The sequence below is a fragment of the Mirounga leonina genome, unplaced genomic scaffold (assembly GCF_011800145.1).
Source record: "Mirounga leonina isolate KUSES-001 unplaced genomic scaffold, KU_Mleo_1.0 Mir_173, whole genome shotgun sequence".
In the NCBI taxonomy this organism is placed as follows: domain Eukaryota; kingdom Metazoa; phylum Chordata; class Mammalia; order Carnivora; family Phocidae; genus Mirounga; species Mirounga leonina.
Window position 1 is genome coordinate 20,644,729 of NW_023270447.1, and position 288,358 is coordinate 20,933,086.

General features: G+C 37.2%; 2 protein-coding genes, 3 long non-coding RNA genes and 2 pseudogenes across 7 annotated transcripts; 4 read left to right on the forward strand and 3 right to left on the reverse strand.

Moving 5' to 3' along the window:
* Nucleotides 1–1,412: 1,412 nt before the first annotated feature.
* On the reverse strand, nucleotides 1,413–142,492 carry PKN2 (protein kinase N2). Its single transcript, XM_035018111.1, has 22 exons — nucleotides 142,249–142,492; nucleotides 97,369–97,669; nucleotides 79,532–79,686; nucleotides 71,215–71,332; nucleotides 70,755–70,900; nucleotides 70,453–70,666; nucleotides 49,904–50,089; nucleotides 48,663–48,772; nucleotides 31,538–31,681; nucleotides 31,146–31,221; nucleotides 30,370–30,547; nucleotides 30,008–30,134; nucleotides 29,387–29,517; nucleotides 29,227–29,302; nucleotides 29,057–29,148; nucleotides 22,542–22,718; nucleotides 18,267–18,329; nucleotides 16,998–17,074; nucleotides 11,481–11,623; nucleotides 7,456–7,563; nucleotides 7,183–7,263; nucleotides 1,413–7,097 (listed from the first exon to the last, which is right to left on the reverse strand). The coding sequence occupies exons 1-22, from the start codon at nucleotides 142,294–142,296 to the stop codon at nucleotides 6,894–6,896; spliced, it is 2,955 nt and encodes a 984-aa protein (XP_034874002.1). The 5' UTR covers nucleotides 142,297–142,492; the 3' UTR covers nucleotides 1,413–6,893.
* Nucleotides 126,362–126,589, forward strand: LOC118019179 (small nuclear ribonucleoprotein G-like). The gene has a single exon (XM_035018112.1). It carries the CDS (start codon nucleotides 126,362–126,364, stop codon nucleotides 126,587–126,589), a length of 228 nt encoding a protein of 75 aa, XP_034874003.1.
* Nucleotides 142,493–168,196: 25,704 nt separating the features above from the next.
* LOC118019184 lies at nucleotides 168,197–178,623 on the forward strand. Its single transcript, XR_004681611.1, has 2 exons — nucleotides 168,197–168,330; nucleotides 177,270–178,623. It is a non-coding gene; the product is annotated as an uncharacterized LOC118019184 (long non-coding RNA).
* On the reverse strand, nucleotides 171,324–171,871 carry LOC118019181 (annotated as a pseudogene). The gene has a single exon (XR_004681608.1). The product of XR_004681608.1 is annotated as a 60S ribosomal protein L12-like (transcript).
* Nucleotides 178,624–185,986: 7,363 nt separating the features above from the next.
* LOC118019180 lies at nucleotides 185,987–187,653 on the reverse strand (annotated as a pseudogene).
* A 23,433-nt stretch (nucleotides 187,654–211,086) lies between these two features.
* Nucleotides 211,087–280,147, forward strand: LOC118019182. 2 transcript variants are annotated; one of them, XR_004681609.1, is made up of 4 exons: nucleotides 211,087–211,915; nucleotides 240,779–240,904; nucleotides 269,035–269,188; nucleotides 277,643–280,147. It is a non-coding gene; the product is annotated as an uncharacterized LOC118019182 (long non-coding RNA). The 2 variants fall into 2 exon arrangements; XR_004681610.1 differs by lacking the exon at nucleotides 269,035–269,188.
* On the forward strand, nucleotides 245,597–250,534 carry LOC118019185. Its single transcript, XR_004681612.1, has 2 exons — nucleotides 245,597–246,694; nucleotides 249,989–250,534. It is a non-coding gene; the product is annotated as an uncharacterized LOC118019185 (long non-coding RNA).
* Nucleotides 280,148–288,358: the final 8,211 nt, after the last annotated feature.

The following is a 288,358-nucleotide window of genomic DNA, read 5'->3' on the forward strand; positions in this document are numbered from 1 at the left end:
CACTGAACCTGCAGAGCATTTTGAGAACTGACATCACAAGATAGGATTTGTCTGTATTTACTTGTCTTCTTTAATGTCTCCCAGCGAAGAATTTATTTTTTACATGTCTTGCACATCTTTTGTTAGATTTATTTCTATGTAATTTAGTTTTGTTGCTGTTGTAAAAGTCATTGTCTTAAAAATATCATGTATTCCAATTGCTTGATGATGGTATATACACATCACTGGCTTCTGTATTTTCATCTTATAACAAGTATCTTGGGTAAAGTATGATTGCCAGTAAATTGTAGTCTTTTGAGTTTTCCAGGTAGACAATCATATCATCTCCAAGTAACCATTTTGTTTTCTTCTTTTAATCCCTATATTTCTGAGAGTAGCATAGTTCAATGTTGAAAAGTAATAGTAATGACAGGCATTTTAGTCCTATTCCCCAATTTTAAAGGGGATACTTTCAATGTTTCCTCATATGGGATGATGATATTGATTTTAGTTTTGTTGTTGTTTTAATATAGATAACATTTATCAGTTTAAGAATCCCCCAACCCCCTTTAAAAGCAGAAACGTGATTAGCTTTTTCTAAATCTATTACTTTTTCTCCTTTAGTCTGTTAATATGGCATATGACAATTGCAGATTTTCTAATATCAAGCCAACCTTGCATTATGAGCATAAGCCCATTTTATAGTGTCATTTTTATACATCACTGAATCTGATTTGATAGTATTTTGTTTTACCAGTGTTCTTGAGTGAAATTTGCCAGTAACATACTCTCCTTGTATATTTTGTTTTCTAGTTTATAGTGACTTCACAGAATGAGTTAGGAACCATAACTTTTCCCCATTATCTCAAGAACTTTCTATATGCTTGAAATAACTTCTTCCTTGAAAGTTTGGAAGAATTCCCTTGTGAAACAATCTGGATCCAGTGTACTCTTTGTGGACTTTTAATTTCTGCTTTTATTTCTTTAATTGATGAGATTCACTCTTTAACTTCTTTCTAGATTAGTATTTTATTTTTCAGATTATCTCTATTATTTTCATATTTATTTGCATATATTGATAGTATTTTTTACTTACAAAAATCTTGTATGTTATTTTCATTTAATTATAAATAATAGCATTTATACCTACTCTCATTTTTCATATTTTCAGAGCTATGTGTATTTTGTTAGAATTTTCAAGGAATAAGCTTTTGGCTTGTTTCTATTTTACTGTTTTTTTTTGTTTACTTTCAGTTATTCTGTTCTTTTTCTTCTTAAGCTGAGCAATTTGATAAATTTTTAACCTTCCTTTTTCTAAAAAACGATTTAGTTTACAAAGTTCCCTGCAAGAACCATTTTTGCTGCATTTAATGACCACCGTTGTTTCTTTCTCTGAGCCATTAAAGGGTATTTTAACATTTTTTTCCAATCTATTAAAATCTATTTGTTCTAATCAGTTAGAAAACATAATTGGTACTACTATACTTTGTAATTTTCTATGATTTGTTTTATGGCTCAGTTTTTACAAATGTTCCATGTATTCTTGAAAAGAATGTGGAATCTCTTAATTGCCAGATGCAGAATTCTATAAATATCCATTGGATCAAGCTGTTTTGTTCAAACATTATCTTTCCTCTTTAAAAACTCTATTATCCAATAACACAAGTTGAAATCTTCCAACCGGATGGGTATATTTTAAGTATTTTTTACTAGCTCTATCAATTTCTGCTTTAGTCTGTATTTAGGGACTATTTTATTAAATACATATACATGCTTAGAATTAGTATATCTTTTTGGTTGAGTTGAATATTTTATCATAATGTAGAAACACTCTACTCTTGGTGATATTTTTTCATGATGGGTCTAAAATTGGTTTTGATATTAAGTAGAGCTACCATAGCTTTAACTTGGTATGTTTTCACTTTGTGTATTTTTCCTCATACTTTTACTTTCAACTCCTCTACTTATATTTTAGATATATCTTTTTGTCAATGTTACAAAGCTAGGTTTTCTTTTTAAAATCGATTACCTTACTTTTAACTAGTGAGTTTGTTCCATTTACATTTATTGTGATTATTGGTCTATTTGAGTTTATTTCTACTATTTTATCTCTTGGTTTGAAATTTATATGCACTATATTCTTTTCATGAATATTCCAGACATTTCATGGTGTACATTTAACTAAAGTTAATCAATACCTTGACAACCCAACAATACAACAGAATACTTCAGCTCTGATCTTCCCTATCTCAACTGTCTTACTACTGTTGTCTGGAATTTGTTGACTTAAAGCAAACAAACAAGTCAACTGTTTTATTGAGTTGTGTTTATTTTGATTTACCTAAGTGTTTACCATTTTCTCACAGCCTTTTCGGGCCTTAGATCATCATTCTGGGATCACTTTCCTTCTTCTTGAAGCACTTCCTTTACAGTAGGACCCTCAAGAGTAAACCCTCCTTTAAAAAATATTTTCATTTGCTCTTAAACTAATTTCACTTTCTACACAACTCCAGGCTGACATTTTGTTTTCCAATGCTCTAAAGAGAATATTCCACTACTTCCACTGTTAATATTGAGAAGTCAGCTTTTAGGTCTTTCTTTTATAGACAAGTTAGTCCTTTCTCTCTAGGTAGTTTCAAGATGTTGTCTTGGTGGTCTACAGTTTCATTACAATGGTTCTATGCATACACTTATTTATATTTATCCTTTACGGAGAATATTCTGGTTCCTGGATATTTTTAAATCTCTGGTGAATTCGCAGCCCATTATCTCTGCAAATACCATCTCTCTTCCATTCTGTCCTCTTGGGTCTCAACTCCATTTTCCTTATCTCTTAACCTTCTTTCCATATGTTCCATCTCCTTATCTTTTTATCTATTTGGGATTAATTTTTCAGATATATTGTTCAGTTCTCTCTTCAGCTGTCTCATCTGCTGTTAACCAACACGGTTTCAAATTTGATCAATTATATTTTTCGTTATTGGATTTTAAAAATGTTAATTTCTTTAAAATTTCACTTACTTGTTTATCCTGGTAGTTTTAGGTATATAAACATTTTATACATAGCAATTTTATATTTTATATCTGAGAATTCAAATATTTGCAATTTTTTGAAGGGGATGTCTAAATTTGCTACTTTGTGAGTGCTCATTCGAGTTAGTTTGCTGTCTCTCATGTGTTTGGTGATCTTTAACAGTGTATTACTTGATCTTAATTTGTGGAAGTCCTATGTTCCCATTCTGGAGAAGCTTTCTTCAAAAAGCATTTGATTTTACTGGTATAAAAACAGTGACTTGCAAACTAAAACTTGAGCTCCTCTCAAGGATTTTAACACAAAACGTTAAGTTCTACTGCTATTGCAAGGTTTGTTATTCTCATAATGGTGTTGCTATAGTAAATCCATCCTTGGCAAACTCAATTCTTCTGAATGCCTTCATTCCCAAAGCTAGTTCCTTGCCATTCTGGCTCTTACCCTCTTCTCCAACTTCCTACTTCTCTGGCCTACTCTGTGGACTCAGCTTCCAATCCTAACTTCTGAGTGCTCATTTTTGTGATTGAACACTTAATTCTTAGGTGCTAAAGCCCCAGCTTATCCAGATTCATGCTCAAGTGTGTCTGTTTTGGGGTGAGGGATTGCCAGACACCACTCTTGCCTTTAATGAGACCAGCAGTGCCTCAAATTATGTGTCTTATTGGAGGTCTTAGGAGCTTACTCATGATATTAGAAGTGGAAATAATGCAAGATTTCTGACACAAGTTATTTAAAAACTTACCTCTATTTATACATGTATATATTTATATATGTATGTTTATAAAAACATATATTTATATACATATAAGGCTAGTATCTCAGAAATACCTTAGATTTCAAAAGATAGCTGGAAGGTAAATAAGATTTCTAATTAAGATTATGATCCATGAATTGGTATTTGTTCCTTTGGGTTTCTCATACTCACCCTCAGTTGCTTTGGGAAGATCAACAATACCTGTAAAAATTCTGTTAAGATTTGAATCTATAATGCAGCTTTCGCCTACTCAACATATGACAATTTCCACTGTGACCTCAGTTTGTGTTATAGGGATAGCATGGATCATTTTATATTCCCAAAATATTCCATTTGCAATATTTGAATAAGATGCCTATAAAATGTCTAGCATTCTGTTTTCATTTACCTGTTTTCTGAAAGGTGAGGTCCTAAAATAAAGTTAACCTCAAACAAGAGAATGCTACATATATTACTGGTGCTTGCATTTTAATGCACACTGTTTTTCATTTATTAAGACTTTGATTTTTTTTCATCTTTATATTCTCAGTATATAGCACACAGAAGGCATCCTATAATATCCACTGAATAAAAGATGCCATTGATATTACCGAGGTAGAATGCAAACTTTTCCCATTACTACCAGTGAAGTGGACAATTTGCTCTGAATCAGATTTTGCCCTACCAGAACAAAAAGCACTTGCAAGAAAGCTAAGCCAAGTTAGTCTTTGAGATCTTGAATATAGCAGAGCTAATACATATTTTGACCAACAGGAAGCTTCCAAAGGGAAATAATACTTAAAACCAAAGTTACAAATTATAATCTATTTAAACTTTAATTTGTGCATTTGTGGTAACTTATGACTGCAAAACACTTTTTTCTTAGAATGACATAAAGGCACATTTCATCTGAATGCATAGTGTACCATTCTAAAATATACTAATAATTTCCTTACAAAGTGCTTGAGCAGTCACTTACACATACAGTAATAGCAAAATATATTTACACTCTATAGTTTAAAATTTTAAAATCTAAAATATATATATATATTTAAAACTACAGAAAATATTAGTGCTTTCTTCAGCTTAATTGTGTGATATACCCTGCCCTCTAATTTTTTTTAGTGATTGACTTCAATTAAAAAAAAATTTCTGTACACTGTGTAGTTACAAAATGCTATGTCAGTTTTTAATTCTAAAAGCCTATTTTAGACATTGCTTTCTATGCATATTTGAGAACCAGAAATGGTGAGCAGACTGTACCTCAGAAGTAGTGTTTTTTTCATGTTGTGTTAACACTGTGTAAATTAAAGCCAGACAATTAAGCTAAGATCCTCTACTGTCCTTTAACAAGGAGGTTAACTGGCATTTTAAAATAACTTTAAAACATATTGCTCCCTGTTTCTATAAGATTTTTTCCCCAAAGAATCCTGGGTTATAATTAATTTGGAAGGAAGTATGAATTATCTCTGAACAATTTTAATTGTCCTCAGAGTACACAAAAACATGCCAACACACCCTAGCAAGGCTGAAATATTTATAAACTTTCTATAAATCAATGTGCTTTTATGTTTCTCATAGAATTTAAATTTGAACAATTTTTAAGACATGAGATCATTGCGATTAAATGGTTAATTCAGTATGGTTAGTTAACAACTTGCTATTCCTGAGATAGGATGACCCTAACATGCTCAGCACAGAATCAAGGATGTTATTTTTGAATTAAGGAAAACAGTGAAGTCATAGACTAGGAGGAAAAGAATGCAAAAACTAACAACAACAAAAAACCCAAAAAACTCCAGGCAAGTGGAAGAGTCATGGCTTGCCAAAAGACTTTCCTATAAGAGCATAAAAAAGCCACAAATGGATCCTCTGAAAAGCTGTAAAAAGTATTTGATCAAATTACTTTTGAGACTTTTGAGGTACAGCTTTAGTGTTATAATAGTTTTTATAAAATATAGACTGTTTTATCAAAAATATTTATACATTCTGTTACAATATATTGCTTCTGCCCTCAGTAACTGCCAATATAAAATCTGGATCCAGTGGCCTAAAATGTACAAATGCACTTAACGTAAATGCTGGAGTTTGAGGTGTCTGCTTGGCCACTGTACAAAAGTGATGAAGTGGTGAAATTAAATAATAAACCTACAACACAGAATACATTACAACTTGCACATATACATGTTCACAGCATGTATACAATGATAATCCCTATGTTTTAACAGATATAGTTCCCTTCTACAGTAGACACAAGAACAAGATAAACTGGGTTGATAAATGTACAATGAATATCAAAAAAGGAGTAATTAGTTCACTGATTTTGGAAGAAGGTCTGATTGAACGTATCAAGTGTCTAGACTTTGGGAATGCATACAGGTAATACAGCATCTTGTTTCAGGCTAATCAGAAGTCCTCATTCTTAAAATTTTAAGTAAATGCTGATGTTTAGTTGTTCTTGTTTGTTTCAGCATGGTTTAATAAACAAAAAATTGTTTGGCAAGTAGCTCTGTTGGAAAGCTATGAGGCTTGTTACATGGTTGGTAAAGATAAGGCGATAAAAATTTTCTCCTAATATAGAAAATTTATAAAACAAGACATCAATTCGTTTTTGTTTTTTTTTTTAAAGCCAAAAAATGTGCACAAACTACATTTTTTTGATATTACAGTAATTTCAGTAAAAAAAAATAAGCGCATTTGCCTTATTCAAACAGAACTACTAAGTGTAAATAGTAATAGCATCCCAAGTCCTTTTGTTCTTTTTGTAAAATATAGCTAAAAATGAAGTGAAATGATTAATCTTCCTTCCACTTAAGGCATAGCTAGGGACTGTGGAAGAGTGTTTTTTTTTTTCCTTTTTTTTAAAAAATAGACTATTGATCCAAAAGTATTCATTTGTGATAGGTTTTCATGGCCGATGTTCATTCCACTTAAACTCCATGAAACTGTTTCCAGTGCTCAGATTTACGTTGAAAATACATTAAGAAGCCACTTTCAAGAAGGTTTTAGAATAGTACTTTTAAAGAAATCTTCATGTGTTTAAACAAAAAACTCAGAAGCTACTGGTGGCACAGAGAGCAAATGAAGGGTTGCTATTGTTAAGAGGTCTTCTTGTGAGTCAGTTTGCTTGGTTTCACAGTGTCTAGGAACTTAACACCAATCAGCTATGTAGTCAAAATCTCTGAACATTTCTTGCTCCTCTTCTGAAAGTATCCTTGGTTCTCGAGGTGGAGTCAGAATAGGTGCTTCTGAGGTAAATTCATCATCAAAATTGCTAACATCTTCTCGTCCTCTAATGGTAGGTACAAATGGCGGCTTGACTTTTTTGTCCATGAGAGCACTCCAATCAATTAGCTGGATTACAAAATATAAAATGACCAGTTTAGTTTCCTACACCTAATTGCTAGTTTCACAAAAAATTTTAAAGTTTCACACTTACCCGGAAAAATGGGTGCTTTTTTACATCTTCTGCATCTTTCTCACCAGCTCCAAGGCGCCGCTCAGGATTTCTTCTTAATAGCTAACACAACATAACATATAAAAGTTAAAATAAAACCAGTGACTCCATCTCATAAACTGCAAAGATTTAGATGTTCTTTTGGTATGTGTTTGTCTAAACCATGCAACATCTATGAAGTGAAAACTTCTAAAAGCCTGAGAAATGTCCTTCAATGTAAGAAATTTAAGTAGTTTGTAAATCATTAATTCTTACCCTTCTCATTATTGATATGGCTTCTGTAGATAAGAACCTTGGATACCTTACTTCATCATTTACAATACTGTCAAAAACCTCCTCTTCATCATCACCAGGAAAGGGAGACTAGAAGAAATATCTTCGAGTAAGTCAAAATGAATTTCAGTACTGTAAAATCTTATCACCTATCCAAAGTACAACCAAGAACCAGGTACTGAGGAAAACAAACAAACCAAACTACCAAAAGACCAAAAAAACAAGGACTACAAGAAGCCACAAAAGATACATAACAGAACTATTACCCAGATGATATACCATATACTCTCATTGAAATATTCTTCAACTTTATTTCCCAGACCTTAATAACAAATTTGGTTATATTATATAACATCATTTTTAATTTAATTTAATTCCATTCCATTTTATTTTATTCATTATTCATTTATCTGGCCTGACAGTATTTTGAGTGCCTACTAGATACTGAAAAATACTTAGATAATCGACATGTTTCTCAAGAAGCTCAATCTTGTGGAAAGACAGAAGGAAATGGGTAAATATGGTAGTAAGTGTAGCCAGAGCAGCACAGAGTTTGTGGGAATACATCTGATATAGATGTGCTTTGAATTTCAGTCAAAAGAAAATTAATCAGCAAAATACAATGAGAGATCCGCAGGTATAATGACTACACTAAGAAGCAGCTGCCAACAAAATTAAACTCAAAGGCACACATTTCTAGGCATTTTTAATATAAGCTCTATATACAACAAGTCTTAGGGCATTTCAGTAAGCAGAGTACTAAAATTGTTGTTCATAATGATACTAATAAAAAAAGTAGTTAAATTACATTCAGTATAACAATTTGATGCACAAAAGGATAAACTCAACCATGTTGAAATGTGGCTATGAAAAAAGACTTATTACCTCAAAATCTGAGATGACTTAGGTTTGACTACTCGCTTCCTGTAAAATTATTAATGAATAACCGCCAGTGAGAAAGCAGTACTAATGGAAAAAGAAGGATCTTTGACCTGAGGAATATATGAAAATGAATTTAGAACCCAACTTCCTAAAGCTGAGCTGCCAATCTTATTGCTCATATCTAAGGAAATTTCAAACTTTTCAGTTATCAAAATCTTAGTTTAGGGGCGCCTGGGTGGCTCAGTCATTAAGCGTCTGCCTTCGGCTCAGGTCAAGATTCCAGAGTCCCGGGATCAAGTTCTACGTCAGGCTCCCTGCTTGGTGGGAAGCCTGCTTCTCCCTCTCCCACTCCCCTTGCTTGTGTTCCCACTCTCCCTTTCTCTCTATCAAATAAATAAATAAAATCTTTAAAAAAAAAAAAGGAAAAAAGAAAAACCTTAGTTTATTTACACACTCAAAATAGATAAATCAAATAGACAAATGAAATATATACTATGTGGGATAATATAATTTCTTTCTGGGATTGAGACAGCAGCAAACGAGAAGAAAATTCTATTTCACAAGGATTCTCAATCAGAATTTCAAGTGGTAATCCAAAGCACTTTTGTCTATTTGATGAGTCAATTTTGAATTTAAAAAAATGTCACTCTACAACTCCCTGAATAGTGAAGATATACCCACATATTCATTAAGATGTTAAAGTTCCTTGTTTCTGCTAACAGAACTAAAAATAGAATGCTAACAAATGTGTCTAAAGTAGGTATAAAAAGAATTCAATGGTCTTTTCAGATGTCAAGAGTCCAGCTCCAGTATCTAAGTTTATACTTTAAACTTCTCTGATACTTTCATTATCATTTGGCACTAGGAAAGGAGACCTAGTACCTAGTTAGTTTATTCCTGGAGTCTTTCCAGTCCTCAAAACCCATACAAACACAAATACAAATCTCAAAAACAAATTTGAAAATGCATGATATACCGTGACTTTTCAATTATTTGTAATAATAGAGAAATTAAACATAAACTTTAGCCAAACCTCATTTTATCACAGTTAAAAGTTACTGCTAAAATTTTACCAATGCTATAAAATTATAAAGTATATCAATGAGTTTTAAGTTTAGTTCTTTTCCCAACTATCCTCTTACAAAGGTGCAATAAAAAATTGTGAAGGATGAGCTGGATCCCTTGTCTTTTATATCCTACTAATTAGGAGGTTAATCAATTAGAAGCTCTTTTAAAAAGTACAGAACAAGAGCGTCCTCATTTGTTTACCGCCAAGTTTTCCAGTCACTTTAGGATAAGAGGAGGTAGAATCGACTGGCTCTTAATTCTGTAGTATTTTGTAATAAATTCATACTTTTGCCTGTCAGCTCTAATATGGGGAATAAATTTTAAGCAAGCATATAATTTTTGGTAACTTAATTACATCTCATACATAAATGAATGCAACATTTAAAAAAATCAAAGCAACAAAAATCTTACTTAAAAAGAAAAGGGCGCCTGGGTGGCTCAGTTGGTTAAGCAACTGCCTTCGGCTCAGGTCATTATCCTGGAGTCCCGGGATCGAGTCCCGCATCGGGCTCCCTGCTCGGCAGGGAGTCTGCTTCTCTCTCTGAACCTCCCTCCTCTCATGCTCTCTATCTCATTCTCTCTCGCAAATAAATAAATAATCTTTATAAAAAGAAAAAGAAAGAAAAAAAAAAGTGGGGGGGAGTTCAAGTATGCCAGAGCTTATGGAAACATCTAGAGTACTTCTGGCATTCTTAGAAAGCAAAGACCACTGTGGATTAGGGATAAAATATATCTTCCCATCCTAAAACGCTGTATAACAGCTTTTCGAGATAGAGGTCAAAATTTTCAGATCTGGATCACTGATCTTAAGAACAGAAATAAGTTTGGGTGGATTCCATACCCTGAGGTAGCAAAACATAATTGTTTAGCGAGGTTGTGAAGCCAGAGAGCCAGAGTTAAAAATCCCAGCTCCACCACATGAGAACTCTGTGACTTTAAAGCGTGTTAACTTATTTGTGTCTCCATTTATGTACCTTGAAATGGGCATAAGACTAGTATTGAGCTCATTACAGGTTGCTGAAAAACTAAATGAGCTAGTATCTATAAGCCAATAATACAGTGCCTAGCACATGGTAAATATTTTAATTAGCGATTTCTTTTCCTCCTTTTCTAAGTATCCACTCCAGTTTGACATACCAAAGGGGCTATCTTTTGGAAAGACTAAAATCCTTTGTTTGGAACAAGTGCCACTAAATGACAATACAGAGTAAAACTTTAGAAATTTCTGACATTCAATAATTTGGTCAATCATTTATTCAGCTACTAATTTATTCACACCTAGAATGTACAAGAAGACTGTTGGTGCTGGGAAAACTGCAAAGTAATGAACCAAGGTCTTTTTTTCTTTTTTGCATCCTAAGATCACCAAGCCCCTCGAAGCGGTTTTCAATTACTTGTCTAAATATTTACCCTTTCCCAATTCCACTCTAATTTATCATTTCCAACAGTTTATAACAAAATAGATTAACCAATTATTGTTGCTTTATTTATTAGATATAACTCACTGTTTCCTAAGTGTAACAATTCCTGTGTAAAATGAAGCTATCCCCAGAAATTAATTTTTAATTTTTTTCACCCAGAGAGAGCAAGCGAGTGCATGCACACACAAGTTGGGGGTGGGGGGAGGGGGAGAATCTTAAGCCGACTCCACACTGAGCGTGGAGTTGGATGCGGAATTTGATCTCATGACACTGAGATCATGACCTAAGCTGAAACCAAGAGTCAAACACTTAACTGACTGAGCCACCCAGGTGCCCCCCAGAAATTTATTTTAAGTTAATCTGAAGAAAAGAGGAGGGGAAAAATGTTAATCTTTTAATTCTACGATACCCTTTCTGAAGGTAATATTTATTTTGACTAATGTATAGCTGACTTTTTGTTACAGGTATAGAGGTACAAGACAGGTAGAATCATAGGCAATTATTAGTATATTATAAATATGCATAAAACTTAAGTTCCATTTATGCAGGAGACATATTAAGTCATTTATAAATGACATCTTTTGTTCTTTCAATCATCTTTCCTCATTTCTCTTTCATCTATTTTATAGTGCTTACCTCACCAACGAGCATTTCATATATAAGAACTCCAAGTCCCCACCAATCTACAGCCCTTGTATAGGATGTTTCTGTTAATACTTCTGGGGCAAGAAATTCAGGAGTGCCACAAAATGTGCTTGTTCTATCTCCATATCCCATTCCTGAAAAGGTAAAATTTAAGTGTTTGTTAGCAAAGAAAAAATCTAGATGATAGATAAAACATTAGACGATATCCTTAGGAAGCAAAATTAAAATTCCACATTTGTATATGGTGACCAAACTCAAGATATACCAGACTTCTAAAGAAAATGTTAAGGACTGGTATAGAGAAAACTGTGCAATAGTAACTCTACTATTTAATTAATGTGTAAAAATAAATAAAATTTTTATACTTTATTTACTTTTCTCTTTCTTGTCATTACTTTACAAGTGATGCTAAGAAGTTACAACAAAAAACTGATTCTGAGCTTCAATTTCTATCATCTTTCAAAATCAATCTTTCAAATATTTTATTTGGTTCATTACAAAAATAACATTTAGTATAGAAAATACCAAAAAGCAAACCCTTGGATAATCCAGAGTTAGCCACCAAAACAATCTTGAAAAAGAAAAACAAACTGGAGATATCACAATTCTAGATTTTAAGTAATACTACAAAGCTATAGTAATCAAAACATTATGGTACTGGCACAAAAACAGACACATAGGTCTATGGAACAGGATAGAAAGCCCCAGAAATAAACCCACAATTATATGGTCAATTAATCTTCAACAAAAGAGGCAAGAATATGCAATGGGAAAAAGAAAGTCTCTTCAACAAATAGTGCTGGGAAAACTAGACAGCTACATGCAAAAGAATGAAACTGGACTACTTTCTTATACCATACAAAAAATAAACTCAAAATGGATTAAAGACCTAAATATGACACCTGAAACCATAAAAATCCCAGAAAAGAGCACAGGCAGTAACTTCTCTGACATTGGCCGTGGCAACATCTTTCTAAATAGGTCTCCTGAGACAAGGGAAATAAAAGCAAAAGTAAGCTATTGAGACTACATTAAAATAAAAACTTCTACACAGTGAAGAAACAATCAACCAAACGAAAAGACAAGCTACTGAATGGGAGAAGATAATCTGCAAATGACATATCTGATAAAGGGTTAGCATGCAAAATATATAAAGAACTGATACAACTCAACACCCCAAAAACCAAATAATCCACTTAAAAAATGGGCAGAAGACATGAATAGACAGCTCTCCAAAGAAGACATACAGATGACCAACAGACACATGAAAAGATGTTCAACATCACTCATCATCGGGAAAATGCAAATCGAAACCACAATGAGATATCACCTCACACCAGTCTGAATGGTGAAAACCAAAAACACAAGAAACGAGTGTTGGTGAGGATGTGGAGAGAAAGGAACCCCTGTGTACTGCTGGTGGGAATGCAAACTGGTGCAGCCTCTGTGGAAAACAGTATGGAGGTTCCTCAAAAATTTACCAGCTACTGGGTATTTACCCAAAGAATACAAAAACACTTAGCACTTAACACTCACACCATTTGAAAGGATATTTGCACCCCTATGTTTATTTACAATAGCCAAAATATGGAAGTAGCCCAAGTGCCCATTGATAGATGTGTGTATATATATATATATATATATATAATGCAATATTATTTAGCCATAAAAAGGAATGAAATCTTGCCAAAGAAGATATGGTATATATATAGATAGATACACATATATATATGTGTACACACACACACACACACAGGAATATTATTCAGCTATAGAAAGGAATGAAATCTTGCCATTTGGAACAACACGGATGGAGCTAGAGAGTATAATGCTAAGTGAAATAAGTCAAAGAAAGACAAATACCATATGATTTCACTCATGTGGAATTTAAGAAACAAACAAAGGAAAAAAACAAACAGACAAATCAAGAAACAGACTCTTAACTGTAGAGAACAAACTGATGGTTACCAGAGGGGAGGTGGGTTGGGGGGATGGGTGAAATAGGAGATTAAAGAGTCCACTTATCATGATGAACACTGAGTAATGTACAGAATGGTTGATTCTACTATATTGTACATCTGAAACGAATGTAACATCATATATTAACTATACTGGAATCGAAATAAAAAAACAGTAAAATAAAAAAAAGTTAACTAAATGTGTCATAGAGATACGGTATTAATCTTTTAGTTAACTAGTTCTCAAATTTATGTTCCTCATAATTTAATTTTTCATAATTCAGTAATATATTTCAAATATACATTGTACATACTGAAGATAATGTCTCAATATATTCTAAAGTGTTATAAAAAGCTCCTTACAAAGCGTATTAAGAATTTGAAAGAAAAGTTCTCAATTCTAAATTTTAAAAGGTATAATGGCCAAAAATCTCAAATGAATTTGTGAGTCTATGGACCAAGACATGAAGAGCATAATTAAATACATTAGCACATAAAGGTGGAGAAATTCTGTTTTTGCAAAATTTCGTAAACATTGTCACACCAGTTCCTTTTTCTTCAATAAAATATTATTTTAAAGAAAGCTGATACAGTATCTATATAAGTTCTACAAAAGCCTTTTATTTTTATTTATTTATTTAAAGATTTTATTTATTCGACAGAGAGAGAGAGAAAGAGAGACAGCGAGAGAGGGAACGCAAGCAGGGGGAGTGGGAGAGGGAGAAGCAGGCTTCCCGCCAAGCAGGGAGCCTGATGTGGGGCTCGATCCCAGGACCCTGGGACCATGACCTGAGCCAAAGGCAGATGCTTAATGACTAAGCCACCCAGGCGCCCCTACAAAAGCCTTTTAAATGACTTGGCCAAGATTAAGAAAACCTTAGTTAAGAAAGATCTTGATCTTTTATGCTTTGATCACAACTAGAGTATATTACAGATGCCATACTTTTAGGATAAAACTAATTTTTTGCTTTCTTTTGTTTATAGTAGTAGTATTATAAAATCTGTGACCTTTTAATGTAATATATATGTCAATTACAGTAATTTAGTTATCATATCTAATTCATTCTGATAAATTTTCTTGTCCTGATATTTTTGAAGAAAGGTGAAAGTACCCCCAATTAGCTAGGACTTCAATTGGTAAAACTCCAAGGAAGGAGTTAACATCAGGCTCTGGAGTCATAAAAATCTGGGTTTAAACTCCTGCTTTGCCACGTGTTAGCTGTGAGAAGCTTAGAAAAGTTGTCTAACCTCAAAGGCTAGTTTCCTCATCTATGGATTAGTAGTACTACTTACCTTCACAAGACTGTTACAAATTAAAGGAGATCATGCCTATGAAGCATTTGATAAAGTGCTTGGCATATAGTAAATGTTCAAAAATTGTTAGCTATTATTATTATAATGTATTACATATTTTTATGATAATGAAGAAAAACATGTTTCATAAGTCTGGTTATTCAATATATATTTTCTGTGTACCTGTTAAGTTCTAGGCATCCACGCCAAATGGTATAAACATAAAAATGAAAGATATAGTTCTTGTCTTTAAGGAGCTTACAGGAAACTGGAAGAAAGCAGATATATATTGATACTTTTTTTTTTTTGAGAGAGAGAGGGAGAGGGTAAGAGTGCGGGGGAGGGGCAGAGGGCGAGGGAGAAAGAATCTTAAGCAGGCTCCATGCTCAATGCAGAGCCCAACATGAGGCTCAATCTCACAACCCTGAGATCATGACCTGAGCCGAAGTCAAAAGTTGGGGATGCTTAATCAAATGAGCCACCCCATATATTGATAATTTTATAATGATATAGTAAAAGCAAGATATTATGGAAACACTGAAGAAGGGCTCCTACAGTTGACTTGGGAGGTGGGATAAGAGGAAAGGAACCTCAGGTAACTTTTCTGGGGAGGCAACACCTGAGTTGAGTTTGAAGGATGAGCAAACATTAATTAGCAAATAGAGTTGGGATGGATGATACTGGTGGAGGGACACAGACTGTCAACAGTTCATTGTTGCTGAAGCAGAAAGCACTAGGCAGAGAGCAGCAAGATAGCTGGCTGGAGAGGCAAGACAGGCAGACCAGGAAGGGCACTGTGTACCACGTCTTAGCCATTGAAGGGTTTTTAGCAGGGGTGTGCCATAGTCAGATTTGTATTTACATGGACCCTTTTAGCATTTTGGCAACTACATGGCAGGTGGATTTGAAGGAGAAAAAAAATCTAGAGAGAGGAAAGGTGAAGAGGCTATTAGTTTTGTCAAAACAAGATGACAGGGGCAGTAGTGGAGGGGAAACGAACAATTTAAGAAATATTAAGAAGGTAGATGTCAGCACAATTTGGTCATTAACTTGATGTGGAAAAGTGAAGACAACAGAGTCCAGGATAGTAACACATTTTCAAGTTGGGACATTGAGAAGATTGTGGCACCATCAACTACAAACTAGCTATTTGAAGAAAAGAAACTATTTTTGTTTGTATAGCATTGGAGGTATCTATTGACTATTCAAAGCTGTCAAGTAGATAGTTGAATATTTATGTTAGGAAAGGAATAATAGATCTGGGAATCATTAGCATATTTCTTGTAGTTAAAAACTAGCAGTGAAAAGCAATGGGCTAAGGGCAAAAGCGTTTAAATCAACCGTGTTCAATACAGGGAAGTCCAATAAGAGAAAAAAATATTATCGGATTCAGATTAAGAGGTGGGTGGGTAATTGATGGAGATATATTTACAAAGTTCACTCATTCACTCGTCCAACTTCTTATATTAATCAGACATTCACAGAATATTTACGATGTGCCAAGCACTATATTATACATGTGCTATGGAAACAAAGCTGAATAAGAAACAAGAAGCTACTCAGTGTAGAAGGGGGACATAGACAATGTTCATTACAATGCAATGTATTAAATGTCAAGATGAGAATACCTAATTACTGTATGTTAGACACTAGGCCACATATCTCCAATTCTCAAAATACTCTTAAACAAGAGGAATTACAGACTTATTGAGGTTCGAAGTAACTCATTCAAAAACATAGCAAATAAGTGGCAAAGCCAGGATTCAAACCTAGGGCTGTCTGGTGCCTACGCCTTCAGTCTTTACACTTTTGCCACCTCGGATTCACATTCCCTTTTATTTATTTATTTTTTGAACATATAGAAAGGATTCTGAGATACACACATATTTTCTTCCTATTTAAAAATGTTGTAAGTTTTAGGAAGCTGAAGAGAAGTTATTAGGCCTATGTAATGTACTCTGTACACTCCCAGCAAAGTAAAAAATTTGGTGCTTAACCAATGTTTTCTCAGAGTAGTGACAGAATTATTAATCATACAAAGAAGATCTTAGGTTTTATATTATGATTTCTGAAAACCTAACCTTATTCATATCCACAGAATTTTTAATAATGTGATAATCAGGTTACGTGAACAGTCTATAACATCTTAATAAAGATTAAAGTCAAATGCATTTTGCTCTCTATAGACAAACTTGAAACTACCAAGTACAAAGGAATAGTAATCCATTAGAAAAGGAGCTTTAAAATATCCAATTACCTTCTTTGCAAAGACCAAAATCAGCAATTTTCACAAAGCCCTCTGTATCTAGCAATAAGTTATCCAATTTCAAATCTCTGTTCAGGATAAAAAAAATGCAAAATGAAAAAAAATCAATAAAATCAGTAGATAATGTAGGATAAAAATCATTTCATTTCAATAGCAGCTGTACTTTTTCTTTACTAAAAATGAGTTTTTCAAGTTATGATTTGAGATTTAAATATTCTATTACAACCGTTCACTCTTCTTTCTTTTGGCAGCTTTATTACTCTACATAATATAGTTTCTAAATAATTTTTGCCCTATTATATAGAGAAGAATATATTTAAAAAAAGGAATGTTTTATCTACTCAAATATGTATTTTAAAGCATGGAAGGAATTCAAGTATTTTTAACTCTGGTTCTATTAATTTGATATTTGTGATAAATCTGACTTGGACTAAGTTTAAAGTTTGCCTACACACCACTCATAAGAAAAAACTGTCAAGCTCACAGTATAAATAAAGTATTAAGAGTGCAGGTTTAACCTTCTAAGAGAATAATGTAAAATAAGGAGAAAGCTATCTATCCATACTGATTGATTAAAAATTAAGTTAAAAATATTTTATCCTTTGAGTAAAATCAGACCATGAGAAAACCCTTACCTTGGAAATACTGTTAGAAGTTTGAATAAACTGATGTTTTTAGTCTCCTAGCTCTTACTGGCCTTCCTGAATTTGTCTAGTCTAGAGCAATGCTATTCAAAGTGTAGTCCATTGCTTGGCTGCTGGGCTATTAACTATTTGTTACTGGTCTGCAACTTGATAAGGAGCTTATACTAGTACATAAATCAGCTATGTTACCAGGTAGTGTTTAGTTGAGAGCAACACTTAAGGAAGCAGGGTGATGTTTTATATTCTGGCACAAGCTACTGATTTTATCATGGACAAATTTTGAGTAGTATTGGTCTATCAAAGTTTTCTGCAGTGGATCAGCTGAACATAAAATATTCACCAAAATGAATATTGTTGGTGAATTCTGTTATCATAGGCCAACTCATAATTTGACTATTTTAGTTAGGTAACGGGCAGAAGAAGAACAAAGAGTTTCATCATATAATTACTGTGTTAACTATTTCTTTTAAAGAACTGGAGCTTAATATTTTTAGAGGTCACTTATTTGAACGAGAAAATTAAAAAGCTGGTTAGACACAAAATATCTTTCTTAATTATTTTTAATTCAAATTCACACCAAAAGTAAGCCATTAGAAAGTATCAAAACTTTACTCACCTATAAACAATTTTGTGTTCATGTAAATACTGCAACCCAAGAACTACACATGCAGCATAAAATCTGTTTGAAGAAATATAAGAAGTTTAATAAATTCCACTGCTCTTGAATCCCAGTTTATACTTTTATGCTTCAAAGCAGAATTCTGTAGGTAACTAATTTCACAAATATTTATTTAGTCCTTACTATGTGCCAGACACAGTAAGACGTGCTAAATATCAGGGGTAAAATTAAAAAGTAAGAAAAATACAATTTCTACAATGGAAGCCATTAACTTTGCCTGCAGGTGGTGTCACTAAAGTCCTTAGAGTAGACATCTCATCTGGAGAAATTCAATTTACCTTAAGGGCAGAAGGACTGTGTGAAAGGTATAGAACTCTCGTGGGGGAAATACAGGGCATTCATTCCCTTACAGGGAAAGCAACAGGGGTGTAAAAGGTGTAAATTTGACAACCAATGTTTTTGTGGCTAAAGTTAAGAATGGGGAAGAAGTGGGAGACAAGACTGAAAAGATAGCCCGGGGTCAAGTTGTGAAGGACCCTGAATATCATATTATGGATACTGAAATTTCTTTTTTTTAGCAATAGAGAATCAGACCATTTAAATCAGAGCAGAATGATCACATTTATTGAGAAAGATTTTTCAGGAGAGTAGTGTGAAGGCTGGAGTAGAAGTAGGTAGATATCTAGAGGGAAACCAAACAGGTAAGGTTGTTACGGTATGATAGTACAGATGGAAGACCATGAGAACCTCCCATGTAGGGGCAACACAGGGTAGGAGACGGATTCAAGAGAAACTTTAAAATTAGCACAAGACTTGGTGTCTCCCTAGCAGCAGAGGATGAAGGAGAGAGAAAAACTTAAGATAACTCTCGAGCTTTCCTTCTTAGTGTAAAGAGTGATAGGTAAAGATACAGAGAAGTAGCCAAAGTTTTGTGCGGAAAATGAGGTTAGCTTTAGACATGTTGAGTTTGAATTGCCTTGGGGCAGGTAAAGAAATTGCATAAATGGGTTTGGATCTTAGGAAAACTTGAGCCCAGCTAGAAATATTAACTCTTGAGGAATAGGACCATGTTGGTCTTTTGCAGTGTTTATCCTAAATGTTTAGCACAATGCCTGACACATGGGACTTACTAAACGAGAAGGTAGGTAATAAATGAACTAATTTAAAAAAGGAGATCTGTCTTCAGTGTGGGATAGCTTATAAGGAAAAACTTAGGAGGGTCAGTTCTTAATTGTGCAAGTAATACAGAGATATTTTCTCTGTAAAGTACACATAATATCCCTGGGTCCCAAAGCACAGTATTTCATTCATCCATCTATCCATCTCACCCCAATGCCACTACCATCTACAGAGATAATTACTCTTGTTAGTTTGGTGAATGTTGTTCAAATTTTTAGAATACACTTACATGCACAGGTAGATAATTTAGCTATGTTTTATGTTTACATATTTTTACAAAAAATGGGACCATAATTTGGGAGAATTTAAAAATGCAAATATTTAGAAATATCTGGTTACACATTAGATCTTATAAAATTATTTGCTGAAAGTTTAAAGAATTTAGCTGAAGTCCATTAAACAGATGCGATTCTAAAATTGCTTAAGGTAGTTATTTTTATACATTAAGTTTTTAGGAAACTTATTTTAGTGACAAAACATATTATAACAATTATAAAAATACCTTGATTTCTTTTTTATTTCATTTTTTGTAAACAAAATGCCCTAATGATATTCAACAACTAATGGGTATACTGTTTAAAATATATATTTCACTGAAGCTTACTATACTATGTATCAGGTACTATGTGGGATATTTTTGCTTTTAACATTAAATATTAATTTAATATTAAACTTCAAATCAAGCCTTTAAATCTTTTACAGAAACAGAAAATGAAGCTCTCAGAGTAACTAATTTATCTAATGGTGCAAAGATGGAAGACAAATTATTTTTGATACCACCGTCTTGGTCAATAACAATTCACTGATCACCTAGCATGTGACAGCTACACTTCTAGGTGTTTCCACTAATACACAGAATAGACACCATCCTCTCTTTTAGTGACGGGAGCAGGCAATAAAAACATAAAAAATAAATAGATGGTTTCAGGTAGAAATAAAGTGCTATGGAGATAATAAAATAGAAAATAGAATAAGACTGATCTGATTTGGGCATTAGTGATGTAGTGGTATTTTTTTTTTTTTAAAGATTTTATTTATTTATTTGAGAGAGAGAATGAGAGAGAGCACATGAGAGGGGGGAGGGTCAGAGGGAGAAGCAGACTCCCTGCTGAGCAGGGAGCCCGATGTGGGACTCGATCCAGGGACTCCAGGATCATGACCTGAGCCGAAGGCAGTCGCTTAACCAACTGAGCCACCCAGGCGCCCGATGTAGTGGTATTTTAGATAGGGTACTCAGGAAAGGATTTCAAAGAAATAACATTTGAGGTGAGATCTATCTAATCTAATGGGATCTTATCAAAGGGAGGTACTTCAGATTTGAAGTACTACAATGTAGGATTTTATTCTTGTATTTCACTGGGCTTAACAGTTTCATTTGTATATGCCTTGTATTCTCATCAAAAATAAAAGTTCCTTAAGGCAGAACTGGATTTTAAATTTCTTTAAAAAAGGGCAGAGCATAGCAAAACAAAACCAAACAAATTCCTATGTGCAGTTAGCACAGGCTAGGCATAGTCTAGATGCTCTGCTTTTAACCCTTAAATATTCAGGGAAAGCCTTCTACTTTCTGGCTTTTTTCTCCTTTTTGAAAGCATCACTAACCACCAGAACTAATCCCTCTATTTCTTCATCTGAAACTTGAAGGTATGAAAGGACTCCTATTTACTCTATATACTTCTAATTGTCATGATCAGAACCAAATAAAGGAGTGAAAGTGAAAATACTACACAAATGTCAGTTGTCAGAATACAGACAGTAAAGGTTTACTACTGGTTTATGATTTTTATGATTTGGGATGTTTTGTAAGTAGGTTGATCAGACCTGATAATAATTTGGATGTTGCATGTGAGGGAAAAAGAGGATCAAGAATGACTCCCTCAAAAAAAAAAAAGAAAAAAAAAAAAAAGCGATTCCCTCAAATCAAGAAACAGACTCTTAACTATAGAGAACACACTGATGGTTACCAGAGGGCAGGTGGTTGGAGGGATGCGTTAAATAGGTGATGGGGATTAAGGAGGGCACCTTTGATGAGCACCAGGTGATGAGGTGATGCATCACTATATTGTACACCTGAAGCTAATATAACACTGTATGTTAACTAATTGCAATTAAAATAAAGCCTTAAAAAAATGATTCCCTATGTTTTGCCTTGAACTACTCGTGTTGTCATTAAGGGAAGATTAGAAGAGTAGCAGGCCTGGGAGTGCTGGGTAAGGTTGGGGGGAAATGGGAAAAATCAGGAATTCAGTTTGCAAAGAGAAATACTTATTAGTCATACAAAGGGAAGTCAAGTTGGTGCTCAATGTTATTAGAGTTGGAAGTTTAGGCAAGAAGTCAGGGCTGGAGATATAAAGTTGGTAAACATCAGCATACAGAGTGTGGCTACTCAAAGCACTTTCCTAGGTTCAAATCCTAGCTTCACTACTTGAAAAGCTATAAAACTGGGATAACAGTAGGGGGAAAATATATATACATGTATTTTTAATCTCAAGTATTTCCTATTACCTTTCTTTATGCATTTGAAAAAGCAAAAACTACAAAGAGAGTGAAAAGTTTGCTTTTTACACCTTTCATTGGAGGCAATATGCATACAAGTTTCTTTTATGTCCTTTCAGAGATATTGTAAGCACAAGCAAACAAGTATTTAATTTATATTCTCTTACTACCCTTTAAAATGCAAATATAAATATTTTATACAAATACACAATAGAGACTCCTTTATACTTTCTTTTTTCATTTAACAATATATTTTGAACATAGTATTTAAAGCCATGGTTCTAAAAAAATAAAGCCATGATTCTAGATGGCATTCCCTAGGAAGAAAATAGAAAAAAAAGCAATTTTACTAAAATGAACCTAAACTGTGTATCTAAATTATCAAGTATGATTTAGGGTAATCTATAAATTTTTCAACATGTACAACAGAGTAAAATACATTTATATATGGCAAAAAGGTAAGTAAGGTGAGTTTTCATATTCTTTGCAGAAATTTTCCATTCATGGAAAGAAAAAAAAAGTTCAGAGAGCTTTCTTCCTTCCTAGCAAGAAATCTGTCATGAAGAAAACTCAGAGAAATGTCTAAAGCATACTCACACAGCTCTTGGTTCAGAAAAGACATCAGTGTGAATGTGCATCATTAGGTCCCCACCGGCAGCATACTCCATTACAAAGCAAACATGCTCTTTGGTTTGGAAACATGCAAAAAGGTTCACCAAAAACGGATGTCTTACACTATTCACAGTTTCAAAAATTCTTTTTTCACACATCAGGCTGTAAGAGAAAACATTTAAAAATAAAAAAAGTTCCAGTTGGAAGTAACATTCTTTAAAAAATTACTGAACTCTAAAATAAGCAAAGTTCTTACCTATTGTAACTTTAAAACCATAAAATGTATCTTAGTTTTACTTTAAAAAATTTGGTCTACTTGATATATATAACTGTAGTTGAAATATATTAATGAAAACTAAAATGTATGATTAGCATGACATAAAGATCAGAGTTCACATTTATAGTATCAGAGTAGCACCTACAGGGCCAGTGGTCATAGTTAATTAAAGAAATCTTACTTAGGGGTAAACTGTGACCATTTATCAGGAATTGGTGAGAATTTAACAACCTAAAGAATAATTTAAAAAAAATTTTTAAGATTTATTTATTTTATAGAGAGGGAGAGAAAGAGAGCGTGCATGCGTGGTCGGGGAGGAGCAGAGGGAGAGGGAGAGAAACAGACTCCCCTCTGAGCAGGGAGCCCATGGGGTTCAATCCCAGGACCCTGAGATCATGACCTGAGCCGAAATCAAGAGTGGGATGCTCAACTGGGCCACCCAGGCGCCCCAAGAATAATTTAAAAAATATAAAATTTGTGATGAAGGTAATTTCAAGGACAGTATTTATAATTCATAAGCTATAGTATTCAAATATTTTTTCATATAAAATATGAAGTTGAAAGGTAAAGATATGCTGCATAAAATTTTAATTTCGAAGGCTGACTGGAAAAGAGACTACATGGAGAATTCTATTAACATGCTTTAAGAAAGCTCCTTGAGAATGATCTAATTTGTAAAAATCTATAGCGATCACAGCTTTTGCTTTTGTAGCAGCTCTTGACTCTTACAAGCTGCTACAAAGAACAGTGGTCAACCTTACAGACTCTGGAACATTAATTTTGCCTAAATAGCAAAAAATACCATTCATTCTTTCCTTGAAAATATTTAGTAATCAACTTGACTTTAAAACTCAAAGTAGAAGAAAACCAGGTCAAATTTATTTTTTTAAAAGATTTTATTTATTTATTTATTTATTTATTTATTTATTTTATTTATTTATTTTTGAGAGAGAGAGAGAGAGAGTAGGCAAGTGAGCGAGTGAGCAGGGGGAGCAGAGAGGGACGGAGAGCGAGAGAATCCCAAACAGACTTTGAGCTGAGTGTGGAGACCACCTCGGGGCTGGATCTCATGACCCTCTGACCATGACCTGAGCAGAAACCAAGAGTTGGATGTTTAACCAACTGAGCTACCCAGGCGCCCATCAAATATTATTCAACTACAAGTTGGAATTAACATATTTTAAGCACCTGATCAAAATAAAGATACTAATATACATTTTATTAACAATTAGATTATGTCTCTAATATAAAATAGGCACTTTACTGACAATGTTTGTTTAAAAGCATTAACAATGCCTTTATTTTTAAAATTAAAAGATTGCTTAGATTTTTGTTATTGTTGTTAATTTCAAAATGTCAAAAAATGCTAATGTTAGAGGGAGGCAGATCCATTCTTCTTTCTTCTCCTCTTTTGAGGAGTTATTTTTTAAAAAGGTAATTTTAAAGATACAGTATTTATTTGGGTATCCAGACTACATTGCTATGACTCAAAAAAAAATTTAAGTAGAATTTTGAAAACATTTAAGAGCAAGACGAAAACAGAGAGGGAGAGAAACAAACCATAAGAGACTCTCAATCACAGGAAACAAACTGAGGGTTGCTGGAGGCGAGGGAAGTTGGGGGATGGGGTAAATGAGGTGACAGACATTAAGGAGGGCACTTATATAATACTGGGTTTTATTTAAGACTGATGAATCACTGACCTCTACCTCTGAAACCAAGAATACATTATATGTTAATTAACTGCATTTAAATAAATAAAAAAAATACCTGTTGTGTAGAAGGAGCATGTACTTTTTAATGCTATGTTAATACAGTTGTCTTCTGGATTATGAACTAAAACATCTGTTCAATTTTAAATACTGACAGTAAATGCAGCTATTATGGAATAGTGTTTAAACTCCACTTAATAAGGTCATATTCTAGACAAACTCTTACCCTCTCTCTGATTTCACACAATCTGTTTATGATTTTATACATACTCAGAAAGTCCCAATGTAATTGTTTTAAAACTAGGGTTATGTCAACATATATTTGGCAAGGTTTCTAAGTGTTATTACAAAGTAAGTGATTATTCGAAATAAATTCAAAAGACTTAAAAAAAAGTTAATAGCTTTGATTTTCATCACCACAAAAAAAAGTTAATAGCTTTGATTTTCATCACCACTTAAGTATATGGGAAAATAATGTCCAATTGGGTAAGATTGATAAGATGGATTCTAAAACAATGGATTCATGAAGTAAATCTAAATTTTAAGTACTGTAGATAAAATATTTAGACAAAAATAAATGACAAGATGTTTGGGCTCAAGTAGATAACAAACACTGTCTCTTCATTGTCTATATAGTTTATGGTGAATTACTAATTTACTATGGGTGAATCACTAATTCTCATGGATGGGTATGAGGTTAGACCTGTGTTGAACATGTAAATGATGTAAAAGATTGAGAATCACTAATCAGAATGCCTCTTAAAATGGCTTTAATGCCATTCCCAGGAAGGCTTTGATGAGGACTAGTAATACTGACGAGGAATGGAGAGAGGTCTCAGACTCTTCGGTAAAGGTGGTAGGCTCTTTATAGACCAAAACTGTCATAATAATTTCAAGCATTTCACAGCACACCAAAAAGCTACCCTGTAAGACTAACTTTTCCCAACCTTACCTAAATTGTATATTCCCCTTAAAAGTTCATGGAACAATCCAACCTTATTCAAAACTTCATATTTTATTTCATATTTTATTTAACTTCTCTCCATATTCCCAAGCATCTTCCATGTGCCAAAGAATAGCACAAATCCAATCTCTTATAAGGCCTTACCTAAATCCATCCGCATACCATGATGTTCCCCTTTCTTTGAGCTGCTACTGTCTGTACTATTTATTCTAAACTCAAACATATCTAGCCTCTTTGATTTACATAACTAATGTACTTATATCTTACTTCCCTAAGTGACTAATTCCATCCTAACATTTTTTGTTCACTTCCTTCAGAGTTCAGTACATCATAAGACAGTCTAGAAACGTAAAAACTTGTATAAATAGCTATTTTGGTCAGTGGAAAACAACACTGTAATAAGACTAAGGTCTTAGGATTGAATCATATTCATATATATTTTATATGTATGTATAGGTTTTTAAATATAAATAAATGTATATTTATTTATACATAAAATAAACATTTATTTTTTATATTTAAAGATTTTATTTATTTATTTGAGAGAGAGAACATGACTGGGAGGAGAAGCAGGGGGAGAGGGAAAAGTAGACTCCCTGCTGAGTGTGGAGCCAGACTCAGGACTCAATTACAGGACCCTGAGATCATGACCTAAGCCAAATTCAGATACTTAACTGACTGAGCCATCCAGGCGCCCCACTATATACTTATATTATCTGATTAGCTGTGCTTTTGTTCTGTAACTGCAAAAGTATACTTCCAACCACTATAAATCCAGTAATATTCTGTTGTCTTTAAATATAAACTGGTAAGAAAAGGAAGCTGAATGAGGAGGCACTACAGGGACAAAAATTTAACATTCTTACTCAGGACTAGGCATAGATGGGACAGAGAATTTTCTACTAATGGTAGGTGGAGAATGCAATCTTTGTAAATGAATCACATTAACTTTGGAGTTCATAATTTTCATTTTAAAAAGAGGCTGATTTGGAATTTTCTATGATCTACTTAAAAAAAAAAAAAGGCAGTTTTCTAAGTAAAATAATAAAATCCAGACTAGAGAAAGAAAACTTAGAAAGGAACACTGTCACTAAGTATTTTGGAAACATCTATTTAAAAAAAACAACCCAGTAATATGCAATAACATCAAATTCTATGGATCTATTAAAAAGATGAACTAGGAAGTGAATATAAAGCAATCTGCTTACTTATTAGTTTGAATTGTTTACTATTCAGAATTGCAAGTTATAAATATGTATTACTTTTCAAAATATGTTCATCTATTTAATTTTCTATTCTTTTCTTGCTTTCCTCTAATTGCTCCTTTTTGCTGCCTTCCTCAAATTCCTTCTAACACGGAGTTTTATTTCTCACTCCAGATTTTCTATTTCTCTGTTTTTGTACCAGTTCTACTGAAGATTATTTCACTTCCATGTTATTGAATATGTGGATTTATAACTGAAGTTAGTAAGGATCACTCATCAACTTTTCACCAAGACTGGATTAATTTTCAGTAGGGGTAATAGCCTTAGGTTCTGGCTAAAGCTCCATCCTCTAATCTGGACATTCTTCATTAATAGTAGTATTGTTATTCTGTCTAGATTTAATTAGAAAGTGGTCTTCTATAAAGACTTGGGTCAAAGTAGTAACAAGGTAGCAGGAAGCTATATAAACCACCAAGATTAACAGAAGTAGTACCAGTTTACTATTATTTTTGGAAAACAATGTATTTACCATTCACAGATCTGTAGTAAAGCAAATATTCTTCCATAAAAGAAAAATATTTGACCCTAGTTATTACTGCAGTTATAAACAGACTGACAGTGTGATTAAAAGTTTGCTTTAACCAACTACTTCAGTAAAATAAAAATACAGTTCTAAACATATCCTATGGTGCACAGAATATTGTATTAATATTCAGCAAAATCCTCTCTGAGTAGTTTTACATATCAAGAAAGAATTTATTTTGATGTAATTGAGGGATATGGAAAACAGGTAAAAAATAAATAGGCAAATCCAAAAGGAGTTTTGTTTTGTTTTTTTAACATAAAGGAAAACTTCATTTTCAGAATCTATCCTAATTCTAAGAACTTCCCAGGGTGGCTGGGTGGCACAGTTGGTTGAGTGACTGACTCTTGATTTCAGCCCAAGTCATGATCTCAGGGTTGTGAAATCGAAGCCCAAGATGGGCTCCTTGGGGGGCTCAGGGCTCAGCGTGGAGTCTGCTTCAGTTTCTCTCCCTCTGCCCCTCCCCAGCCTGAGTGCACACACTCTCAATCTCTCAAATAAATAAATAAATCATAAAAAGAAAGAAAGAAAGAAGGAACTTCTCATATCATGGGGAAAAATCATTAAAAGTAGCAATTTGGTGTGTGTGTGTGTGTGTGTATAGCACTTAATACAATTCATTAAGGAAAGCATTATCAAAAAATATGTTTTAAAAATATGCGAGTTAACTAAGGTTCAAAGATGTTCAGTCAATTGCCCTGGGGTCAAATCATTAATTAAGAAGGAACAACCAGGAATAGAGAAGCCAGTCTTCTCACTCATAGTCCTGGCTCTTTTCATATACAGGGCTGCTGTCTTCTATTAATATCAACTGATGCTTCCAAGTGGTTTAAGACAAATACTGCTTATAAATACCAAATGAAAGTCTCTTTCTGTAATAAATATGCCACTTGTTATACAATAATTTTGTATTTAATCACCCTATTAAGACAATCTTTTTAAAGCATATTCTCTAAAATAATTATAATACTGTCCCCCAAGTCCGTGCATTTTAAAAATTGTATATAAAGATGTATCCATATCAATTTACATTTATTAAACCCAGACAGGAAAGATGCTCTGGTTAGGGGTGCCTGGGTGGCTCAGTTGGTCAGGCTTCTGCCTTTGGCTCAGGTCATGATCCCAAGGTCCTGGGATCAAGCCCCACGTCGGGCTCCCTGCTCCGCAGGGAGCCTGCTTCTCCCTCTCCCTCTGCCTCCCGCTCCCTCTGCTTGTGTTCTCTCTGTCTCTGTGTGTCAAATAAATAAATAAAAATCTTTAATTTAAAAAAGAAAAAAAAAAAAGATGTTCTGGTTATAAAATACCATTTTAAGAAAAATGAAAGAAAAAATAGATACAGGTGCATTTAAAAAAGCAGACTATATTAACCACTCAGTTAAGTGCAGATTACCTGTAACTGACATTCTATTACTTCTGTAATATGAAATTGTAAATAGTCCCAACCAACTACAGATGAGTAACAGTTCCTGTTCCATATAAACACTTTACCATCTCCAAGTATAAAAAACTTAACAGACTTAATTTAAACATTTCATCATCTTTCCTTGGTACCCACTAACCAGTAAACTGTCATAAGGAGAAGCTGGCTAGAAAGAAAAACAATAATTAATGCCTACCTTATATCAAGTATAGATACATTAATTTAGTTTTTTCACATATGGAAATGGAAAGTTTTGCTGTTGCAATATATATATCAATTTTCATGATCTTAAGTTAAAACTGCAGAAAAATAAACAATTTCCTTTAAAAAAAAACTAACCTGTCTACTTCATCTCGGGCCACAATGTCTCCTTTCTTTAAGGCTTTTATAGCAAACATCTCGTTTGTGTGTTTATATTCAGCCAAAAGCACCTGAAATGAGATTAAAATAAGTATTTTCTATTTGAGTCATTACTTTTGTAGTCATTCCAAGAAAACTTAAAGGATTACCTTTCCAAAATGTCCTCTACCCAAGACAGCACAACATCTGAAGTCTTGTAGATTAAACTGAAACATCGGTTGAGATCTGAAAACAGTATGTCAATTAAAAATAAGGCAAAAGTATGGGTCCAAACATGTAGTAGCAAAGCTGTGTATATATATTCTTTACCTTCTATCCTCAAGTTCTCGAATACCACTGTATCCTTGGCCTTGTTGAGGAATATCAGGCTCATATTCAGATGGAGATTTCGGAAGTATACTATTTCTGTCATTCTCAATATCAAAGACAGTCTCTGAATCCTATAAAATATTAAATACTCATTAAATCATAGAAACATTGAGAAAACAACTTCTTTGTTAAAGTTTAAAAATGTCAAGAGTCAACATAAATATTAGCAAGAAAAGTAAAATTCAGAAAGTTGACATTCTTACAGTTATTAATTCTATTATTACACTTATTTTAAAAATTTGAAAAATGAACACATTATTATCATCATCTTCAATGCATATTCAGAAATCACGCTAACCAAGTTAAGAAGATGAAGAGTGTCTGAAGCAATATAGCATCTAATATCAACCATGCTCCAATGCTCCTTTTACCTTCAGCAGCCTATTCCATCTGTACTGGCCCACGAGCTTCCAGAGGTTTTATGTTTACTCACAAGAAATATAAAAACACAGTTCATACAAACAATTTAAATTAATTGAAATGCACACCTCATTCACTATGATGCTTTTATCAGTAATTCATTTGGTGAAAAGGAATTATACAAGATTTAAAATGCCTTGCCTGTCCTGGTGTATCCAAATCTCTTAATTTAGCAGATTCATCTATTTCTCCAAGGGAAGAGTCACGTGGTGGGGCCGGAGGAGGTTCATGTTCAAGATCAAAGTCCAATTTGGTTACTGTAGAATCACTTATAGAAGATAAAGTAATTCACCAAAAACAGTAATCAAAAGTATATATTTTAAATAGCTTTAAAATTAAAGCAAACAATTTTATTTTTTTATTATTTTAAAGTAAGCAGAACACTAATTTCAAAATACTATTTGGAAAAAAACAGACTTTTACTAGACCCACTGTAAGCAGTATGTATGAATGTTAAAATAACTGTTTCCTAAAAGCGATGCTTAAAAATTGTAGCCACATACCTAGCGGGAGGTGCTAGTTCAGGGATGCGTACATCAACCACGGGCACTGTAGCTGGCACAGGACCTGCTTGAGGGCTGAAGGTGCCAGAATGATTTACTGTAGGAATAGCTCTTCTCACTAGCCTTCCCCAAGTGGCAATATTAATATTCATCTGAGGAGCTCTGAGAAATGTTTTGCCTGTGGATATTGTGAATAAAGAAAACAGAATAAGGAATTTTTTATAGATTACCAAAAGCCATAATTTAAAAATTCATATTCATTGGTTTATAATTTATGAAGAACAAACAAAATCTGTCACTTAAAAAATAGTTCTTAACCATCTGTTATTAAAGGCTAGTGCAAAATAGTGAAAATAGTTTTAAAAATAAATAGGTAGGCACTGTTTGTTTTTTTAAGTCTAGCAATGACATGTGGCTAAGGTTTAAAAAAGAATTCCCTTAAAAAAAAAAATGAACTTTTAGAGATACTGACTATAATATTTATGGAAGAATCAATATGGTATCTATGTTTGCTTCATATAATCTGAGGTAGTATGTAGATGGGATATAGATGCAACAAAACTGGCCATTAGTTGACTGTTGTTGAGGCTGAGTGATGGTACATAGTACTAGTCTCTCTACTTATGGATATGTTTGAAATGTTCCTTAATTTAAAAAGTTAGAAATGAATGAATAAAAGGAAAACAAAAAACAAAGATGGGCATCACTTTTAAATGCAGATCTTCTATGTATAACGATACACCAAAAGACATTATATTTGATTCCTTAGTAACTACCTTGTTGTTTTGAAAAAATTTTCTTTTGTCTTTGAAGTTTGGGTCTTCTTTCAATAACTGGATTAAAAAAGGTAACCTGCAATGAAGAAAATTCAAGTTGACATGAGTACAGCTTTGGATTTATGGTTCATGAAATTCACTAAACTTCTACGTTTTGAAAACTTAAGAGAATCTTAGATATAATTTAAGCCCAACTTCTTATTTTCTAGGTGAGAAAACAGACCTAGACAGGATAAATGATTTGTTTTAAGGTAATACACCTATGCAGTAGTGGAGTTGAGCCAAGAATTCAAGTGGCCTGTCGTTCAGCCTAATACTCTTTCCACTTCTACATCATGCTGCCTACATACATAATTTCAATTATAGTAATACACATTTAATAAATTTATTACCTCTGCAAATAAAGTACCCTGTGGTTCCAAATAGAGACACATGCCATGCCGTTGGTTGTCTAAAAAATCTTCTAACCTCAGAAATTTTACAGCACACAGAGATCGCCAATCACGCCAATAAACTGAAATTTCCAGTTCACGTGACTAGGATAATAAAAAAAAATAAACAGAGAAGACATCATTGGACACACACTTGAATAAAAGATCACAAAAAATATAAAATACAAATACAATAAACAAAGATAACACACACACAAGTCACACTATTTTATTTATTTTTATTTTTTTTAAACAAATTTTCTTAAGGATTTTATTTATTTGAGACAGAGAGATACAGAGAGAGAGAGAGAGCATGAGCAGGGGAAGAGGCAGAGGGAGAAGCAGACTCCCCGCTGAGCCAGGAGCCTCATGTGGGGCTCGATCCCAGGACGCTGGGATCATGACCTGAGCTGAAGGCAAACGCTTAACCATCTCAGCCACCCAGGTGCCCCCAAAAGTCACACTATTTTAAAGAGTGCTTTGTAATGTTTCTGTATTATATATTATTTTAACAAACTTATATATTTTAACTCCAAGGAAGAAATTTATATTCCACCAGTCTCCAGCTAAGATATTCCTTTTTTACAAAGAATACACAACTGGGAATAACCAATACAGAACAATGACCACAGAAACTCTTCTCCATGTCACAGCTTCAGTCTTGGTATCACTTACTGTGCTATTACTGAAAGACCTCAGTGCTGTTCTCAAAGAACCCATTTCAAACGGTCTTATTTCCTTATCCCAATGTTGAGTCAGGAAAAGGTCTACAGATAGCATTTATTCTGCACTTACAGTGTGCCACACACTGTGCTAAGCACTTTAAAAGTACAGAGTCAAATTAATCTTCAAAAGAATGCCACCGGGTAATAGAACTAGTGCTAGCAGGGGCCTGTGCAGGTAGGAAAGGGAAATTCAGAGTAAGTTTTATACAAAAAGATGTTCATTTATTACAACCCTTCTCCCCCACAGAAAGCAGCAAATTAGCAACAGCCTTAATGTCCAGAGAACAGTATACCATATCCACATGAGAGAATACTCTGTAATCATTAAAAATAATGCTTATGTGGAAAAACATATTTAAGGTTTTAACAATCAATTAGAACACAGTTTATAAAAAGGGGGTCAAGCCATAAACTAACCTCTACATATATAGGTTATAATCTACATACATTTTAATTAGAAAGCACCAGACTTCTCCATTACTTTTGTTTTTCAGGATTTTGCAGACCATCCACAAGAAGAGCTAAACATCTTCCCCCCTTAGGCTCAACTAAGTAATAAGTTGTTTCTTTCATATAAGAACTTTCAATTTATGAACTTATGCCTATTACATAAGCTTCTAGTATACATAACAAATCTTTTCACCTTAAATAATGAGTTGATGAAAACAAGGACAAAGAACAATTATAAAAAACAGAACATGAAAAAAAATGAGTAAAAACACAATGCACCAGAAGGTCTCATAACTAATCAGAAAAAGATATAAATGGCAGTATGTGAACCCAGGGCCACCTCCTCCTTCTGTCTGAAACACAATTACTATGAGAGAGAATATTTGTCATGAAAGAGGAAATATGAGTAGAGTTTAATTCTTTTAAGATCAGTAAATGGCACCTACTCAGGTTAAAAGTTTAAGTATTCTGGGAAGTTATTTTGGGAAATAAACTAGATGAATTAATTGAACCAGGGACTGGTAATTTACACTACACTATTTCAGACTAGAGGAGAGGTGTACTTTCTCCTGTCTTATTCCACAGTGTCAGGGAGGAAGACCTGTGATGGATCAGGCAGACAGACGAAGGGGTATAGATGCTGGGGATGGAATTAGTATTTGCTAAAAGTTCTTATACTTTACTTAACACATGGTTAAGATTTTATCTTTCTCTGGATGAGAAGAGGTCCAATCACTTCATTTGTATTTATTCTAGCCACTCTGATAAAATGTACTGACTCATTTCTTTCTGCTTTCACTTCATTCCGTGTTTTAAACTGAAGTGTATTAGAAAGATCTTAAGATTTGAGATGGACAGCTAGCTTTCCTGGAGTTCTACACTGAGGTTTTAGGTATAAAGCTCTTCCCTTTTTGTGACTTTGCATTGTTCCTTGTGAATATGACTCTCTACAATTTAAGGGGGGAGGGTGACTGTGATCTAGAGCAGATTAAGACCTTTTATGTCAATACTTAACACTTTCATGGAACCCTAAACCTACTTCAATCCCTAACATCCGGTGTGATTTGGACAGGTAAAGCAGGAAGAGAGTACCTAAAAAGGAAAATACCTTTTATATAAAATGATGTCACTAATGTTAACTGAATTTAAACTCTTAAGTGTGACTGCTTATTTGCTGGCAATTTTCCAGATGAAGCAGGCCAGGTCTAGAAAGCAAGGACATCTTTCTAGGTAATGCCAAACTCTAAGAGCAACAAAATTCTAGATGGAGTAAAATCACCATCAAAATAGCTGAGCAGTATGATCTGAGCTACTCACGGGACAGTTTTCTGTCCCAACTTGTGCTTCATTTGGTCTTATTATGATTTGGACCTAGGAGCAAAGAAAAAACTGTGGTAGATCTAAGGCACCTGTATGATTTGTATGAAGTCTCTTTAAGGCCTGAAAGTAAACAGAAAAAGATAAGAGACATTGAATCAGCCCTACAAGTAGGAGAGGAAGAACAACTTAAAAAATGTGCTGCAATTAAAAAAACCCAGCATACATCTAGCATAAAAAGAAGTGAAGCATCAAGAAGGCTGAAGTTCCCAAACTGTGAGGAACTCTTGGGGCAATGGACGATATTTTAACTTCACAAAGGAAACACAGTGACATCTGTGGGACACCGTAAGGAATACTAGCTCACGGTAAGTTCAGTTTCAACATCAGAATGTACCACATTCCTTTTGATGATATCTTATCTTTGCTAAACTGGATTTTCAACAATTGATTTTTCCACACGAAACATCAATGTGTAAGAGGAGGTAAGGGTGCTGTGTTCCATCTGATTCCATGCTTTGAGAAATTATATAGTATACAACAGGCAGACTCCATTAGTAAATAACTGGTTACATAAAAATGAAATAAAATTATCTTTTCTCTCAATTTTTCCACTCAAAAAGTACTAGTTTGTTAAGACATAAATACTAAATATTTTAAGTAACTTTTTAAATGAAATTGTGTATATTTAAAGTGTATATCATGATATTTTGATATATGTACACACTATGAAGATTCCTCCCATCTAGTTAATTAACACATCCATCATTTCACGTATTTTCTATTCTCTCAGTAAATTTCATTTACACTGTTGGCTAACTGAATTTAAATGAAAAAAATTTCATTTACACAGTGTTATTAACTATAGTTACTATATTATACACTGGGTGCTCAGACCTTATTCATTTTATAACTAAAAGTTTGTATTTTTTTTTTTTTTTACCAACCTCTCCATATTTTCCCCACCCCCTGGTTCCTGGCAACCACTTCTCTACCTCATTTCTAGGTATTTGACTTTTTTAATTTTTATTTTTTTTAAGAGTCCACATATAAATACCATGCAGAATTTTTCTTTGTCTGGGTTATTTCACTTAGCATAATATCCTCAAGGTCATCCATGTTGTTGCAAATAGCAGGATTTCCTCTTTCTCATGGTTGACTAATGTTCCATATGTATCTCACATCTCATCTTCTTTATCCATTCATTTGTTGACAGGTTGTTTCCATAACTTGGCCATTGTGAATAATGCTGCAATGAACATGGAAGTGCAGATAGCTCTTCGATATTGTTTTCATTTCTTTTGGATATATACCCAGGAGTGGGACTGACAAATCATATGGTAGTACTATTTTTAATTTTCTGAGAAACTTTCATACTATTTTTCATAGTGGCTGCACCAATTTACATTCCTATCAACAGTGTACAAAGGTTTCTTTTTCTCCACATCCTTGTCTACACTTGTTACCTCTTGTCTTCTTGATGACAGCCATCTAACAGGTGTGAGGTTATCTCATTATGGTTTTGACTTGCCATTTCCTTGATGATTAGTGATGCTGAGCTCCTTTTCATGTACCTGTTGACTATGTGAATGTCTTCTTTAGAAAAATGTCTATTCAGTTTGTCCATTTTTTAAACAGATTTTTTTTGCTTTTGAGTTGTAAGACCTTTTTATACATTTTGAATGTTAACCCCTTAACAGAACTTTGACTTGCAAATACTTTCTCCCATTCTGTAGGATGCTTTTGCATTTTGTTCATGTTTCCTTCATTGCACAGAAGCTTTTTAGTTAGTATTTCTTAATAAATGAAATTGTTGGATATTTCTTTTGGCCTGGACACACATTGATTAAAAAAAAACAAAAAAACCCCAAAAAACCTAGAACACTGAGGATGCTGTGAATCAAGAAAGTTGGGGAGCCTCTAATAGAAGAAATGGAAAGCTAAGCTCCACTGCTGAAAAGAAAAAAAAGGAGCAAAAAGCAAAGCATGGAAAATTCAAGAGCCAAGGAAAGGCAAAACTTTGTAAATGTACAACAAGGCAGATATCACATTAATTGGTCTTCTATTAATTGGCCTTCCATGCGCTTCTGAACACAACACAGACTTGGGAAATACCAGTTAGGGTCCCAGCAGCAAAGAAACTACACACTCAAAAAGTTTGAATTTATTTTTAAAAAGATTTTATTTATTTATTTGACAGAGAGCATGAGCAGGGGGAGGGGCAGAGAAAGAGCGAGAAGCAGACTCCCCACTGAGCAGGGAACCCGACGTGGGGCTTGATTCCAGGACCCTGGGATCATGACCTGAGCCAAAGGCAGACGCTTAACCGACTGAGCCACCCAGGTGCCCCAAAGAGTTTGAATTTTAAAAATTGGCTATTTATAGGAGCGCCTGGGCGGCTCAGTCATTAAGCGTCTGCCTTCGGCTCAGGTCATGATCCCAGGGTCCTGGGATTGAGCCCCGCATCAGGCCCCCTGCTCAGCGGGAAGCCTGCTTCTCCCTCTCCCACTCTGCCTGCTTGTGTTCCTGCTCTCGCTCTCTCTGTCAAATATATAAATAAAATAAAATAAAAATAAAATAAAAATTGGCTATTTATAGAGGTGTGTTTAAGGTTAAGGAAACAACAACGATGGGAAGCAACTGATTCTAGCAACAGTAGAAATCCATTACCACCCCTAGCCTCAATGGGCAAGAGGCACTAATTACTGGAATCCAATGAGAACTGAACCTTGGAAAAGGGACTGTCCAACAGGAGGTACAGCCACAGTGGAACCAACGCTGTGAAAATAGGAAAGGAGAGAGGGAAACAAATACCTTGACTTCCCTCTTCTCCTGCCATAACTTATACTTCCTAATGTTTCCCATTGTAAGTCAGAACCTAGTGGTTCAAGTTCACAGCTATCAGCCTCCAGGGCAAAGCACAGGATAGGGAAGGGGGCCACTGAAATCCACTAGGGGCAAATAGAAAACAACTACATCAGGAAACAGTAATATCTCTTTTGAGTTCAGGAGTCCAATAATGGTGATTTTCCAGCTGAACCGAATGTGACAAAAAGAGGGAAACCTTAGATCTTTGGGGAGGATGGGAAATACAGAGAGGAGAGTTCAAGACTGAGACAATGGAGAATATGAGGTTGTGATATTTGCTTAAAAAGTCTGCCTCCTATAGATATGGGTGACTCTGCTCTCTTCATAAGGAAAGAGAGAAGTAAACAATTATGATACAAACTAGTGTTTTAACAGTTTTATATATAAACTGCTTCCTATCTATATCAATTCATATTGTATAAAAAGTTCCAAAGACTCCCTATTTCTCCAAACCTATTATAAACTTTCCCGCCTCTATGTCTTTACATAGTTTCTACGTCTAGTCCTGTATCTTATTCCCCAACCAAAACCCATATTGTCATATGAGATTTCAAACTGCTCTTTCCCTTGTACCAGTCCAAATTTGCTTTTTATCAAGACCAAATTAAATATCCATCTCCCTCACAAGGGAGGGATAGGGGATAGGAAATAGTTTCATCTAGTTAAAGCCTAGAATGTAAGTAGGAATGCTTTGGGAAATACAGGTAAGATGGGCAGAAACAGGTCATGAAGGGTTTTGTATGACTTGCAAAAGGGCGCCCTCACAAGGGCGTTCTTGACTAAATCCAGACCACATGTCTTTCCCTTGAGTTTTTAGATGTGTATAACTTTTTATTGATCTTTCCAGGGACTTGTGTTCTCAAATCTGATGATTCATGTTTGTCATCATTTCTGGAAAATCCTAGGTCATTATTGCTTCAGATATGACCACTGGCCCATTTTCTCCACTCCCTCATTCTGGAACTCCACTTAGTGTGTTAATCATTTTCATCCTATTCTTTATGTCTCTTAGCCTCTCTTTCATGCTTTTCATCTCTTTGTCTCTTTGTGTTGCACTAGGGCAACTTTTTTAGCTTGATCTTCCATACCACTAAATCCTGTTATTTAACCTACCCACTTAAGTTTTCAATCGCAAATGTTGTATTTCTGATTTTTGTTAAGTTTTATTTCATTCTGCTTCCCAGGCAGCTTCAACAATTCACCAAGATTAATCATGTTTCACTGCCACCAATTATTTCTGAAGCACATCTCAGATGTCTACTATTTCATTTTGTTTTTTAAAAACTTTGCCTAGTCTTTTTGTCATTCACTCTTTGCTTATGTCTTCAAATTCCTCTATTATTTATTTAAATAATTTAAACATATTATATTCTACGAAGAATAATCCCATTATCTACTGCTGCTTACTGATGGTGGTTGCATCCTTATTTTTTTTTTTAATTTTTGATGCATGCTCATGTTGGGCAGAACTCTTCCCTAAGCTTCTGAAACACAATTTAATAGTTCTTTATTTTGTCTCAAACTGTTTTGTTTTTTTTTTTAAACCTACCAGACCATAGGGCACTTTATGGAAAGAGCATTTCTTGCTGTTTTGTATTTCTCACAGTACTAAATGTAGGCCTTTGCACATTAAAGATCACAGAGGTAGAAAAAAGCTAAAATGCCAATACTGTGCTATAGGACAATAACAGGTAAGACATAAGGCAGTAAGTCAGACTCAGCTGTGTGAGGGAGGATGGGAGTAGGTAAGAAAGAAGATAGTTTCAAATTGTATATGACCCCACCCACCCGCCCTTAGATTTTAATGTGCGTCATTTTGGGAATCTATTTGGGAATCACTGTACCAGCCAGAGTGTGTCACCTGGGTATGCTGAAGTAGGGGGGAAAAAAGAGGAAATTGAAAAAACCTGCTTTTTATAGTTTTAAAGATATTTTGCATTAAGTTTTTTTCATTCATTCTGTTAATACTCAATGAATACCTATCCTAAGTACTGTGATGGAGATATAGAGAAACAACGTATGGTCCTGTTCTCAAATAGTTCAGTTTTGTTGGGGAGAAGAAACGTAAATAAATACTGGCAATAGAGAGGCATATACAACTGGCACAATGACACAAAAGGGAGAAATGACCAATTTTTCCTAAGGGAATGGTAGTAGGATGATCAGAAAAGGTAAGAATTACTCAAGTTGGGTTTTCAGATATAAATTACAAGATTAAAGGAGGACAGAACACAGTAGTCACAGGGGAAAGAATGTACAAAGTTAAACATGCATAAAGTATATTGTAGGGATAGGAAATAGTTTCATCTAGTTAAAGCCTAGAATGTAAGTAGGAATGCTTTGGGAAATACAGGTAAGATGGGCAGAGACAGGTCATGAAGGGCTTTGTATGACTTGCAAAAGTATTTGTTTTTTAACTTGTCAATTATATGCTGCCACTAAAGGATTTAAAATATAGAGGAGTAGAGGTCAGATCAGATTAGGCAATATGGTAATTAAAAACAAGGCCTCTAGAATCAAGATCGCCTGGTATTATATACTCAATTTCTGTAGAACAACAAACAGGTTGAAATCTTAGCTCGACACCAGTTACTAGTTTTGTGACCTTGGGCAAGTTACTTACTTACCCTTTTTGAGCCTCAGTTTGCTCATCTGTAAAATATGTATAATAATGGTATCAACCACCTAGAGTTGTATGAAAATTAAGAGTTAAGACAGCTCAGCACATAGTCAGTATTCAGTAAATGTCAGTTTTTATCATTATTATTGTGATATGTGATTAAGAAAATCCATACTGGAAACAAAGAGACAAGTTAGCCCACTATTAAAAAGAACATACTGGTTTCAGGTAAGACTTGGTTTTAGTGTCAGATTCCCAGAATCACTGCTTTCTAAATTGTGTGGGCAAGAAAAGTTATTTAACTTTTGGAACCTCAGTAATCCCCCAAACAGTGATAATAATTATACATGTAAGATTATTGTGATAATTAAATGACACTCTATGTAATGTGTGTTGTTCAGGACCTATTACAGCAGAAGTTTCAGTATAATGTATAATGAATGATAGGGAGAGGAAGAACAGATTCTACTATGGGTTTTTTTTTTTTTTTAAGATTTTATTTATTTGACAGAGAGAGACACAGCGAGAGAGGGAACACAAGCGGGGGGAGTGGGAGAGGGAGAAGCAGGCTTCCCGCCAAGCAGAGAGCCTGATGTGGGGCTCGATCCCAGGACCCTGGGACCATGACCTGAGCCGAAGGCAGACGCTTAACCACTGAGCCACCCAGGCGCCCCGGAAGAACAGATTCTAAGCACAAATTACTACTTCAAGAATCTTGACTATGAAGAAGCAAAACATTTTTTTTTTTAAATGGGAGGAATGTGAACATATGCAGAAAGAATCAGAGGTGAGAAGAAAGGAGTTAAAAAAAATATAGGTGATAGCTGAGGCAACTGATGGAACAAGGTTTAGGAGATGAGGAAGAATGGAAACTGGAGAAGTTGGAATTCTTATAGGCTCTTACAGGATAGAGAGAGACCTCTTTCTCTAAAATCAATGAGGAAGATACAGAAATATTTGCAGGTGATGGAGGAATTTGAGGAAGCTGCATCCTAATGATTTTGTTTTTAATTTAATTTTATTATGTTATGTTAATCACCATACATTACATCATTAGTGTTTGATACAGTGTTCCATGATTCATTGTTTGCGCATAACACCCAGCGCTCCACTCAATACGTGCCCTCCTTAATACCCATCACGAGGCCAACCCATCCCCCCATCCCCCTCCCCTCTAGAACCCTCAGTTTGTTTCTCAGAGTCCACAGTCTCTCATGGTTCGTCTCCCCCTCCGATTTCCCCCCCTTCATTTTTCCCTTCCTACTATCTTCTTCTTTTTTTTAACATATAATGTATTATTTGTTTCAGAGGTACATCTTAATCTTATCTATAAAACAGAAGCAAAGGGGTCTGAGGGGGGATAGAAGACTTGAAGAGATAGGTGGAAGAAAAGTTTCTGGCAATGGGATTAAGATCTGAAATACAGGACAACTTTTATAAGCCCAGCTGAGGTCAGAAACTAAATTTTACAGTAATAGGTATGACTAATATTTCAGCAACATTCAGTAGATTAGAGCAGAAAAGACAGATGGTAGGAATGATTTGCTGTTGGGGGTTTCCATAATAGGTGTTGATATAAAGACAATATTGAAGAATGCTTTATGTGGAGGCATCAGTAAGGACATGGTTCAGGGTAACACTAGTTTTAGGGTACACAGAAAAGAAAATGTCATTTGTAAGGGGCTGATAGCCCCTTCCTCAGTCCTTTCCTGAAGAATCAAGGAAATGGAAATAGTTGATCAAATATCAAGTTCTGTGGTAATAAAGAAGAGAGCCAGACTGGTAACAATAATAACATGAGCTGTAACTTACTACATAACCATTAATCTTGGTGCTTTATGTAATGATCTCATTTAGAGAAGTAAAATATACGGTGAAAGTCTGGCATATCAAATTTAAGATTTCAGAACAATTCATTGCTAAAATGACAAGGAGTAAAGGTATACTGTGGCTGAGCTGCTCAAAGAACTCTGATATAATACTGTTAAGTAGGTTGTTTACATATATAGTTTTGTTCTTTTTTTCCCTTTAATGCCCCATAATGATGCTGAAGTGAAGAACCAGAGTCCTTAAAGAATACTGGAGACTGGTGATCAAGAGATGATAGGGATGGGGAAAACAAAGTAGATGATTATATACATAGTTCATTGTCTCAGAGGACTCACAGCCTCAGAGAATATAATGTGTCATTTGATAGAATTTGGAAGCAGCAGAAAGGTAAGAAGGGTACATATTTTTGTAGTTTCTTTTTCTTTTTCCTTTTTTTAAATTAAGTAGGCTCTACACCAAACATGGGGCTTGAATTCATGACCCTGAGATCAAGAGATGCATGCACTACTGACTGAGCCATTCAGGGCCCCTGCAGTTCCATTTTAAGTTAAAAAATAGCATCTCAGATCGAATAATATGGTCAATGTCAGACAGCTCATACATAGAAGAAATTAAAATGTCTTTGTATTCCTATTCTATGGCTTGTTCCCCTAGGAGGACTGAAGGAATTCAAGGAAAATGAGATATTACATAGCTACTATTGTATTTACAATAAACATTAAAAAGGACCAAGTTTTATAAGAAAATATAAAAAGGGTAACCTGATAAGAACAGAAAGAACACAGCACTGATAGGAGACTTCATTAAGAATCCTGGATTATTGGGGTGCCTGGCTGGCTCAGTCGGTGGAGTGACTCTTGATCTTGGGCTTGTGAGTTCGAGCCCCAGGTTGGGCATAGATACTACTTAATAAAAAAATTTAAAAAATAAAAGAATCCTGGATTATTATGAAAAGTGGAAACACACCCATAAATACAGAGAACAAATGGATGGTTGCCAGAAGGATGGGGGTGGACTGAGGGGATGGGCAAAATGGTGACGGGGAGTGGCAGATACAGGCTTACAGTTACGGAGTAAGTCACAGGAAGAAAGGATAAAAGCATAGGGAATATAATCAGTGGTATTGTGATAGCTTTGCATAGTGGCAAAGTAGCTACACTTGTGGTGAGCAGAGCAATAACGTACAGATTTGTTAAGTCACTACATTGTACACCTAAAAATAATATAATACTTTGTCAACTACACTTCAGTAAAAATAAAAAAAAATAATAAAGAATCCTGGATTATACCTTAGGGTAGTTATTTATAATTCTTAGGCCGTAATTTCCTTATTAATTTGTAAAATGAGGGGGCTGAATCACATCAGCAATTTTCAAAGCTTGTTTTTCTTAAGTGGCAAATTCCAAATGATATCTTACCCAGAATACCAAACAAATAAAAAGTCTCTGTGTTGCCTCCTAAGACAATTCTACAGAGCCCTAACCTACCAGGAACATAATTTGCACTTTCTTAGATTATTCTAGGTCTAGATTATTTCCAGAGTATCTCCTAACTCCAAAAAGACCTATGACCTTTGTATCTTGAAAAGGATAGAAGTAGTATAAATAATTAAGTTCCAGAATCCCGAAGGAAAGAAACTTGACATTTGAGGCAAAATGCTAGGCATGAACACGTCAGACAGTTTGAAATAACATTTTCTATAAATATTTCAATAAACATTTTCCATAAATAAATATTCTATAAATATAAGGGGTAAAGTAAAAGGGTAAAAGGCACATGAAGAAAATGAAATGTACTATGTAAACACAAGTAGTTATCATGATAAGGAATGTAGTCTCTGCCAAAGACAAGTTTCTAATCAAATTAGGGACAAGTAACATGCCTACCAGGAACCTAGAAGATCTAGCTGGCCTCAGGGATGAATAGCTTTACTTGGTCACGCACTGTTTTCAAACTCTGAAAGGGAGGACTACTCCAAAGTGGGAAGACTATCTGAAGTCATGGAAAAAAACACAATTTTAGGTGAAGATCACCACTGCAAGTAAAGAACAACCAATCAACAGTTATTAGTCTTTGTAGTTTTCTAAGCTTGTAGTATGGGTAATTTTAAATTACTTTCTCTCTTTTAGGTTTCATTGTATTCTGTTATTTCCTCCTCTGTGTGACTGTTATCTATCTCATTCAAACTACCACAGAGGAAAGAACATCCATTTTGAAGAACACTGAGGTCTAGTACCAGCTCTGACATTTATTAATATGTAACTACTCTGGTGCTCAGCTTCCTTAACTTTTATTATAAAATGATGGTAACTTACTTTTGAGTTCTTTTTTATTTTATTTTATGTGTATGTATATGTTACTTTTAAATTCTATTTTAAATATAAAACTCTATAAATACAATAACCTGGCTACAAGAGAAAGCTTCTAACCAGCTGTTTTCCCTCTAACAATAATTCTCTGAGTTTCGTTTTTTTCTTTTTTTAAGATCTATTTATTTATTTTAGAGAGAGAGAAAGAGATAGCGCATGTGCACCCATAAGCGAGGGGAGGGGCAGGGAGAGAGGGAATCTCGAGCAGATGCCCCACTGAGCCTAAAGCCTGATGAGATGCAAGGCTCGATCCCACAACCCTGAGAACGTGACCTGAGCTGAAATCAGGAGTTGGATGCTAACCAACTGAACCACCCAGGTGCCCCTCTTTGAGTTTCATTTTGATCATATCACTCATCAAAAATCCTATAATTACTTTAAATAGGCTCTGAAGTGAAAGAAAATGACATTCAACCAATTAATTCCCCATAACCTACTATTATACTTAAATTCATAGCCACCCACACATCAAAGCCTAGGGCTAAAGAATTAATGCCATCGAGTGGCTATAATGTGCCAGGCAATGAAAGGGATTTTTATATACACTACCTCAGTTTTTCTAACAGTCCTACAAAGATTACAGTTGACCCTTGAACAACGCAAGGGTTAAAGGCACCAACCCTTGTACAGTCAAAAATCTGAGTATAACTTCTGACTCCCCAGTACTTTACTACTAGTCTACTGTTGAGTGAAAACCTGGTAACATAAATAGTCAACTTATATGTATTTTGTATGTTATATGTATTATATACTATATTCTTAAAGTAAGCTAGAGAAAACATATTAAGAAAATCATAAGAGAAAATACATCTATAGTACTTTACTGTACAATATCCACATATTAAGTGGACCCACACAATTCAAACCTATGTTGTTCAAGGGCTAACTGTATATTTTAACCCCATTTTAGAGATGGTGAAACAAACGCCCAATAGTAAGGTTATAAAACTTACCTACTATCAAAAGCTAGTCATTACTAGATGGACAATGAACCCAATTTGCCTGGCTTCAAAACCAATGTTACAGCAAATCTTAATACATTAAAAATGAATGGAAACTGAAAGAAACATTTTATGGTCATAAATATTTGTATGTATTCACACAGTTTAGAAAGAAGCCATAAATGTAACAAGACATGAAAACTATATCTATCTATACTAACAACCCCAACTGTTATTTCCCTCTTTAGTGGGCTTGACTGAATTATATTGGTCTAACTATTTAAACAGCTAATTTATAGCACATAACAATGCTGGTTCTTCTCCCTGAAAGAGAAAATAACAGAATTGAAAAAAAATCTTAGAAGTGTAACTTTTTTCTCATACAAGAATTCCTTTAAAATCTCTTTTATAAGTTGCTCATTCAACTTTATTGAGAGAGAATTTACTATTTTCTATAGCAGCTCATCTCATTTTTTAACAATTATCCTTTGTACTGAAATAAAATCTGCCATCCATTGACTTTTGCTTTGTCCTCAACAGCCACAAAATATACAGTCAATCCAAGGATGGAACATGTACAAGAGCTTGCCACTTCCCCAAGAATTTGGCAAACATTGCTACTTGATTGGTATAATCTCTGAAAACCAAGACCCATCCAGTAAACCTTAACAATGAGCTGCAGGAAGTCACTACCAGTCAATTAGAATAAACACACACAAAATAAAATCTCATTGCTATCCCTACCCTACTTTTTCCCTACATGTTCCTCCTTTTAACTTTAAAGACAGCTGTCAAATCTTCGTTAAATTTCTTAATAGGCTTTTAAAAAATCCCATTTTTCTTCAATTGTCTGATATGTAACAGGATTTTCATCATCTCACTATTCCTGCAATTATTCACTGGATAAGCTTTTATGTTTATCTAAGGTATGATCTGATTCAACTCTAAGTTTTTGACTTCTCTTTGGCAAACCTTTCTCCTCCTACCCTTGGGATACTGCTTAAGATCTGGTTGTTAGATCTTTGTTTTCTTTCTTTACAAACTCTTTTCCATTATGTGTTAGTTAAGTCTTTTATCAGCTTCTAAAGTCCATGGTACTTACTTCTATCAGATCATTTACCATAGATAAATCAAATGATGTCAACTTCCCTATTAAAAGCCCTTCAACTGTCTCCCAATTCTTAACTTACAAAGATCCTAGTGATTCGGCTCTAACTACATTTACTTTACCTTGATCTTCTGTCTTACAATTTTTATTCTTAAAACATATCAGGTTCTCTCCTACCTCAGAGGTTGTATATTTTGTCTCCTCTTGCTGGGAATACTCTCCCTGGGTCTTTACAAGTCTGGCAACTTTTCACCCATCAGGTCTCAGGTCAAATGTAGCTTCCTCAAGATACTCCCTAAATTACTTTATCTAAAGTAGCCTCCATCCCCTTATTACACCACCCTATTTACTTCCTTTACTGTACTTGTAGTTTTTTTTTTTTTAACTTGTTTACTATTTATTTTCCCTCATTAGAATATAAGGTCCCTAAGTATATGGACTTTGGAGTTTTGATCAATCATTACTAGGGTCTAGAATGGTGGTTGGCACAGAACAGAAAATCAGTGATTATTAAACCTAAGAGCAGATTTTATTTCAGTACAAAGGATAATTGTTAAAAAATGAGATGAGCTGCTATAGAAAATAGTAAGTTCTCTCTCAATAAAGTTGAATGAGCAACTTATAAAAGAGATTTTAAAGGAATTCTTGTATGAGAAAAAAGTTACATTTCTAAGATTTTTTTTCAATTCTGTTATTTTCTCTTTCAGGGTAGAAGAATCAGCATTGCTATATGCTATAAATTAGCTGTTTAAATAGTTAAAATAGTCTCAATTTTGCAAATCGAGAACCTAGTAAAAAGCCTGGTACATATATAAAACATTCAACAAATATTTGTGAAATGAATGGATTGATCTTACCCACTTGGATGGCATTCACTGTGACCTCTCGTCAGATGATCTCCAAATCTGCTTATCCAGCCCTGACTTCTAGTTCCACATCTTTATTTAATTGCTAAGTAACTAGGTATAGAACCCATCCCCTTCCAATATAGTTTTTTTCTAATCACTGTGGCATTATTTTCTTTGCAAATTATAGACAAATTCCTTCCCTTGTACTCAAATCCAACTAGTTACTAATACTGTTTTTTCCTTCATTTCCTGCATATATCTTTTTCTAATCCTACTGCCAAATTTTACTTCAAGCTCTCCTAATCTTACAGTTGTAGCACTGGAGTGGCCGCCTGCCAATATGCACACCTCTAGTTCCTCCTCTCTCAAATTCGTTCTTCATACAAATTCCAAGATTAACTTTTCCATTATGTCTCTTCCGTCCCATCTCCCATACCAACAAGTATAAACACCTTAGCCCAGCATTCTAAGACCTCAACATCATTTTAAACTGAAATTATCAAAATAAAAGAATATTTGGGAAATGAGGTGGCAGACTCTTACAGTTTCAGATGTAATGGTAAAAAATTCTGCAACTAATCAGGTATGGACTGAAGACCACTGAAGTATAAGTTCCTTGAGGAACCCTGAAAGACCTTATTTTTTGTTCGTTGTTAATCTACTAACCTGGAAGTGCTGGGAGTATAGTAGATACCAATGAATATTTGTTGATTAAATGAATGAATAATTTCATAATAAATTTTTTAAAAATTTTATTTATTTGACAGAGAGAGACACAGTGAGAGAGGAAACACAAGCAGGGGGAATGGGAGAGGGAGAAGCAGGCTTCCCGCTGAGCAGGGAGCCCGATGCGGGGTTCGATCCTGGGATCATGACCTGAGCCTAAGACAGAGGCTTAAAACCGAGCCACCCAGGCGCCCCCTAATTTCATAATTTTTAATGAATAAATGAATGATCCTAAATGAGAGAATGAATGCCAAGATGAAGGTAGTGTTCTTTGAACATCAGTCTGGTATTAACACATGTGGGGATTAGTTAGCAAATTATTTTATTAAAAAAAAAAAGCCAACATTAATCAAGTTCTTACCACTTGTCTAAGATTTTTTTTTTACACACCTCACTGAAGTTGCTGGTGTTAAAGCTAAGAAAATAGATATACATAAAGGTGAAGAATTTCGCTCAAGTATATACAACATTTTTTGAACCAAGAAAAGCAGTGATGAGGGCCTGATTAGGATGCTGGCTATGAGGAAAGAAAAAAATAAATTGGAAAAATATTTTTAAAGTAGAGGCTACTAAAGCAGTAATCACTACCTCACATCATCATTAAACACTGTAAAGCTTTCACTAATATATATAATTTAAAAATGACAAATGTATCATCAACCTAAATACTAAATGATAAAAAGCTTGGTATCTTTCTTATATAGGCAAAATTAGGGTTAAGTTCTAATATTTTCTTCCCACACCCCAGTAGATGGATTAGAATCTAAATAATAAAGTTAGCACCATGGACTTGAATCTACTGTGGACCAAGTTTACTTCTGCTGGATTCTAAGGCTACATATTGCATTCTAGCCATTCACATCATTCACGAAAGCCACTGAAACACAGGGAAGGCTGGGTAAGTGAGCACCTTAGTGCATCTCAAATCCAGCTTTGATACTATAACCTACAAATGGTGAGTCAGAAGACTCACCTTAGTTGTTAGGGAGTGCATTACTAAAATAAATGTATTTCAATATTAGCTCTCACTTGGTTGTCTTTTAGGTTAATACAAACTAGACATTTTCAAATCACTGCACAAGCAAAAGTTACTTGCAGCACTCTGATGTTCACCGCTGTCTTAAGGAAGACTTATGTAACTCACCAGATGAGGAATGTCAAAAACACCTAGGTTCTTTTATTGTGTTAAAAATAAAACTTCTCAAAGTCTTCTAAAACAGAAAATTTACATTCAAAATGAATGATAAATATAATGAAAATTCAAGTAAAATGTTTTCATCTTACCCTGTCCAGTTCCAGTGTAAACTTCTGGTCCCATGACTGATTGGAAATGGGTTTCCAGCTCGTTTGACCAACCACAGTATTATCTAGCTTCAAAACTGCACAGACATCATCTGTAATTACAATTTATAAACTTGCTTAAATATTTTAAAACCTTTAAAACAGAAGTACCACCATTTAATAGCAACAAAAGTCTTATGATCCTCTGAAAGTAAGGTTTCTCTTTTTCCTTTTTTTTTTTTTTGGGGGGGGGGTTGCAGAGGGGCAAAGGGAGGGGGAGAGAGAATCTTAAGCAGGCTCCACACCCAGTGCAGAGCCTGAGGTGGGGCTCCATCTCACAACCCCTCAGATCATGACCTGAGGGGAAACCAAGTGTGGGAGGCTTAAGCGACTAAGCCCCCCAGGTGCCCCGAATGTAAGGTCTTTCTTAATCCTGAAGCTTTTGAATCTTAAATGGCTACTTTTATACATACATACATTCCCACTAGATGCTCCCAACTTATCCTCTGTGTTTGAGAAAAACACAAAGATTAAATGCTATCTATTTTGTATGTGTGTTTGTTTGTATATAAATAGCAATCATCCAGTTTTTCAGCCTCTACGCTATTTATAGAGCTTGCTACCTCAGGCACTTTTTATTTTCACACTTTTCCTAAAATCTGTCTATATAGGAAAGCGTTGACATATTCACCTCTGTACTCTATAGTAGGTTGAATTATCACAGGCCTTTCCCCCCCTCACTCCCCACTTACACCTTTTATCATAGTTTATAATTACATTTTAGAATGTCTCCAAAGTGCTTCATAAACCTGTTGCATAATACTCTTACCACCTCCACCCACTCCTCCATTTGTTTGCTGAGCCACTACTCTAATAAACATGTTTGGTTCAGTAGTTATCAAAATTTCAATGTTAGTTTAGAAGTGTCACTATACCATTAAAAGAATCAAGATGTAACAAATCTAATAGCCTCTGAACACTTTCAGTTTGGCATATAGAGTGATACTCAATATTTCATTCTTCCAAAAGAATTAATGCTATATGTCATTCAGTTTTCTAAGATAATTTCAATAAATTTGGTTGTGTTTGTTTTCCTGACAGTATAGCTTTTAATGTTTTAAAATTAAATTATAGAAATCATAACTAAAGCTTTTTGTTCAACTTTGGCTCTTCCCATTGCTGTCCCCATTGCTAAGTCCTTTGTACAGACCCTATATGATATTTAAAAAATCTGGTTACTGAACTGGATAAGTCGTCGGTTTTTAGGAGATTTCGACTACTTCCACTTTTACTTTTACTTGTTCTGCTCATGAAAGACGATCTGGTTTCACTTGGACTCCAACCAGGTAGTGCAACCGATGTTGCTTTTGACCGTCCAGGGACTGTCTCTAGAATATCTTGACAGCCCATAAGACGAACTTCCAAAGTACCTGTTAGCATAAACAAATATCAAATAAGAACATACATTTTTTTAAAGATTTTATTTATTCACTTGAGAGAGAGAGAGCGCACAAACAGGGGGAGGGACAGAAGGAGAAGCAGACATCTCGCTGAGCAGGTAGCCCAATGTGGGCTGGATCCCAGGACCCTGAGATCATGACTGATGCTGAAGGCAGACACTTAACCGACTGAGCCAACCAGGCACCCTAGAACATCAATTCCCAATATAGAACTTTATCTTTGTTATCCATTCAGAAACAGTGGGAAGAAAAAAAAAAGAAAGATGTGCTAAAATAACAAAATCTCTTCTCCAGAGGATCTAGTGAGGTAACTAATCATCTTTCCTATTTCAATTAGATAAACCTACTGAAAATTCTTAATTAATACAATTATAAAAAATTTTATGGAAAGAACAGCACCTCCCAAAAACTGTCTGCAGGGCATAAAACAAGTTACATAAATTTCTTCTATGTTTGAATACTCATTTATATCATTTATATAATTACAGGGAAGAATTACAGAATTATGTTGCTAGACCATGTGGGAGGGGAAACATAAAGCCAAATAATATGCCTATTAAAAATAAACATACAGAAATTAGAAACAAGGAAATCTGACTATGTGAAAACAGTTGTGTTTGGTAGTTATGTAGTTAACATGGAAAAGGACTTTATAGGGTTTTTTGCATAAATAAACGGGTTTCTGCTCTCTTTAAGATGTAAAATAGTATTGGGGTGCCTGGGTGGCTCAGTCGGTTAAGCGGCTGCCTTCAGCTCGGGTCATGATCCCGGAGTCCTGGGATCAAGTCCCGCGTCAGGCTCTCTGCTCAGCGGGAAGCCTGCTTCTCCCTCTCCCAATCCCCCTACTTGTGTTCCCTCTCTCGCTGTGTCTCTGTCAAATAAATAAAATATTAAAAAAAAAAAAAAGATGGAAAATAGTATTACCTTTCCATTCTAATAGTTTAGTGAGTCAAATAATTATGGACTGTAATTATCTATGCATAAAATAATTGTAATTTCCTTAGGCAAATAAATACCAAAGGTGCTCAAATGAAAATGAGGAACTGTGAAGCCAACTAGAGATATGGTGTTGTCATCATTTGGGCTAGACTTAGTATATTAGAATTTAAATATGGTGCTACAGTATTAAAATTTTAGATATTGTGCAGAGAATAACATTTTAGGAAGAGTATTTCCTGGTCCCATTAAACTTAAATAATTAAAACTTCACTTTATTTAAAAATTTTAATTATTTAAAGCAACCAAAGGACTTTTAACAAAGTGTAAAAGCATGGATTTATCCTCAAACTAAAAAAAAAAAATTAAACAAAATATGTGAAAAAAAGTGCTAAAGACACTGGATGTCAGGCAATGAAGAACACTGATACTCAAGAGATGGGAAACGAATGAAATGAACCTTAAGACTGCTCAAGTTTACTGCCTTGAATCTATCTAGTATATATACATACAGTATATATAGTGCAGGGAGGGGGAACTCAGGTGCAGCCAAGTGGACTACCTGAGTTAAGGAGCTAGAACTGAGAGTACTGACACAGAACTAACCAAGGTGGCTAGAATTTAGAGGCAGAATAAAAGAAAACAGCTCTCCAGAGGTAGAACAAAGATGTGGGGAGGGCTCCCCTGATCAAGTATTCTGTCTTGCCCCAGGAGTAGAGAATAATTACCCTTAGACTAAATGATGCTCTGGTCTGCATAACACATTCTTAAAAGCAATACTCAGATCAAATTATTTACAGGTAACATAACTGTGAGCTAAAACAAAGCTCAGGACTATTTACAGGAATACAAAAATATCCAGCACCTAAGAAGCTAAAACTCAATGTCTGGCATCTAATCACAGACTACCAGGCACATTTGTTTTCTACTGCTGGATTACCAGTTACCACAAATATAGTGGCTTAAAACAACACCTATTTATTATATCACAATTCTGTAGGTCAGAGTCTATGTAGGTTGTCTGCACTGTCTGCTAGAAATCACACAAGGCTGAAATCATCATGTCTGCCAGGCTGGGCTCTTGTCTGGAAGCTCCCAAGAATCTGCTTCCAAGCTTATTCAGGTTGTTGGCAGAATCCAGTTTCTAGTGGACATAGGATTGGGGTCCCTATTTCCTTGCTAGCTGATGGCCAGGGGTTGTTTCATATTCTAAAGGCCACCTGAATTCCTCACTACATGGCTGGCCCTCTTTATCTACAAGCCAGCAATGGCACATAGAATCTTTTTCATGATTCAGCTGTTTCTTCCCCATCTGCCACTGGCCAGAGAAAATTCTCTACTTTTAGAGGACTCATGCGATCATATTGGGCCTACCCAGATCATTCCCCTTTACATTAACTCAAAGCCAACTGATTAGTAACCTTAATCACATAGGCAAAATCCCCTGTGCCATATAACATTAATATTATCACCAGAGTGATATCTTATTGTATTCACAGGAGAGGAGTTCCAAGGATCATTCTTAAAATTCTGCCTATCCTACCAGGCAAGAAGATAAACAGAAAAATAAGACCCATAATAAGAACAAATAAATACAATAAAAATCAATCCAAAACTGACATAAATGTTAGGATTAGCAGATAAACACATTCACACAGTTATTATAACTACATTCCATCTGTTCAAAAAGTTGAATAGAGACATGGAATAAAAAAGATCCAAAACAAAATTTTAGAGATAAAAACTACCATGTTTGAGATATAAGGAAAAATACACTCGGATGGGATTGGTGGCAGATTATATATTGCAAAGAAAAGGCTAGTGAACTTGAAGCTATAGCAATGATATAGAAATGATCAAAATTAAGAGACAGAAAGACTTGAGGGGAAAAAAAAACAGTGCATATATAAATTGTGAGTTTAACTTCAAGTGGCCCCAATATATGTGCAATTAAGTCCCTGATGAAGAGCAGAGAGAATGGGAACAGAAATATATTTGAAAAAATAATGGCTGATAATTTTCCACATTTGATGAAAACTATAAACCCAGGAAGTATCCAAGAATTTCAAAGAACACCAAGCAAAAGAAAAATAAGTAAATCACATGAAGCATACATAATCTAATTTCTCAAAACAAATAAAAAGAAATTATTAAAAGCAGCCAGAGAAAAAAGACATGTTACAAAGATTAGGATGGCAGTGGATTTCTCACTAGAAACAATGAAAGCAAGACAGAGAAGCAACAACTTTAAAGTACTGAGGAAATGAACAAGAAAATAAACTGTGAACTTAGAATTCCAGACTCACTGAAAATATCTTTCAAAAATGAAGACTTTTCAGATATAAAAATGAGTCAAGAATCCATTATCAGTAACTACCATATGATCCAGCTGTATCATTCCTACCTATTTACCCAACTGAAATCTACATTTACACAAAAATTGCACAAGGATGTTATTAATAGCTATATTTGAAAAAATACAAAATGGAAACAACTATCTATCACGGGTGAATGGATAAACAAATTATGGACTATCCACACAACTGAATACTACCAACAGTAGAGAGGAATTATTGATACATGCAACATAGATGAATAAATATAAAAGTAATTATTCAGAGTGAAAAAGGCCAGAAATCCCTCTCCCAAAATAAAACAGTATATACTGTATGATTCCATTTATATAAAATTCTACAAAATACAAACTAATAGCAAGTGACAGAAACAGGTCAGTGATTGCCTGGAGACAGATGTGGGTAGGAAGAACACGAGAAGAGCAGAAAAGAGGGATTACACAGAGGCATACAAGGACACTTTTAGGAATGATGAATATATTATCTTGATTGTTATGATGGTTTCACAACGCTAAATTTATGACAAAAACCTTGAAGTTATACACTTCAAATAAAACTGGAGGTTGATGATGGTGGCATAACTATATACATTTCCTAAAAATCCTAAAACTGTATACTTAAAATCCTACAGTATATAAATAATGGCTCAATAAAGTTACTAAAGATGGAGGGGGAAGCTTCAATTTCATGTTTGGTTAGGCTTTGGAAATCTTCTCTAATTGTAAATGTTAAGACAGATTAAATATAAATGACAGCATTTTAATTTTAGTTCAAAAGAAACAACTTGTTGTGTTTGTGTGTTTTATTTGCATTTTTGTTGTTAAACTGGCAAACTTAGCTCATTTTCATTGTAAATGCTTAGCTGTAAAAGTCATCCTGGGGAAACTGAAAACATCTGGTCACTACTTCAAACCCTGGTTGCTTATTAAATATTTTAGTAATTTCAATATATTAGGAGATGACAATGCTCAGCACCTGCTTTCACTTAGGAAAAAGAAATCTGAAGGGATTTAAGTCTTTATTAAGCATCTAGAAGTTTCTTTTATGAGGTGACAGTTGCTACTGCAAATAACCATATTAGAAATAGCTTAAAATTTTTTACTTTTATAACCCACAATATGAAATTTTTAAAACAAGCAATCCAAGAAGTAAATGTTGTATTCATAAGCAGTAGCTATGAATTCCATTAGAACAAGTAAATGCTTTTTTATTTTTTTTAATGTTCTGGAAAAACTTTTCTATCCATTTTACTAATTCAGTATTTCATCTTGGTACAACTGAGTAACTTTTTTTTTTTTTTTTAATTCTGAGGAAGTCTTCTTTCCTAAAAACTAGCAAATGTCTCAAAATGTGGACCAAAAAATTCAATAACTTAGGTCAAAATAGCACTAAATTTGCAAATTTCAATTTATAACCATACAACCACAAAAGAAATGAGAGTGTAAATGAGACAAACGACAAATAATAGCATGCAGTGAGAAACTCAAGAGGATAAATGTTCCTACTACGTGTCCATGATAATTCTTCATTGTGTCTAATCCTTTATTAAGGCCTATACTATTTCTCTTCCTAGTTACTCCATATTTAGTTTAAGGTTCAGCAGGAATTAACTAATTAAAGTTTCAGTAGGAATTTAAAGGAATTTTTGTAAAAACCAAAATGTCTTAAGAATTGTAAGATACTTCCTTTTACACTGGCGATTTACATCACTTTGAGTAAGGTTCAGTAAGGCAATAAGAACAGGAAAAGAGAATGGAAGAGGTTAAAGAATTGGGGAGAGGAGCCAACAAGAATGGAAAAGGAAAAAAAAAATTCCAGCCGTATCAGGTGGTTTTCTAAAATGTGGTTTTATTACTCTTCTAGAAATATTGTTGATTTCTAAATATTTGACAACCATATTTTATCAATCAATCATTCAGAAACTCTCAAATATTATTAATGTGTTCAGCTCTGAGCCATACAATGGCAAAACTTAAGTAGTAAGTATAGTTCCTTCCTTATCATCAAATAAACTTTACCAAGTATCTCCTGAATCTATAAAGTGTCTTGTGCTAGGGGCTAGGATTACATGTAGGTAGATGACAAGGTCTTTGTTTTTCACAGGTCTATACTGCAGTTTTGATTTTAAAAAATAGAATAGAATAAGAAGATGGATAATAAGGCAAGGATATTAAACATGGACTGCGCATAAACCAGTTTAATTGTGATAGAAGATTCATGGCAGGAATTACAGAAGATGTGACTGGAAAGATAAACACTTTAATAAATATTTAAAACATTTTAAATAAAACGGAAGATTTTGACCAATGGTTCCCAAGCTTTCTTGTTTCATGGTACCCTAGTGTCTCAATTTTTTCACTGTGCTCCTAGTCTGAAAGATATACCTAATGGTTCTGTTTCAAAGGATATTGCAACAAATTAATAAATATTTACAAAAATAATACACATAATTTGAAAGAAAAAGTAATCTTATTTCATATGTAAATAACCATGGTTACTTCTTAATGGGATGTTTGTACCTACTGAGCATAGTACAGCTTTGCAAACTCTGGAACTGGATTGGAAACCCCCATCTTCTTTTCTATTCCACATTGATTTTTCACATGGTATTTATTATCACAGCAATGCAGGCAAACCCAGCTTCATTAACGTATGACATCAGTGAAAGGAATATAGCTCTATCTCATGCTGAAATGGTAACTACCTTGAGCTAGTAGTTTGAATGGTGACCCTAGGAAGTGAAATAACACTGTGTTTCCCTCAGAAAGTTAAAATATCCTGTTGTATCCTGTGAATTCATTCTGGCATCCCAGGATGCCTCAGATTTAGAAACTCAATTTGGTAACTGCAGGTTTAGATTGATCCTAATAGTGGCAACAACACAGTTTAATCATAAATTTGTCCTTCAAGTTTTACTATATTATCAAGTTATACTATATTATTTACAATTAATATAAAACTGATCGGGGCGCCTGGGTGGCTCAGTCATTAAGCATCTGCCTTCGGCTCAGGTCATGATCCCAGGGTCCTGGGATCGAGCCCCACATCGGGCTCCCTGCTTGGAGGAGAGCCTGCTTCTCCCTCTCCCACACTCCCTACTTGTGTTCCCTCTCTCACTGTGTCTCTGTCAAATAAATAAAATCTTAAAAAAATAAAAAAAATAAAACTGATCAAAGATACCTAAAGCTACTAGAATGTGACAGTACGCTATGCAATTCTGAAGAACAGTTTCACATCTTCAAAATATTGAATGATATTATTAAAGAAAAGCCCTTGTTGACATTCACATTGATAACTTAAGGATTTCTAAGGGTGAGAGAAGTCAGTGTAACAAAAATATGTCACATTCACATAGACCATAAAAACCTCTGTAGCTGATGGTCAGAGAAAATGGTGGAGTAGCAAAGTCTAAAGGCAGTTTCTCCACAGAAACATGGGAAACAAACAAAACAAGCAAAAATTACAGAAACTGTTAGAATGAAGTGTATGAGAAATCTACAGAACAGGTAAAGGTTTGCTGCAACCAAGCAAATGCTTAATAAAGAAAAGCAATGAGTACTCAATGGGAGAGCTCTGTGACATTATAACTTACCTTCGCCTCATCCTCCCCCTACCCAAATGGCTTGGTGATGGTCTTCAATATAGCAGTCTACAGAGAAAAACTCATCCTCAAGGAGGTATGGTTGCCTGCTTTCACCTAACTGAGGGCTCCCTGAAGGACTAACACAAAGGCATTTTTTGTTGGTTGGTTGGTTGGTTTTTTGCCTAACTAGGAAATCTCTCAGGGCAGAGAAATAGCTAAGTGGAGGGCATTTAACAGCAAATGAACCAGTCACTGCAGCCTGGGGCAAAAGATACCAACTGGGACAAACAATAAGATATCCCGAAGAGTCTTGGAAGAGAACATAGGGAGTGAGATGTTTTGAGGAATAAGGGCTTTGTAATGCTTCCACTGGGAAATTAGAAGGCAAGGGAGAAACAGAAGATATCCTAAGAAAAGACCCGAGGAAGCCCTAAGCTCTCATATCTGGCTGATCTACAAGTTCTTTGTGAGCAAAGGCAGAGTTGTAAAATGCCTGGGTAACCACTGAGGATTTGCTTCAGCACACCAACACAGAGCCCAGCTGTAAAAGGCATTTTTTTTTTCTTTTTGCATGCATGCATTGAAAGAAATGTCTGTCAAAACACTAGCTAACCACTAATTTAATGGAGACTTCTGTGACCATACATGACAATGAATACAATCTTTACAAAATAGCTTATAAAAGCCCCTAAACAACTATATCATACACAAACAACAACAAGAAATTCTAGAGAAGGGGAGTATCTTTCAGAGTTATACATTATTAATATTCACAATATCCAGCTTTTAATAGAAAATGATGATGCTTCTGTATGGAGCACTGGGTGTTATGCACAAACAATGAATCACGGAACACTACATCTAAAACTAATGATGTAATGTATGGGGATTAACATAAGAATAAAAAAAAAAAAGAAAATGATGATGCAAGCCAGAAAATAAAGAGTATGGCTGACTGACAAGAAAGGCAGAAATTAATAGAAACTGAGGAAGCCAAGATACGGGATTTACTAGACAAGGACTTTATATTAACTGTCTTACTTTTGGATTGGATTTATTAGACAAGAACTTTATATCAACTGTCAAAGACCTACCAAAAAAAAAAACAAACAAACAAACAAAAGAAAGGGGTATGGTGTTTTGGCAAATAGAGAGTATTAAGGAAGATACAGAGTTAAAAAAAGAATCAAATGAAATTCTAGAGCAGAAAAGTACAATACCGAAATTTAAAAAACTTACTAGAGAAGTTCAGAAGATTTTTTTTTTTTATTAAAAGATTTTATTTATTTATTCATGAGAGACAGAGAGAGAGAGGCAGAGGGAGAAGCAGGCTCCCAAGGAGCAGGGAGCCCGATGTGGGACTCGATCCCAGGACCCCGGGATCATGACCTGAGCCGAAGGCAGACGCTTAACCATCTGAGCCACCCAGGTGCCCAAGTTCAACAGTAGATTTGAGCAGGCAGAAAAATTGGCAAATGTGAAGAAAGGTCAATTAAAAGCACCAAGTCATAGGAACAGAGAGGGAGAAAAAAAAAAAAAGCAAAGGAAAGTGAATATAATTCTATGTTATTGAAGTGGCTGGGTAATGAGGGACATTACATGAAGAGATATATTGATAGAAATTATACCTGACTTTTTGTAACAGAAAAATAGAAGCCAGAAGAAATCACATTTTTAAAGAGCTGAAAGAAAAAAAAGTAGATTTCTATATCCACTAATATTCTTAAAACATGAAGCTGAAAAATACAGGAAAAAGGTGAATAAATGACACTCTAGCACATCTTCATTACAATAAATGCTAAAAGAAATTTTATAGGCCAAAGGGAAATAATAATAGAGAAAATCTCAAGTACAAGAAGAGAAATGAAGAACAGAAAGAATAAATGGGTCATTAAACACATAAGACAATGTTTTCTGAAAAAATAAACTCTAAAAAAAATGAATGATATCCTTAAAGCTCTTAGCTCTCTAGGTTAAAACAATACTCAAAGAGGATGATTTTTAAGGCATATGTAGAAGTAAAATACATTCCAACAAGAATACAAAAGGGTAGAGTGGAAGGATTTGAAAATACTTCTTCATAACATTCTTAAGCTGATTTGGAGGTAAGAGAGTACATTGTGACCACAGACTGTAATAAGTTCAATATGCATACCTGATTCTCTAAAGAAAGCAATAAACACACACACACACACACACACACACACAGGCATAACTAAAAAGGCTATTATGGGAGATGAAACGGAAAAGTAGAAGGTTTGTTTCAGGAACAACTACAAAGGGCAGGAAAGATGCTATTCAAACAAGACTATACAGTAAATACATATCAAAAATAATATTATATTAAAAGGAAAGTTTATAAAGAGCACATGGAAACTTCTGGGGGTTATATCAAAAGTTACCAAATTGTACTCATCAAATGTGTGCAATTTATGTATATAAAGCTATTTTTAAAAAGGGGGAGAATATGACAGACTAACAACTTTAATCAGATTTTCAGGGTAGATAAAAAGAATCACCTATATAATGTACATAAAATATGTCACTTTAAATTAAAAAAAAAATAGGTTGAACATGAAAGGATGGAAAAAATTCCAGGAAAAAATTCTTGCTAGATTACATTGGGCATGAGAAGGATAATGTGGCTCTACTAATATTAGACAAAGTAAACTGTATGTCAGAGTATTTTCAGAGATAAAATGGAATATTTGTAATGATAAAACAGTAATTGATCAATAAGATATAACAACACTAAATGAGTATGCTCCTAATTAAAAACAAAACAAAATAGGAACAGGAGCAAGATGGCAGAGGAGTAGGAGACCTAAATGTTGTCTAGTCCCAGGAATTCAGCTAGATGGGGATCAAACCATTCTGAACATCTACGAACTCAACAGGAGATCGAAGAAAAGAATAGTGGCAACTCTCTGAACAGAAAAGCGACCACTTTCTGGAAGGCAGGACACGTGGAGAAGTGAATCCGAGGCAATATTCGGGAGGATAGACGATGGGGGAGGGGGCTTCCATCAGCCGCTACCAGCAAGTGATAGAGCAGCGAAGCACTAAATTGGAACTTTTAAAGAAGTTGGCTCTGCTGAGGGATATTGCTCCAGTGACTAAGTGGGGGGTGGAACCCTCACTGGGACAGTGTGGTCTCAGGACCCTCTGGGTCACAGAAAGACCGGGGGTGCCTGAGTGCAGCAGAGCTCCCAGGTATCAGAGTAGGGAAGCCGGCTGCAGAGAGGGAGCTGAGGTGCGGGCTCCCAGCTCGGGGTTGCCATAAACCGTGATCCGCGGCACAGTGGGGCCACTGCTCCTTCAGCAGGGACCCAACAAGCAGCAGATCCGGGGATACTCACCTTCCTGACCCTGGGAGGAGCGGCACGGAAGTGCACCGCAGGGATCTGCTGGGTTTGGAGACTCCACACGGGGTTGTGTGCCAGAGATAGAAACGCTCAGTCACAGGCCAGGTGAGCACGGGAAGATGGGAGTGACTGACTGCTTTCCTCTGGAGGCGCACTGAGGAGTGGGGCCCCGAGTTCTCGGCTCCTCCGGGGCAGAGATAGGGAGGCCGCCATTTTCACTCTTGTCCTCCAAAGCTGGACGGAAAGCTTGCAGGGAAAAAAAGCTCCCGAGAGCAAACCCAAACAGATTGCTTAGCCCGGACCGGCAAGGGAGGGGCAATTCCACCTCCGGCAAAGACATCTGAGAACCATGGCAACAAGCCCCTCCCCCAGAAGATCAGCAAGATCAGCCAGCCAAGACCAAGTTTACCCATCAATGAGAATGGCAGAACTCCAGCACTAGGGGAATACAGCACATAGAATTCATGGCTTTTTTCCCATGATTCTGTAGTCTTTCAAAGTTAATTTTTAACTTTTTTTTTTTTGAATTTTTCTTTTTCCCTTTTTCAACCAACATCTTATCAATCCCTTTTTTAAAAAATCTTTATTTTTCATTTTTAGAGTCATATCCTATCCTTTTATAGTAGTTAACCTTATTTTCGGTATATATATAATTTTGTCTTCCTTTAAAATTGTGGGATACACTTTCTTCTAACAGACCAAAATATACCCTAAATCTCTAGTGTATGGCTTTGTTCTAGTCTCCTGCCTGATCACATTCTCTTTCTTTTTTTTAAATCCTCTTCTTTCTTTTTTTCAACCGACTTATCAACTCCTTTTACAAAATCTTTTATAATTTTCATCTTCACAGTCATATTCCATCCCTTCATCATATTTACCCTTATTTTTGTACATATATAAGTTTTTCTTTCTTTAAAATTTTGGGAGGCACTTTCTTCTAACAGACCAAAATACACCCAAAATCTACTGTGTGGCACTGATCTATGCACCAGCCCGATCATATCTGATCATATTCTGTTTTTGTCTGTTTTTATCTTTTTCTTTTTCTTTTTTCTCTTTCCCTTTCTTTTCCCCCGGTTTCAGGTCTCTTCTGATTTGTTTAGTATATATTTGTATGGGGTCATTGTTACCCTGTTAGCATTTTGTCCTCTCATTCATCTATTCTCCACTGGACAAAATGACAAGACGGAAAAAATCAACTCAAAAAAAAGTACAAGAGGCAGTACCAACTGCCAGGGACCTAATCAATATGGACATTAGTAAGATGCTGGAACTAGAGATCAGAATGATGATTTTAAAGATACTAGCTGGCCTTGAGAAAAGCATGGAAGATATTAGAGAAACCCTTTCTGGAGAAAAAGAACTAAAATCTAACCAAGTCGAAATAAAAAAGGCTATTAATAAGGTGCAATAAAAAATGGAGGCCCAGGGGCGCCTGAGTGGCTCAGTTGGTTAAGCGGCTCCCTTTGGCTCAGGTCATGATCCCAGGGTCCTGGGATCGAGCGCCGCATTGGGCTCCCTGCTCGGTGGAGAGCCTGCTTCTCCCTCTCCCTCTGTCTGCCACTCTGCCTACTTGTGCTCTCTATCACTGTTAAATAAATAAAAATCTTAAAAAAAAAAAAAATGGAGGCCCTAACTGCTGGGATAATGAGGCAGAAGAGAGAATTAGTGATATAGAAGACCAAATGATGGTAAATAAAGAAGCTAAGAAAAAGAGATAAACAACTACTGGATCACGAGGGCAGAATTCGAGAGATAAGTGATACCCTAAGATGAAACAATATTAGAATAACTGGGATCCCAGAAGAAGAAGAAAGAGAGAGCGGGGCAGAAGGTATATTGGAGCAAATTATAGCAGAGAACTTCCCTAATTTGGGGAAGGAAACAGGCATCAAAATCCAGGAGGCACAGAGAACCCCTCTCAAAATCAATAAAAATAGGTCAACACCCCGACATCTAACAGTAAAACTTACGAGTCTCAGAGACAAAGAGAAAATCCTGAAAGCAGCTCGGGAGAAGAGATCTGTAACCTACAATGGTAGAAACATTAGATTGGCAACAGACCTATCCACAAAGACCTGGCAGGCCAGAAAGGACTGGCATGATACATTCAGAGCACTAAATGAGAAAAATATGCAGCCAAGAATACTACATCCAGCTAGGCTGTCATTGAAAATAGAAGGAGAGATAAAAAGCTTCCAGGACAAACAAAAACTAAAGGAATTTCCAAACACAAAGCCAGCCCTACAAGAAATATTGAAAGGGGTCCTCTAAGCAAAGAGAGAGCCTAAAAGCAACATAGACCAGAAAGGAACAGAGACAATATACAGTAACCATCACCTTACAGGCAATACAGTGGCTCTAAATTCATATCTTTCAATAGTTACCCTGAATGTAAATGGGCTAAATGCCCCAATCAAAAGACACAGGCTATCAGATTGGATAAAATAACAAGACCCATCGATATGCTGTCTGCAAGAGACTCATTTTAGACCCAAAGAACCCTCCAAATTGAAAGTGAGGGGTGGAAAACTATCTACCATGCTAATGAACACCAAAGAAAGCTGGGGTGGCAATCCTTATATCAGACAAAATAGATTTTAAACCAAAGACTATAATAAGAGATGAGGAGGGACACTATATCCTACTTAAAGGGTCTATCCAACAACAAGATCTAACAATTGTAAATATCTATGCCCCTAACATGGGAGCAGCCAATTATATAAGCCAATTAATAACAAAAGCAAAGAAACACATCGACAACAATACAATAATAGTGGGGCACTTGAACACAGCTCTCACTGAAATGGACAGATCATCTAAGCAAAAGATCAACAAGGAAATAAAGACTTTAAATGACACACTGGACCAAATGGACTTCACATATATATTCAGAACATTCCATCCCAAAGCAACAGAATACACATTCTTCTCTAGTGCCCACGGAACATTCTCCAGAATAGATCACATCCTAGGTCACAAATCAGGTCTCCACCAGTACCAAAAGACTGTGATCATTCCCTGCATATTTTCAGACCACAATGCTCTGAAACTAGAACTCAATCACAAGAGGAAAGTTGGAAAGAACTCAAATACATGGAGGCTAAAGAGCATCCTACTAAAGAATGAATGGGTCAACCAGCAAATTAAAGAAGAATTAAAAAACTTCATGGAAGCAAATGAAAATGAAAACACAACTGTTCAAAATCTTTGGGATGCAGAAAAGGTAGTCCTAAGAGGAAAGTATATAGCAATACAAGCCTTTCTCAAGAAACAAGAAAGGTCTCAAATACACAACCTAACCCTGTACCTAAAGGAGCTGGAGAAAGAACGGCAAATAAAGCCTAAACACAGCAGGAGAAGAGAAATAATAAAGATCAGAGCAGAAATCAATGAAATAGAAACCAAAAGAACAGTAGAACAGATCAACAAAACCAGGAGCTGGTTCTTTGAGAGAATTAACAAGATTGATACACCCTTGGCCAGATTATCAAAAAGAAAAGAGAAATGACCCAAATAAATAAAATCATGAAGGAAAGAGGAGAGATCACAACCAACACCAAAGAAATACAAACAATTATAAGAATATATTATGAGAAACTATATGCCAGCAAATCAGATAATCTGGAAGAAATGGATACATTCCTAGAGATGCATCAACTACCAAAACTGAGCCAGGAAGAAATAGAAAACCTAAACAGGCCTATAACCACTAAGGAAATTGAAGCAGTCATCAAAAATCTCCCAAAAAACAAAAGCCCAGGGCCAGATGGCTTCCCAGGGGAATTCTACCAAACATTTCAAGAAGAATTAATACCTATTCTTCTGAAACTGTTCCAAAAAATAGAAATGGAAGGAAAACTTCCAAGCTCATTTTATGAGGGCAGCATTACCTTGATTTCAAAATCAAAGACCGCATCAAAAAGGAATTACAGACCAATATCCCTGATGAACATGGATGCAAAAATTCTCACCAAAATACTAGCCAATAGGATCCAACAGTACATTAAAAGGATTATTCACCACGACCAAGTGGGATTTATTCCTGGGCTGCAAGACTGGTTCAACATCCGCAAATCAATCAATGTGATACAATACATTAATAAAAGAAAGAACATGAACCATATGATCCTCTCAATAGATGCAGAAAAAGCATTTGATAAAGTACAGCATCCTTTCTTGATCAAAAATCTTCAGAGTATAGGGACAGAGGGTACATACCTCAATATCATAAAAGCCATATATGAAAAACCTACAGCAAATATCATTCTCAATGGGGAAAAACTGAGAGCTTTCCCCCTAAGGTCAGGAACCTGGCAAGGATGTTCACTATCACCACTGCTATTCAACATAGTACTAGAAGTCCTAGCCTCAGCAATCAGACAGTAAAAAGAAATCAAAGGCATCCGAATTGACAAAGAAGTCCAACTCTCACTCTCTGCAGATGATAGGATACTTTATGTGGAAAACCCAAAAGACTCCACCCCAAAACTGCTAGAACTCATACAGCAATTCAGTAAAGTTGCAGGATATAAAATCAATGCACAGAAATCAGTGGCATTCCTATACCCCAACAAGTCAGAAGAAAGAGAAATTAAGGAGTCGATCCCATTTACAATTGCATCCAAAACCATAAGATACCTAGGAATAAATCTAACCAAAGAGGCTAAGGATCTGTACTCAGAAAACTATAAAATACTCATGAAAGAAATTGAGGAAGACACAAAGAAATGGAAAAACGTTCCATGCTCATGGATTGGAAGAAAAAATATTGTGAAGATGTCAATGCTACCTAGAGCAATCTACACATTTAATGCAAATCCTATCAAAATACCATCCACTTTTTTCAAAGAAATGGAATAATGCTAAAATTTGTATGGAATCAGAAAAGACCCCGAATAGCCAGAGGAATGTTGAAAAAGAAAAGCAAAGCTGGTGGCATCACAATTCCAGACTTCCAGCTCTATTACAAAGCTGTCATCATCAAGACAGTATGGTAATGGCACAAAAACAGACACATAGATCAATGGAACAGAATAGAGAGCCCAGAAATGGACCCTCAACTCTATGGTCAACTCATCTTTGACAAAGCAGGAAAGAACGTCCAATGGAAAAAAGACAGTCTCTTCAACAAATGGTGTTGGGAAAATTGGATAGCCACATGCAGAAGAATGAAACTGGACCATTTCCTTACACCACACACAAAAATAGACTCCAAATGGTTGAAAGACCTCAATGTGAGACAGGAGTCCATCAAAATCCTTGAGGAGAACACAGGCAGCAACCTCTTCGACCTCAGCCACAGCAACCTCTTCCTAGAAACATCGCCAAAGGCAAGGGAAGCAAGGGCAAAAATGAACTATTGGGACTTCATCAAGATAAAAAGACACAGCCAAAGAAACAGTCAACAAAACCACAAGACAACCGACAGAATGGGAGAAGATATCTGCAAATGACATATCAGATAAAGGGCTAGTATCCAAAATCTATAAAGAACTTATCAAACTCAACACCCAAAGAACAAATGATCCAATCAAGAAATGGGCAGAAGACATGAACAGACATTTTTCCAAAGAAGACATCCAAATGGCCAACAGAGACATGAAAAGTGCTCAATATTGCTCAGCATCAGGGAAATCCAAATCAAAACCTCAATGAGATACCACCTCACACCAGTCAGAATGGCTAAAATTAACAAGTCAGGAAACGACAGATGCTGGCAGGGATGCGGAGAAAGGGGAACCCTCCTACACTGTTGGTGGGAATGCAAGCTGGTGCATCCACTCTGGAAAACAGTGTGGAGGGTCCTCAAAAAGTTGAAAATAGAGCTACCATACAACCCAGCAATTGCACTACTGGGTATTTACCCCAAAGATACAAATGTAGGGATCCAAAGGAGTACGTGCACCCCAATGTTTACAGCAGCAATGTCCACAATAGCTAAACTGTGGAAAGAGCCAAGATGTCCATCGACAGATGAATGGATAAAGATGATGTGGTATATATATACAATGGAATATTATGCAGCCATCAAAAAGAATGAGATCTTGCCGTTTGCAACGACGTGGATAGAACTGGAGGGTATCATGCTGAGCGAAATAAGTCAATCAGAGAAAGACATGTATCATATGATCTCACTGATATAAGGAATTCTTAATCTCAGGAAACAAACTGAGGGTTGCTGGAGTGGTGTGGGGTGGGAGGGATGGGATGGCTGGGTAATAGACATTGGGGAGGGTATGTGCTATGGTGAGCGCTGTGAATTGTGCAAGACTGTTGAATCACAGACCTGTGCTTCTGAAACAATACCTTATGTTAAAAAATAAAATAGAAGAAGATAGCAGGAAGGGAAGAACGAAGGAGGGGAAATCGGAGGGGGAGACGAACCATGAGAGACTATGGACTCTGAGAAACAAACCGAGGGTTCCAGAGGGGAGGGGGGATGGGGGGATGGGTTAGCCTGGTGATGGGTATTAAAGAGGGCACGTACTGCATGGAGCACTGGGTGTTATATGCAAATAACGAATCATGGAACACTACATCAAAAACTAATGATGTAATGTATGGTGATTAACATAATAATAAAACAAAAAAAGAAAATAAAAAGCAGGAAGTAAAACAATGAAACTAAAGACTTAACCAATTTGATGCCTGGCTTGATAACTTTAAAGACCCTTATGAGGGGGCACCTGGGTGGCTCAGTCATTAAGTGTCTGCCTTAGGCTCAGCTCATGATCCCAGGGTCCTGGGATCAAGCTCCAAATCGGGCTCCCTGCTCCGCGGGAAGCTTGTTTCTCCCTCTGCCCCTCCCCCTGCTGTGTTCCCTCTCTCGCTGTGTCTCTGTCAAATAAATAAATAAAATCTTAAAAAAAAAAAAAAGACCCTTATGAGAAGCTTCTTTTTGATCTTTACTAAAGCCAGGCTTTTGGGAGAAATCTTGACAGTTCAAACCAGAGAGATATGATTCATGTTTGTAGACAGGGCTCATAGGAGTTTGCTGGTGGGAAGACTCTGACTTCTGATGCTTTCCTCACCCTTCTAATTTCTGAAACCCATGGAAGCTGATGCTTGCTTTTGTGTTTACCTCTGTGTCTCTGGGCCCCCAAAATGTCTGTACACCAATAAACATTTGTTCTTTTTAAAAAGAAATAGTGAACAGAGATAAAGTGACCTCTGGAATACCATGAGAAATACATACACACACACTATGGGAGTTTCAGGAGAGAGGAGAGATAAAGTGGTAGAAAAAATATGTGTAGAAATTATGTTTGAAAATGTCCCAAATTTGATGAAATAAATGAATTTACACATTAAGAAGCTCAAAGATTCTAAGTAGAGTAAACTCAAGAGATTATTATTTAAGACATAAGTATAATCAAACTGGAAAAAACCAAGGACAGAGAAATCTTACAAAACAGCAAGGGAGTAGCAGGTCACCACTTAAAAGGAATCCTCAGTAAGAATAAAAGCTGATTTTTCATCAGAAAGCACAAAGGCCAGGAGGGACTGGAATGACATTTGTAAAGTAATGAAAGAAAAAACTGTCAATCAAGAATTCCACATATTGCAAAACTAACCTTCAAAAGTAAAGGAGAAAATAAAGAGATTCCCAGATAAACACAAATTAAGGGAGTGTGTCACTAGTAGATCTGCCCAGAAGTGCTAAAATAAGTCATTCAGATTGAAAGAACCCTAGACAGTAACTTGAAATTGGAGAAAAAAATAACACCAGTAAAACTAACTATACAGGTAAATATAAGAGCCAGTATTACTGTGTTTTTGATTTATAACTTTCTGTTTTCTTTATGACTTAAAAGACAGATGCAAAAAACAGTAATTATAATGTAATCTATTGGGCACACAGTATATAAACATGTAATCTGTGACACAACAACAACATAAAGACAAGGAGACGCAGCTATATAGGAGTGGAGTTTTTGTAGGCTATTGAAGGTAAAGTGGTAAATACTGTTATAAATTCAGGATATTAATCACCAGGGTAACCACTAAGAACAAAACTAAAAAATATACAGAAAAGGAAACAAGGGAATAAAAAAGGTAAACTTAAAAAATTCAAACACAAAAGAAAGCAGTATCAGAAGAATTCAGGGAAAAAAAAAAAAAGATTAAGACCTGTAGAAAACAAACAGCAAAATGGCAGAAGTAAGCCTTTTTGTTGTATAATAAAGAATTTGGCTGGTTTTGTTCATGGCTCCTAGGAGTGAGCCTTTAAACCGTTGTTATTTCCCCCATGATAACAGTGTCTTCGTTATTCATGGTGGGCCCCTCAGACCTCAGATGGGTTTATACTAACAAAGTGATTCCTGGTGGGCCCCTGCACAGTTTCTGGATGGGGGCTAGTTATGCCAGAAAGACAACCATATCATTAGAGGGCTGGTGCCATATAATATTAGCTTGACCCCCTGACCTTCAGAGAGGGGTGGGGGACTAGAAACTGATTTCAATCAAGTGGCTGAATGATTTAACCAGTCTCCCCCACATAATAAAGCCACAATAAAAACTGTGGATATTCACAAGTAAAGTGAGATTCCTGGTTGAGGAAAGAAACTGATATGCTAAGAGGGTGATACATGCAGAGGACTATGAAGCTTCACATTTGGGACCCCCCAGACCTCTCCTTATGTGTCTTTTCTAATTTATGTTTATAATAAATAATAAAACTGTAATTGTAAACATAGAGCTTTCTTGACTTCTTTGAGTTGTTCTACAAAATTACTGAGCCTAAGGTGGTAGTGGGAATCCCTGAATTTGTAGCCAGTTTGTCAAAAGTGTGGATAGTTGGGGAAACTCCAAGTTTACAACTTGTGTTGGAAAGGAGGGCAGTCTTGTGGGGGACTTATGAAATGTGACCCAACTGTAAGTAGTTAGCATCAGAATTGCATCGCCACATAGGTTTACCTTAAATATACATGGATTACACTGTTCGAGTAAAAGGTAGAGATTGGCAGAATTGATTAAAAAAACATGACTATAGGCTGTCTAAAAGGACTCATTTTAGATCCAAAGACATGAACAGATTAAAAATGAAAGGACAGAAAAAGATATTCAGTGCAAATAGTAATAAGGAAAAGAAAGCTGGGATGGCTATACTAATATCAGACAAAATAGACTCTTAATCCAAAATTGTTATAGGAGACAAAGAAGGACATTACATTTTGATAAGAGCCAATCCATCAAGAAGATATAAAAAAATTACAAACATATGTGCACTTAACAACAGAGCCTAGAAATACATGAGGCAAACAATTACATAATTAAAAGGAGAAATAGGCACAAAAAATAATTGGAGATTTCACTACCCCACTTCCAATAATGGACCTACTAGAATGGCAATAATAAAAAACAAAACAAGTGCTGGTACGGATGTGTGCTCTTGGGAACATAAAATGAAAAGTCTGACCATTCCTCAAAAATATAAACACAAAATTACCACATGACCTGCTAATTATACTCCTGGGTATATACCCAAAATAAGTGAAAACAGACGTTAAAAAAAACCTGAACACAGATGTTCATAACAACACTATTCACAATAGTCAAAAGGTGGAAATAACCCAAACAACCCAAATATCCATCCATTGATGAATGGACAAACAAAACAGTATATATCCATACAATGGAATATTATTTACCATAAAAAGGAATGAAATACTGATATATGCTACAAGAACAAAACTTGAGAACACTAAGTGAAAGAAGCCAGACACAGAGGCCACAAATTATATAATTCTACTTATAGGAAATACCTAGAACAGACAAATCTACACAGAAAATCAACAGTGGTTGCCAGAGGCTGGGGGAATGGGGAGTAACTACTTAATGGGTATGGGGTTTCCTTTTAGGATGATGAAAATGTTCTGGAACTACATAGTGGTGATAGTTACACAACACTGTAAATAAATACTTCTGAATTGTATATTTTAAAATAGCTAAAATAATAAATTTTATGTTATGTGTAACTTATCACAATGTTTTAAAAATCTGTGCATACTTTCTTACTCGTTTATTAACCCAGGACCAGATATACACACAAAAAAATACACCAAAAATAATTAGGAGATGTATGCAACCTACCTGTTAGTGCTGCTGGTTTGGATAGTGTACTATACTGGTTTTGTGTAGATATCATACTTTGACGTGGACTTAGTGTTGGTGATGCAACAAGTGAAAGCTCCTCAATAATAATACTGCTTTTGGGATGATTCTTGGGAAGTTCATTTAATCTTTGTTCTAATGAATACTTTAAAAGGTCCAACTTCTGACTTGATTCATTAAATCTTGCTTGGGCCTTGAATAGGGAAAAGACAACTGTCATCTAAATAATTACATTCTTTGAATAATGTATTTATTAAGTTAAAATATTTATTTAAAATTACTTCTGAAAGTGCTTTTCTGTCTGTTACTTTTCCTGAGCCAAGTAATTTCATTACATTCTTTGCACCTTCTGCTACTGCAAACTCTATCCTAAAATGATGCCTTAATTCTTCCATCCGAAGTTCAAGAGGACTTATGACAGGTTTTGCTAGAGGGGGGAAAAAAAATGCAATTGAACCATTTATTTGGTATTCTCATATGTAGTAATTAAAACTCATGAAAAGAAATGATTTCTTACAACTTAAAAGTTAGTTATTAAGCCAATAAACATACTTAATAGATACAATGGTGAAATAAAAAGCCTTCCATTTTAGCCATCAAAACTCAAAGATAAAAACTAAAGATCAAAAAACATAATGCTTCCTCCTCCTTAACTTTGAACCACTGCTTCTCTCTTACGTAACATTTATTAAGCACCATGCCCATAATAATAAGAATGACAATTTATCTCTATTCCATCACCATTATCAAAAGCCAATTCATTGGTCTGGACTGCCTGAAGAATCTGCATGCGTATCACTTCTATTTTCGTCTTGCTGTCCTGGAGCAATTGCTGAGCTGTGCCATGGAGTTTCCGATCCTATTAAAATAAGTTTGAAAAGGTAAGCAGATGAAAAGACAAAACATTTTCATAGCTTCTAAGTAAGATCAAATGATTATCAGCAAGTGAAAAACAGAGTTAAAAGAACACTGTAAGTAGATATACTTATTTTAAATATAAATATACTTGTAGATACATTTATTTTAAAAAGCCACCAAACTGATAGCGCTATAAATGAGAAAAACTCCATAAGATAATTTGAGAGAAAGCAAGTGAATTTTATTATTGTTTTAAAAAACTCCATATTCACATTTGTAATTTTCTTTTTTTTTTCTGCTTTACACAAAATATAAAGAATTTTCCCATACCATGGTCAATAATTCTCATATTCAGAGGCATTGTGACAGATAGATGCCTCACTTCCTCTCCCAAACTCTTACGGAGTTTCACATATGTTGGCAAATTTTTAAAATAACTAATCCTAGATGGTATCTGTGTTCCTTTAAATCTGATAAAGGAAACAAGAAACAGCATTTGTCAACATTGGTGAGATAATGAGAAAGGTTTCTTGAAATTCTTGAATGTCAAAAAATAAGACCTCAATAAAGCAAGGAAGGAAATTATAGCGAGTAAACTTCTGTTATTTCTTTTAACTTCAAGAAAGGTGAATTAAATGAAATAATGTCACTATCATATCTTAGTTTAGTTCGAATAACAATGAACGTTACTGATGGAGAGTCACAAAAAACTTACCATTTTTGCAATTGTGGTCGGCTAAATTATGATCCACCCAAAGATGTCCATGTCCTAATCGCAGAACCTTGCGAATGTTACCTTACATGGCAAAGGGGAACTAAGACAGCAGATGGAATTAAGGTTGTTAATTGTCCAACCTTAAAATACAGAGATCATTTCCTGGATTATTCAGGTGGACCCAAAGTAATCACAAGGCTCCTTAAATGTGGAAGAGAAGGCAGAAGAGGAGCGCAGAGTTATGTGAGAAGAAATGGACCCATTGCTGTTGACTTCAACGACTGAGAAGAAGAGGGCCATAAGCCAAGAAATGTGGGCAGCCTCTAGATGCTAGAAAGAGCAAGGAAACAAATTCTCCTCTACATCCTCCAGAAGGGAATGCAGCCCTGCCAAATGCCTGATTTCAGCTCACTGAGATCCATGAGACTTCTCAATTACAAAATTGTAAAATAATAAAGTTAGGTTGTTTTAAGCCACTAAATTTATGATGATTTATTGCAGCAGCCATAGAAAACTAAAACAGCAATTTCTTCCAAAAATTTCATATTTAACAAGTAATAGAAGTTAATATCATCTCCTGCTTAGTTATATCAGTTGTCAAAGTCTAGTAGTCTTCAATCCACAAAAAAAGAAATGATAAACAAAACTATGCATCAAGTTAGGAAACATTTATTCACAAGAAAGGCCAATTTTTGCTTATTATTTAAGCATCTCTACTTTTATCACCAAGGCAGTCAGTACTGATTTGGAAATAAAATAGGATACAACCAACCTATATTCTCTGGAAGAGTTCAAGCCTAGAAACTAAGAAATAAGCATCAGGTGTGCAGCATCATTTAAATAAAAACACACACAGTATATTCTAACACTGAATAAAGGGGAGGATGAAGATGTGGGGTGAGAGACAATACTGATATTATATAAGGAAAAAAGAAAGTGAGCTGACATATTTTATGATAAATACCAAACTAGGTTGGTTAATATACAGTGGGAGAAAAAGCAGTTTGCAAATTTATTTTCATATTTTTCTCCCATTTCTTTCCTGCTCCTAAGATCAATTTAAGATCTTCTAGTCAGATTTCATTCTTTATTAAATATTTAGATTTTACACCACCAGAGCTGGGCAATAGAGTTACTATAATTCTCTTAAATATCAATTTACACCATCAAGTACACACACACACACACACACACACACACACACACACACTGTATTTAATTCTGCTTTACCGTTAAAAATACTTGAGTTTGGTGTTCGGCTATGACTAATTATATATGCTTTTAAGAATATACCTATTCACCTTCCAAATTTAAAATGAAAATACTTTATTTTTACTTTAATTCTTCCTTTCCAGTATTAGGTACATTAGACAAACTGAAGATTTGAAATAGCTTTTTTATTTCTTTGAGACCTCATCAGAGGAGGAAAAACTTAGTATTCCAAAGCTCCTAATTTAGTGAGGCAAATATATTTTGCAATCAGATAGACTGGGGGCCAAATCTTAACTGTATTTTTAACCTTGGGTTAGTTACCTATCTTCCACAAGCTTTAGGTTTCTTGCAGAAATTATGTAAATGAAGATACCACTCTCTAAAACATGGAGATTTGTAAGCAATAGATAAAACTAAAATCATATTGCCTAGAACTTGACTGGCATTAAAATGTTCTCTTTTAGAGTAATAAAAATGATTTTATCTTATTTCAATGAAGTCTTAGTATAAATGTATAAATATTAAGCAAACTATATAATACCATGCTTTTCAATTAAGCTACTCCTTTTATTATTTTTATCATCATGTGAGAAGACAGCAGTTCTGTCATTTACTTCTTTGGAAATACTTTCTTAACTATTTCAATTCAACATGCAAAGAAGAGCATTAGTTCATTTTAAAAGATCTGCACAGATGTCGAAGTATGATGGAGGCTTTTAAAACTGACAATGGATATTACCTGTCACAGGCAATTTACAGTTACTACATGTCAGTCTTATGCTTTCCAGCATTCAATAAATGTTTATGGTCAGCTTTATGCTTCTAGGAAATGCAATGGATTTTTTACTGAACACCTAATATATTCAAAGCAAGAAATAGGTAGGTCTAAAGTATATGAATTGGTTTTGAATTACAGAAATACTGGCTTTTATGTTAAGGCTTTGGAAAGATTTTTATGTATGTTAGGTTGAATCATATGAAAATGCCAATATCTGACTAATTTGGAACTAAAAAGATAGCAATTTCATATGGTTCTACTGGTAGTCAGCACTCTACAATGCCTGTTATATTTTGAATGTACAATATTTTTAAATTATAAGTTAAAAAATTTACAATATTTTCCAATTATATAATATTTTGTTTTGTAAAAAGTAACCATTATTGTTCTGAAAGTCATAGTGGGACCATTACAACAAACTACATCACACATGGATTTCAGAAATAAATAAACCAATCATTATCTTTATTTTTCCATCACATATTTATGGCTTACTTTACATGTATTAAATGTGGTCACATCCAGTGAAAATACAAAGATTAATCAGTTAGGATGCTACCTTTAAAAACCTATAATTTTATTGAAGAGGTACAAATAATTATTGTATGTATCAGAATGTTTAAAGTAGCCAAAGAAAATCAAAGCAAGATGGGATCAATTTTAGCTGAGGGAATCCAGAAAGGTTTTATGAGCTGTTAATACAGATGAGACTGGACTATATCAAGACTAGAATATTGAGGTCAGTGAGGCTAAGATAGATGGTTAGATACTTTCAAATGAGAAAAAGGTCTGAAAAGACCTGGGTGCATTTAAAGAGGTTAACAAGAACCCCATATTTTAATAAATAGCTTAGTTTGTCATCTGCATACATCAATGGAAAACATCTCTTCGACATGGCTTATGAAGCCCTCAGATTATTCTGAAAACCAATGGTTACTTAGAGCCATGAAATTTACATTCTAATGTTGATAAAGATGATAAAGAAATTGTGTAAGTTATAATTTCAGGTAGTAGTAATGCAATGAAAGAGATAAGGAGAGACAGGGGCTGATATTTTACACAGGATAGTAGTAAAGAGCTTGCTGAAGTGACTATAACGAAGTGAGAGAAAAAGCCGCATGAAGGGGCGCCTTGGTGGCTCAGATGGTTGAGCGTCTGCCTTCGGCTCAGGTCATGATCCCAGGGTCTTGGGATCGAGTCCTGCATCTGGCTCCCTGCTAGGCGGGGAGCCTGCTTCTCCTTCCCTCCTGCCTCTGTCTCTCTCCCTCTTTCTCTCTGACTCTCATGAATAAATAAATAAAACATTTAAAAAAAAAAAAGCCGCATGAAAAGTACTTGAGAGAAGAGACATCTAGGCAGAGACACAGTAAATGCAAAGCCTCTGAGGTAAGAGTGTGCTTGGTATGTTCAAGAGATAGCAAAAAAGCTGATAGAGCTAGAGTGTGATGAGAGAGAATAAAAGTGTTTGAAAGGATAAAATCAGAAGGTAGCCAGGGTTAAGTCATGCATAAACTTGCAGAGCCACAATAAGGACTCTAGATTTTGTTCTAAGCATGCCAGAAAGCCAACAGAAGGTTCTGAAACAATAGTGTGAAAATATCTGACTTGGCTTTTAAAAGGACAACTCTGGCTATGATGTGTTTGGGGTAGTAATTTTGTCATACAGAATCCAATAACCAGAGTTGTGAAGATGATTTTTACCACCAAACTGAATTCATTACCTCTGTCCCTAAAATGCTCCCCATCGTGAATTACGTATCCTTGTGAAGAGCACCACCATTCACCAATCTGCCTACATAACCAACCTAAGAATCATCTTTGACTCAGCCTTCTTCCTCATATCAAGACACCACATATTTATTCTACCTAAATAGCTTGACTCTGCCTTTTTTGCTTTCACTGTGTTACAAGAGGAATGAAGCATGTTTAACCTGGACTCCTACAAAAGCCTACTTAAACTTGCTGCCTATATATTTGATCCTTCTCTAACTAATTCTTCAAGTCTGAGAAAGATGAATGTGAACTTTCTAAACTTTAAATCTGATCATGTATTTACTCTGCTAAAAGTCTTTCAGTAGCTCCATGTATCTCATAAGATAGGATCTTAACTGCTTAATTTTGTCCAAAGTACTTTACAATCTGGTTTGTCTTTCAATTATGCTATACCTCTCACTATACCTCACTCAAAGCTCTACTGGTGGGGAACAGAAAAAAAAAGTCTTGTTGGATCACCTGGAAGACTTTTCCCAAAAACAAATGTGCTTTTCTGGAGATTGAGATTTGTTCGCCCAAGAGGGCATGGCCTTCCACTGAAGATGACTGCAACTGTTAAAAGTGTATTCTACCTACCTCAGATATATTGGATAAGAAATAAGTTGAGAGTTTCTGCTACAGTCATACAAAAGCACTTCCATTCCCTAGAATAAGCCATGCTATTCAACAGTACCTTATTCTGTATCTGCTGGGTTTACCCACATCATCTTCCCTAGAAAGTAATTCCCTTTTCAATTCCAAATCATCCTTCAAATCTCATATTAAGTAACGATTTCTTCCGGCAGTTAAGTGATTCTTATCCACTGTTTCTTTCTTTTTTTTTTTTTTTTTAAGATTTTATTTAATTTGACAGAGAGATAGAGAGCACAAGCAGGCAGAGTGGCAGGCAGAGGGAGAAGGAGAAGTAGGCTCTCCGCAGAGCAGGGAGCCCGATGCCGGGCTTGATCCCAGGACCTCGGGATCATGACCTGAGCCGAAGGCAGACGCCCAACTGACTGAGCCACTCAGGCACCCCTCTTATACACTGTTTCTAAAGTAACTTGAACATACCACTATTATATATTGTAATTATTTACATATGATACCTCCTTTTTGGATAGTGGAGCTTTTGAAAGTGGGATATTATCTGTTAAGTACCTATTATGTTATAAGGCATTAACTTAATTACATTTATACTCCAGAGCCCATCAAAATTTACTGTTATGTCCTTAACAAATTAATTAATATTCCACATAACTTCAATTTACAATTTTCCCTAATCTCAGAGAGATACACTTTGACCGAGTGAGAGATTTAAAGATGAGAAATGAAAACAAGACCAAATCTAGACAGAAATAACTAGCAGGTCTACCTCAGAGACTATAGCAGCTGGACCTCTACCTGACCCCTTCTCAAATTAATAAATCCCTTAATTAAAAGTAAAAAGCTACTGAGGTGCCTGGGTGGTGCAGTCGGTTGAGCATACGACTCCTGGCTTTGGCTCAGATTGTGATTTCAGAGTCGTGGGACTGAGCCCTGCATTGGGTTCCACACTCAGCACAGTCTGTTAAAGTTTCTCTCTCCCTCTGCCCCACCCCCACTCACTCTTTCTTTCTCAAATAAATAAATCTTAAAAAAAAATAAAAGGCTACTGGAAAATTATCTCTTGTTTTAGTAGGATGCTCATAGTTCCATTCATTTTGGACCTGTGGTTATCATAAGTTATCTATCTGTTTTACTTTTAATATTTCCATAAACCTGTTCAAATTGGGGGTGGAGAGGGGCAATTACAGACCATTTTGAGAATACAGTGAAACCTATGGCCTTCTCATTCATCCATCTATCAGCATACACATTCACTTTTTCTTTAACTTCAAAGGGTTCATAAACCTCTCAATCTAATCCATCAACTGTATTTAAAAAACTTACTCCAGAGGGTGGTAGCTAGATAAATTTAATTTTTTTAAAGATTTATTTATTTAAGAGAGCAAGAGAGCGAGAGAGAGAACGTGCACAGGGAGGGAGAGGGAAAGTCCCAAGCAGACCCTGCTCTTAGAACCTCAGCCGAAACCAAGAGTCAGTGGCAAACCAACTATACCAGCCACGTGCTCTTGAATAAATTTAATTTTAAAACACCCAGCATAATATGATGCATTCACAGTTCCACAACATAGTATTTGCCTTGAAACAAAAAAGTCCAAAATAACATTTGATAAAAACGAAATATGTTCAAAACTAAAAGTCAACACTAAAAATAGTAACACAGAAAAAAACTCTACCACCATGAGTGTTCAAAGTTAATAAAATATGCTATTAAATATCATATAAGCAATATATCAAGTAGAAACAAATATATGTCTCTAAAAATTTAAAAATTCATTTGAAATATGGCATATAATCTAATTTTTATTATTAAGCTTTAAAAATCTTATTTATTAACATATACACATTTCTCTCTTTTCAGTATCTTCCCAGATTTCTTTGGGTGGGTAGGCAGGGTGCATAGCTCCAAGTTAAAATTCTACCCCTGCCCCCTATTTCAAATTCTTAAATAAAACAAAACAAAATCAAAACATAACCTAATAACTTTCATTCTGATATTACTTAGGGAATATCTATTAAAATATGAAAGAAACATTAATTTGCAAAGGCAAGATCTTTAAATTAGTTGAGAATACCAAGGTAAATTTTGTAAGTCCACCTTTCTCAGACTTTTGGGAAATTATAGAACCTTAGATTGGAAAGAACCTTTAAAACAATCTGGTTCAGTGGTCCCCAGCATTTTCTCTTCTACATTATACCACAGAACAAGGACACATTCCTATTAGTAACAACTGCTTCCCATAAAATGATTTTCAATTAGGAATTATATGCCCATTCCAGATTCCCCAAGAAGCCACAGCTCTACTCCAAACAATCACTACCACTAGAATGTCCTGTCTTTCCATTTGTCCTTTCCTAAAAACCTGTCTATAGTGATGGAAAACTTATTAGAGTCTAAATTTTTAAAAAATAACCTTTTTGTTTTAGAACAATTTTAGATTCACAGGAAAGTTGCAAATATGGAGAGTTCCTGTCTACCCTTTACTCATATAGCTAAATTTTTTCTTGATTGATTTTGGTAGGAGTAAGCAATTTTTTAAAAAAATGATTTTATTTATATATTTGTCAGTGAGAGAGAGAGAGCTCACAAACAGTGGGAGCAGCAGGCAGAGGGAGAAGCAGGCTTCCTGCTGAGCAAGGAGCCTGATGTGGGATTTGATTCCAGGACCCTGAGATCATGACCTGAGCTGCAGGCAGATGCTTAACCGATTGAGCCACCCAGGCGCCCCTAAAAATATTATTTTAAAAACTATTTGTTTCTAACTTGCTTTACTATCAATACTTTCAAATTTGGAGGCTAAAATGGTCTTAGAAATCCTAGTAGTACAGTGTTTGAACAGCAAAATCACAGTAAGCACAAAAATGCAAAAACTGTGGTATACACAGACCATGAAAAGGATACTTGTTTACAGTGTAAGAGCTTAAAGAAGATAGAGCACCTTGTTTGATCTCAGCTGTGAGCATGCACATCAGATGACTCACATTTTTTAGCCCTCTGTGCATATCCACGAATGACTGTGAAAGTGCAGAAGTATTGATGTTGGGTTTACAAATAAATTTTATCAGATAGGTGAATTCACACATATGGAATCTGCAAATAATGAGGATTGACTGTATACACGTACATTTATAGTACTTACCTTTGAAGATCCATTTGAATACATTTGTATCATGTTCTCTGCACCTTGTTTTACTTTAAGTTCTATATCCAATTGTTTTTGTAAGGCCATCAATCTATTATTGCTAGTGGAACAACGGGGGTCACTGCTGGGAGTATCTGGAGTCCTTGGGCAATCTGTAAATTAAATAGTATGTTAAAATTACTTACTAGGACCAATTGCTGCTTAAAATTAAAAGTTAATATTCTCAAAAAATAAAGAATTATAAGGTTTGAAATGAGCTTAGAGTCACCTAAATGGAATCTCCTTATGCTTACAGATAATACAAGAATTCAAGCCAAGAAAATGTTCAAGTAGACCTGCAGGATCTTCTGCCAGGGATACATTGAGTCTGAAACTGAATTAGATCATTGTCCCAAGTTTTCCCAACACTATTATGTTTAAATTAAATTAAATAATTTGACTCGTCTATTCAACAACTGAACTAAACCTCTACTTATTACCTGATTGGTTAAAGAAGACAGCATATTTAAACATTATACAGATTCCTCTAAAGTAAATCTTTGTAAACAGAACTAATATAATGTCAGCATTCTTTATAGTAATAACTTAAACATACACATAAAGGATTTCACATTTGTTTTCTACTAGGAGGATGTTCAGTCACAATGGAAAGTGTTTCAAGGATACTGATTGATATCACATTGCTGATGGGGGATATCTAAAACTTCAAGTCCATGGTTTCTCATAAAGCATACAGTGGCACTTCCATTTTAAAATAAAAACAAAAACTTTGAACAGAACCTTCTAATTATTTTGGGTAATCCATTATTGTTAAAATACTTCCACTAATTTTACCGTATAACTAAAATTATTCATATTGAAGTTCATCATTTTGTGTTTTATCTACCCTAGGTCCCTTGCTTATAAAAAAAAACAACTTAGGGGTGCCTGGGTGGCTCAGTTGGTTAAGCTACTGCCTTCGGCTCAGGTCATGATCCTGGAGTCCCTGGATCGAGTCCCACATGAGGCTCCCTGCTCGGCAGGGAGTCTGCTTTCTCCCTCTGACCCTAACCCCTCTCATGTGCTCTCTCTCATTCTCTCTCTCTCAAATAAATAAATAAAATCTTAAAAAACAACAACAACAACAACAACTTAGAAGACTAGGGTACTAGACCTGGTTTAGTTGTAAGTAACTTGGCAATCACTGGAAAATTGTCTAAACTGCAAGTTACTTAACCTTTGTGCTTAAGGGTTAAGTGCAATAAAAGATGGTATGACCAACTGATTTTAATGACTGTTTACATCTGGCTTTATATTCCTTTAAAAAAATTCATGAGTTTAAAAACAATTCAACATAATTTGTTAATTAACTTGCAAAAATACAGGTGCTATGCTAGTTACGGATATAAAATACCATTTTATCATTTACATACTATGTTGCAAAGTGTAAGTCTTGATGTAAGTGCTCTATAAACTCATCAAGCCTCATAAACAGCCCTATAATGAGCACTGCACCCATATTATAGAAAAAGAAAACTAGGGCACAGAGTGGTTAAGAAACTGGCCCAAGGTCATATATCTAGCAAGTCAGTTCCATACCAAAGTCTACCTTGTTAATTGCTGTGCTATGCTGCCTTTTTACCATTTAAAAACCTTGTAAACAACTATACTAGACTCTGCATGTATGCATACTTACATATGTAACAGTATAATTACACACACACAAATATGTATATGTATGCATATTAATCCTTAAAATAACATCTTGAGACAAGATATTATCCACATTTTACACATCAGGAAACAGGCAAAGTCACACAGTTACTAGTTGAGATTCAAATTCAAAAAATGTTTCTATTGTAACTGAATTCCCCACATTGTAATAATCTGCTCCAAAAGCTGATTTTATAGGTGACATATTCTTTTTTTTTTTTTTTTTTAATTTTATCTATTTGACAGAGAGAGAGAGACAGCTAGAGAGGGAACACAAGCAGGGGGAATGGGAGAGGGAGAAGCAGGCTCCTGGCAGAGCAGGGAGCCCGATGCGGGGCTCGATCCCAGGACTCAGACCATGACCTGAGCCAAAGGCAGTAACTTAACCGACTGAGCCACCCAGGTGCCCCTATAGGTGACATAGTCTTATTTAAAAAAAAAAACTAATATTAAGTATAGACAACTTTCCAGATCAGGCTCACAAATGAACTACTTAACATATTGTTATGGACAGAATGTTTATGTCCCCCCAAATGCATATGCTGAAACCATAATGTGATGGTACTGGAGGTGAGACCTCTGGGAGGTAATTAGATCATGAGGATGGTCTCTCTCTGTCATGTAAGGATACAGAGAAAAGATGCTGCCTGCAAACCAGGAAGAAGCCCATTACCAGAACTCTGACCCTGATGGCACCTTGATCTCAGAGTTCCCAGCCTCCAGAACTGTGAGAAATAAATGTCTGTTATTTAAGTCACCCAATATATGGTACTTTGTTGAAGCAGCCTGAACTAAGACATATGTACCATAGTGGTTAAGAGTACCTATGTCTGAATCTCAGTTTTGGAACTGAGATTTAGTACAAACCATATAATAGGGGGTAAGCTACTTAACAGCTCTGTGCCTCATTGTCGTTATTGTTAAACAGTAAAAATAGCATCAAGCTCACAGGGTTATTGCAATTTAATAAATTACATGTAAAGAGCTTAGAAAAGGGCATGGTGCATAGCAAATATTTAATAAACATTAACTAGGAGTAGTCATTGTATGAAGTGTAAGCATATCTCCTGTTGAGTCCATAAATGAATTGCACATCATAGTAATGACTAAAAAGTTAGGCAGACTCAATCTGTGAACAGTTAAGATTTTCTTCTTTCCTTCCTTCCTTTCTTTCTTTTAACATAAATGACACAAGGCTCTTGTAAGAAATTGAAGTCACATAAAATTTGGCATATAAAGTTAATTTATAGTAAGCACATTTAAAAAAAAAAGAACTGGGATGCATTCACAGAAGGCTCTCAGTTGAGAAAAGTATGGAAATGTGTTTTCTGTAAAACAGCTGATCATGTTTAGCCTAGGGTGAGAAAGAGAAATGATTCTTGCCTAAATATTTAAATATTTGTCTATTCACTTACTATTTCCCCACAGGGCAAAGAATTAGAACAAACAGATAAAGGTAGTGAGGATAAAAATTTTTATCACAAAGAGAAATTCCTTACATTTTAAGTTATCTAACAATGAAACAGATTCCTTAAAATGTAATAAAATCCCTTGTCTTTGGAAGCATTTACACAAGGGCTAGATTATAAACTTAAAAAAGCTATATAAGAAATTCTTGCACATCAAAACAGGTTGTACTAAGACACTGAAAGATATACTGATTCTAATAGTCTGTGAATTTGTAATAATATTATAAAATCTAACACTATTTTTATGGAAAAGTATGTCCTCAGTTTTAATAAGAATTATAAGAACATAAGAAATAACATAATGATTAGGGGCCCGGGCTCTGGAGGTCAGAATGCCTGGGTTAAAATCCTGTGGCTACTGCTTATTGGTGTGGTTTTGATCGTATACTTACTTCACATCTCTGTGTTGCAGTTTCCTCAGCCACAAATTGGGGGTTCTTGTGAAGATAAAGCCTGTATAGTGCTTAGGCCAATGTTTAGGATTCAATAAAATTACATGTCAGGGCACAGTTAAGTAGCTGGTATTTCTGCTCATTTAATCTTCAAAGGAACTCACAAAGGTTTGTAATATAACTTCACTTTACAAATAAAAACAACTAAAACTTACAGAGATCAAGTAATTTGCAAAAGTCACAAAAGTGTATGCCAAGGCAGAAATTTAACCTTAGATATGTCTAGTTTTATAAAGCCCACTTTTACTCATTTAGAAATCAGAGAAACACTTTGATGTCCCCTCAGATTTCACCTATTCTTCCTTTTAACAAACTACTTTTCTTCTCTCCAATTTCCTTTCTTATAGGTTATGGTAAATTACAGCATTATAAAACATACGGTTGCCAGTATATTTGTTAAACACTTTTCTTCATGGTAAAACATATTTCAAAACAGGGGTAGCCGGAACTCCCTATTAATGTTCTCGTCTTTCAAAAAGGCAATTTTAAAAACTTCTGAAAGATGAAATTATTTTTCCACTCTAAGAAGATCAAATGTTGAATCTATTAAGTATATACTTTGCCACTTTAAAAAACCATACCCCATGATTAAGACTCATGTCAAATCTCCATTTGCTGTATCTATTTGCTATTATTACCAAACCAGTTTGGGGGGGAGGGGAGAGATTACAGGAATTATTTGTACTTCTAACCATCTAAACATTATCATATAATTTGAAATATAATCTGTTATATAAAATTCAATAACAAGGTTTTAATATGTTTATATATTAGATCAAAAAGGTCCCAAATAAAGTCCCACTTTCATAGCTAGGCATTAAAAGCTTTATGCTGAAGTTAGCTAACTTTCCATTACTGCTTTTTATCAAATTCAATGTTTGCTTTAAAAAAATCTTTTTCTATCCCCCAAAATGCAATGTACTTGTCTTCCTCCATACCACTGTTAACTCAGCTTAGGCATTACCTTTTTCTCCCCTAACCATCCCCCAAGCTGATCAGATCCCCTTTCTAACAATGTCTTCAAAGTATATTTTCTTCCCTCCACTGAAATATATATTACACAGTATTACAATGATTTATTTTCATGTCTGTTTTCCCCGAGACTACAAGTATCTTCATTTAACAATTTTAATAGAATAGTTTAACAGCAAATTGACACAGAAAAATAGCAGACTAGTCCTGAAAAATAAGTAAGTTAAAAAATGAGGTGGAGGGAATAGAAAATGAAAGATTAAAAGGCACAGAGGGCAAAACAAAATCTAAATATATCTTACTGTATTTCAGGAGAAAAAAAGAAAAATGATTCAAAGACATTACGTGAAGAGAAAAATGACAAATTTTTCAGAACTTGTAAGATACCAATCCATGAATTCAAGCTATCCAATCAACTCCAAGCAGATATATATATAGGGGGAAAAGTCCATACCTGGACACATCATGGTAAAACTTCAAAAAATCAAACACAAAATCTTTTTTTTTTTTTTTTTAAGATTTATTTGATAGAGAGTATAAGTAGGCAGAGCAGCATTCAGAGGGAGAGGGAAAAGCAGACTCCCCACTGAGCAAGGAGCCTGATGTGGGGCTCGATCCCAGGACTCTGGGATCACGACCTGAGCTGAAGGCAGACGCTTAACCGACTGAGCCACCCAGGTGCCCCTAGACAAAAAGAAAATCTTAAGAGCAGCCAATGAAAGGGTACCTTTAAATAAGCTACTGTAGACTGACAGCAGACTTTTCAAAAATAGCAATGAAAGCTAGAAGACAGAATGATAGCTTCTTTCTTTTTTTTTTTTTAAAGATTTAATTTATTTATTTGACAGAGAGAGACACAGTGAGAGAGGGAACACAAGCAGGGGGAGTGAGGGGGAGAGAGGGAGAAGCAGGTTTCCCGTGAAGCAGGTAGCCTGATGTGGGGCTTGATCCCAAGACCCTGCGATCATGACCTGAGCCGAAGGCAGATGCTTAACGACTGAGCCACCCAGGCGCCCCCAGAATGATAGTTTCTTTATAAGATATAATTATCAAGCTTGTATTGTAGTTTCAGTGAAAATACCTTGCAAGAATGAAGAAAAAAACTAAAACACTACCAAGATGGAAAGAATGTCACAAACATAAACTCTTAAAAAGAAAACTCTAAAAGTGATACAAATTGATATATCAGAAGAGAAATAGGAATGAAGAGCACAAAAATGTTTTATATGTGAGAAACTGTAAATGACTATATAAAATCAATATAAAAGTCATGTAAGGGTTTTAAGAAAGCTAGAATAAAAAATAAGGCAACAACAATAAAAAGTCAAGATATGGGTAAGTGGAGGCATCCTAAGGCCTCTGAATTGTATGGAGATGAGTAACAACAGTGATTAACAGTAGTCTTTGATAAGCATGCATTTTATACTGTCCAAATTAACTAAAATTTCCAAAATAATTGACTGATGTTTAAAAATACTATAAAAATGCCAAGAAAGAAGAGAGAAAGAAACATTGAAAGCACAAAATATAAACCCAAATGTATCAGTAATTATTTAAATATAATGGACTAATGATCTAGGTAAAAGACAAAAGATCTTACACTGATTAAAAGATTTGTCTGGGTAAAAACGAATACAACTAAATGTAACTATGTATTATTTACAAAAGACATATCTAAAACATAGTAATATAGAAAAGCTGAAAGTAAAAGAGTAGAAAAAAGATATTCCATGCAATCAATAATCCCAAACCCCAAACTATATTTATAACAGGCAAAAGACACTTTCAGCACAAAAATTACTGGAGATAAGGAATTCATTTCATAGCAACAGAAGGTTCAAGTCACCTTCTATTGAAAAGATAATTCTAAATTTGTAGGTCCTCAAAAATATGGCCACAAAAGAAAGCAAAAGTTGACAGAATTAAAAAGAAAACAGCAACTCTACATTCCGCTAAGTATTAACAATGTTTTTAGTAATTAATAGAATAAGTAGACACAAATCCAGGTAAGGATGCAGATTTTAACACCACAGTTAAATGCTTAACCTATAAACATACTAAGAATAACACCCAGTAACTGGAGAATATGCATTATTTTTTTTGGCACACACAGAACATAAAGCAAGTCTCAGCAAATTTCAAGGGACCACAGGGTAATTAATAAAAAAAAAAATCAATAAATAAAGGATAACTGGAAAGTCCTCATGTTTAATAAATAAAAAATACACTTTTAACCTAGTTCATGAGACAATACAGACATAATGAAAATGAGAAAATATCTCAAACTGATCAAAACTTTAGGTGATATCAGCATCATGGTGTCATAGATGTTCCTCCTTTTTGTACCCCCCCCCCAACTTTTAACAATAAATTAGACATCCATCTATAAACAAAAGTGCCTTTGTGGAATTTGTGGTATCCAACACCAGGCCAAAGGACCTGGGAGCAGTCTTGTCCACATTAGCATTCAGTAATAGGCAGACAAATCTTGGTATCTCAATGTAAATCAAAGACTTAAACGTAAGACCTGATACCATAAAACTCTTGCAAGAAAATGTAGGAAAGAGCCCTTGACAATGGTCTTGGCAATAGTTTTTTGGATATAACACCAAAAGCACAAACAACAAAAGCAAAAATAAACTCAATCTGTTCTGCACAGCAAAAAACAATCAAGAAAATGAAAAGCAATATACAGAATGGGAGAAAATATTTGCAAGTCATCTATCTAATAAGGGGTTAATATCCAAAGTATATAAAGAACCCACACAACTCAAGCAAAAAAAGAAAAAAAATCTGATTAAAAATGGGTAGAGGAAATAAATAAACATTTTTTCAAAAGACATTCAATCATCAAGAAGACAAGAGTAACAAGTGTCCTTGAAGGCTGTGAAGATACAGGAACCCATGTATGGGAATGTAAACTGGTTTAGCTATTATGGAAAATAGTATGAAGGTTCCTCAAAAAATTAAAAATAGAACTACCACCTGATTCAGCAATGCCACTCCTGGGTATATATTTAAAGGAAATAAAACCATATCCAAAAGATATACGCACTCCCACGTTTACTGAAGCATTTACTTACAATAGTCAAGATCTGAAAATAACCTAAAGATCCATCAATAGTAGTTTGGATAAAGATGTGGGGTGTGTCTGTATGTATGTATATATGTATACACACATACACAAAATGGAATATGTATTATTCAGCCATTTGTGACATGGATCTTGAGGGCAAAATGCTAAGTGAGGTAAGTCAGACCCAGGAAGACAAATACTGTATGATATCACTTATATGTGGAATCTAAAAAAGCTGAGATATCATAAAACAGAATGTAGAATGATGGTTACCAGATGCTGGGGGTGGGAAAATTGAGGATGTGTTGTTTAAGGGTACAAACTTGGAACTGATAAATAGGTCCTAGAGATCTAAAGCACAGCAGAGTGATTATAAACAACAATGTTGTATTATAAACATCAGAGGTACTAAGAGACTAGATCTTAATTGTTCCCACCACAAAAAAAGATGACAATGATGTGGTGTCAGCTAATGCTATGGTGGTAATCATACTGCAATATATAAATGTATCAAACCAACATGCTGTAAACTTAAACTTAGACAGTGTTACATGTCAATTATATATCAAGAAAAATAAATTTTAAAAATTTTACATATGGAAAATGCAGTTAAGCAATACTGAGAGGATATTTGTAACCCTGAAAACATGTATTAGGGAAGAGAATAAATTTAAAGTTCTAACCATCTGTCTCAAGTTAGTCTAAAAAAAAAATAGCCAAGTCATTCCAAAGAGAACAAGAGAAAGGAAGTACTGAAGATTAGGGTAGAGATTAACAAAATAAAATCAAATACACAAACGAAAGGATCAGTAAAGTCTTTTTTTAATTTTTTGTGAAGGGGCAGAATAATAACAAGAGAAATCTTAGAAAAGTGGTCAAGGAAGACAAATGGAGAACATACCAATATGAGGAATGAAAGAGGGAATGTTACTACAGATATATGCTGACTTTAAATGGATAACATCGTAAGTTATGTCAATAAATTTGAAAATTATATTAAATGGAGAACATCTGAAGGAATTAATTTCACCAAAAGTAATTTTTTTAAAAGATAATTACCTGTAAAATTTAAAGTGCTGGTGCATCTGTGTGGCTCAGTAGGTTAAACATCTAACTCTTGATTTCTGCTCAGGTCATGATCTCAGGGTTGTGAAATCAAGCCCGGCATCGGACTCCATGCTGGGCATGGAGCCTATTTAAGATTCTCTCTCTTCCTCTGCCTCTCCCTCCCACCCCCACTCTAAAAAAACAAAAAAACAAAAAAAGTGCTATGAGATAGCTAAAATAAAGAGTTAGAAAATATTTGCAATTGTAAGTACTAACTTCATACTCCGTGCTCAATCTCTTCTCTTGCTTAAAATAAGAGGCAAGTTAAGGGGGAAAACAAATAAAATTTTTCAGTCTCACTTGGAGAAGGCAGTACATGGCGCATGTGACCCAATTCCAGGGCAGATATGAGTAGACATCTGTAGCTTTGTTTTTCGGAGAATGCTTTTGCTTTTTTGATAAAGAGAGACTTGCTAAGCTCTCATCAATAATAAGAATCCAAGAAAATGCTGTGGGGGGAAACCTACAAAGTGGGCAATGAAATCAGAAAAAACCTAATTAAAGACAGACAGCTCATAAGGTGCCATCCATAACGGCTGAATTATTTGTTGACTTGCCTTTGGCTTGGGATGACTGTGGGAAAGGAGAATGGATAACCTTTAAATATTCCTACTGCCCTCATCTAGGTTTGACACAGGAAATCATACTATCTATATGGTGCCCAAAATTTATTTTAATGGGCCCCAAGTTGATGCTTCCAGGCATCTTACCAAAAGAAATGCAAATCCTCTTTGAAAAAATTCAGACCTAGAGGCACCTGGGTGGCGCAGTCAGTTGGATGACCTCTTGGTTTTGCCTCAGGTTGTGATCTTAGGGTCTTGGGATTAGGCCCATGTCAGGCTCCGTGCTCAGCGCAGAGTCTGCTTGAGATTCTCTCTCCTTCCCTCTGCCCCTCCCCCTTCTGTGTTCTCTCTAAAATAAATCTATAAATAAATAAATAAATTCAGACCTAAAAGAATTCCCACAGATAAAGTTCCAGTGAAAATGTGCACACGATTAGAAATCACAAAGCTCAGGTAGAAAAAAAATTCCCCCTGAGTGAAGAAAAAAGCTACAGGAGTAGCACTGCAAAAATTTCACTTATTGTCATTATCTTATACAGAATGGAAAAGTATATTTAATACATAAAACTCAACATAAAGGGTATCAAAAGAATGACCAGGACAAGAGACTATCAAAATTTTGCCAAGATTAACAAAACAGAACTTTTAGTAAAAAATATGTAACAGAAATTAGAAATACAATATATGTGCTCTAGAGCAAACTGGACACAGGTAGAGTATTAGAGAAATGGAGATAGATCTGAAGAAATTATCATGCATCTAATTGGAGTTCCAAAATCAAAGAGTAGAGGGAATATAGGAGGTGCAATATACATAAAAGCCAAAAACCAAAAAACAACAACAAAAAAAACCACAAAAAAAACAAACCAGGGGCTAAGAACTTCCCATAGTTGATAAAATATGCAAATCTCAGATTCAGGAAAGTAGAATGAGAAAAAAAAGGAAAATGATAAACATGGGTAATTAAAAACCAACAATGACTACATAAAATAATTAGATCTAATTTGTGGAACTGAAGATAAAATGATAGAACTAGAATATCAACAACAATGGCATATAAATTAAGTGGAGTTAAGCAGATTGAAGTTCTAATAATCTAACTTTGTTGTATGGTATGGGAAGAAGGAAAACCATTCAGAGTCTAGTTGATAAACAGAAACCAAGTTAGATATTTTCAACAAAGGGAATTTAACACAGAGAACTGATTATATCATATATATCCAGGTATTATGCAAAGGATGAGGGACAAAATAGTAACAAAATTAAAGAGCTTAGTCAGGTGTACTGCTTTGGAAGTCATCAGAAAACATGATGTGGTTAAAATATCCCTAGGGTTGAGATTTTTCAGAGACCAAACAATGAGTAAAAACTGAATTTGTTAGTATTTCCAACAATGTATAGAGCAATAGATATGCTGTTTTTGGTGTTTTCAGTATTTTTTCTAAAACCACAACTGAGTAGTTGGCTTCCAAGATGAATGAGAGTTCTAGAACATAGGAGCAATCCATATGCTTAAAGGTTCCAGATTACTTAAGGTCTAGCCTTAAACTGGTTCCTTGATTCTTTTGGAGGTATACAGTAATGTAGCTGACCTCGAGTCTTCCCAGGCCCAAGAAAGCTTCCTCAGATTTATCTCCAACAAGAGGTTTCATGTTCAGAATTAGAAGAGCTTAGGTGCTCATAATTGACCTTTCATCAAGCTATTAAAACACCTTATTCACGGGGCACCTGGGTGGCTCAGTCGTTAAGCGTCTGCCTTCGGCTCAGGTCATGATTCCAGAGTCCTGGGATCGAGCCCCGCATCAGGCTCCCTGCTCGGTGGGGAGCCTGCTTCTCCCTCTCCCACTCCCACTGCTTGTGTTCCCTCTCTCGCTGTGTCTCTCTCTGTCAAATAAATAAAATCTTAAAAACAAAAAACAAAAAACAAAAAAACACCTTATTCACAAAACACCCTAAAAAGGGCATATATAGTCCATCCTCCAGGTTATATAAATGAGAAAAACAAGTCCTGGAGGGGATGCAAGTGGTATGTAACCATACAACTAAATAATGGTCCAACCTGGATTAGATCTCAGATCATATAATCTTTGATCTTTATTTTATACCCAGCTGACTCCCAGTACACAATATTCGTGAAATGGTACTTGTATAGCCAGCATGTCTGCTTATGAAACAAGGACTATTTATTTACTGCATTAAAAAAAAATACAAGAGGAAATATAGTTGAAGTGAACCTAGTCACATTTAAATTAATCAAAGTAATATGCTGAAGCACTAGCTTACTATTTATCTCCTTCACAAACTTCCATCTAAAGTCTTAGCTACTGTTCACTTGCCAATATTCTGGTTTTCACTTGGTACTTATAAATTGATATTTTAAGAATAAACTGCTCCCAGGACGCCTCGGTGGCTCAGTAGGTTAAGCATCTGCCTTCAGTTCAGGTCATGATCCCAGAGTTCTGGGATCGAGTTCCGCATCCGGCTCCCTGCTCAGCTGGGAGTCTGCTTCTCCCTCTGCCTCTGCCTGCCGCCTCCCCTGCTTGTACACTCTCTCTCTGACAAATAAATCTTAAAAAAAAAAAAACAAAAAAAAAACAACTGCTCCAGAATCTTGCCATGTGTTAGTTATATTGTTTATATCTCCCCCCAAATTGAGCTTTTGTGTTTAAAAGATATGCTTACCATATATAGCCATCTGAACCTGCTCAGACTATAATGAATGCTCACTTATTATTAATGGATGCTTAATCAATTATTTTGTGTACTCAGGATGACCTCTGGCATAGGTCATCAACTAAAGTAATGTTGCTGAAATCTTCTATAACTAGTACAACCTCAGGTTTAGCTTTCTTAATATTTTACAAAAATTGCATAGTTAAGATTGTGGGCTGTAACATTATTTAAGGTTAAATAAGCAACTTAGGCATTAAAAATTTCAGAACTGCTTGTATCTATTACATCTTAGTGTTTGAAAACTGCACACTGTATCTCCTGGTAGAGAAGACTTCTTTATTCTGTACCTAGGGCATGCACAGTTCTTCCATAAATTCTCCTAAAGATGGTGCTACTTTATTTTTCTTCTTTCCTACCTCTGATTACAGTACTGTGTATCATCAACTACTATACACCTGTTAGACTGGTTAAAAAATATATTAACAATACCAAGTGCTGGAGAGGATGTGGAACAACTAGAGCTCTCATATATTCCTGATGAGAATGAAAAATGATACAGCCACTCTCGAAAACATTTTAGGAGTTTGTTTTTTTTTAATTTCTTTTTTTATTTCAATTAGTTACCATATATGGTAAAATTGGTTTCAGGTATAGAATTTAGTAATTCATCCCTTACATATAATACCCAGTGCTCATCATAACAAGTGCTCTCCTTAATACCCATCACCCATTTAGCCCATCCCCAGCCCACCTCCTTCCATCAACTCTGTTTGTTCTCTATAGTTAAGAGTCACTTATAGTTTGCTTCCCTCTTTCCCCTTCCTCTATGTTCATGTTTTGTTTCTTATAATGTTAAACATACTCTAACATATGACTTAACAATCACACTCCTAAGTATTTACTAAAGTGAACTAAAAACATGTTCACACAAAAACCTGTTAATAGGTAGTTACACAGCAGCTTTACTGATAACCGATAACAACTGGAAAAACCACCTTAAAGCTCTTGGTTAATGGATAAACAAGTGGTGGTACATCTATATAACAGACTTACTACTCAGCAGTAAAAAAGAATCAACTATTGATAAATGCAAAACCTGGATGAACCTCAAAATGCAATTCTCTGAAAGTCAGTCTCAAAAGATTACATGCTTTATGATTTCATTTATATGACATTCTTGAAAAGCAAACAATTGTGACAGAGAATTGACCAACAGTTGCCAGTGGATATGGAATGGGGAGAGGGTGTGACTACAAAGAAACAGCCCTGTTCCTTTTTCTGATTGTGGTGGTTAGATAAACCTGGCATTTATTAAAATTTATGAAATGGTTTACCAAAAAAGAATCAATTTTACTGTGTATTAGCTTTTTAAAAAAAGAAAGTGTTAGGAATCTATGAATTATGTAATCTCATGATTTTAAAGATGAGGAAACAAATCCAGGGGTATTAAAAGTGACTTGCTAATTAATGATCACAATTACTCAATGGCAATCCTCTCATTAAGAATTCAAAACTTAATACAAAGTATGGTTTACCTCAAAATGAGAAATTCAGTCAGAAATAAAAAATATGTAGAATTATGTAACAAACCAGGCCACAGATTTCACACTTATATTTTAATATATATAAAATTCAACCATAATTTCTATGCCATATTTAGGTGGATAGGCCAAGAATAAAAAAAATTAAATTCTTACTTCCATTCAAGAAAGACTTCATAAACTGCACCTTAGTCATTAAGAAAGAAAACTCCTTCAATTTAGTTATTATATCCAGAATTTAGCAGAATTTCTAAGGTTACCTCTGAAAAACTCCAGTATTATTAGTTGTATCCTAAATCAATTATTTCCCTTCTGGATAGTCTAGATATTAAAGAAAATATCCACTACTTCAACAGGTAAAAATCAGTCTAAGTTTGGTGGAACATGAGAAAATGGAAATAGGAAGAGGTATAAGAAAAGGAAATAAGATGAAAACAGAGGGGCTTGTACTATACAAATTACTAGCTATACTTAATAAAATATGAGATATTTTCTTACCCTCTTTTTTAAAAATTTTATTATGTTATGTTAATCACCATACATTACATCATTAGTTTTTGATGTAGTGTTCCATGATTCATTGTTTGCGTATAACACCCAGTGCTCCATTCAATATGTGCCCTCTTTAATACCCATCACCAGGCTAACCCCTCTCCCCACTCCCCTCCCCTCTAGAACCCTCAGTTTGTTTCTCAGAGTCCATAGTCTCTCATGGTTCGTCTTCTTACCCTCTTCTTTAGGGATGATACACAAAAGTTTAATATTCAGGATCCTGGTTCTTTCCCAGATATTTCCTTTTGAGTCTCAGGTGTCAACTAAGACTGATTACCACTCCACTTTACAGAGATTCAATAATCTTTTTCATAAGGTGCATTCAGCCTCATCTAACCATATCTTCATAATTTCCATGTGGGGTGATAATACCAATGAGACTATCTTAAAGTATATAGAAAGTAAACAGGGCATAGGCATGAAGAAAATATCAAAAATATTAATTTCTTGCTACTCTTAAGAATAAATGAACAATCATACATTCCACCAATAACAGTCCCAAATGATCAGATCTTGATATTATAATATGCAACAGAGAGTTTTAAAAGTCTTGAAGTTTATCTGATAAAAATCCTTATTTTTACAAATAAGAAACTAAAGGTTAATAGAGTTAATTATTACAAAGGTGAATTAAGAGCAGACCTCCTATTTACATAGTAATTATTCATACAATGCAGACTTAAATTTTGTCCCTCTTTCCTTAAGTCATTCTGCTTGCATATCCCCAAGATGAGAAGAATTAGCTAAACACTTGTTATTAATCCACATACTTTAGAGAACTGGAAGCAAAGAACCATGTCCTTGAATCTTCTTGTCAAATCTAATCTAAAATAAGTGATTTTGTTTACCTTAATATACAATATAAAAACATACAATTTTATGGCAATCTAACCTAAAATTAATGTTGAACTACCTTTAATCCTGTGTTGTTGTTGCTTTTACTGCTGTTAAGTAAGTAATGAGGAAAAAAGAAAAAAAAAAAGCTTATTACCAAGTTGTGTGACTATGCCATTTGCAAAGAGAAGTATTTTTTTTAATAAACTCAAATTTTAACAAAATTGTCAAGTTTATTCCACACACAAACTTAAGTATTAAGAAGTCACAGTAAGAAAGTTACACTTCACGTAATTTTTGCCCTGCAATTATCTGAAAATCCAAGATTAAAAATGATAGTAGAGGGGCGCCTGGGTGGCTCAGTCAGTAAAGCATCTGACTCTTGATTTTGGCTAACGTCATAATCTCAGGGTTGTGAGACTGAGCCCCGCATTGGGCTCTGCGCTGGGCTTGGAGCCTGCTTAAGATTCTCTCTCCCCCTCTCCGTCTGACCCTACCTGCCCTCTCACAACTGGCTCACATGCTCTAAAAAAAAATAAAATTAAATAAATAAATAAATAAATAAATAAGAAAGAAAGAAAGAAACAAAGATCAATAAAGAAAATTTCTGATTTAATTTAAAACTTTTATTCAAGGCTTTGTTCCCCATGTTGTTAAATTTCTAAAGTACTATGATAAAATCTATTTTGGTATTCATTATAAGAACTAATACAAGATTTTTATTTGCTGGTTTCTTTTTATTTTTTTGAGATCTACAACTAACCAGCTACTATGTTTCAGGCTCTATGATAAGCCTTGAGAACAGGTGAATAAAAACGTGTCCTTACCTTCAAGGAGCATGTGGTTTAGTGTTTAAACATGTACAGTAGTAAATTATGATGCAACATGATACAATAATGAATGTACAAAGTAGAACAAAGAAAGATAATCAGAGAAAGTCAGGAAAGATTTCACAGTGATATCCGAATTGGCTTTGAGAAAGAAAAAGAATTTGTTAGTAGGATCCCAGGTCATTTCTTTATATGAAACTCTAGGAAAGACAAACTTATACAAGGTAGACCAGTGGTTGCCTAAAGCCAGGGATGCAGACTGGAGACTGAGAATTAATGTATACAAGAGGACCACTGAAGTGATGGAAATGTTCAGAATCCACTGGTTGTAGTGAAAGTTACCTGGGTACATCCATTTGTTAAAACTCATCAAATCATATACTTAAATGTACATTTATCATATGTAATTTATACTTCAGTAAAGTTGATTTTTTAAAAGGGACTAGGGAAACCAAATGGGCCACTCTGTGTGTGGCAAAAACTCTCAATATTCCAATTACAAGGTAGTTATCAGTATTCTGTGAGGAAAAAAATGTTTTCTCTAAATAAACAGAGTTTAAAGCTCCAGCACCATTTCTTATTTTAGACTTCTCCTAAGGAAGTAATGGGCAAAAAATGCAGAGCTCGGCAGAGTTCCAATAAGAACAGGCTATTTCTAAGTTTACATGATATTGCTAAGAAAAGCATTTTCATAACATGAATTTCCATTTATATGTAATTATTGAATGTGTGGGTAAGAGAATACTAGATGAGTTGAAGAGTTCCTAGCTAACTTTGTTATTCTGGGAAAATTAATTCTCATCTTTGGGATTATTTCAGTTCTAAAACAAGAAGACTGGTTTCTCTATGATTTCTGTCATTTTTAAGATTCAACTCTTCTTACAAGGTTGAAATCTCTATATAGAGAGTCTCCAAATGAAATCCCTAAGGTAAGGCCCAGATGTGGAAATTGATGCATTAAAATAAGTTTTATTAAGTACACTAAATATCTGAAGTATCTTACCCAATATTTTAGATTGGTAATTTCAGGTTCTTAGTCACATTTACGTATTTTCTTAATCAAATTTAATTTTGCTTATATCTGTTATTTCTTATTAGCTAATCTCACAGGTTCTTCTAAAATGTCTACGGTGTTGGATACATTACTGTACATATACCACTCCTTTTCTCTGTGAATGAAGACACTGAAGGTTATAAAGATTACAAACCTTGCTCAAAATATCATCTTTGCAAAGACAAAACTATTAGACAAGTGTGTCTTATAGGATTTTTTTAAGTAAAAAGTTCTAGAAAGAAGGCATATATAAATGGATAAATATTGGTACAAACATGGAAATTTTTCTTCTGGAAGGATATACAACAAAAAGTTAGTAATGCTACCTTTAAGGAGAGAGCCTAGGTGGAGAGAGGTAGTTTTTCTATTTTTACTTTCTGTATCACTGAAAAATTTCCAACATGAACATTTGTTAATTCCATTGTTTAAAAATCTTAGGTTAGACTTATGGGTTATATTTTTTTCTTTTCTATATTTAAGAAAAAAAGTAATGTTTGGTTTTTAAAATTTTTCTTCTTCTTCTTTTTCAAACAATAAGCCTGGTGGCTTAGTTGTTAATTCAGTTGCTTAGAGCACACAGAACAAAGGTCATAGGTTTGATTAATTACTTTTTCAAAGAATAAAAATATCCCTCGGTCACAGAATACATTTTTAACTTTCAAAAGTCATCTGGCAAACTCGTGTTGCTGGTCAAAAGGATGAATCAGGTAAGAGCATGTGGTTGACTCAATACAGAACATTAATCTTGGAAAATAACTCTTAAGTGATGTCTTACTGACAGAGGGTAAGAGAGTAGACAGCAGTGTTACTCATCTCTAAGTAAATGTTTCAATTTTCATATCCATCAACTCACTGCACTTCTGAATAGAACAGAAATAAGACCTTAACAATCGGAGAAAATATAGTCCCTGTACTTTCAGAAAAGCTAAAAACGGTTATGTCACAAAGCTTACTAATTTCAAAGATGATACAATTCTTATTAATACACTATATAAATATCAAATAAAATACATATATACCTGTAACATCTTCTGGATCTGAAACAACAATATGTGCATTTAGTTCCTGTAGCTTATGATGCAGTTCTTCTAATTTTTTATTTGATTTTTTCAAAATGTTGTCCACGTAAGCCAAACTTTTTTTATCTGTTGTGACTTTCCTCAGATTTTCAGCTCCTTCTTTGATTTTCAGTTCTTTCCTTATTTCTCTCTTGATTCGATCCTTGATATCATCCAATTTCTGTTGCACCATCGTATCTGAAAAGTCTAATTTTTGAACAGCACTCACATTCTCAGAAAATGGAAGACTTCGGGAATCTCCCTACAGAAAAAAAATAAACATACAAATGTGGTAGTTTAGGAAAGTTAGTTGCTCAGTAACATGTACAGCACAAGAGCAAAACTATGTATTCAGTGATTTCTTATTAAGTACATTACATTTAATTATTTCCTTAATAAGCAACAGACTAGTTACCTTTATTATTACCATACAAAATCCTAAGTGCAAAAACTGCCCACTGACTAAATAGCATTATCTGACAAATTTATATTAAAGTAAACACATCTACACACAAAAGCATCTTAGGGTTCTATACAGAGAGTGGATTTCTGATATCCTATGAACCCAAGTTAGATCCCAACACCTACACTGTGACTTGTGAGCAAGTTATTTAACCCTTCAAATATTCAGTTTAATTGTCTGTAAAATCAACATAATATTGCCACCTTTCAGAGGTATTGTGATAATCCAAAATATTTTATGTGAAGCTCCAAGTACAATTCTTGGCCCACTGTACAGTCACTCAAATAAGTGAAAATTATTATTAAATTCCATAGGTAAGATACAATTCTATTTGATCTTCTTTAAAAAACCTCTTAAAAAACGAATATTGGCAAAAATAAAATAAAGTTATATCCTTACAACCACTTCTGGTTAATGAATTAAATGCATCAGGATTTGGAAAGACCATATTCAGAACTCTATATATTTCATGGCTAAGTATCCTAATTGATAACTTGGCTGACTCACTACAAAAACATCATTACTAGAAAATATGTCTCAACTATGTCCTACTGATAGAAGCTAAGATAATACACAGTATCAGTTATTCATCTTAAAATAAAAATCAGATTAGGTAAGCACATCAAATCTACATTTAAAACAAACCAAAGTTATGTCCTAGCTGTTTGTATATCATTTGCTAATTTTATTTTATTTTTTAAAGATTTTATTTATTTATTTATTTGACAGAGAGAGAGAGACAGAGAGAGAGGGAACACAAGCAAGGGGAGTGGGAGAGGGAGAAGCAGGCTTCCCGCCGAGCAGGGAGCCGGATGTGGGGCTCGATCCCAGGACCCTGGGACCATGACCTGAGCTGAAGGCAGACACTTAATGACTGAGCCACCCAGGCGCCCTCATTTGCTATTTTAAACTCCATTACTTTAATACTACTGGTTTAAAAATTTTTAATTTGTGAAACCCAAAAATTAGAGATAATGTTTACCTTTGGGAAGAGGAATTGAGTTTGTGAAGGTTCTAGAAAAGAGACATTTCACTGTGCACCCTTATGTACCTCTTGAACCACAGATCCAATTAATTAAAAGATTTTCCTTAATTTCTTCAGGAATCCATCATAACCATGTAAATAAGTTCTGCTTAAATTCTTGGGTGCGAATACTTTTTACATCTAGTTCTTAACCACTAAAAACCAGGTTATCTTGCAGAATAGTGAGTTAATAGATGGGAATATGTGGGATCTAGTCTTGGCTTTGGACCAATTTACCCTGTGCCAAAGGGCATACTATACAAAAAATGAAGTAACTGATAAATCTATTCTTAACGTTTCTAGGGCCAAGAACCCCTTTGGAACTCTGACAAAAAAAACCAGTAGAACAAAGAAAATTTCATGTTTGTATATACAATTTCCAGGTTCCATGGATTAGAGATGAAGAATTCCTGGGAAAAGTGATCTATACCTAATTGGCCTTAAATTTCTGATCCTTATTTATGTGGATATATAATGATCTTGTACTGGACTAAAACAGTATCTAGATTTTTCACTACTTATAGTGGAATACAAATCCTATCATCCATTTATTCAGTTTCCAAAGTTTATGAATCTACCTTTGGCTGGTTATCAAAAATAATAGCACATGACTACTGTCAAAAAATAAAATGCCAAATTTCTGCTGTCTGGCTTCAGGTAAAGTAGATTGAGGCAAACAATACTTAGATGAAAAAGTTTAAGCTAATTGCATTCCTTTAGATATTTTTATTTCTAACCTTACAGACTCAGAAAACATGAACTGCTTTCATAAATTTGTGCTTTAATATTATGTACTAAGCTAGGGTTCCCTAAATTTCTTGGTTCATGGTGACCTTAGTGTGTCAGTAATTTTTTCCATATGCCCTATAGGCCAAGAGAAATATCTAACAATTCTGTATTAAATAGTAAGTTCCTAATTACTTAATACTTAAATTATAACTCAGTAGCTTTTTGAAATAATACAAATATGAAAGAAAACATTACATTTTTAAAAAATTCTTTAATAACTACAGTTACTTATTAATGTTGGGTACTTTCACCATTTCTCAAACTTTGAAATCAGACTGGACACTCCCACCTTCATTTTCTGTTCCTCCATACAAAGGAAATGTAGAATAATCTAATAATAAAACTTAACCGACTCCAGTTAGTTCACATGATACCCAACAAATGGTGTCACTGTGTTTCCCTGAAAATTTTCAAATACACTGCAACATCCTGAGAGTTGCTGAGGCACCCCAGAGAGTCTTGTACAGTTTGAGAATTGTGGTACTAAAATATAAAGGCTGTTACAAAAAAACCATTCTATGAAAATGGCATCAGTATTTGATGTGAATCCTTGAAAGTCTTTTGCCTACTTCAAATCTCATTTCTTTCCAATTTGCTACCTAAATCCCAATCCTATCAAACTACAGAATTTACTGCTGGAGACAATCTCTTGGCTCAGCTACTAATGCATGCTGCACCTTTGGGATATACTACCTTTCCTTCTTTTCTTCAACTATCTCTTCCTAGTCCCTTCTCTGCCTAACTTCTATTTTGTTTCAAAGCTGACCACAAATCTTTCTGGGAAAGAATTTCCTGCCTATGCCCTCTTAGAATTTAGATTAAATGCCTCTCTTCACTACCCCAAAGCCTATTAGCAATTTGAGGGCAAGGCTTATACCTGGCATAGCAGTTCTGTTTTGCTTTCTTAATGATTAGTCCATTATATTATTTAATATTCTTCTTCTTTCTTTTTTAAGATTTTATTTATTTATTTGACAGAGAGAGAGACTGTGAGAGCAGGAACACAAGCAGGAGGAGTGGGACAAGGAGAAGCAGGCTTCCCGCGGAGCAGGGAGCCCGATGCGGGGCTCAATCCCAGGACTCTGGGATCATGACCTGAGCCGAAGGCAGATGCTTAACGACTGAGCCACCCAGGCGCCCCTAGTATTCTTCTTTTTGAATTCAGGAAAGTCTGTCACTGCTGAGGAACTCATGCTTTCCTCTTTCTGATAAAGAGAACTTATACTCTAGGAAACTCAAAGGCAAAACTGATACTCAACCATAGCAACTATATTAGCTAGGATTAGATATAAATCATAGGTGGTTAAGCATGTTTGCTTTCTCTTCCTTTTCATAGGCCTAAATTTTTAGTAACCATATTTTACTCCCATCTTTTGTTGTGACATGGTTTAAATATTTTTTGAAAAGGAGCAAGAGATACCAGTAATTTAAGATAAATGTCCCCTGACAGTAGGCAGGAAAGATTACAGTACTTTCTATTACTCCTTTCCTAAAAATTTTAGTGCAGTAAACTGTGAAATTTGCTGGAAAATATAATTTTCTTGCATTTGAAACAAGTGAAATGAGATATTTTATTAACTTATGTCTCTACCCTAAAAAAAAAAAATAATAAAACAATTATATCATAAATGCCAGAATCAGTACTGGGCAATGAAATAATATTTCTGACACAGGTAAAATAAATTAGCCTCAGAAAATAAATAGCTATTTAACCAGTGAAAACCTTCAGTGATAATCTTTATCTCAGTAGCTTCTATTACAGGTGGTAATAACTGTCTACACCATCTATATTACATTATGTTTACAAGCTTAACACTTTCATCTGCATTCACAACTGTTTTCTACTCTGTAAAATTTGATGCCTACTCCCAAATTAAACAGTAGATACCTTTTTTCATCTTTTCAAAATAAAGTTAGATACAACCTCTAATCACAAACTCCTTTTAAAATTCACTAATATGCTCAGAAAGTATGCAGATAAAAGATTAAAAAAATGAACTAATCCTAAGCATAAAACTAAACTCTTAACAATATTCATAATGCTGCACCAATTATCTATACATAAAAGAAACCTCATAATTCTCATCTCTTTTATCACTGAAATCATAAGCTAGCCACTCCATTCTAGTCAAATTAATCTAACATTTTGCTGTTTACATTATTTTACCTTGTCTTTCTTATGCCCTATTTATCTAAATTCAGCATCACAAAATACTTGTTTAAAAAATATTTTAAGTCTTTCATGGTTCTATTTTAAATTTTATATCATCCATATGTTTAATGCAGTCATTCAATCAAATGGATAAAATCCAAACAAAAGGAAATCATCAGTAAAATTAATACCCTCAGGATTTATAGAACTGAAATGATTTTTAGTTAAATAGGTTTCAAGTGGCTAAATAAAAGGAATAGAGACCCCAATGAGTAAGAAACAGAAAGTAAAAATTAGATGGATTTCAAAGGAACCAAAATAAATTAAAAACTGAGTGGTTAGGTTAAATAGCATATTAGACCAAGATAATGAATTAGTATACTGGCAGGTAGAAAACTGGGGAAATTACTCTGAATTCATCACACAGAGATATGAGAAATTAAAAGGCATGGAAGATAAAATGAGAAGACCCAAGATGCATCTAGGAAGAGCTCCAGAATAAGAGAATAAAGAAAATGAGGGAGAAGTACTGCATGAAGATAAATGAGTGGGAATTTTCCAGAATTGAAGAATGATATAAATCCTTGGGCCAGAAAGCCACACCAAATTGTAATAAGATAAATGAAAATAACAACAGAAATAAACAGAGGAAAGGCATTTTATCAACAAATGAATGACAATTAGAGCAACAGAAGACTTTCCTTAATGACAACAGAGGCCCCAAACTATCAAACTTCTATAAGATTTTAAGCTTTTATCTTAAGGTTTTCAGATATTGCTAAGGCTTTCTCAAAAAAAAAAAAAAAAAAAAAATTTTTTTTTTAATCTGCCTCAAAATATTAACATTCTGGGGAAAATTACAGGTGAACTAACCTAGAGTCCATGTTATATTTACATCATTCTCCTCCTGTTCACTAATCATGTATCTGTTAATATACATTAAAGAAAAACTGTGCTGTGGCAGACGAGAATGCACCACTGTTACCTCTGAAACTGACAAAGATTTTTCTAATCATGTTAGCAATAATCCAATATAAACTGTTTAAGTCTTTATAAAAGCTGGAAATATGTAACAAGAAACTTAAAAATAGTCATTTCTTTCACCTAGTCATCCTAATTCTAGAAATATAACCTAAGAAATAATTATAAATTATTACTTCATAGAACGGTCAATTCAATAATTTTAAAAATCATCAATAACATACACAAGGCAGTGTTATAGGCATGGACTTCCTCATAAAACTTACAAATAGCAGAGCTTTAAACCAATTTATAGGGAGAGAGAAAAACTGAGGATGCTACTAAGTGTCACAACAGAAGAATTTCAAACAGACTAGGGAATAAGAAAAGATTTCTCTTATTTTCACCCTTTATTATTCCACAGTAGTATGTACAGCCTCATATATTGCTATGTACACACAATTTTATTTCAAATTATGTTTAAAATAAAAATGGGGGAAAAGGTTAGCAAAAAAATAAATTAAAATATTAATTATTTCTGGGTCAGGACGCCTGGGTGTCTCTCAGCTGGTTACGCTCTGCCTTCGGCTTGTGTCATGATCCCAGAGCCCTGGGATCAAGTCCCTCATTGGGCTCCTTGCTCAGCAGGGAGCCTGCTTCTTCCTCCGCCCGCCTGCCACTCCCCCCTGCTTGTGCTCTTTCTCTGACAAATAAATAAATACAATCTTTAAAAAAATAATTATTTCTGGGTAAGAAAATAAAGAGGAATTTTCATTTTATTCTTTAAAGTATTCCAAATTTGCTCATTTTTTTTTTTTTTAAGTAACGAACATATGCTGCCTATCTAATAAGGAGGGAAAGACATTATTTAAAAGAAACCAAAAATAACTTTCACTGTATTTCAGTTTTGGCAAATGTAAAGCCTATACTGGTATCTTATAATCTATAGTATATTTGCTATTTAACTAGGTTATTTTGAGTCAATACAATTTCAAGGCAAAGGGTAAGACTACACATTCCACTAATTAGACAATATCACATGTAAACCACGTATTTCAAATACACAGATGTGAAATTATGTATTTAATAAATACAACTATTTTTACTTTATAAAATAATGAAATTCTGATCTGTAGACTAAAACATAAACTGATATTTTCAAATTATTACATTTTAACAGTGAAGTAAAGAAAAACAGTAAAATAAGAACAGGATCAGATTCAAAGAACAAAATGAAGAAAAAGGTCTGTTACTTATGATCAAATACTTCATTTAGGGAGAGCTAGGAAAGGATGTTTACTCCTCACTGGCCAAGTTCCCAGAGAAGAAGTAAAAAAGCTGCTATTTTCTCTACACTATAGACATATAAAACAGTCTGATCTGTTAGATGCCAAGAAATGCTAGAGAGCCCATAAAAACTCACTGAGAACAATGGCTCATATAATGTTTTAGCTAGAAAGAACTTCAAAGATCAAGTAGCCTAACTCCCTTGTTTTAGTTTTGAGGAAAGCAGGTTCAAAGCAGCTAAGCAATCTGCCTAAGGTAACATGGAAAAGTCAGTGACGTGGCTGGGTTTACCATACCAGTCTCCTGACTCCTGGTTTGGTGCTATTTTACACTCTACTGCCTTCTTAGAGGAGATCCTAGGAGTATCCATTTCCTTATATTTGAACTACACCTTGACCTGATTTGCATTAATTAACAGATATTATGTACCTTAAATCATGAATACTGGCAGGACATAAATCTTCTAATTTCACCATCCAATCCAATCCAGGGGAGAATGCTCTCAACCAGAAAACAAGAAACCAGTTCTAACACCAGCTCTCTGTCACTAGCTATGCAATTCAAGCATGTTATCCCCATCTTCCTGTACCTGTTTGCTCACCTGCAAAATGATGTTTGGCTTTCCTATCTTCTAGTTTTTAACTTCATTTATTCAAAATGTTCACTGAATGTTGGGCAATGGAAAAGAGCACAATCCTGTTTTCTTTCAGGCATTCAATTTATTAAGGTAGATGTGAAAACCAAACATAATCTGAAGAAGCAACGAAGCTTTATACAAATGTAGGCCATATTGTGTGTATGTGTGTGTGTTTAACAGAAAGCTCAGTTAGAATATAGTATGATGGCAATAACTAAGCATTTGGAGTCAAACTGGCTATGTATAAATTCTGATACTGCAACCATGCGAAAGCTTCAATTTCCTCATATGGAAAATGGAATTATTACAACTACATTGACTGTATTATTTCTAAGTCACATAATAGCTATGCCTAAGACTAAGAAGTATGTTTTCATAGTAACAGTGCAGTTCCTGGCACGTAGCACTGAAGCAGATAGTACTGGATGCCTATATAATATCCATCCGCCCTTTATCCTTACTGAGAAAACTCCCATTCTGCTAGATGCAACAAAGTACACAGATAAAATTCTCGCTTCACCAGACTCTCTGGCTGCTAGAAGTAGCCATATGACAACTTTTGTTAAAGAGAAGCCAGCCCAGCATTTTGGGGAAAGTGTCTCTTTTTTTTTTTTTTTTAAAGAGTTTATTTATTTATTTGACAGAGAGAGAGCACAAGCAGGCAGAGTGGTAGACAGAGGGAGAAGGAGAAGCAGGCTCCCTGCTGAGCAGGGAGCCCGATGCGGGGCTCGATCCCAGGACCCTGGGATCATGACCTGATCCGAAGGCAGACGCTTAACGACTGAGCCACCCAGGCGCCCCTCTACTTCTCTTTTTGCTTAGAATGCAGACCCAAGGCCTGAAGATGTAGGAGCCATCATGTGGCAATAAGGGACAAATAGGACAAAACCCAACATACTAAACATGGCAAAGCACAAAGCCCAGTAAAGCCTGAGACCCCGACAGCTTTACTGAACTCTACACAAGTCTTACACTGCCTACCTTGGATTTCTTGTTTTAGATATAATATAAATTCTTATCTGACCAAGGATCATGTAGGGCCTTGTAGGCAATATAAAGACTTTGGTTTTTACTCTGAGTGAAATAGGGTAGGGCTTAAGCAAGTAAGTGATATGCTATGACCGCCTGTATTAAGAGATTTGGGGGTGGGGGGCCAGAAAAAAGCAGGGAAACCCATTCTATGAAGCTATAGTAGATGGTTATAAAGTAGTCTCAAATGAATCCTGCCTCCCCGGATTCACATTTTCATGTAGCCCCCGCTTTCACACTGAGTGAACACTAGCCTTCTGACTTACTCTGACAGTGTGATGAAGTGATATTCTGATGATAGGCAGAGAGACACAAGCACAGGCTTCAAGGGGAGTCACAGCTTCTGTTTTCACTCTTGAAAACCCAAATACTATTTAAAGAAGTCCAGACTATTCTGTTAGGAGAGAGACCCTGGAAGATGAGAGTGACCATGTGGAGAGAGGCCATGCAGAAGAAAACCAAAGCACTCCAGCTGTTCCAGCCATTCCATCTGAGGCACCAGACATGTGAGTGAAGCTACAGTGGACATTCCAGTCCAGCTTAGGCACCAGCTGAATGCAGCTGTATAAGTGAGCACAGGCAAAACCAACAGAAACCGCCCCCCCCCAAAAAAACACCTACTATACCCACAGAATCTTGAAAGGAGTTTGTTACACTGTAACAGATATGTGATTGAGGCCACTGCAGTAATCCAGGCAAGAAATAATGATCACTTTAAGCAGTCTCTTCAATTACAAGTATTATTATTAATTTAATCCCAATAGATAAAAAGTATAACAATCTAACATTGTTTTTATGTTAATTCTTTTCCCCCCACCTTATGCCCCCTGCCACAATTCAAGAAGGATGTAGGTAGAGACAACAATCCTCTTCTTTAAAAAATAAAACATAAAGTCATTACTTTTTAAAATAGACTTCTTGGAAAAATTGTCTTACTTCCTTACCATTCCTGTGACAAAATTAAGCATAAGCTGCATGTAGGAGAGAGTATCCAATCCTTATATTCAGTGACTGATTTAGGATTAGTCATGTGATTGAAGTAGGCCCATTCAGATGCCCTTTTCAAGGAAACTGATAAGGAAGTCCTTCTCCGGAGAACACTAGTTGCAAAAACAATAAAAATTTAAAGCTACTAATGAAGATAAATGCTTTTCTTATCATAGATAGCCAGAAAACAAAGCTAACCCTTTGAGAGAAAAAGATCACTGAGGACAAAAGCAGAGCATCTAAATCGAATCATGTTTAAACATACTCCCATACCCCTCAACTTTTTATAGTGCTAACCAATTCCTCTTTTGCTTAAGTTAGTTTGACTTAAGATTTCTCTCATTAAGGAGGGCACGTGTTGTGACGAGCACTGTGTGTTATACGCAACTAATGAATTGTTGAACACTACATCAAAAACTAATGATGTACTATATGTTGGCTAACTCAACATATTAAAAAGATTTCTCTTATCACAAATCAGAGTCCCAAATAATAAAATACACCTAGCTTCCTGCTTTGAAACATGAAATTTTATGTAATTTAGTAATGATAACTCCAATTCCAGATCTATATAGATGATTTTGCCAATATCAAGATCAATATGCCTTATAAGTATTTGTATACACTTCTACTTTAACCTCATTTTATACCACGAAACTGAACTTAATGGGTCAGATTTCTAATTTTCTTCCAAAGGAAGCTACTGGTCATTTTTGGTCTTATTTTGCATACCATTCTCCCTGAGTATCTGGGAAATGTTTCTTATCTCACTCAAACCATGTGATTCTAGTGAGGCTGTCAATGTTTTTACATGATCCCATAATCTCTGGCAACAGTTGAATGATTTAAGTATGGACATCTGACTAAACTAAACCATCGTATCCCACATCCTGGCCAAGCATAACTGATTCGTCCATCCCACAAATATTTACTGAATACCTATTATGCGTGCTAGATGCTGTAATGGATATTGGATCCATAGCGGTGAAGAAATAAAGGACATCTATATTGTATTATGACTATAAAATAACAATTCCAACTCTAATCCATAATCTCTATGTATCATTCTAACTTCCTTCACTTGCTTATCTATAAATTTCCTTCCAGTAAGAAACCTGGCTCCTACTCCTTGCCATCCACTTACTTATTCAATGCCAGTATACATGCATAGCAGGATCAGAACTGTTAACCCATATCCCCACTGGAATTAACTTTCTCAACTACAGTACAGTGCTTACATGCACTTCCTTTTGCTTTTGCAGGTTCCCTTCATTTTCAAGTTACCTAGATTTGCACCTTTTCCCACCACTCTCTTCAGTGAGGTTGTTTCATATATATGCGTAAAACACTTTGATTCTCCTGTAACAGTCTGTATCCCTTTCTCAGCTCTCTGATGATGGCAGAGTGTATGTGTGTGTTTTGCCATCAAGGAAGAGGAGCATAACCCCCCAACTCCTTATATGTCAGTTGTGCATAATGACTTCTTTCCAAAGAGTACAGTATGAAAAGGAGGAGAAAAAAAAAAAAGAGTAACTTTATAGTCAGGAGAAACCTGACAAACACTACCTCATCTGGGTAATCAAGGTCAATATCAACAGTGATAAGTCATGTTGATATTATGTACCCTTGATACAATATGATGAAAACAGTACTTTAACACTGTAGTTTACCTTCCAAAAACCTACAACTCTGTCTAATAAGGAAAAACACCAAATTCCAATAGAAGGGCATCTATAAAATATCTGACTAGTACTCCTCAAAATGTTAAGATCACTTAAAAAAAAAAGAAAGAATGAAAAGAAAAAGGAAAGTCTGAGAAACTGAAACAGCCAAGAAGAGCCTATGGAGACGTGGCAACTAAATGTAATGTGGCATCCACAATGGGATGCTGGAGCAGGAAAATGAGAACTATAGAAATCTGAGTAAAGTGTGGACTTTAGTTTCTAATAAAACTCATTAACTCTAACAAATGTACCATATTTATGTATGATGTTAAAAAAGGGGGGAAATGAGTCTGGGGTATGTGGGAACTCTCTATTGTCTTCTCAGTTTTTTCTATAAATTTAAAACTATCCTAAATATGTTAAGTATTTTTTCTTAAAAAAAAAAAAAAAGATAGGATCCTTACAATCAAGGAGCTTGTATCTAGAGAAAAGACACACATTCAACAAGTAAACCACAATTAAAAATTGGGACAACTGCAATGAAAGAACATGACATAACAATGAAAAACCCACCTATAATTTGATTAAACCATTGAGGAAAGCCTCCCTAAGACTCTCTGAGGAAGCAAATTTTATTCTGAGACCTAAGAGATGATTAAGAGTTATCCAAATAAAGCGAAAGAAAGAAGTGTCCCTGCTTGAGAAACTAAAACAAAAATCAGACTTGTCAAATTTCTGGTTCTGGACAAGATGGAACAAGTTCATTTCTTTCTAGTCCTGCCTGATAACTATAACTAAACACTCTGGAAATAAAACAGCAGACAATCATAAGGCTCTGAGAGGCGAAAAAAGGGCAAACCAGTTGGAAAGTTTGGGTCTCGAGGAACAGAAGGTGGTAAATTCTCTGGACTTTCTTTTTATCACAACTTATCCACACTGGGTAGCAGACAAAAGAACCTTCAAAGCCAAAGTTAAAAAAAAAAAAAAAAAGTCATTAAAAGTCTGCTCTCTCTCTAGTCAGCCAAACACTATGGATGGTCCCCCGAACTGGGGAGTCTGGACTTCTCTACTGGTAGCAGCAGATAGAATGGCAAAAGCCAAGTACCCTGAAGTGGTGCTCTCCTTCCCTGTTAGTATGGTGCCCATGGAGCTGAAGTGAGTATACTGAAGGGTATAGGAAGGTCCAGAATGGGGCTCCTCTTACCCATCCAGAAAGAGACATCAACAGAGACCAAGTAGGGTGTGTGGTCTGCTTCCCCCGACCCTGAGGGAGCAGAGGGCCTGGTAAGTAGCTTTCCTTCTCCGTCAGGGCAGCCTAAGTAGAGACTAGGAATAGAAGCGTACTCTTACTCAACAGGAGTAGGTAAATCAGGATGATACTCCCTTCCTTCACCAATGTGATATCAGCAGAGACCTGCCCCAATGTCCAGTAATAGAAGATGAAACAAGGTGAAATGCCCATCTCCCATTTGCATGGTGTCATCAGACAATGAAAGAGATTCTGGGCTTTTGCTCATCTAACAGTAGCAGGTAGTCTGAGACAACAATCGCCTCCTCCAATGATGTGCTGCCAATGAAGACCAAGTGGGGACCAAGTCAAGAATTCCACTCCTTTCTAGCAGGAACAGGCAGTCCTGCTCACTACCCCCAGAGAGTGGAATAGAAGGAAGAAGACCTTGAAGGAGAGAGCTGGAGAAAAGAATTAATTAAACCTGCATAAGAAGTCCTACATAGAACCATGATATGGCAGAACCAATCCACAGATCAACCTGACCAGAATTCATACACAAAAAGGTTTGAGAAAATGAACTACACCATAAAACCTAGCCTTTTGGAATAGCTTTCAAGTAGTACACAAAGCAAACCAGAATAATACTGTGAGGGCTCTGGAAAGGAAATGATCATTGGACCTATATCCCACAAAAGTAGGCCAGAATCTATGTGCTAAATCTAAACAGAGTACTTGCTAAAATAGAAGATTTAAATAGGATACAAGGTCTCATAACGTAACAGTCAAAATGTCTAGGATAACAATAAAAAGAAAAAAAAAAAAAACCCACTCACCCAAGAACCAGGAAAATGAAAAACTGAATGGGAAAAGATAGTCAATCTATGCCAAAAAAAAAGATAAATCACATGTTGAAATGACAGGATTTTAAAGCATCATCGTTAAAAATGCTTCAGTAAGTGAAAAAATGAAAAAAAAAACTTGAAAAAAATGAATAGAAAAGCTCAGCAAATAAGACAGAAAAACAGAATCAAGTTAATTATAAACTGAAAAACATAATTAAAATAAAAGGTTCACTGGATGGGCTCAATAGTAGATTGAAGATAACAGAGGACAGACTCATTAAACTTGAAGACAATCTGAACAACAGAAAGGAAATAGATTGAAAAAAATAAACAAAGCACAAAAATCTGTAGGACAAAAGATCTAACATTTGTGTTATTGGAGTCCCAGAAGAAGAGAAGGAGTGTGTATCTGAAAGAATATTGGGGGGAAAAAAAGGCTAACTTCTATAATTTGCCAAAAGGCATAAATCTATAGATTCAAGAAACTGAGCAAACTCCAGAAAGGATAACCCTAAGGACATTCAATGAAGCCAAGATATATCAAATCAAATTTATGAAAACTATACACAAAGAACCATTTTTGAAAACATCTACAGAGAAATGATGCATTTCTCAATGGAAACCATGGATGCCAGAAGAAAGCAGTATAACATTTTAAATGCTGAAAGAACAGAACTGTCAACCTCAAATTTTATACCCAGTGAAAATATTAATCAGGAATTAAAGGGAAACAAAAACATTCTCAAAGAAAACTAAGAGAAATTGTCAGCAGCAGTCTCATCCTTAAAGAATGGCTAAAAGAAGTTCCCCAAACTTAAAAGAAATGATAAATGAGGGAGGTTTATAACTTCAGAAAGAAAGAAGTCAAAATGAATAAAAATACTGCTAAATGTAATAGACTATCATTCTCCTCATGAGTTTTTATATGCTCAGTGTAGAAGAAAACAAGACAGATTTTAAAATAGGTAAAGGGACCTAAGCAGAAGTTAAGATTCTATAAATTTACTCAAAGTGGTAAAATGTCAATACCAATAGTATCTAAAATAATTTACACATGCACAAATGTAATAATCAAAGGAACCACTCTAAAAAAAGCTGGTGATATGCTCAAAAACACTATAAAATAAAAATGGAATTCTAAAATATGTTCAGGTAGACTACAGGTAAGCAACAAAAGGGAAAGAGGAGGAAGAAACAGAAGGAACAAACAGAAAACTAATAGTGATCTAGTAGACCTAAGCTCTTACATATCAATAATTACTGTAAGTATAAATGGTCTAAATACAAAAATTCAAAACAGAGATTGGCATAATGGATTAAAAAGTATGACCTAGCTAGAGGCTATTTATAAGACCCTATCTTTGATTGTCATGGCATAAGCAGACTGGATGAAAAGGATATGCTATATAAACAATCAAAATAAGAGCAGCAGTGGCTATATTATCAGGAGAAGCAGACTTCAAAGCAATGAAAATTATCAGGGCACGATATGTTCAATACAAAATGATTAAATGATCTATCCACCAAAAAGACATAGTAATCCTAAATGTGGAAACAACAGAAATTCAAAATATAAGAAACAAAAGCTGATAAAACCCAGAGGAAAAACAGAAAAATATAAAACTATAATTGAGGACTTCAACACTCTTCTCTCAGCAAAACAGAACTACAAGATTGAAAACCAGCAAGAAGACTGAAGAACTAAACACCATCAAAAAGAAATTTAAAATTTTTATTTATAAACTACTCCACCTAACAAGAACAAAATACATATTCTTTTCAAGCGCTCATGGAACATTCATCACGACAGACCAGAAACTGAGTCATAAAATATACCTAAATCAATTTAAAAGAATTTAAACGGGCGCCTGGGTGGCTCAGTTGTTAAGTCTGCCTTCAGCTCAGGTCATGATCCCCGGGGTCCTGGGATCGAGCCCTGCATCAGGCTCCCTGCTCAGCGGGGAGCCTGCTTCTCCCTCTCCCTCTGCCTGCTGCTCCCCCTGCTTGTGCTCTGTCAAATAAATAAATAAAATCTTAAAAAAAAAAAAAAAGAATTTAAACATAAACAGCGTGTCACCAACCATAAAAGAATCAAGCTAGTCAACAACAGAAAGTAAAAAAATTTCCAAACACTCAGAAACTAAAATCACACTTCTAAATAACCTATAGTTCAAAGGAGAAGTCTCCAAAGAAATTTTTAAAAATACATAGAAAACTGAATAAAAATTAAAATACAATGTAACAAATGTGTGGGATGTAGCTAAACTCCCACCTCAAGAAATAGAAAAAGGGCAAAATAAACCAAAAGCAGGTAAAAGAAGGAAACAATAAAAATAAGAGCAGAAACCACAATGAAATTTAAAATAAAAAAATCAATAAAACAAAAATTAAAAAGATCAATTGATAAACCTCAAGTAAGACTGACAAAGATCTAAAAGACACAAAATACAGTATCAGAAATAAAACACTGGATATGACTATAAATATTACAGCCATTAAAAGAACAATAAGAAAACACTAAAAACAAATCTACACATACAAATCAACAACTTAGATGAAATGAACCAACTCTTTGAAAAGGACAAACCACCAAAACTCACCCAATATGAAATATGTAATCTGAACAGTCCTATAACTGCTAGACAATCTTCTACAGAAAATATGAGGGAATACTTCTCAACTCCTTTTATAAGGTCAATGTTACTCTGATAAAATAAATGAACACAAAGACCAAATTTTCTCATGAATCTAGATGTAAAAATCCTCAAAAAAAAGCAAACTGAATCCAGTAATGAAGAAGATTATACATTATGAAGCCAGTAGGAATTTATTTCATCTATGCAAGACTGATTCATATTAAAAAATCCATCAATATAATCCACGTCAAAAGAATAAAGATGAAAAAATCACATAATCATACCTACTGATGCAGAAAAGCATCTGACAAAATTTAACAGGCATTCATAATTAAAAACTCTCAGGAAACTAACCAGGAATAGAGGAGAACTTTCTAAACTCGGTAGAGATCCTACAAATACAGCTAGCATATGTAATAGTGAAAGACTAAGTGCTTTTCCCTAAGATCAGGATCAGGATAAGGAATATGCTCTCAGCAGTGTTATTCAACACAGTAATGGGAAGTCTAACCATTTCAATAATAAAGGGCATACAGATTGAAAAGGAAGAAGCAAAACTATCCCTATTAGCAGATTAAATGGTCATCTACATAAAAAAAAATTCCAAGAAATTTATCAGAAACTACTAGAATAAAGTAGTTCAGCAATATTACAGGTTACAATAACACTCAAAACATCAGACATACTTCAAAAAAAAAAAAAATCATTCATACTTCTGTGGACTCACAATGACCATGTGGACACCAAAGTTAAAAACACAGTGCCATTTATGATCATTGCCCCAATGCTCCTTTGAGGTGACCCTCAGTATCCATGCCTGCTTCCTATCACATCCTTACTTTGTCTTCCCTGCTTGACAGTAAGATAAACTCTCTAAGAGCAGGTGTAGTATCTGTCTTGTTTACAACTGTGTCCGCAGCACTGTGTCTGACACATCATAGCTAATCAATAAATATTTTTGAAGACATTAAAAAAAAAAAAAGAATGTGCTTCAAGTTCCATAGCTAGAGTAACAATTCCGCCATATCCAAACCCAAAACTCCACCCCTTTCCCAATAAAAAAAGTGCTTTCTTTCAGGCAAAAAGAAAAAGTATTGGGAATACAAACAACTAGAGTTAGAAATCAAGATAATCCTTACATTTTATAATATGGAAAGGGCTTTCAGTCACAATTTTTCTTTTCAATTAAGTCACAATCAAGCATGTTCAAGCACAAAAAAAAAATTATACAGTAAGTAAAATATGAGTTGTTAGTAATGGTCCCATGACTACTTAATTTTCCTGTTGTTTTATCTTCACATTCCACATTTTTAGACCCTTATATACTTAAAATAGAAAACATTTTATCTTGTCAGTATTCTAAACCAAGTGACAGGTACTAGAACTACCAATAATTCTAGGAGCATCTAATCACCATTCCACTGATCAAGTTTATCAATTTTCCCTTAGTAGTGGTTCTTAAACTTTTCTGTGTATGTGGAGTTGGGGTAAGGGGTGGGTGCACAGATTACAAATCTACTCTGAGATCCTGATGAAAGCAATTCTATGTGTGCAACAAACAGGCACAAAAACACAGAGTGGGAGGAGGTTTCAGAGGGTTCACAGATCCCTAAGTCCATCTAAGCACCCAAAGTTCAGAACCCATGTAGGCCAAGCCTGTTGTCAACTAGTTACCTTCTAGTTATCAGCTATTTCTTAGGAGCCTAATATGCAAAAAAGACTTTTCAGGAAATATACCGTATTCACAAAAAAGCATACAATAAGACCTTGATTAATTTCCTGGAATACAAAATTAACTTCCTTTATACAAAATTAACCACGTTAAAAATTTAAGCAGAGCTTGATGATCAGAGAAATAAATCCTCCTCAGTATGCCTAATTACTATTTGTTTGCACACCTCTGAAGGTAAAGCAGGGGATCTTCTTCATTCTGAACCTCCTCCATTCCTGAACTTCCCAGGAGATAAAACATACAAGCTCTGTTTTGTGTCCATGGTCCTAACAATGTAAGAAATAAGAATAATAATCTCATACACTCATTAGTGATCATTATACTTTAACTGAGACTCTTAAAATCAACAAGTAAAAAAAAAAAATTAAGGGCTACTTCTACATTATATTTTTCTTTCATCTCTAAATATGAACTAAAAGTCATTTCCTCTAGCCGGAACTTCTCAATAGGGGCTTTATCACTACCCAAAGCATTTTGGAAAAATGTGGAAATTCTGGTTGTGAAATGGAGGTAGACAGGTGGGGAAGTGACTCAGGCAGAGGCAGAAAACTGTGACAGAAAGCAAAGGTTCTAATAAAATAATGAAACCTACAAGTATATCAGAACAAATAAGAACAAAGGTTTATGTCTCAAAGGACTAAGTGATTAAATCAGTAAAATACCAAAATCTTTGTCACAGTATCTGGCATTTATCAATTAGTCAATCACCAGGAGAGCCAACATTATTACCATTATCACTAAATACAGCCAAAAAATGGGAAAGAGATAGTAGGACATCAAAATGGAGAAAAGATCAGACCAAAATTAATTTTTTGTGTGTCACATTTAATTTAGAACAGATGTGGGGGCGCCTGGGTGGCTCAGTCGTTAAGCGTCTGCCTTCAGCTCAGGTCATGATCCCAGGGTCCTGGGATTGAGCCCTACATCGGGCTCCCTGCTCGGTGGAGAGCCTGCTTCTCCCTCTCCCAATCCCCCTGCTTGTGTTCTCTCTCTCACTGTCTCTCTCTCTGTCAAATAAAAAAATAATAATAATAATTTAGAACAGATGTGATATATCCCAAACTTCCAATGTCCTAAAGTGTTACATATTTTTAAAATAATAAAGATAAGGGCGCCTGGGTGGCTCAGTTGGTTAAGCGACTGCCTTCGGCTCAGGTCATGATCCTGGAGTCCCTGGATCGGGTCCCGCATTGGGCTCCCTGCTCAGGCGGGGAGTCTGCTTCTCCCTCTGACCCTCCGCCCTCTCATGTGCTCTCTCTGTCTCATTCTCTCTCTCTCAAATAAATAAATAAAAATCTTTAAAAAAATAAAAATAATAAAAATAATAAAATAAAATAATAAAGATAAAATAGATAACATAGTAGCGCATCTATTTCAAGCATAATAATAAGAATTGGGGGGCTTCAATAAAGAGATATTAAAGAAACAATTAAAAAGGAAAAGCCCAGAGATGCTTTTGTTGTTGTCTGAAAGTATACAAAAAAGGCAACCGAACTAAGATTATAAACAGATAGACAGATGAATGGATGGACAGACAGGGAGGAGGGAAGGGAGGGAGAGAAGAGGAAGGAAGGAGGAAATCAAACTTGAGACTCTCATTAAATGTTTTATTTTACTGATCAGGTTGAAGAAATAGAAAGCAAGTTGTCATTTACTCAGAGTTGAACTATACAGACAATAGAACAGGACATCCCTGTGTAAGTAAAACTAATCAGTTAAATGCAAGATAAGTAACAGCTATTTACAAATAGAAACAATGAAAGAGCCAAGTGACTTGGCTAAAACAAATTAAAAATTAGTGAGTGATAAAGTGTTATACTGGTAATTAGATAAGAATGTGGTGTATGAAACTGAGTGCAACCTTCCAACTGTCCTTCATATTTGTCTTCATGTCCACTGATGACACAAGGTACAATATTTATAATTACCATGAGGGTGAATCTCAGAGCTAGAGATTTCATCGAAAAATAATTTCTGGTGTAGAAATGATAAATACTAGATTTATTATAGTATTTGGGGGTGGAAGGGAAGAAGTGCTAGATAGGTACCCTCATTCAATTGCACTGGTAATGTTTATTTTAACTGAGTGAATATAACAGTGTTTTGTTTTATTATTCTCTATGCATCTTTTAGTATGCCTATAATATTTTTAACAAAACAAGAAAGGAATAATACAAACAATAAAGAAAAAGAGAGATATATTTAATAAAGATAATTGGATTCCATTACTGTGGAAGTAGTTATAGAAATCTGTAGAATTCTCAGCAGAAGGACATCTAAAGTAGGATAATCCTCTGTCTGAATTTCAACGCTACAGGTACAGGTAATGGCCTCTCAACCTCTTAAAATTGTTCTACTCTGAGAATACACTTTCTTGAAAACATGTTAAGAATGTTCAGTAAATTGGTGCAACCACTGTGGAAAAAAAGTATGGAGGTTCCTTAAAAAATTAAAAAAGAAATACCACATGACCCAGTAATTCTACTATTGGGCATTTACCTGAAGAAAACAAAAACCCTAAATCAAAAAGATGCATGCACCCTTGTGTTTATTATAGCATTGTTTATAAATAGCCAAGATATGGTAACAACCCAAATGTTCATCAACAGACAAATGGATAAAGATGTTTTACACACACACACACACACACACACAGAGGATTACTCAGCCCTCAGCCATAGAAAAGAATGAAATCTTGCCATTTGTGACAACATGGATGGACCTAAATGGTATTATGCTGAGTGAAATAAGTCAGGCAGAGAAAGACAAATGCCATATGATTTCAACTTTATGTGGAATCTAAAAAACAAATGAACAAGCAAACAAACAAAAGAACACTCTTAAATACAAAAAACAAACTGGTGCTTGCCAGAGGGGAGGCCAGTGGGAGGATAGACAAAATAAAGGGAATTAAGAGATAAAAACTTCCACTTATAAAATAAGTAAGTCACGGAGATGAAAACTACAGCATAGGAAATATAGTCAGTAACACTGTAATAAAGTTGTATGCTGACAGATGGTAATTACACTTATCATGTGAACACTGAGTAAAGTACAGAATTGCTGAATCAATACATTGTACACCTGAAACATAACACTATGTCAATTATAATTCAATAATACTTAAAAAAAAGAATTTTCAAATTGAAATGCCACGTTACTGGGTATACTTTGATATGTAAGAAATATTAAGTATATTTAAATTTATGCCCAATATAATATATAAGCTTCTTTTATAATTCCTAAAAATGAAATCTCCTATTACTTAAATTCTTGGCAATATCTCATTCATTTTTTCTCTTATTGTAAAGCTGGTATCCACAAATATTAATATATCAGAATAAAACAAAATGGCACAAATATATTAAGGGTCAAGCGAAATCTGCCCAAGGGTCAAGTGAAAACTGCCCAATCCTTAAGCGGATTCTGACTTAACCTTATTTTAAAATACTTTATATTTCATGGTATATCATGTTAATATAATGTTTTTAATAATTTATAACAAACTCTGAAGGAATTACACATCTGAAGGAATCCCACACATTACATTCTTTTTTTTTTTTTTAAAGATTTTATTTATTTATTTGGCAGAAAGACAGAGAGAGCAGGAACACAAGCAGGGGGAGTGGGAGAGGGAGAAGCAGGCTTCCTGCCGAGCAGGGAGCCTGATGTGGGACTCGATCCCAGGACCCTGGGATCTTGACCTGAGCCGAAGGCAGACACTTAACGACTGAGCCACCCAGGCGCCCCCCACACATTACATTCTTAACAATTCAGAATATGGTGTGCTTAGTTCTCTTGACAAATTTTATAGTAGTATAATAATATCACCATAAAATAATTGTATCACCAATATAATAATCATAATTGCAAGCACATTTCTCCTACAAGTCATATTCTATGAGGTGCTACAAAAACATAAATGGGGAGGGATGGGAGTAGCCTATAATAGCCTGATCAGATACAAAGGATAATTCAGCTTTTGGATGAATTGGTATAGATACTCTGGTACAGATACTCAAAACTGGTAACTATACTCTGGCATAAATACTCAGCTTTTGGCGGAATTGGTATAGATACTCTGATCCATCTGTCCTATACCTTAGCATACCAGTTTGCTTTTAAAAATTATTTCATTCAGGGGTGCCTGAGTGGCTCAGTCAGTTAAGCATCTGCCTTCAGCTCAGGTCCTGATCTTGGGGTCCTGGGATCAAGCCACGCAACTTGCCGACTCCTTGCTCAGTGAGGAGTCTGCTTCTCCCTTTCCCTCTGCCCCTCCCCACCTTGTGTGCTCTCTCCCCTCTCTATCTCAAATAAATAAAATCTTTAAAAAAATTATTTCATTCAGCAACAATTTATTAAATATCTACTATGTCTGAAGTCCTATTCTAGACACTGATGATACAAAGATATCAAGCCATGCTTCATATAAATTGGTGGCTCAGATCTGAGTTCACAGTATATCTAATTTATTTAAAAACTATAGTTATCCTGAAAATGTGATTTTTAAGCTCATAAAATCACTAAAATATACATGTAAAACAGAAATAATTTTTAAGCCAATAACGTGTCACAAAAGTTTATTCATCTTAATGAAATTGTGAAGATAAGTCTTCAAAAGGGAAAAAGTAGATTAAAAATGATTTCTCCAAATTATTTCCATTTCTCTTACCAAGCCTACACATATATAAATATACCAACTATAATAATTTTATTTTATTTATTTTTTTAAAAGATTTTATTTATTTGAGAGAGAGACAGCCAGAGAGGGAACACAAGCAGGGGGAGTGGGAGAGGGAGAAGCAGGCTTCCCGCAGAGCAGGGAGCCGGATGCAGAGAGCTGGATCCCAGGACCCTGGGATCATGACCTGAGCCCCAGGCACACACCTAATGACTGAGCCACCCAGGTGCCCCAGGTGTAATTATTTTAAAAACCAACAAACTCATACATATGTTTATATTAGAACTCTAGAGGGCAATGAAAGAAAATTACATAAAATACAGTTCTTCCTCCTCAAATTCTAACAAAATTTAAACCTCAAACCTCATTTTACTCCCAAAATTTTGAAACTTGTGGAGATTCATCTCTCTACTTACCCAGCAAATATAAATGATCACATTTCTATCTGCAATTGTAAAGTATCTTTCAAGCACTCTAAAAGCACTCCAAATACATATTCCTTTTATTAAAATGCATTGTATATCTAAAGCAGTAACTTAAATATCTATGGTTTAATTACTTCATTAATATGGAAATCACTTTTTCAGCCCAATCATATCTCACATTTCCTATTACTATTGGTAAAAATGATATCTCTATCAAAAATAGAATTGAAAATCTCTATTTTAAAAGACAGGATGTACAAATCTCAGGCTTTCACATGCTTCCAATACATAAAAATGTTTCACAACCAAAAATACCTAGAATGATCAAACAAAGGTGGGATATTAAAGGCAACAGAGAAAGAAAGATTATGACTAAGAAGTCCTAAATTCTAATCATGGTTCTGTCACTGGTTTGCTATAAGACGCATAGCAAACTCTTAAACTGTTTCAATTGTTTCTTTTCCAAAACAGTAACTGGTTCTAATTTTAATTCAAAGTTTACATGATGTCCATTCTGAATCCTATAAACAACTTTTGTTTTAATGATGATCTGGGATTGTAGGCTTCCTTTTTTCCCTTCATTACCCTGGTTCAGCAGAGTTCTTAATACCCATGGGCCCTTAGGAGACCCAATATCCTTGTATAATTATTTAACATCTATCTTCCTCTCCATATTTTAAGTTCCATAGGAGAGGGAAGTATAGTTGGTCACTTTTAAATATTTGGATCATTATTATATTACCAAGGCTTGGAATAATGCTTTGAATACAGAAGGTAGTCAGTAAATATTTGTTGAATGAATGGAAAAAAAATGGCTGCTCAAAGCTGACATACTGAGTGAGAAATAATACCTGATTGAAAAAAGAAGAAAAAAAAAATCATACTAACCACTAAGGCCATTTGGTACAGGAATAAGAAGTACTACATACCTCAAGAAAAAGTCCAATTTTCTATGTACATTATGTAAGTCAGGGAGCAAAACATGACATATACTATATAAACATAATTTCTGAAAACAGTGTTAAAAAATCAAAGTTTTAGATTTAAAGGATTGAGACTAATTTATTTGGAAAATATGCTACATTCCCCATTAATGAGGCATTATAATATGAACCAATATTTAATAAAACTACATGCTAATCACATGTTAGAATTGGTAATTTTGAAGTATGACTTATTATTGTATCATAATACATCAGGTCACATACTCCAAAATGAAGAACCAACTTTTTCACTGGTATAAGCAGTACTGCAAAGGAAGATAAATAGCCCCATAAGACTTTGAATTATCTTATTCTTTATTACCAAGTGGAACAAAGTTTATAAAATGACTTATTCCATTATGGGTGAGGTTAGGTAACAAAAACCTACAGAGAAGCAGTAATACCCATAACTAGTTTCCTTATTTCTATTCACATTAACAAAAGAACTACAGGTTAGACAGGTTGAACCACAAAAACCATAGTTAGAGGATAACAGGTAGGCTACCACTGCAGATCTATGGGATGTCACTAGGCATTATGCATTAAGGAAACACTTAATAATGAATAATTTGAGTTCCCCCCACCCCCAGGATGGCAATCAGCATTAGTGTTAGTCATGCTCCTGAATATAACCAAATGACAATCAGTTTTGTTCCTATATACTACTTAATACTATCTAATAAACTGGCCTTCCTTCAAATACACAAAATAAGTAAAAATGCATCAAAAGGAAAATTTAATGGGGTGCCTGGGTGGCTCAGTCAGTTAAGCATCCTACTCTTGATCTCAGCTCAGGTCTTGATCTCAGGGTCATGAGTTCAAGTCCCATTGGGCTCCATGCTGGGCATGGAGCCTACTTAAAAAAAAAAAAAAGGAAAATACATGAAAAATTATAGACCCAGGTACCCTACTAATTCAAATATGAATTATACATGGATTATTTCTGCCATTATCTAGAGCACTCTGGTTTAAGGAAATGTGAAATATTAGAGTTGCTTTCCCTCAGTATTTTGATTAGAAGAACAGGACCAGGTAATTAACACAAAACAATTCAGAACATACAATAAGGATTATTTTAGCAACTGAATTTAGTTTCTAGAGCTCCACTGTCAGTTCAGTAGTCACTAACCACTTGTGGCTATGTATATTTAATTAAACCAAAAATAGACTTTTTAACCACAATTTCATGTGGCTAGTGCCTACCATATAAACAGTTACCAAAAGGATATATAACATTTCTTTCTTTTTTTTAAATTGAAGTGTTGTTGACATATAATATGAGTTTCAGGTGTACAACACAGTGATTCAATGTTTACACACATTAAGAAATGACTGCCACCATAAGTCTACAAGGATATATGTATATTTACATATTTACACATACATATATATGATTTCTATCATGCTAGAAGTTTTTTTTTTTTTTTTTTAAAGATTTTATTTATTTGACAGAGAGAGACACAGCGAGAGAAGGAACACAAGCAGAGGGAGTGGGTAAGGGAGAAGCAGGCTTCCCGCCGAGCAGGGAGCCCGATGTGGGACTTGATCCCAGGACTCTGGGATCATGCCCTGAGCCGAAGGCAGACGCTTAACGACTGAGCCACCCAGGCGCCCCTCATGCTAGAAGTTTTAATGAACAATGTGTTCTAAAGGGTAGAGGCCAGGTCCAATGTTGTTCTGTATATACTACAGTTCTTAATATAGCACCCGAATACGGTAGGCACTTCAGAATTTGATTTAAGACAAATCACTATAGTGGCAGAAATGATCCTACAAACATGTCTTGTTTGGTTAATAGTCTTTTAAGAATTGGAACAAATATTTTAAAATTTAGAAGTCTCTAAAAAAGGCAGTAAGAGCCCAAACCGAAACAAATCACCATAGCAGAGAAGCGGTTGACACCAGCTGCTTCTATAATGGCTTACCTGTTCACAAAGTCATTGCCAATCCCACTATGTGTGTATGTCCCTTACACTCACCTGCTTCACTAATTTTTTTTTTTTAAAGATTTTATTTATTTATTTTGACAGAGAGAGAGAGAGAGAGACAGGGAGAGAGGGAACACAAGCAGGGAGAGTGGGAGAGGGAGAAGCAGGCCTCCCGCCAAGCAGGGAGCCCGATGCGGGGCTCGATCCCAGGACCCTGGGATCATGACCTGAGCCAAAGGCAGACACTTAATGACTGAGCCACCCAGGCACCCTCAAAGACACATCTTAATAATACAACTTTTGAAATTAATAAAAAAATTTCTCTGGGGAACTACTGAAATGAAAAAAAATGTTTGTTTTAACTTCACAATACTACCACAATTCACTTACTCATATTTGATTCCAATAGCAGGTATACAACAGGCATCCCAATTGACTGAATTAATAAATTATATCCTTGCCTAGATATTAAAAAAACTTGCTACAAGTGTCATCAGATAAAAACAAAATGTTAGTATTCAAATAGTGAACTGTGAAATTCTGGTTTGGTAACTTTTCCTAAACTCATTGTTTGTTATTTGTTTCTGCTATTTGTATAAAAGAATATCTACAGTCAGATAACAATTTCCCTTTCATTTAAATCTATCTTACTCTCTTGGTTATTGAAGGTTTTTTTTTTTTTTATGGTATCTACTTACACTAGATTTAAGAAATTATCTACTTCCTCAGCTTCAGCCACTTCTTATTATACCAGCTCATTAATTGTAACTGTTGTAAGCCAAATTACTAACAGAAAAACAAAAGTTTCTGTTTTCCAAAGAGCTGGAGTATGAACTGGTATCCTTCCTTAGCTCAACTCCAGTAATTAAGCCTAAAAAGATACCTAAGCAGAGTTGTTTATTATCAGTACCACTCCTTTCTTTCCACAAGATCAGTACAAACAGCCTAATTTTTTATTCCTTAGTATTAGTTCTAACTGAAAATGTTTTTAAATTAATGTAGTAACAGTCAGAAGTTTTGATATAGAAAAATTCATCAGATTTTCAAAAATGAGATCAATTTCCTATTTACTTTTGATAAGAAATACATAAATGATTACTCTTAGAAATAAAGATTTTATTCTTTTATCTTAACCTCTTCCAAATATATACTCAAGGATTTAATAGTTTTTAATTACCTAAAAAAATGCTAGATTTAAATGCATTCTCAAGCTCAAGCAATTTTTACCAAGTTAAAATAATTCCAAACATAGCCAGCAGGTTCAAAAACTGTTTCAAACATCTAAAAATATCTTCCGGTATCTTTTTAAAAGTAATTTTAAAAGATAGGTCAACAAACTGGTATTAATAAAAACATACAATCCAGAATGATAAAGGGAACGCTACACACACATCCACAACATGCTCCTCCAGTTCCCTAAAGATGTCATTTGAGATTATTGGCAAACAACAACAACAAAAACCAAAAAAACTTCATCTAATCTCAGTGACAGTAAAAATGCTTAAGAATACAGAATTTCCAGTTAATAGTACTATATATATTTGAAATATTTGAAAATAGCTAAGAGAATAGATCTTAAAAGTCCTCATCACAGGAAAAACAGATTTGTAACTATGTGTTGATGTTAACTAAACTTACTGTGGTAATCATGTCTCAATATATGCACATATCAAATCATTATATTGTACACCTAAAACTAACACAATGTTCTATGTCAATTACAGCTCAACAAAAAAAATTTAAAGAGAAAACAGAATTTCCAGGATAAGCTGTTTTAAGATTTCAGTAGGCAGAAACTAGACAAATCATTACTAATCATTTGCTGTCTTCTACCCCTGAGATCAATTAAACTTCAAGTCCTAGAAAAGAATGTAATTTAACACACATCCCCCCCCCCCAAGAGAATGATGGATACAAAACAGGACTTTAAATTCAAACTATTTTTCTGTAAATCTTTAGTATGTAAATACATGACAGTTTACGTATTTTTAATATAAACTTCTAATACATGGATTACCAATTAACTTCACTTGAAAAACCAGTTTATTTAAAATTCATCCAGTGCGGGGCGCCTGGGTGGCGCCCCGCACTAGATGTCCTTAAGTGTCTGCCTTCGGCTCAGGTCATGATCTCAGGGTCCTGGGATCGAGCCCCACATCAGGCTCCCTGCTCGGCGGGAAGCCTGCTTCTCCCTCTCCCACTCCCCCTGCTTGTGTTCCCTCTCTCGCTGTGCCTCTCTCTGTCAAATAAATAAATAAAATCTTTAAAAAAATAAATAAATAAAATAAAATTCATCCAGTGCAAAGTATTTTTAACACATTCCAGAGTGTGAACAAAAACCTCTGAGCTCACTGCAAAAAATGTCTTTAAACAGACATAATTATTTGCTAAACAGAATAAATTTCCTTATTCAAATGTAAATAAAAATATTTCTATAATCCACAAGGGACTTCTCTGTCTCTCTAAATTCAAGGTATTAAAATAGACCTTTGCATTCATTTACCATGGCTGTTTAATAGAACTTTTGCAATGGTCAAAATATCCTATGTATCATTGCTGTACAATATGGCAGCCGCTAGCCACATGTAGCTATTAAGCACTTAAAATGTGGCCAGTGTGACTGAAGAATTAAATTTTAAATTCTATTTATATTTAATTAATTTAAATTTTAATAGCTACATGTGGCTAATGGCTACAGTACTCAACGACACAGTTACAGACTATCAAATGATCATGACTAGGTATAATAACCTCCAACAGTGCTACACTTATTAAAAGGAAAGCATCACAAGGAAACAACCCAAGTATCTACTGATGGATGGGTTGATAAAAGAAATGTGGTATATACATACAATGGAGTATTATTCAGGCTTAAAGAAGGAGGGAAATTCTGACAAGTTACAACATGGCTGAACTTTGAAGACATTATGCTAAGTGAAATGGGCAAGTCATAAAAGGACATTTACTGATTGATTCCACTTACATGTCAAATGCATGGAAACAAAAAGTAAAATAGTATTTGCCAGGACCTGGGGAATGGGGTAATGGAATGTTAATGTTAAATGGGACCAGAGTTTCAGCTAATAAAAAGAATTCTGGAGTTAGATGGTGGTGACAGTTGCACAATATGATGAATGTACTTAATGCCATAAAACGCACACTTCAAATGGTTAAGATGGTAAATGTTACGTGTATTTTATCACAACCAAAAAAAAAAAAAAAAAAAGCATCACAATTTGACCAAATAAATACTTCTGACAGAACAGCTAAATGGAAATATAAAGTCCCCAATAAAGGAAATAAAGTGTTTCTCAAAGGAAACGTTAGATTTGCTGAGAAAAAGTTACAGGAATCCCCCAGTGAATCAAGTTGTACTACATTACCACACCATTAACTGAGAGCTGAGCATTTCACTTCTACAGGCTCAAGCTGGACAGAGTATACTGGAGCTCTTTTAAGAAGTCACAAGGCGGGAGGTATCTTTGAGCTCGCCGAGTAGACACCATGAGCAAAGCTCACCCTCCCAAGTTGAAAAAATTTATGGACAAGAAATTGTCATTGAAATTAAATGGTGGCAGACATGTCCAAGGAATATTGCGGGGGTTCGATCTGTTTATGAATCTTGTGACAGATGAATGTGTGGAGACGGCAACTAGTGGGCAAGAGAGTATTGGAATGGTGGTAATACGAGGAAATAGTATCATCGTGTTAGAAGCCTTGGAGCGAGTATAAACAATGGGTGTTTTCATCAGAAGAAATCAACTGCTTCCACATGTCTCCTCCATAGTACCTGTTTTACTACAATATAAAAATCAGGTCGTGTGCATTTTCATATTGAACTTTTTTGTTAAAAAACTTTTATAATAGCCCCCCCCAAAAAAAAAAAAAAGAAGTCACAAGGCTAGACAAAGTAAAGCCAAAGCAGAATTGTATAGAGTGCTTGGTGTTGCTTGGTTTGATTTGGTTTTAGGGACTGTCAAGACAGCTGGCCTTGAGTAAGTCACATATTGAGCAATAAGAAAAACAAAACTCAGGGCGCCTGGGTGGCTCAGATGGTTAAGCGTCTGCCTTCGGCTCGGGTCGTGATCTCAGGGTCCTGGGATCGAGTCCCGCATCAGGCTCCCTGCTCCTTGGGAGCCTGCTTCTCCCTCTGCCTCTCTCTCTCTCTCTGTCTCTCATGAATAAATAAATAAAATCTTAAAAAAAAAGAAAAACAAAACTCAGATATGTATTATTTGTTGATTGTGTCCAGTTATTTTTAACTTCTTTAGAAGACTATTTTAGTGAAAAGGCATGACAAAGTACAACTCTCAGGTCACAAAGAGCATAGCAAGGAAAAACTAGGGTAGGGATGACAATATCACCATTAATAAGAAATAACTCATACACAAGAAAGAAAGATAAAATTAATGTAGAACACAAAAATAAAAGGATCATCCTTTTCCATATAAATTTATTTGATATATTTACATCCAAATGTTATGATCACTAAGTGTTAACGTATTACAGCAAAATATTTTAGGAAGCTGCTAGATGCTCAAGTGGAAAGGACTTGTAAAACAAAGTTTATTCTTAAGCTTTTCAAGAAATTTTTTTATTTATAAGATCTTTACCCCCACAGACAGACATAAATGAGAAATAAGTGCAGACTAAATTTTAACATCAGAAATATATTACTTTAAAAGACATAAAACATGAGTATTTTTCCAGTTCAGTAAAATATCTCATGCATATCAAACACGCACTTCGCAAGTCTATTTTGTGGGTAACATGATTGGCCTCTCTTAATTTATATATAATTTATAAATATAGAAAACATCATTCAACTACATCAGTAACAGCTTCTTTAAGTGATTTTTAAACTGTCCAGAAGTTACACTCTACTTCTGCTGGAATCACCACACCTCTACACAATATTTTTATGCTATAAAAATACTACAAAGAACTTTGATACTCCCATGAATACTCACAACTAGGTGGCAAATTATATATTCCCTTTTATATTTATTTTCTGTTATCTCGGGGGGGGGGAAGATATTTTTCACATTCACTTTTAACATAGCTTTGAAAATATTAACCATTTTTTAGGTATACTAAAGGAAAAAACTACAACTTTAAAGTTAATAAAACTAGAATTGTGTGGAGTACTAAAATGAGGAATAGGAGTCAGAAGCGTTCAGGTTAAAGCAGACATTGGCTGAGTGAACATGAACACCTGAAAACTGGATATAACAATCCCTCCCCATCCCTAACTCAGAGGGTCATTTTAAGAACCGAAGAAATAATACAGGTGAAAGTGCTTTATAACTCAAAAATGCTTCACATAGGGTGATATTACTATTAGTAATATTCTCATATTTTTTCAACATGGTTCTATTTATTATGAGGCATCTTATAACCGACCCTAGTTCCTTTTCTATAATTACCATTAAACTATACTAAAATAAAGGATTATCCACTATCTTGCCAACCTCAAAGAGAGCAAAAGGAAAGGTACCCCACCCCACCCCATTTTTATTAGAAATTTAGTTTAGTGCTTTTAGGGACTTGATAAAGTAAGAATTTTGCTTTAGATCTGATATTTAAGGTTCCTGTTGGTTATTCAACCATCCTTAAAAGGACACATCAAAACTAACTGTAGAATTTTGTGTAGAGTTTTGTGAGGTTTTAATACAATGAAAACATGCACCAGAACAAAAATTTATAATAAAATGAACACCTTGATGCTGGAGTTCAAAGATAAGGTTTCCATAGCAAAGAAGTCAGTTATGCTAACCAATAAGCAACAAACAATTGGACATTTACTATAACTTATACAAAATTCAAGCATATTCAACTACAGAACTGATATTATTAATATTCAGAAGTATATTACCATAAATCTATCTCTCTCTGCTGAAATGTGCAGGACCACTGTGGACTTTGCAGATATATCATCTTAGCTCAAATTTTATAAAAAAGTCCAAAAGCCTCTGGGAAAGAATACAGATCTGAATTTAAACAGTTTCATGAAATCACTTAATTCTTCTATAGCTCCATATTTGCAATAAATATTTTCTGCATGACAAATAACACACCACAGATTTTTTTTTTTTTTTAATTTTAAGTAAGCTCCATGCCCAACATGGGCTTGAACTCACAACCCGGAGATTAAGAGTCACATGCTCTACTGACTGAGCCAGCCAGGCGCCCCCCACACCACAGATTCTTTTTTTTTTTTTTTTAAAGATTTTTATTTATTTATTTGACAGAGAGAAACACAGCGTGAGAGGGAACACAAGCAGGGGGATTGGGAAAGGGAGAAGCAGGCTCCCCGCTGAGCAGAGAGCCCGATGTGGGGCTCGATCCCAGGGTCCTGGGATCATGACCGAGCCGAAGGCAGACGCTTAACGACTGAGCCACCCAGGGCCCCACACACCACAGATTCTTAAATGAAAGCTCAATCCTAGAAGTTCATCATATATCAACATATGATTTCTTTATTCTTACACACATAATCTCACCATGCTGTTATTTTAAATGAAGACACCATGGAAATACACACACTTTCTGATAGCTAACCTCATTATTCCTTCTATGGTGCAAAAGAAGAAAGAAAAGAGGGGAAAACAATTAGCCTATAAAGCATGATCAGCTCTCTACGCCTTACACCTAACTTTAATCAGTCTGTAAGCCACACAACTTAAGTATTAAAAAAAAAATAAAAATGAAGTAATCCTAAAATGTAAACCTGAGAGAGGGAAGAGTTACTATCCACTATATTCCAGGCACTTCATGCATATCATTAAAAAAAAAAAAAAACCTAAATAACCTTCTGAGCCAGAAATTATCCCCATTTTTATAAGAAAACTTGCCTCATGTTGCCACCTCTGGCTCTACCTAAAGAAAATGATGAAATGAGTTATGCTCCCTCATAAATACCAAAACAAATGCAGAAAAAAGTTTAAATACATGTAAAACCTGAGGATTTTCTGACATGAGACTTATTTATTCAACAAATATTGGTAAGTAACTGCTATGAACAAGTTGCTCTGCTCAGGACTAAGGGGTGAAAGACAACGATAAGATATTCTCAATAATTTTAAGCACTCAACTAAGGAGAGAAAAGGAGGTAGGATACAAACAACTACAGTGCAATGCAATATATGATAAATATCATGAGATAGAAAACATCCTACTTAAGTTTTGAGGACAGATTATACATGACAAGGGGTACGTAAGGAAAAAAAGAATCTGAATTTGACCTTAAAAAAAATTCCAGTAGACAGACTACAGCAAGAATATATATGTAACGAAACATTAGTAATCATAGAGTGCCTGAAAAATAAGCTGCTTACATGAAAAAAGTCAAGAATTAAAAAGTATTTTGGGACTACAACAATGACAGCCATCATTGCTAAGCTAAGGAATTAGGGCTAGCTCACAGGCAGTAAGGAGTCCCTGAGTGCCGGAGACAACTTCAGAATCTGGCAGTTGTACATAATCTAAATAAAACAAAGTGAGACTGAAGAGGTGGGGTATCAAGATACTGTATTGTCGAAATGATAACGCAGGCCCCAGCGTGGATAGTAGCAAAATAATGAATGAATTCAAGTTACAAAATTAAAAAAAAAAAAAAAATCAACTCAAGAAACTTAGATAGTAGTCAAATAAAAATGACCAGCAGAAGCGCCTGGGTGGCTTGGTTGGTTAAGCTACTGCCTCCGGCTCAGGTCCTGATCCTGGAGTCCCAGGATCGTGTCCCACATCGGGCTCCCTGCTCAGCGGGGAATCTGCTTCTCCCTCTGACCCTCCCCCCTCTTGTGCTCTCTCTCAAATAAATAAATAAAATCTTTTAAAAAAAATGACCAACAGATTTCTAGCATGGGCAAGAAGGGGAAAAATGATAACCTTTAAAAATATAGAGAAGTCAGATGTAGCAAAAGAGTAATAGAATCAGTCAAGAACTCAGTCACTTATTTATTCAAGCATTTATCAAGCATAAGCCACAGGCGAGGTGCTAGGTACATAAAGATGAGTAAGACCTAGTTCCTGCACTAAAAGCGAGACACACATATAACTTAACAATTCCTATATTGGATGATATATTCTGTAACATGAGCCACAAAATGGGAAGTAAGCTAATTTGCCAATGGGTCAAATGCTACATGACCAATCACTAAAATTACTTATCAAAAAATGTAGCTTAAGTAAAATTTTTGATTATAGGCTATGAATATATTCATATAGTCAATCAATATATATGCTTTTCTTAGAATTTTAAAGAGTGTCCAATTTGCCAAAAGCTTTTCAGGCAGATGATCAATACCACTATTCTTAAAGTTAGAGCAAAAGCAAAGATACAGAAGTATATAAAAGCAGTGTAGTTCCAAGAACTGCAAATACTTTGACAGAATATGCAAGGAGAAAAATCTGAAAGGATTGAGAAGGACTGGATAATGGAAGGTCTGACATATTTTATTGTAAAATTAATGGAAAGTTATTAAAAAGGTCTTAAACAGAGAAGTTCTTTCTAACCTATACTCCCTTCTTAGAGAACAGTCCCTATCCCAAACTCATAGGAGAATCCTTGCAGCCATACTGGTACTTATCGGTACTGAGAACTTCATCCCTCCATTGCTATAATTGACCAGATCAGGAGTACATGTTCTATACAGGGCCAATCAAATTTTCTCATTACGGGGCGCCTGGGTGGCTCAGTCGTTAAGCGTCTGCCTTCGGCTCAGGTCATGATCCCAGGGTCCTGGGATCGAGCCCCACATCAGGCTCTCTGCTCAGCGGGGAGCCTGCTTCTCCCTCTCCCACTCCCCCTGCTTGTGTTCCCTCTCGCTGTCTCTCTGTCAAATAAATAAATAAAATATTAAAAAAAATTTTCTCATTAAGAATTTATAATTGTGGCACAGAATAAGTGAGTCAGTTAACTGTGGATATTAGACTTGAAGAGTTCATGGAAATTCAGAAGTTGGGAGTGCCATATGAAAGAGAACCAGTATACAGAATACATAAAGCAGTATACATACTTAAAGAAGAGATAGGAGAACACGTAACCCTAGAAAGAAAGAAAGCCTATAGTTTCCTGTTCAGTAGTCATGGAACATTGCTAATTATCCCACCTTGGAAAAAGTGAGATGTCCCTGTAGCCTTCCAATAAATCCAATTTTTGTTTAAGCAAATTTAAATGGGTTTCTATTCCATGCAATCCTGACAAAACAAACTGATTAATTCTGGTGGTTAATCTAAAGAATAAATTAGATGACAAATAGGCTAGAAACAGGTAGAACATTTAAACTGGGGACGGAGTTATCAAAAGAAAGCAATAGTAGCAAATATAGGCAGATTATTATAAAAGAAAAAGTAGCCAATATTGTGCAGGGTCCAGGAAGCTTAATTTAAACAAGAGTTTCAGGAAATTGAAACAGTATCTATTGCCTCAAGGGACTAGAAGGAGCAGATCATGGATGCTTTTATGAGAATAATTTCAACAGAATAATTGGGAGAGAAGTAATATTTTAAAAAGCTAAGAAATAAGTGGAAGAAAATAAACACAACTAAGAAATTTCTTTTAAACGGATGCCAGAGTGGCTCAGTCGGTTAAGCCTCTGCCTTCCGCTCAGGTCATGATCCCAGGGTCCTGGAATTGAGCCCCACTTCAGGCTCCTTGTTCAGCGGGGAGCCTGCTTCCCCTTCTGCCTGCCACTTCCCCTGCTTGCACACTCTCGCGCGGCTCTCTCTCTCTCTGACAAATAAATAAAACCTTTTAAAAAAAAATAAAGAAAAAAAGAAATTTCTTTTAAGGAATGTGATGATTAAAAGAAGTTTGAGGGGACAACAGTATTAAAGAAAAAGTATTTAAAAAGAAAAAGGAGAGAGATAAATTTTTTTTAAGGCAAAGAGGGGAAAATGAAAGCCCCATACTGCAAAAGAATGGAAAGGAAGCAGAAATCTAGGAAATTATAGCCTCAATGAGATCAAACAATTTTTCCTTAAAATTGATTAACAGCAACAAAAACTAATGGCTAAAATTCCAAGAAATTTAGAGAAGAAAAGTTGAGGAAACTCACATTATTAAATACTATGTATCACTCAGTAGAGGCAGTGACTAGGTGAGTGATTTGTTGAGAACAAAGGAGTAGGAATAGATTGGACTTAGGAAAATAACAGGTTTGAGCCGCAACTGGGGAATATGATGGGGAGTTAACAAAAAGTAAATCAAGGATCTTATTGACCACAGGCTTCAGGGGATATAACAAAAAAGAAAAATCACAAACTGGTACTGTAAGGAAGAAGTGACTTACTAACGATTTAGGTAAGGATAACTTCAAGTATAATTCATTACATAACCTAGTATGATATACCCTTAACTTCTAACTCGCAAAAATTAAATAAGGCTATTCAGAAATGTTTCTGCCTTAAAAACTGAAAAATGTTCTATCTTAAATTTACATTATAAGAAATATTGTTATATATTTCATAATATTTTAAAAATTAAATAACTTAAGACCTTTGTTTTACTCTGTATTCAAAAATCAACTCCAGATGTACTGACTTACATATAAAAAATAAAACTCCAAAACTCTTAGTAGAAAATGTAGTTAACTATTAGACCCAAAGTAAGGAACAATTTCTTACACAAAAAGCAATTACAATACAAGAAAAGATTGATAAATTTGACTAAAATTAAAATTAAGGTTTTTTTTTTTTCACCAAAAGATACCACAGCAGTGACAAGATTCCAGGTTTATAAATACCAGTAAATTCTGCAATAATATTTGTTTTATATCAGCATTAAATCTAATCAACTCCAGCATTTATTAACAAGCTATGCAAATAACTAAATAACTGATCCAGTTTGTTCTTTAAAGAAATAATTAATAATAATAATAGTTTGCACGGAAGAGATACAGAATGGGAAAAATCAGCAGTTCATAAACTACACATAAAATTTTCACTACTTTTTTGCTTGTAAATTCATTCTTTAATTGAATCAACTAACTTTTTATTGCCTGGTACATCTTAAGTGATACAATATTTTATGACTTTCTATGGTTGTTCATTTGGACAGTTTGTGTATCCAGAGGTCAAATATGTGTAACTTTACCCTTTCTGTAACAAACCTATAATAGATATTAAGTGCAGGCTTGCTGATCACAATGATATAAATGTTTCTAAATATTCGCCAAAAGGTAAAACATTTAAAACATTAAAAACTGTCCCTCCCACAAACTCCCTAAAATAAAGTGAAAAGACAAATTACAAACTGAGAGAAGACACACAAAGGATTAATATGAAGAGTATAAAGAACTCCTATAAGTCAGTAGGAAAAACAGAAAAACAGGCAAGAGACATGAACAGGAATTTCACTGATAAGGAACTATAAAAAGGCCAGTAAACATAAAAAGAAATGTTCTACATCGATGATGATATGGAAGATGCAAATCAATACCACAATGTGGTAACATTCTATACTCTTCTGATTTGTAAAAATTAAAGGCAATATCAATTGTCAGAGAAGATCGATAATCAAAGGATCTTTCATCTCATATACTGCTGATATGAATATAAATTGGTGCAATCATATTGGAAGTTGGGCATCATCTTCTAGAGTTGGGAATTCACCTACCCTGTGAGACAGCAATTATACCTTTAGGTATATAATTAATAAAAACTCTTATATGTATACAACAGGAAAAATGCATAGAATGTCCACAACAGCACTGTTCACCATTACAAAAACCAAAAAGTAACTAAATGCTCAACAAGGGAGAGTGAGTGAATCAATAACCAAACATCCAACAGGGGAAGAGTTGATGATAGTTTACTCAATGAAATATTATACAGAAATTAAAATGACTATAGCAACATACAATGGTATGAATTAAAAAATCAAGTTCAGAAAGATTATATTTAACATAATTATATAAAACAATTAAAATAAAAGATATATTTTTGAATTACAGATCCAGCAAAGCTATATACAAATAAAGCAAGAGAATGAACACAGGACTCAAGATGATCATGACCTTGGTTGACAAGAAGGTGGAGATAGGGGTAGGTTAAGTTCCTAGCTTTTTTGGGAGGTGGGGAGTGACTGGTGGTCCATGGGTGCATATTATAGTGATAGATGGATGGATAATTAATCCAATGCAGTGTACCTAAGGTTTAGTAAAAGTAAAAAACAAAAAAACAAAAAAACAAATTTAATGAAATTAGTTCACGAAAATTCTGAAACAGGCAAAACAAGCACCTTCTTAGAGAATCACTAAGGTAGCAACTACAGGAAAGGGAAAACAACATGATTAATGCATAAAATATATGATATTTAACACATGTATGTATGATACTTAGATATGTAAGTACGTCTTCTATAATCTACAACAAATTCCAAATTCTGTCATAACAACTTTGCAATAAATCAAGGTGTTTGTGAGGGAAGCAAAGCTTTAACTAATTAGAAAAAGCAAATCACTGCTGAGTTTCTAAAATAGACAGATCTTAATAACAGTATATGTTATGTAATTCTTATATATCAGTTCATCTTCATAATGTGACACCAATATTTACCTTCAAATCTAAAGTATTTATTATCATCAAATACATTCCTCCCACGCTTTCCTGTTCATTTTAAATAGACAATATTTATACACATATTACACAATTTTTGTGAGATTGTGAAACATGAAACATGACAATAGAGTTAATTTCAAATAAAATTTTATTAGATAAAATTAAGAGAAACTAGACATGTATCAAAATAAAAGTTTTCTGGGGCAACTGGGTGGCTCAGTCGTTAAGCGTCTGCCTTTGGCTCAGGTCATGATCCCAGGGTCCTGGGATCGAGCCCTGCATTGGGCTCCCTGCTCAGTGGGAAGCCTGCTTCTCCCTCTCCCACTCCGCCTGCTCATGTTCCCTCTCTCGCCGTGTCTCTTTCCATCAAATCAATAAATAAAATCTTTTAAAAATAAATAAATAAAAGTTTTCTATTTCTGCTTTTCTAAGATATTAGGGGCTTTTTGACTAGTAGGTTTTGCTATTCAAAATATTAAATATCTTTTAAAAGTTTTTAATTACTTTTCAATTTTCCAACTTTGCTACCAAGTTTACACTGCTGTATATCAAAAGTTAATCACATTAAATGTTATATGATCTTCTCACAGAGTAAAACTGGTTTTTGAAATACAATAGACATTTGATAATTGTTCAACGAGGTACATCTTACAAGGAAATGATACCGAAGTAACTATTCTTTTATTTATTTATTTGAGAGAGAGAGCACTTGCGAGAGAGGAGCAGAAAGAGAAGCAGAAGGAGAGGGACCAGCAGACTGTGTTGAGCATGGAGACTGATGCAGGGTTCGATCCCATGACCCCAAGACAGTGACATGAGCTGAAATCAAGGGTTAGATGGTTAACCCACTGAACCACCCAGGCGCCCTGAGAAGTAACTATTCTATTTAAATATCTTATACACATCTGGAAGTTTTAAGTGATATTTATTTCTACAACCACTCCACTCTTTTTTTGTTTAAAAGGGGGCATATAGGAATAACCTGATAAAAGGCATAAAAATCTGTTGCTAAATTTGAAAAGCAAAAAGAGAAGAGCCCAAGAAACCAAACACAAAGCCCTGGGTTAAACAGACAATGCCTAGAAGGTGCCCCCTACCGATCATTTGTGAATAGAAGTTGTACAAGACTAAAAAAATCTGTATTATACTAATTAGAGATGATAGAAAACAATCTATTTAGAGCCATCATTTTGTAACACTAGTTTCAGCACAGATTTTAACCTAGGTAAAAGGTGTTTGGCAAGGTATTTAAAGACATGCCTTATTCAATAAAGTATGCAGCATTCTATAAGAGTAGCAATAATCAAATCTAAGCTGAAAAACCACATTGTATCAATTTATTATTCAAAGAGTTGATGCTATATATCATTGCCCATTACTAAGTCTATACTGTACTCTTTACTTTTCTTCTCAACTGTATCTCAAAGTACTGACTTAAAAATCAAAATGTTTTCATATAAAAAGTCAATAAAGCCAGTTAGATCCACGTATCTGTAACTAGTAGCAAGAAATTTTCTTATCCTACAGCTACTTCTATCTTAAAAAGCTATGAACCTCATTTTTCTTTAAAATTCTAGTAAAAGGGATAAAGGGAGGAAAAACAGTAAATCAAATCATTGTATACCTTCAAGTTATGCAATATTGTATGTCAAATATATCTCAATTAAAAGGGGAGACAGGGAGGAAATGGACTGAAATGCCTTGGGACTTAATAATTTGGAAAATTTTTAAGTTATCTCTGAGTAACAGAACTATGAGCACTTTTTATTTTCTTTGTGCTTTCCTGTATTTACAGATTTTCTACAATGAACATGTATTATGTTTAAAATTTAAAAGAACTGTAGGGGCAGCCTGGATGGCTCAGGCTGCACTTAGTTAAGTGCCAGTTAAGCAACCAACTCTTGATTTCAGCTCAGGTCATGATCTCAGGGTTGTAGGTTCAAGCCCCATGTCAGGATCCGTGCTGAGTGGCTGAGTGTGGAGGCTGCTTAAGATTGTCTCTTCTCCCTCTGCCCTTCCCACTCATGCTCTCTCTCTTTAGAAAAAGAAAAGAAGGGCGATTGGGTAGCTCAGCTGGTTAAGCAACTGCCTTGGGCTCAGGTCATGAGTCCCACATCAGGCTCCCTGCTCAGCAGGGAGTCTGCTTCTCCCTCTGACCCTCTCATGCTTTCTCTCTCTCAAATAAATAAAATCTTTAAAAAAATTAAAAAAAGAAAGAAAAGAACCATAAAATCCACCTTGCCTATCCCGCTTACTTTCTCATACTACATTCCTTCAACCCACCATAAAATCTTAATCATTCAGACAGAGACATTCTACTTTCCAGCATCACTGCAAAATTAGATGTCACCACCAAATGGGTAAAATAACTGTGTTGTATGTAGGTGTAACATAACTAATGCAGAAATCCCTTTTGAACTTTTCAAGGGAGTATTTTTGGGACAAGGGATTCAAAATGTTAATTTCTTAGGGCAATGATTATAATCAAATTTTTTTTTTTTAAGATTTATTTATTTGAGAGCGAGAGAGAGAGACAAAGATAGCGAGAGAGCACAAGCGGGGAGGAGAGGGAGAAGCAGACTCCCCTCTAAGCAGGGAGTGCGACACTGGGCTTGATCTCAGGACCCTGAGATCATGACCTGAGCAGAAGGCAGATGCTTAACCAACTGAGCCACCCAGGTGACCCTATAATCAACTTCTGTTAGAACAGTCAAGACATTTCTCATTGTAGGTGACAAATGGTGGGCATCTTCTCATCAATGTATTGAGTGCCTATTAAGTGCCAAACACATAGCTTGGTTACACATGGGCTTAAAGTTTTAAAGCTAAGTTTATCTTATGGGATACACCACAGAGAAATGCAAAATTATTTGGAAGGATTTCAGCAAACATTAGACAACTTTCACCAGAAACAGTAATTGTTAAATGATGAAAACCTGCAAAAGGTTATTTTGTACTGTTACTCTTTGTAGAATATTACACCTTATTCCCAACAACAAAGCACTGCTAAATTATAGACTACCAATAGAACACAGAAATCATTTTTTCTTTGTTATAGAGGAGCCTAACAAATAGTATAAAATTTATATTAAAGTTAACTCTGGTTAATTACATTTTTCGCCAATTTTGGCCAACACTGCAATGCAAAATATTTACGGGTCCACAGAACTGAGGCAGCTCAAAAAACGGTATAGTGGAAAACGCACAGATCTGATTTCAAACTCAGATTTACAGTGTAACCATGAACAATCTACCTAACAGTCCTAAACATAGTTTCCTGATCTGTCAAATGGAAATAACAACACCCACCTTATTGGACTATAGGAAAGATTAAATAAGGTAGACAGAGTACCAAGTACAATAACTGACATATAGCAAATGTTCAATAACTGTTATTTGCATTCTCTTCTAGAAAGTGAAGTCGTATCTTCTCAACTTTATATCCTCCAATATAGGATAGATTTTGTAGATGCCCAATAGATGTTTCTTGAAATGAATCCCTGTAATTAAGGCTAACTACCTCAACCTTCCACTTGAGCAAGTCACCTCTACTTAAATAAATTCTGCTGAGAATGGAATTTAAGATTCCTGGCCTAATACTTTATTAGGCATTTTGATGAATATAAATCACTGATCTCAACAAGGTAACTTTATTAGTATGGTATTCAATATCTGAATCTGCAGTCTACCAAATTACTGTTGTAACCAATATTTTCATTTTGAGATTCTTTAGATAGTTTTCATTAATTCAGTTTCCTTAAAAATAAACTTTAATTTCTTTGGCCCCACAAAAGAAATATCTCACTAGGTTTCCACTTCAAATAAAAAATAAAGAGAACAGGATAAAACTAGTTATAAAAGATAAAAATTAGAAATTGCCAATTAAGTTTATATTTTTAACAGCCTATTTTTATTTTTACTACAGCAAACATTCCTTATACATTGAGGCCTCTAGCCATCAAAGTTTGTGTGTACTTTATTAGTGATTCCTTGTTGAATAAAACTCCTAAATTACTAGCAAGAGTTAGAACATTACTCCATAGAAATATTACAGTAATTAACAAGGCAAAACACTATGGTTTCAGATTTTGTTTTGTCTTTCCACAACTGAAGGTTGTTAATAAGCCAATTCCAATTCAAGTAGTAAAGTATTTCAAATTTTGCAATATAATTTGAAACACAGTTTTAAAATGTTGGATATGCCTGGGCGCCTGAGTGGCTCAGTCAGTTAAGTGTCTACTTTTGGCTCAGGTCATGATCCCAGCGTCCTGGGATCAAGCCTGGTGTGGGGCTCCCTGCTCAGCGGGGAGTCTGCTTTTCCCTCCTCCTGCTCTTGTGCTCTTGCTCTCTCTCTCCCTCTCAAATAAATAAATAAATAAAATCTTTAAAAAAAATGTTGGATATACAATGTTTCTAAAAATAAGTATCAATTTCATTAAAAGTAGGTTGTAACATGTAACTTTCAGTTCAAGTACTCCTGAGACAAGATAGGGCAAAGTAACAGTTTTTAACTACTAAACACCAGTTTTAAAACTTGCTACATAATTATTTAAATACTTAAAATCAGTATGTCAGAGAAGCATTAAGAACAACATATTAATTTCTCAATTTAAAAAATTCAAACAACGTAGGTGCTTTTTAAAAACTGGTTCTCTGAACATGTTTGAGAAATATTTGGTTACTGTATACTATCCATGACCCAATGAAACAGTAAAAGATCTGAATAGATGGATAAATGGATAAACTTGGTGAGCAAATTTTATCACCATTTATGTTAAGTGCTGATATAAATAATGCTCTCAATTAATTTGATATACATGATAAAGTCCAAATGCAATAGCTTTTATTAAAACTGGGAGTCAAATACACCAAGAAAAATGTCCTGGATATACTTGTCAACTTATAAGGTAACACTTAATAAAAATCGTTCTTTTTCTGGAAGGGGTTAGATTTTTTTAACTTTAGATTAGTGTTCCTCTACTTTGATCCCATTTTTTAAGCAGTCATGTTTAAAATTTGTTCTCTTTGACTTGCTTACTTCATATTGTCAAAACTGATCTTATTAAAAGTCCCTAGGTGTTTTAATACATATGAAAACATATTTTCAGGTCCAGTGCCAAAATGAGTGTCTTTTATGACAACTTTCTATAAAATACAAATAAGGATGCCGAGTACTTTAAATTCTGAAGCCACTCCATTCAAAGAAAAATGCTCCTGCCCATTTTTACGGATTTTTCTCAGAACCAAAGTATGCTTTTCATATTTCAAGACTAGGCAGTGGAAAGCATTTCCAATGTGCCTCAAACAAACCTCATTTTAAAAGCTCATGTAAATTAATAAAACAATAAATTCCATTCATTTAGCAAATGTGGTATGCTGTAAGACCTTATAAAAGGCTAAGAGTAATTAGACTACTATATGGCAACACGTTCAATGACATAAATTCAAAGCTGATTCAAAGGATTCCAAGTTAGCAACCCTGCATTGGTATACCTTGTTGAAATCTCTACTTTTGTTCACTAAATATCAAATATTGTAACAATGCCTTCAAACTTACATCTAACTGCACAATAAACCGAACTTACAAAGGAACCTATCGAAAAATATATTTAAACAGCAAAATAATTAGAAGCAGCTGCAGTACTTAATTCTGGCATCATCAAGAATCAACCCATCAGTGTCCAGATTCAGTCTTTTAAAAAAATTAACTAATGCACAAAAATATTTTTTTTCTTGTCTTAATTCCTATCTCCAATATTCAAGTAGCTAGAAGACGTCTACAGTAAAACACACCAAAATAAATATAAGTCAAAAAACAAGCATAAAATTTTAATCCAGATGTGAACATCTCTGGAACACCCCAAAGTAATAAAAAATAACGTAGGTACCCTTGCATAGCACAGACTTAAGGACAAAAATCGTGCCTACATCATTAACTATTTAGCCGTAATGGAAAACAATACTATTACTACTCGACACAGACTCAACTAATCAAGGGACCTATTTTGTTCTCATCTTCTGCAGGCATGCGGTGCCCAACATTCTCCCTCCGTCTACTGCTTGCTCATTTGTAAACAACTTCTGTAGCTCTTTATCTGGTGTTCAAACGGGAGGGAAAAAGAAAGTCTGAGAAGCATCAGCATCTGAGTTTCCGGATCTGAGCAGGGAGTAGTAAAGAAGGGGACCATATAGCTATCATCTGGTTAAAGAGAGAGACAGACAGCAGAAAAGGTAGCCCTCATATTAGAGGAAAGAAATTCAGTCACCTGAAAAGGGCTAGTGAAGTGAGGCAAGCATTTGGTATGACACGCTTCAAGAAAGAAAAAAAAAAAGAAAAAAAACTTGTCTGGGGGCTGGAAGTTATGGGGGCGCTCTTTGTGCGGAGTCGGAGGGGAAGGGGAGGGACGAGAAAACAGCTCGGGAGTCATTCAAAGGAGTTTAAGGAGCGGTGTACGAGGGAAAGGCGGGGCGGGGCCTGGCCCGGCGGAGGGAGGGGGCTGCAGGGGCGTCCGCGGGCCGCTCTGACACCAGGGAGGGGGCGGTGAGCTGGCCGCTCCAGGGACCGGGTGGGAGCGGACTGCAGGCAGCCGACTGAGACGGGGTCCCTCTGGTAGGCAGAGTCAAATTAAAGTGGTGGCAGGCCAGAGCTCCGGCGGGGAGAGAGTCCGGCTCCCGAAGGAAGCGGCTCCCGAGTGACATCCCCGAGTTTCCGCACTTAGCGGGCTAGGGGCGCGGCGGCCCTACGGCTTCCCTGGGCCCCCGACCCCGCGCCAGACCTTCTCCCTCTCTCCTTCGCCAGCGCCTCCCGCCCGGGCCGAGGCCCTTACCTGCAACTCCGTGAGCAGAATCTCCCCCCGTTCGGGGTTGGACGCCATTGCGCTCCGCTCTGGACTCCGTACCTGGCCGCAGCCGCCGCTGGCGAAAGGAGAAGGCGGGACCGGACCCGGGGTGGAGGGTGAGGAGCGGGGAAAGAAAGAAAAAAAAAAAAAAACACAAAAAAAACTAGGGATTCATGGAGGCGCAGCCCCTGCTGGAGGCGCGGCTTATGTCGCCCGGTTCATGGAGAGCGGCGGGGAGCGAGGGCACTCGTAGCCGGCTCCCCCTCGCCGCCCGCCCGCCCGCCGCTGCCGCCGCCGCCCGCACCAGATTCTGTTTGTTCAGTCGCTCCCTCTGGACGACGCCGGGAGCCGCCTCAAGCTTCTCGGTGCGGGGCGCTGCGGCCGCAGCTGCAGCTCCTCCTGTCGCACCATTTGGCTGTCACTGCGTCGCAAAAGCGGTCTCACTTGGCGGCTGCCAGAACACGTGACGGCCGTGGCCGCTACCTCCAGTAGCGAGGGGGAGGTGGGGCGGAGAGGACCCCGAGGGCGGGAGCAGCGCGGGGGGCGGGGCGGCTTCCGACCCGGCCCCGCGGCGGGGGCAGCCATTGGACCCCGCCGGGGTGAAAATGAGGGGAAAGGACTGGACTGGCGTCTCTTGGGAGGCGGGAAGAGGAAGAAAAAACACACGCCCGCTTTTCTGCTGCGTTTAACGGCCCCACCGTGAACACTAATACTCGGGAGCTTACTCTTTTGTGTTTTTTCCCCTAGCGCCACTTCTCTTGTCGAAGTTTAGGCCTAACGTAAACGAACCCCATTTTAACCTCCACAACCTAAAGAGTTTCGGGGCTCAAATTTTATAGATTATTCCCCTGCCCGCCACGGACCCAAGCTGTTAATCTTGCCCTTTGCTCCGTCCCACTCCCATCGCGCCGTTCCGACCAGTAAGGTGCACAGCTGGCTAAACTGGGGTGTGGTCTGTACTTTTCAAGAAATGAAAGCGCTTGGGATCTCTGGCAGTCTCTAATGAACAGCTTTTAAAAAGGCCTTTTCCCAAGCACTGAGCAGCTATGGTTGGGGCTGTAGAACTCCACTGAGTTTAGAATCTGATTAACTAGGTCTTGGATTTTTTTAACTGAAAGTAAACTGGAGGCCGGGCGGATTAGTCCCGCGAATGCAAAAAAAAAAGTCAACTTTCCTTGACGTAGTAAACATCCAAGCTAACCTATTAGTGACATATAGCTAAGTAGTGTAAGTTTTGGTTTAAGAAAATGACACTGTAGTATTCGGGAATGTCAATAAAGTCACCAACAGGTAGCTTTTGTTTTGTCTTCAGCAGTGAATGGATATTTCAGGCAGCTGCTTAACTTTAGATTGAGGCCGGAATACAATGTCGTTGTTAAAAGGTACTTGGAGAAAGTGTTAGGGGGTTATTTAGATAGCTACTTGAAAAGCTTAATTGGCATATTTCTTAAGAAATACAATATGTACTTCTCTTACACTCCATGTGAAATAGATCTGTTGGGGTGATGCTAGGACTTATATTTATCTTTTTGTCTTCTCAAGTCTCCTGCATTAACTTGACAAACATTTATTGAAGATCTAGAGTTTTATGACCACTATGAGTTTCTGAACTCCAGCTCATAATATGTGATAAGGAATTTTTCTGCCCTGTATTTTAAATGTTTGCAACATTTATGTTTAATGCATTGCTTTGATTGAAATGATAATTAAAATATATGCAATAGCAACACTTGGAAAAGCCAGCACATAATTGCCCATCCTGGTAACTAAGAGCCAGACAGTGTCATAGGCCCTGGAGTTACAGATGCAATTAAGAGAGTCCTTGTCGGGGCGCCTGGGTGGCTCAGTTGTTGAGCGCCTGCCTTCGGCTTGGGTCGTGATCCCAGGGTCCTAGGATCGAGCCCCACATCGAGCCCCACATCAAGCCCCACATCGGGCTCCCTGCTCTGTGGGGAGCCTGCTTCTCCTTCTCCCTCACTTGTGGTCTCTAGCTCTCTCTGTATCTCTCCAATAAATAAATAAAATCTTAAAAAAGAAAAAAAAGAGAGTCCTTGTCCCTGGAGTGACTGAGTCTTTTGGAGAAACAGAGTTGTGTCCAAATAAATATGATGCAATTCTTAAAGAGTAGGCACAAAATGTTAGGGAAGCACTGCATTCAGATTTGTATAGACATATATAATGTGTGTGTGTGATAAAATATACATAAATTTTACCACTTGAACAATTTTAAAGGTACAATTCTATGGCATTAAATGCATGCAGATATATTTTGCTAATTTTTGCCTTGCCTTACTCTTGAATGGATTTGACATGGCTGACATGCACAAAGTTGGTGCTTAATGACAGAATTAAAAATTACCTATGTAAAGGGGCTCCTGACTGGCTCAGTTTGTAGAGCATGTGACTCTTTATTTTAGGGTTGTAGGTTTGAGACCCATGTTGGGTATAGAGATTACTTAAAAATAAAATCTTTTAGGGCACCTGGGTAGCTCAGTCGTTGAGCGTCTGCCTTCAGCTCGGGTCATGATCCCAGGGTTCTGGGATCGAGTCCCGCATCGGGCTCCCCGCTCTGCGGGAGGCCTGCTTCTCCCTCTCCCACTTCCCCTGCTTGTGTTCCTGCTCTCGCTATGTCTCTCTCTGTCAAATAAATAATAATAAAAAAAATAAAATAAAATCTTTAAAAAAAATTTACCAATGTAAGGACTTAGAAACAGTCAAAGAGCATTCTTTTAAAAATTAAATTCAGATATAAGAAAATGTTCATATTTTAGCACCATGGAATTTTTTAACTAGAAGAAACTTAAAATGTCTAGCATAACTCTTAATACAGGTAAAAGAAAATAGGCCATAATTTACTTAATTAATAAGGAACGTGACAACAGTATTACTTAGTGGCAGAGATGGAGAATGAACCTAAATCTAATTGCTTGTCCCAGCCTTGTTTTAACCTACACCATGCTACTATAAGTACTTTAAAATAGAATCCTCATGGGATGCCTGGGTGGCTCAATTGGTTAAGGGTCTGCCTTTGGCTCAGGTCATGATCCCAGGGTCGTGGGCTCCCTGCTCAGCTTTTCCCTCTGCCTGCTGCTCCCCCTGCTTGACTCTCTCTGACAAATAAATAAAATCAAAAAAAATTAAAATTAAAAACAAAACTTACTAAAAAATAGAATCCTCATTTAAAATGAACTCATAGCATTACAGTCCCTCATTTTTTTAACCACAGAAAAAGACCTCAAACTTTACATATTTCTAGAGCTCAAACAGTTTTAATTTGATATATCATATGTGAATGTAAGTAACTAATACAAAAAGTTTTTAAAGCTATGGGAATTATTTCTGATTAGGTATAGTGGGGAAAATAGTGCATACAAAAGGGAGGCCAAGACAATATAAAAACTGCATGACAATCTGGAAAATGTAACAGTTTAAACAATAAATTAGTTTAATTTAAGCTAAAAACTACAATCCAGCTCACAGTCTCTGTTTAGGAAAAAAAAATGTGGGGCACCTGGGTGGCTCAGTCATTAAGCGTCTGCCTTCGGCTCAGATCATGATCCCAGGGTCCTGGGATTGAGCCCCACATCGGACTCCCTGCTCGGCGGGAAGCCTGCTTCTCCCTCTCCTGCTCCGCCTGCTTGTGTTCCCCCTCTCGCTGTCAAATAAATAAATATTTGTCAAATAAGTAAATAAATAAATCTCTGTCAAATAAATAAAATCTTTAAAAAAATTTAAAAAAGAAAAAATGTGATAGGACATGGGACATACTTATCAGAATGAAACACACTTGAAAAAAGTTTTAATGGAAACTCATATCATGTTGATTCAGATGAATTGTATTCAGTCCCCATTTACAAATGTTTTTAGGGAATCCTACCTATATGTTACCTCAAGTTATGTTCTAATTTGTATTAACAATAAAAAAGAGGAAAGCTTTGTTGTTGCTGCTGTTGTTGTTGTAAACGACTGTCCATGTAAGAAATTAAAGACCAAAAAATAACTGGATTGTATCACTAGTTAGGCAGGTGCCTTTAAAAATATTTCATAAAAATATTTAAAGGTCTTTAAGAAATAGAAATGACCAGGATGCCTGGCTGGCTCAGTCGGTAGAGCATGTGACTCTTGATCTCGGGGTTGTGGGTTCAAGCCTGATGTTGAGTGTAGAGCTTACTTAAAATCTTTTTTAAAAAAAGGTAGAAAGGACCAAACATATAGAAATAGTTTCAGTTAACAATAATTAGATAGCAAATGTTATTTTCTGTTTTCCTTTTTAAAAAAAAAAGATTTTTATTTATGTATGTGAGAGAGAGAGAGCACAAGCAGGGGTAGGGGAGGGGCAGGGCAGAGGGAGAAGGAGAAGCAGACCCCTCGTGGAGCAGGAAGCCTGACTTGAGGCTTGATCCCAGGACCCTGAGATCAGGGCCTGAGCCTAAGGCAGACACTTAACTGGCACCCCGTTTTCCTTTTTAAGTTGGAAGAAATGTTACAGGAAAAATCCTAGTAGAGCTGAACTTTATTTTTTTGTCATTGTTATTTTCTGTGCTGTTGGTGTGAAACATTCAGATATTCTGATAAAGCACCTCTTTTTCCCTTTGATCCTAAATGAAATGAGATAAGAATTATATATCCAGGGAAGGAGTTAGAAACCTTCACTTTGTGAGCCACAGTTTTTTATGGTCTTGTATTTTTCATTTCCCTTTTGTTCTTCCTTAATATTTATTAAAATGTTTTTGAAAATTCTAGCTTATCTATCCCAACAGCATTATGGAGAATCAAGGGAAGGGTTTTTTTGTTTGGTTTGGTTTGGTTTGGTTTGGTTTTGGTTTTGTTATTGTTTTTTCAATGTTAATGTTGATAGAAAAGGAGAAGAGTAACCCCCTGCTCCCAAGGGATCAAAGTGAAGTAGCAGTGGTAGTCAAAGTGACAGAATCCCAAAGGAGAGACAAAACTCAGAGAGAAAGAGTCAGAACTACTTGGTCACCATCCAGTTCCTTAAGGAACCCCCTGTAGAGATTTTTCCCTTGCATGGATGAGGATAATTTTGAGAACAAGATTGTTAAAGTCAAGGTCACAGTAGAGTCAGCTATAGTGACTGTAGCAGATACTTTTGAGGGTGTCTGCTCAACTCCTTTTCCCTTCTCTGGGAATTTCCCCTATTCCCCGAGAAGAATGTGTAGCCATGTTGATTCTGCTTGACCTAGATCTTCCAGTAAACTATGGGCAGATCATGATAGAATATGTCTAAGTTTAGTCAACAAGATTCTCATTCTAAGAATTTGGAAGTAAAATATTGGAATACTGATCAACTGGCGGCCCTGGAGTTTAAGGACTAGAATGGCCATTTTCTGTCATATGTAAAAGATGCAGAAAAATCTGCTCTTTGGAAAGAGAAAAGAAGTCCTTCCTTCCTGTTACTGGAAATATAATGCTTACTAAGGCATACCTGGTCTTTGTCTTCATGGAACTTATAGTTTAGTTAAAGAAACATAATGACAAAGAAAGTGAATTCAGGGTACTTTGTGGGTTTTTTTTTTTTTAGTTTCATTTATTTAAGTCATCTCTATACCCAACATAGGGCTCAAACTCATGACCCGGAGATCAGGAGTTGCATGCTTCTCTGACTAAACCATACAGGTGCCCGGAATTCAGGGTACTTTGAACATAGGTCAGGCAGTCCTTTCCTGAGTACTTCACACTTAAGCTGAGATCTCACTGGTGAGTAAATTATTAACTGGGCAAAGAAGGATGTAAAGAACTTTCCAAAGAAACAGAATAACAGAGATAAAGTTCTAAGGCAGGAGAGCGAAACTTGTGTAAGCTCTGAAAGGCTAGTGGGGATACAGCAAAGAGATTGAGCAATAAGAGCTCATAGAGCATGTGTATCAATTAGGATAGGCTAGGTTATGCTGAATAACAAATGATTCCAAAAATCTCAATGGCCTGCAATAAGGCTATTTCTCTCTCATGCTACATGCTATCATGACTCTGGTCCATGTCATCTTCACTCTGAACTCAGGCTGACAGAGTGGTCTCTATCTGCAACATTGCCATTGTCATGGCAGAAGGAAAACAAAAGTGGTAAATCCCTACTGGTTCTTAAAGTGTGTGCTCACATTTCACTTTCACTTTTTTTAAAAAAGATTTTATTTATTTGTCAGAGAGAGAGAGAGAGAGAAAGTGTACACAAAGCAGGGAGAGTGGCAGGCAGAGAGGGCAGAGGGAGAAGCAGATACCCTGCTGAGCAGGGAGCCCAATGTAGGACTCTATCCCAGGACTCTGGGATCATGACCTGAGCCAAAGGCAGACATTTAACCGACTGAGTCACCCAGGTGCCCCTGGGCACTTAAATTTCTCTGTGGAGTATTGTATACAATTTTGTTCTCCTGCTAGACTTAAAGTCACTAGAAAGGGTCCATGTTATCTAATATGGCCTATGACAGCATCTCTTGTGAGTGGATAGTGTGTGTGTTTGTGCATGTGTGTGTGTTTCTGTATGTATTACAGAAATATTTTAGGATAACCATCATCTAGGGACTCCCCTGTCTCTCAGAAAATTAGATAAACTTGTTTCATAGCCTCTAAAGTCGGGCCTCTATTTCCCCAATCCAGTTTTTGGGACTGTGACAGGTTATTTACACATGGTTGCCTGCTTCTCTCCTCCTCTAAAATACTCCCACAGCACTCCCCCCACTGCCTGTGTCCCTTGGTTCTGCCTATATTGATATGGACCTGAAGCTCAACCCATGACCAGTTACCCAGTGCTAAGTGTCATTGAGCATTTGTGAATTCATTAACTTGGTACCAAAGATTTAAGAGGGATCATACTATGGGATGTGATGCCTTTCACCTTGACCCTGGGTCTACCTCTTTTTCTTCCACCTTCAACTGATTAACAAGAATATCCTGCTCCTTTCCCAGGCTGTTACAGTTTCAGGTTCTTCTGATTCTTAACTGTTATTACAAATAAGATTGTTTGGAAATTTCTCCCCAAAATATACATGTTCTCCTGAAAAAGATACCAGAAAATACCATTTTCCTAGCTTGGTAAACCTAATCACCAAATGAATGGTAACATTTTATTTTTTATGTATTTGAAGTAATGAAAAAGAAAATAAGTTTTAACAACCACTGGGAAGTTAAACTTTTTATGTTAACCCTCAGGATCCATTTATACTCTTAAAAATTATCAGACTCCGGGGCACCTGGGTGGCTCACTCTGTTAAAGGTCTGCCTTCAGCTCTGATCATGATCTCAGGGTGCTGGGTTCAAGCCCCGCATTGGGCTCCCTGCGCAGCGGGGAGCCTGCTTCTCCTTCTCCCTCTGCCCCTCCTCACCCCCCAACTTGTGCTCTCTTTCTCTCTCTCTCAAATAAATAAAATCCTTAAAAAAATCAGACTCCAAAGAGATCTTATTTTTATGGGTATGTCTTCTGATGTTTACTGTATTAAAATTTAAAAGTGAAGAATTTTTAAATACATAATATACAAGCTCATATTTCATTGTGAGAACCTCATCCCATGTCATACAACCTCTACCTTATACATGTGGGAGAGTAAGAGTGAAAAGGCAAGTAACATCTTAATATGATGAAAATGGATTTGATTTTGCAGATCCCCTGATCCTCTGATGATTCTGGATTAGTAAAGTTTCTCTACATGTGAATATACAAATGTGATCTCTGTGCTTCCAGAGTTTAAGATCTATGACCATGCCAAAATAATTACTAGATTTTGGGCTTTTATTTGAAACATTGGTGTGGTACATGAGAAATTTCAACTGTCCTTGTTAAAATGAAAAAAAGAATATAATATGAAAAAGTTTATGTAAAAACTGTTTTACTACTAGTGCTTCCTTTAGAGGAAAACTCTTTTGCAAGTGTAAAATGGTAACACAAATTAATAGGTACAAAGAAGTTAACATTGGTCATACCATACATTTTGATGGGTTTGTCCCTGGTGGACAACAGGGCTGTAGCTTTTCCTACCATCATTTCTTAAGCACCCAGCTATTATTCAATAATGTGTATCTACTATTTGAATTAGTGTAAAGCTAAACTTTTGTAATGAAGAGGCTCCAAACACATCATGTAGAGAACACTGAAATTTGTTCTTCTGTCAAAAATGAGGATTGCACAAGGTAAGTAATCAAAGTTATCAGCTGGCTCTGTTCCATGGAGCCATTCAAGGATCCAGGTTCCTCTATCTTACTGTTCTACTATGTTCTACTACTTACTGCTATGGCATTATGCCCAACTGTGTGATTGAAGCTGGGTCAAGGAACTCCATGATCTACCTTTATGACAGAAAAAGAGCATACGGGATCTAGTGTCCTATGTCTTAAGGTCCAGGCTCAAAATTACTACACATGATTTCTGCTCGCATTCCATTGTGAAAATGTCCTCATTTGACCACATCTAGCTTCAAGCGAGACTGAGAAATGTGCTTTCTAACTAGTCATGGCCCCAACCACAATTCATTTACTGAACCAGAAGGGCAGGGTGGACACTGATGGACAATTCACAGTATCCATCACATAGAATTTTTAGCTAATGAGTTTTGCAATCAGCAAAGTGTTCCACTTCTCAAACTTCAAAATGCAAGCTCCAAATTTATAACTATCAGATTCTCTAGGTCCTAGGTAAATACATTCATTGTGTCAGTTTAAAAAAAAAAAAAAAAAAAAGAAGACCATAAGTTTTTACCACTCATAGCAAGTGTTCCTATGTTTAAATGATTGCTGTCTTGGAATATTCCCTCTAAGCTTTCTTAGAACACAACCACCATTCTCTGAGAAGCCAAAGCCTCATAGTGAGCCATATGTAGGTGTTCTGGTCAACAGTCCCACCTGAGCCCAGGCTTCAAATCATCCCAGCCCAGGCACCAAGACAGGTGAGTGAAGAAGCCATCTTGGTAACAGACCTTCCATTCTCAGCCATTCTAGCCCCCATCTGTTCAAGTCACCAGCTGTTGGCATCATCTTATTTGAGGCCATAGACATCATGAAGGAAACAAACAATCCCTGCTTTGCCCTTTCCAAATTGCTGAACCAAATCTGTGAGCATAATAAAAGGGTTTGTTTGTTTTAGGGAAAGGGGAAGCAATAGATACACATGCCAATAGAAAATTGGAATATGCATTCCAACCTGGATATATAGATAAGCCCTTTTCCCAAACTTGCCATTAATAGATTTTTCTGAAATATTTAATTGAAATTCTCTAAACTGATCAATTAAAAGCAAAGTTTAGCTTTTCTAATTCATTCACTCATTTGGCAATATTTATGGAGTACCTATAGATTGCTGGGATTATATCTGGGAACCACACACCTTAGGACCCAGTTATATTCACTCTTTTGTTTCCCAAGTATTTGAAGCTTCTTGAGTGAAAAAAAAATGTATCAGACTTCTGTAATCTCCACAGCATTTAGTATATGTAAAACTCATTATAGGTAGAAAGTACTTGATGAGAACTTATTTGATTGATAATAATTTTTAAATTTATAGTAGAAGTGTATATATGTACCCATTCTTCATGTTCATATTTTATTCAGGTATTCAGTTTATTCAGGTATGGCTGAAAACATGTGTATTTTCTAATTAAGAATAAGAACTGCTAGTTATAAATACTTATAAAATATAAAGATGGCTTTAAAATATGTCACATTATAATGATTCTTATGAAGGGTTTCCTATTAAAGATGCTATTTTGGAAAAGAGTATTACAGTCATTTGCATATTTATTTTTATATGCTGGTAATTCATATGATCTGTGTATTGCTTTTACAGTTTAACTGTAAGCCTCTCACCAAATGAAATTTTATTTTTAAAGTATCTTATCACCACACACACATACACAAGCAGTTTGAATGGTGTAAAATATAAGATCCACATTTCAATTGCTTTAGTGTGTTGCCTATCACAAGGAGAGCTTCCTAAAGTTCTTCATTATTAGAGCAAAATGTGGATGATTCAAATACCATGCTTCAGCTCCCTTCATCATTTGAATGAGATAAACTCAGCAAGATGCATTCAAGAAACTAGGGTTCAAACTGTGTTATCCCACTATAAAGCAATCTGCTAAACATTTCTGAAGCAATTTAGACAGCTGTGACTTAGTGGCAAACCATGTGGACACTTAATCTATTGACTTGAAATTGGGGCTGCAGAGAATTTATTCAAGAGCTTTCTCATGAGTTCATTTTCTACATAGAAAAATGCTTCCTATTTTTTACATGCTAAGAATGGAAAGCTAAAAACTATATTAAAACAAGGAATGAAAATCACTGACCTTACAAATTAATTTTCATTAAAGGCTATAGTATTGTAGGTATAATGATATTATTCCACCTATTGTAGGTATAAAGAAATTTTAAGGGCTTTTACTCAAAAGACTATGACATGCTTTTAAGTTTGTCCTGTGTTTTATTTATCTTAATATAAATTCTTCATGGATGTTGGTAAATGGCTTGCCTATATTATCAACATCTTTTTTTCCCACTGTTTTCTTATGCTGAGAAAATCTGTATTTGGAGTAAATAATTATTCGCCTAAGAAATGCATGCCTTCTTGATTTGAAACACATTTCAAAAATAATTATTTGTACTGAGACAGTTAATAAAATATGTTACATTTATCAACTATACAATAAACTTTGATACTGAGCAAACCATATTAAAATTTGAAATTCACTATGAATAATATAGTCCTCAATATGTGAATAAAGACAAAGAAATACAGAACATAGACAATTATCAAAATAAGGGAAAATTAAACGCTCATTTAAAATTTTTTTACTCAGGGGCACCTGGCTGGCTCAGTCGATTAAGTGTCTGCCTTCAGTTCAGGTCCCGATCCTAGGGTCCTGGGATCGAGCCCCACATGGGGCTCCCTGCTCCACAGGGAACCTGCTTCTTCCTCTCCCTCTGTCTGCTGCTCCCCCTGCTTATATGCTCTCTGTCTCAAATAAATAAAATCTTTAAAAAAAATAAAATTTTTTAGTCAAAAAAAATTTTTTTAGTCAAAAAAATTATTTTTGTCTGTTATTTTTAAAGATATCATTTACACTGTGACTAAAATATGTCAAAATTCACTGTCTAGACATCATTCGGGTATAACTGTACAATGTTAAAATTCAGTTATATTTGCTTATAATAAAAAGTAGATAAGCTAGATTTTCTCATTTTCAACTTCTTGGTTTGGCATTATGTGGATATAGTTAACAGAATAATAAAGCAAATAATTTCTTATGGCCTATTGGTTATTTAACAGATTTTAATTATCTCACATTTTTACTTTTAAACTTTTTTTTTAAAGATTTATTTATTTATTCATGAGAGACGGAGGCAGAGGGAGAAGCAGGCTCCTCAAGGAGCAGGGAGCCCAATGTGGGACTCAATTCCAGGATCCTGGGATCATGATCTGAGCCAAAGGCAGACACTTAACTGACTGAGCCACCCAGGCACCCTGCTTTTAAACTTTCTAAAACCATTACCCTTCTAACACATTTTTTCCCCCTCTCACCGGTTCCTGATATAGACTAGCAATTCTAGTAATGGCAACTCTGAATGAGTCATTTTTCATTGGCACCTGTTTACTTGCCCTAGCTACCAAGTGAAAGGTGATTTCAATTTGGACCTTCTCTTATCACTTACATGCTCTAAGAATTTAAATTCCTTAGCTATAATGGTACACTCAACTCGTTTGTTTTTCTTTGAAAGGTAAACGAGGCCAGAAGCTATAAAGACTTGTATGAAAAGCAGAGCTAACTCCAGGCATTAAAGATTTGATTGGTTATCTGTATTGGTTATCTGTATGCAGTTCATACAGGACATCCTTTGACTAAGGCAGCGTTAATGGATGAAAGGTAGGACATTCCTGGGAAAGATTTTAAATGTGACAGTCAGGGTTTTCTACATATTCATTCCCTCTACCCTTGCTGTGATATTGATGTGGTCTCTTTGATGGAGATAGCTTGTAGACAAACAGTAGTTAAATTTTTAAGTGGCAAAATATGTTTTTCAATATACTATCATTTTTTCCCCTGACATAGGCCCCCTGGCCTCCCCTACTTACCTCTTTCTTTACCCCATATGGTTAGAAATTACTTGAAATGGGTTGGTGAAGTAAGACATGTAGAATATGGGTAATATCCCACAGCTACAGCTTCTATTCATTTCAGGGTTTGGATTTATTTTCTTGATACATATACTTGTAAAAAAAAAAATCTATAATTCTAAGATGATTTGTATCTAACCCAACCAAGAAAACTACCTTAACCTTAAACTCTTCAAAAGAAAAAAAATCCATATTTTCCCTCTAAATTAGTCTTAAAAATCTTCCTTGTCTCAAATCTATACATTTTTTCAGTCAAATGTGTTAGTTCTCCACTCTCAACTTTAAAAATAGAATAGCTATCTGATTTTTACATTGAACAATTGAAAAAAAGAGAAATAATCTTCAGATACATGTATATATTACAATTAGATTAATTGGATGACTTATTCAACTCTGTCCAGCAATTGTCCATCTGTTTACATGTAATGCAAATTCAGTTTTCTTAAATATCAAAGGAGTATGTTAGGGGTCCATTTGCTTCTTCATTTGAGTTATGTTGTGGATCTGATCAACATGATGAGCCAAGGTACAGAAAAGGAAGCTCATTTCTACTTCCAACAGGCAGAGTTTAAGTTTGAGCTCTAGCTTTAGTTCAAATTGCCGCTGCAATTCTATTGTTGTTGCATTTACCTGACTGTGTTGCGCTATCTTGTACTTCTCTGTCTGACCTTATTGGCGCCTGTTTAACTGATCCACAAAGAGTAAAACAGTCAAGAACAAAGAAGCAAAGAGGATGAAACTACAGTAGAATTTAGGATTTAAATAAAACACACATTCAATTTTACCTCCCTCCAGGGGACCTATAGCAGTTCTAAGTTAGGCTCCCTGAGACTGAAGTGAAGATTTTCCTTCTGCCTACCTGTTTGCTTTGGCCAGTATACTTACTGGACCCACATCACATTTGACAACACGTGATTTGTATGTGTGTATATTTGCATGGATCAAATACATTTTTATGTCAACAGTAATGATAATATTTTTATTATAACAGTAAGCATTTATGCAAGTACTATTTTAAATGTTTTATATTTATCCTCCCAACAACCCAATAAAATACTCCTAGTACTTACGTTTAGAGGTGAGGAAACAAACTCAAAGGGCTTAAATGAACTGCCCAAGGCTTCAAAGCTGTAAGAGACAGAATGGATCCAAAGCTGTCTGGCTCCAGGGCCTAATGCTCTCTTAACGCAAACATTGACTGATACAGCTATGAATATTAAAATCCATTTATTAATGGGTTGAGGCAGAACACATGTACGGGAGCCAAACAAGAAGAGGGAGGCAGTTCCTAGGAAAATATGATTTGGGACACCATTATATTAATTCTAGGTTTTCTGTCATGCCCTCAGCTAGAGTGGACACTACATTGAATACCTTCCTCTAGGTTATTTTCTTTTCCCTGTTAAACCCACTCATAGTAGTCATTCAAAATTTTTTGGTTGACTCGTTGTCTAGTAAGGCCTGGGACCTTTGGGAGCTATAAGACAACAAATAAGGAATAAGTCAAGTACCTTACTTTCTGACCTCTGACCCAGTGGTCCAGTCTCAGGGCTCAGTTTCAGATAGATGAGGCCATACTTTCAAGACTTACCTAATATTTATTGACTACATATTCCTTTATAGTAATAAAATCTTCCTCTTTGATAAAATGCAGCCAAATTCCTTTGTATAAATGACTTTTTTGGGATAAGATTACAGCCTGTTTTACAGAGGATAAGACTTCCTCTAGGGATATATTTTATTCAATCCCTAGCCTATTCAAATCTATGTAATAGATAGAATGTAGTATTTTATAGTAAAATTGCTCAAAAGAGCTAGGAGACCATTGTGACCCTTTTATCTCTACCTTTTCATTTCAAACCATTTCATAGGCAGGAACACATGTGTACATTCTACTGGTATGTAAAGGACATTAAAGAGCTTATTTCCAATGTACTGCTTTTGAAATAGACTCTTTATTACTATGGTATTTTTCCTAATCACTTATTGCTAATTATACTCACAGGTCATTAATAATCACATCTTATTTCCTTATTCAGTTAAGCATTTGCATAATGTTTTTTATACAATTAAACATTAGCATAGGTATTTTGGATTATACAGTGTAGTAAATTCTTTAAACATTATAATTGAAAGGGAATATTTCATTTGTCTAACTTAAAACGATAAAATTAAGAAAATTCAGCAATGATCTTGAAATTCTTTTAAAAACATATTGCAAAATAGATTTAAGGAAAAATGTTATGTGAAGGTCACCTATTCATTCAGTATTGGCTGGAAATTTTTTTTAAGATTATTTATTTATTTGCCAGAGAGAGAGAGAGAGAGGCAGGCAGAGAGAGAAGCAGGCTCCCCGCTGAGCAAGGAGCCCAATGTGGGGCTCCATCCCAGGACCCTGGGATCATGACCTGAGCCAAAGGCAGATGTGCAACCAACTGAGCCGCCCAGGCGTCCTTGGCTGGAAATCTTAAATTTTATTGTACCTGACACTAGATTTAGCTTATAACACTAGTTAGGAGCAAGTTTCTGGTATTCAAATATTCTTACTCTGTATATTTCATTTCTTTACTAAATTAACCTAATTTTGAAATTCAAATTCAAACCAAGGATCCCTGGTATCTAGGCAAAATAATCACCAGTTCTAAGCAATAATTTAATATCTTCATCCTACCTACTTATGGTTAGCACAATATCTTTGGCCATTAGCATCTCCCTCAGCGATCTTATCTACTTTTCCAGCTTCTAATAACATCGCTGAGAGATAACTCCCAATCTAGAATTCTAGACTGACCTCTCTCATTAATGTCAGCCCCATACCTCCTATTTCCTACTGAATATTCTGAATATTTCAGGTTCACCTCAAACTCAAATTATCTAGAACTGACAACATCACCTTTCCCCTTAAACTAGTCTTCCTTTCAGGTTTTCTTACTTCTATGAAGATCATCTTCATTCTTTTGGTTATCCAGGCCTAAAATAATTAAGTGATTTTTTTTATTCTACCTCTCTTCTCCCTTTCCACTTCACCCACTGTCCATTGCCAAGGTTTGTCTGTTTCTTGCTTCATTAGTGTTTCTTACATCCATCCCTTATTTTTTTTTACTGCTGCTTCCCTTGTCAAGGTCCCCAATATATCTCATAGGTTCATATCTCATATTTACTATTCTTCTAAATCATACGATATTTGGATCAGCTACTCCTACAAAATCCACTGCACACTTTTCTTCTGCTGGGATCTGCTTACTGTTGATAACACTAGCATCAGATTCTCTGGGTTCTCTCCAGTGCACTTTTTTTCTTAGTTGGTTTTCCTTTTTCCCATCATTAGGGCTAGCAACTCTACCTGAATGCCCAGATTCCTTCTGTTTTTTTCTACCCATTAAATCTTGTAGCAAAGCCCCCATCTCCGGCACTACTGTCTCTCATTTGGAATTCTCACCTAGCCTTAGATCCCCTGTGTTTACAGCTGGCTCCTTTTGAATTACTGGAGGAGTGAGCTGTGGTCTCAAAGGTAGATTTCTCTCTCTCTCTCTCTCCCCTCACCCACAACCCCCTTGTCTCCAAACCCAACTTCAATCTTCTCTTCCTAATCATAAAGTGGGACTTTCTTTCCCAAGAGCCTACTGACATATACTAAAGTGCACATGGGGCCCCACTTGGCCAACACACTAACCTCATTTGGCACTTAATGTGAATTGTGAAATAATTTGCATGTTTAGTGATGACAATTGGTTTCTACTCCCTATCCCACTGAGAGCTTTACCATAACATCTATCTGCCTCGGCGTTACACTTTCAACACTCTGCTGCTGCCACACGTAAAGGATGAAGTTCAAATATGTGGCACATTCATAAATATATGAATACATATTCATAAATAGGCTTCACATTATGTGAATTAACCAGTAATTCTGACCCTTTTCCTCCCCATTCAATAAAGCATACAAGAATGCAAGAGAGAATAATGTTGTCATAGCAATGACCTTAAATGTCTAAAAAAAGAAAGAGTACTATTAGCAAACTTTAAAAGCACATCTATACCCAAGAAATTACTTGCAATATACCACATATCCTTCACAAAAGGTAGATACACCATTGTATAGATACCCATGATCCTGAAGTAGAGAACATTGCCATTAGTGGGTCAAGTTATTACTTTTTTTCCCCCTCTAAAAGCTTTACAAGAAAGGAGCAGTTGGACTTCTTGCTTAAGCTTAGTAGGGATGTATTTAAGTAGAGGTCCCTCTCTCTTTTGATCACAGGCCATAGTCTCAAAGCCTACAGGGGCTAGGTGGTTTATGTATAGGAGGGAAGTAGGCAGAACTTAAGGAAAACAACACTGTGAACTTGAGGATTAATGACACCTGGCACAGGACACGTGTCTGGGAGATACTAAGGAATGGTAGGGACTCAGAAAATGGTACTTTTGCCCATCTAAAAAATGCAGTTGCTTCACGAGGATGGAAGTCCTTGTTAAGGATTACAGAGCAGAAAGACAGAAGGAACCTGGATCCCTGAGGACCATGGAGCCACCACATCAATGCAGGACAGCCTACCTCCGCACATAGCATAGCGCTAAGTCCAGGGAAGTAACAGCCTTGGGCGTACCAGACCCTGGGATCAGCAAGCCTCTCTCATCTCTCAGGTCTTGCTTTCCTCTGCTTCTCCACGTTAGCTTTGGTATCTCCTAGATTGGTTCTTTCCACATGATGGGGAAAATGGCATCAGCAACTTCTCATTTGGCACTGAACACGAATAGTGAAATCATGTGCAGGCTTCAGGCCCCACCCTTAGATCCTGCGATCCAAAAGTAACATAGGGATACTCTTCCCCTTCTAACTCCAGCAGAAAACTTCTGAGGAGGCTTTTGATTGGTCTAGGGCAGTTACATATCCATTCCTGACCCACTCTGATTGGCCCTTTCAGACCAAGGGAGTGGGGGACGAATTGCCTGAAGGAACTAGAAGGCAGATACAAACTCTAGTTCCCGTCGTCCATTGCATCTCCTGTATTATAATCATCTTTTTAGTTCTGTCTCTTTCACTTTGTAAGGGCCTTGAAGGCAAAAACCGCGCCTTATTAATTTTGTACCCAACCTAGCCAAAAACAGCACTTGGCATATAGTAAACTTTCAGTAAATATTTGCTGATGAAAGAAATGAATAAACAAAGCCAGTCAAAGAATTTCAAGAACTCATGACAAAACTGAGAGCAATAGGTATAACCTACCAGCAATAAGTAGTGGCATTCTGACCACTAAGCCAGACTTCGTTTTGGGAATTTTAGACAGTTGTGGTGGAGCAGGAACTTACTGCAATGTGGCCAGTTCGTGCTGAATAAACCTACGACTGGCATATAAACTTGTGTGCATAGCAAGCAAGTATTTTTTTTTAGCAGGAAGTTCCTGAAAAGTCTCTCATAATTTGTCGTTTAATCTTGTTAAGATTTTCAAAAAGTCATATCTCAAAATGTATTGCAGGATGATGGGAATGTAAACCACTATGAGAAATCAGTTTGACTGCCCCCAGTGATAACGGGTAATTTAAATTCAGAATGGCTGGAGAACTGTGAGATCATTTCGCAGACAAATCTCAGTTTTATCAACTCTTTTCCAAGCATGAGCCTGGGTGGGACAACACAATTTAATAGGAGAATTGTGCCAAGAAAAGATAAAAAGAAAAATGAACATGAATCAAGTTCAAAATTGAATTGTTTGGAAATAGTTTAAAGATAGCGTGTGAGGGAGACTATGGGGTAAGAATTGCTGTATTCAGGTTTAAGTGTGTATAGGGATAGGAAACATTCAGTAGAGTACTAGCCACAGGATCAGTTTTGAAAAAAGCTGGTATTAAGGCAATCAATGTTAAACTTGGGGAAGAAATCATTTGTTCAAAAGGTAAGCAGAACCTGACCTCGTGCTGTGGCAAGTATAGAGGTAAAATACGTGAAAGGTCTGCTTTAAAGAAATTCATTTTAAGTGGCGCCTGGCTGGCTCAATTGGAAGAGCATGCAATTCTTGATCTTGGGGCTGTGAGTTTGAACCCCACGTTGAGGGAAGAGATTACTAAAAATATAAATAAACCTTAAAGAAGTTCATATTACACTCAAATTTTGAGTCATATCTCTATTCTATAGTATATAAGCTATCCCTGCATTTGTTAAACTACTGTACTCTCTGACTCAATTGTTAAGTATTTGGTCTACTTCAAATATTTAAAAAGTTAAGATGCACTGAGCTTATTCACATACTGGATGTTATCCAGATCTTATGTGATGTTGTAAAGGGCAACAATCTCATATTGTATTCGTCTTAATATTCTCAGCCCCTACCCACAGTAGGCATTCAATACATGCTTATTGAATGAAAGATTTCTTAACTTCTACAGTGCTTTACAATTTTCAAAGAAGTTTCACACACATGGTTTTATATAATTGTATAGTAACTCTTTGAGGTGTTTATAATACATTTTTTGGATGAGAAAATGGGTTCAAAAGAAGAAAATAGCTTCCTGAGTCACAAAGATGTTGAACCCAAATCTTCCTTCTGGTTTAGTTTAGTCAAAATATCTCCTTCCAATGAATAAAGTATATTTTAAATCACAACACAGCCAGAGACATCCAGACGTGTAGGGAATATCTAGTTTTCGTCTGTCCAGCACCACACCTCCTTAGGGAACTGACGGCTGTCATTCACACTATTCTACCCTTCTGGGCAGTGGGGTAGGAAAATGACCCATTTTCAGTCAGTAATAGTACTCTGATGGAATCGTTTGGCTGAAGTGAGGCTATGATCCAAGCTATGTCAACCTGAGTCCTGCCCCAGGATTTTTCAATTCAGAGGTGAAAAGGGTTATTGTCCATGGAAATCACAGAGTCTGAATGACGTGAACGTGGGTCTGCTTTGGCCTTGGGGAAAGGCAAGTTGGAGTTGGACAAAATGAAGCAAGCTGACTATGTAATGGAGTGGGATAAAGCCCCTGGACTGGTCGTGCCTAAAGGGTCAGCTCTGTCCTAGATATGTTGAACCACATGAAATTGCCATCAACCACATGAAATTGCTATCTTTCATTTGGCTCAGCCTAATATACAAGTTAAAAGACCACACATCAATCTTATCCAGAATCTTATGTTTCCAGCCCAACTCTTTTCTCGTGATAAATGGGAACAGGAAGGCCTAGAAATTTCAAAGGACTTGCTCAAAGTTCGTAGTAATGCCAAATAATGCAAATTTTCTGAATTTTAGTCCAAGACCCTTTCCATTAAGTATAATGATCCACAATTTTAAATTAGTCATTTTCAAATTTTGTAAACCAGTTGCTTCTCACTTTTTTGTTTTGTTTTGAACTTTTTATTTTCCCCTTGTTCAGCCTAGGGAAATAGGCTCTTATGACTCAAAGCAGGCAAATCTATTTGTTATAAACGTTTCCAGGAAAACGAATCTCTAGATTTTGACTAAAACCATGAACTTTAAAACCAAAAGAAATAATCTGATTCAAGTTAAACACATGTTTTTTTTTTTTTTTAAAGATTTTATTTATTTATTTGACAGAGAAAGACACAGCGAGAGAGGGAACACAAACGGGGAGTGGGAGAGGGAGAAGCAGACTCCCTGCCGAGCAGGAAGCCTGATGCGGGACTCGATCCAGGGACTCCAGGATCATGACCTGAGCCGAAGGCAGTCGCTTAACCAACTGAGCCACCCAGGCGCCCCACATGGTTGTTTTTAAGGCAAACTTCACATATGTGAAGTTCTGACTACTCTCGTCTTCCTTTTTATTAGATCTTCCAAAAGAACCTCTTAAACTTCAGTGTGTATAAGAAACACCAGGTGTTGCCTTTTTTTTTTTTAAGATTTTATTTATTTATTTGAGAGAGAGAGAGAGAGAGAGATAGCGAGAGAGAGCACAAGCAGGAGGAGAGGGAGAAGCAGAATCCCTGCTCAGCAGGGAGCCCCATGTGGGGCTGGATCCCAGGACCTTGACATCATGACCTGAGCCCAAGGCAGCTGCTTAACCAACTGAACCACCCAGGCGCCCCACCAAGTGTTGCCTTTGCAACATGCAGATTCCTGAGCCCCACATCACACACTGGATCTGGGTCACTGGGGGTGGGTCCCAGGCATCTTCATTCCAGTGAGCTTGCTGGGTGTTCTTACATACGCTGAAGTTTAAGCAGTAGTGCCTTAAATATTGCTATCCTCAGGGATTCTGTCACTAAGTCTGTTTCTCAACACTCAAAAGGGAGAGTGCTGAGAGCACATCTCTCAAAAATCACCATAGTGTCACAGTTACCGATGAGGCTGTGATGTATCACACAGGTGAGCTGGGCTGGGAAATGGTCAGGACCCAGCTTTCCACATGTCAGCCAACTAACTCACCAACTCCCACTAGTCAGGTGATCACCTAGGCATATATCCTGCTCAAATCTTCCCCCAATCAACACCATATTTCTAACAAACAGCAAAGTACTTCTACCTAACACCCTACATATCTTAAAGCTCATTTTTATTGTTTTCCCCAAATCTGCTTTTCCTTTTGTATTATCCACTTCAGTTAGTGGCACCACAAGTCACCCACCTGATCAAGCCAGGACACTCAGAATTGTCCTCACTTCTGTGTTTTACTAGTCATCTAACTCATCACTCAGTGTGTATTGAACCTACTTTTCAAACATCTCTCAGATTAGTTTTCTTCTCATAATCCTCATGGCCATTGCATTAGGGTCCTCCTTTAGAGGTTTGTCATCTTTTCGGGGCTTTTGAAAAAGCCTCCCTAAAAGGTTTTTGTCTCTAGTCTCATTTTTCCTGTAATCCATCTTTCACACTGCCATTGGAGGTACATTTCTAAAATGCAAATAAGATTTTGGCACTCCTAAGTCCGCTCCATATTACCTCCCAGATAAAGTCCAATCCGTTTGTATAACATACAAGGCCCTTTGCAATCTGGTTTAACTTTTCAGTGTAATAATCTCTTGCTCTTCCTGCCAAATCCCATGATTCAAATCTAATAGTTTTAGATTTCATTGAACTATTAAATATTGCATTATTTTCATCTTTTGAAAATGGCCCTAAAAATAATGTCTTGTTAGTGTTTATTAACTGTAAAATTTGGGGCTTTCATAAAACATCTCAAAAACTATTAAAGTCTAACCAAACCAAGGACTCCCTGTGAACATGAGCAAAAGTGTGTCACCATTATCTATGTAGAAAAGATAGGTTGATTTATCCTATAATTTATCGATGTGCAAAGATCTGTTCTCAGCAGGATGCAAAAAGTGGCAGCATTTCTCTCTTTTTTTAAATTTTTTTAAAGATTTTATTCATTTATTTGAGAGTGAGAGAGAGTGAGAGGGAGAAGCAGACTCCCTGCTGATCAGAGAGGCTGATGTGGGACTTGATCCCAGGACTCTGGGATCATGACCTGAGCCGAAGGCAGACGCTTAACCGACTGAGCCACCCAGGCACCGTGGCAGCACTTCTCTACTGTCCCAGGTCAGGATTAACCTGATACTCTAAGCACATCTCCTGAAAAATTTGAAAAAGAAAATTGAAGGAAGAAAATATTACTTCCCTGTTTTCAAGAGGGGAGCAGGAGTTTTGCTCAAACGCACACTGACTCAAGCCCCTGTACTAGAGGTATTCTAGGTATTCCTTCTGTAATTACTCAACTGACCCTCCCACATGTATTTCCAATTTTGCAACCAACCTTCCTTACTGTTCTTGCTCTGTACCACTAATATAGTGATCTTACAGGTCAAGAAATGATATAAGTAAAGTGGGAAAAGAATAAGACAGCCAATTTAGGAAAAGTCAGTTTTCATTACGGATCTGTCTGCACATTTTCATGAAATTAAGTTCACTTTAAAACAATAGGAAGCAGTCATTAACATAAATGTAATAAATTGAAAAAGGTCTCAAGTAAGAAAAAAGCGTATTACAAAAGAAAGAATATAGGATTATAGGAAAGGAAAAATATACTGGTGATACAAAAAACTGGGTAATCATCATCATGGGAGTCTAGGAGGGGGAAAATAAAAATGTTATACTGACCGAGGGCAGTTCAAGAGGCCATAGCTCAAATAATCCTGAGTACACCATCAAAGAAAAGCTATACTCTTTTTTTTATTTTTAAATGGAGCATAGAATAATTCTTTAGGCTCTCCTATACTCTTTAGCACTGCTATTGTCTTTCCCTACCGGTTCTTGATGTTTTGTCTAAGAGGTTATATTAACCTTAGACTCACGTAGCTGATCTCAAGCCTCTTTAAGTCAATTTGTCCCTCTCTACCAGCATCAGTTTGAAAATCGTAAAGGCTTGTTTTTCAGATGCTGGGTATCTCTTCTGTGCCTGATCTCAGAGCTGGTTAAGAGGTAGATTTGCATTTGATCCAACAAGATCCTACCTTACTTCCAAGTTGCTTCTGCCTGGCTTCCCTTATGAAACACAGCAGACACCACAGACTAGTCTTGGATGGTTGCGGGTATAATAAACACCCTGTGTCCCTCTTCCACTAAGCACTGTAAGATAAACATTCTAATTGTTCCCAGGCGCTCACTCTCTGGACTACAACGTCCTTTTGTTTGTATTCAGGAGTAAGGTGAATTATTTACTTCTCAGCTGTGGCTAGCTTAGCCATAGTGTCTTCAAAAACAGCCCGAGATCACTGAACTTGGCAGTATTCTTAGAATCAAGCAGCACAACAGAAAAATTCAATAAATTATACTTTCAGAACAGGAAATTTGACAACCTCATGTGGCAATCCATTTTAACGATTAATAAATCTGCTGTCTAAAAGCATTGCCATTTATGGCATGACTTTAAGTGACAGTTTGAGCCTGTTTTATCTTGTTTTGTCATCAGTGTACATGGCCACTCTTGGCCACTGTCCTGTTAATCATAGAGCCTTTCCTTTATCTTGTCTGTAATTCCATTTTCTACTTTTTTTTTTAACTTTAGATGCTTCTTTATAGCTCTCATGTTACCTTAGGTTCTAAGATCTCTACTTTGCTCTTAAAGCTTTTGCTGTCCAAAAACTCACAAAAAAAACCAGGCTCTTGACTATAGAGAACAAACTGGTGGTTGCAGAGGGGAGGTGGGTGGGGGGATGGGTGAATAGATAAAGGAGATCAAGAATACACTAACCATGCTGAGCACTGAGTAATGTATAGAATTGTTGAATCACCATATAGTACATTTGAAACTGTATGTTAATTACACTGAAATTTACAAAAATATATTAAAAAACCTCTTCAACAAAATATCTTTGGGTGAAAAAAAAAAGTAATGTATATTTTACACAGCTGATGTATCAACCAGTAAGTATAGTGCCTGCCAGCGTGTAGACTAATGCCTACTAAACTTCAGAAAATTTTTGTATAAGAAGTTTTTGGTGGCAGGGAGAATACCATCAAGGGATTAACATGAATGGGAGCCAGGAACGGAACTGCAGTAGCTAACACAGGATACCAAGAGTGGATGGGGAGATTTTTTTCAACAACAGAGGTCATGGTGAGAAAGGAAGGTTGTTCGCCAATAAGGTCCAGGTGTGAAGAGAAGGCACAAATGTTCCGCCCGGGGATATTTGTTGTTGTTGTTGTTTGTTTGTTTGTTTGTTATTTCCCCTGAGTATCTAATATAGTAAACAAACTTACAGATTTAGGTGGAGCTCCTTCATCTACTGAGTGGGAGACAGGACTAGGATAAAATGTGCCTTGCCCTTTATAGTTAAAACATTTGGAGGGTTGCTAAATTACTATTCTGTGGCATCAATCACTGTTTATTTGGAAATAAAATGGATTAAAAAAAAGTAGTGGCTGTCAGAATTGGCGGATGTCCCGGTAGAGGATCCATTAGCATTGAACGCACAAGGAAACTGGCCTGATGGTCCTTGCATACCAGAAAGAAGTGCAGTGCTTCCTTGCTCCTTCATGGTCAGCTAATGATTCACTTTGACCCTACACGGTTTGCTGGCCTATATCTGTATGGCCACAGGTCCTTTTTGCCTTTTCTTTTTGATGGTTTAGTTTGTCCTTGCTGTTTGTGTTGTACCTGCCCCCACTCAACACTGTGTTCTTTGTTTCCAACTCTTCTCCAGTTGTCCAAGGTCATTTTGAATTCTGATGCAGCCTTATGGATCGTGGTTATTGATATTGCCTGAGAGGGTTGAGAACATAGCTTCTGTTCTCTCATCCGGGTCTACACTAGGCTCGCAACAATTTACTTATGTATCAGCAAGTATCAGTGAGAAAATCTAAAGGGGGGAATTTCACCCACTATAGCAACAAATTACATGAAATACCTAGAAGCCAGCTTAAGAAAAACATGTAAGGCTCATATACACAAACATACACAGCTACTGAGCTATAAAATGATTTTTTGCACAGGTTTTGTAGCTGAGAAGGACTTAGCATTTGCCCCGAAGTCATTATGGTGAGTGAGTGAAGTGAGTGAATGCTTGGGCTCCTAATGCAGGGGTGGGAAGCCACAACACTGTGACTTTTTACTTCTAAATCCACAAAATCAAGGATATTCGGAGGGTATCATGTCACCTGCAACCCAAAGTACAATAGAAACACTAATTACAAAGAGCATTTGGTCAGGTTGCCCTGTTTCTTATAGGCAATTGTTTCTAGTTTTGTTTAGGAGAAAATATAGGCATTTTTGTTTAGAAATTAAAAAACAGGGGCGCCTGGGTGGCTCAGTTGGTTAAGTGTCGACTCTTGGTTTCAGCTCAGGTCATGATCTCAGGGTTGTGAGATCGAGCCCCACGTGGAGCTCAGGGCTCAGCTCGGAGCCCTCCCTTTCCCTCCCCCTCTGCCCCCCTCCCTCCGCTCATGCTCTCTCTCTCACTCTTAAATAAATAAATAAATAAAATCTTAAAGAAATTAAAAAACATCATGAACTTAGTGGACAGAATATTCGGAATAAAGCTTAGCTTTCATTTGATGTCACAGGTTCAAAAGAACAAAGGGAAGTCAGGAGCTTTTTCTAATCAAATCCTGGTCCTGCCATTTAACAGCTGTGTACTTGGGGTAAGTCTATCTATCTCTCTGAGCCTTAGATTACACACAACCTCAGCTGTTTACTTTTCCAGGTTGTTGTGAATACATGAGAGAGGAAATCAAAGCATGGATTGTACACTATTAAATGGAGCAGTGCTGTTTTAAGTTGAATTCGGGATTCAAAAGAGAAAGAGAAGTAATATAATTTTTTGGAGTGGTGGTCTTAGGTCAAGTACTTCATCTGTTTCGTCTTCTTTAATATTCATAACTATCTTGTAAGGTGGTTATTATTATTCCCATTTTATACATGAGATATTAAAGCTCAGAGAAGTTAAGTAACTTGCTCTTCATAACCATGATGAGGAAATGAGATTTAAGTGGGCCGGGCATTTTCTTCATTTTAGGAGAGGTGAATCAAAGTCCAGAATTTGTCATGATCATCAACTGGGCAAAACGAAGATTTAAACATAATCTTTTTCACTGTCAGCTCATTGGTTTGTTTTTTTTTTTTTTTAACTTTTTTGGTTTTCTGGGTTTTGTTTTGTTTTGTTTTTTTTGCATCAATAGAGGAAGTGTATGACTAGATATTTCTTGATGTTACAGAATTACTATTAATTCAAAAGTATGAGAAAGATATTATGGTTATTATTATTTTTTAAAGAGTTGTTATGGACTGAATGTTTGTGTCTCTCAAGATTCATATGTTGAAACTCCCTACCCATGTGATGCTATTAGGAGATGGGGCCTGTAGGAGATAATCAGGGTCAGATGAGGACATGAGGGTGGAGCCCTCCTGGATGGGATTGATGCCGTCAGAGCAGGAGAGAGCTTATTTCCTCTCTCTGCTCTCCGCCATGTGAGGACTCAGCTGGAAGTCAGCAGTCTACAGCTTGGAGGTGGGCTCCCACCAGAACCTGACCCTGCTGGCACCCTCATCTCAGACTTCCAGCCTCTGGAACGGTGAGAAAGAAATTTCTGTTGCTTATAAGCTCCTCATTTTGTGGTATTTTGTTATAGCAGCCAAGCTGATTTTAAAAGGCCCCTTCTTTCTTTTTTTTTTTTGCATTTTTAAAACGTTTTATTGTTATGTTAATCACCATACATTACATCATTAGTTTTTGATGTAGTGTTCCATGTTTCATTGTTTGCATATAACACCCAGTGCTTTCTTTTAGATTTTATTTATTTATTAGAGAGAGAGAGAGAGGACAAGCAGGGGGAGCTGCAGAGGGAGAGGGAGAAGCAGGTTCCCCACTGAGCAGGGAGTCTGATGCGGGACGCCATCCCAGGACCCCGGGATCATGACCTGAGCTGAAGGCAGACGCTTAGCCAACTGAGCCACCCAGGTGCCCCAAGTTCTTTCTTTTAGTCCTTTCCTCTACCTTCTAGAAAATTTACCAATTAATAGTTACAATTTCTGGAATTTGTTTTAAAAATTGCTCGGAGGTGAAGGGGATTGGTGTGGGTTGGGGGTATACATGAAACAAAGCTAGTATGAGTTAATAAATTATGAAACTGGGTGATGAGATCTGATTCTAAGTCCCCTTGATTCCAAAGTCCATACACTACTTTATCAGGTGTGATCTCCAAACACCATCTATTATAATACCATATTTCTTGGGTCTCCTCTAAATGAAGTGAAGCAGTGATTTTGAAAACCACCTATTATGATGCACTCTTCTTGTCTTCTGCATTTTTGTTAACCCACTCTAAAGGAGTCAGGTCTTGGGAAAGGAAATAGAAAGTGTATGTTTTCCCTTTGGGCAATATTCTGTGATAGCTCAGGCCACTCTTTCTACTGACTGACATGGTCCAGATTCAAGCAATGCTTCCTTTAGTTTGTTTGCAGAGATTTATCACCCCAGAGGAAGCGTCTGAGTTGTTGCTGATGCTGTGTGGTTTAGTTGTCGAGACTGCAAGTGATTCCCCAAATCTTCAAATAACACTATGGGGAACTACCTCCTGATGCCACCACACACATATTTTCTACTGAGCTTTCTATGGCTCCTCAAATCCAAATTGGAAATTATCTGCTCACCCAGAAGTGGGATTATCATGAAGTTATTAAGGTTTAAGCTTCAGGGCTTACCACTTGTCGGGCTGCTTCCAAGGCCCCAGCAATAGGTTAGTGTCATGAATTCAAAGAGTACCTTATTATGTCCCTGCCAAGAAAACTTGAATTGCTCTGTCATCTTAACAGTTGGTTTATGATAAAAACTTGATGTTTTCCAAGTTTGACAACAGTCCTAGAAATGACATTGGGAATGGTGAGCAGTGAACATGAAAGAAACTTTTCTAATCTATCAGTAACGAGAAAAACTTTGATCAAGTTTGTTGATCAAAGTAAGTCTGGAGCCCAGCTCTTTGGGGGGACACCTCAGATCTGTCACGTGTAACCCTGGGCAAGTTACTCAGCTTTTCGGCTCTTCAGTTTTTTTTTTCTCCATGTGTGACCTGGTGGATAATAATAGCACCTAGCTCATGAGGTTGTCGTGAGGATTAAGTGAAATAAAACTGCTTAGAACAATGCCTGGGAAATAATGGGTGCTCGATAAGTTTTGTTAGTGTCATTCTCTTTCTCATTTGTTATCTCAGATCTGCTAAGGACTAAGAAACCAGATAATCAGGCTTTTTCAAACTCTAAATAAGATAAAATTAAATGGTCTTTGGGTGAATGGCTCCCCAACTAGCCCACGAGGAAAGTGTTTGAGCATTAGCGCAGCTGTTCTGTTCAGGCAGGAAAAGCTGTAATGAGGCATCATTCTGGCAAGAGGGCTGCGCACCTGACTTGCTTCTTCTAATCAACAGAATCTTGACTCCTGTTATTGGTCTAGACAGAGAATTTTAATGTTATACGAAAGTATTCTTTATTTTTTTATTTTTTAAACTAAAAGAAATTTAAGTTTTTATTTAAATTCCAGTTAGTTAACATACGGTGTTATATCAGTTTCAGGTGTACAATATAGTGATTCAACACTTCCATACAACACCCAGCGCTCATCTCAGCAAGTGCTCTCCTTAATCCCCATCACCTGTTTCACCCATCCCCCAACCCACCTCCCCTCTGGTAACCATCAGTTTGTTCTCTATAGTTAAGAGTCTGTTTCTTGGTTGTGTGTCTCTCTCTTTTTTCCCCCTTTCTCATTTGTTTTGTTTCTAAATTCCACATATGAGTGAGATCATACAGTTTTTGTCTTTCTCTGACTCACTTATTTCACTTAGCATTATACTCTCTAGCTCCATCCATGTCATTGCAAATGGCAAGATTTCATTCTTTTTATGGCTGAGTAGTATTCCATTATTTATATATACATACACAGTATATATAAATATATATACACCACATCTTCTTTATCCATTCATCAATCCATGGACATTTGGGCTCTGTCACTAGTTTGGCTATTGTAAATAATACTGCTAATAACCATAGGGGTTCATATATCCCTTTGAATTAGTGTTTTTGTGTTCTTTGGGTAAATATCCAGTAGCGCAATTGCTGGATCATAGGGTAGTTCTATTTTTAACTTTTTTTTTTTTTTTTTTTGAGAGCGAGAGAGAGCACATGAGCAGGGGTGGAAGGCGGGCAGAGGCAGAGGGAGAGAGAGAATCTTAAGCAGGCTCCACGCCCCCTGAGATCAAGAGTTGGACGCTTAACTGATTGAACCACCAGGTGCCCCAATTTTTAACTTTTTGAGGAAACTCCATACTGTTTTTTGCAGGGGCAAAAGTATTCTTTAATTCAAGTCTTTTTAATGACAAAAAAATCAGACTAAAATGGCTCAGCCTGAAACATGAACATATAACTAACAAGTAGCTGTATTAAACACAATGAGGTTCAGAACAAACCTTAATGTTCTGTGTGGTTCTGACGTGGATCTCTAGTATTCTATGTCTAGCATTGTTGACACCCATAGTCAGTTGTGGATAAAGGGAAAGTGTCTGTCCCCATTTGGTTTTTTTTTTGGTTGTCAAATGATCCTTTATTGAAACATTTTCCTTTGTAGTTAACTAGCTGGGCATTCCACTGCACCACTGTTGATGTCATCTATGATGTCATGAGGGTGGCGGCCATCAACATTGCAGCCCACAGACTGGGCAGTCCCCAGGATTTCTTTAATGGTTCCAGAGAGTTCTCTGGCTAAAGATCGGTGTCGCATCTGTCGGGCAATATTGACAATCTCATCAAAAGTGATATTTCCACTGTGCTTAATGTTTTTCTTGGTGGTTCCTTGAGAGCTTTGATAATCAGGGCAGAGGCAGAAGGTACCACTTCAATCTGGGCCTGTCTGTTCTGAATGGTCGGTTTCACTCTAATCCGTAGACCCTTCCAATCACTGGTTGCCTTGGCGATGTCATCACCAACCTTTTTTGGAGACAGACTCAGTGGGCGGATCTTCAGGGCCAGGGCAGATGTGGCACTGACTGCGCCACCCGTGCACCTCAGGTACACGACTTTGATCTCGTTGGGGCCGAACTTAGGCGGCATTGCAGGTGGCTGGTGTCAGATGAACCCGGATTTGGGACGACCGAAGAAAGTTGCACCTTTGCCTCCCCGAGCCGAAAGCCAAAAGCCCCATTTGGTTTTGATTTCCTTCCTCCATCACCCTGGTTATCACAGTCCTCAACACTTGTTTCACTCATTCTAGCTATCCTTCTTTCTTGTTTTTCCAGAACAGACCCATGTAATGCTGAAATTTCCAGTGCATGGTCAGTCTCAGCCTAATTCTGAGACAAAGTTCTGTCCCTGAGATGAAAGTGAGTGTAGATTTGATGCCCATAATATGGGCGTTGTGATAACCTTAATAATCTCTTAATATTTATTAAATGAATGGATGATCACTCTGGCTTTCACTGGAAGTGGGGTCTAGAAAAACTCTCCCCAGCTGTGCAGAAATTGTTGACCCTAAACTGTTGTGTTTCCTATGCCACACCACCAAACATCATCCTGGCTCTTCCAGCCAGGCCTGCATTGTTTAATGCATACACAAAGCCATCTATACATGAGGACATCTATACACAAACAGTGTGACACTTGTTTGGGTGGGTCAGAGGTAATTTTTGCTTCGTTCAACGGGAGGGGTCACATTGTTCACTAGCAGATTGCAGATAGGAGAGCAGCTAATGTAGTTGTGAAGCATATTAAAATCTGTGTAGGTTGAATTTCTAATTTATTTTACTTCAAACTCTGAATTTTTATTTGCCTATGGTCCATCTTTTCACACAGAGCTTTAAGTTTATGAACATGAAATGCACTAATAGCAACGATGTTTTTTATTAAATGTTCTCTGCCAGAGATTATAATACATGTCCAAATATCTGATGAAGAAAAACAAAGGGAGGAGATAAGAAATAAGTGACCTAAAATCAGGACTAAATTCAAAACAAGCTTAAAGTTTTGCCGTGAGTGAAAAATTTAAAATTTAGTTGCTCCATCTAGTGGTGAACCGTTATATGACTTTAGTGGAGAGCTTTTAGTTTTTCATGCTGGTTTTATTCAAAGTTTGTTCTGGTTAAGTAGAAAAAAATACTTAATAGACTCCCTGTCTTATTGTCCCACTTAAGTTAACAGAAAATTACTCCACATAAAAAGAAAACATCACTACTTAATGAATCTCATAGACTTAAAGACATATTTGCTAACCAACTCAAATTTCAAATCATTGTTTCTTCCTCAATTGGTCTACGAACTAGCATCATTGCTGATATATATACCTATAATTATATTTTTAACCCATATATCATCCTGAAATATGAGAAAATTTAGGCCTAACCTGGATTAATAGGCAAGAAAGGCTAATGAAGAGGTTAGCTCTTCAGCAGTTAAGAGCAAGAGTTTTTGACTCAGGCCTTCATAAGGCCTGAAAAGTGCTCCGAATTGTGTGAAAAATATCAGTCCAGTCAATAGGTGAAGGGGATTAAGAGGTACATACTTCCAGGTATAAAAGAAATGAGAAAAAATATAGATTACATGTGTACCTGAATGTAATAAATTGTTCCGCTTAGCAGGGGCTCTCCGTCAGGCTACTTGGGTTTGAATTCTGACAGTAGCCTTCCTTAGCTGTGTGGTCTTTGTGTCTCAGTCTCGTCATCTGTAAAATGAAAACCATACTACCCCTCACATAGAATTGGGAGGTTAAGTTAGATACTGCATGGAAAGCACTTGGAACTATATCTGACACAGAATAAGCACTCAGTAACATTTTCCTGGTATTATTCCTGACTTTGCTTTGTGTATTCAGGGATGTCTTGATGTGGTTTTGGTGTGTCATTGAATTGTGTCAAGTAGTCAGGTATCCATTTGGCATGCCATTGGGAACCTCTCGCTTCCCTGACTCAGTGAAGTTGTTCTCACTCTGGAAGGGTCTCTTCATTGTAATATCTTAAGTGTAAGAGCAACCATATCCCATTCTGCAACATTATTTGCACAGTCAGTCTTTCACTTCCCAAATTCAGCTTTGTCTTCCAGAATTCCAGCACTCACTTGGAAAGCAGAGATGGCTTGTCTTGCTCCTAGGCATGCCCAAGGGTTGTTAATTTTCTCCTCAGAACTTCAAAAACACGGTTTTGCTTTAGTCTTTCCTGATAGCAAAGTCTGATGAGAAAAAGAGGAAGGGCTGATTCCATGAAGCTACTTGGATACCTAGTCTAGGAAAATAGCACACTGAGCTGACCATATTAGAGTTATATTTTCTTTTACTCTTAGAAAGCTGTCTGCCATGAAATACCTCTCTTCTTCCGGAATCTAATTGCAGATGCCCCTAAGAGCCTGGACTATGGAGCCTGAGGTGCCTAGTTTTAAGTTGTACCTCCACCATTTAGTAGTTGAATAACTTTAGACAAATTATTGACCTCTGTGGGCCTTTGTTTATTCATTTATACAAGGGAAAGCATAGAAGCTATGTCAGAAGTTGTTCTGCAGATTAAGCGAACTAATATGTATAAAGGTCTTAGACTAGTGCCTGGTATGTAGTAAGTGATACATGAGTTAGTTGTTACAGAGTTATTATTTGTGGATACTCATTATTCTGTGGAGCATGAAATGTATCTTTCCAGAAATTTCAAATTCAGCATAATCTAAGACTTATTCTTTCACTTTCACCTTTTGTGACATTTTCCCATACATGCTCTTCTTGATTCCAGTCTTGAATTCTGTCTCTCCCTAGTCTTTGATTTACAGCTTTTCTTTTTAGATGGTATTGTCCACTTCTCCTGTTAATACATTTTACTCTAACCCTTCTACTTCTTACCAAGGAATTTCTCAAGGACATAAACTATGTTTATACTTTATATGTTTCTGATGCTTCCCAACAGAGCTAGTAGGTGCCCAGCAAACATGTGTGAATAAAAAATACAGAAACACTAGCTTGCATTTGCACCTCAAGTCTGTGATTGCGTCATAAAAGAATACCTACAACTATAATTATTGTCATTTACTTAGTAGCTATTCAATGCTAGGCACTATCCTAAGGGTTTTATATAGCATGGCCCATTAAATGGCATCAACAGTTTTGGGGGGTAAATCCTATTAGTTTCATTTTACAAACCAGGAAGCTGAGTTTCAGAAAATATAAATTGTTTGTCCAAGGTGTCACTGTTAATGGCTAAAGCCCCTTTCTCCTGAAAAAATCCTCTCTCGGTTAATGGACATGTCCTTCATTTTTCTATTCCTTGTAGTATGTTTATGGTATATGGTTTGTATATGGTTTAGGGTGGGGCCGCAGTTCTTTGGTCTTCCATCTCCTGCAGGCAAATGCCTTTGCTGATCTCCCCCAAAACTACACATTTGAGAGGTTGCAAATTCTAATGCTACAGGAACCATACAGAGAACTGTATTTGTTGTGCAAGGGTGTGGGTCATGTCTTGGAAATCCAGCGTTTTCCCCATCCTGTCACCAGGACCTGTGAATTTTCTGTGAATGATGTCAGTCAGCTATGGCCTCTTTGTCCTCCCCTCCCCCTCCACATCACTCTGGTTCAAGTCCTTGTTACCTCATGCTACCCGGGAAGATTGCAAGAGTTGCTTAATGCCTTCCTGCAGATCTTGTGTCTTCCCCTCCCTAATCTAGTCCGTTTATCACAGCAAAACAAATTTTTGGACTTTAGCTCCTTACCAAAAAGGCTTTGTGGTTTCCCATTGTTTATTACTGCATCGAAACCTAGCTTTTCATTGTAGACCAGCCACAACATGTTCATACCTAACACTCCGTTGTTATGCCTTTACCCACATCCTCTGCTTTGGTCAGAATGGTTCCGATGGCAGTTCCTGAAAATGCCAAGCACAGACTTTCTTTTTCTTTTCTGCCATGATCTTTTCTTAGCTTCTTCCAGTTAAATAAATCTTATCCCACTTTCCTGTTCTATACTAGTTTTTTGTTGTTGTTGTTTCTGGTGAGATGAATGCTTGCCCTTGTTTCTTTCTTTCTTCTCTCTTTCCCTCAATATGAATTTCCCTGACCCCCTACCACACTTATTAAATCATGAATATGGAATGCATTCTGTATACTGTTTCATAGAAAGGCAGTAGAATATAGTAATCCAACACAGACTCTGGAGCTAGGCAACTGACTTCAAATCCTGGTGGTACCATTCACCTTCCTGGTGACCTCAGTCAAGTCACTAAACCTTTCTGTTCTGAAGTTACTTCTACTCTACACTGAAGATAAAGTAATGCCTGTCTGATGAGACTGCAGAGAGGATTAAATGAATCATTATGTGTAAAACAATGTCTGGCACGAGATAAGCACTAAATAATAGCAGTGATGATGATGATGATGCTATTATTTGCTCTTTTGTGTGTGACATTTTTCCATAATTGATTTGTAAACTCTTTCAAGTCAGAGATTTCTATAAATCCTTGCCTTGTAGGAAGAGAGTGTGATACAAAAGTTCATAGTGGTCAGGAGACCAGGCGTATGAGATTAGGCAGGTCTTCAACTTTCAGACTCCCTTTTGCTTAGGTGTAAAATGGAAATAATTTTTTCTTATATATGTATAGTGTATTAAAAGTCTTTTTTTCATAGACAAAGTTCATTTATTATCTACCTGCTCTCTTCACATATAGGATAATTTATGCAAAGCATGTTAGAAACTGAGGTATGTGGATGTCAACTGTATTAGCAAAGTGCTCAGTCGTGCTGTTTGAAGAATGGGATCAAATGCTTGTCTTTCCTCCTCTCCCCTCCCCTCTCATCTAATAACCTCCATATAAAAAGAATTAGAAGAATTTCTTTTTGATGTTTTTAGTCAATAGTGTCTCAGTACTTCCATGGAGCACTCTCCCACCCCCTCTTCCAGAAAAGCATTATTTTTTTAGAAGGGCAGGTTGTGAATGTGAATAGGGGCAGCTAGTTCTGTGGTATACCAGTGGATGGAGGAATAGTAGGATTTGAAGAAATCTCCTAAAATAATGTTCTAACTCTTGTTTCATAGAGTTTAGGTTTTTTTTTTGTCTGTGGTTTATCAGGGTGATTACTATCTCTTTTCTAAGGTAAAAGGAGATACCAGACTTAGAGGAAGGGGAGTCGAGGGAGTGAGGAATAGAAAGCAAATAATCATCATGGGAGAAAAGATCAGAAACTGGAAACTGACACAGGGCAATAAAATTAAAATTGAATAAATTTTAATTAAAATTAAAAATGAATTTTTTTCATTTTTCATGTTAAAAATGAATAAAAGATGGAACCATAGAAAGTGAATATGATTTTTTTAAGGCAAGAAATGGTGACTTGTTTAGTCTTTGAGAAGCAGAATATTATCAAAAACATAGTAAAATAATGAGTACAGAAGGGTATATGATATGGCCAGCTGTGGGAATTTCTAGGCTGGCTTCTGTGTTACTCTTTAAGTATCCCAGCTCTCATTCCATATTCAAACTAAGCATCCATAAACTTCTCTATCTAGCAGGATGAAACCTAGGAAGATATTGAAATACCAAAGTAACTATGGAAATAGGAAGAACAAAGAAGAATTCTTGAAAGTCTCTGGGTAAAGATAAAAGGAAAACAGAATAAAGAAGATCTCACAGCAGGGGCGTGTGACAGATCTCCAAATCAAGAAGTCAGGGAAGATGAAGTGGAACAAAGCCAAATCTCCACAACCAGGGAGATGGTCCATAGATTTCAACTACCCAGTTAACTTTCAGATAACTCACTCAGGAGAACAGAACTGGAAACATATAAAACATAAGTTTAATTCTCTCAGTAAATGATGCAAAAAGAGTAGCGAGAATTTTGAAAATGGTCTTACATCGGAAGAAGATTTTATAGACTGCCTGAATGTCTTAAAAAACCTGGAGAAGAACGATCCTGGATTAGCCAAATTCTAAGTATGAACATTATTTCAAAATGTTAGGAAATCAAGATTAATATGCTTATAAATTTGATGGGTTATAAAAATATGTATATAGGTGTGTGTGTGTATAAATAATAAAAATTTTTTGAAGGAAGATTATAGATTTATGCATACCAAATAAAAGGCAAGAGATACTTTGAAATATATGTTTTTGTAAATGCCTTATTGGATCCCTGTTCTTTTACTCTAGTCTGAAATTAGCTGTGTGTTTTGGTGATGTATAGATTATGTATTTCTATGCAGCAAACACCCCCAAACTTAGAAGTTCTCACATGGTTTCTTGTCCTCTTATGTGATCTCTTGAGGCCTATGCTTGGAATTCACACAATGTCACTTCTTCCTTATTCAGTCAAACCAAATCTCAAGGCCAACCGCTATTCAAGGGCTGGGAAAATGGACTCCTCTTCGTGGGAGGAGCTAGAAAGAATTTGTGGTTATTTTTCACGTACTGCAGGTGTTTAACTCAATTATAAAGTGAGATAAGAGATAAGAGACTTAAATTGAAAACTGCTAAATTATTGCCAAGTGTTATTAGTATATAGCTGACCCACTGTTCCTTCCCTCCTTCTCCAGGGTCTTTTTTTGGGGCAGATATCCTTATGAGGAAGCTCAAGATAGGCTGCTGAAACCTTGCTGAGCCAACTAGAAGGGTGTTTGGGGTCTTGGCCACTACCCATTTATTCCTGGCTATTCAGTATCTCACGTATGAGTCTGCTACCAATTCAGTGACATACAAAGTGCACTGAATTTCAGAAAGAAAGATTTTTCTTTGTGCTGTAAATCTTGTGATAATATTTGTCATTAGCTCAAGCACTGATCCATAGTTCAAAGGAAATTTACACTTCAACTGAGTAAGACAGGTTTTTATCTTCTTAAATCATGGTACCAGAGGCTGGAAGAAAAATAGGCAAAAAAAGTAAGGTTGAATTACCTTGTTTCTTCAGCTCTCTGACATCCTCATAAGAACTCAACAGAGACAGTGGGGCTGAAGGATCCGTATTTGTAGGAGGCACCTCCTGTGGTAGATCCACATTGCAGGGTTCCCCTTCTCTAAGGAGCTGCAACGTGCACAGATATGTGCTCTCCTTCTGCCCACCCTGAAGGCCATCTCAATGTTAGGAACGAGTCTCTTGGACCATGACTTACTGGCTTAGGCCTGTCATCTGCTCTAAGGTAAGCCAATCAGTTTGTCGCTCTCGCGAACTGGAAATCTTGCCAGAGGAGCAACAGTGTTATTGGAAGTTGCTCTGGAAGGGAGACCCACCACCTCCTGCCGAAGAAATACATGGAACTGTACTAGTTCCTACCTTTTCGGAGCCTTGGTTTAATTCTTCCTTAGATTCGGTAAGGTATTCTACTAGTCTTGCACTAAATTCCCTGTTTTTGCTCAAACTACTAGAGTTGGTTTCTGTTCCTTGTTGTCAACAGAAACTTAACTAACAGAAGACAGCCACAACTGTGATTGAATGGTTAGAAGAAAATGATTTATCTGGATGCCATTTCAGCAATTCATTGAGTCATTCAATAGTCATTTATTGAGGACCTATTATATGCCAATCACAGAGATAGGTACGCAAATAAGACAGAAGGAGGTGTGGGGAGACAGTCAGACAAACATATAATCACACTAAATTGTGATAATGTTCTGGTAGAGATACTTACAAAGTGATGTGGGAGTACAGATAAGAGTATGAATGAACTCTCTGGGTAGGTTGGGGAGCTGGGGTTAATCAGCTTGGAGAAGGATATAAGCTAAGGACTAAATCAAAGCTATACAGCAAATTCAATCTCATTACATTACAGTGGCAGCAAATGAGGAATTGCTACATGGAAGCCGAAGACCAGCTCTTCTCAATATGAACTCAGCTCTGCCGAGTGGGAACTGATTTGAACAGCAGCATGAGAGACTGAGATGATATATGGAAGAATTTCCTGACAGTGAGAGTAGTTAACATTGGGCGATTGTAGCATCTTCTCCTCTGGAGGTTTAAAAAATAACATAGCTCATCATCTGCCTGGGATAGCATTGTTGTGATGCTGTCTAAAAGTAGGGAAATGGAAGATAATTGCTCAAGGTCTTTTCTAGCTTAGAGTTTTCAAAATTCTGTCATTTTTTAGAAAAACTTCATCGAACCAATGAAAAATAAAATTACAGGCAGAAAAGTAATGCAAAAGGATAGAAAAACAATTGAATTATTAGTTCCCTCTTGGTTCAGGAATGAGGAAGAAACGAAGGGACTAAAAAGATAGAATATGTGTTATTTTAGAAATTATTCTGAAATTACGTAGTCTGTTGGTTGTTTAAGAACTCCCAGGTTGGGGCTCAACTGGTTGCTAACTAATGGTCCTGTCTTTTCCTTCCCAACCCAGAGTACTTTAGTTTCCCCTAATTCACTTTATAACTAACTTCTTCAGCTTGTAGAACAGTTTGTATATGTTTATAAATTTCTTTTTATTGTGAACTTAAGCAAATTTATAGAATAAGACAGTCAAATGAACACTAGTTCTCTACATCACTCAAAATTTACATCTCTCCTTTTTAAGGTTAGCTACCTACATTCTGCTTATAGAATTTTTGAATTCTGCTTTCTTCCACATGATGGATGTCATTTATGTATGTTGATGTATTCCTCATACTTGCCACATTTGACAGCACTTGGGCACATCACCGTGAATCCATGTACTAAGTGGGGTAGCTAGAACTGAGTGGGAGGTCAGATGCCCTGGGACCATCTGTGATGGGATGAAATCATCACTGCCTCATACCTGTCACTGGAGCCTCCTCATCAGGAAGCTAAGTCTTCCTCCCTCCTCCCTGCCTTTCTGCCTTCCTCCTTTCTTCCCTTCCTCTTTCCCTTCCTCTCTTTCTTCCAATTAAAGAAACTAGCATGAGCTTAAAATTACAACATGGGTCCAGAGAATTGTGAGTCTGGTTGGGCTACAGATAAAGTATATGATTAGAAAATAAAATTAGAAAATTAAGTTAGGCAAAATTATGTAGAATTTGCTAAGACTGCAGAGTTTGGTTTGTTGGGCAGGCATTGGGAAATGCTGTGTTCACAGCATTTGGAAGACATTTGGAAGATAAGCGTGGAAATGTTGCACAGTGGAAGGCTCTAGAGAATGGTAATCAGTTTAAAGCCTCAAAGTGGGGACACATTCAAAATGAGACACACATTCACATTCTATTTTATATTAAACTCCAACTGACATTTTGATATTGGGCTAATGCCTTGTTTTGTTTTTTAAATGTGAATCCACTCAGTGTTCTAAGTTGTTTTTATTTTTGCTTTAATCTTAATCATAATTCACTGTCTATGATTTTCAGTTTTAGTTTCTTGAAAGCTTCACAAAACTTTAAAGACATTTGCAAAGCAATCTTAGTGCAGTATCCCTTGAGATTGTAAGTTTTTCACCAATCTTTTTATCTCACTCACACTTAATTTGACAGCAGATTTTTTTTTTTTTAGCAACTGCCTTTATCTAGTTTTTACCAAAGCATTCAGTTTAAGTTTCATAAAAAAAATCTACCTCTCTTTTCTTGCATATACTTCATCAGTTAATTTTTAACTCAATAAAGCAATTAGAATAATGAAAACACATCACAAACTGATTTTTGATGAGCATACAACTTGACTGGTGGGAAGAGAAGGTACAAGTGTGGTAGAATATAGTCTTAACTAGGAATGTTCATTGTACTTGGACATAAGGCTTATATCTGGGAATGGGGAAAGAGAACATGGATTAATCTGCTGTGCCAGTTAAGAGAGTTTAAGGAAAGGTGGAAAAAACCCCTAGAATTTGGTTTTGAGTCTTTCACCAGAAAACAAATTTCAGTTTTTGGTGTCCCTACATAGATTTATTATACTACCTTTAACATACTAAACTTCTACCCATATCTTTGTGTCTTCCTCATATTAATTTTTTCCTTCAATTTCCCTGAGATTCTAGAGCATGAGGGCAGGAACTGGATGGAAATATTTCAGTAGACTAGACAGTACCCTCTTCTGGGATGAAGATATCCTTGAGGAAGGGAGAAGGTCTTCTTGTTACTGAGATTGTAGAGGATTAAAAGAGGGACTGTTTTGTGTCTTTGTTTGGAATCTCCTCAGTGGATTTTGACCTATAACCCTTTTTTCCAGGATATACTTTCCATTGGGAGTATGATGGGGTGCAGTTCAAAGTTTTTGCCTTTTTTTTTATGGAGCTTCTGGGATTACCAGATCACCAACATCTCCATCTGGTAGAACTGAGAGAAGGAAGAGAAGGAGGAGGTGGGGGGAGGGGAGGAGGAGGACAGAAAGAGGAAGAGGAAGAAACCTTCCTTCTAGTTCTCCCTAAGGTACACAAAGAGTAAACATATCCCTTTTCCTACCTCCTCCTTTAGGTGACTTGCAAAGTTTGGACCCTGGAAACCTTCAGAAAGTGACTTTCCTAGCTCAATTCTGTACGTGGTGCTGATTCACATGGGACTGATTCACATGGGACTGGATATCAGAGCTACCTTGATAGTTGATCTTGTGGAAACAGTACAAACTTGTTTCTTGAAACAGAAAATATAAAATTACAAATGATTTTTCCTTTAAGAATAAAATCAAGTTTAACTAAAAACCTGGAAGGACTATATTGCATCCTGTAGCGTAGCATAAAATCCTTCAACCAATTACAATGTCAAATGACAATGGGGGTATCTTTTTTTCTGATAAGGATCAGAAATCTAGTATTGTCCAAACACTCCAGAGGTGCTATTTGTTTCAAGTGGAAAGGAAGTATTTATACCAATTATTGTGATGAATGAAATGAAATGAAGACTACTTGGGATGGTTAAATGTTTACTCACATGGTCAGGCGGGTACGGCAGCCCCAGGCTCTGTGGTGGGAGCAGATTCCTGGTACGTTCTAGCCCATGTATTGAAAATACTAGACAAAACCTAAATTTTAGAAGAAAAGCTCCTGTCTCACCAGCAGTGGTATTAGTGGTGCTTTCTTTTGACACTATGTATTGAGGGTATATATTTATATAGACTCAGTATCTAGGTCACTCAACATTGCTTGAAACTAATGAAGCTTAGCCTCAGGGCCCCTCACTTACATCGGCCTTTCAAAATGCTCATATGGTCATATGCTTTTGTGAAGTTTGGAAAAGTAGGATACTTTACTGCAATTTGTTAAAATCACTAGACCATTCTACTTTGACTTCTTAGTTTTTGTGTTAACTTGACTGGACCATGAGTGCTCAGATATTTGGTCAAATGTCATGCTGGATATCTGTGGGAGTGTTTTTGGATGAGATTAACATTTGAGTTGGTAGACTGAGTAAAGCAGATTGCCCTCTCTAATGTAGGTGGCCCTCATCCAATTGGTTGAAGGCCAATTGCCTACCCTTCCACAAGTAAGAGGGAACTCCTTTTGCTTGAGTGTTGAACTGAGACTTCACTCAAATCTGCTGCCTTCAGACTTGAACTGAAACATGGGCTCCTCTTGGATCTTCAACCTTGGTTTTTGGACTGGAACTACACCATTACTTCTCCTGGATCTCCAGTTTGTGGACTGTGGGTCTTGAGATCACCTTCACAGTGGTATGAACCAATTCCTTAAAACAAATCTCTTTCTATATAGATATATATCCTTTTGGTTTCTCTGGAGAACCCAGACTAATATCCTCTTTCATATTTACCCTTGAGGTGGGTGATATTGGAAGTGTTTTGGGGATCTAATTTAATTGGGGAATCATTTAGTTGAGTATATTTATATAGTTTGCAGTCACTTCTGTGTACAGTAAGCTAGCCTGGTGTGGAATGGCTTCCAGCTTTATCCCCGTGCCCACTGTACCAGCTCACTTGATAATGTGACTGAAGACCTCTGCCTGGAGTTCTATCCCCGTGAGTGTTGTTTAGCACCTGGCACTGAAAGTTTGTGGTTGGTGGAGGAAAAATGATGTCAAAGAGTCACCCCATAGAAGGTTAACTCCCTTTCACTTATGGCGTTTTCATATTTGGTACCATAGCATCTGTGCCTTGATATCAATCCAGAAACCCCAGGGCAACAAGTGAGAAGTGAGCAGCACAGGCATGAGATAAGGTATAATAAGGTTGTGCCTGCCTGAAGTTAATCAGTGCAGCACTAGCTCAAACAAGAGATAAGTAGGACAGAGCGCTAAGACTGAGATGCACACCAACATCATTTAATACCATGCTCCGTACATGGATTTTTCTTCCATTCTAGAACATCTGCCATTATGTCTTCAAATATTATGTCTTTCAGATTCTTGATGTTTTGAAATCCCTATTAACTGTTGGAACTTCTTATTCTATCCATGATTTCTTTTAATTCTGCTTTCATGTATTCCATTTCTTTTTTTCTCTAAGCTGTATTTTGACTGATTTTCTGTCACCATTGCCATCACTGCACCTTTGCTGCAGTCTGAGTTGGAGCCTTTAACCTGCACGGCTCCCGTGGCCCACACACTGAGCTCTCTGTTCCAGGGTGCCTTGAATGTTTCATTCAGATTGGACTAATAACTACACTCAGGGCATGGAATTCGACTTCCTGGTGACTGCTAGGGAATTAAATGACATAGCCTGGAAGTGTGGAGGAGTAAGTTTCTTATAGGATGAATATTGACCAATGAGATTTAAGAGTAGCAAGGGATAAAGTAAATTTCCAATGCTCCTGCCTACCCCATGGGGACTACTCTGGGGTGTGCTTCCTTTGTACAGCCCTCCGCAAAGGCCTGCAGACACACCTGCTGAGCACCCTATTGTGTGTCTTCATAGATCATTACGAAGTGACAATCAGTGCTTTGGTGCAGCTCATCACATTGGTTTGTGTCCCTCCTTGCTTTGTTCCTCCTTTCCTTACCCTCATTTCCCTGGGCTTGCATCTTACAAATGAAGAATAGTGTTTGTTTGTTTTAAGATTTATTTATTTATTTTAGAGAGAGAGCACAAGCGGGAAGGGCAGAGGGAAAGGGAGAGAAAATCTCAAGCAGACTCTGGGCTGAGTGCGGAGCCCAATGCGGGGCTCAATCCCACGACCCTGAGATCATGACCTGAGCTGAAACCAAGAATTGGCTGTTTGACTGTGCCACCCAGGTGCCCCATGAAGAACAGTGTTTTAATCCTCACTTCAGGCATGTTTCCTAGAAGACTTGGGCTAAGGTACCCATTATAAAAAACATTTTCCTTAACCTCACATCTCCCTTCATCTATTCCATTTATATTTTTCTTCCTTGGAAACTTTTTGAAACAGTCTTTCTTTCTTTCTTTCTTTCTTTCTTTCTTTCTTTTCTTTCTTTCTTTTTCTTTTCTTTTTCTTTTCTTTCCTTTCCTTTCCTTTCCTTTTCCTTTCCCTTTCCCTTTCCCCTTTCTTTCTTTCTTTTTTTTTCTTTTCTTTTTTCTTTCATCTCTGTTTTCTTATCTGCCATTCATTCTTCAGTCTAACTCCTCTCTCCCATTTCTCTTAAAACTGCTTTCAACGAGATCAATAATGACCATGTTGTTAAATCCAAAGGATAATTTTCAGCCTTTATCTTACCTGATCTGTGTGCAGCACTTGACATTGACCTCACATCCTTCCAGCATTGTCTTGCCCTGAATTCTAGACAATGTACTCTTAATTTTTATCTTGCCATTATAGCTGCTACATCTCAGTCACCTTTATGTATCTTGTAAATATTGGTGTTTTCCAGGGTTCTATCCTCACTTCCCTTCCCTCTCCTTTCCTCTTCTCTGGTATAAACCATCCCTGGGCAGTCTTACTTATTTACATAGCTTCAGGTGCCATCTATATGCCAATAACTTCCAAACTATATTTTAAATCTAATTTTCTCTCAGGGTGCCTGGGTGGCTCAGTCGTTAAGTGTCTGCCTTCGGCTCAGGTCATGATCCCAGGGTCCTGGGATCGAGCCCCGCATTGGGCTCCCTGCTCAGCGGGAAGCCTGCTTCTCCCTCCTCCACTCCCGCTGCTTGTGTTCCCTCTCTCGCTGTGTCTCTCTCTGTCAAATAAATAAAATCTTTAAAAAAAATATCTAATTTTCTCTTTTTCTTTTTTCCTTTTATTCATTTAAGACAAGGGGAATACTTTATTCATGCCCATCAGAGAAACGGACAGCTTGGGTCTGTAACAAAACATTGTGTTTTAAAGCATAGGTCAGTAATTATATATGAGAGTATACACAGCTATCCACAAATTAACAGAGCACAACTTTTCAATATTCAAAACAGAACAAGCTTCCCTGTAAAAGCAGCACCTCTGTGACATTTTTAACTTTAGTGTTCTTCTCCTCCTTCTTCACCCTCTCCTTCAACAGAATCCATACCAGCTTCCTCATAATCCTTCTCAAGGGCAGCCATGTCCTCATGGGCCTCAAAAAACTCTCCTTCCTCCATGCCCTCACCCACATAACAGTGAACAAAGGCACGTTTGGCATACATCAGGTCAAACTTGTGGTCCAGGTGAGCCCAGGCCTCAGCGATGGCTGTGGTGTTGCTCAGCATGCACACAGATCGCTGTACTTTGACCAGGTCTCCATCAGGTACTACAATAGGAGGCTGGTAATTGATGCCAACTTTGAAGCCAGTGGGGCACTGGTCCACAAACTGGATGGTACACTTGGTCTTGATGTTGGCAATGGCAGCATTGACATCTTTGGGAACAACATTGCCATGGTACAACAGGCAGAAGACATGTATTTACCATGGCAAGGGTCACATTTCACCATCTGGTTCGCTGGCTCAACAGCATGCATTGGTGATCTCTGCTACAGAAAGCTGTTCATGGTAGGCTTTCTCAGCAGAGATGACGGGGGCATAGGTGGCCAGAAGGAAGTGGATATGAGGATAGGGCACCAGGTTGGTCTGGAATTCTGTCAGATCAACATTTACAGCTCTCTCAAATCTGAGAGAAGCAGTGATGGAGGACACAATTTGACCTATCAACCTATTTAGGTTAGTGTAGGTTGGCATTCAATACAAAGGTTTCTATGACAGATGTCATAGATGGCCTCATTGTCTACTGCGAAGGCACAATCAGAGTGCCCCAAGGTGGTATGCGTAGTGAGGGTGGAATTTTAGGGCTTGATTACAGCTGTGGAAACTTGGAGGCCTGGGTAAATGGAGAACTCCAGCTTAGACTTCTTGCCATAACTGACAGAGAGATGTTCCATCAGCAGGGAGGTGAACCTGGAACCAGTTCCTGCTCCAAAGCTGTGGAAAACCAAGAAGCCCTGAAGACCTATGCACTGGTCAGCCAGTTTCCAAATTCAGTTCAAGACAAGGTCAGTGATCCCCTTGCCAGGTGGTGTAGTGCTCTCTGGCATAGTTGTTGGCAGCATCTTCCTTCCCTGTGATGACCTGCTCAGGGTGGAAGAGCTGGGGGTAGGGGCCAGTGCGAACTTCATCAATGACCGTGGGTTCCAGGTCTACAAACATGGCTCTGGGCACATGCTTCCCAGCACCTGTCTCACTGAAGAAGAGGTTGAAGGAGTCATCTCCTTCCCTAATGGTCTTGTCACTTGGCATCTGGCCATTGGGCTGAATGCTATGTTCCAGGCAATAGAGCTCCCAGCAGGCATTGCCAATCTGGACACCAGCCTGGTCAGCATGGATGGAAATGCATTCACACATGGTTGCTGCTTTGTGGCAGCCAAGCATATGGTGGAGAGGAAGAGGAGAGTTCATTGTTTCTTACAGCATGACTCTTAGGGGATCATTGTAAGAGAAACTGTCAAGTACCAGATTCTTAAAAGGACCTAATTGTCTGCTAGACATTTCTTCTTTGGTATTCTATAAACCCCTGAAGCTGGACATGTCCAAAAATAAAACTCAACATTTTCTTCCCACCTGAATCTGTTTCTTTTCCTGCCTTGCCAGTTTCAGTGACTGGAGATACCAGTGGCACCAAAAATTAGGTGCCACCCTCACTCACCTACAGCTTCAACCCCATTAGGGTGACAAATTCATTCCCATTTTCCCAGGGCTTTCTTGGTGTTAGTATGAAAAATTCCATATCCATAGGACTCCCACAGGTCTGTAAAAACTGGAATGGCTTGCCTGGAACATTCTTAATTTTGAAACTCAAAGTCTCATGTCTTGGGAACCTCTTTAGTCCTGGGCAAACCATAAGGTTGATAATCCTTTTGCCTACATCCAATCAATCATCAAGACCTACTGATTCTAACTTTTTAATGTGTCTAGATTGTCCAGTTCTCCTCATCTTCACTGTTACTCTAACCATCATAGGTCATTAACATATCTTGCCTCGATTGCTGCAAGGCTTTGCAACTCTCCTTTGTCTCTACCATTGCTTCCTCCAACCCATTTTCTGAATTGCTGCTAGAATCATCTTTTTTTTTCTTCTTCTTCTTTTTTTTTATTCTTATGTTAATCCCCATACATTACATCATTAGTTTTAGATGTAGTGTTCCATGATTCATTGTTTGTGCATAACACCCAGTGCTCCATGCAGAATGTGCCCTCCTCAATACCCACCATCAGGCTAACCCATCCTCCCACTCCCCTCTAGAACCCTCAGTTTGTTTTTCAGAGTCCATCGTCTCTCATGGTTCATCTACCCCTCCGATTTCCCCCGCTTCATTCTTCCTCTCCCGCTACCTTCTTCTTCTTCTTCCTTTTTTTTTCTTAACATATATTGCATTATTTGTTTCAGAGGTACAAATCTGAGATTCAACAGTCTTGCACAATTCACAGCGCTTACCAGAGCACATACCCTCCCCAGTGTCTATCACCCAGTCATCCCATCCCTCCCACCCCACCCCCCACTCCAGCAACCCTCAGTTTGTTTCCTGCGATTAAGAATTCCTCATATCAGTGAGATCATATGATACATGTCTTTTTCTGTTTGACTTATTTCGCTAAACATAATACCCTCCAGTTCCAACCACGTCGTTGCAAATGGCAAGATCTCATTCCTTTTGATGGCTGCATAATATTCCATTGTATATATATACCACATCATCTTTATCCATTCATCTGTCGATGGACATCTTGGCTCTTTCCACAGTTTGGCTATTGTGGACATTGCTGCTATAAACATTGGGGTGCACGTACCCTTTCGGATCCCTACTTTTCTATCTTTGGGGTAAATACCCAGTAGTGCAATTGCTGGGTCATAGGGTAGTTCTATTTTCAACTTTTTGAGGAACCCCCATACTGTTTTCCAGAGTGGCTGCACCAGCTTGCATTCCCACCGACAGTGTAGGAGGGTTCCCCTTTCTCCGCATCCCCGCCAACATCTGTCGTTTCCTGACTTGTTAATTTTAGCCATTCTGACTGGTGTGAGGTGCTATCTCATTGAGGTTTTGATTTGGATTTCCCTGATGCCAAGTGATATTGAGCACTCTTTCATGTGTCTGTTGGCCATTTGGATGTCTTCTTTGGAAAAATGTCTGTTCATGTCTTCTGCCCATTTCTTGATTGGATTCTTTGTTCTTGGGTGTTGAGTTTGATGAGTTCTTTATAGATTTTGGATACTAGCCCTTTATCTGATATGTCATTTGCAAATATCTTCTCCCATTCTGTCGGTTGTCTTTTGGTTTTGTTGACTGTTTCCTTTGCTTTGCAAAAGCTTTTATCTTGATGAAGTCCCAATAGTTCATTTTTGCCCTTGCTTCCCTTGCCTTTGGCGATGTTTCTAGGAAGAAGTTGCTTCGGCTGAGGTCAAAGAGGTTGCTGCCTGTGTTCTCCTTTAGAATGTTGATGGACTCCTGTCTCACATTGAGGTCTTTCAACCATTTGGAGTCTATTTTTGTGTGTGGTGTAAGGAAATGGTCCAGTTTCATTCTTCTGCATGTGGCTGTTCAATTTTCCCAACACCATTTGTTGAAGAGACTGTCTTTTTTCCATTGGACATTCTTTCCTGCTTTGTCAAAGATGAGTTGACCATAGAGTTGAGGGTCCATTTCTGGGCTCTCTATTCTGTTCCATTGATCTATGTGTCTGTTTTTGTGCCAGTACCATGCTGTCTTGATGATGACAGCTTTGTAATAGAGCTTGAAGTCCGGAATTGTGATGCCGCTGGCTTTGCTTTTCTTTTTCAACATTCCTCTGGCTATGCGGCGTCTTTTCTGTTTCCATACAAATTTTAGGATTATTTGTTCCATTTCTTTGAAAAAAGTGGATGGTATTTTGATGGGGATTGCATTGAATGTGTAGATTGCTCTAGGTAGCATTGACATCTTCACAATATTTGTTCTTCCAATCCATGAGCATGGAACGTTTTTCCATTTCTTTGTGTCTTCCTCAATTTCTTTCATGAGTATTTTATAGTTTTCTGAGTACAGATCCTTTGTCTCTTTGGTTAGATTTATTCCTAGGTATCTTATGGTTTTGGATGCAATTGTAAATGGGATCAACTCCTTAATTTCTCTTTCTTCTGTCTTGTTGTTGGTGTATAGGAATGCCATTGATTTCTGTGCATTGATTTTATATCCTGCCACTTTACTGAATTCCTGTATGAGTTCTAGCAGTTTTGGGGTGGAGTCTTTGGGGTTTTCCACATAAAGTATCATATCATCTGCAAAGAGTGAGAGTTTGACTTCTTCTTTGCTGATTTGGATGCCTTTTATTTCTTTTTGTTGTCTGATTGCTGTGGCTAGGACTTCCAATACTTAGAGTCATCTTTTTAAACTATAACCCTGATTGTATCATTTTTCTTCTTAACTCTTTGTAACTGTTCTTTATTTGCCCTAAGATAAGGGGCATACTTTTTTTTTTTTTTTTTAAGTAGTCTCCATGCCCAGCATGGAGCCAGCACAGGGCCTGAACTCACAACCCTGAGATCAAGACCTGAGCTGAGATCAAGAGTCGGATGCTTAACCGACTGAGCCACCCTGGTGCCCCAAGGGGCATACATTTTAAAATGGCACACATGACCTGTCATGAAATCATCCTGCTGCTTCTTCCAGGCTCATCCCTTCTCACGTTCCCCTTACACTGCATATAAGCCCAGATGCCAGCTGTCTCCTCTATGAAAGCAACCCTTGTTTTTATTTTACACCCGCATGGACATAGAGCTTTTGCATATCTTCACATTCTCCATCTTGAGCCCACTTCTACAAAAGTCTTGGTAAGAAATACAGAATTCACAGAGAAGATGAAAGGGCTTTTCTAGCATGTGGTATAGCAACAACCCCCCAACTCACTATTTGACATTTCTTCCCCAGAGTTCCTTCTCAGCTCTAACACTCCTAGGATTTTTTTTTCCCTTTGTCTCTACTTTTCCTCCAAGGTATATAGCCTTCCTGGATCTATACGCCCTCTTCTTGTGTCCCTGCACCAAGCTCTTTACACTCATCTCTTTATTATCCTGAATGATTTGGCTTTGCCCCAGCTCCTGTTTATAAATGTACATTCCCAGCTCCATCCAAGGGTTCAACAAAACAAAGTGTCCTTCTATTTTGAGATTTCATTCTTGCTTAGTGCCATCATTTTTAGCTTGAATATGTCCCTTGGGGTCTTACCTCTCATTCCAAGTAGCTTGTTAAAATATTTCTTGAAAATAATGGTGTTACCCTCCTGGAGAAATTGTTCTACCAGCTGCTAAGACAGTAAAAGTTTCTTCTTTTGTCATCTGTGTTTCAGCTATTCTGGTTTCCCTACAATTTTCATAATTTTTTTTGTTCTCTCCTAGTATGTCTTTGTATAAGGGGCTAAATCACCTGGGATACTTTACCACGATTTACCTTAAAAAAAAACAAAAAAACCCCCCAAAACCAAGAAAAGTTTGACTGACTAATAAATATACCTAAAGTTATAATATTTTTATGTCCCCTTGCCAAAATTCGTCTTCAGCATCAAGAAGGATGGACTGCTTTTATAAATGGAACCAGTGTTAGATGTAGTTCATAGGGCTTGATTTGAACAAAGAAATTTCTAATTATATCATGACTCATTTTAGCATTTTTAATCATCGTGGCATGATGAAATTCACTGCATTGGTCTCTAGGGGATTAGGAAGAAAACTAATTTCAGTTTTTGAAAGTCATTTTCGAGACCTCCAAAGAAGGCTTATAGAAGACATGAAAGGGGCCTAAGAATTACATAGTTCTCAGTCTGAGTCTGAGAATTAGTACAATTAATCAAAACTGCAATCCACATTTCCTTAGAAAACAACAATATGCAAAACACATGGCCGTTGTGTGCCGTCCAAGCAACCATGTACGTTTACAGGTAGGTTATATTCAATTAACCTAGTTTATTTTCTTGATAACATCATTGAATATATCTTCATTTTTACTAATGCAAAGATTGCAGTAGAATAACTTTATGTTGTATATGGAGAGTCACACCACTTGGGTTTCTCAGTGGCTTTCCTTAGTGCTAGAGCCCCTGAGCTTCAAAGACTTGAGGGATGTGGATTAACAAAACAAATACAGAGTTGGAGTTCACAAACCCAGACTTCCAAATATACAGCTATATTTTCTTAAGTCATTTTGAACTCTCTGCATTCTCTTTTTAAACAATCTTCATACCCACATTTTATTTTATTTTATTATTTTATTTATTTTTTAGAAGACTTTTATTTTTAATAATCTCCACACCAAACAAGAGCCACATGCTCTTCTGACAGAGACAGTCAGGTGTCCCTACACTCACTTATTATTATTATTATTATTATTTTTGGTGCAAAAAGATGGTTTTATTAAAGCCCGGGAACACGACCTGTGGGCAGAAAGAGCTACTGCACTGGGGTGTGAGGAAGGGCTGATTTAAACTATGGGGTTGAGGGAGATAAAGAAAAAGGGAGGTGTCCAAAAGGACTTTCATAAACTAAAGAAGACCCTCAGGATACTGGAGGCCTTGCGATTATCAAGCTAAAGTTGTTTTTCCCTCTGGAAAAGCATTCACATTAAGATAGTTGGAAGTTTCCTGGAGGAATGTCACACGTATCCCACCCAGGAGTGGGGAGGGGGTTTGCCAGGTGTCAGCTTGTGCTTTGTCCTCAGTTTGCCTTCTGCTCCCTCAACATTTCTCCTCTGAACAATTTTGACCCTTAATTCTTTAAGGTTGGGGAATGCAGAGGGTCTTATCTTCCGTAACCTCTTCCTGCTGAATAGGGGCGAAGAGATGTCCCTACCTATGGGTCAATATTGGTCAGTTGGGGAATATATATGGGCCTTATGAAAGGCAGAGGCAGCTGAATCCAACACGGTCAACATATATGAACTTCCTTGAGTAGATAGGATCATCTGTCATAGTGAAGTATTGTATTGATGGTCTTGGCACCAAGCAGAGAGACACTTCATCATTGTTTGAAGAGGAGTTTGAGATCTACAGGTTCACAGGAGTAAGAAGACACGTTAGTTTGCTCATTGGTTTCCTGAGACACTGGTGGGGAAATCTGAAGTGGGCAGTGTTAAGTCCAGGGAGTGCTTTTCTTCCTCCTTGACAGCAAGGGAAGAAGCCATGGTGCCTGAGGCACCAAGGATGGTATCCTACACTTACATTTTACAAGAGAGATCTTCCCTTGTTTTCTTTCTCACTGCTGGAGGAGAGGTGGGTGGGGGGATGGGGTAATTGGGGGATGGGCATTAAGGAGGGCACGTGATGTGATGAGCACTGGATGTTAATATGCAATTGATGAATTACTGGACTCTACATCTGAAACTAAGGATGTACATGGTGGCTAATTGAATTTAAATAAAAAAAAGAAAGGTAAGATAAAGTAACAGGTGTGAAAATACTTTGAACATGAAAAAAGCTTTCCAATAGTAGGTAGGCCTGTCATCTTTTAAATTTGCAAAGGGCAAGAATGAGGAGATTCACTGTACTAATCTATTCATCCTTCCCACTATTCAACCATCCATCTGTCTTACCCTCCTTCTTTCAACAAGTATTTATCAAGTACTTAATGTTTGCATATAACAGTTATGATCCCTGTGCCTCATGAAACTTACACTCTTGTGTAAATAGTATGTAGACAAATTAATTTCAGTTTGATAAAGGCTATACTTGAGAAGGGAACTTTGGGATGGTTGGATCAAGAAGGGTTGTGGTTGGGGAAGGTTTTCCACAAAAATGATGACTAGATTGAGAGCTGATCTTTTAGCTCTCATGAGAAAGTAATATGGGAAATGTTGTTAAGCATCATGGGAGGTATGGGTAATAGCAGGACAAAGAGAGGTGATAGAATGTTCCAAGTAGAAAGAACACAATGTGCAAAGGCCCTGAGGCAAGAGTGAGTGAAGTTCAACAAAAATTTCAAGGTAGCTGCTCTGCCAGGTGAGAAATCTTCATTTGAATTATTTATGAACAGTGTAGTAGCTAGTTCCGTAGAATATCTGATGTGTGAAAGGTGTGTGCTTTATCCATTTGCAGCTGTTCTTTGGCCTCAAGTCTTAGATTGAATTGTACTACCCCTGGCAGCTCTCTTTGTCTTTTTTTTTTTTTTTTCCTTTCCCCAAGCTCTGGAATGTAGATTGCTAAGACTCTAAAGCTTCCGGTTTTTAAGACATGACACTTAGAATTGAAACCCTGCAATTGTCAGAGGACTCAATAAAAAAAAAAAATCTTCCCATCTCTTCTCATTCTGAAGAGGAGGAAACTGGGTTGCAGAGAGGCTAGTAACCTTTCCTTAGGTTCCCCAGCTATTATGTCGCAGCTGCTAAAGCAAATACAGGCTAGGCCTGGGGTAACAGTGGTCTCCACATATTAGAATCAGGAACAACATGACCACTGCTACACATGAAGATCAAGAACAACCACACAGGCTGACTACTACCTTTAACAATACAGGATAACAAGGCTACTCAAATTCTTATCATGGACAAAGAGCATATTCTTTGTCTCATTTGATGGATCAAGTCTTCTAGTCTGAAAACATTGCCAAGATTAACTGCCATGGCTCTTTCCTAAAATCATATCATTAGAGTAGTGAGTCTTCAAAGCATGAATTGTTTCCTAGCGTTCCCTTGAAGTTGACAGCTAGTGGAGCACAAAACAGGGTGCTAGGCAATGGCTGGAAACCTGGAACTGCGAAATAAGAAAAAGGCAAATGAAGTGGAAGTTTAAGAAACCCCAATACAAACTTCCGTTTACCTGGGGCTGACAGTTCATGATTCCTAGGGAAATTGAGTAAACATAATCAGAATAATTGCTAAACATCTCCAGTCTTGACCAACGATTAAGCACAAGGATGACAAAGCACAGGAAAACAGTCCCTCTGATTATTTGAATATGTGTGTGGTTAGGTATGGTGAAGAGAAGCTGGTCTGTCCCGTGTGAAGGTAGCAGCACTATTTCTTAAGTCTAAGAGAGGTATATCACACCAAGAAACATTAATGATTCCAATCTCTTCACACACACTTCCCCTAGAAAATATACATCAGGCAGCAGCAAAACGTCTGTTGTAATTGTTTTCCTGCCACAGGAAACTTTGCAGATGATGTCCTAACCCTTGAGTGAAATCAAAAGGGAACTCTCTCTCTCTTTTTTTTTTTTTAAGATTTTATTTATTTATTTGACAGAGAGAGACACAGCGAGACAGGGAACACAAGCAGGGGGAGTGGGAGAGGGAGAAGCAGGCTTCCCGCTGAGCAGGGAGCAGGGAGCAGGGGCTCGATCCCAGGACCCTGGGATCATGACCTGAGCCGAAGGCAGATGCTTAATGACTGAGCCACACAGGCGCCCCGGGGAACCCTCTCTTATCAGAACTTTTTCTACCATAAACCTTTCTGTATCTTTTAGGAAACTTTCAGTTGCAAGGGAACAGAATACCTAACCCAAATTTGTGTAAACTTCACCTTGATTGGTTTATATATTTAAAGGGCCAGAGGTAGGACTTGTCATAGACACAGTTTGATCTGGGGTATCAAATGATGGTTTTCTTATCACCTCTCAACTTTTTATTCCTTTGTGTGCCAGCTTCATCTTTGGGCTGCTTCTTTACCAAGACGAGATGGTGGCAGCATTCCTGAGCTGCATATTTTCAGCTACAAAATCCAGTGAACAGTGAAAGCTTATCTTTCTCAGAGATAATCACCATGGCCAGGGAGCTGGGGTTGTGAGATTTCACTTAAGTTAATCAAAGTCCTCCATGCAGGTGACGAGTGGGATCATTCCCACCCGATGGAGCTGGCAGAGAATTGGGAATGGGAGGATTTCCCCAAAGAGAGTTCTGCTACAAGATGCTAAAGAACAAAGAAAAGATTTTTGCTCCCTGGGAGCTTTTTCTTCTTTTTTGGCATTCCACCTGAAAGGACTCTCAGTAAAATTTAGCTTCTGTATTTGTTAGAATATAGCCTTAGGTGTGTGAAATAGGGACTCAAAATAACAGTATATTAAAGAAGAATGAAGGTTACTTCCACTCTCATTTAAAGTCTGAGATGCTGTGGTGTCTCTGCACTGTAAAACTCTAAAGGACCAGGCTCCTGACTTGCTTTGTCATCTCCAGCATGTGGCTTCCATCCCTATGGTCCAACGTGGATCACTATTATTATGTCCCAGTGCCAACCTGACAGGGGTAAAGAAGGGGAGGATATGTCTCTTCCCTTTAATTCAGAGTTTCTCAACATTGGCACTATTGACATTTTGGGCAAGATTATTCTTTGTTGGAAGGGAGGATGTCCTGTGCGTTGTAGGATGTTTAGCAACATCCCTGGCCTCTACCCACTAGATGCCAGTAGCATCTTCCCCCCCCACCCCCAGCTGTGACAACCAAAATAACTCTAGATTTGCCAAATATTCCCTGGGGGTGCATATTTTACTTCTGCTCACATTCTTTGGCTAGAATTGAGTTATATGGTCATTCAGAACTGCAAGGGAGACAGGGAAGTGTGGTCCTTTTCTTTCTTCCTTGATGGCTATGTGCCATCAAAAATGGGACCACTGACATTCCCTGTCAGTGTTCAAGTGTAAATATGCCATTTTCTGTTAACATCAATCGAGGGGCACAATATGATAATGGAGAATAATTATTGAACTTTTGACTTTATCCACTTCTAGGAATCCACAAAAATTCCCTGAAATATTTCTGAAACTCCTTAGGATGCATTTCTTAATTGTGAACATTCTTTCAGACTGTGACAATGGGAACTTGAAATGCATGAAATTATATGCAGCTGTCTGCATATAATATTTTCACTGATGTCCATTTTGACGGCACTGAGGTCTGTGTCATATGCAATTTCTAGTAACTCTCAAAGCTTTCTCTGCAAAGCTATTGGTGCACCCTTATGCCTGCCATCACTGTTGAAGCCATTGGCATCAACTAAAGAGAGCTACCAGCCATCCGACTGCATCACAAATCTCTTCCCACCCCCAGTCTTTGGTCTTGATGATGTACTGATGAGGGCTTCCAACGTGTTATAGACATTTCAGTAAATCTGACTTTTTGACTTGGCTTCTTCTCTTCTTAGGACTCACAGAAAGACTGTGAGCGTTGGAATGGAAGACGATTCTGAGTAACACAAATCTTGATGTTCTCAAAATCATTCTTCCATTCTGATGACTGAAACATTGTTATTAAATCAAGCTTATATGTTTAACACTTAGCAAAACTATTTCTCAGTTTCATATGTAAAGGGGTTTCATATATAATGTCCCCTAAGTTTTCCTGACCAGCCCAAACATGTGAAGATCCAGTTTGGGCTCAAACTGGAACCCTTTGCTATTTATTGATTCAGTCACACATTTCAATCATTCATTATTTTCATTTAGTTATTCAATCAATACATTTCTTGAATGTCTGCTACCTAAAGGTATGTTCTGGGTCTTAGAGTTACACTGTGAGCACCTCTGACATGTCCCTTACTTACATGATCTAACAGGTACTATGGTGACAACTCCCTCCTCCTCCACATTATCAATTTGTGAATTGTATACTTTGTGCGTTCTTTCGTCGGAAGTTCTTTTTTTTTTTTTTTAAAGATTTTATTTATTTATTTGAGACAGAATGAGAGAGAGAGCACATGAGAGGGAGGAGGGTCAGAGGGCGAAGCAGACTCCCTGCCGAGCAGGGAGCCCGATGCGGGACTCGATCCCAGGACTCCAGGATCATGACCTGAGCCGAAGGCAGTTGCTTAACCAACTGAGCCACCCAGGCACCCTCGTCAGAAGTTCTTAAGTTAGATCAGAGTCTTTCTGCTACCAGGTGCTGCCAGTGGTGTGTACTCAGGCAACTCAATATTTGTGTAGGTCAGTCTTAGTGGTGAAGATTTTTCTGAGACGAAATGTAGAAGTTCTTCAGTCACACACTCTCAAGTTAAGCAGGATGCTTGAGTTGTCAGGAATCTTGGATTGTCTAGTATTCACTGAATCTAGTTCTTTTTCTGCACAAGCTTTAGTCAGACTGAGGGGTAACTACATTGTAATGTGTGATTCGCTCTGCAAGTGTTCATCATCTGAAATGCTTTTTATTTTTTAGAATTGTTTTAAAAGTTTTATTGTGATAAAATATGCATAAGATTTATCATTTTAACCATTTTTAAATGTACATTGATTACATTCACACTGTTGCTCGGTCGTCACCACCATCCATCGCCAGAGTTTTGCATCTCCGTAACGGAAACTCTGTACCCATTGAACAATAACTACCCATCACTCTTTCAATCCAGCCCTTGGCGACCACCATTTTACTTTCTGTCTTTATGAATCTAGGGACCTCCTACGTGTGGAATCATATGGGCCTTTTATGACTGGCTTATTTCCCTCAGCATAATGTCTTCAAGGCTCACCCACATTGTAGCATGTGTCAGGATGTCCTTCCTTTTTAAGGGAATAATATTCTATTGTATGTATAGCCTACATTTTGTTTAGCCATTCATTCATTGATGGACTGAAATGCTTTTCTTCTGCTTTTTAGGTGGAATCTCATCTTGAATTCTAAATTCTGTGCGCCCTCTAAATCTTGCACTGGTAAATGTAAACACTTTAGGGCACTTAATTCTGTGGCATTAATGAACAAGCTATAAAATCTGCAATTGTCATTCAAAAGGAAAATGTAATTTTACAAGAAATCAAGTTACTGCCACCTTTTTATTAGCAGTAGAAGCCCCAAGACGAGATTATGAAATTACTGTTTTATGAAAAAAATTAGTTTAGAAATTTAGCAGTCTTAATGCCATTAAGTATATTTAAAAATAATGAAAAGTCTTTCTCCGATGTGTCTGCACTGACCAGTATGAGAGCCACCAGCCAAATGCAGGCTTTAAAATTTAAATTAATTAAAATTAAATGGGATAAAAATTCAGATCCTCAGTCACACTAGCCACCTTTCAAACGCTCCACCGCCATTGTTAGGGGCTACTGTATTGAACAGTACGGACATAGAATGTTTCTGTCATCCCAGAAAATTCTATTCTACAATGCTGATTGTGGTAGCTGGGATTTTCTCCCCCAAAGTCACTAGAGATCATTTAAACTTCATAAAATTCATTGCTGCCTTACAGAGTGCAATATTCTGAATGCTTCTTGGTTTTGCCAGCCTGCAGTCTGTAGTGGAAGGACAGGACTTAATCCTCTATGAAGCGTAAGAATGCATCGATATAGTCTGGGTGGTTGCTAGTCACTCAGTCACATGGGCACATAGAACCCAGAATGCACGGAGGAAAGGGGAAAGGTAAAGCTCCAGTAAGGGTGAAAGAGGCAGGAAATGAAGGAGTAATTTCTTTGTAACACAGTAGCATTTTAAGTTTTTATGGTTTTGGAAATTTAGTTTGTAGCCTCTCAACCTCCAAGTAGTAAAAATGCACATAGATGGAAACCTTTAATAAATAATACATTTGGACCTAATGCCTCTTAATTCTTAGGATAGGATACCTGGAAATCTATTGTAGAGAGAATTCTCATGGGGATAGTAAATAGGCCCTGATTATGACAAAGGCAGACTGCTTTAGACTTTGCCTCTTCTTCAGAGAGGGGATTTTCAACCTCTCTTTGCAACTGAGATATCCTGGTAGTAATGGTTTATTTATAATTATTTTGTTATTCTCTTGGTATGACATCATGTGCTCTTAAAACGGAGCAAATAAGTTTCATTTTCAGGGTCTTGATATCCCTTTAACTCATTAGACAGAGGCTTTTTTTTTTTTTTTTTTTTTTTTGGTAACTAGCTGTATACCCAGAGTGTAGCATAATCCTTGCATATAGTTGGTGCTCAACAATTGTTGAATGAATGAATGAATATGAACATCTAGAAGTTCTGGAAGGCTGGGGTTGGGAATCATCCCTTTAGGAAAATTGATTTTCCCTGAAAGAGACTATTGAACCTATTCATCAACAGGCTTGTTGGGTCCTTCTTCAATTAACAAGGAAGGGACAGAGGATAGTGGGGAATCTGTTAGCCATAATATAAGATGGCTTGGGTTCCGGGTCTATCTCAGCCTCTCATTAGCCATGTGAACTTGACCATATTAACCTCTCAAAGCTGTTTCCACATTGGAGCACGATAATAACTATATGGTAGGATTTCTGTGAGAATCAAATCAGATACACAAACTATTTAGCAAAGTGCTTGACACATATTTAGCTCTCAGGACATGTTAACTTAAAAAGAGGACACTTTAAGCATGGGAGAATCTAGCCTTGGGCTAAAAGTAGGAGAAGGAAAGAGAGAGTGTGTTATGGGAATCTAGAAGAAAGAGAGGGAGCTGGTGACATGCTCCACAGAATCTAGAATAAAGGAGATGAGAGGCGGTACAGCTTTGGCTGCTGGAAATATCACTGCTGCAGAGGAACTCGTGTTCTGGATACCTACTGGGTACTTGACGGGCCGAACACATGCCAGCCTCTAGGCCTTTGTGTTTCTTGGTCTCTGTTTGAAAGTGCCTTCCTCCAGATATCTGCAATTTCACTCCCTCAGTTCATTCAGGACTTTGCTCAGATGATGCTCCTCTCTGCTGAGCCATTGAAGAGCTTCCACCTAACCTCCTAATGGCCTATCTTCAATTATAATGATAATTACACACTCTACTTCTCCTTATGAACACTTTCACTATTGACACTATTTTTTATATCTTTTTCACCCACTATATTCTAATTACATGTGTGTAGGGACTGTCTTTTTGTTGTTTCTGCTCACTGTATTTTGAATAGTGCTTGTTCATAATAGACTCACAATGAATTGTTTTTTGTTGAATTCACATTTTTATCATTTGACCCTCACAAGAACACTTCATGGTAAGTGGCTCTAACCTCAGGCTGTGGAGGAAAACATGGAGTTCAGAGAGGTTAAATGACTTGCTAAAGATCACACAGCTAATGAGTCATGAAACCAATGTTTGTGATTCAAAAACAAACGGTCTTTCTACTATATCACATAAATTAGTTTATGCTGTTTTTTCAAAAGGACTGACAGGTTGAATTGGGGCGGGGGGAGTACTCATTATGCAAAATAAGGCAAATAGGGATAAAAGAGAACAGAGATCTTGTATATAAAGTTAAGGAAATAGGTACTCTCTGACATCTGAGATGAGCAAAATGTTGCCACAGTTCTTTTTTTACCAGCACAATGGTAGAAACAAACAGGTTCCCATTGACCTTGGCACTCAATCTCTTATCCCAAGTATTTGAGTCCTAACCCCAGAAGGCTAAATCTTCAAGTAAGTCTGTTTTCTTTATTACATTTATTACAAAGTCTTTCCAAATAGGAACTATATCTTAATATCTGACTCCCTTATATCCTTTAGCACGATGCCTTGCCAGATGGTCAGTGTCTGTAGAATGACAGGCATCTGTGCTCCCATGCATTGTAAGGGAAGTTAGGCTAAATGCTTTCTACCATTCTGCCTACCTCTAAGGGTCGACAGATTTTTTGAAAAGTATTGGAAGTGTTGATATGTGCTTACTGAAATAGTCGTATATGTCGAACCGCAGCATACGAGAAATTGAAAGGGAATAGCAGTGGCAGTTTACGTGGGACATATATTCTCATTTCAGTAGGTGGCTAACCCATCTGAGCATGAACGCTGAGTAGTAGGAGTGCCTGGAGGTGGAGCCTTCTTTGTGTTCTGGAAAAGAGCTTTGATACGATGGGCTGATGAATCCTTAAAGCTCTCTATACTGTGGAAGAGATAACTGTAAGCAGATATAATTTTGAGTAAATGTACAACTTGAGTACTCTTTCATCAAGCAGGGATTACCTTTGGCTATGTATAATAAAAAAACCCCAAGCATTAGTGGCTTAAGTCAGACAGGGGTTTATTTTTCTTGCATAGAACAAAAGATCTGGAGGAAGGTAGGGTTGGTACAGAGGCTCAAGGACATCAGGTCTCTAAGATTCTTGCATTTCCTCTTAGCCTTTCCTTTGTGGTCAAATGCAGGTGGCTGCTGTGGTACTTGCCATCAGGACTGCACTTCAGGGTGCATGAAGGAGAAACTAAGGAGAGCACAAAGGGCAGAGACGGCATGCCAGCTGAATCTGTCCCCTCTTCTTTAATGGTCTTTTTTCCTGCCTTCAAACACCTGCTTACCTCTCCTTGGCCAGAAACCCTGACATACGGATACCTCTGTCCATGTATCTGCAATGGAGGCCGGGGAATTTAGTTTTCATTAGCTGGGCACGTTGCCCTCATTGTCCAACAAAATAAATGGTCCGTCAGTAAGGAACAATGGGAGAATTCATGGATGTTGAATAAACATCTAGCAGTCTTGCCATACTATCCATTAAAGAACCTCAGAATGGGCCATGGAACCTCTTACTTTAAAGAATACTGCATTTTGATGGGTCTCCTGATGAGTTAGTTGCATGGTAAGATTCTGAAGTAGATTTATGAGTTTATTTATTTTTATTTATTTTATTTTTTAAAGATTTTATTTATTTATTTGACAGAGAGAGATACAGCAAGAGAGAGAGAGAGCACAAGCAGGGGGAGTGGGAGAGGGAGAAGCAGACTCCCCTCTGAGCAGGGAGCCGATGTGGGGCTCGATCCCAGGACCCTGGGATCATGACCTGAGCCGAAGGCAGACGCTTAACGACTGAGCCACCCAGGCGCCCCTATGAGTTTATTTTTTGATAGGAATATTTAAGAGCAGTTCTTCTCTGAAGTGCGGGGTATTACATAGAAGGAGCCCTGGAATTGGTTCAAATTTTGGCATCACCACAATTCGCTGTGAGCTACTTTGAGGTTCAACTCAATTACATGTAAAAGGAGATACGGCAAACTGAGTTTAAAATTTATATGCAAGAGCAGATGATTACGAATAAACAAGACATTCCTAATGAAGAAGAACAGGATGGAAAAACTTCCTTATCAGAAATTAGAAACTTATTATAAAGCTCTATTTCTTCAGATGGCCTGGGATTAGGTGCAGAGCTACGCAGGCTGGCCAATGAAAGAGCAAAGAGAGCCCAAAAACAGACCAATACAAAAATGGAAGTTTTATTTATGACTGAGATGACACTGCAAATTGCTTAGAAAAATAAACCTTTCAATATATGGTACTGGAACAATTGGTTATCCAAATGTGAAAAGATGAAATTGGAACCCTATCTTGCACCACATTTAAAAAAATCAAATCTACGTGGGTTAAGACTTACATGTACAAGGCAAAATGTATAATGTTGAGTGGAAATAGTAAGTTTCCAGTATGTTTCCACTTGAACAAAGTACAAAACCATGCAAAACTACATAATATATTTCTTAATAAAACAAACATGGTTAAGTATAAATAAAAATAAGGCAAAGATAAAGAGAAAATTCAGGATTGCATTTCCTCTTAGGGGAAGTGAAAGGGGACAGAGAAGACCTAAATATTCTTGTTCTTAAATTGGGTGGTGTCTACAAAGAAGCTTTTACGTCGTTATGCCTTTTGCCTTATATATTTTTATAAGGTTTCTTTTGTACCTACATATGACTTTTAAAAGATTTAAAATGCAGTTATGGAAGACAATAGCCTCATTGGATTATTATGAATATCAAAAATAAAAGTTTTTTTTTTTTTTTAAAGATTTTATTTATTTATTCATGAGAGACAGAGAGAAACAGAGGGAGAAGCAGGCTCCCAAGGAGCGGGAAGCCCGATGCGGGACTCGATCCCAGGACCCTGGGATCATGACCTGAGCTGAAGGCAGACGCTTAACCATCTGAGCCACCCAGGCGCCCAAAAATAAAAATTTTTGAAGAAGCATTTGATAAATGCAAGTTATTTCTATTCACTACACTGTGTACTTCTTGAAGGCAGAATTAATTCTTATTCATCTTTGTATCCTTAGCCCAGTGTCTGAAATACAGTATGAACATAATAAGCATTTTTTTGAATGAATGAATGAACGAATGAATGAATGAGAAAGCCATTTTAATGTTAGCATATATTTATACAGATTTTTAATTTTGGTATTATTAGAACTAAGCTGCTCCTTCAAAATTTATTAACAAACATCACTCTATGCACTCATTTACTCATTTATTACTTTATTCATTCTTCAAATATCTAATAAGGCTGCAATGTTTTAGATGCCATGCTAGTTATTGGGGGAACTGAGATGAGCCCCTCATATTTCCTGTTCCCAAAAAGCTCACAGTCCAGTGGAAGAGACACGTAAGTAGCTAGGCAATAATAATTGCTTCTGCAAACCATTACTTAGTAGTGATAAGACTAGCACTCACTATGTATAATAAGATAGGATGCTTATCTTCCTGGTCGACTTTTTCTTTTCTTCAGATAATGAGAACATTTTCAACCTGTGCCTTGATGAGTGGTAGCTCAACTTACTTAGCTCTACTTCATAGGCATTCCAGAGAAATGAGATTTTATTATCTCACATGAACTAGATGCTGGGGAGTAGGCATGTTTTTGCTTTTAAATTGAGTTTAGTTTAGACTGGAAATCAGGTATCAATAGGAAAGGGATCTACTTAATCAGCACCTGCAAGGAGCCAAGTGACAGTCGGAGAGAAGTGTTTTAAGTACAGAGAGTTTGCATTTGACAGACTTCAGCACCTGGCTGGCAACATAATGGCCAATGCCAATATGGGACGTGATAGCTGTGAGGAATACAAATGCAGCCAAGATGAAGTCCACAATAAGGAGTGAAGAAGATTGAAACTTCAGCTGGGTTGACGCTAGGGTGATTACATTAAACAAGACAGACAAGTGTTGAGGACAGGATTTCCCAAATTGTATTCCTTGGAATGTCATTGCTTCAAAGATGCTTTATGAAAAAAAGGAATTGAAATACATTTAGGAAATACTGATCCTCTCTTTGGATTCACAATGCAGAGTACCATTTTAAAGGCCTCCATGAAACCAGTTCAACTTTGTTTAGAAAGATGACAAAATGATGGGAAGAAACTCTTCAATTTTTGATGTATCTGTCGTTTCCATTTTAAATTATGTATTATTTTCCCAACAATAAATTCTCGAGTGCCTACTGTAAGGCAATGGAGTACTTACTGTAAGTGAATTTAATTGACTATTACGTTAATAGTGATTTGGAAGAAGGTAAAAGAAATTTTAAATGAAAGAAAAAATACGGAACTGGGATATTTTCTCCGGGGTCATATCACAGCAGTATGTATGTAGAGCAACCTTAAATTAAAATGTCCTGAGGACACCTGGCTGGCTCATTTGGTAGAGCATGCAACTCTTGATCTTGGGGTTGTAGGTTTGAGCCCCACATTGGGTGTAGAGATTACTTTAAAAAAAAAAAATCTTAAAAAGTCTTGAATAGCTGCTAGAGAAACAGTGTACCACCTAGTGCTGGTTCCTGCAAGTGCAGGCACATCCCATAGATGGTTTTCCATCCCTTCCCTGAATGGAGATAGTGAGCCTCCTCACACAAATGGAGATCCTTAAAAAGTAATTGGGTGGGCTATGAATTTAAAAAATTGTATTGCAAGATTAACACACGTTGATTATAGAAAATATAAAAGATACAATGACAAAAGAAAAAACGAAAAGAAACCAGGTATATATATGTATATATATATGTGTGTGTGTGTATGCATATATACACACACCATATACATGCTCGCATTTTCTTTGTATTCATACATACTATAAATGTTTTATACTGTAAATTGTACTATAATTGATGTTTATAATAAGTGTTCTTTTATTACCATATTTCACATAATAATACTTCATGGATATCTCTTTATGTCAATGAATATAAATCTAGATATTTAAAGTTTATTGCATAATATTCTATTATATGGTACATTGTAATAATTTAATCTTCTCCTATTGATGAGCATTTAGGTTGTTTAAAAATTCTCATGATTATAAATAACACTGCAATGAACATCTTTTGTATTCTTGACGTTTATTTCTTCAAAATAAAATCTTAGGAAATGGAAATGCTGGGCCACAGGATATGCACAATTAAATTTTAAAATCTTCTCTCGGAAAAGTTTTTACCAATTTGCATGCTGACCTGTAGTTGTTGTGAATGCCTTTCTCGCCATATCTTCACATACTGAACAGTACACATGAAACACTGAATTTTATACGTAAAGCTAATGTGCCAATATGAAGACAAAAATGTCTCGTTGTTTTAAGTTTCATTTCTTTGATTAACTACTGAGTTAGAATGTCTTTTCTCTGTCTTTAATGCTGGCTGTTTGTTTGCTATTCTTTGCCCACAGTGCTTCTTTCCTCTCCTGGAGCTTTGGCTGCCTTCTTATTGGTATGCCATCAGATGGCTTTGCAAGTGTTTTTGTGTGTTGGTTTTGGACTTACAAGTTTATAATAATAGTACATAGAATTCCCATATACCCCTTACCAGCTCCTTCCAAACCATAGTACAATCTACAAAGTTAGGACGTTAACGTTGGCACAACACTACTAACTAAACTACAGACTTCATTTAAAGTTTACCAAGTTTACCAAGTTTTCCATTAATTTCCTTTTTTCTGTTCCAGCATGCAATCCAGGATCCCACATTGCATTTAAGCTGTTATTTCTTCTTGATCTTCTCCAATCTATAACTGTTCTATAATCTGCCCTTTAAGAAGAACCCATCAGTTATTTCATAGAATGCCCTTCAATTTCGGTTTGTTTCATGTTTTCTAAGAATGGAATGAGGTTATGCATTTTGGGCAAAAATACCACAAAAGTGATATTCTGCCATTCTCAGCACATCATATCAAAGGGCTCATGATGTTGATATATTATTGCTGGTGATGTTATCACTTGGTTAAGGTGGTGTTTGCTGGATTTCAATAAAGTTTCTATACTTCCCTTTGTAATTAATATTTTTCTCAGGCGAGATACTTTGAGGCCAGGCAAATCTAGTTTCTCCTTAACTAATTAAGTTCTTGCTTCAAATTGAAATTGAAAATTGTATAAAATAAATTATAGATGGTGTTGTTATAAGACAGATTTGTAGGATGACAATCACTGGGCCCATTCTCAAACAAAAGTCTTTAGTTCTACATTTTAATATATTGGTGACTAAATATTTTATATCATGTTTTATATAAAACATGTAAAACATTTATATGTTTTAACAAAATAAAATATTTAAGGTATTTATTATCTTTTAATGATTTCATACTTTCACTGATTTCTTCAATTAACAACTTAACACTGGCCCTGATTATGTTTGATAAGAAGGCTCCTACTATATAAGAAATTCTATGCAATATTGCTTGGTTGAAACCTTAAATCTATAGCAGATAATTTGAGGAAATATTAAAACCTGAAAGAACTGTGGTCTTCTGTTTCTTTATAATAGATCACATAAAACCTTATGAGTGTTGGCATTGCAAAATTCTCTTCTTGCATATCTCCTATCCCTGAAGAGATGCAATAACTTCAGAGAAATAGTTCAGTTGTCCTGGAAAAAACTGACTGTGTTTGAATTCTAAGATTTCCTCTTACTAGCCACGTGATCTTGGACAAATCAAGTCACCTCTCGAGATCAGACGAGATCGGGCGCACTCAGGGTGGGATGGCTGTAGACTCAAGTCACCTCTCTAAGTCTTAGACGCCTTACCTGTCTCACAGGGCCATTGTAAAGATTAACTCACAGAACACTGGCCAAAGAGGTCTGTAAACTATAAAGCAATAAACACACGCAAGGGATTATTAATGCTGTTATTTTTTATTAGTTCTTAAGACCATTTTCAGAGGTTTAAGTGTTGGTTACTATGATGTCAATTTTGTTTGTAGGGAATAAGGGATTATTACAAAGTATATGGCATGTGCTACAATATATTTTATTTTTCTAATATACAATATTGCATTTGATTCATTTCTATATTATTTTCGTGGTACAACTTCCTACCACACTTTGACAAACAAGGAATGAGCTGCTTATCTATAAAGATTTATAGAGTAAGGATTCTATAGTCTTCGGAAGATGTCATTGGTGGTGCAAATAGCAAGGTTATCATGGTTGTTTACGAAATAAATACAAACTTCTGTTACTATTTCATCTTGGGAAAACCAGTTTAAGCACTTTTTAGATAACCTCTTATAATTGAAGTCCTTTTATATTGAGTTTTGTCAAATTCAAGGTCAGGCAGAAATTCTAACATTAATCGGTTCAAAATTGTGGCCATTGTCTTCTCATGAAATATGCCAGCTGCTGCTTGCCTTTCTATCATCTTCCCTTTTCTTCTTATATCTCATGTATAGTTTTTTTTTTAAAATAATTTCATTAAGTTGAATTAGTCACAGTGGAACAGAAGTTCTTGCCTTTTGGTTTAGTGAATACCTTCTGACTTATTACACCCACAGTCAAAAGCAGTTCATTCTGATTTGATAAATGCATTGAAAGCATCTGAAATTGTTTCATCCCTTTTTTTTTCTTGCCTTTTCATCTTTTGGTGCAATCAAATGAAATATCCTCTAGGTTTCCCAACCGAAGCTGTCTGCTCTGCCCTGGTGTTAAAAATGTGTGTTTCAGTAAGTATTCCTGTGTGACAGTAAGTGCCCCAGTCTTAAAAGTATGTTATGCTAAAGTTTTGAAACAGAAAGCCCTAAATCAATTTCCAATATGTTTTCAAGTTGTGCATTTATTATTCAATCAGTATGTATATGCTACACATGTATATAAATACATTATACATATTATTATGTATAATTCTATAGTTGAGTGAGAGAGAGAAATATTATTTGTCAGTTGTTTTGTTAAGTAGGGCACAGACCACCCATGGTAACTTCTATGCTTGCATTTTTCCCATCCATGATTTTAGTGCTAGTACACATTCATGGAACTATGGTCTAAAACAGCATTTAACTTTTAAGATGTTTCACAGTCTATCCGAAGAGCCATGAGAGCAAGAAATTGACCTTGCTTGCTTACTAGATCACTTGTTAATAATTGATTTGAAGGACACACACATTTAGGGTTAATTTTAATATAGGATTTTTTTTCCTCTGTAGAACTGTCCTGCCTGAAGTCATCTTCAATATGCCATGCTTTCATTGTCATAATTACTTTTCGTTTTGTTCTCAAGAAAGTTTGTATTCCCTTCTGCGGTGATTTTTCTGTTGTTCCTTAAAATAAAAACTCCTTTAATCATAATGTCATACCGATACCTTCTGTGATACTTTTTTATATTATGCAGTCACTAAAAAGGAGAATTACACTTTGCTGAAATATGTATAGCAGTACAAAATGCCACTTGGGCCCCCAAGTAACCTGCTGAGAATGTGATGACAGGACAATGATTGAAATCAGGTAGCTGTTGTTTCCATACCTTAATAAGAATGAGAAAGTGCCGGTTTAAAGGTGTTGCGGCACTTTCAGGAGACACGCACCTGTCATCTGACAGTGGAGTGATGGACAGGCTGGTGAGGAGCTGAAATATCATCCAGGTTTTCTAGGCCTCCACTAGCATAACTTGATGCTGAATGTTTGCCAGGAGTTCTTTACTGAAATCTCTGCTAAGGAATCAACAGGCTGGATTATCTTGGCTTAGATTCATTTCAAGAGATTGATTTCAGGAGAAAGCATTATCTATTTTGTGTATCTGTTACTACTCATACACAAAAGCAAGAGTTAACCACAAATTATTGCATGGAGGTTTTTTTTTTTTTTAATTGTAAATTTAGCTTAAGTTTAAAAAGTGTTCCATAGATTCTTTAAATTTTGGAGTTGATGAAATATTCCTGCCATGTTCAATCACTGTTATTATTTCAATGTATGAATTAATACAGATGACTACTATTAAAGCTTTGATTTAATTGATTCATTAAATGTAACATCTACTATGTGTCATGTACTGGGCTAAGTGCTGGTGATACAGAGATGGGTAAGACCTGGTTTTTGTGTGATTCTTGTCCTTAAGAAATATAGCATATAGAGGGGGTGGGATGGAATTCTGCTTTTATGTAAATGTGATGGAACATCTCCACATCTGTATAATGTACATTCTTTGTTCCTTGGCATTTAAACTACTAGAGTATAGACAATGGGCTCTTCTATTAAGCACTTAAAGCATGTGGTTGCAAAACTATAACATGGTCAAAGTGGTGTGTGGCGGTGATATTCTAAAACCCAGGAAGATGGGGACATTTCCTGTGTTTCCAAAGGAAATGGTGACTCATATCATTTTGCACATGGGGCCTAAGACCGAAGAATACTCTGTCACTAGTTTTATGAGGCCCCTTAAGCCTAAGTGTTCAGTATTTTGAAATATACTGTGAAGGGGTAAGAAAGAAACACCAAGGAAGATATTCATCTCCTCCACTCATCTTGAAATTCTATTATATCTAATTCTCTTGTCTCTGCTGTATATGTTTCCATCTTGCTAATCTCATCCATTCTTTGGATCAGTTTAGATACCATAGCCTCAAGGAAACAAACCCAGGTATCTCAGGTTATGTTATGGCCTTCTGTTGCATGTGCATACAACTTGACTTTTTTTTTTTTTAGATCACTTATCACAATTGTTATTCAAATGATTATTTGTGTCATTATTTGTTTAATGTCTGCTTTTACTATTAGCTCTAGTAGATTGGTACTATTGACAAATGGAGTTTTAGGCATTTGTAGTTGTTTCCCAGTAGAAAGATTTAGAGGCTGAATGAAATAAAAGGCTTTGGTTTTATACATATATATATATATATTTTTAAAGATTTTATTCATTTATTTGACAGAGAGATACACAGTGAGAGAGGGAACACAAGCAGGGGGAGTGGGAGAAGGAGAAGCAGGCTTCCCGCGGAGCAGGGAGCCCGACGTGGGGCTCGATCCCAGGACCCTGAGATCATGACCTGAGCCGAAGGCAGACGCTTAACGACTGAGCCACCCAGGCGCCCCTGGTTTTATATTTTTATGAAAGAAGAAAGGTATGAAAATGTAGCAATGATGTTGATTTCATAGAATGGGAAAATATGTTTATAAAGTAATGAAAAATGTGTTTAAATAAAGAGCTACAAAAACAAAGTTTAGGTATTTACATGTTCTAGATGACTTTTTAATTTTAACTTTAGTTTTGTAAAGATAACTAGAAAGGTTAAATTCTTGAATTGTGGATTGACCCATTAGGGGTAGCTAAGTGAGTTTTGATTTTCAAGACTCTCCTTAAGTGCCATAATATAAAAAGATTTTCTTGTTAAAGGGAGTATATCAAGGAAAGATGGCCACTCTAACTACAGCTGTTCCAAGTCAGATTCCCTGGGAAGAAAATTCTGAGATTAGCATGCAGAAAGTTTACTGGGGAGCATTCTTGGGTTAACACCTGTAGGGGAGTGAAGAATGCAGGATGGGGAAGAGGGAAAATGAAAGCTCTGATGTCAAAACCAGACCTCAGTTGACCCTACAAGGAATTCTGGATCTAAAATGACTGTGAGCCAAGGGGCTTGAGCTTTTATACCTTCTTTGACCAGTCACTGAATGCAAGTTGAAGTCCATTCCTTGTGCCACTCAGGTCCATTTGCCTTGTAGAAGTTCTAGAGATAGCTCTTTCAGGGTTTTGGTGGGCCTCTTTTCATGGGTAGAAACTTTCAAGAGGAAGGTTAGTAGAGTGAACCACAGCTCCCACTGTTGCAGCTGGACAGAGTCCAGCTCATGGTGGACCGTCCTGACAGTGTGGTTACTATTGTCCTATGGTCAGGCATTCCATTTCTACCAAGGCCCTGTAGCACACTAAGAGCTGTGTTTTTTGTTTTTTGAAGGGTGTCTAATTGTCCACTGCGAGTGGTGTGGCTTTCCTTCAGAATCCTAGGATTCTTCATTGTGATCCTCATATTGGAGTCGGTTGTAAACTCCATATAGCATCTCCTCCTGCCCCTTCACCGGATACCTGTAAAACCACAAGTTCTGCAGTGTCCTCTGGCCCAAGTGGTAAGACTCCTTGTACCATGACCTGGACCTGCTACACATGCTTTGGCAGCTCTGGGATGCACTGAAAGCTGGCAACCTTTCATGATTCCCGGTATATGGGTCAGAACAACAGTGCAAGTGTGGAATATGCTTTTTCCAGGCCTTCAAAAATGCCTTCCAGACATTTTGCTCTCTTCTTTGTGGTGGGAGGTAGGAGATGCAATTATTTCTTCTTTATTTTGAGAGGATGTCCTGGCATTCTTCCAGACTACTGGGCCTTCAACATTTTACTGACCGTTGCAGATCTCTTAGTCTCTGTAGGGTTTATCTTTACCCACCTGAGGCTTATGTTTATTACTAAAGCTTCCAACATACTGCTGCTTCTCAATATTCCAGCCCAATTTACTTATCATTGATATGACAGGCCAAATGTGATATTCTGCAGCATGCCCAGATGATCCAGGTCCCTTCGAATCACTTTACGATATAGGGCAAGAGAGTTAGCATAGCCCCCAGGGCAAGACTGTGAATGTTCACTGTTGTGAGAACTGCCTCTCACAGAGATGGGAAAGAATGCATAAGCCAGGTCAGTGGCTGCATACCATATGCCTGAGGCTGTGCTAATCTGTTCTAGCAAAGATACATACTTGGTACAGTAACTACAATTGAGACTGCTTGGTTGAGTTTGTGGTGGTCTATTGTTAAGCCTCCAGGATCCATCTGATTTTGCAGGAACCAGGCTTGCAAATTAAATAGAGAAATGGTTGGGACCACCCTCCTTAAGTCCTGTAGGTCTTTAAACATGGTACCAACTTCTGCCAGTTCTCTCAGGATGTAACGTTTTTTTGGTTTACTATTTTGGCTGGCCAAGAAACCAGTTTGGGGTTGCACCAACCACCACGAAAATTTCTTTCATTTAGAGGACCTATTGATAGGTCTATGAACCCAGTAGACCTTCTGTGAGTTGAACTTTTTTTTCTTTTTTTAAATTACTTGGTCTTCAGACACCCCCACTCTAATAGGTGGTTGTGAATGATGCCTTGGGTCCTTGGTATAAATGTCAACCTGGAGCCTGGATCCAAAAATCTTCAAAATATTTGATAATACCCTGTACCTGGCTTAGGTTCAGAAATTGGGCAAGGGATTGGGACTTTTTTTTTTTTTAATTTTATTGTTATGTTAATCACCATACATTACATCATTAATTTTTGAAGTAGTGTTCCATGATTCATTGTTTGTGTATAACACCCAGTGCTCCATGCAGAGCGTGCCCTCTTTAATACCCATCACCAGGCTAACCCATCCTCCCATCCCCCTCCCCTCAAGAACCCTCAGTTTGTTTTTCAGAGTCCATCATCTCTCATGGCTGGGATTGAGACTTTTTACATGCCATCAGCCTCCCAATCACCTGTCTGATTTTTTGTTTGTTTTTTTGATTGTACAGATTGAGTAGTACCTTTCTTGGTGGCTCATTTATCTTGCCCCTAGCAATATTGTGTTCTAATAATCATGTCTATTGTGAGTCTGTGGGTCATCAAACCCTCCAGGCTGCCATTCCAATCTTGCTGCTGTGTCCACCTTACTTTTGATGATTATCTTCCACCACCTGGCCTTTATTATTTTGGTGTCTTATCATCCCATCTGCTATCAAGGGGTCTGGTTTTATAATGGAATCTCTTACTGTCAGCCCTGGTCAACAAAGGGCAGCCCCTATTGAGGCACTCAACATCAAGTTGTCTATTGCTATTATTCTTAGCAATGGGGTCAATGAGTGCATCAGTCTTGGGAGTGGTGTGGGGAGGACTGTGGCATCTCCGTTGCACACCATGGTCTTCACTACAACAGCCTTTCATTTACCATGTGGTGTCCTTCTCTGCCCTCCACCTCTTACAGTCTGAGTGCAAACTTGAACCAGATGATTAAAAAGTTGTTATCCTGCTGATTTCTTTCTGAAAATTATCCTGAAATGTTAAAAATATACCAATCTAAGTTGTATCCTTATAACGTAAATACCCTAAGTGCTTAAGGACAATTGGACCTGCCAAGTGATTTTTTTTTAAAGATTTTATTTATTTATTTGAGAGAGTGAGAACAAGTGAGAGAGAGAGCACAGGCAGGGGAGAGGGCTGAGGGATGGGGAGAAGCAGGCTTCCCCCTGAGCAGGGAGCCTGACACAGGGCTCAATCCCAGAACCCTGGGATCATGACCTGAACTAAGGGCAGATGCTTAACTGTGTTAACCAGGCGCCCCACTGCCAAGTGATTTTATATGCTTGGCAAACATGAGGCACCAAAGAATTGTTTGTTGTGTAAGTAGGTGAACAAATGATTAAGTGCCTGCTGTTTACCTGTGGTCTCTCACACCTTTAACCACCATGATTGATGAAGAGCTGAAATTCAATTCAGAAATCATCCAAATAGAGTTATTTGATTTTCAGCTCTTCCCCAACTTAGAATAGAAACATGGAAAGAGAACTGAATTTGGACTCAGTAGGCTTGGATACATACTTTGATTATATTACTCACAAGCTGTGGGAACTGGGGCAAATGACTTCCATGAGTTTTGGTCCCTTTATCCATATATTCAGTATAATAATCCTGTCTTCCTCACAGCTTTCTTATGAGAGTTAAGCTGAAATATTAGTAGCTAAAACATTGACAACTATAAAACATTATGCAGACATGGGGTATTTATTATTATTTCTTCTTCTTCTTGTTACCACCAGTATTAGTAGTTCCTTTGCCAGTCATCAGAAGAAGCAAGAGTGTGTCAGGGAACACTAAAATAGGTAAAACTGGAAGAAGAAAATGAGCAGGGAGTTTGCACAAGTTAAGGACAAACTGTGAATCATAAAATATCAGCATGCAAATGTATATTCCTGGCAAATGGTTTTGGGGCCATTTGTTACGTCTTAGGCACTGTACTAGTAATAAAATAAAAGAATGACCAAATTCCTGATTAGTTGGTTAAACACATGGTTATAATATTTATTTCTGTGTTAAATTGAAATCTTTCACAGCATTTTTTATATCTTTATTATTTGCAACTTGGTTTCTCTCAAGCATCATATGATGAGGCCTATTGTCAAAAGGGTGTTTATCTGGTGTTGATTTTTATCAATCTCATTTAATTGTTCAGAGCTGAGTGTCCCATGCCTATGTTATGGTGCATTATTTCTTTAAACCACATGATTAAGGTTATGGATTTGGGTATCACTGAATGTAAAATACCTTCATCGGGGAGGAACTGTTTTTTTTTTTTTTTAAGATTTTATTTATTTATTTGAGACAGAGAGAATGAGAGAGAGAGAGCACATGAGAGGGGGAGGGCCAGAGGGAGAAGCAGACTCCCTGCTGAGCAGGGAGCCCGATGCGGGACTCGATCTTGGGACTCCAGGATCATGACCTGAGCCGAAGGCAGTCGCTTAACCAACTGAGCCACCCAGGCACCCCGTGGGGAGGAACTGTTTTATATCCTCACACAAAGACCTTATGCCATGCAATAGCAAGTAACAATAAAAATCATTGTTCCAAAAATACGTTTTTGACCCTACAGCATAGATGGCCACTGAATGGTCAGTATTCCAAATGTTTTCTTATTATCTTGTGAGTGTTCAAATCCAACTCATTTAAACTGTTAGTTATGTGATGGAGCTATAAAGAAAACCTTCTAGTGTGTGTGTGTGTGTGTGTGTATAAATCATTCATTACCATGTGTCTGGATTACTAAAAGAGAATTTCTAGAGTCACCTTTTCTGTCCTTGCCCATGTTCCCCCGTTTTGCTCTGAGACGCAGAAATCAGGTAGGGGGACAGACCTATTCGGATCGAGTTACATGATGGCAAGCTCACATCAGCCACAGAAATACATCAGCAACATATCTATTTTCTCAATTTAAATTCCTTTAACCTAAAATGCTCACTGATGGGGCTTGAACTCACAATCCCTAGATCAAGAGTTGTGTGCTATACTGACTGAGTCAGCCAGTTGCCCCCCTTTTTTCTTGCTTCTGGTAGGGGGAAATAAAATCTATACACACACAAAAATAAATAAATAAATAAAAATAAAATGCTCACTGCAAAAGGAATGTGTTCAGCGGAATTCAGGTTCATCACCTACCATGAACACACACACCAGGAGAGACTCTCAAAAACCGGAAATAAATGTTCCTATCCTCAGGACCTTAAAAACCTAGTAAATGACTGATAAATAACGGCAAAGGATGGCAGGGTGATGAGTGCCTCAGAGGGAGTTTCAACTAGCTGTTAGGTTTAAGCAGGAAGGAGATATTAATTTAAACTGTGTGTGGTGGGGTTGGGGTGATGGGGGAAAATTTCTCAGAGGAGGTAGAGTTTGGGAGAAACCCAGAGAGGCATCCTTAACCTTTTCTTGTGCTTATGGACCCATTCTCAGAATAATGTTTTGAAATCTATTAAATAAGACACAAAAGATTATAATGGAAACCAATTTTATTGAAAACACATTTGTTGAAATATCAAAAAAAATTGTGAAATCATAATAAGCACACTTCTTTCTAAAGGTATTAAATAAAAATTTCCAGTTGTAGATCTAATAACCATTGTAATTTTGAAGTAGTGATGAGCATAAGTGATAATTCAAGATATTTGCAGTGACTGTAATGTGATATGGATATATCTGACTTCTATTTGTGACAAAGCCACATGGACTTCTAGTGTTTCTGTAGTTTGTTCCCTAAATTCATAATAGAAAGAAATGCTACATTTCAGTTTGGAGTTAGTGAAATTCAAGATGTAGTTTTTCTTTAATCTAAGTCCATAAATCCCCATAATTTGATCTCTGGCCCCTTTGAGGATCCAGGGTACAAGTTAACAAATGTTGGCTTAGAAATATGAGTAAGACTGGGCGTCTGGGTGGCTCAATCAGTTAAGCATCTGACTCTTGATTTCATTGACTCAGGTCATGATCTCTTGGTCCTGGGATCAAGCCCCAGGTGGGGACCTGAGCTCAGCTGCTTATCTCCCTCTCCCTCTGCCCCTCCCCCTGCTCATGCACTCATGTGCGCTCTCTCTCAAATAAATAAATAAATCTTAAAAAAAAATATGAGTAAGATATTGACAGGGACATGGAGAAAGAGGAAAGAAGTGAGAGACAGAGGACTTTCCAGGTAGAACAACCTGAGCAAAGACCTGGGGGACAGGACACAGAGGGGGTTTGAAGCGTGTGTGTGGTGCGCGCCCAATGTGGGGAAGGATGAGACAATGATGGATGGACAGGAAGAGGAGAGACTGCTGGGGGCTTGGGGTACCAGTCATAGGTTGTATCAGTGCGGAGCCATCAGTGATGTTTTAAGCAGAGAACTGATGAGAGTCTATGTTTTAGGGAAGTAATTTGCAGCATAATGGGAGTTGGGTTAAAAACACTGCAAACAGGAAAACTTCTAGTAGTTTATCGCATTGGTTAGGAGAAATATATTGAGAGCTTGAAGTAATTCAGTAGAAGTGGCAAAGAGAAGACCCAAGCAAGAGAGAGAGAGAGAGAGAGGATGGGCGGATTGAAAGGACTTGGCGACTGAATGAAGAGGGTAGATAATAGAGTGGAGAGAAAAGCTGACTCTCAGTGTTTACCTTGTCATACAGGGGAAATGAACCCAAGTAGAGGGCACAGCAAGATGGGTCAATCTGTGGCAAAGGAACAAAAGTTCTTTTTGGGTATACTGAAACTCGAGGTATTCATGGGCTACTTATGTGGAAATAAATGTTCAGCTGGCTGTTGGAGATGTGAGTCTAGAACTTGGAGAAAAGTTCAGGGCTGGAGATGTAGATGTGGTAATCATCAGAAAAACAGCTGAAATCAGAGGATGGAAAGAAATTGCCAAAGGAGACTAAGGGTGCTGAAGACCGACTCTCATGTGACTTCTCAGGCTGTGCAGAGCAAGTTCCAAGAATTGCTTAGCAGTTTTGCATATTTAGTTCTTGCTTCTTCAATTCCACAATGTGAAAAATGTACCTGTTAGGTCTCAGATATTCTACTTCCTCCAAGATCAATAAGTCATTGGCCTGCTTTCAGGGAATTAATATTTCTGGTAGAGAAGTTGACATATGGACAAACAAATACGACTTAGGAGAAGAAGTGCAATAACCACACTATGTACATAATACAGGGATGACAGAGAGATGAGTGATTAACTACCACTGGGGTGAAGGATAAGGACAGCTCCTTAAAGAAGGTGATGTCTGATCTGGGTTTTGAGGGATGAATAGTAGTTTGCCAGGTGGGAAAGGCATTTTAAGTAGTGGGAATGGAATGTGCAGGAGCTTGACGTGCTCAAGGAACTGCCTTCCTCCCATTGTTTCTTGTGATCAATCTTCTCCTGTGTCCTACAACAAGACTTGAATATTTACAAGATTTGAAGTCTCTGTGACTAGCTGCTCTCTTTCTCTTAAACTTTAAGAAGAACCCTCAAATTCAGTCATGAAACTTTGCTTTATGCTTAATCGAAGTCTTTCAGTTGAAATTTAGCTCCACTTTTTTTTTCTTTTAAATATGGAAATAAGTCAGCAATCTTCCTTTGTTTAAAAAAAAAAAAATTGGTCTGTAAAGTATCCAGTGAGGGCAAAATTAAAAATAAGGCCATGTTTCATGGAACATAATTTTATCCAAAGTTTTCTGTGCCCCAGCTTTTTTTTTTTTGTCCTTTCATAGAAATTAAGGCCATGTCAGAATGTGTTTAACTGAAGCACGTCAGCACTGCTCATGATATGTCCCAGCTGGGTAAGCTGAGTTTCAAGGTAGAGCCACCGAGTGGTATTTGTTTCATAGACGTTTAATTTTAAAATATGAGAAATCCCATCAAAAAATCATAAAACATTGTATTATTTTTACTACTTTATATCTTTATACTATTATATCAAGACAAGTTTTTTCCTCCAACTCTTTCTTGGGCTCCATACCTTCTGGAGCCCTGGCACATATCTACTGATGATGACAAAAGATATTCTTTGGAAAAATAAACAAATCAGAAAGACTCTATATGCATAACAAGGGAGTTCTGTTTTAATGTGCAATCAAATACAAGAGAGATTTGTCTTTTACATATTTAATTCTGAGCTTGGACGAGGAATGATTATTTTCCTTCATCTTCTCAATTATCCTGGAACTGCAAGAGCCATACCCAGCTCTGGTAGAGAGAATACTGGATGGAACCACACTTGACTGAAAACCCACGTCCAAGGTTAAGAGGAAAAAGCCAGGACACTGTACTGAAGGGTCAGGCATAAATGGAAGGTGAAGACAGAGGGACACCAGTGAGGAGGGACTCAATTATAGACTGAGAGGAGGAAAATGAGTTTTGCAACAAAACTTCTAGACTTGATGTACACACCTGTCTATCTTAAAAGATATATAAATTGTACATATTACCATATGTCAGGCATTTACTTGTTTAGGAGAGACCAGTTCACACAAATGCCAATACTTAGAAGGTATACAGGAGTGGAGTAAATAGCTAATATTTAAGAACAAGGGTTCCCTTGCTTTTGTACTGTCTCACACATATTACAGGGCTTGGGGAGGATGAAATAGACTTCTCCTGGGGACTCTCTTTCCAGAGATGCAGGGATGACCTAGAAACGGATCTTACTGAGTCCCCTTGTCTGAAATGCTTAATGAGTGGTTCCCACTTTACTAGATCCAGCCAAAGTCTGGTCGAGCTTATAACTGTCTCGAGTCTTGAACTGATTGATTAAATAATCAAACATTTAGTGGAGTTATGCAACATTCTCCATGTCCCATGTCCAGTATAGGGGGTGGGGGAACAAGGGTGGGAATAAACAGAACCTTTCCTTGAGGAGTTGAGGGGTATTCAACATGTAAGTGATATCCACGACCCTTCTACCCACTGCAAACATGAAAAAAAAAAAAAAAGTCATAAAGTCCTTAGGAGGTAACGTTTAGCAGTGATTGGCTTTTTACTAGTGGGATATGTATTAAAAAGCCTCAGATAAGTTTAAAAATTCCAGTATGAATCTTCCTAAGGCCTAGACTTGGCTCATATCTGCTCTCTGGTCCCTAAGTTCTATTAAACAGCCTTTTCTTTGCCTATTGGATTTCCTCCGGCTATTAGGAATCTGATCTTTCTGGGAGACAGTGACAGCTACAAATTTAGTTTGAATCATTTATTTCCCCCTCTCTACACCAATACCACCGGAAGGAACTGTATTCATCCCCTACTTGTTGGCAGGGATAGCAGTGAACATACGTACTTTTTTGACCTTCATTTCCAGGCCCAGGATGGGGCTTCCTACATCCAGTTAGTCCTTGCTCTAATCTGCCTTACCCACTGCCAAGGTTTTCTTTAAAGTTAGATCCAATTAGGCTATTCACAGGTTCTCCTATGGGGAATGATCTAAAGTCCTTAGCATGGCCTCTGTGCTTTCTACAGTCTATCTTTCCAGCCTCATCTCCTTGTCCAGTGGCCACTCTGGGATCCTTGTGGTTTTCTGAGTGCTTTTATGATCTTTATGTTTGGTCTTTCTGTCTCCTCCCCTCCACCCCCCCAACTGGAACAGGCTTCCCCTCTTAGGCTATTAAATATATCAGGATGTTAAAATCCGACTCATCTTTTAGGACTGGATTTAAATATCACAAATATTTGGGAAGAGCTTTCATTACTTCTTTTCTTGGTATGAATAGGTTTTTTCTCTGGGCTTTCATAGCATTTTATTTATATCTTCCGTAACATTCAGGTTGTATGCATTAAACCAAATAGTATAAAGCACAGTGTTTGCCACAATGAAAGTATTCAGTAAATATTAGCAATTAGTTTTACTTATTACATAATGTCTAAGAGAAACATTTCTGTATATGTGTAAGTAGTATATAAGTCCTCCACTTGTCCATAAGCTCTTTAAGAATAAAAAAAGACAGTAACTTACTCATTTTAGTGCTAAGAATCTTAGATCTGTGCCTTGTTACCTAGGAGAAATGCAAAAGTATTTGTTGAATGCTTACTGAATGAATATTGCCAGAATCTAGAAGAAAAGTATAGAGTGGAATAGCTTTTGACCCTGCTATGTGTCAAGTCATTCTGTTGGGCTTTATATACTTTACCTTATTCAATCCTTAAAACCACCCTGTGAAACATACTGATCTCTCTTTACACAGGAAGAAATTGAGACTCAGGGGATTTAAATAATATACCCTAAGTCAACAGCCAGCAAGAAGAGAAGCTAGAATTTGAGGCCATTGTATTTCTGACTCCAGCTCCCAGATTCTTGCTCCCATGTTACTCTGGCACTCAGTGATATCACATTGTCCCTAAGGGGGCTAATCCGTGGATGCCAAAATCGCTTTTAGCAAAGATTACTAATCCAGTGCTTAGAAAGATTAAAGGCAATTAAAAAAGAAATTCATCATCCCAACCCAAAGTTAAGTTTCTAGATTTTTTTTCAGAGATGTCTCCACTCCCTTCGAAACATGTCTTTGGAATGGACCATAAAATAGTATTTAAATTGTAAATTCCCATGGGAACAAATCGACCATTTATTTATTTATTTTTTAAAGATTTTATTTATTTGAGAGAGAGAGAGAGCACATGAGAGGGGGTAGGGTCAGAGGGTGAAGCAGACTCCCTGCCGAGCAGGGAGCCCGATGCAGGACTCGATCCAGGGACTTCAGGATCATGACCTGAGCCGAAGGCAGTCACTTAACCAGCTGAGACACCCAGGTGCCTAAATCGACCATTTAGATAGTAACATGAATGAGTGTGTTGTCAGAGGACTCTAGATGTGTATAAATCCTTTAATTACCATTTCCAATGCTAATGTATATACTTTAATTAGAGGTATGTAGTAGGCTTCTTTGTTAAAACAAAACAAAACAAAAAAACCCCCAAAAAACTAGAACCATATGGATGTTGCCTCATTTTCTTTTTTTTTTTTAAAGATTTTATTTACTTATTTGACAGATACAGAGACAACGAGAGCAGGAACACAAGCAGGGGGAGTGGGAGAGGGAGAAGCAGGCTTCCCGCTGAGCAGGGAGCCCGATGTGGGACTCAATCCCAGGACTCTGGGATCATGACCTGAGCCAAAGACAGCCACTTAACGACTGAGCCACCCAGGCGCCCCATGTTGCCTCATTTTCATCTGAGCTCTTCCAGGGACTATAAACCTTAAAATGATGGTGGAGCCCAGCACTTTTCCATCTGCCCAGAAAGGTGAGAACAATAAGTCTTTATGGAAAAGCTGAATATACATAAGAGAAGTGTAACCCTAAATTGCTCTTTGCTTCCACATGCCTTTGCCCCACTTTGCTTTGACTAATTACATAATCTGCAAAGTAGGAAAGCAAGTGATTGTTACCTATCTTAGGGATGACATGGTTTGTAGTAGGGATGCTTTGTTAGGAAGCAGCTTCCAATTTGCCTTGAATGTGGAACTAAAAGCAATGGGAGCTTCCTGAGAGAGAACTGTTGAGAAGCCCAGGGGGAAGGGAGAGTGGAAAGGATTCAATTATGGTGATGGATTAGGCTCTGGGTTTGAATTTTGGTCTGCCATTTAACAGCTCTGTAGTTGGCCTGCAGCAAGGTTTGAGCCTCTCCAAAGCTCGGTTTTCTCATCTCTAAAATGGGAATAATAACGCCTTCTTTGCCAGGTGGATGTGAGATTTAGAGATAATGTGTGTCAAGTGCCCGGTACCTAGGAGGCATGTGAGAAATATCTGACACCGTTATGATGGATTTTATTTTGTATGGAAAGAGCTTGTCTTCCAGCAGGGTGAGAGGTCCAGAAAAGAATCAGAATGCAGGACAAATCTGATTCATGCGGATGATAAGTCTCTTGGTGCCTTTTTCTTGTTTCTTTGCCCTCCTCATGGCCCTCTGCAGGTTACATTAATGTTCCAAACTCACCCTTATCCGTTCCTCTCTTTTGTCTTTTCCTTCTCATTCTTTTAGACAAAAGAAACTGGCAGAGCTAGTCAGACCAAGTAGTTACAGGCGGGCTTTGTTTGGAAGTCAAAAATTGCTTCTCTTTCTTTTGCCCTACCCGACTTTCCTCCTTTGGTCTTTTGCTCTGTGCATGTCAGTAATAAAATGTATTGTGAGACAGATCAGCAAATGCATCACCTTGACACTTCGGTGGGTGAAGCATAGATTTGAATAATGGACTTAGCTGAAATGTCTTTCTGGGGGTGTCTCGTTCTGTTTTTCACAAAACAATTGCTGTATCAGAGAACAACTGGTAGACACCTCCCCCAAATTGAGTATAATTCTCATAGATGTGGACTAAGGAAGCTATTTTCCCGAGGGATTCATTAGATTTTGATTAGCCTCCAATACATTTGTTCTGAACAACATGGAGGATTTCCCCCAGGCCAGGCTGGGGTTGCCGGCTGTGACAGAGATGGACATTTAATTTGTTTGTGATTGGCTTGTCAGGGCTGGACATTCGTCATTTGAGATTTCTTCTTTACTCCTTTCCCCCAAATCTGCTCCTAACAAGGGAAATCTTAAAACCAAGGCAGATTAAAAATTGATGATATGGAGGGTGTTCTGGGTTGTTTTCAATTTTATTTTACTTAGTGAAAATCATAATTTTGGGGCCAGCGATTAAAATCCCCGACTATGCTACAGGCAAAGCTCACATTGCTCACAAAACACCCCAGCAATCTCATCCCATTTTTTAGGGAAGATTTAATAGCAGGCCTGTTCAGTGAGGCACATACAAGTTCATTACCTTTATAAAACACTCTACAGGAATTTTACTGGTGTCCAAGGCAGTGCAGCTAGTGGTTTCCAGCTACACATTTCTACAAAAGAATAAAAGACAACCTGTGATTCATCAGTCTTACACAATTCACAGCACTCACCATAGCACATACCCTCCCCAATGTCCATCACCCAGCCACCCCATCCCTCCCACCCCCACCACTCCAGCAACCCTCAGTTTGTTTCCTGAGATTAAGAATTCCTCATATCAGTGAGATCATATGATACATGTCTTTCTCTGATTGACTTATTTCACTCAGCATAATACCCTCTAGTTCCATCCACGTCATTGCAAATGGCAAGATTTCGTTAAAAAAAAAAAAAAATTAAAAAAGACAACCTGTCCTGGGTTCGCCTGGCTTTTTGGTTCTTTTTTGCTTCCTTGATGATTTCCTAAATTCAATTATAGGTAGACGCTGATTCTTGTAATCATTTGTATTAGTTAGCAACCTGCTCCTACTGTGGTATTCCACTGTCCTCGTGGTGAGAGTTGTTTTAAGAATGTTATTGTCTAAACCGGAATCTAATCCCATAAGCTTGGTTCATGCAACATTTCAGCTGAGATACAGACATAGGTTCTGACTTTCATGTTGTTGTACAGAAGGTCAACTGAGGTTGGTGTTACTCAAACTTAATTTCTCCAAGACAGACTGGCAGGAGCAAAGCTGGATGTTTGTTTTAATGTTCTCTCTGGCCTTCAGCTTGAGTCTTTGGTAATCGCGTGTCAGATATTTATTTGATGAAGTATTGCAGTTTTGATATCCATATCCTTTTTATTTTATTTTTTAAGAATATTATTATTATTGTTATTTAGCAAACTCTATGCCTAATGTGGGGCTTAAACTCACGACCCCAAGATCAAGAGTCGCATGTGCTACTGATTGGGCCAGCCAGGTGCCTTCAATATCCATAGTCTTAACCTCCAATCTCCATCGTCCAACACCTGTGATTCAGTTTGGAGCTCTTTTTGTGGACGTGGCTTGATGGAGGTTCACCTAATGTACTCTGGGCCTGGAAACTTGAAATGGCCACTCTCTCCCCCTGCCTGCTGTCCCAGCATCTGTGCCCCTTGGTTCTGAGCTCTGTGTGGAAATGTTCTGAGTTGTAATACTTCTCTTAATTTCAGCTTTCATATTACGTTGGTCCAGTTAGGACAGAGGTACCATATTAAATAAATAAAGTTTTAATCTTGCTTGTTTGGAGAAGTTGGCTCTGTGTGGCTATCCATATAGAACATCAGTGGCCAATATTTGGCTCCATCACCAACCACGTGAGTGCTCGCAGGGCCTGTGGATTTGTATTACATACTCCAAGGTCTGAAGAAGCCAATTTGGTTCCAGCCTCAGTCTTCAAGAGAAGGGTTTGGCCAAGTTAACAGAATGTGCGATACATTGTAAGCACGCATCACAAAGAACACCCACTGACACACTGAAATGAATGCACAAGGATGTTATGGTGAGCCCATGTGTGTTTTTGCTTCATAAGCAGTTGCCGTCATGGTGTAGTGGAAGGAACATTTTGCCTACAGAAGGAAGTTTCTAGGCATGGTTTTTCCACTAACGAGGTGTGACCTTGCGTAAGTCATTTAATCTTTCTTAAACGTTGGTAAGATGTCTGTCAAGGAGCAAGTCTCACTCGATTTCAAAGGTTCCTTCTAGCTCCAAAAATTCCTATGATTCTCGTAAAGGGATGTTTTATTTGATTGTGACATTTCATTTGGCACCTAATTCTGTACAGATGTCTTCACTCAGAGTATTTTGGTTCTTGTAGATTGAATCCATGGGATTTATCATTCTATTAATGTACCTTGTAGTAAAGTGCATGCTTGTGTATCTACCTGCTCTCACTTTTATAATATATATTACATCTTTTTAATGGACATCAGGAGAAATGCCAGTGGGTCTAAATGAAATATTACTATTGTTGCATTCATTCTTACCAACTCTGTCAGGCTAGATGAATTAAATAAGGAACAGTGTATGCTACTAAAACCACATTTACCATATACTCAAGTGTCTGCATACAGCATAAATACAGATATTGAATATACTTAGGGTTTTCTTTACCAAGAACCAGAAAAGTTCCTACGTTGAAAATAAATTGAAAATCAAATGGATGATTTGATTGTTAAACATGAGGCTGAGCTATTGTTACAGCACCCATTGTCTGGGGCAGACAGCATAGCTGGAGACTTCTCAGTTCCTTTTGTCCTCTACCTGGCGATTGAGCAGGTGAGAGGGGGCGAGGTAGATGTGAGAGATACAGGTTATAAGATTATGAATAGTGGTAAGAAGGGTGAACTGAGGATCAAGAAGCCTGGGGGGACTCCTGAGGACAGAAAAACCAGGGATCTTTGATCTGCAGCTCTGTATATCCTTCAGAACATTTGATTTTTTTCCCCTTCTCTCTTTGTCCACCCCCCCCAACCCCCCAGCCAGTTGTCCAGACAACTTCTCATCTTATTTCTTCTCTATAAAGACAGTATAGTCGTTTTTGGAAATCTCACTTTAGCATGCATGCTTCCAGATTTGAATAGAAAATTCACCCCAGGGAGAATTCACCAGGGAGAATTCTACCTTGACATCTTTCCACAGGAAGAAGATGAAAGGGCTCAGGAGCCAAGGGCCAGAGAGGAGAGCACAGCGTGGATCTCCAATTTGGGCGAGTGACACTTAAAGTTTGCAGTTGCAGCTCTTGTCCTAGATTGCCACTTGAAAAATGATGTAGTGATGTCAGAATGTTCTGTTTTGCTTTGCTTTTTAACTTTTTAAAGAAGTTGCAAAATAATTTATAGAGAATAAAGTATTCAGCTCTTAAGTGTGCAGCTCTGTGATTACACACACACACACACACACACACACTCCTTGTAATGATTATTAGATAAAGATTTAGAATATCATCAGCACCCAGAGGCTACCATGTGACTCTTCCCAGCATATACATTCACTGAGGTGTATTTCTCAATCTCTTGCAAACACCGTTCAAAGGAGGCTTATATTTGCTTGACAGATATTGCTAAGAAAAATATACCCCCATAGCTTCCTTTGAAGAATCAAAATTCAAGCCCTAGAAAACTTATTTGGCTAGCATTGTAAGTGTGGGTATTAGCTGCTCCCTATTTCCAGATAGTTCCAAGGGCAACTATTGGCATGATCTACAGGTATCTTTTTACTGAGGGTCATTGCAAGCCACAGTAGGATTCCAGCAGGCTCATTTACAATCATACTCATCTTCAGTAGTGATCTCTGTGGCTTCCTGTGTAATGAGGTGATTTATCATGGTATGTCAGCCATAGAGAGTTCAGTATAAATGAATTTGGTCTCTTAAAAAAAAGGTATTTATATCTAAACACGTCTACAATAATCTGACATTGCCCTTTAAAGGTATGCACATATTATGTGATTTGCATATGAAGAAACCAGGCATTACTCTTACTTGAGTGACTGTCAGCTTCAACAGCTGCACCTGGTAGTCCCCAGGTCTGTCATTGTTTCCATGATAGAGCTCATTTTTCAAGGGTTAATAACATAGACCTTAACATTCACTTTGGGTTGAAACTTGGCAACCACTACGAGTGTACAGCCGAAGGAGCTGATTTTAAACAAAAATGGCTTAAATTGATTTACCCTTTTCAAATTAGAGTATGTCACAATAATGGTACTTTGCATCAGTTCTAATGGTTTACATTTATTTAATGTTAAAATTTGTAAGCTATTATTCCCAGGTAGTGATTTGGGGGATGCCAGCCATAGGACAAGTTAAGTAGAGATTGGTTTCCATTTCCATTGAGAACTCCAAAAGAACTTTGCAAATTTTGACTATTTTTCTTTTGTAATATCATTGCTGTTTTAAAAGAAGAAATGTTATTGCCCTTACCTTTAATAGAGGAGAGCAGTTGTGGGAGTAAGTGCAATTTGAAAAGAAAGGTGGAAATAAAACGTTGGAAATCACATTTAGTGGTATAGCACCCTGATCTCATAATAGATTCCTCTCAGCTCAGCACCTCTGAGTGGTGTTTGAACTGGGCTAAGCTGGGGTGTGTGCAGTTGCTCATGGTGTTTAGTTTTTCAGTTTAAAAAACTTCACATAGATACAAAAAAAAAGAAAGGAATATTTGTATTCCCACAGTCATACAAATTTTTGCTACTCTGTTCAAATGTGCATGTCTTTTTACATACATTTGTTAAAAGTATGAACTCTTCCATCCTCCTTACTGAGCCAACAGAAGTTAAAACTCCACATTCATTTCTCTCTTTTTAAAATTACTTAGATGTCAGCATACTTGTATATTTAATGTATAGTCACATTCTAAAGAAAAATGCTGCTGGGCTATTTCTATACTAAAGCCATCTTTTCAATGAGAGAAGTGGACTAATGAGGAGATTGTACTGTCCATTTTGAACTTTGATCAATTTTTGACTAAGCGTGATACAGGCAGAAATTTGGAGATGAGGGTCTCACATATATTAGACAGTGAGACTGAGTTATCAGGTGTCAAAAGAAGCAACTTCATTCTTGTATTGTACAAAGGCATGGCTAGGGAATAAGAAAAGCTTTAAAGTGGTTAGTATTACAGAATGGTCTGTAATAAATTAAAGACACGAGGCTGGAGGAATATAGTCTAGATATAGCAAAGTTCAGAGGGAATGGCATTTGCCATGGAGCCAGGCATTTTTGGCTTCGAATTGTTTGACCATTTGCTCGGTCATTTGTGCAACCTCGAGCATGCTAACCATCCCTGCTGATACTCAGCAAAGTTTTAACAGTGGCTGTCTTCCAGCATTTTGGTGAGAATTAAAAATAATGTATGTAAAGTATTTGTCACATAGTAGTTGCTCAACAAATGGTGTTCTTATGATGGTATAATTGTAAGGATTTAAAAAATGAACTTACAAGTCATGGAGAGCTTCTGCCAGTCATATCACCTTATTCTGCGAGGTCCCAGGGTACACATATCTACAACCTTCTTGGTGGCAACTGCTTCAGAAATCGTCCTAATTTCTCTATGTGACTCTCACACCCAGGAAAAGATACTTTACACCTATAAAATGGTCAAGGGGGACAATGCTGCCCAAAGAAGTATCTAGGGTATCTAGACAGATGGCACTTAGCCAAGCAATCTGATCTTTTCTATGAGAAGTTTAAATTCTAGTACTAGGTAATAAGGCAAGAAAGTGGTAAAAGCAGAAAGACATACAGAAGAGAAGGCAATAAGCACTTACGGGCTAGAAAGAAGAGAAGAGAGCAACCACAATACGGTGAGAGTAAGTAAGTTGCTGCAAAAGCAGTAAAACAAAAAGCTGGGTCACTGTAATGGAGGAACACTTGAGCCATGAGCCATAGACAAATCTTCTGGAGGAGAAACTCTATGAGCAGCAGTAGAGTGTTCCTATGAATAATCCTCCTAGAGTTGCTATTGTACTTAAAATGATATTTCCGTTCTCCCACAAGCCTGGTTCTATGTTGCCTTTATAGGACTTCCTGTCAGTTATGTTACACCAAAACCCCTTTAACTGAGGTAATTTGAGTGTATCATCCATAAAGCCCAATAAATACATTGTTTGATCTATAGATCAAAGTCCACTTAGAGAAAGGACCCAGGTATTTTCCCTAGAGTCCAAGTAAAGTCATGGATGTGTGAAGCAGTGTGGTATTTGGAGAAATTGTGAAAGATTTAGTGTTCCTAGACCATAAAATGTGAGTCAGGGAGAGGGGAGAGATGAAGCTGGGGAGGTCAGCAGGGGCAAGCTCTTTGAGGCAAAGTAAGAAATGTGAAGGAGCCTGCAAAATATCTTATAGCTGAGGGAGCCATTAAGGGATTTCTGAGAAGGGAAATGATATGATTAGATTTATTTATTTTTTTTTAGGCAGAAAAAAAAGGTTGTTTTGTGGAAGATCATTTGAAGGTGACAAGGCTAACTAAAGGGAGACAGATGGAGAAACTACTAAGTAGACTAGCTTCTGATTACCAGGGCTTTAAATAAGGAAGCGGCAGTGGGAATGGGGAGGAGGATATGGTATTCAATAAAGTTTTCATTAAGTCAGAAATACTTGGTTAATGTAGAGAATGAAGTGGGGAGTCAAGGATGACTCCTAAGTTTCTAGTTTGGGCACCTCAGGGGATTGTGGTGATATCAGTGTAGAAAGAGACTACAGGAGGAAGAGATGGATTTGGGAGAAGATGGTACCCGCCATTTTGGACGTGCTGTTTACGATGTCTACATGACATCTCGGTAGAGTTGTTTAGGAGGCAGTTATATGTATAATATGAAATTCAGGGGAGAAATCAGTGCTGGGGACAGAGAACACATCCCTTTTATGTGGTAGTTGGAATCACAAAGGTGGAAGAGATTAAGGAAGGGTAGAGGAGGAATAGCATTCAGAAGGGGATGCAACACCATTGAAAGGGTAGGCAGAGGAGGGATAGTCATGTCAAAAGGAGAGAAGGAATAGTCAGAGTGGAATAAAGAAAGTCAGGAGATGATGGTAGAATTGCTGTTAAGAGAGGGTAGAGCTCACTAAAGAGGCAGTAATTATCAGCATAATTCAGTGTTTGGGTGAACACAGAAAGGTGACTCCTGAAACAAGGGCAGTTCAGTAGGAAGGAGGGGTTGGAAGACACTGCAATGGAGCTCTCACTGGAAATAAATGGATACTGCTGTTTTGACAAGTTTAGCTGGAGATATGGTGGGGAGAAGAGAGAGGCTGGGGCCGTAGCTAAGGGAGATCCGGGGACAAGGGAGAAATGGGATCGAAGTAGATGTTTTTTGTTTTTTTTGTTTCAAATAATGGGAGAAACTTGAAGATGTTTATAGGCAAAAGAGGAGACAGTAGGGAGAGAGGAGCTTAACTTGAGATATAAGTGAGGGAGAGTTCAACTGATTAAATGAGGTCCCAGAGGAGGGAGATGAGTCTTAAAGGCAGACTCAAAGGCAGACTCATCTCATTCTCTGAGACTGAAGAAAAGTGGTGGCTGCAGTGGGGTGGAGAGCTGGAGGGTGAGATCATGCCTATGGATTCCATTTTCCCAGTGAGGAGGGAGGCAGTGTCCACTGCTGTGAGTGAGAGGTGCAGGGCTGAGCCTCTAAGGAGCCTGGAGAAGGTCTGGAATTAGCAGTTACTTTCAGGAGTAGGAGAAGGAGCTGATGATAAGGTGATAAAATGCTTATCAGAGCCTGAAGGCAGAGAAATTCAGAGACCATGAATGTATAGTGATACCCTTCTGTAAGGTTATAGGAGGTTTTTCAGGCAGTGCTCAGCTGCTTATAATTAAGGTTATATTTTAAAACCACATTTAGGTTTTTCATGCGTGTTCATTCGAGTATGCATGGTCCTCTTTGGGTTTATTCTGAATGCACTGAAATGAGAATCGGCAGGGCTTCACACTGAACTGGTGGCGTTTGGGCTGGACACTGTGGAGTGATTCTTAACCCTATCTCATATTTTGCTTGGTTTTCCAGTTCATGCCATATTCTCTTGGAATGAGAGCACATGTCTTTGTTTTTTTACGTAAAGCACATTTAAATTTGGGGGGGGATATGTAAAAGAACTATCACTTCTTGGGCACCACGGGTTACCCAAGACCCGAAATCATGGCTGCGGCTGTTTCTGCTTGCTTCCAGACAGAAAATATATTCAAGCATTAGCTCAGGCACACATGCCCAAAACACGTGGATTTACAGTGTTTAACACTGTGGCCCAACTGGTCGCGGGCTGCGTCATCCTCATTATCTGTGTTAACTCCTAAAGACAGAGAAGTAGTTTTGTATAAAATAAAGGCTTATCTGAAGCTTTGCTCCCAGCTTCAACTGAATGCCAAATTTCTTTGAGTATGAAAATGCTAGCAGAAATCTTTTCTTGTAAAGATGTATCGCTTTTATTCTCTTTTTGCTCCTCCGACTTCTGGCTGGACATGTGAAAAACCGTCAAAACAGCCGAAGCCGAGCTGCATCGGAGGCAGTAATGGCTCTTTTAACAGCAGGGAAGAGAAAGATCTCAAAAGTGAAGCCTATTGTCAGGAGACTTGCGCCCGCCCTGGCCGACTTCCAAGTGAGACTTAGTTTGGATTAGACTTGGGTTGGGTAACATTTAATTTCTAAAGTGGAGATTTAAGTCGAATTGGTAACATCTCCAAGTTTAACCACCCACAGGTGATGATGGCACTTAAAAAAAAATTACATAAAAATGCCCAATTCTGGGTAATAATTATAATAACACAACATGCATTCATCTCAAGTTTCCTGTCTCTGAGCCTTGGCCTTCAAACGCTATGCAAATTTTGCATGTGTGGCTATTTGGAAATAGAGTTCTTTTTTGGTGTGATTGTGTAGTGAAGTAATTACATACATAACTCTTGGATATTCAGTTAGTTTGATTTGAAAACATTTACCAAATAATTTGCCTCCAGATTTCAATTAGCAGAAGACTTACCTACATTAGCCTTGTACATGGAGTGGCCAAACCGTATTGATCATCAGACTGTAAGGGATTCTCTACGGCACAGAGGCCAAACCAAAACAGATAAGTGGCTCGTCATACACACATTTATGAGCCAATGGAATGACAGTCCTCATTTGAAAGCAAACAGTATAAATTTGGCCCATACCACAGTGGGTGTGAAAATTGCAAGGTAAAATAAAACAGATGAGACCATTTAAGTTTGAAATGGAAGAACAGATCACTGGCAACAGCTATTTACTTTCACAGCCACTAAAATAGGGTGTTTTGTTGTGAAAACTATCAATACAGAGTGATGGATACCCTGCTTAAAGTGCCAATATGATGCCATTCTGAACTGCAAAACGATTTCATTACAAGTGTATGGGGAACCTTTAAACATGACATTACGATGAGACTATAATGCAAGATAACAATGGAAAAAACAATTTCAGAGGAAGTGTAAGGAGACTATAACCATGCAGTTAGAAGGCCACTGGAATGTGAGATTATAATAGCTCAACATTAAAATGGTGAGAAGGATATGGTCAATTGCTTTTTTTTTTAAACTGGGAATAACCTAGACAACATTTATACTCAGGAATAGTACAATCATGGGATGTATTTTAGGGAGGAGGAATACTCGACGCCAGTACAACCAGTTCTCATCCCCATTCAAAAGTGTATCCCCATCTTTTTTCCCCTCACCTGAGGTTAAGCTGGAGACAGTTTTTGTCTGACCCTATCATTCTCCTTCAACCATTCCACTCTGAGGCTCTGTTGCAAGTTCATAAACATTTTCTTTCTTACTCATGTGTAGTCCCGTGACTTGGCTGCATTAGCCATCCGGGTATGATTTGTGTTCGACTAGGATCGTTTTTTACTGTCTACCTTCCCTCTCTGGCCTCTGGTCGTCACTCGACCTCAGCTGAAATCTCACCACTGGAAATGCAATTCCCTTGGGTCTAAAAGGAATTTTCATTATCAAGAGTGTCTAATGAATGAAAGTTGAAAAAACACAGAGGAATGTATAAAATTAAAGTACCTATTTGAAGGTACTTACCTTTGACGTTACCTTCAAACAGGTACTTAAAATTTTATAAACTATAAAATTTGTAAAAAATTGTAAACATGAACAATCTAAGAAGCATAGACTTTGTCATCAGCTAGGCCTGAGTTCATATCACAGCTCTTACATTGAGTTGTGTGTGGACCTGAAGACTTTCTAAGCCTAGATTTCCTCATTTGTAAAATGGAGCTAACAATGGCATTTAATTCCTAGAGTAATTATGGAATGAAATAGATATTGTATATGAAACATCTTGCATAGTACCTGGCCTATATGAGGGATTTTTTTAAAAAAAGATTTTATCTATTTATTTTAGAGAGAGAGAGAGAGTGTGTGTGTGAGTGCGTGCAAGCAAACAGGGGAGGTGGAGGGGCAGAAAGAGAGGGAGAGAGAGAGAATTTCAAGCAGACTCTGCTGAGTACAGAGCCTGACACAGGGCTCAATGTCACAACCCTGAGATCATGACCTGAGCCGAAATCAGGAGTCCAACACTTAACCAACTGAGCCACCCAGGCACCCCAATATGAGGGATTCTGTGAATATTCTCTCCACACAGATATAGAGCAGGATAAAAGAACGGGTTGAAATCCTGAAGAGTGAAGCCAAGAAGAGAGAATGGGGCTTAGTGACAGTGTGAGGGAGAGGATTCCTCCCTAATTTCATTTACAATTGATCTTTGAGCCCCTCTAGTTCAGTTCTAATGGGACAGTCTCTTAGTCTTGATTATCTAAGGCATGTTTGTGTTTTCATATCTTTTCCTGCTGTACTGGAAAATTCTGTCCTTGCGCGATGACTGTGGCCACTGACTGAGCTGTCTGTCACTGGGACTCTTTCCTCTAAGCTTCTACCTTACCTGGCACTACCTTAAATAAAGTTACCTCATCTTGGATCACAACCTGGGGCTGCCATTTCTTAGCTGCTGAAGTTATACGGAAGTATGTAAACAAGAATTTTGTTATGCCCTTGAACCAGTTTTAAATCTGTTCATCAATATCCTACCTAAAGGACCGATTCACTAATAAGATCAAACATGATTTGGTGAACATAGAATAAAACCTTTTCTCCTCAGAGTTTTCTTCTGTTAAGAATCCTGATTTTTAATTGTGGTATTATTTTTGTCTAAAACCCTCATAATGTTAACAAAACATTCTCATGAAGGAGTTACCTGGCTCTAAAAATATGTCCTTGGATTACTCAGGTTTAATGGCTTCATTTAGTGTACCATTGGCTTATTTCCTTAAAAGTCCTTCTATAGGGATGAGTCATCAAAGGAACAACTCACTAATCTTGAACTCCTTGAGAACAGGGCTCATGATGAACATGCAGTTACGGTCCTAGGCCCTAGTAGTGCCAGACATTGAAGGTGATTAATAAATGATTCTTGGAATAAATTTTATGTAGACTGTAAACCAAACAAAATTATTCAAAGCAATATAATCTGGGGTGATCTGGAAATCAGTACAACTGCTTTGTACTCTGCCCATACTGAGCACCGACTATGTGAAGGACATGAAGGTAAGCATTAAGGACATAACATAGAAGTGGGGAAGAAACATATTTCTTATTTGTCTAAGGTATGTGAGACCTTCACGTGCCTTATTACTTAGTTCATTTCATTTTTAACACAGCCCTTAGATGTAAGCATTGCCATCCATATTTTATGAAGAACACAGGCTAAGAGAGGCTGAGAAACTTGTCTGAAGTGCTGGGATTTGAACATAACTGTTCCACTACAAATCCTTTGCTATTTCTGCTCTGTCCCATTGCTGCTCCTGTGTGAATTTAATTACAATCCAACAGAGGAGAAGAGACAAGAACATAAATGACAAATGGCAAGGTAGCCTGTGATAAGTATCATCTGAGCAGAATGAAACATACCAGAGGGTTTGAATGAGGAGATCACTTCCACCTGAGGTTCTGTCCTCATCATGCATTTTTTTCTCTTTTCTTCTTCCATCTGTTTTTTTGGGGATGATGTTTTCCCCAAATGGCATGCCCTCTCTTTCTACAAGCAATGGTCAACACTGACTTTACAACCTGCTTGAGCCAGTAATTGTTGCATACTAAAAAACCCAAGTTCCTAGGCCACATGCTTTCTTCTAGGTCCTTTTTCATCTTCCCCCACCCTGGATGACCTTCCTTCTCTCTCCACTGAGGGTTGAAGATACCCTCTTTCAGATCCAAATCACATTCACTTTCTGGGAACTCTTCCCCCATGACAATTAGTACTACCTTCTCTCTTTTTCTGCTAGCACATTGGTCATATATGTATTTGGTACTTGTTCCCCACTGTCTAGCACAGTGGAGTATCTTGATGGCAGGTCAAGCTGTGTTTTCCTTTGGGATTTGGATGACTCTGGGCATGTCTGCCATATTAGCAAGGTGGACCTGTTAGTAGTCCACTTAACTGAGGGATGGAGAATTCTCTTTGGGTGTCAGGGATAAGTTTGGGGAAAACAGAGAATCAGAAACACATGCTTTGTCCCAAACATATCACCTTTATAGTAGGAGGATGGGTTTCCTTTATGATTCCAGCCTTCCTTGTGTCCCCATCCAGTTGTGTCTGAGTCAGAAGGTGGTGGGACAAGCAAGAGGCTATAACAAAAACATCTGAAACTGTTTTCATCACAAACTGTCTGTGAGATGTCGGGGCAAGAAAGTAGCTTTGCTAGAGACTGACATACAGAGTAACACTGTGTGCATCTGGTATTAGTTTTAGGGCAACACACAGCAGGAGATCACTGTGGAGATCACAGTCTGGCTGTGATCAGTTCATCACAGGCCTCAGCAGAGAATCTTTGCTCCTGAAGTCTGTAGATTTCTGGGGGAAGGGTTAAGCTCTGTGGCAGGAGGACCACAATTCCACGTGCATGTGATGTATTCTGGATGAGCAAACTAGTATGTCTCCCAAACGGATGCTGTACTTCCTTTCAAATGTATGTAGAAACTATTATGATGACTAAATACAACTTTATTGAAAAAATTACTAATAACTTGCATCAAAACATATTTTTTCAGTTTTTTATTTTATTTTTTTAAAATTTTTTGGAAAGAGAGTGCAGGTTTGCGGGGGAGGGGCAGAAGGAGAGGGACAAAATCTTAAGTAGACTCCATGCTGCGTGTGGAGCCTGACGCAGGGCTCCATCTCACCACCCTGAGGTCATGATCTGAGCTGAAATCAAGAGTCAGAGGCTTAACCAACTGAGCCACCAAGGTGCCCCTATTTTTTCAATTAAGATATAAAATATACCTATTTTTGAATAAATATGAGTGAACATGAAGCTTTCAGTATTAGAAAGATGTTCTTGTACTCACCGATGCTGTGAGTGGTGAGGGGTGGAGTTAGTGACACCTGGTGGTGGCAGTTCCCGTTAGATGAATTAGCTCCGTGAAGACCGGTACTGGCTCTTCTTACCATTAAACACGTAAACAAACGCTGGTGCCTGGCAGTTAGTAAGTCAAACCTGACTGAATGAATAAGTGAATGAATGCATAAAGTTTGAGCTGACAAATGTCTACCTTTCAACCACTGGATTCTGACATGTTACATAGAACTCCAGCTATAGGTTCCCTGAAAAAATTAAAAAAAAAGTCTGCCAGTTCTCAGTCAGTTGGTACATAAATACTGTGCTAATTAATGGGATGCAGTCATGTGATACTTGTGATACCTGTGAAAATTAATGGGTCAGCCCACATACCAGTGTATGAACTTGTTCCCATCCAAGGACTCAGTTGAGATGGGAATAATAATTTCATATAGTGCACTTCACTTGTGACTGTCACAATAAAACCTGAGTTATAAGAAAAAGACCCATGTCATTTGAATTTTCTTTTACTAACTTGAAATATGATTTATGGGGCACCTGCGTGGCTCAGTCGGTTAAGCATCCGACTCTTGATTTCAGCTCAGGTCATGATCTCATGGTCATGAGATCAAACCCCGCATCAGGCTCCATGCTCAGTGCAGAGTCTGCTTGTCCCTCTTTCTTTCTCTCTGCTGCACCCCCTGCCCCCCCACCCCACTCACATACTCTCTTTCTGTCAAATAAATAAATAATTAAATATCTTAAAAAAATAAAATATGATTTATAAAGACTTTTGACTAAAAATGGAAAAACTCTTTATTCAATTCTTCAAAGGGAGTAAAACATGTACTCAGGATTTAATTAAAGCATTTTCCATGAAGAGATGTCAGCTTTGGTTGTAACCTCCTAATGGACTCTCATACATGGGCCAGAGATTATACTCCAAACTCTATGAGTAAGACCAGTATAGGCAGTTCTGATATTTCTCTTTTCCCTCACCCTGGGACTGTCAACTCTTAGAAAATCCGAGTAGGTCCTAATTTATAAACATTGAATTTATGCTCATGCCATTGAAGCATCATGGGAGAGATAATAAGAGGAAGTGGAATCAGGAAATTCAGAGACCCCCAAATTGTTCAAGTGGAAAGGAAGTTTAGAGATCATCATAGTCCAGCCTGTCCATTTTACTGATATGGCCCCAAATATGAAGTGACTGGTACAAGATCACATATCCAATTAGTTCTAGAGTTAGACCACTAAGATTTTTCTTGCCTCAAAACCTCTACTTGGCAGTGGTCTCCATTAAAAAAAACAAAACAACCCCCCCCAATGTATCCAGGGTTTAACTCCAATGTCACCTCTTCCAACATTGGTTGACCCAATGACTCTCGATAGACGTGTTTTCCATTTGCCCCTCTAGCACTGATTTCCACCTGTCCCAGTGAGATGACCTTTAAAGTCAATATCAGTAGGTTCCATTGCCCTCTGGCTTCTGGCTGGGTATGGCCAATGGGATACTTGGCAGGGTGTTGGCAGCGAGGAGGAAATTGAGGTCAGTGCATTTATTAGCATGGTGGTCTGGCAATATGACTGTAAGCCATTGGTGGCTGTCTTCACTAACTAAAAGCCACAGTTCCTAGTGGGAGACCCAATAGGAGAGGTATAGCTTTCTCTTGGGTTCTGGTCACTGCTCCTTTCCTTTGTCCATCCAGGCCTAGGGGGAGGACTGGCTCCCCACTTTTTATTAGTCCCAAGATACTTCACTGTTCCTTGCTGACTTACCCTCGTACTGCCCACACTATTTGTTTATTTAAAAAAAAATTTTTAAAGGCTTTATTTATTTACTTGAGAGAGGGAGAGGGACATGCAGACTCAGTGTTGAGCATGGAGCCTGACGCGGGGCTTGATCCCATGACCCTAAGATCATGACCTGAGTCGAAATCAGGAATCAGACACTTAATCGAATGAGACACCCAGGCACCCCTACCCACACCATTTAAAAAGTACTTTTATTAAACTCAGTTACTCCATTGAGTATAAAATCGATTTCCTGCTTGAACCCGGATTACTATACCGCTCCTCTGTTGCCTTATTTTCTTCCCTCATAGCACAAATGGCAAACTATCTTCAACTTGGGTTTTTTGTTTGTGTTTTTTTTTTTTTTTTTTAAATTTTGTTTGTTTGTTTTTTACTTACTTATAATCTGGCTTTCCCGACCAGAATGTGTTTCCATGGCTTGGCACAGTGCCTGACACATGGTAGGTACTTGATAAATGTTTGTTGAATGAATAGGTCCAGGCATCAAACTTCTAGCTCAAAATTCTTTCTACACATTATAATGAGAATAACCCCCTAGAACTTTTAGGCATGAATCTATGTAAAGGGGAATTTTAATTCATTTCGATGACAATATAAATTGCGTAGGCTTCTGTGGCTGGTAGCTACTATTTAATGTATGGTTTCTATAGTAAAATGTACGTTTCATTAATCCATTATTTTTCATTAGATTGTAGTTTCATGAAGGTAGGGACCAAGTGGACCTTGCCCATGGTTTATGTCTGAGGCTTTGGACACTGCCTGATACAACCTAAGTTTTACTTCGTGTGAAATACCACGCTGAACACTGGTGACCTGGAGATATATAAGGCAGAGACTCTATCCTGAGGGGCCCACAGTCTTACTGAAGAGACTAAGATGAACAAAATCACAGGTGATGTAATGGGAAAGTGTTTCAGGATCACAGAGAAAGAAAAAAGGCCAGTGAACTCTTTAGATAATCTGGTGGAAGGAGAAGGGAGCCTTCTAGGATTTTCCTTTTCTGAAACTACTTATTCAGCAGCATTATTTCAAAACTACGAATTCTAAAGTGAACTTTTGCAATCCGATCCAATTAGAAGCTGAGGATTTCATGTAAATACAAAGCCTTTCTGCTTTGTGCTGCTGGTTTTATATTTTCCTTCTTTTATCCTTTTATTCTCTTCAGAAAAAAAAGTGAAGGAAGTAAAGATCATTTTTGAATCTGGATTTTCTGAGTGTTGGCCATGTTCAAAAGATGATAAAATCTTGTTTTTCAAGAGTGCTGTTTTGGAGCATCATGAAACTTATTTGACCTTGACTGCAGGGAAAAAAAAATTACCAAAAAAAAAAAAAAAAGCAGAGAAAGAAAAACTTGTTATATTCCCCACCAGAGGGAGACAATTTTTTTCCTTTTGCCTTTCAAAACCTAAATTCTGATTAACATAGATTTGAAGAGTACAATACAAGGCTTACTAGAGCTGATTAATACCCAGGGGAAAAAAACAAACTTACAATCTAATTTGTTTACTTTTGTCTTTTAATATCAAATTATTTTCGAGATCTAGGTTCTGTTCTGCCAGCGCAGTAAATGCTACTTAACATGCATGAAACTTTAAGAGCTACTTGTTATTTCAGTGTCGACTTTCTCTCTAATTATGTTAGTATGGATTCAGATAGGACACTGATAATATAACAACATGGAATAATTTAGCATAATTATTTCCTGTAGTAAGTCATTTACAAATCAACCTTAAACTATAGAGACAGGGGCATGGTGGTGGAGGAAGAGGCCAAACTGGTAACAATGTCTTCTTCTGTTGGCAAGACTGTAGATGAGGAAAATGTCGAAAAAAGCTGAAACTGAGTCAGTCAGTTTTCAATCTACTGCAACTCTTGAAAACTTTTTCAAAAGAAATCTACTTACAGTAGTTGCTAATTTAGGAAAAAACAATGCATGAGCAGTAACTCCTATCTATGGCATATCTGTGCTTAGGATAATTAAACATTTTATCAAAAATGTAGAAAATTGTACAAGACCTCCTGTACTTTTAAGAAGTCCAATTACATGCCCAATTTAATAGAGAGAGTGTGAGATCTACATGTCCAGTGTAATTACTTGGATGTTTCATTCTTCTCTATGGTTCTTTTTGGAAACCCATTCAGAGCTGACCTGTGTAAATGTTTTTTAAATGACTCTGAAACATTTTACAAATCCAATTAGTGCACAGTCAGATCTTCTCAGCTCACCTCATTTGACACAGGGTACTGACAAAGTAGACTTACTGCTTATCGTGACTCTTTTTTTTTTTTAAGATTTTATTTATTGAGAGAGAGAATGAGATAGAGAGAGCATGAGGGGGGGAGGGTCAGAGGGAGAAGCAGACTCCCTGCTGAGCAGGGAGCCCGATGTGGGACTCGATCCCGGGACTCCAGGATCATGACCTGAGCCGAAGGCAGCTGCCCAACCAACTGAGCCACCCAGGCACCCTATCGTGACTCTTATTTACTTACTTTCTTTGTCATTTTTAGAAGACGTGCAGCGGGGCTGTGGAACAGCTCTCAGAAGCTCACATTTAAATATGGGATGATGTGGAGGCATCAGGTAAAATATTTGTCTGGTTCGGAGCCTGAGTTTCTCATCATAATTCAGTGAAGGTAAGTGGATGCTTTGGAAAAGCACAGAGTGTCACTTACGTTTCACTTGCCTCAGGTATCATTTAATCAGCAGCACGGTTAATAATTCTGCTTTTCCATTTGTCAAGATCTCAATATTTTTTCAATATGAGGTCTGCTCCAGTGTACTTTACATGACACTTTATAATTAGTGGTACTTGAGAATTTGGCAGTTTTAAAAATTCATACAACATTCTTAGTTACAATTTATAAATGATTTTAAAGTATAATTAACATTCATCTTTACAAGTTATATGCAAACAAATATGCAAATTCAGAAATAAATATGCAAACATATAAAATGTTTTTGAATTAAGTAGTCCTTAACATTTTTAATGAAATCAATATTTTATTCATATTTTGCACACACTTTTGAGTACTTACTGATTTGAGGGGGTCCATGGCATATAGGCTTTTGCATATTGCAACTTCTAACTACCAGCAACAGGAGGAAATGAGAATGAGTTCATTTTTTTTGTGAAAACAGAAAGGATGATTTTGCAGACAAATCTAATAGGTGCTGTTGAGTGGGTTACTGATGTAATTAAAATGGTCTTTTTGCTCCTTGAACTTCTTTTTTTTTTTTAAGTAGGCCCCACACCCAGCATGGAACCCAGTGTGAGGCTTGAACTCATGACCTTGAGATCAAGACCCTGAGATCAAAACCTGAGTAGGAAATCAAGAGTCGGATGCTTAACCAACTGAGTCACCCAGGCACCCTGCTCCTTGAACTCTTAACCTTACAAGGAACCTTCCTTAGGAAACATAAAACCTGTTTGGATCTCAGGAAGATAAAGTTGAGGACATTAACAAAGTGCCCATTTAGCTTCTTGAGTTGGTGGTTAATAAAGGCTATAAACTGAATTTTTTTTTTTTAAAGATTTTATTTATTTATTTGAGAGAGAGAATGAGATAGAGAGCATGAGAGGGGGGAGGGTCAGAGAGAGAAGCAGACTCCCTGCTGAGCCGGGAGCCCGATGTGGGACTCGATCCCGGGACTCCAGGATCATGACCTGAGCCGAAGGCAGTCGCTTAACCAACTGAGCCACCCAGGCGCCCCTAAACTGAATTTTTAACCATGGATTCTTGAGGTATTAAAGTCTGAAAGGAGGAGAATACAGGGGTCAGTATGAGATGAACACAGGATTATTGGAAAATGCACCTTCAGTGGAAAAGTCACTAAGCAAGAGTAGAGATTCAATAAGTTTACTTATGATTTTAAAGAAAATCTATTCAAAAGGTTAACTGACTCAAAATCTTTGTTTGCTCGTTCAACAAACACTCATCTTTCAGGGCTTGGCTTCAGTTCTTGCTTTTCAGGGCAGATTTCTCACTACCAGGGTCTTCCTTCTCTGAATTCCTACTGCATTAATAAGTCCATCAGGCGAAGGTTTTTATACCCTCATTCCGGGCAAGGACTACATTCAGTGCTATTGGGGGTACAAAGAAGTAGAAGACTGAATCAATTAGCACCACACAGTTTAGCTCTAAAATGTTCTTCAGTTTTTACCGGTATCCATGCTGTACTATTATTTTTTAAACGGCACATTTCTTGAGGGAAAAGAACTTCATTTATATAAGAGATGGTGAGAAGAATTCATTTTGAGTGGTGGCTCTGCGGAATTAGTAGTTGCTCACTGGAATGCTGTGTAAAGCGGGATTCTGAGGTCGTGTCATTAGAACCAATACCACTATGTTTTTGTCATCCTTGCTCAACTCAGAATCTTATTTTTAGTAGTAGCATTTCTTTTATTAGAGAATGAGAGCTTTATGATCCACTTAATTTCCCTTTTTTAACTGCTGGTAACTCAGGGGAAAGTTTTAATATAATTTTCTTTGTCTCTTTATTACTTGATTTTTTTTCTTTTATTTTGTGGACTATGTTATTGTACTGTAAATTTGTTTTAAACAGCCAGTTGCTTTAAATATTTTTGAAAGAAATAGATAATTACATATTCTTCTTTCTATAAACTTTATGGTGCCTAGCATAGGTCCAGAGCCCCAAGGAAGCATAGAATATATGCACTTTGATTGCACGGAGAACACTGAACCTAATTCTATTGGGGTCTCATATGGTAAATGCACAATGAAGCATGAATGAGTGAACGAATGAACGAATGAGTTCAGAAGGAATTCAAACCATGAGAAAGATCGTGATGGGATGTGATTTGCCAAGTAAAGCATCAGACTGGAGATGAATCTTGGCTAATGCCTTTAAAAAAGGCATAGACTAAAGATTGGAATAGTAGGAAATAGCTTGGTGGGGAAAAAAGGTTTAGCAAGAATTGAAAATGACAAGAGCCATAATGCAATAATATTTGACTCTTCTACATGGGCCTATTTGCTTGGGTGGAATGTAAGATCGCAGAGATCAACACTTAAAAAAAGTTTCATCCAGGACACATTCGTGTAGTCATCCAGACGGTATTTCCAGGGTGTTTTCAAGTTGTTTGTTGATGAAGGTGATCCTGCTACCTACATTTATTTCAAATTCAAAAACAAAAGATACAAGATGTGATGATTTGAACTTGCTGATTTAGGGTAAAATAATTCATTTACATGCATCCCAAATTAATCCCTCCGTAGAATCAGAATAAGAAATTGAAATTCTGATTTGCTGCAAACTGCTCCAGAATGTCTGTGGGGACTGGCTTTGTTTAGTTGTTGCCGCACAAGAGTCTTAGGTAAACAACATATAGCTCTATCCACGTGCATCTGGGTAGGCTTCAACATATTTATTATGCAACTTAAACATGAAAAAGCCAGATCTGCTGCACTTAGCAAAAGAACTAAATCTCATTCAGTGTCAAACAAACCCCTACCACCTTCTTGTCAAGTAACCTTGGTCTTTAAAGACTATCCCTACACAGTCACTTCCATATGCCTTTCATTCTTCCCTTATTCTAGGTTTTTTTCCTCAACGTTTTGTTTCTCTGGGCTGAATTTCATCTCAGTTGATTGCCCAATTCACTTTTCATTCAGTCATAATTGTTTTTTGAATTGTCTTAAATTCTCAAATGGATTATGACAATTTGAAAATTAACAATGGTGCCATAATTGCATGGGGCTGTGTGATCCACAAAACCCTGTTGGCTGATGTTTTTCCCCCCTACCTGTAATTTTTTTTTTTTTAACCAAATGTGAAAAGGTAGAAGTACACACACAAGCAGAAAATACATACGGTTGTGATTTACAATAATGCTTAGTTTTCCAATATTTGGAAATCAACCACAGATACCTGTAAAACTATTTTAATACAGAAATGAATAAAAAAAGAATTCAATCAGGCTTTCTTTCTTTCAGACTGTTTCTTTCTCTTGTGGAAGTGGGAACATACACAAGCAGGATAATACTTTCTGTATGTGTATGGAAATTAAAATTCAGAAAAATATCATTATTCTTTAATTATCTGACTTCAGCTGGGCTCTCAGTGCAACTTGGCAATCCTTTTACTTCTCCCTGGTTGGCTTCCTCACATTCCTCATGAGGCAGCTGCTCCCAACCTTTCAACTTGTGCCATTCTTCTCATTCTCAGCCTTTACCCTTGCTTCATAATTTACAGAGAATATAGTGGTTTCTGAGCAGTATCCTTGGAATTTCTTTACTTCTTCTACCTGCAGACTCACCTGCAGAAGCACGCAGATTTTAACCTGTCTCTCCCTCAGTCTTGAAGGAAGAGGGTTTTACCTTCATTCCAATGTTAGCCTTTGGGGTGCATTGGCTTCCATCTCCTCTGGCCTTGCCTCTCCATGTCAGGCTCCTTCTTGCCCTCTCCCCTGGCTCCCTCTCTTCAGCCTACAGACATGATCACATCTACTGCTACCTTAACCTCCCCCCACCTCCCTTCTTGTCTTAGCCACACTTGACCCTAGGTGTCCAGCCAACTCTCTTTTCCACCTGCAACACCCCTCCCCATTCACTGGTCATTGGGGCTGAGGAAGAAAGACCACATCGATCTCAGGTAATCACCTGGGAGCTCTTGCCCACTCATTCTCCTCTCCTAGCTTATCATCCCTGTTCTCTATTTCCTTGTTTTTAGCCCCACTTTAGGGAGCTGTTTCTGGGTCCTCAATTTTTAGTCTTGTATGTTTCCCTGGTTGTAGCTTCCATGTACCTTCTCATTTATCCTGGATCCTAGTCATACCTGGTGGGCTAAAGTTTGGCTTTTTCTACCAAAAAAGGGGGTCTCAGACATTCTCCTGAACTCTGAAGCACTTTGAAAACTGTTTCTACTTCCTCAGCTCCTACTCTGTTCTCATCCCATTGATCGACCTGGTCTTGCTAAGATTACTGATGGCTTCCCTATTGCTAGATCCAATGCCCTATTTCCAATTTTCAACATTTTCTCAGCTTTTTTCTTTCTTTCTTTCTTTCTTTCTTTCTTTCTTTCTTTCTTTCTTTCTTTCTTTCTTTCTTTCTTTCTTTCTTTCTTTCCTTCCTTCCTTCCTCCTTCCTCCCTCCCTCCCTCCTTCCTTCCTTCCTTCTTCCTTCCTTCCTTCCTTTTTCTTTCTCTTCTTTCTTTCTTTCTCTTTCTTTCTTTCTTTCTTTCTTTCTTTCTTTCTTTCTTTCTTTCTTTCTTTCTTTCTTTCTTTCTTTCTTCCTTTCTTCCTTTCTTCCTTTCTTCCTTCCTTCCTTCCTTCCTTCCTTCCTTCCTTCCTTCCTTCCTTCCTTCCTTTCTTTCTTTCTTTCTTTCTTTTCTTTTCTTTTCTTTTCTTTCTTTCTTACTCTCTACACCCAATATGGAGCTTGAATTCATGAACCTAAGATCAAAAGTTGCTTGTTCTTCTGACTGAGCCAGTGAGGCGCCCCAACATTTTCTCAGCTTTTAACACTGTTGACTCTCTTGACTTCTGGACGCTTCTTCCATTGGCTTCCAGAACACCAATCAGTATACATACCTTTACGGAAGGCCTACTATTCTGATTTTTGAGATACAAAGGGGAGTAATACATGGTCTCTGCTCCCAAAGATATTATAATGTAGAGGAGAAGAAAGACAGGTAAATAGGCAAGTACAAATCAGGAAATAAAGTCTGCATGGGAAGAGTAACTCATTCCTGGGCCTGAAGGGCCAAAGAGGACTTCACTTATTTCTGAACTGAGGTTTGAGGCATGACTAGGAGCTACCTAGGTAGGGTGGGGCCAGGATAAGAGTGTCAAGGTCCAAAGGAGAGAAAACATGAATGTTCAGATAACTTCAATACGATTGGCATGATTGGAATGGAAAGTTTGGTTAGTGTGCTGTAAGAAATAGAGCTGGACAGGGCAGGGGTCAGATCATAGAATTCCATGTGAGCCATTTTAAAGAGTTTGGAAATTATGCAAAGACAATGAGAGCCTATTGTAAAATAGTACATGGAAGAGTGACATGATCTGAGTCACATTTTAGAAGGATCACTCTGGCTGCTGAGTAGATAATGAGTTAAGCAGTAGAGGAGGGATGACAGGAGGCAGGGTAACAGGCTGTGGTGGAAATCTAGCCCAGATTCTCCTGGCCTGATACAGGTAAGCAGTCACGTGGACAGCAAAAGAAGAAAGATGTGATGGATTTTAACTGTATTAAGGAGAAATAATGAAAAGGGCTTGGCAGTTGATTAAATTATCCTTTGTAATCGTCTTCAGTTCCTTGCTATCTCACCATGGTGTTTTTACCTATGGAAACTATAGCATTTCTCACTTTTAATTTTATTTTTCTATTACTTACCGGATCTTTGACTAGGACTCTGATTAATCTCAATCCCCATTCCACAGCATGATGCCTTGTGGCTAGAAGGTAAAAAACAAATGCCGTTTGACCAAGTGACTCCACTTCTCTGGGTAATGTTCACTGTTAATTTTAACGTACACCTCTGCCGGATTATCATCCTACCCCTGTCACCCTCCCACACATTATACAATCAACAGACTGCTTCATCTATTTTAAGTTTCAAAAGTTGCAAATCAAACTTTCTCTTCCATTGAAACTCTTTAAAAATGTTTATTTTTAATAATGTGAATTTTTAATAATATCGTCCTTTTACTTGCTTTCTATTGCTGATGTAAAAATTGCCACAAACACAGAGACATAAAACCGCACACATTTATTATCTCTGTACATTAGAAGTCCAGGTAGGCTTGACTGGGTTTTACGCTCAGGGTATTACAAAACTGAAATCAAGATGTCAGCTGAGCCAGGCTTCTATGTGGACTCTCTGGAAAGAATTCACTTCCAAGTTCTTTGGATTGATGGCCAACTTCAGTTCCTTGCAGTTGTAGGACTAAGGTCCTGGGTTCTTTGCTGGCTGTCTGCCAGGGGCTACTATGGCTGCTGAAGGCCACCTCCTTCCCTTTTCATATGGCCCTTCCATCTTCAAACCAGCAATGCCAGCAATGGTGAATCAGGTCCTTCTTTTTTTTTTTTTTCTCCCCAGCTTTATTGAGGAATAGTTGACAAATAAAATGGTAAGGTATTTACAATATGATGATTTTATATACATATAAATATATGTTGATATATTTTTAAATATTTTGAATATATTTCAATATATTTTTAATCTCTATATTTTTATTTTTAATATGTTTTATATTTTTGTATATTTTATGTCTATATACTTTTATATTTGTATACATTATATATAAATAAATATATGTATGTTGTGAAGGGATTCTTCCCATTGAGTTAATGAACACATCCATCACATCGCTTTTTTTTTTTTGGTGTGAGCATTTAAGTTCTATTCTCTTAGCAAATTTCAGTTATACAATACAGTGTTATCGGCTATAGTCACCATGTTATACTTTAGATCCTCAGACCTTTTCATTTTCTGAGAGTTTAGAGCCTTTCACCAGCTTCTCCCTATTTTCTTATTTAAAAAAATTATTTAAAAATTTATTTAAAAAATTTTAAATAAATTATTTAAATTTATTTAAAAATTTATTTATTTATCTCCCTATTTATTTATTTGCCCCATTACTGGCCCCGCCTCCAGCCCCCGACAAGTACTTTTCTTACTCTAGGTTTCTAGGAGTTAGCCTTTATTTATTTATTTAATTATTTTTTTTAAGATTCCACGTATGAGTGATACCATGCAGTACTTGTCTTCCTCTGTCTGGCTTATTTCACATAGCATAATAATGCCCTCCAGGTTCATCCATGTTGTCACAAATGAAAAGATTTCTGTCTTTTTTTTAATAATCCACTGTATATTTGCACCACATTTTCTTTACCTATCTACCTGTTGATGGACCCTTAGGTTCTTTTCCTACCTAGTTAAGTCCTTTTCAGGCTTTCAATTTCTCTGACTTACCCTTCTTACCCTGATCTCAGCTTCTTAGGACTCTTCTGATTATACTGGGCCCGCCTGGATGATCCAGGATAATCTCCCTATTTTAAGTACATCTGCTTAGTAACCTGAATTACATCTGCAGAGTCCCCTTCGCCATGTACTGTAACATATTCATGGCTATGGTGTTTCATTATATTCACAGTCCAGGGACTAAAAGTGGGGCTTCTTTGGATGGTCATTTTAGAAATTCTGTCTATTGCATTCTTATTTTAAATTGGAAAAAATTATAAGTAGAAGCTGCTATAATTTCATATGTAAACTAATCGGTAGTGTTTGGCATGTTTTTTTCTGGATAAGTGTCCCATAATTTGTTATCTACTGAAATTTTAGATCTACTTGTTTAATCTTTTCACACTTCTATCTGAAACTACTGTGTTAAAAGGGGGAAGGATCAGATCTTCGGTAGCCAAGATGCCTGGATAGGAATGTCCTAATCATGAAGAAAATCTGATTTTGTGACCTGAAACATTTAGAGAAGATTTTTAGCTATGGGGAAGGGGAGGGGAGGCAGACAGTGTGAGTTTGCTGTAGTTATACCAATTGCATGATTTTGTTTTCTCTTTTTCTAAGATTTTATTTATTTGAGAGACAGAGGAATAGAGAGAGAGAGAGAGAGAGAGAGAAGCATGCACACGAGCAGAGGGAGAGGGAGAAGCAGGCTCCCAGCTGAGCAGGGAGCCTGACACGGGGCTGGATCCCAGGACCCTGGGATCATGACCTGAGCCGAAGGCAGACGCTCAACCGACTGAGCCACCCAGGCGCCCTTGCATGATTTTGTCTTCCTGAGGGATGAAGAATCATGACTTTTTGGGTAATCGAAATTCCCTGACAACCCTTGTATTCAGATATGACTTTCATTTATTCAGAATATTTAATGAGCATCTACCAGGTTCTCAGGCACTATTCTATGCACCGGGAATAGAGTGGTATACAAGGCATGCCAGATTCCTGTCTTCTCAGAACTTCTTCTTGTTGCCCTGTACTTTGGTGAACCGAGGAGTAAAATGGCAAAAAAAAGGAGAGATAGGGTGTGGTCATTTCTTCTCATATGGATCAATGTGCTTAGAGAGCTTCCCACACCAATCTTCCTTTCTTCTTGAAAAGCAGCCTCGGATTCTGGAGATCTCAAGTAGGGATTCCAAAAAAGAGTTAGCCTTTACCAGTTTGACTCATCGAGGAGATAGGCCGACAGAGGTAGTTAGGGTTGGGAAATTATTCTGATTAAACACTAGTGACTTTTTATTTTTCAAAAGGTTTGGCATAAAGAGAGGGAGAAATCACAAACAACAGCCTCAGGAGAGAGTTTCAGGGATGACTAAGTATTCAGCTGGCAAAGATCCAGTTTGTTGTATGGCATATTGGGAACGTAGCTGGTGACACAACGGACAGTTAATAGTTCTTTGCTTCTGTGTTATCACCCGGTTTGGTGTAACTGAGGCCCCTGATGAGCTCCCAAACAATATCAAGGTGTGAATACAAATTACCAATCTTGAAAAATCAGTTTGACGGTCAAAGAAAGCAAATTCCTGACTTTGTCTTTCTTTGATACAGAGCAAGGAACGCCAATGCCATTGAGCTTGTTTGAGAATAAAGATGAGGAAATTGTCAGTCATTAGGTGCAGCACTAGCAAATGAAAACAATGCTTGAGAGGCCATTTATTACCAATTCAATTCAACCTTATTTGTGGATATAAACATGTAGTGAGTGTTTCTCCATTTCTTCTTCTTCTCCATTTTTTTAGAAAAACAAAAGCAAGAACAAAGGAATCCACAACACCTACTGTTATCGGGAGCAGAAAACATTGTAGCCATGAAGATACTGAGAAAAGGCAGCAGAAAATTTATATTTGTGAAACCAGGAATCTTTCTGATGACTGTAGGAAAGGGCAGACATAGAAGTAAAGCATGGCATGCTTCTCCATGAGGATTTAACCCTGAGTCCATATTACCTCCGGATCTGATAAGCACAAACCTGGTCCAGTTTTCTTTCTTTTTTTTTTTCCCCCAAAGATTTTATTTATTTGTCAGAGAGAGAGAGAGAGGGAGGCAGGGGGGAGCAGCAGGCAGAGGGAGAAGCAGGCTCCCCGCTGAGCAAGGAGCCCGATGTGGGGCTCGATCCCAGGACCCTGGGATCATGACCTGAGCCGAAGACAGACACTCAACCGACTGAGCCACCCAGGTGTCCTATGGAGTCCAGTTTTCATGCAAGAAGAACACCCTGCCACTTCTGCCTTGAGTCATTTGCTGTATGAACTTGGGCAAGTTTCTTACGCCTTTTGAACCCTTAATTTAAAAAAAAAGATATTTACAACTAAAATAATAAAACCCATTTCCTAGAATTGTTACACATAAGAAATCATGTGTCAAATACCTAGTACATTATTTGGCCCATGGTCTGTGCTTCATAAACGGAAGCTATCATTGCTGTTATTATTGCTTTTGTATAGAATCGCATTTCTCTATACTTCTCAAACTCTCCCCCCAAAAGCTTGAAACGCCTGATACATATATTATTAGCTTCGAAGCACAGATTGAGAAATCCGCAAAAATCTGCAGAACATTGTTCCTAAACCACAGAGGTAAGAAAATGCCAGGTGTTGTCTCCTTAATCTGTACTTGCTGTGCCCTGGAAAGTTCTGAGATGGTCTTACTGCTACATCTTGGACTCATGTCCAACATTCTGTTGATGTCATTGGGGATTTTACTCATGTAAAAGGCCCTGGATCAGGCTCCCAGACAGAAAGCAATGTAAAGGTGCCCAAGAATCAAGAGGTGTCAAATGAGTGCCCTCACAGGAAAGCAAACGTGTCTGGGTACCCATTAGCTGCAATAAACAGAGTGCATTTGGCAGTGTGAGTTCAACACGGATGTATAAAATAGATGGTCAAACTACTTTTTTTCCCGTATAAAATGTCAGTGAAAGAGTAAAGAGGGGGCTGGTAGTCCCAGTGTTGGATCATTGTGTAATATTGTAGAATGAGGACGGGCCATCTGATAGTCAAGGTATGTCTGCTGCATGGAGGCGGCACTTTGGCAGGGAAATCGACACTTCTTTGACCAACCTCCCGAACGTTGGCTTAAACAAAGCCAGTCCTGTGACTTACGGCCTCATTGTGGAGTAAATAGCCATTGTAGACCGCCATGTATATCGGTATAAGCATTTCTGAGGGAAATTTAATTTAGCAAACTATAAAAAAACACTCTCCTGGGAATATATCTTGTAAACCAGGGCATTAAGACTGTCTAAAACTTATTAATTCAATATCTCTTGATTGGTTGTTAAAAAAAAACTGTTTAAAATCAATGTCCTTTTATTTTTATCTTAACATTTAATTTCATTTGCATATGACTATGTCTGTTTCTTTTTGGTTAATTTACTTCACTAGACTTCGGTCCCCAACACAGAAAGAATGGCATTCCCTGAGATACGGCTGCCGACTCTGGCAAGCAGCATTGCAAGTGAATTTGATCTTTGTACTTTTCAAACTTCTCAGATGTGATCACTGACATTTGGCCTGATGAAGGAAACCCTGGGGACTGGAAAAACCTTGAGCTCGCTACTGTACTGACATGCAAAATGTCTTATAATCTGTCTTTATCTTTCATGGCTGCAGTGGTCTGGATAAATTAGACCAAATTGGGCTAAATACTGTCCTTGGCTACACTCACGTAGCTGTTTTCAAAAGCTAATAGGAGCTGTGTGTGCACATCCAAGGACAGAATTTGGCCCCTTTTGTCTTTGCACAAACAGTTGCTTTAGTTGAGATGATTATTCCTGAGTGACTGTTTTATAAGCGGTGTTTTTGCCTAGTTTAAATCTCTTTTCACTTTATTCTTCATAGTCAAGACATTTATGAATATGAAAACATGTAACTCAAAATCTCCCGTTTCCAGAAAAATAAAAATCTCCCCAATAAAACCTGTGAGTATTTGCGAATGAATTGGGACAGAGGTAAAGCAACCATAGGAGTAACACTGGGGAGGAGTGCTAACGCTCATTAATGATAGCAATCTGATTAAAATGTTTATAGCACATTGATCCTTGGTCTCTCAAAAGGGTACTCTGTCATTAAATAACATTTTCAAGGAAAATATAGACCATCAAATATATTTATTTATTCAGATGCAAAAAAAGCCCCCAAATTAACCCTCAATACAGCTCTTCCTTTCTCCCTCAAAAATATATTACATAAATCTCGCTTTTTTCCAAAGGCCAAACCTTTCGAAAAAGGAGAGAACCAGTCTGATAGAAAAGTTTTTATTACCACAAATTGCAACCTTGGGTCATCTTTGAATTTCCTCCTAGAAAATCACACATAGAACCAGGCAGGTTTTAGAGGGGACTTCTTACATAAATCAATACAAGATATAAATACTATGAGAATTTTTTGACTCTTTGAGGCACTTGCAAGGGTTTGCTCATTCTTTTGTGCTTTGGGAAAATCTCTTTATTTACGGTTTTTCTTTGCCCTTTCTCTGAAGTTGATCAATTTAAGAATATATTTAGTTGTACATTAGAACAGGACTTTCAAAACTCATAATTATATACACTGTTTATGCATTTACAATGGCATGTTAAATATTTTCACTTTATGCAGGGTTAATAATTTACACAAAAATAATCCCACTGATTTCATCGAGTGTTTGATAATTTGTATAAAATAGTGGATTTTTTTTTTTTTACTACCTGCCAATGTGAACAGATTCCAGGTCTTTGAGACCCATCTTATCTCTGCTTGAAACATTTTGAATACCAACTCCAAAAACTCGACATTAATAAAACATTAAAGTTCCAACTTAAGCCCATAAAAGTCAAGAAATCCAGAGTTAAGGTCGACCCAGCTCTCTTAACTCTGTTCTCCTGCATGTATGCATGGGTGATGGGACAGCAGGGCAGGCTGTTGCTTAAATCAGTCTTCCTGCATAATCTGAAAATGTAATTGAATTAGTGTATAAAGTATTTACATACCCTGCAGTGGAGAGCCCCCCACACTATATTATCTACATTCCCTCTCAGCATCCTCATTTTAACTCCTCAGTGCAGCATTCCTGCAAGGCTTCCTCAAACATTCAGAAATTGGACTTGCAAATACAATTTCCCTTCTTTTACGAGGCTTCAAGATGAATGATGCACACTCAGCTTCCCTAGTTGCCTTTCAGCTTCTGGCCAGACAGAGTTTAGGTAACATTCTTCCTTTTGGTTAACATCCTCAGGGATTGCTAGGTATTAGACGATGCCATTCTGCGGTTAAGGATTATTTTATGCTCTAATTCAACCGAAAGCAAAACAGCTGCCATATTAATATGAAAATGAGAAACATTAGATGGAGTTTAGGAACATCTAGTTGTAGAGCAGGGTTTTGGTTGGGGGGTTAAGGTCTTTCGTTTCAGATAGACCCATGTTCCAACAGAGACCTTGTTTTGCCACTTAACTGTTACTTAAACTTTCCAAACCTCTTTTTACTCTTCCGTGAAATGGGGGGAAACCATAGTCTTAATTTCTAGGATTCAATGAGATTGTGAGAATTTGAAGAGATGATGTGTATAACGTGCGTGAGGTGTAGTAAGCACTTAACAAATGGTGGCTATTGTTATTATTATTTTAAAAAGATTTATTTATTTATTTGAGAGAGAGAAAGAGAGAACAGGGGGAAGGGCAGAGGGAGAGGGAGCGAGAGAATTCCAAGCAGACTCCCTGCTGAGCCCAAGTCTTGATCTTGAGACTCTGACATCATGACCTGAGCTGAAACCAAGAGTTAGACGCTGAACTGACTGAGTCACCGAGGCCCCCCGGTGGCTGTTATTATTATCCCTCATTTTGGTAGGAAATCGTAACATACTGCTTCAGTTCATGCCTTTTCCTTCATCTCTCACTGAATGTGAGACCGGGAGGGGGAAGGGCGGGGGGGTGGGGCTCCCGGGGGAATTTGAATGTTCAGAAATGTTAAAAATAAAATTTAACAATAGTCTAAAAAGATACTTATCCTCAGCCCTGATTCAAAAAAGTACAATGATGCCATTTTTCATCATTCAGATTGGCAAAGATGAAAACAAATGGTAATATCCTGTGTTGAGTATGAGGAAACAGGCTTTCTTATACACTGCTACTGTTATAAACTGGTTTACCATTCTGACAGACAGTCTGGTAATGTATATAAAACATTTAAAACATGCGTCTTGTTTGACTCAGCAATTCTGCTGAAATTTATCTTCAGGAAATAATCAGATGAATTTTCAAGAATATTCATAAAAGTCTTATTGAAAAATTGGAGAGAACCTAAATGTTAATATGGGACTGTTAAAATAAATTATGGTGCAATCGTACAATAGGATACTACGTAATCATTAAAAATGAATGAATTTTACATGTGTAATGGGTTTGATTGAGTAGTCATAAATTGCAGGGCAGATATTTGAAATGGTTTCTATTTTTTTTTTTTTCCCAAAGCTGTTACCACTGCTCTCTATGGAAACTCCCTTTCTTTCTTTCTTTTTTAAATTTATATTTCAGGTTGCAGGCAATTCTCTCTCTCTCTAAATCTTTTTTTTTTTTTTTAAGATTTTATTTATTTATTTGATAGAGAGAGACACAGCGAGAGAGGAACACAAGCAGGGGAAATGGGAGAAGGAGAAGCAGGCTCCCCACTGAGCAGGGAGCCCGATATGGGGCTCGATCCCAGGACCCTGGGATCATGATCTGAGCCGAAGGCAGACATTTAACAACTGAGCCACCCAGGCGTCCCACTCCCCTTCTTTCTGAGCAGCAGCTTTGCTTAGCCACATCTCAGGCTTTTTGCAGAGATTTTCAATCACTTTTGGTCATTTAAATAGTCTCATTCTGTTTATTGAGACCCAAAGCCAGCTTCCTGGGCCTGTGACCCATGTAGTTGTACATGTCTGGCTTTCAGAAGGTCCTGAACTTGGTTTAATACGTGGCTGTTGCTGTCTTGGCAATTTTTTTTTTTTTAAGATTTTATTTATTTGAGAGAGAGAGAGGGAGAGCACAGAGGGAGAAGCAGACTCCCCGCTGAGCAGGGAGCCCAGTGCAGGACTCAATCCCAGGACTTTGGGATCATGACCTGAACCGAAGGCAGATGCTTAACTGACTGAGCCACCCAGGCACTGCCTGTCTTGGCATTCTTAAGAATTTTATTTTTGAATTTGTGTTTTGTAAGTGAAATTTGATAAGACAATGGAGCCTGTGCACGAGCAGAAAAGATAAATGCAGTAAATGTGCCTGGCCTTCTTTCCCATCCCATTGGCACACAGCATTCTCAATGCCCCTGAGCACAGAATTCCAGTTAACCCACCAGTGTGGGAGTTTAGCGAGACTCAAGCGAGTACAAGGTAAGGGAATTCCATCTCCTGCTGAGCAGGTGGGGCCCTGACAGCTCCAAGAGGCCACGTGTTCCATGCAAACCCAAACTTGCTTTGAATGCAGAAAGATGTGATGGCATTTTAAGACACGTGAACGACCGAGAAACCCTATCATATGCTTTCATACTTGTCTTACATCTGTGTATTTGACCACCTCTTGTGCTGAAAATGATAGCATAGAAGGAAAGGGAGAAGAGAGGAACACATAATTACATTTCCTTTAAGTCTTCCCTAACTCACCGGTAAGCTGCCGGGAGACAGTGTGCTTGAAGGTGCGCCTATCAAGGAGAGAGACGAAGACAGCTGAAGTAGTTCCCATGGTTCTGCCTAAGAATGAAATACATGTATAGGTATGAGCTGCAAAATACAAGTTGTATAATTCTGGTAATCCATACATGAGTTAAAAGCTTTATATTTGCATGTGAATCTGATACAGAAAATATGAGTGGTCATGCTAATACTTTGAATTTTTAATTTCTTTTTACTTAGAACATCATCGCACAGTAAAAAAAAAAAAAACAAAAAAATCCCCCACTATGATTAGTTGATGGGAAGACTGCAGAAGAACAGAAACAGCTTTATATTTTTGTACCATTAATGCCACTTTTTTTTTTTTTACTGCTTTTTGAACACAGATCTCCTCATGTTCATTGTGAACTGAACCCCACAAATCATGTAGCTTGTCCTGATGCCGATGGTGAAAGAAGCAAATGTTTCGGGGACATTTGTTGCTTTTGTTTATCAGCATTGTTGACAGCACTCTTCTGTCAACAGTGTATGATTTTCTGGAAGCATCCACCCTAGTCACACATGTGACTAGGAAGGAGTTGATTTCACAACTGGCTCCAGGGGTTCATGTGAGACTCAAGCTTGGTCAATCAGAGTATTTCATTTTCCTGGGTATATTGATTGGTTTGGAGATGATCATTTGAGCCATGTTGATCCATACAGATCTTAAGACTTGCGTAAGAAATAGTAGGAATAGATTCTCCGCTTTTTGTTGCTAGAATTTAACCTGAGGATAGGTGAGCCTGGAGCAGCTGGTGGATGCCATTTGGACCCCAAGAATAATCCCAACATGGAGAACGGCAAAGGCAGGAGATAGATAGAAAGTGAGTCCTGGTAATATCATTTTAGTCCCTGGATCAAGGTTTGCCTGAAACTAGCTGGAGTTTTTAAGTTATGTGAGATGTTTTGTGCTCAAGATAGTTTGCATTAGATTTTGTCCCTTGGAGCAGAATTCTGGCATAGCATGTCCAGTATACATTCATTAATGATTGTGTATAACAGATACCTCTCAAAATATATACCAAACTGGTAATAGTAGACATCCCAGTCAGGGAAGATTATGAAGAGGACTTTCATTTACAACTTTGTCCTGTTCTCTGGTGTTAGAATTTTGTAAAGCAGGTATTTATTACTTTACAACCAGCAAAAGCAATAAAGATGTTTCCATTTTGGGGAAAAAAAAGCCAATGATACTTAATCTTAATGTAATAATTTCCCATATGGACACAAGAGCAGATGTCTTAGAGTAGACCTCACATGGAATATTCAGCAACAGGAGCTGGTATGCCCATGCCAACTTCTCTGCAGAATAACACGGGCATGCGAGGCAGCCACAGAGTTGTAACACAAACCTTTTATCAGCATTTTCACTGGTTGGTGCCAAACAGAAAACAGCAAATAGGAGATTAATGAGTTTGGTCTTACTAACTGCCTAGAGGTGAAAAATTTAATCCTTGAACAGGCAAATTTTTGTCTTACTGTGTTCTTTTTTTTTTTTTTTAAGATTTTATTTATTTATTTAACAGAGACATAGCGAGAGCAGGAACACAAGCAGGGGGAGTGGGAGCGGGAAGCCCGATGTGGGACTCGATCCCAGGACCCTGGGATCATGACCTGAGCCGAAGGCAGATGCTTAACGACTGAGCCACCCAGGCGCCCTTGTCTTACTGTGTTCTAATGCATGCATGTGTGACTAGAAGGAGAAGATCTGGGTTTGAAGCAGTATCAAAAGAAGACTTTGAAGGGCAGAAAGAAGTCAAGTCAAGCAGCTAAGGAAGGTTAGAGCAATCTCATGGAGAGCCTTGAAAGAACCCTGCAGAAATATGCTCGCTAGCCCAGGGGTCTGCTAGGTGGAATTGCTGTATACCACGTTGAAGGCATCCAGTGGTAGCATTTCATGCATATTGTTGTGCTCAGGGCCTGCGCAGACACCAGCAGCATGTGGAGGGACTGGGAGCAAGGGCCCCATTTTCCCAGCATTCTGCACAGAGGTCTGCTCGGGCAGGCCCGGCTGCGTGCCCTGGGGGCCATCCTCCAGCACAGGGTCCCATCTTCTGCTCGTCATCCCAGCCCTCCTCTTCCCTGCCTAGATATTCCTCTTCCCTCCAAACCAGAACACACACAGGCATCTTCCCCAACCGATTGCAGAAGCTAGGAAAATTCATTCCCAACGTTCTCAAATGATGAAGATTTGCGTGGTTTCTTCCAGCCTGATGTTGCTTTATAATGTACATGTAGGAAAGCACAACTGTTATCCTTCATTTGTACTCAGGAAAGCAGGTGGCTTCTTGGACACTTGCTTTGCCAGGGTGAGAGTCTGAGGACACTGGCCGAGGTTGAAAGGAAAGGAAGTGAGGAGCTGGGCCTTTGGGAGGCAGCCGTGGTTACTGGGCCATTTTGCTTGTGCTACCTTTGGGATCAATGGGGCTCGTCACGGCGCTGGGAGGGGCAAACGCTATTTAGCTAGCGCTAGATTTGTTTTTAAAGTAATTTGAACATCAGGTAAAATGTTCAAAGGGAACAAGAGAGAACCCAGTGAAAAGTCATTCTTCCTGTCACCCCACACCTCCTTTTCCGTCCCCAGAGGCCAGCACTGCTATAGCATGTGCACTCTCCTGGACAGCCTGTGCCCATTGATGCATGCCTGCCTCCATTTTCACCTTGGCTTTACCTTGGCTTTGACCCGTTAAGTAAGGTCCTCAACTGCAATCTGAAGATGACACTCAGCTCCGCACTTTAGCATTCTTTCCTTAGGCAAAACAACGAATAAAGAAACACATGCAAGCACTTGAAAGCCCTCACTCTGGGTACGTGATTAACTCCTGTACCTGTTTTTCACATCTTGCGTTGCGTAAAGTCGAGCAGGTGACTGGTACATTCTCTATTTCTGCAACACGCGATATTTCCAATTCACAGCAAAACAAAGTTCAAGCTGCTAAAAAAGCTAGTTTTTAATTACCTTGAAATGCAAGTTGCAAGGAGGCAGCCTGACAGCTCTCATCAATGAGATCAGTAAGCTGTGAAGACATGTGGCCAGCTCTGTCTTGTCATTAATATATACAGTGTGACCAGATGCCATCATAATCATTATTATTACAGGATCATGAAGATTTGGAGTAACAGAAAAAGCAAGTATCTTTGTTTGAAAGGTCAGCCCAAGAAACAGACTGAGCTCATCAATAAAACAGGGGTACAAAGAGAGATGAGTCTTTAGAGGGAATTCTTATCAAAATCAAGTAAGCAAAAACTTTTACAATGTTGTGAGCAAATGAGGTCGTAGTGGATTACTTTGTACTGAACTAAATTTTGAAATAAATAATAGCAATGATTTTCCAATGCCTGTCATCACCCCTGGCTAGGAGTATAATTTGGCTTTCTCAGATAACTCTGTGTATTTGAGTAAATTTTCATGACTGAGGTTTTATAAATTTAAGCAACAGGATACATGTAATTATAGTTACTGAAGAAACAAGTTTCCTATATCAAGCAATAACAATGCATTTTTTCCCTTTAAAAGAGTACTTGCTCGTGTGCCCGCGCGCCTGTGTGCATTCTGCACGCTTTGCCCACAGATCATCACAGAGGGCTTTCAAGAGTATCTTTTTCTTGCTGTAGTGTCAGATCTTAAAATGAGATTTAAGGGCTGGAAAGTCTGATTGAGTGAGACTGAGACGTGATTTCCAGTAGCACCACTCACCAGAGCATGGAGAACAGAAAATGCTATTTCTATATGTTGGAGGTTAGACGTTTTGGGACATGTTTTAATTCAGCCTTTTCTTTTGAAACCAAATATATGCTGTAGCTATCTCGAGATGTGTAGTTGCTTATTATAGTTAGTGGATTGTTCATCCTCTTTGTCCTTGGGATCATCCTCAGTAGGTGCATAAAACTGAGATCATGTCGCCCATAAAAACCGATCAGCCTGGAGTTGGTCCACAAGATGTTGAACATCCACGAGAGCAGATGGGAAAGATAATGTTTAATAAAGAGTTAGAGGATCAGGTGGTACAAAACAAGCTAAGAGAAAGAGATAATTTTATTTCAGGTGAACCTCTGTGACACTTCTTGGACCCAAAGATGGATTAAAATGATCCCAGGGCCACGACTTTGGGCTACTCTCCCCCCCTGCATACATTATCAGCTTTCCACTCCGGCGGCACCGTCGCCTGCATCCGTGAAGAACTCAACAGATAGTTTCTCAGGTTTATGAAGATGTATGAAGTGAGTCATTCGCAAATGAATATACATACGAGGAAATGACAGAATTCTGCTAAATATGTTTATATTTGAACAACTGATACATCTGAGCTTGATTTAGAAAGGGATGTGCAAAAGTTTATATAAATGACAGTTAAAGGGATAACTGTCACAATGTTTACTGATGAGGCTTCTATTTATCTGAACGTTTAGAAGTTAAGTGAGACACAGATTGTGGATGATAGCCTGAGCGGTTTTGAGCCTGAATTTACTTTCACGACTTGCGGCAAATGGACATAGCGGGAAGGTAGGACCAACCAGTCAGAATTTCCTCTGCAGAGGTCAGGGCGTGAGGCCTTTGACCCCTTAAGTACAACCTCATTTATTTTTCGCCTTGTTTACGGAAACAATTAAATCTAGGCTGGAGAGGTGGCTCGAAGTGCCGTTTGTGACCTGCCCTCCGGGTTCTGGCGTTCATTCAGAAGGGCCGCCGTGGGCCTCAGAAAGCGCTTTGGTTTGTGACCCTGCTGAGGAGTGGGATCGTTCAGGTGGCTCAGGGCCACCCCTGCCCTGTCCTTTGTTCTAGGCCCTGGGCTATGCCCTTTGCTCTTCTGCTTCGTTGACTGCGAATGTCAAGGAGCACTTCTCTCTTTGCCCCTCTTGTGGTCTCAACTCGAACAGCCTGGAGGAAGCTGCCAAACAGGTGTAACCTCTCCTGCTGGCCCAGCTCCCCCACCTGGGTTCGCAGCAGGGCTGGCCATTTGGCAGTGCCCTTCCACACCGTCGACACGTGCTTTGGGATGTGTTAAACGGGGCTGGGGAATATTTCAAACCATTCCTTAAATAAGAGAATTGCAATGTGGTGCTGCCTAAGTAGCCTGGGATAGAAAGTTTGGAGTGAAAAGTTAGATCCTGATTTTTCTTGAAGATGAAACGGAGCCCTGGAGTAGGTGGTTTTCAGGCTTTTGTTAATTTTGGAAATGGACTTTTCACAGTTTTACTTCCCTATTGTGTTAAGCCTTTGGTTTTGCTTCTACATGCAACTCTGGATAGGAAATTTGGGATTGTTCTTTTTACCTGGATTCTAGTCAGTGGGCCTGTGAGGTGAAGCAACAATAGATACAGCCATTAAGAACCATGAACCAGCCATTAGCTTTGAAGTATAATCAGAGCCCCTGACACAGGGTCAGGCATCAAAGAGGAGGAGCCGGCAAAGGACCCTGCTCTGTCAGGTGCTCACAAACCCTGGATCTCAATCACGAGGCCTGGAAAGAGAAAGATCTAGCCTGCCTTCTTTCCTTCCTCCCTTCTTCTCTCCCCTTCCTCCCTTCCCTCCTTCCCTCCCTCCTTCCTTTTTCCTTCCTTCCCTCCCTCTCTCCCTCTTTCCAATTTCCTTCCTTCCTCCTGCTTTTCCTTCCTTCCTTCCCTCCCTCCTTCCTTTCTCTTTTTCTTTTCTTCTTGTATCCTAAGTGGATTTTTTTTTTTTTTTTTTTTTTTTTACAGAGCAAAGAAATATAACTTTTAGAGAAGGACAGGTACACAAATTCCCTGAAAGGGCAATTTAGATCTATTCAAATCTAACTTTAAGGTCTCAGAGATTTTGTTTTAATTAAGTAGGCAAATATCTCACAAAAAGACCTCATAGTTGTGATCTTTGAATAGAGACACACAAAGAAGGCCAAGCTTTAGGATTCGCAGGCCCAGATAAAATATAAATAACCTTAACTAATCTTATAGCAATAAATATTTTTGCTGTTACAGAGCAATGTTTATCCAATATAGGACATTCCTGTACCATCTTCACGGTGTCTGCCATGACCCAGGACCAGCGGTGCTATTATTAGTATTTTTCTTATGGGCGATTAATCACGAGGTGTCCAGATATTAGGAGGACAGCCCCTAATGAAGACATGGGTGCACCTTTCATTCTGGTCTGGGGTCAACTCCACTTGATTTACTTCATTCAAGTAGGCATAGGGAAGTTACTGTCTGAGGGGGACATGAATCCGTATCTGGAAATTGTTACATAAGCTATTACATCTGAAGCAATGACACTTTTGTAAGTTCACTGGCAAAAATTCCTTTTATGCACTTGACCAGCTATGGAGTAGCTGTTCTAATTCAGACTTCCATGGTGGAGCCAAGGACTATGGGAGAAGTTTCTGTCATGGTGCATGAAGACTGGACTGTACGTCTCTACATACCAATACCTGATGCCACACAGTTCGTGGAGTCCTCATTATAGCCTGAGGTGATTTTTAAGTCATCATCTTCCCTCTTGTTTTTTGTGACTGAACCAAGTGCTATTGCCCGGTCAAATTTCCTAGCCTTAGTGTGACAGGCTTTGCAAACAGGCCCTGGGTATTAGGACTTTAGCCTTTTCATCCTCTGATGATCACCTCTCAAATGGAAAGCAATTTTTTTCTCACATAGTTTACCTGCCAATGGCCCAGTGTAGGAATTTCTTCTAGAGCATCCTGACCATCCTGTGTAGCCCCTGGTTGGACACTCAGTGATGGGGCATTTGCCAGTTCTTCAGCTAGTCCTTTCTGTTTCCGCAACTTTCATTAGTAGAAAGTTTTTCTGTAGAAAACTCAAATCTGCCTCCTTATCCCTTCAACATTTTGCCTCGGTTCTGCTCTCTGGAGCTACAGAATATAGATTGATTCTCTCTTAAGTTAGAATTTCAAAATATTAAACAGAGTTTTCTTGTTCTCCCTAGATCTTCACCTTCCCAGGCAAAACTTGTATCACTCATTCTTTCCAAAAACGTTAATTGTGTAGTTACAAATGCTGGGTTAGACGGAGTGGGTGACTGAAGAGTGATTCAGATGACTCTCATGGACTTTGCTTACGAAACTGGCAATGCACTGACCAACTTCTTCTAGATGAACGTTACTGTCCTTCGTTTCTAGATTAAGAGCTCCTTGAGGGTAGAGACCATGGCTTTTTATGAATATCCCCAGAGCCTCCTCTTAGACACATAAATTGGTGTACAAAAAGTGCTTTCTGACTTTCCTCCCTTGCTCTAAAATCGAGGCCCCTGTACTTGATCACAGTGTTATTCCCTTGGTTTGACCAATATTGAGCACAGCAGAGACATGGCACTGCTTGACCTGTGGGCTCGTAAGACCTCGGTCCATATAGACTGCTCTAAGATTTGCTCTCACATGTCATCTCTTTTAAACGGCCTAACAATCCTGAGAGGTAGACACTGTTATACCCAGTTTTAACATGAGAAAACAGATGGAGATAAGGGCGTTAAACTGACTTAAACCACGGGTGTTCTCTAATTCCGTATTCAGGACTTTTTTCTTTTTCTTTTCTTTTTTTTTAAAAAGATTTTATTTATTCATTTGAGAGAGAGTGAGAGAGAGAAAGAGTACAAGAGGGGGGAGCGGGAGAGGGAGAAGCAGACTCCCTGCTGAGCAGGTAGCCTGATGCGGGACTCCATCCTGGGACTCCAGGATCATGACCTGAGCCGAAGGCAGTCGCTTAACCAACTGAGCCACCCAGGCGCCCTCCGTTTTTAGGACCTTTTCTAATATAGACCCTAGCTCCTAGTTTTCCACCATTTTCTGAATTTGCACCTGAGTATTTTTATGCCAGTGTAGAACTGTATCTTACTGAATTATCCTTACTTGTTAGGATATCTTATATCTTGTTAGTTCTGGCCTATACTTCCTGAGTCCTTCTGGAGTCTTAATATGTTTATTTTACCATCTTTGCTATTCCTTTCATTTTGTGTACTTGTTACCAATGTGCTGGGCTTATTCTTTTATATAACTTATTGATTAGGAATGTTCTTGGTTCAAAGGCAAAGAGAAACCTTGCGCCAGGATGACATTGAGCCATCAGTGCTGTTTTGGGTACACTCCTTCAACACTTCTATCACATAGTCCACGGTTTTCCATCTTTGTAAGCTTTATCATGTGTTTCTCTCATGATATTTTCCCTTTCCTCTCTGCTGCCACACACCTTTATGTACTATATGTTTTACAATACAGGGGAGAAGGTGTGTTTAAGAGAAAATGAAAGCCTTGATGCAAACTAATACATTTTCCCAAAAGAAACACTCATTTCAGTGTATACATGCAAAACTTTAAAACCTGATTAAAAAATGTATGAAGAAACCCTATCATGTGGAGGATGTTACTTAGGAGCTGAATTACAGGATTTGCTTGTCTTTCTTTTTCTCTTGCCTTGGGCAATCTAGTCTAATTACAAAACTTGCCGTTCATTCTGTTTAGTGTTTTTTTTTTCAGCTATGCATGAGAAAAGTTAATCAAAAAATAAAATGAAAAACTGTGATGGCTAATCGAAGTCCCATACATAGATTTCTCTGCTGTTGCCTACCCCGTCCGTGGGGATGAACTCCAAAATGTTACCTTTAAAGCATCATCAGATGTACTGTGCCTACTGGTCTCTGCTTCTCTTAAAGAAAGAGAAAAGATTCCTTTAATTTCAGAAGTTTGCAAAATTAGAAATAGAAAGAAAATCATGGCTTTTTCTGTCCTCATTTATCTCTTACCTGTAATTGTTGGAAGGTTTTATAATCATAGAAGACACTAGACCAACAATCCCAGCGATGGGTAATCTCTTTAGAGCAGATAGAAAAAAGCAATTTATCAGCCCATCTTATCCTCTAGTATGCTCTTGTAGGGGAGGAAAATAACTCTCTTGCCTTCTACCCATCTTAGATTCATTGGCTGGGGCCTTGCAAATTAGACTGACAAAAGATAGATTAATAAGAAAAAAACCAAATGGGTTTATTAACAAGTGCATCTTATGTACACATGGGAGTACTCAGTAATGAGTAAGGAGTGGTTGAAGAAAGTTGAAGGAGTGGTTAGAACCTGGGCATATATAACATCTTAACAAAAGAACAATACATTTTTTGAGAAGGCACAAGACTAAGGAAAAGCACTTTGGATTTCTAGGATGGCAAATTGTGGTAAGGTTAACATGGGGGAACTAATGGCAGATAAGGTCTAGTGAGTGGAGTTTGTTATATAGAATCCTCTGGTGCCCTCTCTGGGCTAATAAGGGTCTAGAGTTGTCTTTAGTTATGTCTGTCCTTCCTGGTAAGAGGTGGACCCCTTTACAAATCCGTATCTTGCCTTTATAGGGGGGAGGTCAGAGAAGTTTTCTTATATCTGTTTCTTCTCAGTTGCCTTCAGCTCAAAGTAATCCTATGCAAAAGAAGCATATTTTGGGGTGGCATATTCTGCTCCCCATTACTGTGGAAGGACATTGGATTAAAAGGATTGTTGATGCTTGGCCCATCCTCTTTCTGGCTTCCTTGTCTAGAAGATAGCCCCAAATGTCAACCACTAGAACCAATCCCGGCTGTGGTTTGGTGTGGGTTTTTGTCAAGGGCTGAGATAGCATCTTAGGTTATTTTAAATCCTCTCTGTGACAACATCACTGCAACCAAATACAACGTGACCAAGTTAGTGCCTTTAATTAAGTTAACTAACCCTGATAAAATCACAGAACTGTTTCTTTATTCTTTGGGAGATGAAAGAAAAGGTATAGGAAAAGGGTAGGAGGTTGGTGAAGATTTTTGAAAGTTCGGCTATTGTTTTGGAAAGGGTGGTGGCAGCTGTAGTGGATTGATGGTGAACAAAAATAGCATGTTATCAATGCAAGTCTGTGGCATTTTGTCAGACAAAAGGAGATTTCTGGATGGTGTGTGTCCATTGCTCCTGTGGCCTAAACAACCCTGTGTTTCTCAGTTGTTTGAAGTGAGTGGTGTTGAGAAGCAACATATGCTTCTTCCCCACCATGCAGAGCAATGAAATTTGGAAGTATGTGCTAAAAGAGAAAACATAGCTTCCTATGGCAATTTATCTCCAAGAAAGGACAACTTCCTGGGATAGTGCTAATGGTTGCTAAAACCTCACTGAGAAAAATAATTCAATTGCCCAGATTTGGCCTTAGCTCATGCTGCAGCTGGCTCAGTAGAGTGGCAAGGGACCATCAGTCTGCTTTGGAGTGAGGTGTGCTTGGGAATCGTGTGGATGGAGCCTCCCTTTGCTGATACTGGGTAAGATAAAAGAGGCCTGGGGACTTTCAGAGTAAAATATACCATTCATATAACACAGCATTGTGTAAGTCTTATGAAGTTTTTTTTTTAATGCTCTTTAAACTTGCTTTCATAACAAGCATTACAGCTTAAATAAAATGAAAAATATGTTAGAGTCCATTGAACAAATCTGTGAATGCTTTATCAATAACAGCAACGTGACCAAAGTCCTGTGCACTTGGTTTTTTGGTAAACCTTGAAGACCAGGGACCTCAAGGTCTTAAACATATAACCTCCTATTTTAACTTCCTGGCTGACACAAGTTTGGTATTCAAAATTTTAGCCAGCAGCTGACTCAACAATTGGGAAGGTAATTGACCAAGAGTTCTACTTTTGACTGCTTTAAGGTCATATATAGGACAGACAAAATAGTTAGAAATGTTCCAGAGAAACACCAACAACATGGAGTGAGAGGTAGAATCTGGGGCTCTTTTGCACACCAAAAAGAGACATTTTTCTTAATTGAGGTATAATTGACATACAACATTGTATTTGTCTCAGATGTATGACAATATTTGTAAAATTTGCAAAATGATCACCACACTAAGTCTAGTTAACATCCATTACCATACATAGTTATAGAATTTTTTCTTGTGATGAGAACTTCTAAAATGTATTTTCTTAGCAACTTTCAAATATGCAATACAATATTATTAGCCATGGTCACCATGCTGTACGTTATTTCCCAAGATTTATTTATTTTACAACTGGAAGTTTGTACCTTTTGACTCCTTTCACCCATTTTGCCCACCTTCTACACTCCATCCCTGCCTCTGGTAACCACCAATCTGTTCTCTGTATATGTAAGAGCGGTTTTGGGATTTTTTGTTATTGTTGTTCTTTTAGATTCCACATATAAGGGAGATCCTATAGCATTTGTCTTTCTTTGACTTATTTCACTTAGCATACTGCCCTCAAGGTCCATCTGGTTTGCAAATGGCAAGATTTCATTCTTTTTTTGTGGCTGAATAATATTCCATGTAGACAGTTGACCTTTGAGCAATGCGGAGGTTAGGGGCACTAACCCCTCTCCCCCCCACCTCCTGCAGTTAAAAATCCATGTATAGCTTTTGATTCCCTAAAAACTGAACTACTAATAGCCTACTATTGACTGGAAGCCTTACTAATAACATAAGCAGTCAATTAACACATATTTTTGTATGTTAAATTATTATATACTGTATTCTTACAATAAAGTGAGAAAAAGAAAAGAAAAAAGTTATTGAGAATCATAAGGAAGAGAAAATATATTTACAGTACTGTACTATTGTATTTATTGAAAAAAACCTGTGTATAAGTGGACCCAATCATTTCAAACCTGTGTTGTTCAAGGGTCAACTATATATACACTGCATTTTTCTTTACCCGTTCATCCATCGATGGACACTTAGATTGTTTCTATGTCTTGGCTATTATAAATAATGCTGCAGTGAACATGAGGGTGCATGTATCTTTCTTGGTTAGTGTTTTGATTTTCTTTGGATAAATACGCAGAAGTGGAATTGCTGGACCGTATGGTGGTTCTATTTTTAATTTTTTGAGGAACTTCCATGCTGTTTTAAAGAGGCATAATTTATAACTGAGATCCAGTGAGCTGTCCAGGACTCCACTGAGGTCTCTTGCTTTATTACCGTGGAAGTTTTGGCCACATGACTATAGGATAATGCTAAATTGCAAAATCAGCAATGTGGTGTTATGAAAAGATCACTGACTCTGGAAACAGGAGACCTGAATCTTCGTGCCATGCGATAATCATTAATCATAATCTTCATTTGTGAGCATTACTGTATCACTATATGCAGGCATCTTTGAATATACTTTCTCTAGCCTGTGCAATCCTGCAGCCAGGAAGATATTATTATCCCATGTTCAAGTTGAAGAAACAGTTTTGGAGAGATTAAGTGACCCTCCCAAGGTCCCTAAGCAAGTAAATAGCAGAGTTAAAATTCAAGCTCAAGACTGTCTCCTGAGGCTCTGTCTCTGCTGAACGCTCCATGTTCTGTCCTGTAGCTTTGTCTTTCCTTCTGCCATTCCTCCTTCTTGGAATACTTTCTTGCTCACTTCAGTCTGTATGACTTTTGGTCATTCTTTAAGCCTGACTCCAGTCTAGCATTTTTAGGAACACTTCTAGGAATCCCATCCACTGGTCTCTCCCCATTGTAACCTCACAGCCCTTCTTGGTGCTGCTCCCTTGTTGACACTTGCTTGTATCTCTGGTATGTTCTCTTCAGCCTTTGTCACTTCCTATTTATTGTGAATGTGTTCTCAGTGTGACACCTTTCCTTCTCTCTTCTCTCTCATTTATAAATTTGGAAGATAGCTGGGAAAAATCATTAAAATATAGAAAAATACCATATATTCTACTACCCCAAACTAACAAAATTTACCATTTAAAATTCCTGGCTTAGAATATTTTTCTTTAAATAAAGAAATAGCATCTTACTAATCAAGTTGAGGTTCACATTACACATTTTCCAATCCCATTCACCTCCTCCTTCTCCAGAGGTAACCACTAATCTGAATTTGGTACCTAACCTCTCAATCTCTGTTTTTTATTTTTTGTTACACACTGTATATTTGTAAGCAATACATAATGTCATTTTGTAACCTGTTTGTTAAAGAACATAATGTGATTATTGCATATATCTTTTGAAAATTTGCTTTTTCACTCAATGTATTTTAAAAACGAGCCATATTGATGTATTTAAATCTAATAATTTAAATTGTAGTATTCCATTTCATGAACATAAATGTCTTATTTATCTAATCCTCTGTTTATGGACCCTGAGGTTCTTATAGGAAGCTATTTCAGTGTATTGGTTTCTCCTTTACTATTAGACACTACATTCTCTGATTGAGGGACTGTGGATTATGCCTCTTTGTGCTCAGCGCTGTCACTGCAATTCAATAAATGTATGCTGAATGAGTTGATGAAAATATCTGAGCAAGTGAAGGCCTTCAACTTTGAGAAGATCAACATGATTGAAAGCAGGTAGAGGATGACATCAAAGAAGTTAGTTGAAATAACATTTTTTTTCTTGTGTTTATGGAGATGGAAAAGTAGGGTAATAAAAAGCTACTTGAAATAATACTGAGGGGCATGTAGGTGGCTCAGTCGGTTAAGCCTCTGACTCTTGGTTTCCGCTTGGGCCGTGATCTCACGGGTCATGAGATAGAGCCCCATGTCAGGCTCTGCTCTTGGTGTGGGGGGGTGTCTGCTTGAGGATTCACTCCCTCTGCCCTTCTCCCCACTCATGGGTGCTCTCTCTCTCAAATTAAAAAAAAAAAAGAAAGAAAGAATACTGAGATGAGGAGAGGTAAGTTAGTAAATTTTTTGTGATCCTAATGAAATTTGTAAAAGACTAATAACAGAAAATATGTAAAATAATTGATGAAGCTACAAGCAAAAATGTTTAGAAATGTGCTTTAGTATGTCAGTGCTGATTTATGGCTGGAAAGTGAAAGTTCTGTATCTACTTCTAACTAGGCCATCTCCATGATTCACCTTGGAGAAATCTAATTACCCTTGAATATTTGACCTTCAATGTGTCAACATAAACATTTTCTCAACCTGGTTTCACGGAGATATGGCAGCTGTGCTTAACAGATAACATTTTTCTTTAGAAGTATTAAAGGCCATGGTCTATTTCTTTAGCTTTGTATCTTCCCTTCTGACCCATTGCACTTTTGTTACTTTGTGATTGTTGTCCAGATGGATCACATCCAATAATGGGGAGAGAGGTGTGAAGTCAGGAGGTAGGGATTATTGCAAGGAAGAAATGAGTTTATACTTGTGAAACCTTAAGATAATGTCTGTCACAGGCTTAGATCTCAATACCTGTTAATTACTACTCCTCTCTTTTATATTTCTTACAGTAGATATAAAGTAGTTATTTTATAGGCTCTATTCTAAGTCTGCCAGGATGAATACAGAACTCTTCATGTTTCTTTAGCCCAAGGTTATAATTTGTTCTGAGAATTCTGATGGGCGAAGAGCAAGGGTCTCCACAGTGAGAAGTGAACTCCAAACACTGTCCATCCATCAGGGTTATCAAATGATAAAGTAGGGACAGCAGGATTGGGCTTTGATTGGATAATTAAGATGAAGCTGTATTAAGCTTATTATTTCATATATAGCTTCTCGTGATGTTGGCTATAATCTGATAATTATAGGACCACTCTTCCCTACTCGCCCATCCCTCAGTGATCTATTGATTAAACATTTATTTGATGAATATAAAACACTTACGAGGTGCCTGAGACAATTCCAGGTACTTGAGTTGATGAAAATATCTGAACAAGTGAAGGCCTTCAACTTTGAGAAGGTTAACATGATTGGAAGCAGGTAGAGGGTGACATCAAAGTAGTTAGTTGAAATAACATTTTTTCTTGTATTTATGGAGATGGAAAAGTAGGGAAAAGTGTCCACGTACATGGATGAACAACCAGGAAAGGATCCCTGTCCTCCCATGGCTTACATTCTAGCTTGGGAGGACAGAAAATGAACAAAAAATATGATACGTAAATTGTATAGGCATGGGAAGGTGGGAAGTGCTATGGAAAAAGAAAAGGTAGATCCAGATAAGGGAGATTAGGAGTGCCTGCTAGAGTAGGATGGTCAAGGTTCATTGAGAAGGTGAGAAGGGAGCAAAGACTTGAAGGAGGTGAGAAAATTGGTTGTGCAGATGTGTGTAAGCAGAAGAGCAAGAACCAAGGCTACTCCTGTCGTGTGTGATGTGAGAAGGGCTGCTTGACTGTAGTGGAGTGAGCAAGGGGAGGAAGCAATAGGAGGTGAAATCAGAGGGGCTATGGAGGGCCAGAGGAGGTAGGGCTTGTAGGCCATTGTGAAGACGTTGCTGAGCCAATGGAGGGTTTGAATTAGTGTTTCAAAAGACCATTCTGACATCTGTGTTGAGAACAGGTTCTAAGGGATAAGCCTAGAAGGAGGCCTGTTAAGTAGCTATTGCAGCTCCAGGAGGGAGATGGCAGTAGAGGTAAGAAGTAATTTAATTCTGACACATTTTTAAACTAGAGTCAGTATCCCAATGGATTAGATGTAGGGTATGAGAGAAATAAAGGGACTAAAATGCCCCAAAGACTTTTTTGACAGAGCATCTGAAAAGATGGAGCTTCCATCAACTGGACTGTCAGGATGAGGTTTGGGCAAGAACATCAGGAATACTTCTTTTTAGAAGTCTATTAGCCATCTGCATATACCAATCTGGAGTTCAGGAAAGAGGTCTTGGTTACAGATTTGGGGTTTTTGGCATATAGATAGAGTTTAAAACCAAGGGATTAGATAAGATCACCAAGGGAGTGAGTGCACACGGAAAAGAAGACCAACACCTCAGTGCTGGGAGCACTCCAACATTAGGGGCTTGGAGTGCAGAAGAGAAATCAGCAAAGAAAAATGAGGAGTGACCCATGCAGTAGGGAGAGAGGTGGGTGAGTCATAGATGTCCAATAGAGAAAGTGTTTTAAGGAGGGAGTCATCAAATATGTCAAATGATGACGATGAGTCAAGTCGGATGAGGAGTAACAGTCGACTCATGGATCTAACCCTGTGAAAGTCATTTGGTAACACTGATGAGAGCAGTCATGGGATGTGTGGAAGTGAAGGGTTAAGGGAGAATGGCAGGAGATGAATTGCAGATAGCAAGTAGACTAATAGTCAAGACTAGTCTCCTAAATGGAATTTGAACACTCTGTCCTCAAGTACTCTTTCCTCAGCTCATTAACATACCCCAAATACCAAAGTCAGAATTTCCTTACTTCCTTTTAGGAAAGCCATTGTATTCAACCACTGAAAAATATAAATATCTTGAAATTGGTATCTCAAAGTTACTAATATCATGGTATGGATTTATCTGTTTGCACTAATACTGGGGTGACAATGATATAGTAGAATTTCAAAGCTGTAAGTGATTTTAGATATGACATAGCCCAGCCCCTATTAACAGAGGTGTATATAGGGGAAGTGACTTGCTCAAGGTCACATACTTGATGGATGACAGAGCTGACAGAAGGATCCAGGATTTCTGTTCTAGTGCCTTTTCAATCACGTAATATTTTTTTTTATGGCTCAATCACATACTATTTTATCTTGAATTTGATCCAACATGTATGTAGGACAAGTGAAGACAGGAGGAGATGTTATGGAAATGTCTGTTATGTGAAAGAATGAATGAATGAATGAACAGAAGAGCAAAGACGAGGCAAAGTTTTAAATGCATGGGAAAGCCAGTTGTGGGTTCATCAGGCTGATGGTAGGAGAATTGCTTCAAGGTACAAAAAAAAAAAAAAAAAAACCCAGGGTGAGAAATTATAATAGCTAAGGGAGCAAGAAGTGAGAGCTGCACACTGCAGCATAAGTGCTTTTTACCTTGAAAGCATCAGAATGTTTAAAATTATTTTAAAAGTAAGTGCAAACTGTTAATGAGGGTTAATGGAAGGGACTGAAGATAGAGCAGCTCTTTTACTAACAAGAATTGGGATGATGGCATTTTTTTAAATCCTTGCTGACAACGTAAGAAAACTACTGGCTTGGAGGCAGCAAGTTTACAACTGCCTGAAAATAACCAGATACAAGAGGTTTCAACTTGCTGGAACTCTTATTATATGCTTGAATGACTCCTGGAACAAAAGAAAGCTGTGCACGATTGTTTAGGAAAGTGTAAGATAAACAAAGCGTATGTTTTCTAACATCTACCGACTGTAATCTGATAGCCGTGTTATATTGGTCTCTGCTCATTTTAAGGTTATGTGATGAAGATGACTTTAGTGGTTCTTAAGTTCAGTACATAAATAAATGATGTGAAGACTCCACATTAACTTATGTCCCTCAATTTTTCATACGTATTTGCTGCTTTTCTTTCCGAAAGGGAAATGTACATTACTTGTTCTCCTGGAAACATTCCATCCTTTTTATGCTTTTCCTTTCTCTTTTGAAAGATCCCCCTCACACTGCATAAATAGAAATGTCCCTGAGATTCATTTGATTTCATGGATGGCAGAGTACTCATTTCAAATATCTTTGGGAGAACCAGATAAAATAGCTACACTATCCTGCATTACCTGATTTAGTGCTGGGGACCGTTAGAGGACTAGATGGCTATGGGAAATTGTAATGGGAAACTCAAGTTGGTTTTCACTTTAAGTTCAGCGCTTTGAATCCGGTGGAGCTGAGGGTAGTCAAAAATTATTGCTATCTGATTTGACTGTTCTCTGTTCCAAGTGAAATAAGCCAGGGGTGCCTCTGTTTGGCGGGTAGGAAGGAAAACGCTCCTATCACCGTGGTGCTGAATGGCAGTTCTTGAGCAGTGTCAGCAGAGAACTGGCTGGGAAAGGTGACTTGTTCTTTCTTTCTCGCAGCCATTACTTTGTCAGGGTGAAGGCATCCTGGTGTAGCAGTTGGGGAAATCTTACACTTCTGTTTATCAGGCTGTATCTATTCTTAGGAGAAGCAGAAGCCATCCATTTGCAAAGCTGTCCATCTGGTACCCCCAGCCACCACTAAAAGCCACTTCAGTTTATTTCTTCAGTTCTTTATACTTTGCGGAGAGTTTATTGTAAAGCTGTATTAACCAGTAAGATGCCTTTAAGATAAATTGTGCTCAACTTTGGAAGGAGATAGCAACTTGTGCAAAAGTGCCCATGGTAGTTTAAGTAGGAGAGCGGAGGTAGTAGTGCCTGATGCTGCTGGAAGCATCACTATGTCTATCTCAGCTTTCTGTTCCCTTTCTAGTAGCATGTGGTTTTCATCCCTTATTCCCTCTCCTCATTGGCTCCCTTCCCTTCATATTTAACATTGTTTCTGCTCATTCACTCTTGCATTTATTTATTTACTTATTTGTTATATTAGGTTAGTTAGTTAGTTCCTGCTCCCCTGATTTTTGCCACCTACAAGGAGGAAGTAGACATTCATATAATAATATTGGACCTTTCCCTCTGTATTTGGTCATAGCCAGAGCAGGCTAGCATTCCCGGAGGAGGGACATAACCCTTGATCTTACTAGCTAGGGTTAGGTGATTTCCCTTGGCTTCAAGCTGTTTACATAGAGTTCCAAGGGGAACCGAGGAGGGCCCGTTTCCCTTGGCGGCCAACCCTAGGCTTGAGTCAGAGAGGAAGATGACGTTTAGTTCCTTTTTTTCTCAGACAGAGAATCATTCATGTGAAGTCTTATTATATAAGTTTAAATGAGCCTTCAACAGTATTCTAGGCACTGACAGTATTCGGAGGCCTGACTAAGCCTGTCTCCAGCCTAGAGAATTACGAGTGTGGGACATTCAGGGATGGGGATCCCTGGGAAGGTATGACCGGTCCTTAAGAGCTCTGGATAATGTAGTCGATAAGCAATTTCTCTTTTTGCCAGGTGGAACAATGTAAAATTAGAAAAAAAAAAATTCCTCTGTGCTTTGGCAAACAATTTTGAGTCTCCTGCTTTAAAAATGATGGATAAATTAAAAGATGAGAGAAATACATCCAAGTGACTTTAACAGTCAAGTGCTGAACACTAATTGCTCATCCATTCTGGAATCACCAAACTGAAATATAGGCTTGTCTCTTCTTTTTATGTGTAGTCTGAGGTTTGTTTGAAATTCTAAAGCATTTTGTAAATTATTGGGAAATGACTACATGTGAAAAAGCAGAGGAAAACTTAAAATGGGTCTATTTTAGATTTTTCTTTATTTAGACTTTCTGTAGGTTCTTAAGGAACTTCTTTTTTTAAAAAAGATTCTATATTTATTTGTCAGAGAGAGAGAGAGAGATCACAAGCAGGGTGAGTGGCAGGCAGAGGGAGAAGCAGGCTTCCCACTGAGCAAGGAGCCCAATGCGAGACTTGATCCCAGGACCCTGGGATCATGACCTGAGCCGAAGGCAGACATTTAACTGACTGAACCACCCAGGCGTCCCTCTTAGGGAACTTCGGAAGCATTTTGTTTCTATTATTATTTCTTCCTATGTCACTATATATGCTTACTAAGTTTAGAAAATGTCCAAGAGCTACATGACATGGTCATGACATTGAAGTCCTTTACTACTTTATCTCATAAGACTCTAAAACATCATCTGGTAGACATTAGTTTCTTTAATGCTCCTTGAGCAAGTCTCAACCCTAGGATGCTATCCCCTTAGCAGAGATCCTTTTCCTACCTTTGCTTCACCAATTGACATCTTCCGATTCTTTAGTCTTCCATTCAATACTTGCTTTCTCCAGAGAATACTTAATGAATGCGTGAATAAACTGGGTACCATTTTGTAAATAAATCTTAGCCCAGGATTATGACTAGGTGCCAAAATGCCTCTTTCTCTCCTAAATTTCTCCTATTTTTTCCCCTTAGATTTGGCTCTTTTTTCTTTTCTCCTTTCCTTTTTTCAATTCGTGATATTAATTTTTGCAATTGGAGTGAGAATGCAAAGCACATGGGAATAACAGTATTCAACATCTTTTATTCATTAATGCAATGTTTTCTGCTTTGTATTCTAAAAGCTTCAGTGGATAAATGTAAAGTCTGTCTAAAAGACAATCAACAAATCAAAGACCATTTAAGTGAGGCTGCCATGATTTAGCAATGAAAAAAATACCCAGTTTTAGTTAGCGGTGAGGAAGAAGAAAAGGAAAATTTCAGAAAAGTCCTTTGGTTTGGTGGAAAGAATGTGAGCTTTAGAAGGTAGTGGGAAAAGGTGAATCACATCTGAGTATCTAAAATATTCAAGGCGCTATATTAGGTAGTGCCTCTACCTGATATCAACCCTCTGATGGAGGTAAAATTAATCCGATTTTATAGAAACAGAATTGAGTCTCATAGGCTCAGTACTTTGCCTAGGGTTGCACAGCCAATAAAGAGTAGGACTGAGATTTATTTTTTTAAAGATTTTATTTATTTATTTTATGAGAGAGAGAGAGAGAGAGAGAGAGAGACTTCGAGGTGGGGGGAGGGGCAGAGGGAGAGAGAGAATCTGAAGCAGACTCTCCGCTCAGCATGGAGCCCAACACAGGGCTCGATCTCACAACCATAAGATCATGACCTGAGCTGAAACCAAGAGTCTGATGCTTAACTGACTGAGCCACCCAGGCGCCCCACAGTAGGACTGAGATTTAAACATAAGTATGATCCCCAAGCCCATGTTCATTGTAGTGTATCATAGTCATAACTATATCAAAATATCTATAGGAGTCAGGTGGACACAGGTTTGACTCCAACCTTCAAACTTAGTAACTTATACCTGTTTCACCTGATAGATTTATCGATACTAAGTGAAGAATAGTTTTAATGTTATGTATTTAATATTATGTATATTTTACCAGAGTGAACTCCAGCATATGCCACAATTAGAAAATTGAAGAAATTAGATATTAGAGTAATTCCCAATAGTCTCAACAACAGCTAAAGACAGAAAATATCATATAAAATTCTACCTTCTATGGTGACTCTGCCTGGAGCTGGGTTTTTGCTATAGAGAAAGCCTCTAGTCTTTACCACCCAAAGTTGTAATGTGTTATGTAAGTGACAAGCAGACATATCTGTAACCTCTCTTAGAGAAGAATCTTTTTCTCATGAATGGCTGTGGACTCAAATGAGGTCATCATCAATGAATATACATAGAAACCACATTTTATTAAGGTTATGAAACAGTATAAATTAAACATGATACGAACTTTGGAGAAATAAAATTGAGGTTACAACACTACATTGGGGGCACTACATCATCTCTGCTTGGACTTGGCTAACATTTGGTCACTTCCTGACTTCATATTTCGTCTGAGAAATCCTTGAGGGGATTTCGTAGCCAGGGGCCCCATTCTATGAAGTTTAACAAAGTCTTCAAAAATATTGCCACTTGTGTGGTTCTGGACACTTCAGCCACCTGGGTCGAAATCTTCATTTAGTCAAAACGTCAGTCTGTTTGTGGGGGGTCCATATTTTGGTTTGGGATTTTAATCGGTTTTGTGCAAAAACATATGGGCTGTCATGGGCTTGGTTCTGAGATGTCTTGGAGGGGTGATGAAGAAGATATTCTTTTCTGTTTTCATGTTCGTCTTCAGTTTCATTGTCTGCAAATTGAGGGATTTAGCCTACATAAATGGTTCTTGACCTTTTTGGAACCAGAGCCTCCTTTTAGAAGCTGATGGAATCTATGGATACTCTTCTCAAAAAAATGTCCATAGCTACAATTTTAAGGAGTTGACATATTACTTAAGGACTACATACTACTTAAAGGACTCCCAGGAACCCAAGAACCCCTGACTGGAGAATCTGTGGGCTATATTATCTCTTGGATCCCTTCTGGTTCAGATATTATATTATTCATATTTTCTCTGATGATTTGGATGCTTGTTACGATGCTAGTAAAAATGGGATATGAACTATTTAGGTAGATTTAACTTTCATAGCTATAAAGGACAAAATGTCATCTGATAATTTCCTTTTTTTTTTCCAACAGAATTTCTGAACCATATCTGCTCTTTAGAATCACCTGGGGGAGCTTTTAAAAATTCCAATGCCTGACCACACCCTAAATCACTTAAATCAGAGTCTCTGGAGGTGGGTTCCAGATATCAGTTTATTAAAGCTCCTCAGTTAGCTTCATTGTGCAGCCAGGTTGAGAGTCAGTGCTCTAGCAGGATTAAAACATCTTCAAAAGTTCCGGATAATAAGAACATCAACCACCAGCTGAAGATGAAAGGATATTCCATTCTTTTCCTGCTCTCAAATGTCTGGTATTGAATACTATATTTCCAGCTCAAAATAAGGGCTTGAAAACTCTTGTGTGTCATCATGCCTCCCAGTGTGTTATGATCTTGTCTAAGCTGGGCAAGTGTTACAAATACTGAATGGCCTTCCTGGTCCTGAATATAGATGTGGGAAGGACATGCTCTGCTTTGCCACAAGCATACATCAGTAGAGATTTGTTTTCAGCATAAGAACAATTACCATTGTCATATTCTGGACTGTGTGCAAATTGTTTTATTATAAACTCACTGTTGGTCCCTATTTAACTGGGAAATAATTTGTTCTAAATTTATCTATTCTCTCTGCATGGCATTGACATTTGCCGACACTGCCAGACTTGCTTCACTTATAAGAAAAAAGGTTCCATGGAGAACAGGCAGTGTGCTCTCATCTAACTGATTAATAATCTCTAGAGGATCTTTGGAACTGGCATGTGAACTCTTCCTGCTCTCCTGCTAATTTTGACTTTCACTGGACTCAGAAACACAAACAATGGTTTCCATGAAATGGAGCTGTAAAAGTTTTCTTCATCCAACCAGCTCTCTAAAGAAAGAATGCTCACTGCCAAAGCTTAAAGATGAGAAATGAGATATGTAATGAAAAGTTGTTTGTTTTCAAGAGTTTACAAGTCAATTTGGGTTACTTCATCCGCCAAATTTTTATCTCTGTACTAGGCAACAATTACATGTTTTCAGCTTGAAAAAAAAAAAAAAAAGTCCACTTTGCTTACCATGGCATCTGTAGTATGTTGAAACCATTCTGCAATTTAATGCAGACAAAGACTTTCTAAAGTCACATGGTCTGTTTGAGTAAGAGGAGTCCATTAAGAATGAACCAAGACATCATGTATTATCGTGATTTCTCCCTTTGTGGGTTTTACAATTTTCCTACAAGCTCTGGTGTTTTAAGATAACATTTTGCACATTGGATTTAACTACCTGAAAGCCTATGATGCGGAATTGCCAGCAGCCAGTTGGTAGCCTGGAAGGACCTTATTTAGTCATGACTATCTTCTTCATACTTCTTTGTAGTATAAAGACAAACTCCTTCAGGGGGATGTACTGATTTACAGACATCCTTTTGTTATTTTCTTAGAAGTGCTATTCAAATCTAGAACTAAGGGAAAAGTCGGATATGAAACTTCAGAGTCATTAAGTGGCACAATCTGAGTATAAATTTTATGGCACCAGTGAGGGCTCCAGATCTTGATAGTGACTGTTGCTAATCCAAATATTGCCACCGAGGAAAGGACACCCATTAATAATTACTATTCTAAACACATGGAAGCAGCAGGAAAACCTTTGCTTTAACTATGGTATGCATAGTTAAACAAACTGCGAACAACAATGGCATACGTATGTTCATGTAATTATTGCCTACACGTGTTTCATTTGGAAACTGGCTAAAACTTATGTTGCCCACTCTTGATAAAAATGAAAAGAAGTAAACAATGAAAACAAAAGGCAAACTGGTTTAACACTGACTTGCCAAAAGGCTCACTTTTGAATTGGTATCTTCACCAGAAAACAAAACGCTGGCTATTATTTGGGCTTTGGTTATAGCTCCACACGTAGTAGGCTGTCAATAATAAACATAGACAGAATAAAATGAATGAATGGAAGTATCTATAATGTATATTTCAACAATAAGAACCGCATTTTGAATAGAAGATCACATGTGCTTTCTTTCTTTAAAAATCTATAAAATTTGTATCAAACCTCACAATTTTTATTATAAGTTTTCATGATTAAATTATTGCCCCATCTACTCAGGCTGCTTTTAATATTGCCTTTGTTCATGTAACCATGGCAACATCTTTGGTATCTATACTTCAGGTTCTGATCTCTCATTCCACAATGGGTCACTTTGCTCTGCATCATTCATAACAGAAATCATCTGAGGGCACAGGCAGTCTTGGAATGGGATTATATTTTTCATGTCCTCTCTGTTAAGGGCTGGGTTGTGTCTCCCAAAATCCCTATGCTGAAATCCTAACTCCTAGGACTTTAGTATGTGACCGTATTTGGAGATAGGGTCATTAAAGAGGTAATTATATTAAAATGAGGTCATTAGGATGGGCCTTAATCCAATATGACTAGTATCCTTATAAGAAGAGGGAATTCAGACGCATATACGCACAGATGAAGACCATGGAAAGACACAGGGATGAAGATGGCCTGTGTTAAGGAGAGAGGCCACAGAAGAAACCAACTCTGCAACATCTTGATTTCAGACTTAAGCTTTTAGAGCTGTGAGAAAATAAATTTCCATTCTTTAAGCCACCCAATCTGTTTTACTTTGTTACATGGCAACCTTAGCAAACTAATACAACTACCTTGATTTTCTAAATTTTTGGTCTTCTTCCCAAATATCACTAGCCCTTGAAAGTTTTGAAATATATTCTGAGCTTCATGTTTATGCAAACTTTCAGGTTTGTTTGCTTTCTCTGCATCTCCTAGACCACCAATAAATCTGACCATATGATTTTTCCCAGATTTTCTCCTTCTCTGACATTAACAGTTGCATATTTCCTAGTTTTTGCAACATACCAAATAGGAGATCTTTTAGGAAGTTCCTATAAACCAGAAAGGGTTTGTTTATCATAGTTTTAGCTAAGTCATCTGAAGAGGAAGATTTTCTATCTATGATATGTAGCTGTATCATTTAAAATGGAACTTGGGGAGAAAATACCAATAGATCCAGATTCATTTAGACTATGAATATACATAGGTTGCACATTATTATTTTTCTGTCTTGTAAGCTTGCCCATTCTAACAGTCTATAGCAATGAAAAAATACAAAGACACTGAAACAGATTATTAAAACTTGGTATTTGGCATGGGATCCCATGTCCACTGGGATTCAGGTTTGGGATGGGGAGAACCAAGGTCAGCCTGGTAGAGCAGGCAGCCATCCAAATGCTGTGAAGAGCTAAGGAAGCCCGGGGAGGGCCTTGTTTTTCAAATCTTTCCTCAACTCACAAGCCAGGATTAGACAGGCTATTGTTAGAGAATTTATGTTTCGGGTCAGGAAAACTTTCGGTCATTAAAAATTTCTTCCAAAATCCAAAACAGGATCAGAGGAGCTGAGCAGCATTTGGCCCTATGGTGGTAATGCAATGAAAGCGACTTTATTTAGGGTTATCATTAGTCTGACAAATTGGAAAAACAAATGAAACAATCCTTTCCTTTGGATGATGTTGGGGACTACTTGAGAGCATTCCTAATTAGGGATTAAAAGCAGTAGCTCTCTGGGGGTTTAGATGTTAAGCCTGGACTTAATGTGCCACAGAGCTTAAAGGGCAAGTATGATGATGGGCATATCATGCTCTGCACATTGAGTAATTACTAAAGGCTTCCTGTGAGGGCAATGTGCAAACAGCTCTGTACAATCATGCTTAATGAGAAATCATATTTTAATGTATAATCATGAAATGGTTACTTAGATAGTCTTGGAAGTCTGAAATTTGTCATGTTACCATAGAAAGCAGGCACACGTGCAGATATGTTCCTTGTCATTCCATTAACCATAAATCTCTGTTAATAGGCACTTCTGATATATTGATAATGAAAGGATGACTAATGTTTCTAATGATGACCCTGAGGCATGACAAAATTCTTAAATGCTTTTTGAATCTTCAAAGAGAATAAATTATATTTTTCATGACCCAAATTCATTTTTATCATATTCTAATTCCCTGGAAAGTAGTAATTTGTATATAGTATGACACACATATCCCACATGGTAAATGCAAAAGTAGGGGCTTTGGAATCAAACAACTTGATGTATATCATGGCTCTTCATTTGCTAGCCCAGTGATTTCAGAAGAGTTCTGTAACATCACTCACCCTTGGTCTTTGCATCTGAAAAATGGGCATAACAATAGCTACCTTGCAGGACATCGTGAGAACTAAATGATATAAAATCCAATTGAACATGCTTGCCACATATAGGTGTCAGAAAAGGTTTAATTCCTGTCTTCCTTGTCCAACACATTAGTCAAAACACCCCATTTGCTGACCACATCAGATAAAGAATTTGCTTTGCATCTAAACAGAGTAGGGGCATGGAAAAAAGATTGTAATAAGAATAGTAGGAGTATGTGTCCCTTGGAGGTGGGGCTGCCTTTTACCTAGGCTTGTTTTCAGGGTGCTGGCTGCTGTGGCTTTAATTTGCAGGCTTATTTTCTTTAGGATAATGAATTTTTATTTAAATTTGGTGAATTTCCTTTGAGCTCCTTTTAAGTCATCTGAACATAGGAAACACTTTTTCATGCTTTTAGAGTTTTTCTGATTGACTTTGTTCTCCAAAAAGGGCTGATTTTAATATTCTAAGTGATAAAAAGTGCCTTTGACACGATTGAAGCAATTTAATTAGTAAATCCGGAAATTATAAAGGATTGGAAATCACACCCTCCATGCTTTTAATAAAACAGAGTAGTGAAACTTCTGATAGGTGAATACCACGTGTTGAAAGAATTCTGTACCACACACCAATGAAAGAAATGAAGAAATTGAGAGAACTTTGTGAGCGACCTACTAAGGGAATTACATGAGTAGGCAATTATGTGATCGGTATATATCATGGATCAAAACTTCTGTGGTTTCATAATTTAGACAAAGTACTTGTTTAGCATTTAATAGTGCAAAATCGTTCAAGCCACACATTGAGATTCAACATATTAGGTAGGAAAAGGGAGCTAGCATAATCGTGAGGCAGTCTAATTTTTAAATTAGCTGACCTCAGAATATCTTAATCCTGGAGTAAGTAATATGCAAAGGATCATTTAATGTTGTAGCTAATAGGACTTTTAGTGTCAGGCTGTCCATCTCATGATGATGGCGCATGAATTATTTCTAGTCAGTTTACTATGAGTACTCTCCTATAGTATGTCATCACTAAACAGGGAACATGGCTATAACTGCTAGGCATAAACATAATAACATGTTCAACTGTAAAACTATCTACAGTATATAAATACAGATGCTGTACTCAAAAGCACCATCATTTTTTATTGCCTTGGTAATGGAGTGTTCCAGAGAGACATGTATATGGATGATTAGTGATTGGTGGATTTTACTCCGGTATTTTCAAATATTAAAGAGCAACCTTGATCACTAGCGGTTATAAGAATCAAAGAGTAGCTGATTCCTCCTAAGAAAACAAATTAGAGGGTCAAACTCCGGTAATGTTTCATCCTAAATTGTAGGTAATGATAAGGAATATCAACAAGTACACTTCAAATATGGTAGGTAAAAACATAGGCTGATAGTAATAATACTAATAATATTAGGGCATTACATGAAGAATTACAATGTAGTTTTTACTCATAATAGCAGTTTATAAATAATGGGGATAATTGGGTAATTGGATCTATTTCAATGTTAATTCAAGATGATAGGGTACTATAATTGATAATAAGGTTTTTGAAATGTAAGATTAGTCAATGGCAGGGTAAGTTTAAGAGATGCATGGAGATTTGGAGAGCTAAAAGTTCAACCAGAGGAAATGAAGCATGTGCATGGGTAGAGAATCAGAAGAGAATCATACTAATGAGACTAAGACATAGTAGGTTTTGACCTAATTCTTGTTCACAATGATGTTTCCATGTTTTTGTTTTCGCACTGAACCAATTTTTGCAAAATGTGAGTATCTGGGGATGGAGAACCTTTCAGAGAAACTCTGAAATGCGTGGACCTGTTCTAAGAGTTGTGCAAGGCTTATGAGTCATAATCCAACTCCCTAAAACTTGGTGAGGTCAAGTTGACCTTTGTGACATGCCTGCTGTATATCTCCTTTATCTCTGTTATACACTGATAAAAACTGGTACATGATTTGTTCATTTCAACGGTCATTTTTGGTATTATCTGAGTAGAAAATTCCTTTGGATCTTCATTTTTGTTCAGAGATGCCACATTCTCTAACCAATTTATCATAACATATATGGAAATTGTGACCCCTGATAGATTATTACTAGTATTAGAAGAAGATAGCTTTTGACATACTACCAATGTTTCAAGCTTTGGTACCTTTGTGGTAATTGCTAAAAATCTCAGTTGTAGTCAAGGTATATATATGCCAACTACTTTGAATGTTCTTTGTAGATAATTACGTTTTCTAATACTGGCAAAATAAAATGTATCATTTCCCCAAATTTCAAAGAGTACACTGAGTTTTGGGCACTGTCGAGAATAATGTAGAGGTCTTTCACACCTGTGAATATAGGTCACTGTAGAAACTGCCTTTAATCACTGTACAATTTTTCGGTACCTCACCTTGAGAATAGTTACAATCTATGCATATCACTACTGGCATCTTTGCCATAGGAACTAAATTCCCTTTAACATATAGTTACACTTCCATTAATAAAGAATTGGGATGGCACATATGGCTTGCCTAGAGCTGGTTATTTCATTACTTCCTTTCTTTTTTTTTTTTTTTTGATGAGCCTTAAAGCCCTAATTTGCCTCAGCTGCTGTAAATTGGTTTCTAGTAATTTTCACATCTTTATCTTGCATTGACATCCATAAATATAAGGGCACATATTAAATCCTTAGTTATATTTGTGGGAACCCATGATCTCCTAGGACTAAAGTCTGTGTTAAGAATATCTCTAGGCATATTTCTCCTGGCATTATGCAACAGAAGTCAAGAAGGTCTACATATGAATAAACATTGTCCAACTGGGAAGAGATTAGTTTCAAAGAAATAATTAGACTCCATCTTATGCACTACAATGTGATTTTGAAACATATGATGCTCCATGAAATGTCCTTATGTTATTTTCTAGAGTCCTGAGGGCACTAAAATGACACGAAGGTAAAGAGAAGAGAGTAACTTCTTTGTTACTAGGGGGCAGAGTTGATTGTCAGTAAACCTGTGAATTAAGGTAGTATTTATTTTTTGGCACCCTCTTACTTCTTCTTTTAGTGTCCCATTTCTCTTTCAAAGTGTTCTTTGCTTACAGCTACAATCAATTAAGTTCCACCAAGAGTAGCTGAAAATGGTTTATATTGCCTTTTTTGAAGGGCTTTTTTTTGCAATTTGGTGAGAGTGTTTTGATGACAAAAAAGGTTCAAAATAGAAAAAAGAATGAATTTCTAATGGTGGAATTTCAAACTTCACGCTTGACACTTAGGTAGAGAGAGAGAGATACCTGTTGGATGAAATCACTCTGATTACTACCTACGCCAAATGGGTTCTGCTTGGGCAAAGCTGCCCCCGGGGAGTGCAGCACACACGCTTTGGAATAGGCATGCCTATAGAGGGGACTGAAGTGTTTGTTTGTTCTGTGCTGATCGTGGCAGGTCTTAGGTAGGGCCATCGGGTAACTTGTGCAATTAATGAAAGACTGGCTGTCTTGGCCCACCTCGAGGTGGCTTTGAGGGGCATTGTAGACCCAGAGCCTTTTGCATCTGCTGAGGTTGGTTGGGCCTGCATGACAACATGACAACTTGACTTCTCCCTCTGCCTATTTGTGCTATCCATCTCTCTTCTCCAGGTGTTGCTACTGAGGGAACTCTGTAATCAACATTCCACATGCGAAACTAGCCCAGAATGGGCTTCCTGGAGAACTCAACTACTACGGACAAGAAACTGATCTGCCTCCTCAGAAATCCTGTAGAGTTTTCCTGGCGGTGGTGGTGGCCGACAAAAGGGACACTCAGCGTGGTGCAAGGGAGGTGTTCAGGGCAGACTTCCAACGGCTCAGGAAGAGCCCTCAGGAGAAAGAAGTGGGGATGATATGTAGCCCCTCTAGAAAATGCCCATGCCCTGGAAACACAGTGCCTAAGTTTAAAAAACTGGCTCTATCACTTACTAGTCTGGTTACTGGGCAAGTTACTTAACCTCTAAGTGCCTCAATTTCCTTATTAGCACATGGAGATAATTAATAAAAATGACGATGATATGAGACTTAGATGACTTAATATATATAAAGGCTTATAATGGTTCCTCATACATAGTAAGGGATAAGTAAAAGTGTCAATAAGTAAACTTATTTTTCTGTAAGTGTTTGCACTGGGAAGAGTTCCACAGGAAACAATTTCTATTTTTTTTTTAATTTTTATATATTTTTAAGAAGATTTTATTTATTTATGAGAGCACACATGAGCAGGGGGAGGGAGAATCAGACTCCCCATTGAGCAGGGAGCTCTATGCAGGGCTGGATGCCGGGATCCTAGGATCATGACCTGAGCTGAAGGTAGATGCTTAACTGACCGAGCCACCCAGGTATCCCAGGAAAGCAATTTCTAAGGGGTAGTTGAGACCCCTGAGCTTTTTTTTTTTTTTTTGCTTTTCCGAATCACTTACAAATGTTACTATTGTTATTTAAATCAGTAAACTTTTAAAACCCCTTATGAAGATACAGTGTTGATAGCTTCAATGTTTTCCTCAAATGCTATCTCTCAATTATTTGTAGTGATTTTATGTTGAGTTAGCCAGTCACCTGTGCTAGAAAAAGGAAAAATCAATGAATGAAAATAGTATATTTTATTCCTGGTTCACTTAGCTCATTTCAAAGGATTTAAGAGACTTGTGAATGTATATTGTTTTCTTTTTTCAAGCTAAAACCTATATTTTAGTAAGACTTCCTTAGTTTTTACCCAATGTCCTTTTCGTGTTCTAGGATCCCATCCAGGATACCATATTCCATTTAGTCATTATGTCTCAGGCTCTTCTTGGCCGTGACAGTTTCTCAGACTTATCTTGTTTTTGATGACTTTGACAGTTTTGAGGAGTGCTAGTCAGGTGTTTTGTAGACCATCTCTCAACTGAGATTTGTCTCATCTTTTTCTCATAATTCGACTGGGGCTATGGGTTTTTGGAAAGAAGATTATAAAGGTAAAGTACCATTCTCAACACATCATCTCTCAGAGCATCATCTCAAAGATGAATACTATTAACATGAATCATCACTATTGATGTTGACCTTGATCACCTGGCTGAGGTGTTGTTTGTCAGCCCTTCCACTGACACGTTATTCTTTTGCCCACTTTCCACACTCTACTCTTTGGCAGGAAGTTACTCTGTATAACCCACACGCAAGAAGTGCAGAGTTATGCTTCATCTTCTTGTGGGTAGAATATCTACATAAATTATTTGGAAATTTTCTGCATAGGAGATTTGTCTCTTCTCCCTCATTTATTTAACCATTTATTTATATCAATATGGATTCATGGGTATCTATTTTACATTTTGGATTATAATCCAAATGTACTTCATTTATTTTGTAGCCCAAATTTTTCTTTATTTTTTAAAGGTTTATTTATTTATTTATTTATTTATTTATTTATTTATTTATTTATTTATTTATAGAGTGTATGAGGTGGGGAGGAGCAGAGGGAGAGGGAGAGAGAGAAACTTCAGCAGCCTCAGCACTCAGTGCGGAGCCGACCCAAGTCTCCATCCCATGACCCTGAGATCTCGACCTGAGCCGAAAGCAAGAGTCCAACACTTAACTGACTGAACTACCCAGGTGCCCTTATTTATTTATTTGAGAGCGTGAGAGAGAGCTCGCACAAGCAGGGGGAAGGGCAGGGGGAGAGAGAGAGAGAATCCCAAGCAGACTCCCTGCTGACTGAGCAGAGCCCCTCGATCCCACAACCATGAGATCATAACCTGAGCCAAAATCAAGAGTCTGACTTGTAACTGACTGAGACACCAGGTGCCCCTGTTTTCTTTTTTAATTTTAAGACAAAGATGTTTAAGTGGAACCGAGATGATTTATTTTCTCTGTGGCTTGTGAGTCTCAAAGAACCTAGATAGAGAAGGTAATGCATGCCAGCAAGTTTTCATTTAATTTCTAGACAACTTGCATTTTTTAAGTAAAGAAGATAGCTTCTTTTAATTGGTAATATTTCTTACTGAATTAGAATTACTTACTGAATTATTTGTTTTTTCTCTTGTACAAGGTGTTGCCTATTTGACCTGAATTGTATTTGAAAGTAGCTTTCTTGGTGTGCGACATTTTTATTGTTTGGAAGAATTCAGTAGCTTAGGCCTCAGTAAATATTAGGGTAATAATTATGAAGTAGTATGATTGAGGTTGGTTATCACCCAGGGGTGACTTAAAGTTCAGTGTTAAGAGGGATGCTTATGCATTTGAATATGCTTAGTACAATTAACCGTTTTAAGCAGCTACTTTAGAAAGTGTATTATGAACACTTCATTCTAGTCACGGTGGTGAAACAATTCTGACACAGTCTATATGCTTGAACATTTGCGTATTCATAATGCAGAAAATACGCGTATTTATAAGTGACCCAGGTAGTCACATTGCCACTTTATCAATATCAATTTTTACTGTACATCTACAAGATTTGTAGAGCACCTTTCAATGTGGTTTTTATTAAAATATTTTGAACATGGCAGACAAATATTCAAGGATATTCACAATGAAAGATGTATTCATGGATATTTATTT

Coding starts and splice junctions, on each gene's coding strand:
- PKN2 (XM_035018111.1), bottom strand. CDS start 142,296: ATGGCGTCCAACCCCGAACGGGGGGAGATTCTGCTCACGGAGTTGCAG. Junction 18,330..22,541: donor TTTTCTGAACCAAGAGCTGT/GTGAGTATGCTT, acceptor TTCTTCAAACAG/ATTTTATGCTGCATGTGTAG. Junction 7,098..7,182: donor AAAAGCACCCATTTTTCCGG/GTAAGTGTGAAA, acceptor TTTGTAATCCAG/CTAATTGATTGGAGTGCTCT.
- LOC118019179 (XM_035018112.1), top strand. CDS start 126,362: ATGAGCAAAGCTCACCCTCCCAAGTTGAAAAAATTTATGGACAAGAAA.